This window comes from Periophthalmus magnuspinnatus, chromosome 20 (assembly GCF_009829125.3).
Source record: "Periophthalmus magnuspinnatus isolate fPerMag1 chromosome 20, fPerMag1.2.pri, whole genome shotgun sequence".
In the NCBI taxonomy this organism is placed as follows: domain Eukaryota; kingdom Metazoa; phylum Chordata; class Actinopteri; order Gobiiformes; family Gobiidae; genus Periophthalmus; species Periophthalmus magnuspinnatus.
Window position 1 is genome coordinate 10,846,984 of NC_047145.1, and position 288,358 is coordinate 11,135,341.

The window sequence follows — 288,358 nt, forward strand, 5'->3', positions numbered from 1 at the left end:
AAACTGTGCTGATTTTTAACTAATCATGGGTTTAAGAAGATGACTCAATTCAAATGAAGGTCACTCCACTGCCACCGTGCAGTTAAAAGTACACATGTAGCCTAATTTTTCTGTTGAAGGGTACACCACCTGATATCCATGGAGTAAGTATGGCTTTGCCTGAAACTGTTCAGTTTTCAGTCCTAAGTTATGCATTAAATTTAACCTGCAAGACATGCAAGAAGATATTTTTCTTCTAGAGGTATCACACATTCTTTTCACATCTCCTTAAATGATCGCATTTGAATAAACATTTTGGTTACTCTCCCTACAAGTGACAAATTGTGAAATTACTCCAATAGGCTAATTGCATTCCTTCCACATTACTTTCTACAACTGTTATAGTCTGTTATTTTTCAATGCATGATTTAATGTTTTTTTGGTGTGTATAAATTGATTCTAAAACATAAAGCCAAAGTTATTCTGAACTCCATAGGCCCACATGTATCACCCATACGTTTTACTCTGTACTTCAGCTTCATGCTATACAAAACATTTCGAGAACTTTTTCTCATGAATTCATATTTTATCATAAATTGTTAATTGCTATGGCAATGGTCCTTTGATTTCTCACAATTTTGAGTTGATTACTTGAGTTTGTTGTTTTGTTTTTTACCCTAACTTACTTCTAGTATTTTTTTTAAGGTCGAATTTTCACTTCAGCCACTTGACAAAGGCCGCTGTGATTTTTAAATGCGGTGTGAGTACATTGTTTTTGCAGGTTAAAAGTGCAAAGTTACAGCAAGCTATGAAAGCATCTTTTTATCTTTGAAGTGTCACGTAGACTACACACACTGACTCATTTCTCTATCTTATTTCATTGGTTTTCCGGTTGAGATTTATACAGATTTAACCCATACGCAATTGAAACCACATACATTTAGTGTCAATACATTTCTAAATAATGATTTGTAAGAAATTGGAAATGGTATAATGCAGTACTGAACTGTGCTGTTGCCCTTTTGCACTCCAGGTCATTCATTCTTAATTGTCTCTTAATGAATTGTGTCTTAATTACCCAAAACATTTATATTTATTACATTAGGTATTAAAAGCATTGCATTGTATTTTTAAATTATCTCCATTGTGTTAATTACTTTTCACTGTGTATGTTAAATATTCTACAAAATACAATATAGACAATATAATTTCAGCATTCACAATTTATTACAGAATTTCCCCCCAAAAATTCAAATTTTTAGAAACTTTACTTTTACATTGTATTTAATTCATTCATTTGCTTTTTTGTTTTTGTTTTCAATAATACATTTATTTATCATTTCTATTTTTAATGTTGCACTATGTAACTTTCCTGGTGAAGGTTTGTCACCTGCTTTTTTCCCCCAATGGTGATGTTTTAGTTTTGCCTGGAGTATTCCACTGCATGCCATTAATCTAGTCTATCTCCATGGAGAGAATCAAATTACAACCAGGTTCATATAATTTTTACTCTGAGAGGCGACCCTGCTCACAGTAAAAATTTAAGAAATGTAAAGAAAAAGCAACTCTATGGAGACAAGCAGGTACACACCATTCACACCTAAAAGTTACAAAGTCTACTTTTAATAGTGCATGGAACCTTTACCACAATTTATCTTGAAGAATATGTTGCATCCACACATCCCATTTTGTGGTTCAACATGGAAAGTATCCACAAGAGGGCGTAGCGTGCACATTTAATACTGCTCCATGCTTTTCCCTGTTGCAACCTGTTACAAGCACGGAAGATACAAATGACAAATCTGCCCTCTAGTGGTCTTCTGGATTTCTCAGCTACTTTAATTTCCAATTGAACAAACCGTGCATGTGTGTATTCATGTGACTGAGCAGCCGGACTATAACGTTAATGTGAATGGACCAAGGTAAACAGATCTCCTGAAACTAACATGTGCCTTCACTTTATTTTCTATATGGACCCCAAACTTTCTATAGGAAAACATACACTTTCTATGCTGATCATCCAGTTAAAACAATAGCAACAGAAGAACAAAATTACAGATAGTGAGTTTTTGCGGATTCATAGGTGTGCGAAGAAAAACAAACTGAATAATTTGCAATTCAAAAGATTAAATGCACTGTATATTATCCAGTGTATTTTACTAAATGCTAAATATTTTTTGTGTAATAATATAATAAATGATGTGTGCAATTTGGGAACAGATTACAGCATTTTGTGATGCAGGCCTTCTGTCTACTACTCATACATAAATGTGATTATTACAATGTGTCTGTATTTACTGTTCAAAATACACCCATTTTTATAACACAGTAATAATATAAAAAATGATTATTCACAAAGAAAAAACACCCAGAAAAATCTACACCTAAAATTTTTTTTTAACAATGTTGTCCAACAAATCTAACAATTCAATTTGAAATGTTTTCCTGTTGATCAAGATACTTCCTTAGGTAGGAGAAGTAGGCCCTTATAAATACTACTCCTGCACTGTAAAAAATAAAATAAAAGCCAGTGAGTGTAAATTTCTTTTAATTCGAGAATAGCTCTGAGTTTGCATATTTGTCATGGTCAAGTTTTTACTTATTTCAAATGTAGCCCTATTTTAAAATTGGCCTACAAAATCCTAATTGAAAGCTTAATTATACCAGTTAGCAAATAGCCTAATAGGCCTTAACAGTGTTTCTTTTAGAGTTTGCATCGCTAAATTATAAAAACGTCAAACAATTCAAGCAAATAAATGATTAGATGCAACAAATAACTCTGAGTAGCCTAAATTAGCATTTTTAAGCAGCCTATTTAATTCAAGTAATTTAATTTTAACACTGGTTTGATGCACCGGTCTGTGTATGGTAGGCCTAGTCTCTCTCTGTTTACACATAAAAGTCTATATATGGCAGGAAAAAGAATTGTAATGGAAGTTAGACCTCCGCTATTCCTCCTTTTATCACAGTCTATCTCAGCTCAAGCTAATATTTCACTCCGGAGACGTTTCCATTAGCTGTCAGTCATCGCGTGTGTGTGTGTGTGTTAGCGTTAGCGTGTGTGTGTTAGCGTTAGCGCGTGTTAGCTTGTGTTGTTAGCGTGTGTTAGCCTACCTGCGCGCCGATAAGTGCCGAGTGTCTGCGCCTGTCGTTAGTCACTGTCCGAGCGCGGCTGACAGGTGCTGTGATGGGAGGAGACAAGCTGCCTGAGGAGACGTACTACAGGCCAGAGAAGGAAGGAGGGTGTTAGCATAGCGGTAATGAGACAACACAGCAAACATAATGACATAAGTGAGCGACAATGTGGAGAGTAATGAGCTATGTGGCGTGCGACATTCAGACTGCAGGGATGAAAGCTTGATATTTGCGTGTTAGTGGTTTGGTTTCACATGTTGCACTGTTTAATTTAAAAAAAAGATTGAGTGAGATTAAGTCAGATCAAACCAGTCATTAACTCACTAACATTCACGTGACATTTTTCATTCACTCCTCCTCACGCCACAGTTTAAGGGTGGGTGAAGTGCCTTGCCAAAGGACATAGCAACATCAATGTACTAGGCTATGTGAATTAGTCAAAGTTGAATTTTTATTTGATGGGTGCCGTGCAAAGCTTATGTGCACATCCTGGATTATAGCCATGGGCTCATTTCCACCCGTTGTCTCATATTTGCGCTCACTTTATTCATCCGCACAGCAGAATGCACTGGTCCAGGCAGGGTCTAAACCACTCACCTTTGGGTTCGTTTGGGCATTTTTCACATTCTCTGGTGATGATGAGCTCAAGCCACAAAACTGAATATGTTAAAAAAACAACTAATTTTGTATTTATTCCCTTGGTTTGAGCAAGTGGATGAATAGGCTGATGGCAATGAAACACAAGTTTACAGCTGTTGTAATAATAATGTATACAGCAAAATACGCTACAATATGAATGTGTGATTACTTTGTTCATCTTGTTAATTTTTGCTTAAAAAAAACCTTTTGCTGAATGTCTCTGTCTAGTCCACACTACAGCTATCCCGTTAAAGCTACAGTATGTATTTTCTGGAGATGGCACTGCATGATCCCATGGTAATAGACAGTTAAAACCATACTTCATTCTCCATGGAGACTGGTGTTTTATATGCCATACTGTGGAAGATGGAACAACTTTTCCATGGAAACAAACCGGAAGAGGCCTTCCTTCAGACCAGTAAGAGTCACGTTTTTGGAGACGCAAGCCTGCTCACTGTAAGGACACATGTTTATCAGTGCAATACACCAAGATGTAATTGGAAAAACATGCTTTTATTTTTGTCTATCTTTTGGCTAAAAAGTTACATACTGTCACTTTGAGTAGAACGTTTAGGTAAAAAAAGGAAAAAGATGAGCTCTGACTGGATTAAAAAACTAAACCTAACAAACCAGTGTGTCAAGGATATGTAGATTTGTACAAATATTCAGTGCCTCTTATCTGATCACTTTCTCATATGTCAAACAACTAAACTAAAATGTCAAAACAACTAAACAACTAAAATGTCAAAAAGTTCCATAAAGTTTGCCGTTGAAACCAGGTCATCCAAAGTCCCCCCCCCCCCCCAAAACTCTCCAATCTATCGACAGGCTTCGTTCTCATAGAATCTCTGGGTTACGACGTTCCCCGTTGACGCCCCATTCTGAAAAATACATTAAAAACAACATCAACCATGAGTCAGTATGTTCGCCTGTACCATTGCGCTCCCTCATGCACAACAGAGCAACGGAAGCAAGACTTTTGACAAGATTGCGGAATGAGTTCGACTGTCTAAAAGACTGTAACCATTAGGGGCAAAAAGCAAAAATATTAACAAGTTTCTGAAATAAGAAAAATACCTTTAGGTTCCATTAACTTTTAGTCTCCCTAGAACTAGAACATAAAATCATGGAAACATTGCAGTGCTAACCCTAAAGTTTAACATGGAAATTTTCGAAGCAACCCTTGAGATATAGATGGATAACTTGAACATTGCAAGTTTTTTTTTTTTCTTTTTACATTCTGCCTCACTGCTACACCTTAGGAACGAAAACAAAAGAGCCATCTTTACCTGTAGGACTGCTTTGATCTGGACGAGAAAAAAGACAGTAGTTTGATGAAAAATTGATGATTTTTGTATTTTAACTGCGTCCTATGGGAGCGCTGGCTAGCTCTGAGCCTGGGAAGAGAGATGCGTAGCGCCAGATGAGAATGGACTTTTACAACACTGTTATAGAAGACTTATAGTTCCTAATGGGTCTAATGATGACCCCCCACCCTGGAACCAGTATTGGAGGGGCAACTTTTGGAGGTGATCAAAAGCAAAAAAGAACCACGTCTTCCAACCCGTCAGCAGCTATTGTGCAAAACAGACGTGATTGGCGCAAGTCTGGTGATCTTGAAAGAAACGTTGGACATGACTGAAATCTTTATTCGAGCTTGAGTTGGTAATGGTTCGCCCTTGTAGCAAAAGTGTAAGTTGAACTAACATAGAATTGATGTAGAAAGATTGGAGGTTGCAGTATGGTAAGTGGCAAGGGGACTTGGTGGTGAAAGAGGTCGTAAGTGGCCCCAAGTGCAAATGAATGGGGAGGGCATCTGGTTTAAGGTAAGATAGGTTTTACTGTCAAAAATTGTAATCATTCTTGGCCAGTATGTAGATAGAGGATTAGCATAATGGGCGGTGCAAAATTGTCCTGTGAAAATAGTATTAATACCGGTGGTGGTAGGCTACTTCTGCTGTAATAGTTGCCCATAAGTTTGATGAAGAGATATTACAACGAATCTACGCCAATTGTCTCTCCGACAACAATCACTTTTTCGCACACCACATTCATTACTTCAAACAAGTTGTGGGTGAAGTGTCTTGCCGGAGGACTCGACAACACTATGCACTGGTTGGACCTGGGATCGATACGCCAACCTTACAGTTTTAAAACAACCACTATACCACCCAAGTTATTGTTGTCACGAGTTTTTTGGCTATTTTTTTGGCAAGCATAAAGATTTGAATAGCTTTTACAAGGGCAATCTCCAAAAGAATTGTTATATAGGTGTTACTAGTTTGCAACTGTCAGACATAAAGTGATGATTAGTGACGGGCGATACCAGTGATTTCAATACCAAGTAATACTCTAGCAAGAATCGCAATATTGATCCAATATCAATACCAAAGTTCCTTTACTATAAAAATTATCTTGGCATTATCTTTGCTCCACACCAAAATTAAGTGACCTAAATGTTGGTCGACAGTAGCTCAGTTGGTAGAGTGTGTTTGCCAACTGATCTGAAGGTTGGTGGTTCAAATTCCTCTCCCTACACACAATGAGGGGTTGCTTCATTTAAAGCACTTTGAGGTGGAAAAAACCCTATATAAATATCTGAGCATTTACCATAAAAGTTACTTATGCGCCAATAAACTAAAATATACATTTTAAATAAGAATGCTACAAATACTTAAATGGTTTGTGGAATATTGATGATTGAGAGGTCAGTTTACAAAATGCAGATAGGAAAAAAAGGATATAATACAATAATAAATTTGTCTTAGTACCAAGGGAATTTCTTGGAAGCCATATTGTCCACAGCAAAACATTCATTAACATTTCATTCATATTTCACAGTTCTCTTTCTACCCCCTTATTGCTACAAAGGCCGTCATGAAACTCACTTTCCATATAACACGATTTCAACAGTGCGCTCTCAAAACTTCTGATAACCATTAGCATAAAAAGTGACCTACATTCTCCATATACAACAATATTCTCAATGGACAAAAAAGTTGGAATATTGATAACTGCCTTGAGTTAAGTTGGATTCCCCCCCTCCCCCGTGCACTAATAGATGAGTGGCATAGTAATAACTTCGGACACTGAAAACTTTAAGTGGGGGTCTTAAGAGTTGCCCCGGGCTGGAGATAGTCTGAAAAAGGTCTCGAATGAACATGCCTTACCATTGGCGCCTATTAAATAATCGTATTCATACCACACAAGGCTGCATTGGCTGCCTTTAATCCTCTGCGATAAGGGGGCGCAGGCATCATGGTTATATTATGCCGTCAATGTGAGACCCCAAGGGACATTAACGTGGCAAAATGGTTTAAATGGGTAGAGTTTCAGAGGATATTATTTTTGGTGGATTCAAAGTAGCTTCAAATATTTTTTCACAATATTTTGAAAACATTAAACATAAAGTTGTTTATGTTATAATTTGGTTCTCAAGACTATACAGACATAAAGCAGAATTACTCTCACATGAGTCTCTCATTTGGGTTGCCAGTTGCAATGCTAAAATCCAGTTTTTTTTTTAACTTAAAAGGACTCTCTCTCACTAACTAAACTCTAGCACCTGGAGCTAATCATTAATCAGTGCTAATGCAGCCTCTGAGTGAATTCTGAAGGTTTACAGTTTTCACATGAGGCATGACTTTTCTACATACTGATATCTGAATGTTTACCACTGGCAACAGTTGTGATGGTAATACCTTTTTAAAACCTGCACGTGCAGGGTATATACAGAAATGGAATTGAATTGTATTAAAATTTGCCTGGTTTAATAATATTATTAATGTGGACTGAACACTTGAATTTCATTGTCCACTGTTTGTCTTTGATCAAGTGCTTCTCTAATCTGATAAGTGGTACACTTGGAGGGTGAAGATAAGCCAACACTTGAATGGTTAATTGAACGGTGTTCAGCCTTTTTTTTTTTTACAAAAAATCCTGACAACAACATTTGCCAGTATTTACAGGTACAGTATGTAACTTTATGGAGACGGAATGTGTGATTCCATGGAAATTAAGTTAGAACCACACTTTGGAACATATGGCATATTGTGGAAGATTTTCATAGAAAATCCCGGCACTCCCTGTAAGTATGATTGTTTTTCAAATTTTTTCTGTGCAATAAAAACAGCTACTATATATATATATATATATATATATATATATATATATATATATATATATATATATATATATATATATACACACACACAGTAACATTGTATATTGTAGTATCTTTCTGCTACAATTTTTTCAGCAACTGTGAATGACTACTACAGATATTTTTACAGTCAATTTCTGACAACCTTAGCTCAACAAAGTATGCTCTATAAATATTATTTTTATGCAATTTGAGCATTTATTTGTCCTTGTTTCTTTCTTGTCACACCGTGTTTCCTCAAGTACTATATGTTCACCAATGACACTATAATTCTGCCTCTCTTCTGCTGTAGCACACAGGAGCCTCTGTCACTGCCTTTCCCCCTTCACATCTGTGTGGATATAATATGCTTATTCTGCCATATCCATTTCACTGTGACATCTGTCCAACGGTCCAGGAACCAAAGGCGAAATCCCAAATGCCTACACAACATTCTGCGCGTATTGATTTACTGTTCCTCATGTAACATACGTGGACATGCCGCGCACCACATATTACTGTACTGAGATCATAGCACAACAGGCTTTGTCAAATGGGCTTTTTTGACATACAATTTATTAGCTGAAAGTGACGGTGCATTTTCGATACACAATGACAGCTTGTGCTCATCGGATTGCACCCGTTTAGATTAAGTTTTTTTTTTCTGTACATTATGATATTATAAAAAATAACTAAAAAAACAACAACAACTTTACACTATAATTATTTTACATTTTTTTGTAAGCTGCAAAATTGGTTAAAAACAACTTCTAATACAGAAACAGGTCTATTGACTTCCAGTTCAAAACCACAGCACTGATTCTCTACTCTTCTTCATTATGGCATTTTTTGTACCACTTCACAATTACTACACTTGAATTAGCCTTAATTAACAATAAGATGTAGTTCTGATAAAGTGGTTTCTCATTTTTAAACTCAATGCTTATGAATCAGAATTGAATTTTTTTTTTTTTTAAACGGCAAGTATAGGGCATAGGTGATAGGTGTTAATGGAAAAATTAAATTAAGTAACTTTACTGTGCAGTCGTGCGATCTAACATGTTTGAACCTGTATAATGCTATGAATCCAAACTAGAATTGCATTTTGTTTTTGTTCTTTTCTAAATCTGTATATTTGAGACATGTAAAAAAAAAAAAAGTGTAAACTTTCCATGTAACATTCCATTCTAAAACATGTTTGAACTGTCATTTTCATTTTACCTCTATACAGTGTAAACGCAAGTGTCTTCATACCAAAACAGAGCCAAACTGATCATTGACGTATCATACCATATTATAGAGTAAGGATTAGTCTATAGACACAGACTATAATAGCTGGCAGTGACAAACCGGAGTGCACCTCCCTGTCTGTAGATCCGTGGAACAAACAGTAGTTGCTTCTTAATTGGGGTGGGACGGAGGGCTCGGAGGGGGCCAAGATGGGACGCGGGACCCCTTTCTTTCTCCTCCAGAATCGGCAGAGGTGCTTTTGATGTGTGCTTTGGCTCAGCCCTGGTCTTGCTTTGGAATATGTTCTTGGGAGACCATTGGTTACTTGCCTCCGGGCGGAATCTCAATCCCCGGGATCCTAGCCCTCTTTGATGGAATACTTTTGGGAGTCGCTAACCCTACAAATGCCCATGTGCACTGCCCCCCCACCCACACCACCACCAACCCCACCACCCTGTGCTGCTTCACCCTCTTGTTCATCCCAGCAACTAGAACTGAACGATTTTAACAAAATATCTAATTGTGATTTTTCTGACAAACATTTTGATTATGTTTAGATTTGCTATGTATGTTTTAAACATTGGCTTCTGTTCAAAGTGCACATTTTAAACATGTCCAGAAGCTTGTATATTTCAGAACATGTTTGCAATTTGCTAATTGTGGCCATTCAAATTTATTATGGTAGCATTAAAGTGTATATGACAGATTTTCATGTTTCTTTCGTATGTCTCTTAGTTGGTTTGGTGGGATAGTTCCTTAAATATTTTTGCATCAGTTATGTTGAGAAGAAAAGTGCAAAAATACAGGAAGTTGCGGTGAAATGAATACCTCTACATAACTCGTATCTGATGCCAACCAGGAAATAAAATTAGAAACTTCTCTAAAATTCAAAAACTAGAAAAAAAACTAGGACGACTGGATGACCGGACGAGTGAGGGATTACACAGACATAGAAAAAAATAGGCAAGATTTTTTGTTAAATCTTAAATATAATCATGTTAACTAAGTTAAATGAGTAGTCTAATCTGTCATATGCACTTTAATCATGCAACCCTAGCCGCAACCTCACCCAACCTAACCTACCCACCCACCCTCCATTATCCCAGCTTTGGATTCTGCTTTTGAGAGATCCATAACAAGGACTTTATCTGGATGTAGTCCGGACCAGATGAGCGCTGCCTGACAAACTGACAGGAGAATTAGCCCTGTCGAGGAGAGAGAACCTTCGGCTGTCTCTCCTCTCCCGGTCAAGCTTCCTGTCGTCACGGAGATGAGCGTTTTTATTGAGCTGACAATGATTTATATCGCAAATCAAATTCTTTTTGTATGGCAGTTATAGCTTTCCACACTCTTATATTGTCGACTTATGTTTAGTCATTCAAATTTGAAATATTTTAAATGACTTATTGACGACAAAACTGGCACAGGTTGACTAAATACCAAGGCAAATACAAGTCTACAAATTGTATCCCAAATCATTTTTTTCTCCATTATTTAATTTAATTTAATATTTAGGCCTATTTTTTGCCTAAATAGCCATGGTTTCTATGTCTGTTCCCAGCAATGTCCATTACTTAACACACAAACCTTCCATTTAGGCTAAGTTCTTCTCTCATAGGGAAACACTCTGTTACAGCTTGTGATGTCATGTGGTAATACAGGAAGTGCTCCACTGTGTTTTTAAACTCCATACAACTTCATTAGAATTTGGATTATTTCAGGCCTGGAAGTGCCAATCTCTTGAACAAAATGTAAAAGGAGCTGTTACCTTGAAAAGTATCTCTACATGACATCACAAGGTGGAACAGAGCATTTTTGAGCTTTGGAGATGTACACAGACTAATACTAAAGGATAAAGGATGTGTGAATGAAACAAAACGCAACTCTGGGTATGTTTTTCATGATTAAAGCTCATAGTAATGCATTTTCTGTAATATAGGACCTTTAAAATAATCCAAGGTGGAGTACAGTCCTGTTGTGAGTTTGTCCAATTTTAATTTTAAGTTTAAATTTGCCAAGAAACTATTAGACTATGTTTGTTGGTTACATCATCGATTTTATGTTGTTCACTTTTGACAGAAAATACGTATAAATATCTATAGGCATATCTGGAGGTTTATTTACAAACCAAAAGGCCCATCTTTCCATAATACTGTAGCTACTTACTGATTTCTGACAGTATGCCACTTATTCCAATTGTTTGCAGGTTATCCATCTAAAAATTGACCAAACCAAAGTCAGACATTTAAAGATTTATTGGCAAACATGTCGAGAATTAGTGACATGAGCCATGATTGATCAACTTGGTAATTAGCAGTAGACCATAGCTACATTTTTAAGCAAGTTTGATTTGAGAACACCCCAAGCGCTATACGAAATAATGCAATTGAAATTTATGATAGATTTACATTTTGTTTCTGTATGCACCATGTTAAATAATAGTTAATTAATTAGGTCATGTAGACTACGTCATAAGAAGTCCTACTGCGACTTGATGGACTTGACCTCTTGACCACACACACATTCAAATCCTGGTTAAGCGATTAAATGGTGATTTTCCTCTCCAAACTCCCACCTCTTCATTGATTGCGACAGCGCCCTAAAGACCTCTCTTACCACATCATTTCCCTGTATATCGACTATGTATATTGATCACACCTAACCCTACAGGACCGCTGTTCACCACTTCACCCCGACATTAGGTACGTTTGTGAAGGCTGGGCCCAAGAGACTACTTCATAAATCGACAAATTCCAATACGCCAAGCAGGCTGCTCTATAATGTAAATGTAAGGCTTAGCATGGATAATTGAGTGTGACTTGCAGTGAAGTGTTAACCTATTTGGTGAAGCCAGTTTTATTCACCTTATTCTGGAAGTTGCTATGGGCGCTGCCATCGCTGTTCAGGTTGTATTATTTTGTATAGGGGCCGCCGATCTTGTCAGCAAATAAGTTCTATACGGACTACAGAGCTGTTTTAAAGGCTCTCGGAGAATCTGAGCATTGTTGACTTGTTGTTGCACATGAACATAGAACGTTTTACACAAATCAACCTACTTTATATCATATTTTTACAGGGAAACTTTTCCAAAATTCTGTCCTGTACTCTCACAAAGAAAGCTCAGTTTAGTAGCAGTTACAGCAAAAGTGGACTTGAGGAATTAGATTAATAGCAAAACATTATTTTATGTCATTTGTCTGAATAAAGCAAACAACACACCCTCCCACACCTTGTAGGCATATGTCACTTGATAAAGGCAAAGGCTAATTATTAGGCTCTGCGTAATATAAACATTATGTATTAACATTTTATATTTTTCCTATTAGTCTTGTATTTGTTTCTCATGTGCCCCAATGTTGCCCCTTACCCTCAGGAGGCCCTGGTTGTCTTTCCTGCTCCATCTCTGACACTTGTCTGTTTGCTACATCATAATTAGCCCTGAACTTCACCACAGGAGTCACATTTAGTTTGGTAGCAGTGGAGCCATCAGTATGCAGCACGTATTTTATAAAACAGACAAAAAGCATACAGCTGAAGTTATTCTGTGAATTTCTGTCGATAAAGTGGTAAGTGCTAAGTTAGAAAATGATGCTTCCCGACACAACTAGCATTATCTATGCTGTTTTAGCCTCTTCTCAGCATGACTCTTGCTAGCTACTACTTAAAAGGTAAGACAAATATTTTGGTTAATGTGGCTTGCATATTCTAGCATTTTGCACAAGTTTTTGAAATAGAAATAATGATTTTGTCCGTCTTGTTTTAAACAGGGTAATTGCACAGTTAATTATCTAATCATGACAACAGGTTAGTTTTATCCAGTCCAGAAACAGCGGTATTATTTCAGTATTATTTAGGACTATTGAACTTGCTAAAACAGAATTTACAGAGCTGTGTGCAGTAAATCCACATTGCTCCTGCTGACATTAAAATGGGTTAAAAAGTACGGGAGCCTGTGCGTAAAAAGTTCCAGCACACTTGTACTTGGAGAGCAGAGCAGACAGAGAAAGGGGGTACACTCATGAAAGGTGGGAGGCAGGAGGGAAAGGAGGGAGCGATCCGAAGGGAGGAGTCAGGCGGGGGAAGGAGCAGCTGGAGTCCCAGCTCACTTCGCCCCTCTTCTCCTGGAAAAAGCGCTCCAAATGTAATAACAACTCTCCACGCGCTTCTCTGACGCCTCTGTTGTTTTTAGGCACATCTGCGGTCTGCTTTCGGCAGATTCTATCGGCAGGCTCATGGTTTTGGTCCGGCGGTGCTTGAACACGGCAGACTGTGAGAAGGAGGAGAAAGACGAACAAGAGGAAAAACTCTGGCAGCGCCGTTTTGGAGTTGGACTTGCAGCGTAAAAGAAAAAGTCCAGAGGCACATCTGCAACTTCGCCAGAGCAGAAGAGTCTTTTGCCGAAGATTCTTTTAGGACAAGAGCAAGCGGGGAATCACCCTAAAACAAGTAAGTACACATTTACCCGCGGACACTGAACTGTGCGCTGTGTGCAAAGTTTGTGAGCGTTGGAAAAAAGGGATTCCTGGTTTAGGAACTAACAGCAAGGGTCGACCCTCATAAACTGATCATTATACATTCTGTATTTGACACTTTGACATGTATTCCTTCTTTTATATGCTGTGAGTGATCGTCCACACTATTTTTTGAATGGGGATTTTTGTAATAGCCTACCCAGTTCGCTTTAAATGTAGGCTTTACTTTTGCAGGACATTTCATTTTTGTTCTCTTAGTCATGTTAGTTATAGACACGTGGAGCAGAAGTGCAGTAAGATCTGTTCCTAAAAATCATGGACATTTAAGAGTAGATTATGATTCTTGTAGAAAAAAACTTACTGAGCGCGGACTTTTGACCTAAACACTGCAACAATCCATAATTTCTCGTTTTAGGACAGATGTGGCGCTTTGCAACTACGATGCTCTTATAAAGTTGCCCGAGACTTCGCAAAGTTGGATTGTGTTGCAGGCTCGGGAACGATCTTGCCGAAAGCCGCTGAGAGCAGAAAGTTTGCTGCACTCAGTATGCATGTAACTTAGTATTGGACGTTTGCCTGTAAAAACGCGCATGGGACGGGGGGAGGGAGGGGGGCGCACACATGCATATTTATGTGCACGTGTGATCATATTTCAGCGTCTGTTATTGATTCAGTTTATGCTGTCAGAGTTGGCCAGACTTCGGAAAGCACTTTATGAGAAGGTACGCAAGCCATGTACAGACATCGTTCGTGTTTATCTAACGGTTCGGCCTGACCCCTAGCGTGACCCCACACTTATTAAGTTTCAAAGGGAAAGTTTACAATTGTTTTCCTGGAGAAACAAAGCGTGTTCAGACTTATCTTTTGTTTATCTAACTGTTCAAACTGACGCTACATTTTCTCTATATAATAAACTTACAATTTAAAGTTAAGAATGAATTCAAAAACAGAAAAAGTCCACATTTATGCTCTAACACATGTCACAATTGCGCTCAAGGATAGATTGTTCATGATTGTTCCAAAGATGTGTGCTGGGTATTTTTCAAATTAGGCCACGTTTCCTTTCACATTAAAACAGTGAGGGTTTCAGACACATTGTGGTGAAGGCATGTGCTCAAAGGAAATTTAAGCCCATTACAGTGGGGTCTGGGCTCTGCAGGGGTCCGTGTGGGGAGTGCCAGGGGCCCCAAGCAAAATAACAGCGTGTATAAATATACTACGAATTATACATTGTAGATTTTGCCCAAGTGTGACATTTAAGGTAATATATTTTTGAACTATAAACACGATCAAGATATGCACTTTTTAGGTAAAATAAAATAAAAGATCTTAATGTAAGATAAATATTTTTATACGAAAGAGAAAAAGTGCAATAAAAAGATGCAATATTCAAACTATATTTTGCATTGCAATAACAATATAACTGAAAATTTTTAAAATAGCCTATTTTTTGGCACCATAAGTCCAATTTAATTAAAACAAAAAATGTGCATGCCTTCATTTACTGGTCAAAATAAAAACTTAACTGAGACTACGACGACAGGACCTAACAAGTAAGGTAAATCTGCCTTTTTGCCTTTTACTTAAAAAACCCCCAAAAACTACACATTTCTGTAAAATTGAAAACCCTGTGTTGTTTTGATATGTTTATTTTCTTTTGATATTGATTATTGCATCAATCTTTTTTTATATCAATATTTTGAGATATATTGTGTAGAAAAAGTGAACAGAAGTCATATGTTGGTTTAGGATTTTGCAACATAAAAACGTGGGATCCCAGAGCCTCCACATGTGCAGCTATTTGTTTCAAAGTTTCCCTCCTGCCTTTGCCAGCTGTTCCACATTTTATCTGCTTGTCCGCTCTCGGGTTTCGTCCGGCCGAGGGGTCCGAGGTGCAGCCATGCGGTCCAGATTCAGTCCGCCTTTTTTCGGCAAATTCTAGAGGCAGCACGAACCGTCGAGGCAGTATGACCGAGCAAGGAAGACATTTTACAGAACGTGTATCTGCGCATACAATCAGGTTCTGAGCCAGGTCTATGATTTATCTCTGTGAGGGATTTGGCACAGTTTTAGAAGGGCTTGTTAAAATTGTCAAATGCAATAAAATATATAAGTGCTGTCACGTAAACTGACATGAGATATTTCCCATGTTTATTTATGAAAGCAACAGTCATTTTTTTAATAAATCACTGTTACCTTGTCAGGCCTTTTACACTTAGGCCTGTGATGTGAATAGCCGAAACACATTTTCCTTTTCACGATGTACCAAATTATAAGTACTTGAATAATTTGAATCAGAATTTGAATCAGAATAAAAATAATAGAAATAATATATCAAATCTTAAATTGAGAAAAGAAGAAAATTCTAAAATGTGAACAAAAATGAATATCATATAACAACATTGTTAGTTATTTTCTTTAATATTCATTGTAAATAAATTACATTTATCTCTCACCAAATTATGGTATGTCATTCAAATTTACATTTTGATTATGTTTTTAAGTAACACATTTTAGGAAATATTTTATGAGAGAAATTGTTTATTTTTACTAAAAAATTTCCATCTCCCATTCTTTTATTAAACAAACATTTGTGCTAAATAAAATTTTGTAAAAACAAAAAACAAGTAGTGTATATAAAAGTGATCACTTTGTCGTGAATGTTGACAATAATTTCTTCATATATAAATAGGATTGTGTATACAAGTTGTTTTTTACTACAATCTAATTTTCACAAGTTGTAGCTGTAGGTCATATTAATGCCAAACAGGTGCACCTCCTCCGAAAAAGCGCCATATCTCATTATGATGCAGTAGCAGTGATGAATGCAGCAGTGTTTAAGATGCTAATCTGTTGGAATGAGATGCACAACACACAGTCCCTCGCTTACTGTAGCCAGCCAAGATGTATGGTCTCCTTTCTGCTCCTGAGCCGCGTGCAGTCGGAGCTCCCGGATAACGCTCTGCTCCGCTCTCACTCAGTCTGTCAGATAGCCACATACTGCTTTATCTCCTCCACCAAAATTATGCATAGCCACACCAGCTCCCTGTACGCCTGTGACCTTGTGACCTGGCAAAATAAGGGCTATCATGTTAATGCAGGGAGATGACATGCTATTAGCTTTTTGAGCTATGGGCCTCTTCTCTATTTAAGGGCCTTGCATTCACAGTTAAAAGGCAGCTTGTGTCCTGAGGCCTTTTTACAGGAAAATACCTGTTATTAGGGGTGTATGTAAGGACCCCTAATGAGCTCTGTTGTTGTGCTAATGTGCTAAGCACAGAAACTTAAAGAGGCGCTGAATGTTTTGTTAAAGCAAGGGTAATGTGAAGGAAATAGATTCAATCAGAAAGATTTTAAGTGGTTTTGTTTGAAAATGAAATGGAAGTCATATCATACAGTTTAATTCACTGGTGTTTGTGGTTTGTCTTGTGAATTATCCCTGGAGCTTTTTAATTAGCTGTTGCTGCCTTTGCTTGTTACTGTTGGAGTGGACTTTAATGGAATGCTTCCCAAATAAAAAGAGGGACTTTGATGATTACTTTGATATGTTGACATGAAGTGAAGCAGACAGTCCGGAAAGACAAGAGGACAAGTCAGATGGAGGAGGAGAGCTCCTTGCAACAGAAGGACGTGTATGTGGATAGATTGCTGGAAAAACTTGGGCAGAGAGTGCAAACCTGAGGAGCGTCAAAAACGTCCGGGTGCATTTGCGTGCGAGCAGAGACAAGACGGGGGTCTTGGGCTGTGCCTCCCAATCCCCAGGCCCAGCCATCCCTTCAGGGCATGGCTCAGATCTGCTCTCTTAGCTCTGTGCGTGGACGACCACGCTCCGCCAGCAAATTTAATATGCTATGTGTTCCTGCTCCCCCCGTCTCCCCTCCACCTCCTCCACCATTGTCCCAGAGTGGGACGCCCGCTCCCCTGCTTCAAGGAGCCAGCTAAAAGCACCTCTCAAGCCGGGTGATGTCTTTGGATAAGGCATACGCTGGGGCAATCCAGATATCATAGTCATTTTAGATATGTATATTCCACACTCAGAAGAGCCTTATTACACTTGGGAATTTTAGAAAGAGGAAAACACTTTTGCCATTTTAAGCCATCTTCTCTATCCTCAAGATACATATTTTGTGTACCTATTTTGATAATAAAAATGTTATTCATTGTTTAATGTAACTAATTAAATTCAAGACAGAGAATTTTAAAAGACTTGTTAAAAGTTTAACTATGAACATTCCTGTCTACAAAAGTGCAAGTTTTCTTTCACTCCCAAACTTGAGGTGTGAGACAGGACAGATCACATGAACCTGTGAGTGCTGTTCAGGCCCTCCTCTGTTTGCTTGTGCAGTTGTAAAAATGTCCGTAAGCCTGCTGCGTAAAGCATAGCAGCAATATGTGAAGTGATCCGACTTAGCCCCATTTGCTCTTGTGTGTAAAAGTATTGTCGAGCTGCTGTTGGTGCAGATGTGGCATTGTATGCACTTTGATGGGAGATGGTTGTGGCATCCATGAGGGGGTCTGCGCTCTCCTCTGCTGGGTTTCTGACTGAGGAGGGGGGACAGATGAACTAGCTGCTTGGAGTGAACAATGATCTGTCACTTAGCCCTGCTTCGTGATGTGTGAAGCCATGAATCACAGCATGTCCATTTTCCTCTGGTGCACTACTTAAGCTTTTTCTTCTCATAAACAAACTTCATTAGTTTCATGAGTAATTAAGTCATGTTTTGTCATGCAACAGCCAGCCCCATGTGTTTGCAAAGCCATGCTGCTTGTGGTTATCCTTCAGTGGGAGTTATCCCCAAGTCCTGCTTCATCCTGGAGTGTAGGTCAAGGAGGGGGCCATTGTTAAAATGTCAAATGTAAATCCCAAGGTTAATACCTGAAAGAAGCACAAGCCCTGCATTCTTTACTGTGCAAACATGTTTGGATGAGCACTTCTCCCCCTCTGCTGCTTCAATTCCGTCTACTACGGACTTGGGGCAACTTGGAGAATAGAAGGGGTGGGCAACTGTTCAGAAAGCTTTTAGTTTGTTCACCTCGGCAATGAATGCTAACAGAGCCTGGCCTTAATAATATCTCATCTTATAAAAACAAAAAGAGAAGTCTACTATCTGAGATCATTTCAGGCCCGACCTGAGAAAGCACCCCTTTGACAGGGAAACATTTGAAGACTAATCGTTTTTTCTCATGCAAAGCATACTGTTTTAAGAAGCTGGGCTATGGAAAGAGAGGGGGCTGTGTTTTAACAATACTCCACAGGGAGTGCGGAACAAGGTTTGGGAAAGGGGGTGTGTAGGGATGAGGAGGGAGGGGGTCCTTCAGACAAAGCCCGTTCCTTTCAGGGTTTCATAGGGGGGTGGTATGTGGGGAAGTGGAGGGAGCATCCATGAGTTGGAGTTCCTTGAAAGAGATGGGAACCCAGTGGTTTTTAATGACAGTTTGTCATCAGGCCTCTTCCTCCTATGGACTTTCTAAGGAACATGCAGCAGAGGCCTCGTTTTGACAGGCCTGGAAAGAAGTAGGCCGGAGAAAATTTATAGGAAACAGAAATATTAACGTGTACATGGGGCCCTAAAACGGCTTTGGCTATTCCTGCCAGACTGGTGTTTTTATTAAGCGAGGTCGACATGCTTTGGAAATATATCTTATTCATAAAGAAAGCCAGGTTAGACTTCCCAAAGAATTCATTATATCCCCCCAGATGCGGCTTTGCGGGTTGCAGCCGTTCCTTGGAGGACATGAAGCGTGGAGCTAGACATTGTAAAGCCTCCCTCAGCGGGCACGGGATGGCGAAGGGTCCCATTTGTCAAAGGTGCCGGACTCCTTTTCCCTCCTCAACACTTTCCAGGCTCGGTCTCAAACTCATTGTCTGAGCAAAGGCAGGACATTAGTCACCGCAGCACCACGGGAGCCTGCGGGGCTTAGGACCACAGCTCGGCCACCGCAGCCCGGGACAGAGGGGAGGAGAGAGCGCTATAGGGAAAGAATGGAACTAGGGAAAGGTGAGGAGAGGGCAAGAAAAGGAGGCCGGAACGTGAGGAAGAAGAGGAGTGCGCAGTGTGTGGGAGAGGGAGGAGAGCCATGGGGGAGTGGAGTCTGTAGCTCTACCTCAAGGCTCAGTGTGTAAGCCCCTGTCTACCCCCCAAAGCTGCTTTCACAAAGAGATTTACAAGACAGGTCTCCAGTGAGCGCCACTGCCCTGCATTATGAGTGAGTGTGGGTCTTGCACAAATGGACCTTTTTTTGTTTTCCTTTGCATCATCTATGCAAGAAAGATATCCGCCCAAATTTAGCGTTGCTGACAGGTCAGTCGCCCCAACAGCCCCAGTGGAGCTGTGTGAATAACCTCTTCTCCCCAGTGGCTCACTGGGTGTGTGCACTGGGGTGTGAATGTATTCCACACATTCACCCATACAAGGGATCCTGTTAGCTTTTGGAATTATTTATAAAGCTGGGGTTTTTGTGTGGCGCTCTAAGTCCTTGTCTCCTCCCATTAATGCCTATGACTCTACCTGGGCTCCCCTCAGCCACCCTTTCAGCACAGGCACTCAGTTTGGTCGTGTCTACAGAAAATAGCATTAAAGAAAAGTTATGTTTGTTTTGTCATGTCAAAGATTGGCTACTTTAGACATCTGCAAAAGTTGTTTTTTGGAACTTCTCCTAACTGAGTCCATAGGTTTTGCGTTCATATATTTTTAACAAAAATCTCTTGAATGTAATACATCCCCCCACTGCACTCTAATCTTAAAGGGTAGTTGAGATTTCAACAGGGATATATGCATTCAACACCGGCATTTGACACTTCCAGCGCTATGTGCCCATATGCCATTCCAAGTTCCTCAGTGCATCAGATTTGTCTTTTTGAACAGACTCATGGGTAAAAATGGAAATAGAAGAGCAATTAGACTTGAAATATAGCCAAAGTTAATTTGTGATCTTAACTTTAACTTGCTATGGATTTAAAAACTTAATATCAGTATCATGGCTATTGGCCACAGCAGCAAGCCAAATATTGGACATTGGTATCGACTCAAAAAATCTGTATCGGAGCATCCCTAGTTTTCAATGTTCAGTAATAAAATTAATTTCAGTTTTTCTTGCCTATAGACCTAGCAAAGGTGAAGGTTTCAATATGTTTGAGATGGTTTATGTTAATGTTGCTTTTATTGAAACAAGCTAAGATGTGATTATAGCCCATATGAACAGCGAATTGCACTTGTTTTCCCATCTCCCTCTGGCATAGAGATCAATGCAAACCAGCTAACGGAGGCTAATAAGCCATTAGTACACCCAGTGCCGGAGAGATTTACATAACATTGACCGGTGGGCTGACTAGGTTCCATGTCCTAGAGGTAAGAGTTATATTGTATGTGTGTGAGTGATTAGCTGGATGGAGGCTGTGTGAAGCTTTGTGTGGTTGATACTATAGGGCTGCATAATGTTATAATTTTTTATTTTATTATATTATTTATTCTTGCTTTATTAAGTCCTGATTCCTGAATTTGCCTAGCATTAATCCTTTTTTAAAATGTTTGAACCTGACGAGTAAATTGAAGCATGCACATTTTAGTTTTAAATCAAGTGAAATTTCTGGGTCAAAAAGTATATCATAGAACATTATAGGATTATAGCATTAATATCGATATCACTATTTTGCATATCGTCATCTCTTCCTGTATCATTCAGCCCTGGTTTGACAGGTGCCAAGTTTGGTAGCTGCGAGCCAAGTTGTCAGTTCATGTCAGGGTGGAGGTAGGGTAGATGTACAAATTATTACAGTACACTCTTCCTCTGATCTGCTTCATCACTGTCTCTCCTGCAAAGGGTGAACTTATTATCCCTGTCTCAACTTCCACACTAGAGCCAGCTGCTCTCCATGCTTCCCAATTAACCCCAGGCACCCGTCAAATGCTCCAATTAAGGCCCCACCTCCCCTCCCTCTCACAAATTCATACTAACCACTAGTTGAGATGTGCAGCGTTGAGAGACTGCAGCGTGTGTTTGTTTAGGAGCTGTCCGGAGCAATGCTGTTCCCATCTCCCGGATTTATTCGAGGCGGAGTTGTGAACAGCTGAAACAAGTAAATACAGCCAGATGTTTGGCTTCCTCATGATAGAGAACGTGAGCCTAGGGCAGCTAAGGGTCTAATAGCAGTTGTGTTCCTCCCATTTTATGCTTGGAATTTTAACTCGACTTCAGAGTTTATGGAAGTTTTTGTTTACTTTAACCCTCACAAACAGCAAAATATATTGTTACATCTTTGAAAACTCTCAAAGAAGATTGATTATGCTCTTTTCTAGTAATAAGCTAACACATGATCAATGGTTTACATTTTGTGCATTGTAAACCGCAATAACTAAATAAATAAAATGACCTTATAATATCAATGGGCCCATTGACTTTCTAGGCCTCAACCTGTTCATATAGTGATATTTTACTGTAATAAGAAGCATATTTTCATGCATATTTTATAATTGATAATCAGCTTCACTATATTTTTCAACTCTATGTATGTGACTAAGTCTTAGCTTTTAGCTTATAAATAAGTACAAAGCTGTGAGCAGAGAGTACTAGAGCGCTTATGCAGGACAAAACACTCACACTTTCAATGAATCAAAATATCAGTTTGTTCAGGATAAAAGTGCCTAAAAATGGATTCCTTTAAAAATACCTGAAAATTATTCTTTTCAACCCCTTTTACAATTGAACAACAACCGTGGTGCACTAATACTACATTTTAATACTTGGATTTCAGTACATATTTATGAGTTTTCTGCTTAGAATTTTATTTTGTATTGCTTTTGGAAACTTGACTATGGACTTAAGTTAGCATATCTCTCCTCATTATCAGGTCCAGCTTTCCCAAAAGCCTCCCTCGCCTTTCATCCATTTACACCTGTCTTAGCTGTAAAGTTCATGGCATCTCTTGCATGTTGCTCTTTTTGAGATGACGTTTTTTTGTTCCAGGCCTCGGAGTTTTCACCAACTCCTCTCCAAAGCTGAGATATTCCTCTGTGTGTGTTTTTGATGCGGATGCGCGTGTAGCTGTAGGTGGGGTGCAAATCCTGGGAGACCGGCAGAGTGTGTGGAGCCTGGAAGTCAGCAGCACCGAGGGATGGGGGGGCTCCGATTCTGATATGAAAGTGAAGGGAGAAAGTTGTCTCCCCACGCAGCCGCTGGGAGAGCCGTCAAGGAGTTGGAAGACCTGGGGACTTTGATCTGGCACCTCCCGTATACTTCACATTACTCTACTATGGAACGTGCTCTCACCTGCCGCCGGTCCTGATGCACAGACCCCACTTCACAGCAACACACACTTGGATCCTGTGAATATTGAACCACACAAAGGCCAGAGAGGGTAGAAAAAAACAGCACAATTTCTGAAAGATTGTGGTTGAATTACAAGGGTTGTAGGTGACTAAAGAAATTTTTGACATACCCTTGCACTGATTAGTCTTCTAAAAATTAGGGTTAAGATCTTGAACAAAAACATCAATCTATACTCTCAAACTGTAAACTTCATAAGTGTACACTTTTCAGTAACTCCCAAAACTCCAGCTCACTTAAAGCTTTCGGCTCTCTTCTTTGGTCCATATAAATCCTTACAATGTAAATAAAATAATTAGTCGACTTATAGACAACCTGGTTGACTAAGATACCATTAACCCATCAATCAACTAAACAGCTACAATCCCTGCAAATAATTTTTTTGGTCATACCCAGGCTTTCATATTGGCTTCACAACTTGTTAGATTTAGTTAGTACTGGGGACTTTATGCATTTTCGTCAGGCACTGAAGGTTGTGTGATACTAATGATTAAAATTAAGATATGTAAGCATACTTTTTAAGTGTCCTCATCTGTCCCCTTTGCCCTGTATGATTTAAATGTTCTCCATTCAGGGTGTTGCATTCAAAGAGTCACGTAGAGGTTTGTCAGGCCATTCAAAGAAAGACAGTAAAGATACAATGGTTGGTTTCGCATCTGTGGAATGTATGACCCAACTCTCCCCCTCTGGACGTGTTCCCATCCACACAGGAAGTCTAGCATTAAAGCAATGCCATTTCTTCATTTTCTCTTCCTCTCCTTCTCCTTCTGCCTACATTCCTTTGACTGACTGCAACACATTTCCGGACAGCTTCATTCAGCATTCCTTTACATGCCGATATATTTACCCCCCCTCCAGTCCACCCCACCTCCTTATTTCACTCCAGTCTCGATGGGTTCAGTTCCGGCTTTATCACGGGAGCACCAAACAACAAGACAACTTCATCTCATCCAATTTTCACCTCTTTAATGTGGTTTAAATGGCACGGCCGCAAGGGCTAGTACGGGAATTAATAAGAGCCAATAAAGCCAGCCACTAGGGCATCGGGCCAGTCTTTAAGTAAACATTATGACTTCTTGAGGGGGGATTCAGGGCAGTGCTTGATGAATTGTAGCAGAGCTTGGGAAGGGCTAATTTCTCACTTAGCCGTCCTGATGGGGCGAGCTAATAGGCCTTGCTTTGCCTGGCTGATTGTCTGCCGGCTTTATTATTGTGTATTATCTCGCTGCCCCCTGGCTGTTGTTAGCATTCGGCCCCGGAGAAGGCTGGGCCCATCATTAATCACAGAGCAGCACTGATGCACTCGGCTTCAACACCAATCACACAGTGGAATTAAGGGAAGGGAGAACAGAAAGAGGAGAAAGTGATTACAGCGAGAATAAAGTTGAGCACAACTTTACAAACTGTCGGAACGGTTTAGGACTGTAGTTGATGGTTGATACAATGCACAAATTCTGCCATGTAAAAAAGTGTAGAACTAAAAAGTGTAATACTTAAGAAAATATATGAAGAGCTAGGTAAGTTCAGTCAATGCTTGTTCTTTTCGAAACAGTGGTAGCTTTCATTTAAAAACTGTTCTCTGAAGTCCAGCTTCCTCTGCACTGTCTCTTTAAGACAGGTCTAGTGTACTCAGTGGACACTGCTGTCCATTCCCTTGAGACAGTGGTAAAGGCCTTGTATCAAAGCCCTTCATGCTGTCACTGCTCTTTCTCACTCCATCTCTCTGCTTGATACCTCTGTGTGCACAAGAACACGAGGCACACAGGGAAAGAAGTGCCAGAGCGCCTCTTCAGGACCCAAATCTCTCTTCCCTCTACTCATCCTGTCCCTGGGGTCCCCCTGCTCAGTATGCTGACGTGCACAGTCGGTTCCACTTGCATAGTGAAACAAGCACCTGGTAGATTGACTACTCCACTGTCACGCAGTCTCCCTTGCCACTGCTCTACATGGGACTCCTTGCCAGCACTGTAACATGTGGAATTCTCTGTGAAAGTGCATGAAGGATGTTCTTGTCGCGCTGTGGTTGCCGTTCCTCGCAGCGCACCTTCTAAAGCCGTGTTTTGAAGAATGCCTCCACAAACACAAGTGTGTTTTCACTGGAGCAGAGAAGCGCACTGACAGGATACCGAGACACAGACCTCACTCCCCTTTGCTTTACAACCACTGAGGCCACTGATGGAAACTTAGGATGTGTGCTGCTGATGCAACTAGAAACTCAACTTAAACAAGCAACTGGATTTGTAATCATAAAAAAATCTGCACTTTATAAAAGTTTTTTTCCAAGTAATTATGTTTGTATTGTTTAAATGGCTGAACATGCATATTTTCTAGGAAACATGTCTTGTCAAACAAAGGATACACTCTTGAGTAAATGGGAATAGTTGAATCACCAAAGCCAGCTGTGATACTCATTGTCAGAGGTCAGCATGCACAAACATGAACAATTGCAATCAAAATTTATAAATAAACAATTTAATAAGCAGTGGGACTTTGGGAGCATGTGAGTGTTTCCTATTGTGGTGCATGCTTTATTTGGCCCTTATCTCTTGCGCAGGGAGTGAGAAAGAGGCATCATGTAAAGCATTGCGATTACATCGTGTGGGTTTGTTCCACAGGAATGTAAGATGCACTCAGCTCATTCTGTGGTGCGGCACACAGGGTCTCTCATCAACCCTCCAAAGCATCTTAAGTGGAGAGGTCTGAGGGACTTGCTAGCATAATCTCATTAGCTCCGCTGAAAGCTACTGATGGGCTCTGTTGTTGCTTTGCTTGTCCTTGACGAATACACAAACACCCCTAATTCACAATGCCTTTTACCACTTTTACTTTGAAAATGTAAACCTTGCTTTAAAGATAAGTCATTTTAAGGAGAGTCGTTCAGTTTGTTTCAGCTTCAGCAATTATGATAGTGTGCAGGAACTCAACCAAGCCACAGAACCCGCAAAAGCTTAAGTGGTATAATCCTCATTACATATCCATATCAGATACTTGAGAGTGTGACAAAGTCCTCCTATAAGGCTTTTACCACGGAGTCAAGTCCCATCAATATACCGGACTTAGTGCCACCTGGGCACAATGTTCAGTTCCACTGCTCAATGGGAACCACAAAGACCAAATCTCAGATATCTCTACTCCTTTGCCTTCCAGGGCCAAGGGCAGTCATGAGAGCAGTGTTGAACACAGGCTGAAACCCAAGCATGTGGTTCTCTCACAGAGCCTTTGAGTGCTGGGCACACTGTCCCAGTGGGGATCTGGGCCAATGACAGGCTCTCTTACCACCACACACTTCCACTTTGTCTTAAGGCCTCATCCACTTGCTGGCCGTTTCATAGCAGCAGCTTGTGCCAGTGCATTCTCGCTTATATTGAGCTAAGGGGCCTCCACTTGTCCCTCCAGTGTTTTAGTTATCCCAGCTGTGCTGTGGCCCTAATGTTGTTGGCTTAGGTGTGAAATGCACAAACACTCGACACACAGGCTCTCCTGTGCAGGCATGTGGGGCTCACACATCCACTATCACAGCTCCTTCCTCTCCCCATTCATTTTCTCCTCCTCTTATCCCTCCTTTGCTCACAATCTGCTCAATAGCCTCCATCTCCCATCTCCCTCCCTGTTACTGCGCTGCCGTGCGTTTGTGCTTCGCTGATAAGCCTAAGATAGCAGATCTCGGTGGTCGCTGATGTAATGATGATGAATGCTATGGTTCTGCCAGTCTCCTCCCTCAGGGGGCCCTCGACACTGAACAGTGGCCCTAATGAAATGAACACAAATACAGTACCCTCGCTGTGGTGGGGGTGCAGGTGAACAAATCTAAGAAGACACATCAAGAGTTCATGTCCAAATGTCCCCCTCCTCCAGTTGGGAACTAGACTCATTTTGTATGCATTTAGCAAATGTGCCCCAATAAAGGCCCGTGCTGAAGGTTTACCTTAAAGCCCTGTTATAAATAAGGAGGCTTGTGAAAACACAGACTTGCTGATTGAATGTTTGAACAACAAAACAACGGCACTGCTCATGTTCCATCAAAAGCAAAAGTTTATTTTTGCGTTTGACTTTGATGTCGACAATTTGCAGATGACTTTCAACTTGGAGCCTTTGTCAGCTAGGCGTGTAATTTATGTTAAATTGATTTGCCTAATATGCTTATAAAATGAGAATGTTTTTTCAGAGGGAACAGTCTGAATTGTGGTATTTTAAACCTGTTTAATCGCCTCCCTTTTGCTGTGGAGGGATTAGAGACAGGCACACAAATGAAGATGCACTCTCTTCTTTAATGGGCCATAGAATAGACACTACATGAATTGCATTAATATGGCATTAACATTTATTTTATACAACAGTGTCAGGTAGTGTGTTCTAGCGTGTTCTGACTTGCTTTTTATCTCAAGATGTATCTGTGTCTATTTATGCTATTGTGGTGACAAATCTCCTTTTTGTATCTGTCGGTAAAAGTGTGGAACATACTCAAAGATCACTTCTGATATCAAACACCGAACAGGAACATGTGCAGAGCTGGCTGTGTGGCTGTGTCCCGGTCAGACGGATTATAGGTGAAAAGGTCTTGCTTTTAATTGCTGCTTTGGAACTGTGGCCTGCCTTGGTGAACACAAAAGGCCGGTCAGACACGCTTCAGTGGCTTGGACTTGTGAATATTTGTCCGACCAGTGGAATGCCAGATCCTCTACTCATCCACACTACACTCCAGTGCTCACCTCCTATTTACTATACTGTGTAATTCAAGCATTCAAAAAATAAACCTAGCTAACAATAAACACAAATGTTAAGGCTATAAATTGTAGATGTTCAAAGAAATATGTACCTCTGAATATGTACAAGCTTTACTATATAGATGACTATTTCTGCCTAAAAGGAAATTATTAAAATACCTTTTTTTCATGGAACCTGAGTATTAATTCCTTATTTTCAATACTAAGAAAAAACGTGATACACAATACCATTTTTGTCCTCTGTAAATTATTTAAATTTGCAAGGAGCCATCTGTACATCATGGCAAGGGACAACAGATGAAAACTAGCCTCTTGGCTAATTCTGGCATGTTAAACAGTTACTGTTGGTCAACATGCACTGTCCACTATAAATAAATAAATAAATAAATTTTAAGACAATAGGATTCAATTTTCATAGTACTATCTTAAAAATTATCATGTGGTCATATATTAGCTATGATATAGATCAAGACCTTTCTAAAGTTATTAAGGAAAGGTCCAGGTTTGTCATGTTTTTCCTAGTATCGATACCTTTTCACATGAGTATCTTATTTCACTACTAGTTTTACTTTCAATTAATATACACCCTCACATATACATTATTGATGATTGCGGTAGGGATGTCAAAAGTATCAAAAAGCAGATACTAATCTATTCTAAAATTAGTATAAAAACTAGATACTCAATTGAGTCACAGGACAGAAAGGAACTTTTCCTGAATAGCTTTAGAATGATTTTGAGGTGCGTCAGAACAAGTATAAGACCACATAGGCTAGTATATGCCCATGGACCACTATGGAGCCTACCTGGATGACTGAAGGATAAGACCACATGGTAATATAAAAGAAAGTACTACGATCTAATATTGAAAATAACATTCTATTCACTCTAGTCTAAAAAAGAGTCTTTGTCATTATGAGTGTGGAATCGGTATTGAGGATTGAGTCTATTCCATGGTATCGAATTGAATGTGAAAGTTTTGTATCATGTCAACACTAGATTGCAGATGTTTTGTACAACTCTGAACTCTCCAAACAGCCAAACAGCGTAACTCAACCTCCACAGATAGCAACATGAGATCATTTGATTTCTTGAAACATAATTTTGTGTTTCCCTTGTTTCCTATTGAATGTTTCTGCCAGGCTAATCGTCACCATTCACCACAGCTGTCAAAGTTCCAACACAGCTTCTTAGTAGTTCATCAACACCTTTTGTTCAGTTCCCTCTCATTCTTCATATACATTTCTTTTGTCTTACTTACTATCGACATTTATAGACTCCTGAATGACTGACACCTCTGATCACTCATTCCATGTTCAAGAAGGCAACCTCCACACATGTTTTAACTGCCATAGATCCTTCATAACCAATGCTACTATCAAAGCCCTGCAGCAATGATTCAACACGATATCTGCAAAAGTAGGGCATAAACTACGACTACATGTGTGCGCATGTGGGAGTGATTAGAGGACAAGCCCTTGTTTAATTCTGTTTTGATTGGTAGGGGAGTAATTGCGTTGTGTTTTTTCTTCTTTTTAGTAAGCCCCACAATTGCTTACAGATGTTGTTGCCGGGTCAGGACGGATGACAGGCTTTGGTTTTTCTGGAGGTTGGATGAAAAAAATAAACAAAGCTTTGAGTGTTTGTCTGAAGTTTACCCTTCACCACCAACCACCACCCCCTCCTCTACCTCTGCACATCCCTGGGGAGGCAGTAGAAATCACTCTCTTGCTGTTCTGGTGTAACACTGCGAGCCCCTGTTTGCATTAGGGCTTGACTTTAGCGCTAGCCTTTGTACTTGGGGCATGTTTACACCACGTACAACAATTCAACATTACTACCAGGTAATTAGCAGGTCTCTCTTAGCTAGCCGCGTAAAATATTTCATGTAATTATGCTTGAGCGATGGCGTCTAAGTGGGTTTTGCCTTATAATGTAGCTGTCCTGTACTTTGAGTAAATGACTGACTGCTTGCACCACTGTAGTCTTTATAATCAGGGACCTCCGTGACCTAGATCAAGTTTGTAGACAGCCTCTGAGGTGCTGAACTGAGCGGCGTGTCTACCAGACTGTTGGCTCAACCTCTGCTAAACCCACAGACAGTATTAACTTGAACCACCTTTATTCTTTGAAAGAAAAATTGCCCGGCACCATGATATTCCCAAAAGGGCCTTCAAACAAGCCTTGTTTTTTCAGCACCGCCAATGCTTCTCTCTCTGTGGTATCCCCTTAAGGTTTCTACGTTCTCACTTGAGTGGGATTATCAGTTTATCCACAAGCTGCCTTTATGCTGAGATATAAATCTATGTTGCATTTTTTAGTTTTTGGACAAGAAGTCAGAAGTTTAGCACAGTTGAAAATGAGGTTATAGTCAAATGTAAGATTGAATATTTGTGCCGTGGTGAGAGGCTATCCAGGCCACCTCAGACACTTGCTGTTTTGAGTTAAAATAATCAGGGTCAGGCTGGTGGATTGACCTTTAGGGTGCTTGGGGAATCCAAGAGAGGGAGGTTGGATCTCAAGTATTTTTTTCTTATTTTTTTCCACAACTGCCTCAACTGTCTTGTTCTCCAGGCGATTTATTGACAGAATGTTTAAAGTTGGATCAGAGAAGACAAATATTTTTTTCTTGTTAAACTACTACATGGAAATTTGCTAAAGTATGCAACACAGGTAATTTAGGGAATTGATGTGTTGACATAATTGTTAGCTTAGTGAAGGAACCGTTGTTGGAGTTAGCCTCACCAGATACTTTAATATATTGCACAAAATTGACTCTTGTAAGCTTTAAGCCATGTTAGAATGTTGTTATCTCATCAAATAATACCTGGAGTTGTGTTTTGTTTCATTCACACATGCTTCCGTAACCTTTTATTATTATTAATATGGGATATTCTGAATATATCTAATACTGTCCAGTATGAACTTCCATGTGATGGTTACTTAAGTGTTTTAACACTAAAGGCTGGTGGTTTATTTCCTGCTGTTGGTACTGCATGTTCTTGGTACTTCATACACTGTGAATATTTATGTGTGACTATGGTTGAAGGTGACAGGAAAAGTAATAGGCCCCCAGTACAGATGTATTGTAAAAGCGGCTCTTAGGATTCCATTGAGATGACACGTGGATTTCTGCATCTAATTACAAAGCGTTTTTAGTGTCAGTGAACCAGGAAGTAATGCAGGTGTGCTGTTAGCATGCTAGTCATTGTTAGAAACATGTCTCATTACTGTAAATAATTAGCTATTATTATTGGCTATTAGGATGCTAGGAGTGCATTAATAGTCCATATTTTAAGACAGAAAAAATCAGGTGTAACTAATAAATCCAATATGTTTTAATCATCTTTTACTTTGTTCCCCAGGTATTCTGTCTCCATGAGGTCTTGAGGAATGAGCCATCATCATGGAAACCCAATCCCAGGCCAGTTCAGCAGCTGAGAAGAAGAAGAGGGTGGAGACCATTGTAGCGACCAAAGGATCATCAGCGCGCAATGACATTAGCGAGAAGGCGGTGGCTTCGAGCACCACCTCAAATGGTAGGCTCTGTTACGTCTCTAACATTGCTCTCAGCCATGATTTATGCTAATGTAATGTGTTCTCCCGGGACACACCCAGCTTTGAGAGGACTGGTCATTTAGCAGTTGAAAAATGGAAAAGTAAGACAGACTAACAAAGCTTATGTTGAAAATGCTTCCATCTTAGTCTGTAGTCAAAGTTGGATTTAAAATGTAGTTTACATTAATCAGTGTAATCAATCAAATCAATCAAGTGTTAGTTAGTGTTTTAGTTAAAGGGTACACTTTTTAGAATTATATTTGAATACTTTAGTCTCTGTATTTCACATTAACCTTTTTGTAATGTGTATGTGGAATACTAGTATAAAAAAAACAGAAATTTGAGCTAAAACAAGAACAATTATTATTGAAGATGGCTAGTTGTGTTTGGAAGGTCATTTCAAGTCTGACGTTACTTTATCATTGCTGATTAATGAGTCTGTGTGTGTGAACTAATCCATTTCCTGGATTTCCATTGGATGACATTCATGCAGTGGGGCCAAGTTGCTTTCAGCTCTTGACAAAAGGTCAGACTAAATATGTTGGACTACTCAAATGTGTGAATGAAACAAAACACAATTCCAGGTATGTTTTCAATGAAGAAATAACATTATAAAAATCTAAGGGCTTAAAGAGGGGTTATTATGCTAAATAGATTTTTATGAGCTTTCTACCATGTTGTAATGTTATTCCCTCATCAAAAACATGCCTGAAGAGGTTTTAGGTGTCATTCATGCACATATGGGCGTGACTTAATGCAGGGAGTAAAGGGGAGGGAGCCTCAGAGTGTCAAAAACAAAAGTGATATTTTTAAAACATGTTAATATGTTGATTTCAGCAAATATAGCATATTTGCTATATACATTGTAAAATAATAAAAGGTAATATGATGATCTAAATATATTATCTGTTAGCAGTTAATACCCCATAGAAGTAAAATACACCCTCTTTAAGAAAGTTGATGAAGCTTTATACAAGACCTTGTAACCTCAACTAAAACCAACTTTGTAACTGTAAGTGAATAGTGCACAAGTGGAATTTAAATAAGATCCTAAGTGTTCCTAGCCAAGTCTTCAAAAGATAATTTGTCAAGATAAGCATCCTCTGTTACAGTAAACATGAAAGTGATCCTTCCCAAAGTCCCAGAGCACAAATGTTTACTTTTTCATCTATTCTTGTGCCTCTGGGTGACTTGCACACATGAAGTGACTGGTAGCGGAACTTTGGCATGTTTACATAGCCGCGTCTTTAACACATGCTATTAAAAGCGCCTGGGAGCGTACAGTTCATTAAGCTTGTCGTCATTCACTCTGTCACCAAATTCAGATGCTGCAGTGGAATATTAGACGGTGATTTTTCTTTGCTGAAAACCTTGGACGTCCAAGTCGAAGTCAAAACAAAACTGTTGAGATCATTTGTGGTCTGAGCTGCAGCTGTGCTCATTAGCAGAGAGGGGATTTAGGAAGGCTGGCTTTCTCAAGTGGTGGCCCGGTGACAGGGGAAGTCACTTACACCTCACTTGTAACTTCAAGGAGTCAAAGAAGAACATCGTAAGTATGAGACAAAGATAAACACCTTAAGAAAAGCTAAATAGCCTTCTATGTTGCTGCCCATCTGGGAGTTACACAGGAAGTAACTAAGGTAATGTATTTTCAAGCATCTTGGGGACACACTCATTCTTTGTAATTCCCAGATGGTCCGTACCGTTTTATTAATTAAGAAGGCAGCTGTGAGAAAAACATTAAGCTGGAAAAAGCATGTATGAATTCTTTGTAGATCTTTCTTCATAACATGGTGGTAATTACAGCCATGATCAGTGATTGAGTTGTTCTAATAACTTTCACTTGGGAGACCAGCAGATGCACTTGGATATGTGGAGGACAAACTCAATTTTGATACCAAGGAACAGACTGGATACTCAATACCGGTTGAGATGCCACCATGATAATAAAAAACACTCAACCCTAGTACTTTCTTTTATATCACCATGTGGCTTTATATCTCTGTAATCTCAGTCGTCTGGGTAGGTTCCACAGCGGTCCATGGGTGTATACTAGTCTATGCGGTTTCATACTTGATCTGATATAGCTAAAGTTGATTCTAAGGCTGTTCAGGAAAGATTCATTCCTATTATGTAAATGTGACTTTTTTTTTTACTATTGATACTTGCTCAAATTAGTATCTAGTTTCCATACTAGTTTTAGTATTGATTAGTATCTGATTATTGATATTTTTTCCCACCCTTAATACAGTTGTAAATACACTGATCATTTCCAAGAGGGAAAGGCAATTTTTATCAGCTGCAAAAAGTCCCTTTTAAGATCCCAATTTCCGCAGCAGAATCATAAGATACCTTACACATTCTTTGGGTGGTTATAATTATAGCGCATTCCCAAGTTGCCCCAGAACTCATAACCTCTTATCAGGTGTAACCCTACACTGGTCTCAACTTTAACCCCCATAGCTCTTGCTCCTGCTCTTCCATCCAAACAAAAGGTAATTGTGAGCAGCTGTGGAACCCTGGTGACTGCGTCTTCTGAGCGGGACATGAGCCAAATATTTGCCACAGTCCTGCAGCCACCCCTGATCGTGGTCTTAGAAACCCTGTGGTGAGCTCAGCAACAAGATGTTCAGTTAAGCTATGAAAAGTAGAGCACAGATAACACAGAACTTTAAGAACACATATTGTACCTGTTGTCTGCTATATAGTTATAATCTATGACACTGGTGAATCATTGTTATAATTTGGACATTTTAAATCACAGTATTGATCTAAAATGACTTAATAAAAGAAAAAAGTCAGCTGACTTCCATGTTAGAAAACTGTGGTGCCCAGTGGCAGCTGACGTCGCCATAAATGTTATCGGCACCTTCTATGGCTAGATGCACATAATACTAGCTGGTAGCAGATTTTTTTCATTTGCACCAAAATGACCACGTGAGACTTTGGAGAATTGGAGAATGAAGTAAGTGCAGAAAAGTGGGCATATACCGTGGTGATGAAAATGGAGGTTGATTGGAGCAATGACATCTTGAATACAGGGGAATACAGTTTACTCAAACATGCATGAATCACACTGAATAAAAAAAAGAGAGGTCAAATGAGAAGGAGACTATACAACTATAACACTGTTAAAAGCCCAAAAAAGTATATTTTCCATAATAGGTCTGCTTTAAATGTCCTTATTGTGAATTATTAATGTCACTTTAGGACACTTAAACTTTTGGAATATGGAACACCAAAAGCCACTGCTCTGGGGAGTGAAGCAGTTTGGCTGTAGCTTAAACCAGTTGCTGATAACGTGAAGTTAGTTGAGTAGTCAAGGCACTTTTAGTGCTGAAATTACAGAAAAGAGTCTGGTGAGGTTAAAAACTAAAAGCACCCTGAAATACCACCGATGATGTCATCCAGTGGTGTCACAGGTTTTGTGCTTTAGAGAAGGAGACAGCCAAAATTTGCAAGACTGTTCTCAACATGTGTGAATGAAGTTAAATACAGCCCCAGGATGTTTTTTTCCTGGACTACAAACTCAAAAGTCAGTTTAGCACAACATAAACAAACTTCTAGACAAAAATATATTGTATAGTCTGGTTTGCTACTAAGGAAATATTAAATAATATAAATTGAAGAGTGAAAAGTTTGGACAAATGTACATTAATAACAGTAACAGTAGAAGTCAGCTAGGGCAAAGGCAGTTCATGGGTTTATTGATGACTCACAACTTTGAATAAGAAGTTACTGCTGCTAAACTTGTGCATGAGTTACAATATAATTTAAATTAGATTAAATATGTTATAATTCGCCTTTAATCTTGAGACCTTTCATCATTCCATTATTTCTTAAAACCACTTTCAGAATGCATGGTTACTCATTATTTGAAGTTCATTGACATAGGCCCCTAAAATATTTATTAGTTGGCTTCTGCTTACGATAATGAACTTGCTTTTGGGTAAACCGCAATAAAATTAAAAGCAATTTTAATCAAAGTTATCAAAAGCAGGAGTAATAATTATTGAGTCCAATAGTAGAGTGTTCCCACATGGTTGGCTAAATGGCGGCTTCATCCTGCGTGGCATTCATCTCTATGTCTCCTCCTCTTCCTTGACAGCTCAAAAGAGCCGACTGTGCCACAACAATGCTGTGATTGGTGCTCTTTAGGAGGGGTGCGCGGGGTCCCTTCCCCTCCCTCACTCATCATTCGGCAGGCAGGTGGACCACAAAGTCCCCTGATTCTTTTGTTGGGTCAAAACTAAAAAAACAAGATGTCCATGCCCCCTGGCTGAATAAATCCTGTCGTCATGGGATAATTTGCTAATAAAAAGCGAACGAAGGGTGGGGCTATATGGTTGGTTATATGAAGAGGGAAAAGGTTGTGGTTGGATTTTAATATGGGTTTAGGAATGGAGCGGGAGTTAGTGTAAGTAATAGAATGAAGCAATAGACTAGGCTGGGAAATTTGTCAGGGTAGAAACATCTGTTTATGAAATAGCTGTGGTAAAACCTTTTTATTGCTCAGGGTTTTAAAGGGAGAAGCCTTAAATGCAAAAGGTCCTCTCCTTTTTGTGGATCAGAAAAAGGAGCATGGCTAAAGTGTTTAGGGAAGAAAACCCACACTCGACTGCTTTGAAAACATCAGCAGACGGAGGCGAGATATACCCGAGAGTCAGGGGCCACCTCTTTTAGGCAGCCATTTAAATGATCAACAGTAAATAGAGGGGAATGTCATCTGACAGAAATAAAGTTCCCGTTAACAGCAGGGATGGAAAGTAATTTACAGATACGCTGTCCCCGCCATCTTTGTGCCTCCCAGATAAGGTTTCATTTCAGAAACGGATAGGAGACATTTTCACTTACGGGCCCCCATTCTGGGACACCTGTGATAACAGCTTGTGGACCCCTAATTGAAAATGGGTTTCAAAATGGATTTTCACTTTTCTTCCTCCTCTCTCTCACCCCTTCCCTCATGACCGCCCCCCCTTTCCTTGTCTATTCCTTCCAGCCCGATTTTGCTGTGGTGTTCCCCTGTCATCGGCAGAGGGGGGCAATAGGGAGGACAGGGTGGGAGGGAGAGAAAAAGTAGGGAGGAAGGCTATGCGGGGAAAATGGAGCGTTGGGAGCAGATCATCTCTCAGCCTATGTCACAGTGATGACAGCCGCGTGATCTGTCTTATTAATGAAATCATTGATCACTTGATGGGACTCATAATCAACTGTTTCTGTGTCTGTGTCCTGCCCCATCCCCTCCTCCGCCTCCTGCCTCCTACAGCCACCATGCTTTTTCTACCTCATGTCCTGTTTTAACTCATATTAAAAGAAATAAAAAAGGAAATTAATTAGAACACACAGGAACTGCCATTAAGAAATGACAAGTAATCTATAATGACAGGATCTGAATAGCAAAACTATCTAGAATTCGTTCAGATTCTCTTAAATGTGTCATTATGATGCACCATAGACCTTTTAGCAATACAATGTAATGAAATCTGAAGAATATGTGAAATTATGATTTATTCACAACATTCTTAAAACCTTCACTTCTACCTTGTGATATCATTAGGTGGTAATTTAGCAAGTTGTCACGATACTAAAGAATAGACTCAATACCAATTTTGATACCCAAATGATAATTTTAAAAGCTGTTTTTTAGACAATATTTTCATTTTCAAGACAAAATATTTATTTATTATACCATGCGGTCTTACACTAGTTCTCATAGAACTCAAGATGAAACTGTTCAGGAAGGTCACATTTTATCCATTTATTCCAGTTTTCGGTATCGATACTTGCTCTAATGAAGATCTAGTTTCGATACTAATTTTAACATTGAGTTGATAATCATCGATCTGATTTTTGATACTTTTGACAACCCTAGTATCAAGTGCTTGTCCTTTTTCTGACATTTTTAAAATACCCCTTCTTATCATTACAGCAATCAAATTGTATACATTAACTTAACTAGCAGCTTTTGTTTTTAGTTTTTAGGCTTCATTCCTAGCAAAATACAGTGTCAGGAAGTACAGAATCCAAAGTAAAAAACCCTAAATAGTGCGTAATTTCCAGAATTCTTAAAAACCACCAATTTCTATATGGACATCTTATAATAGTAATTTCAGTCTGACATAGATGTGATTAAGGCTTATTATGTGAATGTGTCCATGTGGAGTTGTGGAGGTAGCAGCGCAGGCTGAATGTGTTGCCCCTCTCTGGGCTCAGCCTGTGGGGGCTAATGAGAAAGGACTGATGGAGGGATAAGGGACCTCATGGGAGCACCGGCTGGCCCATGGGTCAAACAGCACAATGGAGGAGGTGTTATAGAGGCTGACACACAACCCCACACAGGAGAAACTTGGAAAATTGTTCAGAATTATCCCAATAAGGTTTTACAAATTATGTACTAATTGCTTTATAAGACAGACACCTATGGATAATTTGTAAGGGCTGTACTTAAAATATCAATAAGGCAATGTATTGTTACAGGCTTCTGGATGTGTATGCATCACAGCTTTTTTTCTTGCTTTTTATCCAAGCGGAACAGAAAAAAATGCTAACGTTCATATTGTTACTTACAACAATGCGTTGTGTTGAAAACATTTGCAGCTTCTTTGAGGAAAAAATTCATTCAGAAACAGTGAAAGCTTTGTTTTCAAGTTGTCTGGTAAGTCTTTAGTCAGAAAGGAAAAGTGTTGTTTGTATTGTTCCATAAATGTAGCTTTCACCAGTAGCTACCACCTGTAGAGCCAGTTTGTAAAGTATCCTCTGGCCCCTGTGAGTGAATGGTCTTTTCCTTGCCGCGCCACAGACATTTCATGGACCTCTGCACTGAAGGCAATTTCCGGCAGCAGTGGGGGAACCGGCTTTGGCAGAGTCACCTCACAGGGACCTGAGGCGCTGGATTAGCTTAGCTACGCTGCTGCTGGGGTTGGAGGGGAACCTCTTCAGCCCGGCCACTGTCTGGCACATTTCCTGCTGCCTGGATATACCCTCTGGAACCTCACTGTTTTCCAAATTCTGGAAGCTACATAGGATGCTCCCAGAGTTCTTGATGCTGTGCAGAAGCAACCATGATACGGTGTGAGGTTGTTTTGTTTGTTTGTATTCAGACAGTTTCAAAAGGATTGTTGAAGTCAGTGTACACATTTTGAATAAGATCAACCGTAATGTGTTTTTGCATATGATGCCGGTGCCGATTTTTTAGAATCCAGATAAGCTCTGATATTTTTGGGCCAATATGTAGTACCAATTTTGATTTTACCTACTTTACCCTGCTTTGTACTATACTACATAAGAATAGTATAATAAGCAAAAAATAATATCTATGTCAATGATTTTTAGGCATCCATAGTCCTGTTTCACTAACCTGTTAGAGAGAGCTGTCTTTCAATACAACCAAGAATTATGTCTTTCGTTTAATCATTTTTTAAACCTTATATACAAAACGGCTCAGTCCTGCCCTAGCAACTTGTACAAACAATGTAAGTAAAATCATACATTGGTTAGAGCTGTGATCACTACCAAACTTCAAGTTATAAGATGCCCTCTTGTGAAACTCTTTCATCCTCTGAAAGCGAAATTACCAAAAACACTGGCTGGTCTTCAATGTTTTCTCTTCTAATGAGTTCTGATAGTTGGTGACGACCATCACAAAGACCCCTTACAAGACTTAAAGTCATTTTCACTGACATGCTGCGAGCCAAAAAGGCCTGGAGGTCAGAGGTCACAGAGGTCAGATAAAAGTCTCTGAACCAACAGGCTGCTTCACAAAGACAAGTCGGGATAGCTCCACAGCCACACTGGACCTCACTCATCTCCTGCACCGGCCCCAAACTCATAAACCCATAAAGCAGTGCCACTAGTTGATTTTTAGGGGTCTTCTGTCTATTTGCTGGTCTCACCAGTGGCTGCCCTCTTGCCAGCAGCAACAAAGCGGGAGTAGTCCGACCCTGCTAGCAGAATTTATTATGATGTGTTCCTCTCTGGCTCACACCTTCTTACCGCACCAGGAGCCTGAATGGGACTGAAGGGGGTGAAGCAGCAACAAGTGTCCCACCACCTCCACCAGAGCAGTTTATATGACCCTGTGCACAAAGACGGAGAAGGCTTATTGACTGGGGCCTTTGTCGCAGCCAGTAAATTTGAGCCAGTTAAAGGCTGCATTTCCAGTCTGGTTTAGTGCAAAATGGAGAAGGTGCTTTTATGGGGTGGTGTTTAAATAAGTAGTTCAGTTGGCATGAAATATAATTTTGTATGAGTGTGTGTGTCAAGACCAGTTAACTTAATAAACTAAATAAACTAAAATGTCCAAATCAGTGGTGCAGTGTTGAATATTTCAAGTGCCTGATTGCTGTGATCCTTGTGTTAATTGAGTGGATAAAGTAAAGACCTGCTCTTAGGATGGGAGGAGTAAAAAGCCTATTCAGACTTAATCTGTCCCCCCTGACCTCCGCACCCTCTGGGCCTGGACCCTGGCCCCTCTCACTGCTCAGTTCCTCGCGGTGTGAAAGAGGAGCCAGGATCAAAGGCCATAAAGCATGGCAGTGATTTCTGCTGATTGATTAGAAGCAGAGGTTGGAGGACCAGCGGCGCGCTTCCCACCCTCTGGTGCTGCGTGCGCTTTCTCCCAAGGCTCTTGTAAATAGCTGTGGCTCTAAGTGTGAAAAGAGTTGCAGCGATTGGCAGACACGGCCTGCAGAAGCTTCCACACTGGCTGAGTTTCTCTGCCTGCTCTTCCTCCTGGATGGCAGGGGGTGTCAGTTGATAAGAAGCATTTGTTGTCTTGCCTGGATCTGGGGAGGGACAGCGTAATCCCTTTGCCCCGCTCTGTTTTCGCAGAGCTGGAGGAAAAGCAGAGAAAAGAGGAGGAGGAATTGATTTTCAGAGTGAGGGCATGCGGAGAATTGAACTCAGATGTGTAGCAGAGACAGTGTTTGAAAGAAACAGCGCACTGGCGGGGAAACAAATGTCTGTAGCTTACAGCCAAGGGGCCATGCAGCTTGAACTTGAGCAAGGCCTTCTAATGTTAATCAATTGCATAGCTGTCTTTCAGCATTCTGTAGCCGCCGCCTCCTTCTCCTCCCTCTGTCCCAAACCCAACACTGCCCAGGGCCTCCTGACAAGCAGTGCCCCTGTAAAGGCATTTTAATAGGACTGTGCCATTTAGTGCTATTAGGAATTATTCTTGAACAAAATCTCACTCATTATTTGCCTGTTCTCATGCACGTTTTTTGGAGATGCACGTTCACTGAGATATTCAAAGACTTCTTTTAGTGTTTACATACACTTCAGATGTTTAGGACACACGTTACGCTATGTTTCAAGTTATTCTCTGTATTGGTAATTTATAACCTGCACATCATAAATGATGTGAATAGTCAGTAAAAGTGGATTCTCTTGCATGTAATAACCTTAAAACCAAAACTAAAACTGCAGTTCACCATCAGTGGTATTTTTTTCCCCCAAAGTGATGGGGTACATTTCTGAGTATCATGTTACCAATAGCTCCATTCCCCAACACATGTCCCCATGTGTGTTGCTAAGTGTACCCTTGCTAGCACATAATCATTTTTTCCCACAATTCCACAAACTGTACCCACACTGTGCGCAGCTGTAGGCCCAGTTTGCCGACCTCATGACTTCATCTTGGCGGTGCTGTCAGAGGCAGCCCAGCATTATGTCTCCACTTGGGCTCAATGGGCTCTTTGTTCCGGGCCTTGGCTCCGAAGAGGCTCAGCGTGGGGCTGCGTGAGTCCGGCGGTCCCTCAGCGGCTCCGGAGGGGCAGCCAGGCAGGGTGGAGTGGCGAGTGATGCCGTACGGAAAAAGGATGAGGGGGGATACAGGAGATTCTGGAGGAAAGACATGAGAACTGGGAAGATGAAGGATGAGAGCTATAGGAAAAGAGTAAGTAAAACCAGGTTTACATGGAGAGCTGTTGTGTACACTGAAATAAGTTCTTGCTGACCTGGCATACTCAGATTGCAGTAACTAAATATGAATCTGAAAGGTTTGGTGTATTGGATGATCACCAATCCAGTGACCATCTACTATTAACTAATATCTTGTTCCTCATCAGTCATCAATAGCCTAATAAAATCCAGCCTGATAAAATCTTTTTAGTTAGTCACACTACAGTTTGATATGTAAATTGGGTTTTGAGGTGTGGGGCATGTACTCAAAGACTTAAATAAGATAAGAGAATGCCCAGACAAGACAATGACCTTCTCTAATAATTTATGATTTATATTCGGATCAAACACTGCAGTAATCAAACTCTCCTTGGTGTAAAGATATCCAGTTAAAAGACAGGGTAAAAGATGTTATGCAAATAAAACAGAGCAGTGTTGTGGAGGGCTATTCCACAGGTTAATCCCAGAAGACTTTTATTTATTCCATTTACCCTGGCAGCAGTATATAATCTGAGCTGCTCTGGTGTGGAATGTAGGATAAATGGCAGAGAGATTGGGGAGCAGGATCACTGTGGCCAGAGTGACAGAGGAGGTCATACATAAAGAAAGCTCTTTACACAGGAGGGCAAGAGAGCGAGAGGTAGGGCCCCAGCAGTGAGAGAAGTGAAGGACGAGTTAAAGACAGGAGGAGTATTGTACTTTCATTCAAGTACTATGTTCTGGAATTTTGTATTAGAGGCAATTTGTAAAGCCTTACAAACAATAATATTTCTTCAATAGACTTGTCATTTACAAACTGAAAGAGGTAGAGCTGCACGTTTTTTGGAAAACTATCCACTTATGATTTTTTTGACAAGCATGTTATATTTTTATAATAGGATTCAGTTTTTAGTGCTTATTTTAAACACACAGGGGATTTAAAGTTTGGAATTTGCTAATTGACCATTCAAATTTCGATTTGATGGCAATATATTATACAGCCCTCGAAGAGGGAGATTTAGGCTCAGACTAAAATAAAATCAAATCAAACTTTTTTCTTTTCTTAAGGATAAATTTACCAGTTGGATTTTTTTTTTTTTTTTAATATAAAGAATCCTCAATTTTGAAATCATGATCACATTTTGGCATGTACTGCTCTGTTACAGAGAAGACCTGCAAGTACAATAAGTGCTGAAGTTATTTAGAAAGTTTGTAATGTTGACGACAGATTTTTATTATTGCTATAATACTAATCCACGTTCTGGAAATCTGCCAAATTCCTCTCACTCGGCAGTCCTTGCGAAGAAAAAGCCCAGACCACCTGCAGTAAAGACTCAATTAGCTCCTCATGGGTCTATGCGCATTACAAATACTGCCTATAGCATCTGATCATTCAACTTTTCCTCCTGCCACTTGAGAGCCACTTATCTAATCACATCCCCCTGTCATCTCCAGCCTCTAGCCCCTTCCAGCAGACAGCGCTTAAGTCTGTTTGGCCAACACGGAGGATCCTGTAATCTGAAGGGCTTTCCCTGCCTGCCACAGCCACTGTAATGAGGGGCTCTGCCTTTCACCTGCATTTTGGGAGAGCAGGGACTAGATTAGAGCGTGTTCATCAAGCTGACACTCCCAGCCATTAAGAAGTCAGTCACAGCAACGTCACCTGTAGTTGTGAAGATAGATTATTATTTGTAATTTTTTTGCCTACTTGTCTCCATGGAGATGTTATTGCTTTCCATGTAATGTTCCACAGTATGGCATTAAACACATCTATCTCCATGGACAGAAGCAGGAGTCACTAGTGGTGAAAAAGACAGAGTTTCCACAAGATGAGACATGAGATTGGGTCTATGAGAACAAGACAAGACAAGATTGTGACAGTTTATACAAATCAGTTGTGCGGTCGAGTTCAACTTAACCCCTTTTGTCCAATCCAAATGTAAACAAAAAAAAATGTCAAAGATAATTTTTCTCTTCTGTGAACAATTTTGTGGAAATTTTGGTTATTGTAGCACAAGATGATGGTCCCTCTGTTTAAGAAGGGGGACTGGAGGGTGTGTTCCAATTGCAGGGGAATCACACTCCTCAGCCTTCCTGGTAACGTCTATTCCAGGGTACTGGAGGGGAGAATCCAACCAATAATCGAACCTCAGATTCAGGAGGAGGAATGTAGTTTTTGTCCGAGTCGTGGAACACTGGACCAGTTCAATTCTCTCCATTGAGTCCTCAAGGGTTCGTGGGAGTTTGCCCAACCAGTCCACCTCTGTTTTGTGGATCTGGAGAAGGCATTCAACCGTGTCCCTCGTGGTGTCATTTGGGGGGGTGCTCCGGGAGTATGGGATCCGGGGCCCTTTGCTAAGGGCTGTTTGGTCCCTGTATGACCGGAGCAGGAGCTGTGTTTGCATTGCCGGCAGTAAGTCAAACCTGTTCCCGGTACATGTTGGACTCTGCCAGGGCTGCCCTTTGTCACTGGTTCTGTTCATTGTATCTAGGTGCAGCCAGGGGCCAGAGAGGGTCTAGTTCAGGAACCACAGGATGTCATCTCTGCTGTTTGCAGATGATGTTGAGAATCAGCTCCTCCAAATCTGAGGCCATGGTGCTTGACCGGAAAAAGGTGGCTTGCCCTCTCCAGGTGGGTGGTGAGTCCTTGCCTCAAGTGGGGGAGTTCAGGGTCTTGTTCACGAGTGAGGAAAGAATGGAGTGCAAGATTGACAGCCAGATTGGTGCAGTGTCTGGAGTGATGCGGATGCTGTTTCGGACTGTTGTGGTTAAGAAGGAGCTGAGTCAAAAGGCAAAACTCTTGATTTACAGGTCAGTCTACGTTCCTACCCTCACCTATGGTCATGAGCTCTGGGTAATGACCGAAAGGACAGGATCGCAGATACAAGTACATCTGTTCCAGATGCCCCTCGGATGCCTCCCTAGGGATGGGTTCCAGGCATATCCCACTGGGAAGAGGCCCTGGGGAAGACCTAGGACACGCTGGAGGGACTATGTCTCTCAGCTGGCCTAGGAACGTCTTGGTGTTCCACCGGAGGAGCTAGAAGACGTGTCTGGGGTGAGGGAGGTCTGGGAGTCCCTACTTAGACTGCTGCCCTCGTGACTCCGGTTAAATGGATGGATAGTAGCACAAGATCTGGTCACATCTCTAAGAGAGGTATACATATAAATGCTGAACAAATGGTAGATATGCCATAGTGTACCACCATGAGAAAAGTTTCACAGTATAACTTTAAAAACCTAACCTGAAGATTTATTATATTGTCTGTGTAGGAAAATTAGTTTTTTGCGTGTGACTCAAACTACCAACAGTGCTGCAGTTTGTGGCCAGGAGCACCCAACTTGGGGATTAGCATATTCTGCATGTTGTAGGTTGATAGGGTAATCTTATTTGACAATCTAACCCAATAATCGGGGAAACCTGAACAGAATTTTGCTAATGTTTTTCTTAGTAGTGAATATGTCAAATATGAATGCATTTGGAATTGTGGGAGCCCAGTGGAATTGAAAATCACGTGAGCTGTTATTTTATGGCATTTGGCTAGTGGTTTGGAATTCCGATTGTCATGGTTTGTGTTAAAGAGGCCTCATGTCTGATTGTGATGGGTCAAAGCAGAAAGCATTACCAGCTGCACTTCAAAGGGCCGTCCGCACTGTTCTTTAACCCAGATCCGTCACACTGGTGTAGCCCCTCATGCAGCCCGTAATGTAGACATTCAACAGAGGGCTCCGGTTAGAACGGGGGGGGGGGGGTATGGATATGAATTAGCTATTACTTCTAACTGCAACATGTCAAAGTGCTTCATTGTGTTCACTGAAGCTTTTAAAATAATACAGGCAAAGGCATTTTACGCCAAGCTAGTGCTGTGCATAATGATCTACAATGAACAAGACTATAACCACAGTGTTTAACCAGAAATTGCTCATTTTGATATTTCATTATAATATGATGTAATATTATTGTATAAACTTCTTTGGCCTTTACTACCATAGCCATATACCACTGTACCATGTCACTGGTTGCTCGAAGAAGTGTTTAAGCTATTGTTGACGAAACATGCTTTCCTAAAATGGAAATCTTTGCAAAGTTTAATTGACTTGCACGGAGTAGTAAACTTTGATGCAGACTCTGTTTACCAGAGGAGCAGGTATAGAACTAATGTGAACTTGTTCATCTCATGCCTAATCACCCACATGATAGGGGAAGACTGGGAGAGTCCACTTCTGACTCTAGCATTCACTAGTCATTGATAAAGTGCTTAGCAGCAGGAAAATTAATGAATCTGGGCCGACTGAAGAGGGTTTGGGGAGGAGGGATATGGAGGAGGGCTGTTGGAGAGTAATCCTGTTCCAGCTAAATGGCTGATCCCTCTCATTCCTTAGATATCAAATGTCAAAAGTTAAATTAGCCTGCTTGCCACAGATAGGAGTTAACATGCTTTTAAATGGGGCGTAGGATGCCAATTCCTTCCCTCTGCAAGATGGCGGGCAGGTGTTTTAAGTACCTAATTATTCAGATCTTGTTGAATAATGAGTTATTGTTTTAATAAATGACTCTGTGCTCTAGCGGTCCATGTATTTCAGACATGTTTCCACAGAGCCATAAAGAATCATCATTCATATAACTTTTTTTTTAGTTCTCATTCAGGAGGTTTGTAGAAGTTTGTCTATTTTAAGGTGGGAAAGCACTACAGTAGCACTGCAGCTTCATTTATTCTATTTTGTCCAAACTTTTGGCTCTGTGTGTCTTTGTTTTGGCTTCATATTCATTTCTCTTGGCGACCACACTCTAATCTAAGTGCCACAGACTTGGTCGGGATCACTCTGGTGTCACTCTGAGGCCCAGCGGAAATCTGGCCTGCTCTGGACTGGTGGGCAGTGTGCCTACATCCACCCTAAAAGACCACTATCCCAACCGGTTCTAATTGTGCACTAGCATGCAATCACTCTATATTGTTACAAAGTTCAGTTCAAATGACTACCAGGTTATGGCTGATCATAGTTGGCATGTAAAGCAATACTTATTCAGTCTGTAAGCCATTCAGAGTGCTAAATGGCATTTTCCCGTCTTTGAAGCACTGATCAAATGCGTTTCTTGACTGAGTCTCCAAAGAATGCAGGCCAAGGTGCCCTTTCAGTGAAAGGCCTCAAAAGTACGACTATCCATGGTCAAAACGCATCAGTGTGCATTTCAGAGTCAGTGCTTTCAGCTCGCTTTTCGCTCACTTCTCATTCCTCCTCACAATGTGGCCCTGATGAAGGGTAGTGGGGTTTCGACCACTCTACGGTGGGCCTGTACCCCTAATGGGTGAGTAAGAAGGGGCGGCCGGGGGCATGCGGAGGCTTGGCATGACACAACCCTGCTGTGAGGCTGATTTGAGGTGAGTACAGGGAAGAAGGAAGGAGCCGTGCAAGGCTTTGATTTGCCCCTCCCCAGCCCTGGGGCCTCTCAGGCTGGGACTACGAGATGCAGAGCTCTGGGTGCATCCCGGGTGGACCCCCGGCGGCAGTGAGAAGGAGCTGGGACTGAGGCAGAAAGCTGAGGGGCTGAGCTGTGGGCTGCTAACAGGCAAATTGAGATGTGGGAGTCGTCGAATTAGCTTAGATGATTATTGAAGAGGGCATTTGGCGGCACGTAGTGGGAAATCAATGCCTGACAAAAGGCATCTAACCAAGAGAGAACATCCTGACCTGCCATTGCTTCCCTGCAATTTAGCCAAACATCAATCATCTACTAATGATTACAATAGCCAGTTTAGCATATACAAACTTGAATGTCAAACTCTAACAAAGTTAAGATTTAAATTTTTCTCCAGCTTTTTGCATTCGTCATGAATTTATAAGTCATACTTCATGATACAAACAAGACCCAAATGCAGAAATCCTCACACTGTTACCTGTTACAAAGTATTTTTTTCTTGGTTGTCATACATGAACTTTTGTTAAGACCATGTAACCTTTATTTACAAGAACCTATGCTCTAAAAAAGCCCCCTGATTCTTGTGTCATCAAGCTAATCAGCCAAGACGTTTATCAGAAAAAGTACCTCACACAATTGGGCTAATCTCTCCTGCTCCTGTTGTGTTGGGTTCGGCAGACTCTGAGCGGTCTTTCTTTCAGCCCTGCACTAATCGTGAATCATTCCCCGTGTCTATTGCGCCAATGCCAGGGCCAGTGAATCAGGTAAGCCTAAGCCGCTTGGAGAGGTGCTCTTATTAAACCCTAGCCAGCCGCTGGAATTTTTCATCCCCCTCTCATTGTTAATTGGGGAGACTTGAGTCTTTCCCGGGAGTTGATTTGCAAGAGAAAGAAAAAAGGAGCACGAGATTATTGCACAGGAGGAGAGACGCTTTGAAGGAGTGTTGATCGTATATACTTTGCCATGTTCTGTTGCTAGCCAAAACCTGTTTGTGCCACCCATTGTTTGAGAAGTTCGAAGGTGGATTGCAGCTTTCGCTCAGAGGTATGGCAGCAACAACAACTGTGATGTTCTGGCCTTTACGGATTTACAACGGGCAATAGTTCTTTGTGCGCCTTACATGTTCTAACCCGGGGGCAAATCACTGTTTTGGGAGTCAAGGACATATTCGACAAACAGCGATCTCTTTTCTGGTCCTCAACAACTACCTTCAAAGATAACCCGCTTTTGTTTCACTTGTCTGGCGTTGAATTGGCTGGGCACTCTTAACTTCAGACCCTCTTGTCTTGGCGCCATAAGGAATTGGCCCTACTCCATCTCTCATTATCTCCTTTGAATTTCATTTTGTCATTGCATCCGCACCCCCCCTTTATGGCACTCTATTAAAGGCCATGCTTGAGTTTTCTCTGAAGGTATTCGGAGCAGTTTTACAATAGACGAAAAGGGGGAGAAAAGTGGGCTTTAGCATTTAATGAGGGGCTCGCTGGGGGTGAAAGGAGGATAGAAAACGAGTGTGGGTTGTAGAGGAGAGAGCAAGAGAGGAAGAATGCGGGGACGGAGCACCAGGTACCATTATAGTGGCAGAGAAAGCTCCTGAAATACAAGAGCCGGGGCGCGCGCTCTGATCAGGATGGCAGTGAGCACAATTACCTTCTTTTCAAATCCTTCTGTGACACTGCAGGAGGAAGGAGGACTTTGAACGTTGAAAGGCAAGAGCTTGCTTTCAACCTCAAACGCGAGCAGGAAAGGGCTCTGAAATTTGTTCAGTGCTCCCCATCCACCATTAGGTTGTTTCTTCCTCTCGCCTCTAGGCATTTAAGCGCTTTTTGAAAAGATGTTAAGAAATTCAATCACCATAGAGAGAGTGAGGGAGTGGGATAGTTCTTTTTTCTTTTTTTTTTTTTTTTGAGAGGCCTGCTTTCCTCCGGTCCGCAGAGAACTGGCCGGCTGCTTTTGTGTTGCGCTGAATAGAACAGCTAACTGGTAGAGGACTAGATGCAACAACCATGGGAAAAGAGGGGGAAATAAAAGAGGAATGAAAAATAAGGCCGGGCTAACGGGAGCAGGTCTGTTGGGTGGACAGTCAGACGTGGAGAGGTGTTGCGCTGTCCGACTTTTTAAAGTTGAATGTGTTTACTTTCCAGTCTTTATTAGCCACTTTTGACAGATGCCTGACAGGTGTAAACATAACAAAGTTCAGTTTCCATCACTATCCCACTTGTAGCTCGTTTCCCAAAGTGAGTGAATAGCAAGGCCAATAGGAAAAAGATAAGCAAGCGAGTCAAACATAGTACCAAATAATTCAGTAATTCACATCCATTAGACCCAAAATGGCAGGCCACATTATCATATTGTAGAGGTCCGTACTTCTTCAAGTCATATTAGGAAAACTACTGCTGCTACTGTGTAATTCCTCAGTTGTCTAGGTTAGTTTCATGGCAAAAGGAGGTTCAGAACTGTAGAAAGTACTTGATGAGTGGCGAAACATATTCACTCTAAACACTTAACATTTAAACACTGTACTGCTAATACTTCACAGCAGAGTAGCATAATGTATAGCTCGTTTGGAACTCACATTTAAGCATTAGACAAGCTAAATGATATAATACAATTATCAATAAGAAAATTTACATTTTAGATTTTTTCTCACAGAAATGGTTTCAATTCATCTTATCAGAAGAATTTAAAATCATATAGAAATGGGTAAAAGAAATTTGATATCATTGATTGAGAAATAGGTTGAATGATCAGTCACTAGATATATAATATAACTATTGACAAATGCAGTTAATCAGTTAGTTTGCTATGTCATATTTATGCATCGATATGCTGCATAAACTATATTGGTGTGGTAACTAAAAGCTGGATTTAGGTCTTAAAGTCTATTTCCAGTATAGTTATTAGAGATGATCCAGAGAGATCCAGAGAGACTAGACTGAGACGACTTGACCCCTTCAGTGGTGTTTTTTTAACCACTTAGGGGTGTAGGGCTCTCTAATAAAGCCCCTAATGTGGGAGATTGTACCATGATGAACCCCCCTGTGGTCACTGGTGGGGGATAGTGCACCCATGACACCGCTGTGATTGAGCTATTAGTCGCTTGACTTCCCTTTGAGGTAGGGCATCTGGGAGTCAAGGGGGAAAAAACAAGTGATGAAGACAATTCAAGAGAAAGAAGAAAGGGGAAAGTAAAATATAAATTGGATCAGAATGTTAACCTCCTGGGTAGTCTTTTATGGAGGTTTTGGAAGCAGACGTTTTATTTTATTTTATTTTACTTTAACATCTCGTGCTGTAGCATCAAGTCCATTTATAAAACATCAAATATCTCGTACATAGAAAATAAGAAAAAGTGCTCATAAATAAGTAGCTTCTTTACAAATGTAATGCTAGATATGCTACACAGTGCAAGCATTCCAATACACAGCTATCCAATGCTAGTTTACAGTCATAGCATGTTTCCATCCTTGTCAGGAAAGCCATTCCAAAATCCCTTTATGTTAATATTGAGCTTTGCACGAGCAGACCTATTAATCCAGCTTTAACCGCATAAGTGCCATTATTCCCTTAATAAGATCACGGGCTGTGCAGTATGGGATTAAATACTTATATCATAACTGACGCTGTCATTTTCCGCGGATGGGAGCTTCTGTGGTTGTCAGTTCCGCATTAGAAAAATCTTTGGATCCGGTGCCAGGGCTGTGCAGGGACGAGACGAGGCCAGAGGCAGGTAATGGGAGTGGGAGAGCGAGGAGAATGAACATGGGGCCTATGGGCTTTTAGTGTCATGCTCCTATAGCAGTTCTTTAGCTTAGCACCTCTTGTTGTCTGAAGTGATCCAGAACTATAGCAGGTACTTGAGATTGTTTTCAAATTGGGTAGTTTGCTATATCCATGCCCAATAAGGGGGGCTTGCAGGCTGGTACTCTTGTGCCAAGGTCGTAGTATTTGCCATGTATTTCAGGAGACATTTTGGAACCCAGTAACTCAATATAAAAAAATACAAATTTCAGAAAATGGCTAATTAATACAAGCTATTGTAATGAGGTGTGTACCACTGACAAACCAAGGAAGCAGTTAGATAGGATCATTATGGTATTATGTTTTTGAAATAATGAGGATTGTCAGGGTTACTAATTTAGCAATTTAGTGTACTTTTTTTTTTTTTAAGAAAAATCACAAGAATTTAAGAAACACTGTATGTCACTTAAATGTAATCACAATATTCCAAAAAAGATATCCGACTTTTTTATGTTTTTCACTGTAAATTCTGTAAAACATTTTGACCATTTCTATACATTTGTTTGTTTTAAATGTAATAAATATGTTTTGAAAATTTCATATCAGCAGTAGTGGTCAGCTTTTTTTGTGCAATCACATACTGAAATCACAACATGTAAAGCTCTTAAGTTCCACTAACCTGAGGCTCTCCAGTAACTTGTATCTTATTGCATAGCTTAGCCCATACACCCCTTGTCGCTTTAGTAGGATAGACCTATTACAATGCCACAAAGCTTTTCGACCTCCATACATGTCAGGTGGAAGGTCAGGTCAAAGGACAAAGGTTAGGGCTGCGTTTTAGAGCTTAGCCCTTGAACTCGACACCACATTTATTCCTTTTCTCAGCATGCCACAGTCAAGTCCTAAATTAGCTCGCAAACAGAATAAGAGATTTTATGTGACAGCAGCAGAACAGGGGGAGTTGTGCAAAGCAATTAAGTACAATCACTTTATTAATGTATGTACAATTTGTATGTATTTTAGTTGTAACGTTTCCAATGAGTACTTTTACTTTAGATTTGCTTTGCTTTCTGCTCCTTTACTTTTATGAATTAGTTTAAAGTACTTTTTCTGTTTTAATATAACTACATTTTGTTGTGCTCTCCATTGCATGTATCAACATGCAAATGATGAGTACAATTACTCTAACTATACATAACATGATAATACTCTCAATTTGTTCAAAGTTTTTTTTATATCGGCACCAATATCCAATACCAGTATTGGACCGTTGCATCCATACAAAATACTTGTACTTTTTACTTCAAAGCTCATTTGAAGTTGAATATACTTTAAAATAAATTGCATATCTTTAGTATTTTCTTTCCTTTTATCTTTGAGCACTGATCCATCATTTTAGAGGAGGACACGTTATATCCATAGTTTTGCTTAGCATACCTTTAGAAATTCATTTTTATAACATGGTACTTTTAACAAAAATGTTAAAAGTAGAAGGTAGGCCGTTTGTCTTTTCACACCGTTTGCCTCTGAACTCCATATATGGTTCACTGACTGGAAAAACTACCTGTTATGCCCAATGGGTTACAGCTGTACAAATCTTACCTCCTTTTTCTACTCTAGACAAACTGCCCTACTTGATGTACTTTGTTCAAGTTTGTCCTGTTTTTTTCTATCTGCAGAGGATGAGAGTTCAGGCCCACCTTACCATCGTGAGAGGAGGAACGCCATCAGCTCCGAGGCTCCTACAACAGGTGCCCCTGACCGGAGTGTGACCGAAGAGCCCTCCACATCCACAGAAGAGCGTCCTTCTCAGCTGAAGAAGGAGCTGCACAGTGCCCTGCCCCACCTGCCCGAACATGCGCTGCCATACCGGGGCACCCTGTTCGCCATGGACCCCCGAAATGGCTACTTGGACACACACTATTGTAAGTACTATATTCTTAACATGTGGACTAATTCATTAAAGGTGCACTATGTAACTTTTCTGATGAGGAGTTTGCCATTTTCTCATCTGTATTGTTATTGCTTTGCCAGGAATGTTCCACAGTATGGCATTATGGCAAGTTATCTACCGTAAATTTCAGACTATAGAGTGCACCTGAGTATAAGCACCAGCTAAATTTGAAAATCCATTTTGTACATATATAAGCTGCACCTGAATATAAGCTGCAGGTTTTCATGTTGTAACATGAGATATTTACACGGAAGGTTTTTTTTTGTTTTAATTTTTAAACTGTTTGAAAATCAGTAGTACAGCACCAACACATCATCAACATGGGATGAACATGCTGCATGTTTAGAAAATAAAACAGCATCAACATGACATCAACATAGCACCAACATAGCACCAACAGTAACATGGGATGAACATACCTGCATGTTTAGAAAATAAAACGACACGGGCCATCTGTTTTTTATTTCTTCTGAAAGCTTTTATCATCTTTTTACATTGACTAAGTTCTTCCCTCCAACATTGCACCATTGATTGCTTAATGCCAAGCGTACGTGCAGTGGCTCTGTTTCCTTCTTTAATACCAAATTTACGTGCAGTGACTATTTCCTTCTTTGATGCCAGATCCATTGCCTTTAACTTAAAGGCTGCATCATATGCATTTCTTTGTGTGTTTTCCATGATGAGGGTGTGTGCATGATGCGCAAAAATCAATCAAAATCAAAAATAATGTATTCTTCAGCACATAATCTTTCCCCACGTCTGTTTCACTTTTGCATTTACTGGTAGAGAGTGTCCCCCCGGTGGCCGTTAGCCAGTAAAAATCCATAAATTAGCCGCACCGTTGTATAAGGCGCAGGGATCAAAGTGTGGAAAAAAAGTTGCGCCTTATAGTCCGAAATTTACGGTATCTTGCATTTTTCCCATTACAGGTTTTCATTACTTAAAAACATGCATTCTTACAGTGAGTGGGGTCACCTCATCACAGGTCTAACCTGACTTGGCCTGGTGGAGCTCCTTCAATAACATCATCTTGGAGGAAACAGGTGGTGGAAAACCAGAAAAGTTACATAGTGCACCTTTAAATGCATGTTGCCATTAAAATACAGGGGAAAAAATGCTATAATATTTTGGGGTAATGGCTGCTGTCAGAGTATCCTGGCTTCAAATAGTCATGCACATTTAGTTTTGCGTTTTAATAAAAAAAAATATAATAATAATTTACCAGTATAATGTCAAAATGAACTGAAGCGACAATGAAATACTAAATTGTAAATTTGGTTAGTCACAAAAACCTTTTTTATATTGTTTGTCTTTGTTTCTTTGACCACCCTCACAGACCTTGTGCAATTTTCTGCAACCTGCAACTTTTTAGAACTAATTGTTTTGCACTAATGATATTTTCTAGTCTAACAAAACTACAAATGAAAGTTACAAGATATCTCAATCTTCCAGATTTCTAACACTAATGGTAAACCAATTCTGCAAATGCAACAATCACTAACAATTACCATATGAACCGAAACTGCAGTACCAACACATTTACCTGCCCATAAACTAATAAGTACACATTCACTCAAAACACACACTAGTCTTGTTTTGCCTGGGAAGTTTAGTATGTGGGGAACAGGCCCGGCGTAGCTCCTTAATTCCCTCATTAGGGGCCTGTCTGAACGCAGTACTCCACTTTCTCTCATCAACGCTCACTTCAAAGCCCCCAATGCAGCAGCAGCAGCGGAGAGTCCAACCCCACCACCCTCTAACACTGGTTCTCTGTCTCTCTCTGGGACCTGCAGGCTGCGTGAGAGAACCAGAAACTAATGGATGATGCTCCGGAGATTGGCCCTGGCGAACAGCTCCGAGCAAGATTATTTGGGGGGTGAGATAGTCGGTGGTGGTAGTTGGTCAGAATTGCCTGTTGAAAAGAAAAGAACAGGAGATAAATGATGGTGGAGTTAGAAGCTGATTAGGGAGGTTAATTCGGCAGCGACTATAGCCAGGACTTAGCCCGGAGACAAGGATTTGATGTGATGGCTTGTTTAGTTTGGCTAAATTGGCTCTGAATTGGTGCTGGACGGAGTTGGACAGAGTGATCTTAATCCAACTGCAGTAATGAAAACTCCAGTGGACCCAGACCTCCAATTTTTTTTTTACTGTAACTCTATTTATCCAGGCACTTCATTAGTTACTTTGGTGCTTGGGTGCCTAACAGTTACAAGGGTGCCTCCCGAGGAAAAAGGTTACTTAAAAGCAAGACATGGGTGCCGCGGACATAGGACCCTGGAGGGCAAAACATTACTGCCAATTACATCCTGACCTAACTCAGCAACACTGCCACTTCTGATTTTGTGTGTGTGCGCGAGGCATGTGCGAAGGGGTGCTGGAGGTTCCAAGTCACTGAAGCCTGCTGGGGGTGCTGTGCTGGGGGGAGGAGGGGAGAGGGGGGTCACAGAGAGGCTTAGGGTCATGTGGAAAAATCACAGGCTGAAATGGAGAGTTCAAAGGCAGCGGGAGAAGTCAAAAAGGGCCGCGGAGCTTTAAGAGGCTTTCTTTGTGCAATGAGACTCGAGAGGCTGGAAGACCGCAATCACGGAAGGAAGAGGAGAGTTAGCACAGAGCAGCATGCTGGGAAAGAGCAGCTAGAGTGGACTTCCTACCCCTGAGATAGTCTATAATTTAGCATGATTTAAGTAGACATCGTATGAGTAGTATATCCAGATACATCTTTTTAAACTTGGTTCCAGCAAAAGGCTAACAAAGTAGAATTAGGCTTTGGCTTGAATGAAACATTTAAGTCCTTATAATAATGAAAGTAAAATTGTGCGTCAATAAAAGCACAATAGTCTTGTCAAGCCAGCCTTTCTGCTTTATGTAAGTACTATATAGCTATGTAACTTGTTTTGTTACTGTCCTTCAACCACAGTAACTTTATGAAACATTAAATATCTGTAATGTCTTCCAATCCTTTGATATTGTGCACTGTTACATATAGCACTTCCCTGAGGCCTCAGGTGGCAGAGGGGCCACTCTGTCTGATAGAAGTAGACTTGTGCATTCTGTGGGTCAGTGGGGCGAAAGTGTCCCTCCTTCCTACCACTTCAGACCCATTCTTCTTCCTGTTCCTCTGCTTTGAACCTGGGGCCTGTAGCATCTGCCCGTGGCGCTCCTCGAGGTGTAAAAGCCAGTGGCATCTGGGTCTGTTAGGGTTTTGTCACCTCTTTAATGTATCCCAGGTGTGTACTTGTGTGTACATGTGTGTGTACGTGTGTGTTTGTGATGGAGAGGGGCCCTAAGTCTTTGTGCTGTGCTAGCACTGTGCACCATGCAGCGCAGCAGAGACCAGGTAAATCCGATTACTCTTACACCACTGTGTGTCAGTGCTTAATGTGGCTAAATGTGGTGGCACCTGCAGCCTCCCCACACCTGGACAACGGTCGTTAGCACGGCGGCAAAACCCTGGGAGGCGTGGGAGTTGAGGAACACAAAGATCCAAAAGGGGCTTTATCGTTAGGGGTCTGTGCACTCACTAAATCTCTACCATTCACCCAGACTGCTGCTCTCCCACTCAGCGAACGTCCACAATCTGAGACTGTTTACTCTGGTTTTTACACCCACTTCAGTGCAGCATACAAGAGGCACTGAGGAAACATTGCCCCTTTTGTTAGCATTAGCTAATCGTGGTGATGCCTGAGTGTTAGCTGCTTTTCTTGGGCAAACACGGGATAAGAGTCCACATCCTTCTTACCACAACACTAATACATGGAGATTTAGTGCGAAGAAAGGATTGGCAGGATTAATGAGGCGGGAGTCTGTTTTAAGATTTTAATTGTGTGAAGAGTGAATGGGATGCGCGGCAACAACATCTGTTTGCATTGTGTCACGATTAGGCGGTCAGCAGTCCTACAGAAGTCTTGAGCTTTCTTGCAGGCGACGAGTGGCTTTCTCCAGGGGGATGTTTCTTATTGTCAGTTTATAAACACTTCTTTGCAAAACATAAAACATCTTGTGAAAGACCAGTTTTTTGCAGACTTTGACTTTGAGTGTCTTTGGCTTGTACCCCATTGGTCCTCAAGTCTTCTGTCTCCCTCATTTTAAAAAACCTTTCCCTGGTCTCACTGGCAAGGCCTAATCCTAAGAGCAAAGCCCCTCTGTCCTTGCCTGATCTTAGAAACCAAGTCCTCTAAGCTAGAGGCAGTGGAGGTACGCGTATGTCGGTCAAGGATTCCCTCACATGTATCACCATAAACCTCCGCTCTGAGCCTGGCCAGAGGTGATTGCAGCCTGGATGAGAGTGGCCCTGCGCTGAAGGGGAGTGTGGGGGCCGGCTCAGGGTTAAAACTCCAAAGTGCCGAGGCGGGCTGATCTCAGGTCTACTCGGCCGTAGCCCTGGCGTCAGTCTGTCTGCCTTAATATCAAAATGCAGCTGACCACTGAAGTGAATGAGCTAGCTGTCACCAAAGAGAACGTGATCCACACAACAATGACCCCAGGCCCTCTACACTTAATTACAGTGCCTGCTCATTCGATTCATATGGACTTTCACGTATAGGTCAGGAAAAGCTGCAAGCTAAGTAATACAGTTGAACAAGTAAGTTACAAATATTTATTTTCTAGTTACTGAGCAACTAGAACATTTAAGTAGATCACCATGGTGAATATTTCTGAGTACTCAAGCTGGATGCAGGATGCAGGATGACTCAACTTTGAGTAAACTAAAGATCCGGGAACATCCTTGTAACATGGTTAAAGCTCAAAAATGTGACTCCTTTAAGAACCTTTCTTAACTAAAATGTAAATCAAGTACGCTACAGTTGTTGATAAAAACCTGTACATGCAATACACTCAAATACTATAATGCTATAATTATCAAAAAAACAAACAAAAACATTTAAAAATGTACAAAGACTGAGCCCTCATTGTTAACCTTGTCCATGCTCTGGAGAGCAGTCACCAGGGTCAGCACAAAAAGAAAACTAACTGTTAACTTTTTAATGCGTTTTGTAGGGCCAACCCAGGCATAGCACTGTAACAATGCTTTACTAAGTTGTGTTGCACTTTTTACACTTCAAACTTACTGAACACTGGCTGGGGATCTGTTTAAACACACATCCCCAAAGAGCTGTGCCTGCGGTGAGAGGGACACGTGCCTGTTTCCAAGTGTTTGCCTTTGTGATTGTTTCAATATTGGCTTTTGAGCACGGTGGCACGCTATAGTCCCCCAGCATTGTGAGAAGTGAGAGAAGCCTGAGGCACACTGCAGGCTATGCAGAGGGACCCCTTCCATCCAACCCTTTCATCAAGAAAGAACAACACGGGCCATGCTCTGCTGTGGCCCCCTGGTCCACTGCACCAGGGATAATCAGATCATCCTCTTTTATATAGCTTATTAGAGACTTCTCATGCTGTAAGATAGGCCATATTCTCACATGTACTTGCTGGATGATTTAAAGGGGGTTAAGCAGAGTTTTAAGTGCTTCGAATATCCACTTGTCTTGAGGTCACGCGGTGCTCCGTTTAACGCAAAGCCGGTGCGTGTGAGCGGGATATCTCCAAAAATGGCAACTCGTGTGAACAATGACAAGATTAAATGTGAACAGGCTAAAGAGGAATTAAGAAGAACTTAAGATGCTCAAATACTCAGCGTTTCTTGGTATCATCGCAGCAACATCTGTCTGAGCATTTTACCGCCTTTGAAATGCATTCTTTTTAATCAGGCAATTCACTGGGCTAAAACAATGGCATTGTTTTGATTAAAATAAGGCTTTGCTGAGCCTTGTCAAATTCAATGGTAACACAGCCCTAACAGTGGAACCAGCAAGACAGACTATAAAAGAATTTATCATGTGGACATTTTCAAATGGTTTCTTAAAGTGGGGCTAAACATCTAAACTCCGCCCACAACCACATTTCAAATAAAGCTGCTAAACTGGGCAGTACCTGGAGGACTAAAGAAGAAAGGGAGGGGGGTGGAAGGGCACCGTCTATTGGTATAAGGAACTGTGCAATTGGTCTAACAGGTACACTTTAAACTATACCCCTGCAGCCAAGTGCTTGGAATCAGGGCAGTCTTTTGTGATGTCACCAACTACTGGAAATTGCAGAGGCATCTGAACACAGCAGACACTTAGTTTTAGACATGTTTTAACCACAAAGATGCACATTTGTCTAGTTTGCGCAAGTTTTTTTTTGTTTTTTTAATCTCTAGAACAGTCGATAATGCTATTAAAACACCACATACATAGTTTAATAGCAATAGCCTTCCACTTGAATATCCACTACAGCCTCCTCCTGTTGCCCTATGGCATATTTGTTGTCTCCCGATCTCACCTCTTCTCTTTATTCATTTGCATTCCTTTAGCAGTGCGGGCCAGATAAGCTTCCCCATCCTTTTAAGCCAGCAACCCATATCTTACTTGTGTCTCTGGAGAGCCACAAGTATACATTGTTCTACACCGAGGACACTTGATGAAGACAGTATAGTTAAAATGTTTCTAGCTAGCATAGATATGGCAGCAGAGAGAGTTGGAGGGCATTCGCAAGACAGAGCAGAAGGATAAAGTGAGGGTAACAAGGCAGAAAATGAAGAGACACTTGAAAGAATGGAGCTGGAGGAGGTCAGACCCATCAGAGGCTTTAATGTTGCCTTCAAAGATGCCCGGGACAGGTGGCAGCTCCAGACAATCTCACAGCACAGAGCAGCATCCTCTCAGGAGTAGATAAGGGATTCCTCCATCCATGCACCCCCCACCACCCCGATGCCCACCCTCCTCATTCCCTCCCCTTCTCACTCCTGTCTCGGGGTTCTCCTAGACATGGCGCTTTGATGTGGCTCAGAGGGAACGGGCAGTTGAGGGCCACGGGGCTACTACAGAGCTCTTTGAATGACATCATAATTGTGCGCCCTGTGTGTGCTATAACATCAACATATGTGATATAGATATTGTACAATTAGCACATGATTGCACCTGTTTGAGCTGTCTGTTTTTGTAATATCCAAAATTACTGGAATGACACTGTCCTGCCAATTAGACATCTGCCATAGTTGAAATGAAACAATCTGCTTCATTTTGGCACTATACTACTAATGCTACTTACAATAAGGCATTCATTTTTCCAGGTGCTCAAAGTTGCTTCACAATTCGTAGCCACTACTGCACTGGGGCAGACTGACAGAAGAGAGGCTACCAATCTGTGCCTACACATCACATTCATATTAGGCAATGTGGGTGAAGTTTTCTTCCAGTTTTTTCAACAATAGTATGCTAGAGCTACTGATGCGTGACCACAGCACCTTCCCAGTGGTTTGTCATACAAGTATTAACCAGACCCAGCCCTGCTTAACTTCTGAGATCAGATGAGATCGGGGATTGGCAAAGTGGTATGGACTTTATTTGCCTCAATGAAATCACATGCATTAAATGGAGGGTAGTCCAGAACCACTATCACTGTGCATGTATGTAGGGGGAACGGGAGGCCTCCGAATTCATAGCGAGAATATGCAAACTCCACATAGGCAGTCCTCATCCACGTTAGGTATTAAATCCAGGAGCTTCTTGCTATAAGGCTATAGTCATAACCACTGCACCACCATGTCATCTATTTACTCTTCTTCCTCTTTACCACATTCTACCCCTTCACCCATGCACTCCACCTGCCATGCCTCTGCCTTTCCTCCTCATACCACTTTGAAGCTCCTCAGTGTGGGCATGAGCAGCTGTAGCCCATGAGGAGCACACGCTGCTGGGCCACGGGGCTGCTGGCCTGGAGGACCGCTGGGACCCAACTCAATCATGCTCTCTACGTCCTTGGTGCCCACACTTCCAGGTCTCATTAAAGCTGGGCTAATCCTTTTTAAGGTTTTCACGGACCCTGGGTTTTGTCTCTCTGCCCAGGCTCGCTCAACCCCCTCGGCACCACCTGCTCGACAAAGGCCCAAATGACTGTGACACAAGTTCCCGCGTCTGTTGCTTCATTTCGGGTTAGCTTCCCTCGTGCATTTGGCCCTTTTTGTTACTCCTCCCATTTCCCTTGATAGTACCTAGGCGTGGTTGTAAGTCTTTGAGGATTATTTGGGGTGGAATCTACTGACAGCTGTGCCATAAGTGGATTACAAGTTTGTCCTTGTTTTTGGGATGCAGCAAGGAGGGAGAGGGAGAAGTGTTTTGAATAATGAGACGATAGAAAAAATTGACTCAAAGCTGGACTAAGTTAAACAGTTAAAGGTTCAGTATGTAACATTTCTGGTGGAGGGTTACCTATTTTTTTCTTTCTTATTTCTTTATATTGTTGCTTTGCTTGGATTGTTCCAGAGTACGGCATGTAATATATCTATCTCCATGGTGACAAGCAGATGTTGCCACAAGGCCAAGCTACAGGTCAGATCTGTGAAGAGGGCAACCCCACTCACTCTAAAAATGCAAGTCTAGGTTTTGCACAATAAATACACCTGTCATGGAAAGTATGTTAGCCTGATTAACATAATGCTATACTGTGTAATATTCCAGGAACAGCAATAACATCTCCATTCTCCATGGAGACAAGCAAGTGACCAGTCCTCCACCAGAAAGTTGCACAGTCCTCCTTTAATCCAAGCGGGTGAAAGAGAGAGTAAGGTGACAGTGAAGTACACATTGAGTAAAAAAATACCACAGACTTCCAGATGTTTCTTCTCTCATAATTGGTGTAGAGGCCGTGTAGTCTGGCCCAGCACAGCCCAGCAGCCATTTGTCTGATTGTTGTGACACTGGGCTTTGTCTTCCCCTGGTGACACACAGTTTCCTCCATTAGCCCAAATAATGGTCACACTAACCCCCAGAGGCCCGCGCTCACGATGTCTAATGCCGGCTTCAAAACTGGTCCAGATACATGTTCTAGTTCCCCCGACATGATTTGTCTTCTGGAAATTTATTTAGTGGACCTGAAGAAAGTTGTGTGGATAGCCGCTAACAGACCCGGCTTGTAATAAGGCCCTTTGGTTTTTACATTTTAGCTACAAAATTAAAGTTTGGCCTTTACAGACTTGATATACAGATGTTTTAATACTGAGTTGTTCAAAAAATAGAAATAATGGTAATAATAAATATATATATATATATCCTAACCTTGAAGCTAAATGATTTCAATAGGAATGTTTTTCCTGTGCAAATTAGCACCATATCTTATATAACTATTCTGCATAATTAAAAAAGTATAGAAGTTATAATATACATGAACTACTATAACATTACTATCTTGCTAAAGTTGGATATGCAACACATAGTAATGCTTTTGCATTTAGTTATTCATAATGTACTGTGGAATGTGCGATTTGAAACAGGAAGGCAGGAGGGTATAGGTAACCAAACATGCACAGAATGTCTTATTAGACTGAATAATAATTTTAAAAATGAAAGACATTTTAATAATAATAAAAACAAAAAAACACAGTTAACAATTTAGACAATACAAGTTACCACATACAAAACAAGAGATGAGACCTCAGACAAAAACTACACACTTAAAAAAATATATAGGTTATTCCAATTCTGTAAAAATGCAACAAGATTTCTCTTCACCCTTTGACCTCTTGCGATTCCTTCGTCCTTACCAGCTCAAATTAATAGTAAGATGCAGCATTGCTATCACACATGCACATGCCCTCTCCAGGCCTAGGCCCTATCAGCGACACAGCTCTGTATCCGACCCTTCTGTCATCCACTGATGCTATCACCATTGCACTGTGACCCCAGTCCACACTGCAAATCAGAATAGTTTTTCATACCGTGCTATACATATTCATCACTCTGAAGAGAAACTGATTGTAGACAAAATACCACATTTCATTTCTAGCGCGACCTTAAATGCTTAAATAAAGATCTCAAAAATATCCAGCCCCCAGGCAAGTATAAATCATACAGGGAGCAGTCGGGCAGAATATGTAGCCTGGTCGTGCACGGAGAGTTTAAGCAGCTATACTGAGGAACACGATCGAAGCAAGAGAAAGGAGAAGGCCTATGTGCTCATCAGTTCATTTCAGTGTGAAGAAAGAAAGAAAAGAAAGATATCACGTAAATATGGAATTGTAGATTTTAGTTCCTCTAATATATCTTTCAATTGTTTACTGCATAAGAAGCTAGGCAAATCAGAAATGTTGTTAATTAAAGGTATTAGACAGATGATGAAAACAGCTTTTTCACATACCATGTTGTCCAGAAATTAAAACTATGATATGTTTTGTATTTTGTTTATACTATTTTACAAAATATTGAGTTACTGGATGCCTATGTTTAACTCAAATAATTTCATTGTTCAGCTATGCACTAATAGCCCTTGAAGATGCTGTACCCAATTTTTACCATCTTAAAATGTGAAAAATTTAAAACTCTTTATAGCTATCGTAATGTTTTCCACACTTTCACAAACCATCCTACCCTTATAGCTGCTTTTACATTATATATGTTCTGGGACATTTTTTACTAAGCTACATGGACAAAAAATCTGTTACAGTAATCAACATGGCAGATTTTTATTTTACTAGAATAGCTCTTAACTTTATTTAGAAGATATGATTAGAAATTAGTTTGATGAATGCTAATTTTGCTACATCTAGCATGGACATTTTCATATGACCTACATTTGTCCCCATTTTTGACGAAGTGCATGAACTGTGAAATGCTTTATTAAAGTCACAGGCAATCTTAAGTCTCAAACACAAACAGTATTTGAATTCTATTGTAAACAGCAAACCGAAGAGCCAGTGGTTAAGTACGTCCTTGGGCAAATATGCATAGACTTGTAGAACCATGAAGGAAAAGGATGGGCATTGGCCGACTAGTTCAGTCTAGACAAACAAATTACTTTTGACAGAGAGCGGCGCTGGAATGTATGCTAACTCTCAGCGTGTATTATTGCAGTATTTTTGGACTGCTCGTACTTTGTCTTCTCTCTTCTTTTCCACCATGTTAATTGCATTTCGCCACAGAAAGACCGTCTACAATGCGAGAACAATTGGGACCATAAAAACAGAAGCTAAGAGTGGAATGCGTATTGATTTAAAGGATATAGCATGGCGCGATCTGCCAGGCTGCGTATATGATAAATGACAAAGATAATGGCAAGACATGAAATCCTTCCCTCTGCAGAATGTTGTACAGTACGTGAGCTAAAAGGGTAACATTAGACTAATTTATTCAGTGGTAATTAGGCCATTAGACTTGAAACAATCTGGGACCTGTAATTAAGCAAAGCACTTGAAAAGTAAACAGCGATTCCCAATGAGGCCAAGCAAAACAGGCTCCCAAAGTGTTATTTACATGTCCAAACAACTCGGGCATGAGCGTAAACAAACAGGATGATAAAGAGGCAGGAGGGAGCGGGAATTCTCAGTGCAGGAGCGGGAATTCTCAGTGCGGTTGTAGCCCCGTAGTGCTGCTGCTGCTGCTGCTCTGTGTTTGCGGGCTTCTTTATTTTCACATGGCATTAACGATGAGAGGGTGAGGACTGGAGAATTCCTGGCTTCCCAATACATTTGTTTAATGGTTTAAGACTATTCGTAATGTGCCATGCTTTATTTCAGTGCAAGAGGAAATTATAGTGGAATGTGTTCAAAGTTGTTTACTGAAGAAGTTGTTTCATTATATTTGCATGTTTTAAACATGCAAACATTTTATGGATGTTTTTCTTGCACTGATAAAGATAGAAAAACATGTGTCCTTATTGTTAGTGGGCTTGCATCTCCACACACCTGACTCATATCTGGCCTGGAGGAGGGCCTCTTCCTGTTTGTTTCCATTAAAATGTTGTTCCTTTGGCTATAATATTACACAGTATGGTATAAATTTTCTATTTTAACTTCTATTTTTAACTTTCTATTTCAATAGAATCATGCAGGTGACATGCCACCAGAAATATTCTTTCACCAAAGACCATTCGCATCCAGTAGGGCTGGGACAAGATCTCGTGCCACAAGATCACACAAGAAAAATTAAAACAAGATTGTGCACACATGTGGAAAATAATCTCGTGAAATTTGTTTTCCATGTGTTTACATTTGGCTTTGGTTAAGCTGTCGTGAGTTACATCTCTTGAGAAGCCTTAGTTTAAAAACATAAAATAAATAAAAATTATGAAGCCAAAATTGAGAACATGATAGCACAATTTATTGTCTATAAAAAAAAAAAAAAAAAAAAAAAATCTAAATCTTGTCTTGTTCTTGTGGTCCCCATCTCGTGTCCTGTCTTGTCTTGTGGGAAATATGTCTTGCTCCACTCCAACTATTCAGTACTGACAAGATGCAAAATTTCTCCTTATGTATAATAGTATTGTCAAGATACTAAAATTTCAAACTCGATTTCAGTACTAAGGAATAGACTCAATACTTAGTGATAATAATAATAATAATTAATGATTCTGATACCACTAAACACTTTTTATTTATACCACAGAATATGAATTTTAACATGAAATAATAGTAGCTTCTTTTTTATTACTATGTGGTCTTATATCTGTGTAATCTCCCAGTCATCCAGGTATATTCCATAGGGCTCCATGGGTGTATACTAGTCTATGTGGCTTTATACTTGTACTGTTACAGCTCAAGATCATTCTAAAGCTATTCAGGAAACATTTATTTTTGTGCTGTGAATGTGACTTCTTTAGTATCAAAAAGTATCGATTAGTGTCTGATTTTCGATACTTTTGACAACCCTAATGTATAACGGGCAGCTTATAACTTTATTTAATTGTTTTATTGATAACAGTGTGGCCTTAAAACACTTTTAGCAAGTCATTTCCTAATTTTAATGTAAATCATATCAGTGCAGCATTCGAACTCTCATAGTAATGCATGTATCTCCTGAAGTTGTACTGAGTCTATAGAATCAGAGCAGAGGTGTAGATCAGCCTATCTGCAGAGGAGCGTGTCTGAGCTCTGAGATCATGAGTGCGCACACAGAGGTGGCATAATGAAATGTGGCAGTCCCAGCCCAGGCCGAAGCTTCATCTGGTCCACATTAGATATTCACAAAGCCCCAACCCAGCCTGGTCCTCTCTCTCCTCGCTGTTCTCACTTATGACAGTCTGTCAGGGGCTTTTTGTGTTGCAGCCCAAAACGTTTACCGGCCCCACTCTGTCCTACGTCAGAACCAGTCCCTGAACCCTCACCGGAGCCATAGTGTTAGCCGCTAGCCAACAACAATAAACCTGCAATGCTGAGCTGACAACAAAAGACAATGGAGGAAAAGTCAGTATGTTTACATGTTTACCTGGAAAGCTGGATAACAGGCCTAATCCAATTTAAACTGATTTATCAAAATACATGTAAACCTGGGAACTACGATTTAGATGTCGTAAATCAAATCTCAAATATTCCAATAACACATCCACAGAATACGTACACCTGCTGCATGTAACCGCGCCTAGTAGGGCGGTACTCAAAATATCGATAAAGCAACATTTCGCAACAAACTGGCAATACGTGATACATTTAAACAACATGGATGTATTATATATTGTAGAATTTTACACCTATTAACCTGCTCACTACTGCTTTAAGCCTGAATCTACTGATCTACTGTTCTGAAAAGGTGACTCATTCAAAAGACAGTGGTATTCTGATATTAAGGGCATTGTAATCATGATATTCCCATGGATTTTATTACTCTACATTACCAAAACATTGATTTAGTAAACTTTTAACACAGGATTTCTTTCACATCCATGTATAAGGACATTTATCAGATCAAGGTATGAGTATCTGAATATGTATTGTATCATGGACCACATATTGGGATATGTCTTATATTGGGAAGTACTTGGAAATACAATGCTCAAAAGTAGATGAGATGTCGCTTATTTATTACTGCCAAAAGTGTAGTTACATGCATGATAGTCATTTTATTAGTAATTATAGCTGGAAAGTTTTAGTGCTAATGTTAAATTACTAGACTACCTGAATGCCTCGTAGCCCTCGTTCGCAGCTATTTGGTTTTTTGGTTTGGTTTTGGGGCTAAGAACATTTGAATTTGGTTGTTTATCACACTTGGATTTTCCTGTGCATGTAAATGTAGTGAGTGTTTGCCTTTCATCACTAGCCAAATGACGATTGTGAGTGACAGCTGAAATTCTATTCAAGTATCACATCAGCTGGGTTCCTTTGTGGATAAAGTTCATTATGAAACGAGATTAACCAATAAGAAGACTGCAAATGACACGCTTTAGGCTTCATCCTTCCTTCGTCATCCTCTTCTTTAGAAATGATTCAAGTGTCCAATAAAAGACAAGGCAATTACCATCTTCTGTGTAATGAAGGCAAAGCTGCTCTTGGTCCTGCTCTGTGTTTGTGGGGAATTACAACTAATGAGCTTGGTCAAAGTTTCATTTTAATTGCCCTTTCATTAGAAGCCATTTGTAATCGCGTCTTAATGACTCCAGCCCTCTTTTTAACCAATATTTCTACTCTGTAAAAGTTAGATCATTATACAGCAATGTGACAGTCTTTCCCCGTGCTTGATTGTTGCATTAGAAACCACTCTTAAGGAACACTTCAGTTTCACTTTTTGATGTGGGACAATTGAAATAATTCTGGATACTAACTTTCAATAATTGAATGCACTGTTGATGACTTATCTTCACCAATACTTAGGTTGGTTCACACTTAAGGTTGTGCAGTCAATCAGAGTTTAATCAGATTAAGATGAAATAGCTTTAATTGTCAATATCACCTACAGACAGTAGGTGATATTGACTCTGTCAGTAAAACCATAGTTTGGTAGCCTTGCCAACAAGACAAATTCTCGCTATTTTTGTGAGTTCTCAAACTCTTGAGAATCCATCTTGTTCAGCTCCAGCTGTAGCATTTGCACTGGTGGTGACCTATCACACACTCACCAATCACAGGGCAGCACTGTGGTTTGTGCGGAAACCAGTGCCAAACAAACCAAAACAAACATGGAGATACAGACTATTTAGTATGTGAAAAACTTGGTGCTTCGTGCATTTGTGGATGGGTGAGATTGGAATTGGAATGCCCTGAGACAGAATTTTCACAAGACGAGGCGAGCCACGAGATGGAGTCCACGAGAACGAGATGAGATTTTGAAATATTTTACATTGTCAAATCACAAATCAATTCACAGTTTTAGTCACTTGATTTTAAACGAGTTAAAATGCGTATACATTGTGTTGTGAATGTATTTTTGTGTTGATATAGCCAAATTAAGTCATTTTCATGATATGCTTTTATAGCTTAAATGCATTAAGCAGCCTTTATGCCTTAAACAAACTTTTATCTATATTTAAACACTAAGACCAGTTCTGCAGTGTAAATCCCCACATGCATCATTACTGATTACTACAATATACTCAATAAACAATATGTCTATTACACTTTATTTTATTATTTAAATGATTACACTAAAACTGGATCCGCTTGTCTGTTCTGTCCCATTGCTCCAGCTCTTCCCGCCTCTCCCCCACTGTGCACACAGGGAGACATATACAGAGGAGGAAGAGCACGTCTCTCCTTCTTTCTTTCTTTCTTTCTTTCTTTCGTTCTTTCTTTCTTTTAAGTTATGGATGAAGAAAGCCTAAAAATCTCTTTGTGGATCTTTTGGAGACAGTGTTTAAAAAAACATTGCATGATCCACACTGTCCTCGGGTGCATATATTTAATTATATTTTTTCTCGACAATTTAGCACTGATTATCTGTGTCAATACTGGTCATATCTCTACGAAATGAAAATGGACAGAGTTTCAGATGTTCTCTGTCTGAATATGTGAGCTACAAGTCTCTATGTGGAGGAGTTTTGGTTACAGCTGCTCAAAGATATGCAACTTTCCAGAGCTTGAGCAAGCCCGTGCCAAATGTAAAGACGGAGGATCAAATCTTGTAAGATCGTTTTTCCCTTGTGCACATAGTGTCGTGGCAATTTGATCTCGCGAGATCTCGTGGCACAAGGTCTCGTCCCATCTTTAGGATTTAAGTTAATGTTGATTTTTTAACTTGTTGTGGCGCTTCGACCAATCAGAGTGAAGTATTTGTATCAACTTTCTGATCATTGATTCCCTTTTAAGCGAGAGCCATCACAGATTGATAACATAAATAAAAATGTCTTTCAATATTTATTTTATCAACAGAACAAAACAGACTTTTACTGATAGAGGATTGGTTGTACACCTCTACTTTAAAAAGACCCAAGCTGATGAGTAAATCTCAATATCAATTCAAATTCGACTAACGGCTCAACTCCATCCTCACTTTTTAAACAGCAAATAGTCTAAAAGAACAGACTTTTCATAGGAACATTGCAGTTTGTTGGAAATTTGATTTGTGTTTTGCTCTTCCTATGTTTTGTTGTGTATTAAGTGGCCCAGAATGCCCTCAGATCTCTACCAGCGCAGGGGCAATTTGGTGTGGGAGTAAACAGCAGCGGTCCCAACAGGAAACCAGGGAGATGGATTACTGGATGGAGTCTGCCCTGTGTTCTGCTCTATACTCCTGTACACATTCTCTCGGGTGACACTGGGACTGTTTGCCTTTCTAATGGAGAGCAGCGGCGGCTACGGAGAGGTGGCAGGCACTGTTTAGATAGGGCTATGGTAAAGTAAACTCCTGAGCGGGATTTAAATAAACCTCGGTGGACGGCAGCAAAGTTATGGCCCAGCATTTAGGGGAAGGCGGGAGGGGGAGAGAGCGATGATAGCGGAGGAGAGGAGCGGTAGTCGAAGGTGTCAGGTGGTGGGTTTGTTGTTTCTGGGGCGTTTGTGAATTTGTAACAAGAAATAGACCAGGTTGAATTTGAATGTGAGGTTAAGTATACAGTGAATTGTAGTGTTGAAATGTAGGAATTTTTTACTTAACAATCAGGGAATCTTAAAGGGGATTTATTCTGTATGTTTTGTAGCCTCTGTTCCCTATTTGCAAACTTTATTATCATTACCTAACTGAAGCAAATCCAGGAGATTTCATCGATACTGCTGTGTTTGAACAAAAACTGAGAAGAATATGATGATGTTGATGATATATTAATACAAAAATGCAAATCTATGTGTTTAATTAAGAGCAGCAAACTAGATGTTAAAGTTCCCTCAGTAGTTCTTGAAATAGGTTGGATTTGTGAGAGGCCTCAGTATTAGGGTTGTCAAAAAATCAATACTAATTGAAACTAGTAGCAAAACTAGATACTCATTTGAAGTATCACACAAAACTGTACCTTTCTTTAAATTGTTTCAAATGGTCTTCATCTATATCAGAACTAGTATAAGACCACATTATAATAATAGTGACACTACTATTAGTTATCAAAATCTGTATCAAGCCTTTCTCCAAGCATCAGCATTTAAAATATGAGCATCTACTCAGAACAGCAGTGCCAAAGTATAGATTTCAAACAGGAGTAAATGTAATAGAACACAAATGCAAGCATGTTTATAGTAAGGGGGACGTATTCAATAATCGAAATCTGCATTGAATTGACATAACAAAACCTTTTACAGATTAGATTCTTAAGTCTCTCAACGTGGGTGGACCTGAAACTACAGTAAACCATCTTCTACTTTGACTATCTTAAATTTGTCTCTGATGTATCCAACCACAACTTTTACCATGCAGAACCGAGAGACATTTTTAAATTGTATGTAATGGTTGGCCTCTTGTTGAAAAGTGCAGTGCAGTGTAGGCGCTTGGCTGTGTTGAATGACGAACTGCATAGACATGTAAACAAAAGGGGATCTGGGTAATTCAATGGCGGACGTGGGAAGTGAGGCGAAAAGGTGGAGTCTTTGTAATAATTCTGTAATCTCTATAGTCTACCTCTCCAAAAACCACCAAAGTTTAGAAGGAAGCAAGTCGCAAGGGATTAAAGAGCGAGATTAAAGAACAGGAATAGTGTTTACTCCCACTGAGCGCGTGCAAAAGCAAAAAGCAAAAAAAAAAGTTCATTTTCAACAGACAACTGAGAGTAGATAGTAAACAAAGCTGATTCTGGAAGAGTCTACATAATTTTAACATTCCAGCCTTCCCCGGCAGATTAAAAACTGGCCTGGCCAAAAGTCAGTAGTTTTGGTGAAAGTGTGTCAGTACCAAATACTAATTTTGATACTACATTTATAATAATAAAAATAAACATTAGAATGTAATTTTCAACTCAAAATAACAGTAGGACAGGTTCAGTTGTGCGATATTTATGTAGTGTTTTGTATCAATACTTTAGTAGTATACATTTTTTGAAAACTCTCATAGGTGAACCTTTCGAAGTTTTAAGACCCGGATAATTGTGGATACATTTTTAACATTAGGCCTTTGATACGCATAACATGAATAAATCCATATATGAATAAATCTATAGATAGGCTATTTTAACTAAATCTGTAGAAGTGATATTAAGAATTGCATGATTTATACTACCTATTCTCACTGCCTTTTCAATGGAGTAATAAGGAGAACATGCAAATTCCAAATACAGAGCTCTAAATGATCTGGTCAGGGATTTGAACCTGAGGGCTTCTTGCCATAAGTAACAATATTGCAGACCAATTTAGTCATTTTTTTTCAAAATATATGAGTCTACAGTGGATTAAAAAGTCATGAAAAAATATTACAACCTTTGAATTCATCTAGTGTACTTCCCAATTATACCCGGCTATTTCTCAGTTGCGGAGACTGTATAAACAGCTGTGCTAGAATCACTGCTGGGAGCTTAGTCTTCCAAATGTACTTAGATTACATCACCTCACCTGGGTATCTTGGCTAGGATATAGAGGCTTTTTAAGTGATCCAGATCATCAAAAGAAAAAAAGAACTTGGCAACTTTTAACTACAAGTAATGTGTCTTTTAGTTCTTTTCTTCTAGTGTTATTGTATAATTGCAGACAAGTTTACACTTTGAAATTTACTAAATGGACATTTTCCAACAAGGGCTTTTAAGGGATAATCTCACAATTTTTACACAAAGTCTTTACCCTGTTTTTCAGTATCTTGAAAAGCGTTTTATGCCCTACATTGATGTTCTGAAAAATCTGAAATAGAAATAAGACTAGCAAATCAATAAACCTGTATAGCCAGAATTGACACGGGCTATAAACCGATTATAACCCCCCTGGCAGCAATAATGAAGTTTCAGGTGTGAATATTTACTAATAGTTACATTTTATGACTTGTGCTGTGAAGTTCATCAGACTCTACTTGGCCACAATATGTACGTTGCACATCCAGGCCTAACTAAGTGAATGACGAGTTAAGCAGGGCAGCTGTGTTTAGCATAAACGACACTTGTGGAGCAGTGGGTTGCCAGATATGCCCCCTCTCGCACCTCTGCAGCAGCTGTTTACCGGCACAAACACACAGTGCAGGCAGCCTGGAGAGCCGTGGAGGTATGCACATGTCGACATATGCACCGCCCCGGGGTGGTGATACTCGGCTTGGCAAAAGTCTCCCCCATAATAAGTCATAAAGTAACATGTGTTAGGCAATAACGTGATCGTGCAGTCTGTGGAGTTCAATTAATTAGACCACTAGATTGTTTATTTAAAAGGTTATGGCTCAGAGTTGTAAAATAAAGTCATACATATGCGTTTTAATGGTGTTTTGGTACTGCCAACTGGTGAAAGAAGTACTCACTTTCATTATTTAGTATAGATAAAACATTTGCCAGTCAAGTATCACATGGACATTTTCAAATTATTAGTTCCCACTTTCGATTGTGCCTGGTAAAGTTAATAAACTAAAAAGTATTTAAACAGAATTTGATTAAACATAAAAATAAAAAAAATATTTTATATTTTAAAATATAAAATATTTTTCATATCCAACTATTGCAGGTCAACAATTAAGGCATTAGAAATACAGTATACAAACTTTGTATACTTTTTACTTCAATCAACTTCAGAGATGTACAGGTACCTTTTTTGCAAAGTAAGTGCATGTATTATGAAATGAACCTGTAGCTACAATACAAAATGCACTTAAGTAAAGTAACATAATACTTGCACTACATTACTGTCCACCAATGGTTACTGTAGTAAGCCGCACTGAGGAAAAAAAAAATCTTGTGTTACTTGTTGCAGCTTGTCTAACAATGGGCGCACAGCTGCAACACTAAATTCCATATTTACGATTACATCGCGTAAAACCGTCAAGGTTAGAGGAGGAGTATAAACATAGGAATATAGCAGAACACACACAATTTCAGGGATAAAAATAAATTAATTTCCCATACATCATTGTACAATCCATTGGCTAAGCTAGCAATGCATCATTTAAATGCTTTTCCTGTTTTTCCTAATTTTGTTGAAGTTCAGCCTCAAGACTTTTAGGTAAAATTATTAAGGTCTCTTTTGGGTGTGTCACTAAAAATATATTTTTAGTTTTTCAGCTGCATTTGCCTAATAACCTCTCCATTATAGAGGTTCATAGTGTAAGGGTTAGAAAATGTTTTAATAAACATATTTTGACAAGCTTTCAAGATCAAAACTTTAAACTAAACCAAAAATGGAGCAACTCTAACTTAACAATTGCCTAAATAATCAAAAATTGTAAATCTTTATTACATGGAATACCATGGACATTTTAGTATGTTTTTACCTGGGCTGTGCAGCACTTAAAAAACTGTCTGTCTAACTTGTCCTTATCTCTCTTCATTAATTCCTGTCAAAGCTATCCATTCATGGGTTTCACTTGGGATGGCAACAGGCCTCTACTGTTGTAGCAATAACACAATTTAAACTAAAATATTATATCTTTTCAATGGGAAAGGTCCTCACAGAATCCTAAAAATAAGGAAGGAAACTTTTTTACATGCACTCTTCCAGAATGAACTGCCAACTGAAGCAGTTCTAAGACAGACTTTGGGCATCATTAAAAGTCAACTGGCAAAACCATAACAACTCTCTCCTTTCATAAGCAGGATATGCATTTGGAGTTTACTGATTAATCAACCAAAAGCAGCAGAACCAGAGCCAGTATCTAAGCACCAAAGTTTACCTCTTCAGTAAACTATTAATCTTACCGCAAAATTCAGTTCAAAAACCCAAAGTATAATCTCACAAATATTTATCTCTAAACTTTCTTTCTCTTGCAGCCGCTCCACAGTTCTTCCCCACCTTCCACCCGCCTGTGCCCATCGACGACAGACATGCCCAAGGCCGGTACATCTACGAGCCTTCCCCTGTGCCCCCGCTACATGTGTAAGTCCATCATCAGCACTGCAACACACACAGTTCAAATCGCACTCCAGAACACATCTAATCCCACCATATCACTCGCCCTTCCACCTGAAATCTATCCTCATCAAATGGTTCTATAGGCAGGTTTTCTACAGTGGTTTAGTACAGTCTTTTTCAAGTCTCTTTTTTGAGTCATGGCACTTTTTTGGTTGAAAAAGTCTGTGGCACCTACTAAATATTTACCAAATCACTCCTTTTAGAAAAAATGATATTTATGATGTAGCAAATACTGTCCATGTCACTGTGTCTAGTTCTGTAAATTTGGTATTGGTGAGGTGGAAGTTTGCTCTGGACATTCCAAATTAGCAAACTAATAAAAAAAAAGTGAATGAAATAAACTGTTCACTGGTATGCTGGTTGAAAATCAGGGGTCTAGTACACTGGAGCCAATTGTTGTATGGGTTTGTGAGTGGAATTTGTAGCAATATAAAAAGTATTGTCTAATTTTATGATAGCGTATAAGCAGTAGACTTGACTTGCTTTTATTGTGTTTTGTTTGCCTTCTCACCATTTCAGCTGACACACGTCATGGCCATAATAGGTAAATTCTTAAGAGTTGTTTCCAAACCGATTCACCAATTCCCATTTCAAACTACCACTCAGATCATTTAGTCTTTATATTGCGCAAAAAACATACATTCCAACTGTGAGCTGGAGCGCCTTTCCACAGATCCAACTTGTAACTTGCCTGATGGTTGCAACTGCTTGTCTTTATTGAGATTGATAAGTTCAACGTTATAGTGTGGGACATAGCAAATCAGAGATATGGTGGCCCCTCCACCTGAAAAGTCACATAGTGTACCCTGAAATCTATTTATAATAGTTTATTTATAATAATGATTCATTAAATTATATTTCACTTGACATTTATACAGCCAAATACTTTGCATAACATGGTGGAAGAGAACTTACTGTTATGATGTTCTTGAAATACTTTCTCAAAAGTGTTGGTCTTTTTATATGCCGGACAAGAAAATACACAATGAACTTCCTTTGGAAACAATGAAAGCAAAGCCACAAACACGGGCAAACTTTTTTCCAAAGACAAAGTTAGGACTTTCAACCTCTTTGACGTGCAACCAAAACAAACCTTACTAAGTCTTTTATACACAAGCCCCCTTTTCTCTAAAACACTAAAAGGAATAAATGCACAAACTTCAGTCTACCTCTCTCAGTATACTTTTATTGTTTCGGTTGCAAATGAAACTTGCTACCAATTTCTCTTATTTACAATCACATGATTAAGAAAAATTACAAAAATAATGAATTATTTAATAGAACCACAAAAATATATGTGAATTCCCCTTGATTGGGCTGGTACCTGGTGCTCACATCTTCCTCCTCAAGGGCAACGGATCAAAGGGCACAGCCTTGTACGTGACTTACATGATCGAGACAACGGAGCCACGCAAACCAACATGTGTCAGCGCCATGGAAATGAGAAAGGGGTAGAGGAAAGGAAAAGGAGAGAGGGAGGGAGGGAGAGCCAAAGCAGCCCCATAAGAGCCATGATCAAGCCCTGTCAGAGGGGAGCCGCCTCTGACATCCCTGACACACCAACTGTACTCCAGCTCCACACCTCATCTGTTCAGGCAGCCACCGGGAGCAATCGCACTACAGCCACTTAAGTTTACAGCGTCCCCAGTCTGAGGTGTGTGTCTGCTGGCTTACTGCAGACATGTAAAACTAGTCCAGTAGAAGTGAGATCTTGGCTCATTATGTAAATAAGGTTAAAGTCATTGGTTTCAAACATAAGGATTCCTTCCTGATGTGAAAACTTTGGCATGCCAACAGTCCACCGTTGTTATAGCAATAAAACAAATTAAAATCAAAATATTATATCTTTTGACTTGCAAGAGATCTCCAGAAAATCCTTCATATCCGGAAGGAATCATTTACTTGAAACCCATGAATACGTTATTTTTCACAGTCCCGCTGGGGTAACCTGTCAGGAGCAGTAGGCGCCTCATTGCAGTGCCCAGGGATGCATCTCCAGATCTTGAGCGAGGCTTAGTGAGGACTACCTTAGCTTGAGGGCTACCTATTGTTTTGAGTTGATGGAGGAAAGTGGAGTGCCAGAAAGAAACCTACCCACACACAGGGACAACATGCAAACTCTGCACAGAACAACCAGAGCGTTCTATCCTTAAATCCTGTTTGCGCTGGATTCATGTTTTATTGCAGTTTGATAATTACACTCAAACAACACTTGAAAATTGAACAGATACATCCCTAAATACTAGCCTCCTAGGACCTGGCATCCAGATATGTGGACAACACATTTTGGGTTGTCTAGGCCACAATCCAAATTTTTAGAAAAAGAAGAACAGCATACAAGAACAGCAATGCAGAAATATTCAGTTTAGAATATTTTTAAGAGTTTATTTATTTTCTTTTTATAAAGGCATATATGTCTTCCTGCTCCTGTCAGCAGCACTTCAAATGAGCCACATTGTTCCGAGAGGCACAATTGTTGTTTCTCATTTTGCTTTTACACTTAGGACAAATGTTGCTGTGTTCAGGCACTTAATAAATAGTTTTTGCAAATCATTAGTCAAATGTTCTGTCAAAATGATTAAAACGTAGAACGAATGCCCGCACATTTTTTCATGACTTCAATCCACTGTAGACATTACTACATAATGTAAAAAAGATAATTCTTTGTTTTTACACTCATCTTGTCCCAATCAGCCCAAATAACAAAGAGAAATTAATAAAGCATGCCATGCGAGAGCTCAGGTCCTAGAAGGTTAAGATGCAATTCCAAATGGTAAGTCTAGTTAGAACACTATGCATGTTTTCACGTTGCTTGGAGAATCTATATCCCCCAAAAAGGAACCAACCCACATATCACATATTCTCACATTAAGGAACTTCCCCATACATACAAGTCTTTCACAGCCCTTTTAATGAAACTTCTGGCTGTACAGCAGGAAGGAAAATGTAAAACCACTGCAACTGTCAGTTCTACCTTACCATTGGTCCCTAGCCCTTACCTTTATACACTAAACCTAGAAGTCACATTCATTTCAGCTATCTCCTTAAAATGCACGAGTCGCTAAAGAACTCAACCATGACACCACTGAAATATGACTGTGGGTGTAGCGCGTATGCAGAACAACTCTTATTAGCACTCTTGTTAGCCGCGCCGGTGCCCTGGTCAGCACGCAAACTTCAAAGACCCCTCTCTCTCCTCATGAACCTCTCGCTCCCTCCGCTGTTAATCACTCCCCCTCCCTCATCTCCCCTCTCCTGCCATTTGTATTCCTCACATCCGAAGTGCGTTCCGGAGAGGAGATGCTTCATAGTCCAGGCGGCGCTTGTTTCCATTCCACGCGAGACACGGAGGAAGCGATCAGTGAGCGACAAATTGGATGGGGCAGCTACTTGGGCCGTATTACATTTGATATTCTTCATCATTATCAACACCCATTTTTTTACTCCCCTCCTCTGCAGGCATATCTCTCCCTTGCTGATGTGCCACTAAGCGTAATGAATTTTTTATGTCCCCGCCACCCCACCTCTCAACCCCGTGCTAAAGAATAAGGGGGAGGAAGTGTAAAAAAACGTGAGGTGATTGATGTCGCGTGTCACCGCAAACAAAATGGCAAATATAATTTAGCATTTAGCTTATGCAGAGATGGGGGGAACATGCGGCAGCGACACAGGCTTGAACAAACAGCGGTAGCTTGTTATCCATCAGGAGCGCTTTGGTATGATCAGGAGCACAGGTGGGAAAAGGGGGAGGGCTGGGTGTTGGTGGTGTAGGTGGGGGCTTTCCGTAGTCACTTTGCCTGGACACGAGTTATCTGCATGCTCCGCTTGGCTGTCAACGTGGACACGGATGCTGCTCCGCCGTGCTACTTATGGCCTATTTATCCAAGCCATTAAGCATAGATCTGTTTAATGCGACACTCCACGTCCAGGGAGACTATTTGTCATTATTACAAGACAGCTGTTTAGGAGTTTCAGATCAAATGACAAAATTGGTAAATATAATATATTGTGCAGATTCTAGCATTCCTTAACATGTATTCAGCCTGTAGAAAAAGCAAGACAGTTTAAAATTGCTGAACTAGCGTAGACAGAAAAAACAGTTTACATACTTGGGAAATGTGGTATCACAAATGCTTTACCGTATGGGATTAGTGTATAAAAAGAGGCCAATCAAAACTTCATAGGCCATAGATCTTATATGTCAGTGATCTATAGTAAACCTTTACAAAGCCTAATCTAAAGTGGTTTCATAAACTGGTTGTGGAGGGCGATCCACCTGCTTGTTTCCACGGTGTTATTGCTTTGCCTGGAATGTTCCACAGTAGGACATTTCACTTCCATCCATCTTCTTCTGCTTATCCATGGCTAGACCGCGAAGGCAGCAGTCTAAGCAGGGACTCCAGACTTCCCTCACACCTGGACATTTCTTCCAGCTGCTCCACGGGGACTCCCAAGATGTTCCCAGGCCAGCGGAGAGACAAAGTCCCTCCAGCATGTCCTGGGTTTTCCCCGGTGTTTCCTTACGGTTAGACATGCCGTGGAACAGGTGTCCAAGATGCATTTGGAACAGATGCGTGAACCACCTCAACTGACATGGAGGAGCCGAGGCTCTACTCTGAGCTCTTCCCATGTGTGGCACTTAACTTATCTATCTTTAATTTATTTAATTATAGCTGTTTTTATTACTAAGGATACCTAGGAAACATTGTATTCTTACTGTGATCAGGCTCGCCTCTCTACAGACATGATGTGTAACCTGGCCTGATGGCATCATCTGCTTGTCTCCATGGAGATAGATGTGTTTAATGTTATACCTTGGAACATTCTAGGCAAGTAATAACTTGCTAGAAAAGTTACATAATGCACCTTGAAATTATTTTAAAAATATATTTTGTAATCCTAACCCCACGTTTTATTTAATTTAAAAACTGCTTTGAGTACACAGTACTCATTGTACTGTGCTTATGTCTATTAGTAATCATTAAATTAAATTAGCCAAGTACACATCTTAACCTTCCTTTCAATGCAGCAGCATTTTCAGGGCTTTTCTTGTTTCGTGACTTCTGCACTTCACTTTGAGTCACAGCTTTAATATTGCCTGATTAAAAAAGCAGTGCCGAATTCCTCTGCGCTGTGTTCATCACTTATGGTCCAACCACCTGACAGCAAATTGCGCTTAATTACACTTCCAGCTCAGCACAACTCCTCGCCAAACTTTTTACAACCCCTCAACTCGCCAAAAACCCAACTATGGATTTCCAAGGCTTTCCTGCTAATGCTCCTTCGCTAATAGCCGGCCAACGCATCGCCATATAGCCAGTGCTGCGGGGGAAATGGAAGACAGGAGGCTGCTTATGGAGAAATATTGAATTGTTTTAGGATAAGTTCTCCTCGGTGCACAGAATTAATCGTTATTAGCCCTCTCAAAGATATGCCTAAGTACACAGGGACTATTATTGCGGTACTTCCCCATGCAGCCTCTCATTACTGCCTGTAATTACAGTTGGGTTGGCCCCGCGGCGGTTCCATCAATCCAGCCAGCTTTCCCCCTCCGAGTTACGCACACAGCACCTCGGACGCAACTGAACCAGCGCTGCGAAGGCACAACCACCATTCACACCAGGCAAATGAACGCAATCATATCCTATTACAGCAAAGGGCCTAATTGAAACATGTTTATTTATGACTTGCATTTTTGTTTTTTTACACAGAAGAGCAGGCGTTAGTGGCAAAGCTAACAGGCTCAGGCGTTATGAGGTGGAGGAATTAAATTAAAAGCTCATAAAATGAAATATGCTCCGTATTAGCTGTTTGACACTTAATTTGCCTTCAAATGAGCAGAGGAAATCACAAATTAACTGTCCTTTGTTTTTTTTGTTCAGTTTCGCATCCTCGCCAGAGCACAATTACAGATGTAGGATAATCGTTTAGTTTATGAATTCTTGAGGGGAAGGTACCAGGATGTCATTCAATATTAACGCCCTAAGGTGGGGGCGGCTGTCCGTACAATGGGTGCTCCCTTACTCAGACCTTAAACAAAGGGGTTTTTAATGAAGAATGGTATTGCTTTAGGGCCAGGTGCAAATCGGCAGAGTGGTTAGTCCTCTTATGTTTCAATTGATCATGCATGTACAGTGAGGCTGAGTTAGGTATGTTAATTTAACCAAAGTGAATTTTGGCCTTTTTGGTCAATAATTGCTCAGATAAGGTCCAGCTTATATGGCAGAAAACATTTATGAGTGAGTTTGACTTGTATGTACAATTTATGCTGTTTAAACCACATTATGCAAATTAGTTATATGAGTTTAATAGATATTGTTAAGCTTCAGATTTTTTGCTTTCTATTTTTCTATGATACCAATCTACCTCTTGTGTAGTTTTTAATATGGTGAAAGTAAAGAAAGTGATTTGGCTAACTTTTGAAAGGTGGATTTGAACTCACTCTACTAAATCATGTTTCCCTTATTATAATTCTCTTATTATATCCCTTAATATTCTTATGAATTCACATGACAAAAATGTTCCTTTTGTTATTTTTATCCCCCCGAAGAATTTTTTACACACTCTTTACAGGTTGCATAAAGAAGAAAATTGAATGAGTGACTTCTAAGTTAACTTTTCGCCAAATGTTGACATTTTGAGTCTGCGTTCACTGACCATTAATTTCATGTCTTTTATTTTCAAACACGTTCCTTTATTCACTTGGATCTGTGATAAATATTTGAATTTCATTCAGTTACTCCCTATCATTTAAAAGGGAGTAGGAAAAAACATAAAGGCCTTACCCGGTTTTTTTCCCCCTCATGTATTTGAACAAAATATGTCTTGCCCAGTACAGATATATTATTAGTATAAGCAGCAGTTGAGGTCAAAATATGTCTGCTGTATGTTGTCTGCATTTAATTTGAAAGCATTATATTTTCCAATAATCAAGAAAGTGTGTATGTTAGCATTCTAGTTGTTGTTAGCTTTACTGCACTGGTTTCTTAGAGCTGTGAAAAGCTATTATAAACTTTTTGTGGTGAATAATTAGGATGCTCAGAATCTGTAAGGTAAGGGAGGAATAACTTTGGACCACTGCAAACCATTTAAAATGAACTAGTTCTGTTTTTCATGTTTTTAAAATGCTAAAAATCAGATACAGCAGCTTTAAGCTTATTCAGCCGTACCCCATCGCAGCCATTGGTCTTGTAGTAGCAGACACTTCCTGGCTAAACAAACACATGTATGGTTGAGGAGCGGCTCTCAGCTGGAGCTCTGTCCCCTTTGCTTCGGCCTTTGTGTGGGACAGCCTTAATGGGGGAAGAAGAGCGAGCACTTCTTTCATTGGCACTTTATTGTTGGACCATGGAACACCGCTAAACAAACAGGCCTCTCATGCGGCTCAGTGGAGGATCTCTCTTGGTCACCCGGAGACCAGACAGAACAAACACAAGTATTCAGCACAAGTCAATTATCAGCTTCACACTTCAGTCTGAGCGCCCGGGACACTGTGCTGTCAATAGGAGCTGGTGAACTACAAAACATTACTATGGAATAAGAAAACAACTATATGCCATTTATTCTAATAACTTAGCAATTGGTTAAAGGTGCACTATGTCACTTTTCAGGTGAGGGTCCGCCACCTGTGTGTGTCGATCGAGATATTATGGCTCTACCTGTAATGTTTCACAGTATGGAATTAAACTTGTTGATCTTGTATTTATTCAATTCCTGGTGTTTGTATTGCTATTGAAATACACACATTCTTGGTTTTAGCAGGCTTGCCTCTCCACTGATCTGACCAGTAATTTGGCCAGGTGGTGTTACCGTCTTGTCTCTATGAGGATATAATGCCATAATGTGTAACATTCCAGGTAATGCAATAACATCCATGGTAACAAGCAGGTGGACGACCCTTCACCAGAAAAGTTACATTGTGCACCTTTAAGTCAAATTTAGAGGACAACAAATGTCTTTGCCATGTTTATTTGAGTATACTGCATACTGTATACTGTTTTAAAAAATGTTGAGAAGCAATAAAAACGCTTTCTGCACCTTAAATAATTTTTAATCAAACTTTGTTAATCTCTGGACAAGAAACGTGATCCTTTTTCTGTAATCTGGAATCAAGACATCAAGGAAAAGCAAAGCGGACGATATTGAGGTGAAATGGTGAGGACATGTACAGTATTGGAGGTTAGAGCTCGGCTTAGAGGATGACAACAGTAGATTTATAGATGCAGTGAAGACAGTTGAGAGAAGCAGATGACAGACACAGACAAATGAGTAAGGCACAATGAATACTTTTGGGTTGATGGATTTGTTAAAATACCTTCCTCCAGGGCTTATACACTGGTGGCTGATGGTTCTGCTGCTGATATGGCAGAAAGAAGGAAGGAGACTGTAGTACTTAGTAGCATGATTGGTTGAAGGAGAAGAGTAGCAGGCTTTGATTGACTGAAACTTAAAGGTCCACTATGTAACTTTTCTGAAGGAAAGGACACTGCCTGCTTGTCTACATGGAGATGTAACTGTTTTGCCTGGAATGTTCCCGAGTATGGCATTAACCAGACTCCCCCAAGCCAAGTTCCATGTCAGCTCTATGGAGAGGAAATGCTGCTATCAGTATGAAAGTAGGCGACACAGAAATGTTTTTCAAATGCCACACTGTGGAACGTTATAGTCAATACAATTGTGTTGCTACTAAAATACGTTTTCAAACGCGATTTTGAAGAATAGACTCGATTCTCAATACTAATTCCAATACCACGATGATAATAAAAAATTATTATCAATAATTATTTATTTAGACAATAAAATGTGATTTTCAACATTAAATCGTAGTACTTTCTTTTATATTACCATGTGGCCTTATATCTATGTCCTTCCAGGTATATTCCGTAGTGTTTCATGGGTGTATACTAGTCTATGCGATCTTACACATCATTTAGGAAAGGTTAATTTCTGCCCTGTGAATTTGACTTTTAAGTATCAATACTTGCTCAGATGTGTATCTAGTTTCGATGCTAGTTTTAATATCAATAAGTATCTGATTTTTTATCCTTTTGACAACACCTACATCACAATGAGTTGCCTAACCCTCCCCCAGAGAACTTACTCAGTGCCTCTTTAACAGGAGCTAAGAAATACAGTCTTCCCGGTTGAACTGTTTTGTGATTTCAATCTAGGTCATGCAAAAAGTGGGATTCCAAAGTGGTGAATGAAATGGGTGGAGGTGGCACAGGTGGGGGCCCTGGGTGAAAACGGAGGTATTTCATTCAGGAGTGTTTATTCAGCTGCAACGTCCTGACTGCAGGGGATTCTAGTGGGACCGCAGTGATCACAACTCTGTCATCACAACCAGAACTCGGGCGAAAAGAAAGTTCACAGCCTCCACACTACTAATGGACTCCAGTTTACACCATGAATCAAGATGTTTTTCCACAACCGCAAAATCCGTCATTCCAAATTCGTTTTCCGCAGAAGCTTTTCGTCTCTCCATATTTTTCCGTATTTACATAAAGTGTTGTCAGTGCGCCCAATCTTAGCATGGAGGAGCAGCGAGTTGGTTAGCATAAACACTGGCTCTTATCGCAGCTCTTTCCGAAATGGGATGAGGCCTTGGTGCAAACACACATGAAATGCAAAACAATACGGACAAAAGAGGAGAGGAGGTTACTGCACCGCTCCAAAAAGATCTATTTGCATTTGACCAGTCATTGGGTAATAGGTTTGTAAATAATTTAGCATTATTAACAACTGAATGAATGAAGTCAGCTTAGCGAAATAGCATATTATTTTATGTTTAACCTTTTTTTCTTAAACATAAAAAATAAAACATAAAATATTAAAATGTACTCATTATTATAATGTATAATAATTGTATTATAAGACAATTATAAGACATTATTCCATGAGCAGTGAGAATTCTAAGGCCTTGCATTATTTTGTATAACCATACAGTCTGGCAACAGTTAATCAGAGTTCTATATCACTGCTCTTCTATATCACTATAAACAGTTGAACTACTGTTAGGAGGGACTAGTTTCAACAAAAACAAAAATAACTAATGCCTTGAACATCTATGGAGAGCCAAAAGGTTGTCAGATTTAAAAGTGAATTATTTTCAGTTTGTGAGACCATGTTATAGTGGATTAAACAATGAGGAGAACCACTCTGCTGCGTGTCTAGACTCTGTGTCAGATGAACAGAAATAATTATTTGGCAATACATTTGAAATAATAAATTACAATGAAAAATAATCTTTAAAAAAATATAAACTCGGTGCCCTTCAAATGTTGTGCACGTACAAAGCAAACGTGAACCTGAACAGCGTGAACGAGCACTAATCAAGCTACATATTGCGCCTTTTAGACAATAAAAAGGTTGCAACAACAGAAACTACGTAATTTTAATGTCACTGTAATTAACAATGTAGACAAACTATGCTAATATGGTAGGTTTGTACAGCTCATCATAAACTACATACCTAACTGATTTCTTTTTTTTAAATAAAACCCAATACCTGTTCAAAAACATGTCTCGTTCACTCCCTATTTAAATATTGTCTAGACTGGAGCAGAATGTAAAGCAGTGCCATAAATAACAATAAGAATTAATGACTGCTCCCTAATCAAATCTGATAATCTCTGTCCAAATATGGCCGCTGTCAGTGCGGAGCCGCGAGCCGAGACGTGGGCCACTTCTTCATCCTCCTCCTCTTCCTCCTCCTCTTCTGCCACTGTCCCGCAGCTAGTGACTCCTTTTAGGTCACCCCCATTCACCCCACAGCCAGCCCTTCTCTCTTTAATACTTCCTCTATGGAGCAAGTCGGAAAGGGAAGGAGAAAGGAGGAAGGGGGGGCAGGCGGTCACGCAGTCCCCTGCTTCATGATTAATGGTGTTTATTCTTGACAGAGGGCTCCTTTATTTATCTGCATTGCCGTTTCACAGATACTATCAGTCACCTGAATGAAAAATATTCAGTCATACCAATTTTGCAGTATAATTGAGTAGAGTCACTTTTCCTTTCAGTTTTGTCTCCTCCCCCCACCTCGTGAGCCCACTCCCCCCGCCCGTTCCCTATCTGCCAGCCTTATCATCGCCACAGTAATTTTCGCGCAGCGTTGTTTGATATGGAGAGGCTTGGCTTTAGCCGCATTTGACATAAAGCCTCTTCAATTTTCACTGGGAGAGAAAGAAGAGGAAAAAAAAGGAAGAAAGTTGTGCACCACTCTGCAAATGCGCACGGAAAGTCTGAGGCAATTTCAGGATTTAGAGAGAAAAGGAGATAAATGCCTAAGCAGAATTGAAGTCGATCTATTTATTGTAATACACTGCTTTCTGAGACATATATGGCTATTGCACTGTTCTTTTTTCTGTGTATTTCCAGAAGGTACGGGCATGGATTGTGAATGATGGATCCAGCAGGCCCAGAAAACGAAAATGAGAAGACGTTTTCACACTTCAGATATTTGATGAAGCCTGTAAAGGGTTTAAGGTTGTGTCATTACCCGCAACGATCTGCTAAGACATGCCATTAAACGCTCACATGGTTGAAGTGGGAAAAAAATGGAAAGTATTGCTGTAGGCTGCACCGATTAATCAGCTAACTGTGGCTAGTTGATAAAAAAAAAAATCATAGTTGTATTTTGATATGTATTTAATATAACTAAGACAGCACAGTATCAAATAAAAATATGTTAAAAGTGTGTTTTGAAAATCTAAATTTACAATAGAAATATTTGCTGACTATTCGACTACTAAAATAATTGCTAGTTGAATTTGAATATTGAGTATAACGTCTATGATACAAATCTATTTTAAAAAATTCAGATTTATGGAAAGTAGAGAATGTAATTTTCCAAACAATTATATAAAAACAATTATATAATCAGAGTTTGTTGCGGTACTTGAATTCCAACCAACACATTTACCGGCACATTTTAACTTCCAAAATACTGACTGAATATTAGCCAAAAAAATATCGAGATAAGCATTTTTGTCATTATCGCCCACCCCTAGCTTTACTCCTACTAGCACAACGATTTCCACTTGCTTTCATTTCTAGCATGTCTTAAAGGCTAACAGTAATCTCAAAGGGGGAAATAATTTTAAATTCGCCGCACAAGTGATTCCTTACATAACATTTATACACTGCAAATAATCTGATTACCCCTTGCGCAGTCCTCCCATTTAATTTTAAGGTCTATTAAAATGTGTTTGTGAAAAAAATGTCAAAGAGAGCATTAATGTGTAATGAAAGCGGGTAGATTTGCACATGTAATATATTGTACACAAGTCATGTTTGAGATCTCAATTGGGAGCTCCCCCATAGAGCACAATGGAGGTGCAGGTCTGAGCAGCAGAGATAACAGATATAAGCAGGTGCCAACACACACTCATGTTCAAATAGGGCCTGCTGGATTCTCACCTTTCTGTTTGACTTCTATACTGTATTGATTAAAAGTAGTGATATACACAATTACAAAACTGGAACTGAAAATAATATTACATAAACCTGTCAAACATACTGTTACCGCAAATATGTATAAACCTTCAAAATCTAAATGTTAAATGTATGATGTTTATGATGATTCATTTTGTGGTAAATGCAATATTCTATGCAAACTAGATAATACAAAGCAAACAGTCATATGACAAGAATAAAAACAATCAACAAAAGAAAAAAACACATTTTCTAATTTAAACATAAATTTTACAGAAAATTGTGTAGTTGTCCAAAAATACAATATTATATTCAAACTAGATAATAAAAAGTAAGCAATCACATGAGAAGAATAAAGAATAATAAAAGTCGCAATTTCTAATTTAGCACAAATCTTATAGAAATTGTGCAGTTATTCTAGACACTTATTTTAACAGCTACTTGCAATGTGACCATTTTTATAACATTCAAATTGAACAAGAGGTTGAACTTGTTTAATATCGCATCTTGTCCGACCCATTTCTTGTCATCCGTGGGCTTGCTATAGGACCACCGTACCCACTGCACATCGCATTACCCTACAGCTCTCACTTATAATTACAACATTGAGGATCATTTCACTTTCCGTGACTTTGGTGGTAATTCGATGGGTGTGGTGCTCTGTCACTTTTCTGATCCACGCTGCCTCCTAATTATCTCTAAAGCAGGCCTTAGTCTCGCTGGTGGCTTTCGCTTTGCAGATAGGAGCTTGCTATTACTCTATTTTACATTCTACTTTACGCTTTACATTGCTTTTACCAACTTGAGGCAAACTTCTGGTCTCCCGCCTTTCTTCAACAACGCAACTTCAAAAATCTCATGGCACTGAAAATGACCCTGCATTTGCAAGAGGAAATACTCACATAATGCTTTAAGATTGACGTTTAAAGGTGTACTATGTAACTTTTCTGGTGACTCCTTGCATGACTCCATAGTACAGCTCTAGTCATTTAGTTGTTAAGCTGATTAAGTGGTTGACTAATAATTTTATTTGGATTGTAAGGATTTATATGGGACAACAGCAGAAAGGAGTGAATCATCAGTGAATTAGGATTTATATATAAATACACCATTTTGTAGTATTTCTCTGTGCAAATAGTTGTTTTTTGCATGAACTCCCATGCAAGTGTAATGTTGTGAGTGCAGTTTGGGTCAGATACATATAAGATGTGTAATAGTTTTGAGAGTGTTTGTCAGCTCCTCTTTTTAGTTGACTTGGCATGGGAAAGACAGCTCTTTATTCGACCAAGAATTTCTTTAGTCGACTACATCAATACTCCATAGATATCTTTCCATTTTCCTATACAAAAAAACCAAAACATACATTTTGTCTTCTTTTTAACATTTAGAAATTTGAACTTTTTTTTTAGAGATTCAGCTGCTAGCTGTAAGTCATCTTCAGAACTGTCCCCTATTGCTTATATTGTACTGTTGCCTATAATGTTCAACAGTATGGCATTAACTTATAGCTCTGCATTCGATGAACAGAGGTTTTAAGTTTTTCAAGGGATTTTTCAGCAATAGAAAACTCCAGTTCAATACATGAAAGATAGATTGGTTTAATGCCATACTGTGGGATATTCCAGTCAATGTAATAACATCTCCATGGAGACAAGCATATAGCGGACCCTCCACCAGAAAAGTCCCGTATTGGACCTTCATAGCAAGTTGTTGTTGAAATTAAGTGAATATGGATAGGTTTGACTGGTGCCCGTAGACGTCATGGCAAAGTATTGCATGCAACAATGTGGAATTTCCATTACTCTGAACTCTGGACTCTGGACTTGGACTCTAGACCCCAAGATCCTTCTCAAGGGGCCAGTAACAGCAAGTACAGAGCAGAGGAACAGGCTTATAAATCCTCAACCAGCTCCACTTATTTTCCAACCTACTTTTCTTGCAATTCCAACTTCTATCATTCCAGAAGTCCAAAAAGAACGATGAATGCAACACGCAATCTTTGGACAGGTTCTACAAAATTTGTCTCAGTTCTGTGTTTTGTTTATCTCCTGGAGAATTTCACTCTTTTTACACTTTTTGCACCAATGAAAATGGATTCCGATCACATAAACGGATCCTTTTCTCCCAGCCTTTTGTTATCGGTCTTATCAGATATAGTCCATTGCATCTGATAGTGAGATTGGGAATGGTTTCGTCTAATAATGTCTTTTGGAAGCTTAGGAATTAGCCAAAAGAGTTTTTTCTCACGCCTAGAGCTTGGATGGGAATTGTTAACTTTGACATGGTGTGAATTGAAATTGTTTTAACCTGAAACTAGTTGAAATTTCTAGAATATACTAACAATAGAGCACTCTAGATGGGGGCGACAGTGGTTAGAGCAGTAGTCTTTAGGCAAGATACTAACCCGACATTGCCATGTATGAAAGTGGTGTCAGAGGGGCAGATAGCACAGTTCGGCCAACTCGCTTCCATCAGTTTACCCCAATGCAGCTGTGGCTAAAATAGTGGCTTACCGCAAGCAAGTATGGAATGAATGAATAATGACCAATGTAGCACTTTAAGAGGGCTCGACAAATCCTGTAAAGCGCAAGTACAAGATATTATTATTATTAGATGTATTAGTAACAGTTTTCATATCAGTTTACTGTTTTAAAGCCATAATTGACTATGATGATAATTCTTTATGCATGTTCGTGAAAAAGTTTTGAATCTTTAATGGTTTAGAAAGAAAATCAATAAAAGTTTTTTCTGCAGTTATTGCAGATTTCCTGGATGATATTGACAGAAATGAATCTCTCGCTGTCTTTTTTGAGTATCTCAATAACAACTTTCAAATTATATTATGTAGATCCAACTGAAATCCAACTAAAATGTGTTTCTAAATATATTAGCTGAAATTTAAGTAGAAGATTAATGTGTAATTACTGTAAAATTACCTTCAAAGTTCAGAAATATCACTTTTGACATTTGAAAGTATACAATATGATTTTTTTTTTTACTTTCATTTTTAATCAGCTATTTTTACAACATTTTGTATTATAAATGATATATTGGACATTAACATTTGGCATATCTTCAAAACAACACTACCCAATATTTTACTTTCAAACTCTATGTTTAGACCAATGCTAAGAAACCACATAGCTGTATATATGTAGACAGTTTGAATGTTCAGATGCAGCGCCAAAAAAGCATTCAAACTTTCTGCCAAAAATGCTGAGTTATTAGTGGCTCCCCCTTGTTCGTATCAGTGAGTTTTACTGATATTCCAGCTTTGTCAAACATCCTCCTTTGGGTATAGACAAAATCTCCCCCATGCCTCCCAATGCTTGGTCAGGGCCCGAGCTTGGCACCACCACGCACTCGGCCCCTTCATGATTAAATATCAAGGAACTCCACTTGACATTTTATTAGTCCAACAAGATGGATGAAACAGCCAGAATAAAGTAGGCTGTACCGCGTTCACTTTCTTCTTGTCCCGAAGTATGTATTGAAGCAGTGTTTCCCAACCAGTGGTACAGAGACTTCCTAGGGTACTCAGGCATTCAATAGTTTCAGATATTTAGAGATGAAATTGAATATTTCACATTTTTAATTTTACTTTAAATTTCATAAACCTGACCTAATTGTGTCCCCAGATACAAGGTAGACATGTTCAAATCAAAAATAGCTTTTACTGATAACAATTGTAATGCTGATTTTATTATATAATTTGGTGTTTTGGTTCTAATGGCAGTTATCCAATCAGAAAGCAAAATGAGCCTCATACGAGTCTCTCATTTGGGCTACCAGTTCCATTGCTGAAATTCAGTTGGTTTAAACCCCAGCACCTGCAGCTAATCATTAATCAGTGCTAGTGCAGCCTCTGCAGCTCTGTGAGTGAATTCTGCAACTTTTAGATGAGGTATGGCCTGCCCATATGAGTCGTTTATCTGTAGATTAAGGCACTGGCAACCCAGGATTGGTTGTGATACCTTTTTTTTTAAATATTAAGTGGGTGGGCTACACACAGTTCCTGTAAAACAAGAAAATGTACCACTAATAATTAGCTGTAAGTTAAGATACATTTCCCCTATGCATTATTAAAAAAGACAGACTCAGAGCTAAAATTTATTCAAACATTTATTTAAAAAACAGTTAAGAGAAATATACATACATAACAGTTGCATAACAGTTACATTAAATACACAAATATGCAAAGTGCAAACATGCAAGCAAATAATGTAAGAAATGATTTAAGAACGTTAAAGACACATGTGACTGACATTTGTACATGAGCTGAAGTATAAAGTCCATAAACAGCCTGAAGAGATGTGAGGATTCATTCAGCTCCTGTGAGCTGCTCTGTAAATCCTTTTGGCTTCATCTACATGTGTAGTCCACCACATGAAAATATCTGCAATCACAAACAGTAACAGTAGCAGCATATAGACTGCTACTGTTACTATAGAGGAATCAAAAACAGTAACAGTACTCTGTTATTCTAATGCCATAAAGTCTAACTGTATATACAACCGCCATTTTCGCCAAATCTTTAAACCTGTAAAACGGATGCAGTGAAAAAGTCAGCTCAGCTCAGTCACAGCACCTTTAATATTCTCACAGTAATGACAGTAATGACAGAAAACAATTTGCTCAGTGTTATTACTATGACCTCAACATCCCAACACTAAATCTTCACTTTAATGACATGTTTATCTTTAACTGAAATCCAGTGTGCAGTAGGCTTTTAGTGAAGAATCCAGTTAATCTACAATGATGGATACTTCCTCAATCTTCACTATGCAACTGGTAAGTTGCATTGACTTCACCTAAACACACTGAGATTTCTATAGATGGCTAGAGATATAGATAGATATATTGATATATAAGTGATATTTATGCATTTAATACACCTGTAGTCACAGAAAACAATAATGCCCCATAGTTTTCTAATGACAGAAAGTTAGCATCATTAAACCTTTACATTAATGGCCTGCTCATTTTTAATTGAAACCCAGTGCACAGTAGACTTTTAGTGGAGAAGGCAGCTACAGTGATGAGATGTTTGGTTTTCAGTCACCAGTATCCACCTGGAACTCAGGTGGATACTGGTGACTGACCTACTTGTACACTATTACAACTGCTATCACAAAACACAGAGAGAATATTGTGTTCCACGTTATACTTATTTGATATCATATTTAACATATTTGGCCAATTCCTTAATTTAATCACAAGCTTACCTTTAATTTAATCCAGTGCACAGTGGACTTTTACATCAGTGATACTCATGATGGGACAGGGCCTATACTTGGTCTTCTCTCTTCAGAGAAAATTACATGCACATTTGTATTAAACATGGGTGTGAAGCCTATATGCTGCTTCATGTGCCTGAACTGGCAATATGCTTTTGTAGCCCACTCACACAGTGCACCATCATGCTTTTTGGATATAATCATATTCAAATTTGAAATTAGCAGCCTAATTATGCCCCAAAATAGTTTGACAAAGTTTGAATGTGAGACAGCTCTGTATTGCTCAATAGGTTTACCATGGGTGAAAAAATAATAAGTCTCTGCTCTTCTTAACTGAATATGTGCAGTGTACATCATCATATCATGTAATGAATTTCTATCCCACAATGCATTACAATCTACAGGTATGACATGTAAAAGCAATTTGCATGTGAAAGCACGTGAAAGCAATAAGTTGTTGTAAAAAATACAGTAGAAACTACAGCAATTTGCTACAGTGTAGATTTCCACTGCATTTGTGTCTCTTGTACCTGATGCCTCCTCGTGCGTCCTGCCCTTCCGTCTTTGTACTCAGTTCTGACGGATTACCCATCTCCAGCCGCGTGTCTCGGTATTGTTTGTGATTCGCACACCGGCTTGCTGCTAGCTCATTTCGCCCGCGCTGTGTGATTCTCACCACCCTAAGGCCACACGGAGCCCTCCCCTCACCTGAGAGGGCACCCGCTCATTACCAGCTGCCTTTGGAGCGGGGGCATCGGGATGTAGAACCTCTGCCCGGGTCTAGCTGCGGGCGTCAGGCTGAGTTGCGCTGGTAAAGGGCCCGCGGAGACACAGGCAAGGGGAGGTGGATGAATGCTGCTCCGTCTATGTTTTTACAAGTTTAACTCTTCGACACCCAAGAGTCCCCCTCCTGCCTGCTCCATAGCCCGGGGCATGCCAGAGGAACTCGCAACCAACTGACGCAAAGCAGCTTTTGAGTTGTTTCCGATTTTGAAAAAATAACAATCAAGTGCTTTATTTGTGCGATAAATGTACAACGTTTTATGTAAACCTCCATGTTCTTAAAATCAAGCAAAGAAAAAAGAACAAAGTATTTTTTTTCTTCCTGAAATAACAGCTTATTTTGTGTGATTTACTTTCATGTTTAATTTTGTTGCTATTCACGCTAATGACACATTTCAGTAGATGTGCTTATCTCTGCGGCTAAAATTACATTTGATTGCAGTGTGGAAAAAGGGTTTTGAAAACAGACTGGAAGCAGCCAGCCCCACCTCCCCCCTACTGCTTCGCGGTGCCAACATAAACTTTCGGAAAAGGTCTTGTGCATTGTCAAACTCCCCTGCCGATTGGCGTTCTGATAATTCTTCCATGTTTGAAGTATCGCTGTGAGACGAATATTGGTGTTACATTGCTTTGCAGGCAAGTTCATGACTCCTGACACCTGATTGTTTTGACATTCGCTGGCCACAATCACTGACATAAAACGATAAACATTTGTTATCAGATCAGGGACAGAGAAGTCATTTGTCGCTGCGCAAATATTTCCTATGAGAATTTTTGTTTGTAGGATTGCAAGATTAACCACCATTGAATTGAAAGTGCGATTTGAACGGACGCAAATCGCAAAGACTGCAATTTTTGACATACCCAAAATTCCTCAAATACCAAAATACAAATAACAAAATATCCTGTTTTATTGTGCATTAAAACTTCTACCCCCATAGAAAGTAGAGTTGGAAACATGATTATGCATGATGGCTTACTCCCTTACAACAGGAAGGTTTCAGGTTTAATTCCCAGATCAAAACAGGCTTTTTATGTTATTTTCCTTATTTATATGTGTATCATACCCCTGTAAACATGATTCTGAATGTCATTAGAACTTTCTTGCATAAAAGTAAATTGATCAACTGAATAACCTTAAGTTGTTGCATTTTAAAATGTTTTTTTGTAATGTTTTTGTTCATCTTTCAATGAGGATTAAGCAGCTTCAAAATTCGGCAATTCCAGGGCTGCATATCATTTAAATCATTCTAGTTGAGGTGTATGGAGTTAAAAGAGTAAAAACACAGTGGAGCACTTCCTGTATTACCGTATGATGACATTACAATGTGGAAGAGTTTTTTGATTTTGATGATACAATATTATCACCAAAATTGCTTGATATAGACCCTTTAAGTTCATGAGAATCTTGTAGTTTTACAATATAGTCAGGATATAAAAATACATAAATGTCTGGTAACAAAAGCCACTGTTAAATATGAGTGTGACTAAAACTCGGAAAGGAGGAGTTCTCGGGGAATGTCTGGCACGCCTCCAGAGGTCTCCTGCTGTGGGGGAATCCTGCCCGCCGTGCCCGTGAATAGCCCCTCTCCTCCCCCTGGCCCACCCTGGCCTTTGATGTCCGGGGGTCACACTGTGCCCTCAGAGCGCCAGGGGGGCATTCTTGTCCCGGACGCCTGGCAACATTTCTCCCGCGCTGCCAGGCTAATGGTTGCCTCTGCCCAGCCACAAAAAAGGCTTAACAGGCAGTCTGCTGCAAAGAGGAAATTCGGATTACATGGGCAGCACTATACCACAGTAAGAAAAAAGTGGAACAGTGTGGTATTCTAAGTACTCTAAGACCAAACTTTGAAGTGATTACTGACTTGTAACAAAATGCCTGTACATTTATTTGTTTGTGTTTGCCCACCAACCAGAAGGGTAACCAGTTCAAACCACGGAAAGAACATGCTGTGTGCTTACTGTCCTTGGGCCAGACACTTCACCCACTCATATATATATATATATATGTGTGTGTGTGTGTGTGTGTGTGTGTGTGGGGGTGTGTGTGTGTGTGTGTATATATATATATATATTTTTTTTTTGTTTTTTTTTTTGTTTATAATTTTACTTCCTGTTTGGACATGAGTAGCAGATATCACATGTGAATGTTTTCTAGAAACCATAATAACAAAGGTCAAAACATGTCTAATCTACACAATAGTAATTATTGGACTAACAAAAACAGATGACAACACCTTTTTGGCATGTACCCCACAACAAAATGTGCCAAATGTGGTTTTATGTTTTTGGTCCCACTCAGTTTATCGTGTAATTTCTTCCCAAATTCTCCCCTCTTCTACTGTCCTTGCTCGACAGTGTTTGGTACTCCTTTTATACCCTGATGAAGCGTGTCAAAGCGTATCTCCATCTCCCTGTGCAATGTCTGTCTCTTCCTCGTCTCGAGCTCCCGTCTGCACGGGTCTCCGGCTCTGTTCCTGTGGCCTTTGATCTGGGGGAGCTTTAAAGTGCCTGTGTTTCCGCTGTCAGGAGCCCCCCTCTTCGGTTAGACACCCCCTTTCCTCTCCGGTCGGGTCAGGAGTGGAAGGTGGTGAGATGGGGGGGATGTTGACGGGTTAGAGGAGAGAGAATGTGGTTTGGACACCTGACAGGCTGCAGTTCCCAGCTCAATCAGCACCTCGTGACCACAAATGCAAAGTCAACAAAAGGGTCCTGGCTTTCATTAGATTTATACGACCAAGATATTCTCAACTTTATGGCAGGACATGGAACTCATATGCAGGAGTGTATGTGAGGTTATACATTGATCTAAAGTGGGAGAGTAGTGCTGGCATTAGAGTACTGTTACAACATTATTTATTTATATTTCATTTTAAAGTAAAATGTATTCAGTGAAGTTTATAATACATGTCTGCTGCAAATTCTACGACAGTAAGAACTTCAAATGCCTAACTGGTGTTTAGCTTATTTTGTGACAGACTAAACAGTTTCCAGGTTTTATGTTTGATCCTATGATGCTCTACAGATTTAAATTAACAATGTAAAACAAATCACACATTTTACAATATAATACTATGGAATCTTTCCCCATATTGTATGAAATTTGTAAACATTGCATTTATAAGCACAGCAGCTATCAACTCAATCTAACAGAGAAATAAGCAGAGTTCTTCACACCAACGGCAATAAACAAGCTGATATTTTCACCATGTGTCCACGATTTAATGCACACCTTAAATATTAAATGAAAAGTGAAACAAAAGCACATGGTGGAGCTCACAGAGCTTTATGCACATCAGCCCCCTCTGGCATGAGAGTCAGCTGCAATTCGCCCTCAGCACTAGGCTCTGGGAAGTATCACTTCCGGGTGGGCAAAAGTGGGTGCAACTGTATACAGTCGGCTGAAGTCTGTCTCAACATGCAAGTTTGTAAAGGGCAGAAACTATGGTACATTTAACGGGCACAGTAACCTATCTTAGAAGTGATTTGATGAAAAAAATGACTTAATAATACTTTAAATATTTATTATTTACAAAAGACATTTTATGTTTAAATTTGAGATTAAAGTAGATTTTTGACTTTACAGCTTAGGCTGTGACGATAATAGAATATAATACGATTCTTTCTTGGAGTGGTTAACCAGTAGCTGGTGAGTTGATTTACATTGCTTCAAATTTTTGTTTTCCATGCTCTTTGCTTTCAGCCACAGTATTTTGCTAGACTCTGCTACTGTTTTATTAAAGGGCTGTGTCAGTACCAACCAGCTGTAAACTTGCACCACAATGATACCTTCTTGTCTAAATTAAGTCATCAACCTCTGCCACAAATTGCAAAAAAATCATTAGTGTTGTCTTAACCTTGTTCAAAATGAAGACTCAAGTTAACCTTGCAATTTTTTGGACTTTTGAAACAGCATATTTTGAAATGAGATGATAATTTTGAATCCACTGAGCAGTAGGGTAAACATTATGGAAGCTGGCTGGTTTAAGCAAGGCCACGTGAGGGGAAATGAGTTCCAGATGTGGGGCGCTGGATCTTCTCCCGTGCCCCCTTTGCGGCGTGTCTTCTTTGAGGGTTATTGGGACTTGTAAACCCACGAGGCCAAGGAAAAGAGAGGAGGGAAAGTCATTTTTTTTCTATCTCTCTTTCGACTGGAGGACCTTACAAACCCTGTGGTCTGGCTTTGATGTAAATCTAAAATCAGGTGTTACTAAGTCTCTGTAAGACACACTACAAAACATGCACTATTTGTGTAGTTGAACTTACTTGAATTCTAAATAACTATTTTTATTTGAGTAGTTTAGATGAATTTACACAAAGTATTTCTTATTTCTTGCTGCCAACATTTCCTTTTTCATACACACATGGTTAAGAAAATACATTTTGATGTAATATAATGCTTTGATCACTCTTTGTTTTACTAGTAAAAAACATACTCCTTAAGGGCAATGTATTGCACTGTGTAGCACTGTGTAGCACTCTGTAACGGTGTATTTGGCTTTTGCCAGATTGATATGAGTAGTCTTCTAAACTGAGTTTTACACATCAATCTGGGATGACTCTTGTGAAAGCAATTGGTACCAGTGATCGAAACGTTCAAACAAGTACTTCACGCTGATTGGTTCAACAGTGGAACAAAGAATCAAACTTAAGTAGAGAAAAGTACATGCATCGTATCCATCCACAAATGCACACAGTGCATCTGTCTACACGTTTTTCAAATACAAAATAGTCCTGTATAGTCTCATAGTCTTTCTGCTAAAATAGACCAAAATATGTTTGTCGGCGTCACCAGGTTTGTTTTGGTTTGTTCGGTGCTGGCTTCCACCCAAACCACAATGCTGCCCTGTTATTTGTCTAGTCCTGCATCACCGCACCTGTAATTGAATGAATGCAAGATATGTTTAAAGCAAAACTAAGTAACTCTCATAGATCCCTCTACATCTCTATTATGAGACTACACTGTCAGGGAACAGACTTAAAATAAGGACGTATAATCACATAAAAAACAAAACATAATGTTGGCAAATATTTAAAAAAGTGCCATTGCTTCAAACACTCTGAAAACACATATTTAATTGTCATAGGGATTTACAAAGACATTTAATGAGGCAAAAATGCTACTTAGTTCTGCTTTAATGCCATACTGTGAAACATTCCAGGCAAAGCCATAACATCTCCATGAATGTAGCATACCACACCACTTGAAATTTTACATAGTGCGCATGTAGTTTAGGACTAGGTGTTGGAGAGTTCAGATTACATGTTTTGCCTTATGAATACATCTACATTTGTCAACTATTCTGATTTAACTATTGATATTCTGAACTGAAGCCATAGCAACTTGTAGATATTCTAGATATTGTTTTTTATAGTGCATTCTCCTGTACAGTACAGTCCATGTTCTCACTCTCCACACAGACTGCACTGTCAGTACACTTCCCTCCGTCATGATGATTCATACTTGCTGGCAGATGTTCGGGCCATCGCTGGAGACACTGCGTAGTATCACCCGTCTCCTGCTCTTGGCCTTTAAAACATCCATCTCCAGTTGTCCTCCTCACACCCCCTCACACCTGGTCGCCTGCCTGCCCTCCCTCCGCAAGCACGCTCCTCTCTGCTCCCCCGCTGCCTCAGTCTACTGCCCACACTTCATACCTGCTCCTCCCTTCCACTGTTGCACACACATGGGCAACATGATGAGATACACCTGTGCTAGCGGGTCAAAAGAAATTGTAAACAGCCAAATTTGGTCTGCATTTTTTTCTTCACTGTTCAGGTGTCTAATTTCTAAAATTTAACATGAAAATCGTACTTAAAGTATGAACAAACTATAAACTTCTCCTAACTTGCTCACTTCTTGTCTCTCTGAGGACAGATTTCCCTCTCTAAAACCCCTAATACGCAAAGTTCAGAGTTTTTGGATTAGACTGCTCATTCAGTCACGTTGTAATTTTACAGACCACAAAACTTAGAAAGTCATATAGGTAACAGTTTTGTACATATGAACACATTAGGAATGAGATCCCAGGCCTCTTCTTTTGAATATTTCCCATATTTCAGAGCAGTGTAGTAAAAAAAAATCAATACCCAGAAACTAATTGATTCTGGAACTAATATTGAGATATTAAAAAAAAAAATCTACATAGTTTGTCTGTGTGGCTTTATAATGGTCTTGCTCTAAATCAGAAAGAAAAAAATCTTTTAGATTTTTTTGGGAAAAAAAAAAAAAAAAAAAAAAAAAAAATATATATATATATATATATATATATATATATATATATATATATATATAATTTTTTGAATTATTATTACTATTTTTTTATTATAGTTTTTCAGTATATATAAGTATATATAAGACATGTGGTGTGGTTTTATGCCAACAGGGATCTAAATGCATGAAATGATCAGTTATATAAGAGGCTTTAAAAACACAGAGGAGCACTTTCTGGAATGCAGTTTGCATAAAATAGAATGGTTAAATTGAAAAAAACAACAACAACCTTATCATTAGAATCTTGGAACTTTTCAAAAATCTTCCCCATTTTTGATCTTGACTAGGTAATCCAAATGTAGTAATCAAATGTGTGTTTTGCCTGATGGCACTGGAACAGGTGTACCTAATAATATGTTCATGAACATGTGTTATTTCATTTTCACCACTACCACTATCTTACACTACCAAGCTTTCCATTCACCTTTCCATTCTTTTCCCTGGCATCCACCACAATCCTCCTCCTTAATTGGAAAAACAAGCCAAGTGGAGGCACCTAGCCAGGGCTGGTGCTGGGAGAAGCATCCAGAGCATGACAGGGTTAATCAGTGAGGAGGCAGCCAACAAGAGGGCCTGGTTCTTCTCAGGCACGCATGCTGTGGGCCAGATGAGGAAAAGACATTATGAACAACTCTTCAACTTTCCTCCTGAGACTTTGATTTCGTAATTTAGATGTCGGAATTGTCACATAGCTATTCCAGGTTTACTAAATGTTTTGAAACCGGTGAATTCTTTAACAAGCCCCAAAATTTGTGTGACAAGATTTTTACCATCTGTTCTTTGTTTAGAGTGGCATGAAATCAATTGAATGACTTAGACTTTGGAGGTAGCTAGTGTAAATGCTAGTTGTGCATTTTTCTGATTACAGTGCTACAGTACCTGCAAAAAATGTTAAAATTGTTTATAATGTACAATCTCAAGCTGGCAGTAGCTCACTCAGTAGAGACTCTAACCCACTAACCATGAGCTTTCCACTTTAATTCTCAGCTTTAATTCTTAGCTTTTTCATAAAAAAAATGTCAAATTTTCCTTCCAAGACTTTTAATTTGTAATTTAAATGTCAGAATTGTCACAAAGCTATTCCAGGTTTACTTAATGTTTTGAAGTTCTCAGACAAGCCCCCAAATTTGTGTGACAAGATTTTGACTGTCTGTTTTTTAGATATTGTTTAAATTAGCATTAAATCATCATGAACGTTTGAATGATTTAGCCTTTGGAGGTAGCTAGCTTAAATGGTAGTTATGTATTTGGCTGATAATAGTGACTACAGCAAAAACATACAAATGGATTAGTTTATAATGTACTCAATCAGTAGTGATGCTTTCCCACTAACTTGAAGCTTTCCACTTTAATTCTCAGTTCTCTGTTAGCTTTTTTTATGAAAAAACTTTCCTCATAAAAAAAGCTAACATAAGGGTATACTTGTAGGGAAATCTATCTTCTATATTTAATACATTCTTCTGTTCAGTACCTTCAGATTTTGAGCTAGGCCTATGGTCTGGAGTACCTGGATTGGAAAACATTTCCTTGCCAGTGAAAGTAAATTTGAGCTGGACTGGGTATTATAGTGATAAAAATTGAATCATGGTCTCATTCCTGTGGCAATATGCTATTTTGGTGAAATCGCCATAATGCGATTCACAGATTTTTCTCTTGAATGCTGTTTTACCTGCAAAAACAAAAAACACTTTTTTTCCCACTCACACCTCCTGTTGGTCAGTCTCAGCAATGCTTTGAGTGAGCGACTGGTAGATTTAACCAACTGCTATAAAGTATGATCTTTAAAAAAAACCCCAGAATAGTTACCTATTCAAGGCAATCTAGAGATACAACTTCACATGGATTGTGATAAAATCTAAATTGTGATTTGGCTCCAAGAAAATTGTCATATATGTTTTTTTTTACATACCACTCCCCCCTAATTTGAGCCGTTACTAAGATAAACCAAGATACTCCACTCCATTCCATGCCATTCTTATCCCCCCTCATCATCAGTGACAAAGCCTTCTTTGAGTGGCTTTCAGTTTATGCAACACTGAGTACGTGTCTGAGATGCCCAGGCCGCCGCATGCCTTCAAAGGAAGGATGCTGCAGCTGTGTTATGCCGTGTGTAAATGAGCCTTGTAATGCTGGCAATATGGGCACCTGACCCGCACCACACACCTATTTCAAGTGCCCTCACCGCAGCCTGTCTGATCAGGAGGAGGAGCAACTTTCTCACGAAGAGATGTGCTCAAAGTCATATGTCAAAAAAGAACAGGATGTATTGTCTTCTCATGACCTTTTGAACCTTTGAACTCAAGGTCGGTTTACGTAGCAACAGTACTCATGTAAATCTGTCCTGTCCTTTCCTGTCCACTCCTACACTTTGATTCATGTCAATATGATTAATGCTACCAGACAAAATTTACGAGTTGGAGATTTTAATCTTCAGGAACTGGTTTAAATTTTTTTTTAAGTTGTATGTACACTGATGGACTGCCAAGTAGTCATACTTAGCTTCTGTAGATTTGCCAGGACACTAGTAGCTGATGTGGTTTGGTGATTTTTATTTTTATTTTTTTAACAAGGTGCCTTTCCAGTCACAACCAGCCACATTACACTGACAACACTTGGCAAAGCTAACAAAACAAGTCATGTTACAGCATCACTCATAAAAGTATGGACCATGTGCACTCTGATGACCAGTTCTGATTAATGATGTACTATGTAATTTTTAAGGTCTGCCCCCTGATTTATCTGAAATATTCCATAGTGTGGCATTAAACTTATCTATCTCCATGGAAACAAGCCACAAGGTGACACCACCAGGTTAAATTACTCGGGTGGAGCGACAACTCCACTCAAGAATACATGTTTGAATGAATGATAGATAGTGTAAATTCATACACAAATTCATATACAAGTTACATAGTGGAGCTTTAAAGTTTGGAGGAGGAAAAAAAATTGCAAATCATTTTGAGTGATTACAAAAAGGACAACTTCTGTTTGCTGTGTGGTGAGCAGGACTGGTGGTTTCCCTTCCTAGTCATTGGTTTGGGTTGACTGTACCAACTTTTACTTTGTGGTAGATTCTGCTTTCTTTGAGGCTGATACAATTGCCCTCCTCCCTTGCTACATCACCACGACATGCTGTCACACCCTTAAACATGCTTAAACCCCTGGAATTGTCCCTTAACCCCTTTGGGCTAATTACCAAACTTCTTTTCACTCTTTCTTTTTTCCTTTTTTTTTTTTTTTTTACGTAGGTGTGTTTCCTCCACTTGGCCTTCATTACTGGCTGGGCCTCAGCTCTTTCATTAAACTAGTGTGGAGTGGTAGGAGACCAAGGGACAGGCGGAGGTCATAATTGGGCTGGCTCCACTCCCCTGGCCTAGCTCAAGGTCACGTCCAGACAAACTGCCATCTTTCTTTCTCTCCTCCATCTCACCATTTCCTCTCCCTTCATCCTCCTCTACTCCCGGGGTTCTTTTGTCGCAGCAGACCGGTCCGCTGGGGCAGTCATGGAGAAGTGCAGGGGCTAATTCAGTCTAATCTCTCCGCCCGCTAATGTCTGGCTGATATGTGGATTTCTACACATCCTCCAGGGAAGGCCTTTGTGGTTAAGGCCATCATTATGAAGTTTCCAAGCCAATTATAAAAAGGGGAGGAGAATTAGTTCAGTCCTATCCCGGATCCTAAGAAGTTTCAGACAATTGTTCCCAAGTTTAAGTGATTGGTCTGAAAAGGTTGAGATAAGAGTAAAGCCCACTTTCAGCTTAAAGGAACTGTACCATTTTTTCATGTAATAAGTAAAAAAGACCCAGTATAAATATATTTTAGGGTCAATATGAGACCACTGTGTTCGCTCTGCATCTAATTATTAAGCAATTTTATCCCCCACAAACCAGGAAGTGCACTGTTAGCATTCTAGCTGTTTTAGCATGACCACAAAGTTGTGCTCTGGGCTCTAATAGTTGTGAAAAGTGCTTATAAGTCATTGTGGTGAATAATTAGGACGCTTGGACTGAGTTAGGGAAATGAGAAATAAGTTTGGACCTTTAAATTTCTTTACGTGAGATGTCTTGAGTAGAACTTGGATTTTTGCACTATGATTGGGTCATGTGAGGTTTTGTGAATGTTAGAAGTCAGTTTAGTCTAAACTGAGTAAAGCGGGTGGGGTCAGTGTCTATCGTCTCCCTCTGATTTAGACACAGTGGTTAGAGTAGACTTTGATCGTGGATGCATGCACAAAGACTCCCACAGTTCATTTGTCTGACCTGGATACCACATGTGCAACCTGACTGTACAGTGAGGGCCATGTGAAAATGAACAGAGGTTGGTTAAGGATGTTTCAAGTTGACTGAATTGGCCTTTTTGCCTTTGTGGTATGGTATTGGACTGTCATTCACAGTTGTTTTTTTTTTATTTGTAAAATGTCACTTTTCTTTTTTGTCCAACCAATTACATAATGACAACCTCTGCTTTCCTGCTCAAACTGAGTCTTTTTTTTATCATTCTTGTACTGCACTGAATCAGTGTAAAAAATTAAAGGTGCTCTATCTGATTTTAATTGTCCTAAAAACATGAAAAACAGAAGTAGTTCAGTTTAAACAGTTTGTAGCAGTGCACACTTTTCATCACTTTTATAAGGCTTTTTGAGCATACTAATTATTTACCAAGAAGTTTTTAACAAGGAACATACTTAATGCTTTTTTCAAAACTATTACACAACATAGTACCAGCCATCTTCCAAAGTGATGACAGAAGTTGTAAAAATATCTTGTGTTGTGCCCGAAACATTGCGTTTATGTCTCCCTTGTGCTTTCTCTCTGCTGTGTGTGTACAGGCCTCCGGTGCTAGCGGGAAGTCCGGCTTTCTCTGATATCTCCCTCATCCGGATCTCGCCCCAACGGAACCCTTCAGTGGGGGCGGAGTCACCCTTTCACCCTCCGCACCCCTACATCAACCCCTACATGGACTACATCCGCTCACTTCACAGCAGCCCCTCCGTCTCTGTGTTGTCCCGGGGCCTCAGTCCGGCAGATGGTGAATAAAACAAGCGCCCTCATGAGACACACACATCTGTACATCACCGCGACACAACTCTAATAGCGGCTAAGCTTCACTGGGTCCTTAAAAATAATGGCTGGAATTGATCAGGGAGCTTCGATTGCTTGATTTCGGTTTAATTCAGGATCGGTGGAGGTCAGCGCGGAGGTGAATGATCCATCTCTATTAAAAGGCCTAGGCTGGGCAGATGCGGTACAGGAGAGGAGGGGGGGAAGGGTAAGGAGAGGTGAGGGGCTAATCCTTCTGATCTGTGAGTCGTGTCCGAGACCTCAGGAGGATGCTTGAGTGAGCGGCGGGTCATGAACAGGGGCCCGGGCACACAGAGAGAGGCCCATTCAAGTTCAGGGTTAGGGGCCCGAGAGAGGGGAGAGGAGGAGGTCCTAGGAGTTACAGGCAATTATTGAGAAAAGTAGAAAGTCAATATTTTAAGGTGAGCAAAGGCACCACGCTGTTGTCAAAATTACACCTCTTCTTACGGGATTGATCCTACCTGTTTAAAAATCCTTTTTTTAAATCATTGTATCAGATTAGTGTGGGAAACAAATTGCACCTATAAATTCACATTTTAGAGAAACATAAACCCTTAACCCCCTTTTGTAAAGAATTGGTTCCACAAACTTGCCAATCTTATGGCATGGAGTACTTTAAACTGACCACAATTATCCTTGCATTATTGAACAATACCATCAATTTTTTATACTTTTCAGTCATACCACCTTCAGTGCATGTTCTTGTCAGATCTTTGAAGCTAAGCAGGGTGGGGCTTGGTTAATAATCGGATGGGAGACCACTGAGACTACTTCGGGTCACTCTGAGGCAGCACATACCTCTAATTGTTGTGTCCTTTGGCTAGACACTTTCCCCACTTTCCACCTTACCTAGTATGAATGTTATGTGTGCATGAATTAATACTGAACACTATATAAATGCAGTATTTTATTATTGTTTTTAGTTACTTTTACTTAAATTTTACCTTATTTCATTTGAATGTAAAGACAGTAATAATAACAAAACAGCAGTATAGGAATTTAAGGCAGGCAATGGAACCTATCACTAATGACCAGTAGTGTGTAAAAGTCCCTCTTCTCCACAACTCTGATGAGCTCTCTTTTTCACTCACACTTCTTACTCACAGACACTTGAGTAGCAGCACTTTAAACTCTTATGCCACAGTGGGCTTCTGAAAAGAGCAGATAGCACTTCCACTCTGTCTCCAACTCACCAGCTCTGTGAAAAGCGCTACACAACAAGAACCATCAGCCACCATTTACTACTCACTACTTATTTTAGAATGTAAACACAAACTACATGGGTTATATTATATATCTGGCACCTATATTTTATTGTAATTTTTTGCTCATTTTGTGTTATTTGGTCAGTTAGTCACATTTTTACATACATTGCTCTTATTATGTATGTTTGGGGAGGTGCTGTCAATGATTTCAACATCATAATCTTTGTATTAATTTGAGTTGTCATTATTGAATTGGGGTTGCTGCAGGTGACAGCAAGGATGCAATGACCTTGTATGGTGGGATCACATTTTAACTGGTGACCTCTTGGTAACACTTTTTTTATAGCCAGTTGATATTCTAATTCTGAAGTTGGTGGGTAGTCGACAGTTGAACCTCGGATTCAGGAGGAGCAGTGTGGTTTTCATCTCGGATGCTCAAGGGTTCACGAGAGTTTGCCCAACAAATCCACAAAAGCTTTGTCCTTGGATAATTTCTTGTTTAAGAACTACAGTGGAAATGATGTAGTCCACTTTTAGACCTGGTTTACCAATAGTCCTGTTATATACTTTTAGACCTGGTGGTATGCGGAAAGCCAACTTATTTATTTTTTTCCAGATGTGAAAAGACCTACGGAATTAAGGTGTAGTTATTGTAAAGTGGTACCAATCTCTTGGTTGGAGAGACACTTAACACATTGTGCCACTGTTACCCATACTTCACAGAATTAGAATATCACTTAATAAGTTAATTGAGCTATTAATCATTAATAATAAAAAATACAATTAGTTATTTTTTATATCACCTTAAATATTCCACAGCGTTCCACCAGTTTTCAAATTGGGTTTAAATAAAAGCACGTCCAACCTAATAAACCCATTTCCCTCCATTTCCCATTACGACAATATAACCTACCACATAAACCCCCTTTGAGTCTCCGCAGCTTTGCATTGTGAATGAGCCACCTAATTACTCCTTTAATCAAGCCAGTGATGAATTAACCCATCAGCTTTTGTGCTGTTAGTCTATCACCCTGCTTAAGAGCGCGCCTCCAATACGCAACTGCCATTTTTCTCCTGCTAAAAGTGCATTTGAATAATGACGAATTAATTAACAGAATCTAATGGAGATTTAGAGTGGGTGGGATTAAGTGACACTCTATTTTTTTTCTACCACCAAGTTCTGGGCTGCGTTGTGCCCCTATTTCCATTTCTATTGTATCCTGGGGCAACACCAGCAAAAACCACCCCATGTTTTACCCCCATATTTGCCCCAAGGATGCTATCTTGACGCTAGCAGTTTCATTTCAAAATTCTCCAAATCTCCCCCCTCTGAATTAACTACAATATGAATGAATGCGGTGCTAAGGCAGAGCACAATTAAGCTGCTTCCCCCTTCCACTCCCAACATAATACCCACATCGAATTAATTTAGCTTTTTGTACATTCATCTAAGCAATCGTGAATGCACAAAACAGGAATACCGGCTAGGTTTAAGTCGAAAGCTCTCTATTTATTTTCCCTACACACAGTGTTCCGAAGGGTCTGAACGGATTCCATATTTGCATCCCAAACCACACTGTTAGCTTGCTTTTCTTAGCGTATTTGCATAAGGGAGCCCACCAGCCGCCAGATATGTATTTTTAGGCAGTCGTTCAAAGACTTACTTTAACTACTTGGAAGAGGGAGAAGAGAGAAAGATGTATCAGATGCGTGCAGATCTGTGGGGTAGATTTAGACCCTTTGTTTGGTTTTCAATAGAGTTTAAAGGAGCACATTGAAGGAGCAGGTTGGGATACAGTATCTCAGAATTGCAGCCACTGTTATGTAGCATCTCTGGCAAAACGCATGGCTCAGCCCACAACGTCTTACCACACGCACTCATGCTAGGTTCTGCGCAGGAGAAAGCGCTGGTTAAGAATTGGGTGGAAGGATGATCAGCGATGCCAAGATGGAAATGTAGAATGCAAAGGGAGAATTACTACAAATCAGAGATAGAAATTGTTACTAGGTTGTCATTAATTTAAAATGTTCCCAGAATACAATGTCTACTTCTAATTTGATGTGTTTTGCAAAGCAGTTGAAAAGTGATAGATGCATGGTTCGATATCCAAACCAAAATATTACAATGATTACTGAAGATGTGTGAATTTTGTGATTGAGTGAATAAGGGTGGTGAGGCAGATGGCACAGATTGACAGCCTTCTATCAGTCTACCTCAAGGCAGCTGTAACATTAATACTAATGCAATGGATTTATATAACGCTTTTTAAGACATCCAAAGTGCTTTACAGTGCATTATTCATTCACTCTACACTGCTACTACAACTGTAGCCACTGCTGGGAAAGATTGACACAAGTGAGGTGGCCAACACACTCACACTTAATTCTTACTAGGCAAGTTCTGTAAAGTGTCTTGCCTTGGGACACAACGACTGTATGTCTAGCAACATAAAGCACGTGGAAAAGTATTACTATTAGTAATAGTTGTAATAGCAGTACAACATACATTTTTTCTGTCTATTTATTGACAAATATACCGTACATGGATGGATCTATATAACTTTTTCCTGTACTTGCATCTTTTCCTTTTCATATCACAACACACATCAGGAAGGACATCTGGCACAGAAATTCTCCAAATCTCTTTTTACCACAGCAACTTCTATACAACAAGTGTTCTACCAAATGCCCTCCACACTTGCACATTACGAGTGTGTAAGAATGTTGTTTATCTCTGCGCTGTAAATGAACACATCAGTCACAGCTAGCTTGCACGGCACAGGATAGTCCCTCGGTAGCCACACTTCAGGTGGGGCTCTGAGTGCAGCTGCTGTGCTTAAGTGGCTGCTAGTGCTAATACGCTCGTTACTGTGGCGCCGGGCTGATGATCATCTCATGCAAATGAATGTGCGGGGTAACACAGCGCAGGTGCCTGTCATGTTTAGCAAGTCGTCTAATCAGTTTAACTAGAGCCGGGTGTATCCGCTCATCTGTCACTGCTGGACCACTGACCTCTCTCTCTCTTTCTCTCCTGCATGTTCTCTCTTTACACCTCTCTTCCTTTGCTTCTTTTTCTGCCTCTCTTCTCTTTCTCCCGTTTCATCACTCTCTTCTATTTTGTTCTTGCTTTCCCCTTTCTCTTCTCGCTCCACTCTCTCTGCCCTTCCTCATCTCTCATCCTCTCTCTCCTTCTCTCACCTCCCCTCTTCTCTCTCCCCTCTTTCTTTTCACTTTCCTGCTATATATTCCTCTCTCTTCACTTTCCTCTCTTTCTCATCCTTTGTCTCTTTCCTTTGTCATCTTCCTCTTATATTTTCTCTCCCCTTCTCTCCTCTATCCCCTCTTCCCTTTTCTCTCCCTTTTTTTCTCTTTGCTTTCCCCCTCTTCTTTGTCCTCTGTTCTGCTTGCTCTCTTTCCTTCTCACTCTCTCTCACCCAATTCTTTTCTTTCTCTCCTCCTCTTCTCTCTCTCTCTTCTCTCCTTGTTGCTTTCCCCCTCTCTCCTATCTCTTATCTTCTTTTTGCCTTTCTCCTTTTTTCTACTCTCTTTCCTCTCTTCTCTTTCACCCCTCCCCTCTTCTCTGTTGTGTGATCTCCCTTCATTTGTCCTCTCTCCCTCTCCTTCTCTTCCTCTCTTCTCCTCTTTCTCTTGTGTCTGTTGTCTTTTTGGCTTGATGTTTAATGTCTCATAATGTCAAGTAATGTGTGTGGTGGTCTCTACTTGAATGTTTTATGTCTTTACCTGCCTTAGGACAACAGATGAAATTTAGCTACGGTGCTAACTCCAGCATATTTATTTTGAAGCTGCTCGCTAACACATTTTTGTATGTGCTGTCCTAATTCAAATAGATAAATGAAATTAAATGAAATGCCCTCCCTCTCCTCCTTCTCCTCCCCAGCCCCTCACACAGGCCTGACCACGGCAGAGTACTACCACCAGATGGCCCTGCTGGCTGGACACAGGAGCCCGTACACGGCCGACCTCCTGCCCTCTGTGGCCTCTACCGCCGGGGCTACAGGAGCCAGTGCTCTACATATGGAGTACCTGCAGGCCATGGACAGTGAGTACACACATATATAAGGCCTCAGCTAAACATGTCATTTCAGTGTTTACTATAGCTTCAAACTAGTTAGCTTCCTAGAGCGCTTTGCTAATAGAACAATGGACCTAGCTTGTCTATTTTATTTATGCTTAAATAGGGTATTGTGCCAGCAAATTAGATACTCATTTGAACAAGTGCCGATACTGCAAAACATAACATTAACAGGACAATTTATGAGCTTTCCTGAACAGTTTTAGTATCAGAACGAATATAAGACCTCATGATAAGATATAGAAAATACTGTTATTTTCTATATGAAAATTACATTCTGAAGCTGTGTTAGCAATCAAAATTGTTCAAAAACATTAAATATATTTTCAAATAAATAGCTCCAGCATACGGAAATCCCTTAGATTTAAAGTATGCCAATTACGATATTTTGAAAATATTTTTCTACAAATTACTGTGTTTTAGACAAAACTTGTTTTGGCCCGACTTTCAAAATTCAGCTATATAATTGTCTTAAAAAGCTCTTGAAAGGCTCTCATGCAAAAGCAACTATGTATTCAGAGATGGTAGTAATCTATCATTTTCATATGGAAAAAGGGAAAACTGTCCATTCATCCCCAAAACACCAGCTAACTCACTCAATGCTTTCTCCTTTCTGCTGTGGTCTGTATAAATCCTTATACTCTGGTCAACTTTGACACCATCAACTGCCTAATCGACTAAGGGACCTCAGCTTTATGGCGCTAAACTAGGCCTTAAACTTTTGCATTGGTTAAAAGTTGGTTAGCATCCCAAAGTTTAAAAAGCCCCACACAACTGAAAAACCTTAAACTTGTAAATGGACCTCCACTGCTGTAATTTCTATTGTGTTTTCCCCCTATTATAAATGAACAGCAGTACATTATAGCATGGGTGGGCCCAGAGGGAATACCACCTCTGAAACACTTTTACAACACCTATCTTTGTCTATATTTAGACCGAGTTCAACTTAACCAAAGCGGCTTCGTTCTGACATGATTTAAACGAGCTATTGTCTTAATACGTTGGGCTCCGGAGTGTAAGCACAGGACTTATGCTAATGAGTTATTTTAAAGTGTAAATAGGAAATTAAAGGCCCACTGAATCTTGGAGAGGTCGTACAGCCTAACCCCGTTGCGTTTGATGAGAATGTATTTAGTCAGGCAGACACCGCTTTCATCCGAGGTAACGTTCCCGCTTTTTCCCGAACAAACTAATTAAAACTAGCCAAACTTGAGCGGCTATCAGAAAATTAATTGCTATTAAGTGGGGATAGGATTGTACCACCATTCATCATTGGAGCGATCCGTCATTTTTTTAAGATGAATGGACTAAAACAAAACAATTAGGGACAAAATTTAAGTGGAGATGCAACGCTCTGCTCTCAAAAAAGAATCTGTGATCATTGTTGGTAATAAGTCAAACACAAGTCTTTGTGTTTTTCACACTAGAAAAATTAACACTTAAAAGCTGTGTAGAGCAAGCCTATCAAGAGTCGATGCTAATCTGAGCTATAGCGGCTATTCGAGTCTGTTTCATATCGCAGTAATTAGCTTCGTAGAGTGCTTTGCTAATGGAACAATGGGCCTATCCTGCCTATTTGTGCTTAAATAGGTTATTGTGCAATGTCTTGCTGCCTAATTATAGCCACAGCAGCATAGATCTCAACATTCGGCTCACTATTAAAGCTTTATTAGTCCTTTCTAACTCTGCTGTGACTTCTCTGCTAATATGTGTAGGTGATTGGTAAGCTAACTTCAAGTCTTGTACAATGAAGACCAAACCATGTAGGCCTTTTGCTTTAATAGAAAGACAGAGCTAGAGCGTCACGATTATGGCAAGAAAATATTGCATTACAGTTAGAATTGCAGTTCATCAATTTCAGAACATGTTTTTACAAGTAACTATGTACAGTGACATCTTACGATAAAAAAAAATATTTTGTTCAGAGATACATTCAAGTTCAAGAATGTGTTGATTGCATTTGATGAGAATGTATTTAGTCAGGCAGAAGCTGTTTTCATCTGAGGTATTGTTCCTCCTTTTTCTCAACGAACAAATAATAGTTTTGTACAGGCCTGGATATAATTGACAATTTCAAACATAGGTTGTGCCACTAGAATTAGTGAGGCTGCAACGTTTATAGACATTTTAAAAATAAAAGTGATAAATATTGATCCACATTATTCTTGTCTTAAATGTGTTCCAGAAAATGTGTCATAGAAATCTTTCAATCTCAATTTTTTATAACATTACATAAACCCTATTCTTAAAAAAAACAAACAAAAAAACATAAAAATGTCCTCCATAGTCGTGCGCCGTAGCTTTAAACAGCACTTGCATGACAACCTTACATACATGCCTCCCCTGTGATCGCGTCCCTCTCCGGTGGCCCTCAGGTGAGCCGCCGACGCTTCAGCCCCAGTTTTAGCGCTCCTTTTCAGTCGGGCCGTGCCTCAACCCTCCCTGGCCACGAGAATTAATGACGCGGCGTGTAAGTATCCGTCCCATCCATAAATCAAGAGGAAATTAGAGGGACGTGAGCCCGCTGCCTCCAAGCCTCTGCCCCGCTCTCCCTGGTTGGCCGATTTATCATTTGGGCCGTGCATTAATAAACACCACTCCCGCGAGGACAGGCAGGGCTGGGACAGTTCTCCGCTCAGCCTCCTCTCCTAATTCACCAAAGTGGAAGTTGTCCCTCACAATCAGGTGATGCAGCGCGTGTGAAACAGGGGTGCACAGTGTTCTTAAGAAGCAAAAATTTCAGACTTGATTTCGATACTCAGAAACTCAATACCGATTCCAATACCACGATGATAATAAAATACACTCTTTCTTTAGACAATAGAATGTCATTTTCAGCATTAATTGTAGTACTTTCTTTTATATTACCATGTGGTGTGTAATTCCTCAGTCGTCCAGGTAGGTTCCTTAGTGGTCTATGCGTACATATTAGTTTATGTGGTATACTTGTTCTAATATAGAAATGCAAGAGATTATTGTTTTAGTTCAGCAGTTTACATTTTACCATTCTCTCATGTTAATTCATACAGTAATACTCAAATAATTGTTGCTTTATCTTCACAGTATATATTTTACATATTTTAATGACCATATTTGTGAGAAAAAATTTACTTTTATAAGTTAATTCAGCCCTTTGGTAAGATTCTGTTTCATAGAACAAAATTCACATACTGTTTTGTAGAATGATTCCTGTTTTTATTAATACAAATAACATTTGAAAATACTTTCATCAACATAAGATCACTGAAATAAAGTTACACAACTTTTATGAATGCTTATTAGTTATTCAAACATTTTTTTTTATTCATTTCTCATTACAATAACATCTTTTCACAAAAAAAACCCCTTCTTCTCAAAGAACTTCAGTGAAATTTTAGGGTAGGGAAAAGACAATGGATTCATCAGTAAAAAATTATGTCACCATAGCACTGTATTTCAAAGTTGTTCGGGTGGATTTAAACAACAGATTCTTCATACGGTGACAAAGTAAGCACTGCAATGCCTTCTACTGAGCCATATCTAACACTGCGGCCTGCTCCTACCAGAATGCTCCTCTTTTTCTCTCTTTCCCTCCCTTTCTCCCTCTCTCACACACTCATCCACACGCGCTGATTACCATGTGAATGCAGCGCTCTGTAATCGTTGGATGTGTCAAGCGCGAGATGGAGCATTGAGATGGATGGATTGTGGGGGACGAAAATACGGAGGAGGGGAGAAGGGGAGGAGGGAGGGAGTGTTACCGGGCCCGTGTAAGCTGGTTTTGTTACCCTTTCATGAAATAACTCCAAATGTTTTATTATTTTCAAGTCTTGAGTCACAATGTCAGTTCAAGCATAAAGCGCGACATCCCTTTTAGTACTTCCCTCCTTTCGATCAGTTCTTTCGCTCTGTTCTTCACTGTCTTGTTTGTGACATCTCCATGTGAAAAGACAACAAAAGTCACGTTTTAATCTCCACCCGTGGCTCTTTGTACGCCATTTACGCCTTGTACCTTTTGAACAAGCCCCTTCAGTATTTCCAGTCAACACTGATTGCATTTGAATGAGAAGTCGAATTGGACTGGATGAAATATTACCATACAGAGTCGAAGCATTTCTTCAACATAAAAGGCATGTTTGCTGTGGGTTGGAACGCAAACAGAGCATCAAGTGACAGGCGAGCACGCATTCAGACGAGTGCTTTGTCTGCTGAGTGACAAAAGTGTCATCTGGGAGGGTTACGGCGGGTTAAAGGAGGTATGACAAGCTAAATGTACCTTTAGAAGCTTTTAACCTTATTATAATGCTTAAAGAGGGAGTAGTTTACTTCTGTGGAGCATTAACTGCTAGCACATGACATCTAGATCACCATGTTACCTTTTATTGTTAAAATATTATATTTGCAGAAAATAGCATATTAACACGTTTTATAGGTTTCACTTGTTTTTGATGCCTTGAGTGTACCCCCACCTTTGCTCTCTGCGCAAAGTCACTCCCACTTCAGAGCGCTATCATATCGCTAATGAAACTGCTGGACATCACATCATGTTTGTCAAGCTGTTGTGTAGAGTGTTTTGTATCATGCTACAAAATCTTACAGCTAATCGTGAGGGATTGAATAGGGCCTGGAAGAGATCGCTCAGTTATTGAAACATGCACGGATGACATTTAAAACTTCTTCAGGCATGTTTTTGATGAGGGAACAATTTTAACTATAATACTTCCTCTCTGATGCATATGATAGTTTTCATGTTTTTTCTAATGATTACAACTTTTATATGGATAGTGATAGAGAAACTGCTGGGTTGTACTGAGGGCACTCACTGCCAGCTCAGTCCTTGCTATCTCGGCCTACGTCATCAGCGGTATAATACTCCCTACCATAGCCAAGGAAGCATAGCCAGTCTGGACTGCAGTAGACTAGAATGGACAGCACTATCACAGTGTGCTGAGTGTTAATGTCTCCTGGTCCCAGGTCCAGTACAGATGGTAAATAAACTTCTTCTGCATTAGAACTCCAGCGTCATGCCTCTGCTCTTCAACTCTCATGCTACTACAATTAACAAATGGTACCTATGGCAAATATTTAATTAATTCAATCAGTCAATCACAGTTTGTGGAAAAAAGTAAAAAAAAAAAAAAAAAAAAAAAAATACAGTAATACTGTGTTCTAAAAAGGAATTCCTTTATCTCATCAATGTACAAAATTCCTATCCAAGATAAGGCGGCAAATTTGTATGCGAGGAACACAGTTTCCTGGCTGTTTAAACATACATTTGATACAATCATCTGCTGCTATCGGTATCTACTGCATGCCAAACCAGGAAGTCAATTCCAAAATGGTCAAACTATGTAAAACTAGACAAGAACAGTTTTAGTTCAGTTTAATAGATCTTAAATTGTATTATGTTAACTACATGTTTCTGAAATTAGTAGTCAAACCTGTCATATGCATTTTAAGTTATAGTTGTTGAGGTTGCCTGCTTAAGAAAAGGTATAAAAGCGATGGTTTCAACTCCAAATACACATCTGAAAGTCCTTACACTTTCTATGAACAGCAAAAGGCCAGAGCACTCTCACTGTGACACTGAGATGCTCTATTACAAAGCATTTTGAGGCTTGTTAAAAAACATAAGTATCAGTACTTATACCAATTTCAGGTTGAGGCAGATTTCAGACCATTTCTGACCTGACATTTCCACCACCAAAAAGCATCTATTTGTTAACATCATATTGACAATAACTTTCCTTCAAATTTGGTCTTCCAAAATGGTTCACTCCATATTGCCAAAAGGAAAATGAAGGAGAAAGTCTATGTAATCCCTCATTCATCCAAGAGTTTTCCAGTTTCAAAGGTCATGTGAACTAGGTTTTTAGTCAGAGATACTCTTGTACTTGTTCCATACATATATATTAATTATATTAGTTAAATAATGTTTTTTTTTAAGTCACAATTAGGGTTGGCAAAAATACTAACACGGCATTTAAAAAAGTAAAAACTAGACCAATGGACTTAAAATAAGAAAATTCAACTTGTACCACTTAAGATAAGAAAAACAACTCTTTGCACTTCAAAACAAGAAACCAAATCTGAATTAATTGCTTGAATTAAGAAGAGCACACTTATTCCATTACTACATAATTTTACTTGGCAATTTGTATCTACTCAAATAAAGTAAAATGTTCTTAATTTAACTTTGTTTCTTTCTTCATTTGTCAGGATCATAAACAAATTCATTAATCTTACAAAAGAAAAGATGGTTTGTACCAGATTTAGCTACTGCTACTTTCCATTTCCAGTCCCTGGGCAGGTGAACACACATTAAAATACACATTTCATTACAATTACATTATAAGACTATGAGTTCATCATTAACATTAGCAGTTAAATACAATAAAATGACTGAATTGAAAATTATTCATTTTAACTTAACACTTAACACACATACATTTTGCAGTGTGTGATAATATTCATGAAATTATGGTCATTTTGCGTTGATAATTGCATTCTATTGTCTATCACTTTTTGTCATTGTGGTTGAAATCTTTATCTAGCCTTTTCCTTAGTATCAAAATTGAGTTTGAAATCTGAACATTGTAATAATTCTAGTCACAATACAGCTAAACGTCCCCCCTTAATGTTGATCATTTTGCTCCATGCACTGCCTTACACAAAAGCCACATTTTTGCACTTTTTCAGAGCAAATCAGGCCTGCATTTTAAGCACACTAACTTCTCTCCTCTCCACCCTCTCTCCACCCTCTCCGCAGGCTCGCGTTTCCCCAGTCCTCGGCTTCCATCACGGCCCAGCAGGAAGCGGCCCCTGCCCATCTCGCCCCTGTCTGAGCACAGCTTCGACCTGCAGACAATGATCCGGAACTCACCCAACTCCCTGGTCACCATGCTCAACCACTCACGCTCCAGCTCCTCCACCAGCGGCTCCTATGGACACCTCTCCGCAGGCGCCATCAGGTACGGCTACTGTACTTTGAGTTTATAATACATGCTAGTTTACGCATCCACAGCAACATAACTGGAAATTAATCATCATTTTGCCTGCCCTTCTCACTTAAACATTATAGGACTAGAGAGCATAACATTAACATTTAAAAGTATGTTTTAAATAATAATCAAATAGCACAGTTCCGTTCTGTTGTACTTTTTTGTAAGTGAATGTTACAATTGTGCTTAAAATTATGAACAGTATACAAATAATAAGTAAAATGTCAGTGTCCGCTAATAATGCCAGACCCTACTGCTGCTGACATGTTGGTGTGCTAGAGTCAGGAGATAGTTGGCTGACCAAAAATGGGCCTAAATGTTCATAAACAGATACTGAATCACAAAATATTTTTCACAAGTAAAAATATAAATAGTAATTATTGTGACAGGGCCTACCAATCACATGGACATCTTATTGTAACAAAGCCATGTATACTCACTGTCTTGAATACATAATGCAAGTCCGTGTAAGTCATTAAACTCATAAAATTTAAACTGTGTATTTATGTCTGTCAATTGGATGCTCATATTGATTTTTCCGAGTTAGATTTGTGAGCTTAGGTTCCAATAATAGGTCGAAGTGATATTTCCCCCAAGGCAATATGATGGTAATTGATTTTCTATATGTCTCTGTAACTGACAGTTATCTTTGCAAACCCCACTTTTACTCCTTTAAGTGTAATAATTCTTTGTCTAGTGTAGGGATGTGCCAATTAATGCAAATAATAAATAATAATGCCTTAAACTTGTCAAAGATTCTCAAAGTGCTACACCAATATCATAATTCATTCACTCCACATGGTAAGCTACTTCTGTAGCCATAGCTGCCCTGGGGTAGACTGACAGACATGAGGCTGCCATTCTGCGCAACTGCTTTCTAATCACCACTCTATAATTAGCAATGTAGGTGAAGTGTTTTGCCTAAGGACACAACGACTGAACCTGGTTTGAGCGGTAATCAATCCTCTGACCTCAGTGCTCTAAGCACTGTGCCACTGTTGCCCCAAATAACATTGAAAAATAATCAAATCATGGTAAATAAAGTAAAAAAAAATTCTATATAATTTCCATCTGCTGTATGCTTAGCCAGGGAAATGCATGACATTTACATTGTGCTGCTCTGTAATGTGATTTATAGAGGAAGGTAAGAGAGAGTTGTATCTTAAAACAAAAGGTCCGGTCAGAATGAAAAATACTGTAGGCTGTATCAAACTTTTGACAATAGGCAACTTTTACAATAGAGCTGAACTCCAAAAGTCTACTTTTTTAGATGCCAAAAACATTAATACTGCATTTTTACAAAAGGCAACCAATGAAATGTGGAGGTTTGATTTGAGTTTAAAAGGAACTATAAACAAAAAAGAGCATGTAGGACTGGCTAGATTTAAAGTTATGAGATTAAAGGAGCAGAGTGAGGCTTGTTTTGACCTCAAAGTCAATACAAACAAAGCCACCTGAAACAGGTTTGACTGCGGAGCATTCTAATATCACACCTTTACTCCGATGTAGGTTCAAGCCTACTTCATACAAAAATATTGGATTTTGAGGTTATGATTGGATATTCTTTATAACATATGCATCACAAAAATAATAGTACAGCAAGGGCAAATCCAGCAAGAAGGCTGTGGCCCCCGGGCCATAGTTCATGCACCCATGATCTTTAGTGTTCTGTTGAGCATTACTCAAGACCTGAAAGAGGTCAAACTGAAAGTTGCTCTTATAACTCCCTTGTCAAAAGTTGCGTCTGAAAGCAATATTCCAGGTCAAATTTCCCTTTTTTTTTTTTTGATGGATTTATGTGAACATTTTATCAACATGCTCATTTTTACACTTACACACAAATATGATTTCAAACATGTTCACCCTACACCCCTGACTCCTCACCAACACATCCAGACAATCCAGTCCCAATCATGTATTTTGCTGTTACACCGAGCAATAGAACAGGAGAGCTTCATGATAACTTCCATATAAAATACCATAAGGGCCCCTGGAGGTCCAAAGGGGTCACTTCATGAAAAATATCAAAATATTCCATTTTCAACCCAGAAGCTTAGGTTGACATGGTATTTCATGATATCACATTATATAATGTGTTTTTTTTATTACAGCAGGCTGAAAAATTGAGTTTATAATGGAAGTCAATGGGGCACCTTTGGTCTGAAGGGTACCAACCTAGGCTAAAATTCTAGCACAGAGATGAGATGAGTGAGGTGAGAGCTGAACGTGCTATTTTATTAAAAATAGCATTATTTAGAAAGTTTCACAGCTCTTAACTGCAACATAACTTATTTTAACTGAAAAGTTAGCAAAATATACACAAACAGTCCCCAAGGGTGTCAGAGGGTTAATAGCACCACAATGTGTCTGCTACACAGTTTGTCAAGTTTTCACAAATTTGTGACGTAACACACGGCTTCTTTGTGACAAAAATTTCTCTATATATGCATTTTTTATTATGTCGATTCAGTTCTTCTGATTCTTTTAGCAGCTTTTTGTCTTAGATTGTATTCTCGCTGTTCAAAATTTTCATATGAAAACGACTATATCTAAATGATCTTGTAGATCAAATAATGACCCCTTCTATTCCTGAATACACATTGTATTTCAAGGTGTGCTTCATTGTTGCCTCAGAAGTTCGCTACCGGTGCTGTAGTCTCTGTGTGGGTGAGCCTCTCCCATGCAGCCCACGGTCCGTTCCTCCCCGGCGGCTCGTGTCACTCATCCCCCGCGCCTCCACGGAATCATCCGATACATCACCGCAGCAACAGCACTGTGCCGACCGAGCACAGAGAGGCAGAGATCCATGGCCCCACCCACACTCATTGATCAGCGATCTGTAAGAAGAACCCGATCAATCACGGCTCTGCGCTCGCCACTGTCCCCGCTGTCAGGCCCAAATAGCCACGGCAAACAGACTGATGAGTGATATGACAAGCAGACGGGCCCCCAAATGTGTCTCGCTCCATTGATTTCCACTGGCCTCATAATAAGATCAGCAGATGTATGGGCCGCAGCGGAGGAAGCGTCAGCGTAGGGATGAATGAAAGACTGTGGGCTCCAGACTAGTGTTTATCTTGTGGTTCACCAGCTTTTAGTCCGACCCCAGCAGAAGTGAGGGGCGCCCGGGACCACAAGTCTGACGGCCTACCGTTGACAAACAGAAATGTGTTTGCGATGCCGTTTTGCATTTAGCCTCATAATTAAGGGAGTGAATGGCTAACGGTTGAACACTCAACCCACTGTGCCACCATTAACCCAAAGATCACCAGTTCAAACCTTAACTGTGAGTGTACAGTTGTTGTCTGTGGGAAAGCTTTCTCAAGTCACAACATCAAAAATCTGGAACAAATATCTTGCAAATTAATAACGGACTGGTTTATGTGGGGATCCCAACTGAAGAAGCCTCAAAGCTTCTTAAAGCCTTTTTTATCAATGAAACTTATATCCAGATTATGACACACTTCTGGTCAATATCGATATCATTACAGGGATGTGTATTACAATCAAATATTAATAGATAATAAATTGCTGAGTTATATACTTAACTTTCTGCTGTCTAATGCAACTACGCTAAAGCTACTGTGCTGTAAAAGTTATACATAAACCAATTGTGTTCTGAAATTCAGAGTATTGTGGACATAAAACTCCAATTCATTTTGTTTTTCTACATGATAAAACTATACATTTAGTAAACAACTACTACTAAACTAGACTCTTTTTTTAGGTGTATAAATGCATTGGGATGGGTATCGTATCATTGATGCCTATGCCAACAGGAATCTTTAATATTTAATTAAGTAACTAACTCCTACTTAATTAATACTAAAACCTTAATGCCTAACTCTTTAATTAGATAGTTATTAGCCTGAATCATTCTTAATAAATAATTTCTTCATTATGAATTAAGTCTTTGTTATTTTAATCAATCAAGCTAATCAAGCTGTGGCACTGTTCTATTTTGTTCTATTTAAAAAAAACAAAAAAGCGAAAATCCTATGAACATTGTTTCTGTTCTTAAATTTACTCCTTTTAAAATCATTTATACTGTTTCTGTTTTAGTATGAATGTGTAAATGTTTTTCATGATTTTTGCTGCAGTTTCACTTTGGCCCAAGACACCCTTGAAAAATAAATTTAGATCTCAATGGGTTTTTCCACCTAGAAAAGTAAACGTTAATAAATAAATAAACCAGCAAAAATACAGGATTTCAAGACCCACTCAGTACAAGTCCAATTGATTCACAAAATGCATTCATTCAAATGGCACATTATCTTTCACCAGCTTACCTCTACTCATTACTGCAACCATCCACTAACACCACATCGAAACCATGCAAACATCCTCACTGTCCCAAAAAATCAACACTTTAACGCAAATAAAACCCATGGAAAAGCCTTATTTACAAAGCTGCACGTTCCAGCGCGGATAATTTATCACCTGTATCATTTGCCCAGTAGAAGAATGACACAGTAGCTTACACACAACCACATGATAATTCACAGTGTGTTAACAAGCCCAACATTCATCGGAAGGGCTTTAGCCGGCAGCCGCAACGTTCCAGTATTACCACAGCAGCTCCTGTCAGATCGTCCTCAGGGATAAGAACCATCCAGAACAATCCATTTATCCACCGTCTTTTCTCCCATTTTTTTGCCTCGTCGCACTTCCACAGATTTACGGAACGCTGAAGTTGTACAGTATTTGGGTAATATGATTTACAGTGGCGGTAAATGTACATGCGCTGGCAGTATGTAAATAATACGGAGTGAAATTCATGAGCTGAAAAAATGCTAGCTAAACAGGAGAGGGAGCGCGCACAGACAAGAGGATGTATGGGAGGGTAAGGGCTAGAGTAGGTCACCGGAGGTTTTTGGGTCAATGCAAAGTTTGATCACAATTCGATATATGGACGAAATTTGATATTTAGAATCAATTGTAGACTGGCAAATTTATGTACTTTACAGAATAAGAAAGACATTACAATATGAACTAATAAAACCATGAATAATCCTAATAATATTAACTTTAAAATTATGTTTACATAGCAGAAATACTTAAGTCGATTTGATAAGTTGAGCATCTTACCAGGAGATATTTCCCATGTCATCCTTCTGAGAGACCTTCACGCACAGAGAAAAAAAATGTAATGTTTTGAATTGGCTAACCTCTGGATGGGCAAACTTATACTTTACTGTAACTAATTAGATTTTTATTGTAAAAATCTAGATATGTATTTTTTAGTGCTGCAGTGTTGCTGCTTGCTGATTAGCTGGAGCCCGCCTGTTCCTGGTCAGACTCTGCAGTATTTAAAACCTGGGAATCCACTCCATCGGTGACAGTTCATTTGAGACAGTATCGGACAAACTATGGGGGTCTATTTTTTCTCTGTGATTTTGCGCCTGAAGCTTTGTCATCTTGGACTTGGAGAAAGAACATTTTATTTTTCACTGTCTCCTGTGATTTTTTGTTTGTTAAAATAAAACTTTTGCATTTTGAATTCCTGGATCTGCAATTGGATTCTGTTTTAAAACATAATAGTTAGACCAGTCACACTGTTCCTCATTTGTCCAGAGTCCTCTCCTCCTCCACCCACACTCTTTTCTTTAGTCGCCCACGTACTGTTCAAGTTTAGCAGCTCTATTTGAAATCTGGTTATGGGTGGAGTTTAGGTGTTAAGTCCCACTTTAAACATTGTCAGGGCAGAGGCCTGTCTCACATCTGCAACACTATGTACATTCCAGTGCACTTAGATACACTGCCTGGCCAAAAAAAGTCGCCACCTGGATTTAACTTAGCAAATAGGTACAAGTTTATAGGTACGAGTCAGGTCTAGGTTCAGCAACAGTATGTGATCAAAGAAAGAGGTCAGCTGATTGCCTCAATATACTGAATGACCATCAATGGATTTCTTCTTCCCTGATGGCACAGACATATTCCAAGATGACAATACCAAGATTCATCAGGCTCAAATTGAGAAAGAGTGGTTCAGGGAGCATGAGACATCATTTTCATACATGGATTGTCCACCACAGAGTCCAGACCTTAACCCCATTGAGAATCTTCGGGATGTGCCGGAGAAGGCTTTGTGCAGTGGTCAGACTCTACCATCATCAATGTAAGATCTTGGTGAAAAATTAATGCAGCACTGGATGAAAAATAAATCTTGTGACATTGCAGAAGCTTATTGAAACAATGCCACAGTGAATGTGTGCCGTAATCAAAGCTAAAGGCGGTCCAACGAAATATTAAAGTGTGACCTTTTTTTTTGGTGGCGACTTTTTTTTGGCCAGGCAGTGTAAGTATCATTACTAAACATACCTTTACTCTCCTGTTGTTCCAGTCCAGCCCTGAGCTTCGCCTATCCCCCCACCCCTGTGGCCCTGCACGTCCACCAGCAGCTCATGAGCAGACAGCCGGGCATCGTGGGCTCCGCTTTCGGCCACAGCCCCCCTCTCATCCACCCCACCCCCGCTTTCGCCACGCAGCGCCCCGTACCAGGCATCCCACCACCGGGCCTGAGCGCCAGTGAACGCTCTGCCCTCTCCAACGACTCCTCTCAGGTGACTATGCTTTTATCATAGTTTTTGTCATATTTTTGCTGACTAAAACTGACTGACTGAGACAATGTCACAACATACTCAATATATTGCAATAATAATAAGGTTCTCTAACTGCACAAAAGTGCACTGCTTTAAATTTGTTTTTTGTTTTTTTTCATTAAAGAGGGGGCATTACACTTCTATGGCGTAACATTTAGATCACCATGTTACCTTTTGTTTTAAATGTGTATATATAGTATAATAATAGTTGTATTAGTAAAAAAAACAAAAGAAGCAAAAACTACATTGAATTTCTTGTCAAAATTAACACTGTGTAATAGATGTGCTTGTCGTGTGCCAGCCCCACCCAGCCAAAGTATACTAGTATATACAGGCAGGACCCCCCCCTCGGAGCGCCCCTCTCTTGGGACCTCGCTCCTACTCCTGTTGTCTTACTGTTTTTAGGCTGCCAATGACGTGCCTGCTGCAAACAACTAGGGGCTTGTTAGCATAGAATCCCAGCGCTGCCTCCATTAATCACAAGACAGGGAACAAGGATATAGTGAGCCAATATTGACATGGATAGATGGATCCAAAGGGGCTGGCGCGTCCCCTCCGCAACCCTAACTGTATGTGCGGGCCCACATTTGAAGTAAATATTCCGTGTTTATTACCAGTCCTCCAAGCTGGAACTCCTGATTTAAATTGTGCACTCGGAAATTGCCTCTTTCCTCTCCTGGATAAAAGGGATATTGCTTTGGGGCACAGCTTAAGTGCGTATGATAAAATATGAGTGCAAACATAGGCAAAATTTATATAGAAATATCAAAGTTTAAAATGTAACATGAAACTTTTCCTCCATACAGCAGAATGCAAAATAAATGAACACAATTGCACAAACTACACTACAAAGTTTCCCGGAGTGGCTGGTTTTCAAACTATTTCTTGTGCTACTCAGTCAGGGTCAGGCAAAATTGACTTTATGGAGCTTTCTACCATGTTATAATGTTTCCTCATCAAAAACATGCCTGAAGAGGTTTTATATGTTATCCATGCTTGTTTGAGTAATTTACTAGTACGATCCTATCCAATGCTCAGTCCACAAGCCTAGATCACCCAACTTCACCTGATGTGATGTGGAGCAGTTTCATTAGTGGAATGCACGCCGATTTTAACATGCTAGTGCTCTGAATAGGGAGTGCGGGAATCAAAGAGAGGGGAAACTTGAAAACAATGTTAATATGTTGTTTTCAACGTTAATATGTTGTTTTCAGGGAATATAGCAATTTCAAAACAATAAAAGGTAACATGGTGATCTAAATATGTGTTTGGTTCATAAGTTTACAACCTGTTTAGTCATGATTTAGTCCAGGTTTAGTCATGTTTTAAACCCTATTAGTTCAGTTTAGTCTACTTTGTCTAGTCCTGGTTGTAAGAAAATACTATATGAAGTGGTTTCTCAGTTCATCACAGATTTGGAGTATTTTCAATGTAGACTGGTAAATTATAAAAGTTGCAAAAAATATATTGAAATTATTCTTAAAAATTCTTTGCTAAAAATTCTCTGCCCATTCTTTTAAAGTTGAGGACAACCTCATATTGTCAAGTAATTTTTCCCCCTTAGGCCAGATTGAGTCCAGGCCACAGCCAGGTCACTCTGCCTTTGAATGGCTCATTGAATCGTTTCATAAGTGCATTTTAATTTCAGTAATTGGCCCTGCTAATGCAACACGGTGGATTGAATAGTTTTTCATTAGCACCCTAGAGCCTGCTTCACACATACAAGCATACAAAATCATTACATTTAACCATTGTTGTTTTCCCTAGCTGATTAGGGAAATGATCCAGCGACTTTTAAAAATACATGTATTTTTAATCAGGTTCAGAGATTAACTTATAAATACATGTGAAGGGAAGGAATAAGACTGGTTTCTTAAATCATAGTGGGACCAAAAAAGTAGTGGTTCTCCAACAACTGTATAGGTTGATATCGGTGTCAGTGCAGAGACTGAAAACAGCATTTATTACATACATACATACGACAAAACTGATCTAAATCAGTAGCTGTTATTTATCTCTCAAGTAACTACTGAACAACTTTGTAGAAATAAAAGATCAAACATTATAAGACTTTCTGGGCCGACTACAACAAGTAAATAGTCTTACTATTACTAGTCTTTATATGCCCAATCAGGATAATGGTTGAACTGATATTTGGAAGCCTCAGTATTGGATCGCTGCATTCGTAAAGAAATCCATTCTATCTACCAAAGAGAGGAGCTCATTCTGCTTTCTGACTGGATAATTAACTTGCAAATCAAACCTCAAAATGTATATATAAAAAAGGTAAAAGGTATATATATTCAAAGATATGCTATGTAACTTTTCCTCTACTCTGTCTGAGTTGTTAATTGCTAGGGCAACAGTGCAAAATTTATATCAAACTTATCTATCTTATGTTTATTCAGTTTCAGATATTTTATATATATATATATATTGTGAATAGAGTCAATTTTCCACTGATAGACCCAAAAGAGACCAAATATTTCCATGGAAACAAGCAGAAAATTCACACATAGTGAAAAATTTAAGAAAGATCTTTAATACCTACCAATAAATACGTATTTTTTGCATCATTGTCTATGTACGCTAGTGTATGAACGTGTCAAAGTACTATGATATGTTACACATTCAAGCCCATGGTGTTAGCAACGCGCTGTATATATGACCAAGTTATATACAGTGGACAATATTATGATGCAACGCCCTACACACTTTAACATCACTGTATTATTGCTTTATTTCCCGCAGACCAAACCAACCAGTGAATCGGCCGTGAGCAGCACCGGAGACCCCATGCACCACAAGCGCTCCAAACTCAAGCCTGAAGAGCAGCTGCCCAGCCCTGGCGTGCTCAGTGTCCAGGTGAGGCTGTCTGGTCCCATCAACACAGAGCAGAAAGGCTGTCTATTCAAGTTCTACACTCACAAAAACAAACCATATGAGTAAGCGCAGTGGTTTCCTTATCCCACGCGACCTCCCGAGTGAAACAGCCAGCCCATTGATTTTTGAAACACTAGGAAATTGTTTTTTAATCAGAAACATGTAAGTGACAGGAAAAATGAATGAACTGTGCTACAGAAATGTGTTTGTGTGTATGCTGTATGTATGTTTGAAAATAAAATACAAATTTTAATGAATGAATTTTTATGAATATTATATACTGGCTTATTATAATAAGAATACTATGTGTATAATAATTATATACACAAACTCACAAAATGACCAAATACCTCTGCCAAAGCTCTGGTCCTATCTCGCAGTGACAAAGGTAGGTAGACATGGACTGATAATATGGAACTTTAGGGGGGTGGAAAGAAACCATACTTCAGAATATTCTCCATAGAGATAGATGGGTTTTAACACCATACTGTGGAATATTATAGTCAAAGGGGCAATCTTTGAATTGGAAACAAGCAAGAGGAGGCCCTCCTCTAGGCCAAATATGAATCAGGTTTGTGGAAATGCAAGCCCACTCAGAGTAAGGATACATGTTTATGTTTTTTAATGCAATGAACACATTCATAATAAAATACATGCCTTTATTTTATCTATTTAGTCTATTTTAGGCACAAAAAAAAGTTACATTCTTGGGCTTTAAAGTTTTCCTACTTCTAAAGTAAAACTGTGCATTCTGAAAATAACAATACCCTTTTTCCCCCCCATTTACTGATTTTTCCAAAATCCCAAATTTCTGAAGCTCACTGCCAAGTACTACAATTTACTTACCCTACATTTAAGGCAATACAGTTTTCTTTTACTTTTCTATAAAATGCTTTTGCTTTTTCATCTTCTTCATGTAGGACCATCCTGATGGCATGACTCTGGTGAAGGAGGAAGGGGACAAGGACGAGAGCAAACAGGAGCCGGAGGTGGTCTACGAGACCAACTGTCACTGGGAGAACTGCTGTCGCGAGTTTGACACACAAGACCAGCTAGTCCAAGTGAGTCCATGCTACCAGATAACTAAGAATGGTCCCATATGGATTCAAAATTTATTTATTTATTTTTTTTGAGCTGATACCGATATCAAATACTCTTCTTGCTGTTGTGGTTGATAACTGATATTTTATAGTTTACATGCAGGACACATTGATGTTAAGTTCACAGATTTACTTCAAAACAAATGATATATTGCTGAAGAAATTTGTCGTAACGGTGCGGGTTAGGACCAAATTATGCGGACTCAGAGCAGGTTGACAATGTTTATTTACAAGGTTGTGAATCACAGTCTTAAATAGTTCATACGACACACACGAGGAAGCGGGAGGCAGGCAGGACGGACGGAGAGCGGGTCGGGAACGGGAAGCCGGGACCGGGAAGCCGGGACCGGAGTGAAGACGGGAGCGGGGACGAGACCAGGACAGACAGGGCCGGCGTAGTCCAAAGAGTGGGACCCAGGGTAAGAAGCAGGCAGGACACCGGAGACCCAGACAGGCAAGGCAGAGAGAGATGACTGTACCGGAGTGCAGAGGCAGGAGCGGGCGAGGGCAGGAATCTGGAAAAGTGGCAAAATCCAAAATGAGAGCAAGCAGGCGGGTAACAGGGATGCAAAAAACAGAGCTGGAACATTCACGTTTTACACGCAGATGGTCTGGCTCCGAGTGTAGTCTGCCGAGTCTTCTTATACACCACAGCAGGTGAGGGTGATTGCGCTGATGCGCTCCAGGTGCGTGCAGAAGGAGTCAGAGACTCCGCCCAGCTCCAGACAGACAGGTGAGGGAGGGGGAGAGAGAGTACAGGAGGGCAGCAACAAACAGGCATCATGACAAAATTATAGGCAATAAATGATAATACTGAAACAAATTTCTTCCACCAACACAATAAGCTTCAAGTAGGATTAGCAAAAAAATGTTAATGTACAATATTGATGAGCTTCAATAAAGAGGAATGGAACCCTCAACTGGCCCTCAACTGCTCTAGTCTTATGGCACTACAAAAAAACTCAAAGAAAATGTGCACGTGACATATGTTCCAGCTTTTATATATTGAATGATTATTTGATATAGTAATTATCATGACAGGCTTAAAATATAGGGTAATCTAATTTGTAGCATGATTGTGAGAACATACAATCATATTTTTAGCGAAACTGCTCTTCTATTTCCACTCTCAAAAAGACAAATCTGATACACTGTGAACAAACGTAGAAGTACACAAAATATCTGTACCAAATATCACCTAAATTATATTGTGAATACTGATATCTGTCAATATTACCGATATTGGAGCCCATGCAAAACCCATCCTTATAAATAACCTCTACCAGACCAAACCATGCCCCTATCTGGCCCGGCTGTGTCTGGGGCCTGTACTCTAGAGCCACTGGCAGTGACTGATACAGCAGCTGGATTCCTGATTGGATCCACACACTGCAGTAATGGGCTCAAAAGCTGGAGAGTAGCACGCGGCAGCTAACTGTGGTTTAAGCCTGCCTCCCAGAGCTAGCATGTGGGGCTAATGTTGTACAGCGGACTGGCCCTCCTCCTGTCTGTTATCACAAGTCTCACACCAGCACAAAGATGTATAGCCCTCATCATACAGAGCCCCGGGGTGCAGGCTAAAGCTAAATATTAATGACATTATGGCCGTGTCACCTCTACTGTGGTTAAATACGCTATTGCTAATAGTTACGTACTCTCTGTGGATCATGAATGGCTTGTTTTGCGTGTGACCTAATACTTGAAGTTGACAAAGTATAGTAAAATACCCCCTTTCATTCATTTCATTCATCAGGCAGTAAACTAGCTGAAACAAAAAAAGCATGTATTTGATTTTGTGAACTTTCTTCCAGAGCAATATGAATAATTGCAACTATCAAAATTAAAAAAAGTCTGGAAGTGTGTATTTAGATGGTATTAGTTGTAGTTTAGTAATTACTTGTTTGGTCTTTTGGTCTTTCAACTATTAATGCTTTAGGACAAGTTAAAAGTTTCACCATGAACGGAATTCCATTCACAGAATCTTTTCCATGAATGCAAATCTAATGACAATATAATACAGTTGTGATTACTGTTGTTTCATGTTTCATTCCCATTGTCTAATACAGGGGTGGGCAAACTTTTCGACTCACGGGCCACAGCGGGATCTAAAATTTGTATATATTACAGTAGAAATTGGGCCTGTAACATGTAGCAAACCATGAAAACGCAAGACTTATTATACAAATTGTTTTCCAAATGCATTCATATATTTTCTTTTTTGTTTTTCCTTGCCGAGAAGGAGGGTCTAAAGACAGAGGATGTTCTGGGACACTTCTCCATTTGCTTGTTTTCTGTTGATTAATTTGCTTGTTTGTTTCTCTTTCACTGTTGATTTTCTAGCTTTTTGTTGGTTAAATTAATTCTCATGTTCAGCCCTAAGAGGCGACTGCTGTTGTGATTTTGGGCTTTTGTTTTTTGGGTGTTAGATAAATACAGCAGAAAAACTTTTAACAAGGTTTCCACTTATTTTAGTATAATTTAGTCACGTTCGGTGGGCCGGATTAATAAGCTCAAAGGGCCGTGTGTGGCCCCTGAGCCGTAGTTTGCCCATGTCTGGTCTAATACAATAGCATTCATAAAAAATGTGACTAATATAAAAATATAAAAATCTATCTTTCCGAATGATGAAGTAAAATTAATGTAACATAAACAGCCAAATAAAAATCACTTCACATTTAGATTCACTTTTTGAAAATATTAGACTGAATTGAAATAACAAAATTTTGCCTCTAAAATTGGCTAATTCGAAACGTGTTGGTCGCAAAAACATTGTCCTGATGATTACCGTTGAAACCGTCTCTACATTGAACCACCCCTGGTTAAAAGAGGGAATATACCGTCTTCTTGTTTATGATTATTATAATTATTTAGTTTTTGTGATCATATTGTGACCTGAATAGTTATTATAATCTTGACACCCCTACTACTAGTTATTTTGTGTTCTTTTGACTTTGCTGATTTGTGTCACACATAAATTTATATTTTTATCACAACTTTCTCCAAATGCTATCATAACCTTGAACTGTCAACTGATTTTATCAATTGTCCAATAATAACAACACCTAAAAATACAAGTACGTCAATTCACTAATATCACACTTACCACAACTTACTCTCAAATGTTCTATTAACCTGCTGTGGGTAGACTTGGACTTAAAAAACACACTTATATGTTTATATGATCCCAACAATAGGGTCAAATCTAACCTATCGTGCACTGGGTTTGGCGTGCACGTGAAACAGCCATCAGTGCACATCTGATAAAACTCCTCACAGCTGTCTGCTCAGCGCCCTGACATGGCAATCCTCCGCTGCGGTGGTAACCCCTATCTATAATTGATATCCTGTGCTCGGAATGGGCTGCCTCCCGCGTTTGAAGGGCTCGGCTCAAAGGTTGAAGATCTTGACAACTTCCTGGTCCTGTTTCTGGCAGCGGGATGGTGTAGCAGTGGAGGGAGAGGGCTGTTTGAGGAAGAGAAAGGCATGGAAGTCACACCAGGTGGCCGAGCTAACTAGACAATGTCCATTCTAACATATATAGTATCTTATAGGGATGGAGCAATGTTGGCAATATGGGAAGTCTTATAATTATTAGTGTACAGTTGATGGAATTGTAAGGTTCATGTTATGAAATTCATTGGTGTTCTTAAGAAAATCAATCATCAGATCATCCTTGTTATTTCATTATTATAACTTTTTGAGAGAATATTTTTGAGAAACAATGCAATGTTTTCATTTGGACAAAAAAGATATTGAGAGGTGTGTAATACGGTATTGAAAGGTGGAAATCATTCATTTTCCTAGTTTTGCTTTACCCTTCAACTGCTAAAATAAGAAAGAAAAATATCCAAATGGTTATTGTGAAATGGAGAAAGAGTGTAGAGACATTCAGTGATAACCCGGTGGAGATTCCACAACACCAAGATGTACATATGTGCAAGGTCTCAACCAGTCTGCGTAATTATTTTTAATTTGTCTATTATTACTATTGGGCTAAGACATTAAATGTCCTGTACCTGATTTTTCCCCATGGATCTGGGCAAAAATATTCCAGTAAAGATATTTTGTATAAGCAGCTCTCAAAGTTAAAATAAGTCTGCTGTGTGTGTGTAATTTTGAAGCATTATATTGTCCGATTATCAGGCAAACTCTGCCCCACTCCACGCTGCTGTGAAAAGCTCTAACAAACTAATCAAGGTGAGTAATTAGGATGCAAGTAGATTTATGTTGTCATACAGTGAGTTCTTGGGTCTAGTCACTACAAATGATCAGATTCAACATTTATGAATTTACCTTTTGGATCATGGCAAAGTGCAATGTAATTAATAGGGAGCATGACATCATCACATATTAGAATCTGAAAACCACCAATACCGTAAGTTTTGGATCTCTTGACTTCCCTTACTCCTTCTCTTCTAACCTCCAACTGCTCCACAAAATCCCCATTACGCTCCACTTCCCTATCTCCAAATTGTTTCTGCAGTTTGTCGCCACTCGCAGATATTGCATTTTCCTTCTCATTTGCACATGCAGATATGGCAGGGAGATGCCAGTAGAGTCTCTGTGCTCTAATTCTACGACGCAAAAGGGGAATCGCTCTTATCAGGCCTGGCCCCACCCCCCTGTAATGGGATAAGTACAGTATTTGGACCACAGTGGCTCGTTGGGGGGTTGGGGGCCCTTATATGGGGGTGGTATTTGAGAACAGGGGGGAAGGGGGTGCTCTATTGTTTGCTTATATGTCCATATAAGCAAACAATAGAGCACCCCCTTCCCCTGTTCTGAAATGGCTTTGGGGAAAACAAAATGCGATTGTTGTTAGAGCCAGTTGGCCGGTGTTTTTTTTTTTTTTTTTTGCCATGTGAGTTAAGGTAGGGAAATGTAGGTCCCATTATGGATAACAAGATGCTTTATGTACTATTTTTTGACCAATCATAAGTTATAGGAAATACTACTCTACTTTTAACCTTCTGTTACAATTCCTTAGAATAGTACATTTTATTAGCTCAATGTCACAATTAAATAAAACTTAGAGGGATTTTAACTACAAACAAATTCTTGATTTTATAGTTTTGAACACCTTGTGATTTTGCAAGTTCTCCCACTTAGAAATCATGGAGGGGTCTGAAATTTTCATCTTAGGTGCATGTCCACAGTAAGAGACATAATCTAAATCACATTGTATGATTTTTTAAATAATTTATTTGTATGTTACTGCTGCAAATAAGTATTTGTCTATCAGCTAGAATTCTGACCTGTTAGTCCATCTTTAAAAAGTCCACCTCCACTCCACTTATTATCCTAAATTAGAAGCACCTGGTCGTTAGCTGCATAAAGACACCTGTCCACCCCATACAATCAGTAAGACTCCAACTACTAACATGGCCAAGACCAAAGAACTTATATATATATATATATATATATATATATATATATATATATATATATATATATATATATATATATATATATTATATATATAAAATTGCATTGTGTTGTAAATCAACTAATCCAGAAGCTACAGGACCACCTTTTTTCATCCAATCAGGTACATTGGGATAGAGTGAGGCAGTTGGTTTCCCATAATTTTTATTAACAGACACTTGATTCACCATCAAAACAAATAAAATTTTAAGTAGGCTGAGAACTATATGAACAACCACATTACACAGTGTTGCAATAGTTAGCTGGCAGAAAGGGCTAAGTGGGCGGGGATAAACGTCTTCCTGACTCATGGTTTGAAATCAGGGAAGTCAGGTACAGGCCCTTTAAAGTAGCGTTACAGGTGCCTTTTGGGAACTCGCAAAACCTTTGCATATAGAAATACCTTATCCTATATAATTTCTTTTTGGATTGTTTTGGTTTTATGTCCATCATATAACCAAAGTATTTCTGTTAAGTTGCCTCTTAAAGAACTAGCTTGTTCTTTTAACATATTCATCAGCAGAGTTTTAAGCAGCGGGAGCCTCTCTTACATCTTTATTTGCGGTTGGCCTAATTTCCAGATTAAGCCTTCACGCCACCCTCATTGCTCCTCACCTTGTTCTTGGTGCATATTTTTACCCTCTCCCCTCTTTCACACCGTGACACACCAACGCGCGCTCCTTTATCGCTTGCGTTTAAGCTCTCTCCATGCCGGCGATAAGATAAACATCGCATCGACGTAATTTAGCGCACTTATCTGGCCTACGCAGTCAGCAAAAGCAAAGCGGGTGTCAGTTTTGCTCCTAAACTATTTATTTCATTCATTACGTTTCAACTCTCCACACAGAGTCGTGTTTGGTTACTTGTGCTGGTTTCCCTCCCTTCGCCCGCCCGTCTTCTCAAAGGAAAGACTTTTTTAAGATAAGACTAACGCTAACTCGCTAGCTTTAATGTCGCTCTTGAAGTGGTGTTGCTTGTGGCTAAAGATGCTAACTCTACACGCCTGTTTAATCTAGCGGTCTTTTATGTACAAACCTACAAGAATGCATGTTTGCTCAAAAGTAAAAAAAAATATGAAGGTATACAATGTCAGTACTCTCCATACTCTTTACTCCCATTTCATACTGTTTCCTGTCCAAAAAAATGTAAATATTAATAAAAAATGTCTCTATACTGTGAAGCTATTTGAGGAGACCGACTTTTAAGTTGTCCAAAAATTTGATTATCAATAACATATCTGACCTCACCAAGATCTAGGAACTGTGTGTGCTAGATCTTGGTGATAACAGCTCTGGGGGAGGGCAGGGAAGGGCGAGCAGGGGGGAGTTTGGGTGAGGTACCAGGTGAGGGCCGAGGAGATAGAGTAGGGGGAAGTTTGGGTGAGGGACGAGGGGTGGATAGGTGAGTAAGAGTTGAGCATAGTTGATGCCAGAACTCTTGATCGCACTATATTAGGTGTGAGGGGAGCCATCTTAATTCCCGATCTGATGAGCCTTTCTAAGTGGTTGGGAAGGGCCATGGGTGAAGGTGTGGAGGAAAAGGAGACTGGGGAGTCCCTAGAGGGAGTAGATGTAGCAAAAGGGGAGGAGATGATGGGTGTGCTGCTGGGAGTGAAACATTTGTTGGGGCTGTCACAGACAGGTTTAAGGCCTATGACGAGTGCCCTGGGGGGAGTGACGCAGGACATGCATCCTTTACTTGGGAAAGTAAGAGGGAGATGATTGTGGTGCTGGTGATGACTCCTTCGCTGGGGGAGATGGTTGTGCCACAGGAGTAGTAGTAGCATAAGTAAGTAATATAAACTAATTTAGTACAGAGAATGACACTTCTATCCCATCTGAAACACAGCATTAGAATAATATTAACTTAAAATCTTTTTTTTATTTCTAATAAAGCAACTTGCAGCAATACATATTTTAAAATACATCATTCCATGCCATCCCCCTCCCATCCCTGGTACAGTGGAGCCTCCTACTCTCAGGCCTTATGGTAGCCAGCCACATATTGTTTTGTATGACTAACTGTGTGGCCATCGTGTGTGTGTTCTCCACCCTCCACAGTGCACTTGTGTCCTGTAGATGGCGCTGTTCTGTGATTGTTCTCCCTGTGCTCAGCCTCCCCAGTGTTACAGGGAGATTACGGAGGGAGCAGTCTGGAGGCGGCCCCCCTCCTTGGCCCCCGGCGCGGCCCTTTAATTGGTAAAATGCAGATTTTTTTTGATCAGGAGAAGGATTAGGCCCTTATCTGTCTGGAGTATCTTACAGAGAGATGAAAAGAGAGCGCTGCATTACACATGCCAATTCCAGCTCCCTGCCCCCTTCTCCTCACTCCCTCCTCCCACTCTCCTCTCTTACTTCGTCCTCTGCTTGGGCTGCGCGACATATCACCAAAATATCAGTACCGCAATATTGGCTTGTTATTGTAAGAAAAAAAAATATCTATTGCGACAATTCAAATTTCTCCAATTTCTATAAATATTAACTGCACATAACATATTTAGATCACCATGTTACCTTTTATCGTTTTGAAAATGCTATAATTGCTGAAAACAATGTATTAATATGTTATGTTATAAGTTTCATTTCAGTTTTTGATGCTTGGAGTCTCCTCTCCTTTTGCTCTCGGCATTTGTGAAGTTGTTGTGTACAGTTTTGAATCATGCTTTTGTTGTGCAGGAGCATGGGTGATATAGATTTGTGGGCTGAGCATTGGACAGAATTGGGCCCGGGAGAGATTGCTAAATTACTGAAACATGCTTGGATAACATCTAAAACCTCTTCAGGCATATTTTGATGAGGGAACAACATTATAACATCGTAGATTTTGTATAATACCCCTCTACTTACTTCGTTCTCCAATATTTTTTAATAATATTTTTTTTATTTTCTCTTGAAGCTTTTTTTTTTTCATGATTTTCTTTATTTGAGGAAAAACATTCTTGCTGTGAGCGGTGTTGCCTCTCCACTGATCTGACCACATGGCATGAATCTATTGAGACATGTTTAATGCCATGTGGAACATTGTACCCAAAGCAATAATCCCTTGAAATAAACTTTTGCCCTGTTTTGGATTTGGTATCGTGTTTTTATTTTGACATATGATTGACTAGTAAATTAGGACATGTTATTTGCTTTAACTTAACTGCACCTATTATGAAAACTATTGCCCTAATATCGTTTTTATCGTTATCATAATCATAATCCAAATCTTAGTTATTGAATATCACATCTTTTCCTCATATGGAGCAGCCCCATCCTCTGCCTTTACTGCTTCCTTGCTTCTCTCGGCACAAAGCGTCTGACATCACAAAAGAGCGTATGATTTATTAGGCCGTGTTTGATAAAGCTAAACGGTGTAGCGGGGCCCACAGCTTAGTGAAATTGCCTTGTAAACAGCCCCCTCTTCTCATGCACGCTCGGATTCTAATGCATGAGGCCGTGTCCCGGAGAGCCTTTGATAAGGAGACGCGCAGATGGATCCCAAAGTGGCTAAACGGCTTGGAAATAGCTGAACAAATGACTGCTGCATATTACGCTAGTGTGCGACGTGTACGACTAAGAGGAGGATCATTATTTAACACAAACCAAGTGTAAAAGTGCGCTAAGGCAGTAAGGGTCTTGTCAGTGGTATAAAAAGTACTCAGGTTTCTTGTAAAATAAAAGTACAGATACAGAGTCAAACAAAATTACTCTAGTAAACATAGCACGTAAAAAATCAAGTAGTCTTTTACAATGTATTGTAACTAACCAAGAGTCAAATGCTGTGACATTGATAAAAAAATGTGCAAATCTTTGGTCATCAGAACCAACTGAATCAATTTCCTTGTCTTCCTGGACATTTTTATTTATATATTTTTGTTTTCTTTAACTCAATTGCTGAGCTGCCGCAGTGCTGCGCCCAGAGACCCATCTCCAGATCTTGAGCAAGGCTTAGTCAGCACGACCTTAGCTGGACGATTTTACCTATGGAGCATGTTGGTCGAGTTTGGTCAACTTACTTTTAAGCCCAGTTTAAAATTTTTGTGGAGAAGAAAATACATGTCTGTGCAGTCCCTCAGTCGGCCAGGTCTGATCCATAGTAAAAGCCAAAGTTAAAGTTTGACCAGTTGACAGATTTAACTTAGGCAACTTAGGCTTTTACTACATTAGAAAGTACAGATATCTGCTCATAAATGTAGCAATTAAGTCACTGTAGCCAAGTAGCTGGCTAGCACTCATGTCTCACAGCAAGAAGTTTCTGGGTTCAATTCCCATGTTTGAGCCGAGCCTTTCTGAGTGGAGTTGGCATGTTTTTCCCTGTGCCTGTGTAGGTTTACTCCAGGCACTGTGGTTTCCCCCATCAACAAAAACATATAGGTAAAATCTTCCAGAGAAGGTAGACCTGATCAAGCTCAAAATCTGGAGATGGGTCTCTGCGCACCACACTGAGGCCCCCCTCAGGTTGCCCCAGATGCTTTGAAGGATGTGTCAAACGCAGGGGACAACTTTGTCAAAATGTAGTTTAACTTGACCTTAAAAATAAAACATCTCCACTGTAAAATGTACTTAAGTACTCTTGCTAAGCACACTACTTTCACTTTTACTTTGCTCTCCTGGGTCTTACACCTGTGTGTCTGCCCTGTCTGTGTCCCCTTTACATCGCCCCTCTCCTAGATCCATCTTGGTGGCGTTTACAGTTGTTGGCGATAAGCTGGCAGCAGAAGATGAATGCGTCGCTTGGGCTATCAGCACCTGTTTGTCCATTTAGCTGAGCGTCGGGCCTGTCTGCTCAGCATGGAGATTATTGATTCCATAAGAAGTGCCATTAGATCATGTGGTTAGGTGTGTCTGCGGCCCCTCTCTCTTTGCTGTCCCTGCTCAGTGCAGCCTCATGCATCACGGTCGGCCTCCTCCCTCATCTGTACAAATACTCTATGTGTGAGTGTGTGGACACGTATTTATCACATTCTGGGGACTCAAATCTTTATACACTCTCAGATTCCCTCATGGTGGATAAATATCAGGTCCACATAACATAAATTAGGGTTACATTGATAAATCTGAATAATTGTGACTAATGAACTGTTGAAATAACCAGAATTGTATTTTAATCTGGATTTAGACTTTAAAGCACATTACAAAAACAGCATTATTATGTCAAAATGGCAAAACAACCAAAAAAAAAATCAGCATTTTACCAATAATACACATTAATAGTATATTTTCTAATATCTAAAAGTCTTCAGTAACAGTTCAGAAAAAAAATCTATTATCTCTGTAAAAATGTACTTTTTGAAAACAGTTAAAGAGTCAAATATTGATGTATTGATATCTGGATTAAGAATTTTGCTAATTTACACTCTAAAGTGAATCAAAAAATATAGCATTATTACATCAAAATGGCAAAATGAAACAAAAACCTGCATTTCACCAAAAATACACTTTATTTGCAATTATTGTAATATCTGAATGTTTTCAGTTACCATATTTCAACATTTATGTGGTAAAAAATCTGTTATGGTTAAAATCAGTCTCCAGGAAATACGTAAATGTAAGTTAATGTAATGTCCCCATGAAGCATGGAAACTTTACATGTCTGTGTGTGCCAGCCAGTAGCGCTCTGGTCATGCGCTCGCCCATCGCTCTCACCCCGCGGGATATCGAACAACCCTCACATGCCACAGGGATTCCCTCACGGAGACAGAGAAAGAGGGAGACAGAGAGAGAGAGAGAGAGAGAGACAACGGGAGAAGAGGACAGAGAGAAAAAGAGACAGAGATGAGAGCGAGGAGAAAGAGAGGGAGTTAGAAAGAGAAAGAAACAAAAGAGGGTGGGAAAGAGAGGGGACGCGAGAGAGAGGGGGAGAGAGGAGCAGTCTCTCAGCGAGGTGGGCAGGAGATCAATCTAAGCAAACTTCAGTGGCGTCCACGCGCTGCTCTCTCCAATCATTTCCTCTAGAATGAGTCTTGTTTTGTCAGTAGAAAATTAAAAAGTGTCAGTGAGAGTGATGGAGGTCCTGTGCAGTGGATACATTAGTGTGGACTGGTCTCTGCTCTTTGGCTTTTACACCACAGCGCTGACACAGGAGCAGCCAGTCATCTGCATACTCTAGACTGTAACATCTTAAAACAAATAAATATACAGCTTTAATTATTCTCTGTTGATGGAAAGGGGAAGTTGGCATTTACAATCTTTTGTGATTATAGATTTTAGAAGAAACAAAATAAACCTTTATCTAATTTCATTTCAATTCTCATTTCAACTTCATTTTAAATACCTGTTTATTTTTAAAATGTAATATAATTTCTGTTTCTGGGGTTGCGAGGCCTCAGTTGTAATTAAAGAAAAAAATAGATCATATCAATCAAAAAATAATAATTCCCCCATATTGTCAAATAAATTACAATTTAATGATATTTTGACATTTTGCGTACATTGTCCCATTTATTTATTTATTTATCTTTTCATTTGAATCTGAAACAAAGATTACTCTGGAAGCAACACTATAATTTAGTTGGAGAAAAATTTTAGTTGTTTAATTTTAAAATAATTTTTATTGACATCATGGCAAAAAAAAAAGTGAAAGAAAGTACTATTTAATTCAAGAGAAGAGGTGCTATTTCAAACCTCCATAAGCCTATGACACATCTTACTGACCCCCCCCCCCCCCCCCCCCCCCACACACACACACACTCTGGCACACTGGCTGACTTACAAACTGGACTATTTCTGGTACATGGGGTCAGAATGCCTCCACTCCTCTTCACCCCTCCACTCCTCTTCACCCCTCCACTCTCCTCACCTCCCTGTCCTCTTCCTCCTCAAATAAAAACACCATTAAACATATTTTTTTACTTTATGTATTCTATCACCTTATCACTGTTGCAAAAAGACCACTTGAAGCACCAAAGCATTCCTTTAGAACTTCCTGGGTCAAATTTCCATCTATCCTCTCATGATCTGCTTCTTAAAAAAAAAAAAAAACACTGCTAGATACTTTGAAATACCTAGATGTTGACTGTTCCACCCTTGCGTTGTAATACTCACCAATTACTCTTCCGGACAGCGATAGGAGTAAAGAGAAATATGGCGTTTACAGATATATGCAGGTGTAATACTTGACTGGGGTCTCACTCTGAACTTTGGATCGGCTCTCCCCCTTGCCTTCTCCTGAGCTTAAGCCGACGATTGGGAGTTGCCACGGCAGCACATCTGTCAGCTCTTGTCACAAAGGGGTGCGGACTCGCAGTGATGTGAGGTGACAGGGTTTTATTTGAAAATCCGCTTCAAGTCGGACACTTGCGGCTACGGCTTCTCGCTCTCTGGGTTTTGGTGCAAGGGAGCATGGATATGGAGTTAATGTTCAGTACTGGAATTCCATGCAGATTCATTTTTTTGCGTTTTTAGACAGTTTTAGACAGTTAAAGCAACATAAAGTTAAAGGTGCTCTACTTGATTTTTACTGTCCTAAAAATGTGACAAAGAGTTCACCTTTTTAAAACAGATTACAGATTAAAGATTATTTTAAACTGTTTTTAGTGGTTCAAAGTTATTGGGTTATGGTTACATCCACATCAACCCCCATTTTACTGGCACTGGTACACACCCACTGTTCTGTACTTCATTCTTCAATTTTCATTTCTCTTTTAATCAGTGATATGCATTCAGCACGATCGTCAGCTCCCGTTGGGCACTGCAGTTTTCTAACGCATAAATTAGAGGATAATTTGTTTTAGAAAATGTTCAAATTATAACATAATGATCCACAGGTGTCATAGATTATAACTATATTGCAGACACAGGCACAATATGTCTATATATGTTATTTTCTCATGTTTTTCTCCAGCATATCAACAACGACCACATTCACGGGGAGAAGAAGGAGTTCGTGTGCCGCTGGGAGGAGTGTTCTCGGGAACAGAAGCCCTTTAAGGCGCAGTACATGCTGGTGGTCCATATGAGGCGCCATACAGGGGAAAAGCCACACAAATGCACAGTAAGAATCAACGCATGCTCCAAATAAATGAACACATACATTTTAGCAAAAAGGCTGCAAAATGTAGATTCATTCGTATAAAAAATAGTACCCTGAAATATTCAGTCGGTAATAGCAATGTTTATTCAATACTCTGAGGGGCTGTACCCAATTTCTTTCATGTAACACTTTTTTTTTTTGCCCCAGTATGAATATATAGTAAAAGCAGTTCTTACAGCCCTTAGTGGGTTCAGAGGCACAAGTAACATGAGGAGCGCAGACCGTGCACCATAAAATCTGATAGACAGACTTAGGTTTTTAAATGTACATAACTGTTTGGTTGATCTGACCTGTTTGTTCCTGTGCAGTTTGAGGGTTGTGCAAAGGCCTACTCACGTCTGGAGAACCTGAAGACTCACCTGAGGTCTCACACTGGAGAAAAGCCCTATGTGTGTGAGCATGAAGGCTGTAACAAGGCCTTCTCCAACGCGTCGGACCGCGCCAAGCACCAGAACAGAACACATTCCAATGAGGTAGTAATTGTATATTCAAGGCCTGTATCTGTCTAAAGGGTTTTAAGTGAAATTGGTTTATACATTTGATATTGGTTTATAAATGGCATAAGCAGTAAAAACCATAAAGGGCTTGTGTAATGTATATATATATTTTATTTTGATCAGATTTTTTATGATTATTTTGGCAATTAGCATGTCAAAATAATTGATTCCCAGAAACTAATAAAAACTGAAAATAATTACACATTTTGACCTAAGCAGTTCTGTGATGCCACTTAAACGCATTCAATTCTAACTTGTGTAATTTTTTTTCAGAAACCCTACGTCTGCAAAATCCCAGGCTGCACCAAACGCTACACTGACCCTAGCTCTCTCCGGAAGCACGTGAAGACGGTGCATGGGCCCGAAGCGCACGTCACCAAGAAGCAGCGCGGAGACTACCCCCACCCACGCCCCCCACAGCCCAGAGAACCAGGGGCCCACGGGCAGGGCCGCTCCCCAGGCTCCCTGCCTCTGGGGCCCTTCTCTGACCAAAGGGAGTACAATCATTCTACCTCAAAACAGGACGACTGCCTGCAGGTCAAATCTATCAAGACAGAGAAGCCCATGGTAAGAACTCTACAAAAGATGTTGCAAAAAATATTTAAAGGTCCTATATTATGCAAAATTGACTCTTGTGAGCTTTAAGCCATGTTAGAATGTTGTTACCTCCTCAAAAACATACCCAGTGTGGGTTTTGTTTCATTCACACATGTTTGAGTAACTCTTTATTATTAGTTTATGTACATCTCCGAAGCTCAAAATGCTCAGCTCCCCTTTCTCATGTCATTGAGCGGTAGTTTTCAAGTTAACAGCTCCTTTTACCTTTAGTTCAATAGATGGGCAATTCCAGGGCTGAAATTATCCAAATGATTTTGTTTAAGAACACAGTGGAGCACTTTCTGTATTACCACATGACAGAAAGCATCTCTGTCATCAATGCCTAAATATGCCTAAATATGCAGGGTTTGTATGTTAAACATGTGTGAATAAATAAAATACAAAATAGCGTAGATAGATAAGTTTAATGCCATACAGTGGAACAATCCAGGCTAAGCAATAACATCTCCATGGAGACAAGCAACTGGTGGACCTCTTACCAAAATCCATGCACAAAAATGCACATTTAATATGTGGATTTTGGACCTAGAATATTTAACTTATTTTACGATAATAATAATAATAAAAAATAATAATATCAGTGTTATTTTTTTATATATTTTGCCCAGTACCCATGTTCTATGTCAGCATAAAAAACAGAAAAAGTATTAAATATTGCAAATCAATTCAATAATCTGATTCCCACAACTCCCATGCTACTACTATTCTTACTACTATTTCTATGACTACTTCTACTTTTACTAATGCTAACGCTAATGCCAATCCTAATACTAATACTAATACTAATACCGATAAACTGAACTAATATTACTATTACTAATGATAATAAATTGATGACATCCACTCAAATAAACAATAAATGCAATAAATTGTCCCATTTGCTTCTTTTCAACATTTGCTTTATTGTAACATGTAAAAGCAACCTCTCTCACTATGTGGGCTACTAACAACTCTTCTAACAACTCCTTTTCCCCTCTTCCTTCTGTGCTTGGGCTTGTGTCTGCTCCTCTTTGTGGACAGTGGGTGATCAGGTGAGACAGGTGTGGGCCGATCCATCTGTGATGTATCCACTTCTCCATAGTCCCTCTGTGCTGTTTTTTACCACTCATAGCAACTGCACTCAAAAGTACATGACCACCTCACCAAGTCATTTTATGTGTTTAATTATGAAGGAACAGCAGAAATGTCTACTCTCATTGTTTGTGATCAGACCTGGTATAAAAAGTATGAGCAAATCGTAGTGATCTAATGAACCAAAAGAGTCTCAGAAAAGTTTATCCAATTTGATATTCCTCTCATTACCAAAATATGATTTGTGCTTAATTTTAATTTATGAGCTTGCACAATAATTATACTATTCACTGCCACAGAAAAAAAACAAATTTTATTTTTACAATCCATTTTTATGTTGGTGTTACAAGACTTTGTCATTTGAAAATGTTTCATTGCTCATCAAAACCATACATGTCCCCCTGCATCCCTCAGTACTACATAGGTATGTTGTACTGAGTTCTTTCGTATTTGTTGAGTACATTCAAACTGTTTATTTTTGACCAATCAACTGTTAAGCACACTGTAGCAAATACATTTCAAAACTTGTCAGGGTTCATTCTTGTCTAAGTAAAAAGAGTTTGCACACCAGGGGACCTAACTGTCTCGTTGTTTGTGCTTGTCAGACGTCTCAGCCAAGCCCTGGCGGTCAGTCTGCATGCAGCAGTGAGCAGTCCCCCGTCAGCTCCTATCCCAGCGGTGGAGTCCAGTTTGCTGTGAGTGTGGGGGGCCTGGCAGGGGAGGGGCTAGAGGAGGATGAGGAGAGAGAGGAGGAAGAGGAGGCTGAGGACGAGTGTGAGGGACAGGGAGCACCCATCATGGACTCCACCGTCTCCACGGCAACAGCCACCATGCTAACCCTGCAGGCGCGTCGCAACCTGGGCCGGCCCCTGCGCTGGATGGAGCACCTCAAGATGGAGCGACTGAAGCAGGTGAACGGAGGTCTGCCCAGGCTGTCCCCAACACCCCCACCCAGAGCCCCCGCACCGCCTGCACCCATGGGAAAGGGTAAGCACTGCACAGATGGATACATATCTCTATGGTCAATAATAAAAAAGGGTGTTTCCCAAGGTTCAATCCCTGGCCCATTACTTTACTTTGTATATTAATATTTCCCCCTTCTCTTCCTATTCTACAGCCCATTTTTAAGCGGATGACACAGTTTTATATTCACCCACAGCTCAGGAAGCTCTAAAAATGCATTTGATATTTTTCAAGAGCCACTAATAAATCTAAAACTGGACCTAAATTTGTCAAAAACTAAAATGATGCACTTTAGTAGATCTAATGTCACAGTCTCATATGATCCCATCTGTACTTTAAATGGTGACCTCATTTAACAACTCCCTCATTATAAATACCTCGGTATTTTGTTGGATGATGGGCTATCTTTTAAAACACATTGACAACCATTCACAAAAACTTAAAATTCAAATAGGTTTTCTTTACAGAAGGTTGTTTTTCATATAAAAATAGGAAAACATGAATTCAATCTACAGTCCTTTCTTCACTGGGTTATGATGGCATTATTTATGGTGACGCAGCAAACGGTACCTTAAAAAAATGTTGTTACTATTTACCACAGTGCACTTCCTTTCATTACTTTTCACAGTTACTACATTCATCTCTATGCACAGCAACATTCACTGGACCTCACTACACATCCTTAGACTTATACACACCCACAACTTCGTTTATAAAGCTATACTACCAAAACTTCCACAGAGCAGTCCTTGTGCACATACAAAAGTCTAACCATGTTTCTGGTGTGCATCCTTAGGGCCGTGTGAGTCTCGCCCGTGGCCCATGTCAGACCTGGGCAGTACGGAGCTCACGGTGCTGAGCTTGTGGAGGGATCGTCGGGACAGCAGTGGCAGTGCAGCCAGCTCGGCCTACTTGAGCAGCAGCCTCTCCCCCTGCCTCTCCAGTCGCCGCTCCAGCCAGAACTCCACCCACCAGCGCCTCCACAACCGCAGCTCCACCGACTCCTATGACCCCATCTCCACCGATGCCTCACGCCGCTCCAGCGAGGCCAGCCAGTGTGGAGGGGCGGGGGGCCTGGGCGGGTATTCTGGGGGGGTGGGCTTAACGGGCTCCAGGGGGTCTCTGAGCTTGACCCCAGCTCAGCACTACCACCTGAAGGCCAAGTATGCTGCAGCCACAGGTGGTCCTCCTCCCACTCCTCTGCCCAACATGAAGCCTCACCCAGGATCCATGGAAGACAGCACCTCCAACCACTTGCCCCCTTTGGTGCGGCCTCAGCACTGCAGCAACACCACTGCTCACATGGGTGCTCACTTGGGTGCTCACATAGGTGCTCAAGTGGGTGCTCACGTGGGATACAGGAGGAGGGTGCCTTACCCCGGGGAGGGGCCCATGAGCGGAGCCCGCAGAGCCAGTGACCCTGTGCGGACACAAGTGTGTGATTCTGGCAACACGGCCCCAATGCAGCGCTTCAATAGTCTTAACAACCTCCACCCTCTGCCCCCCCTCTCCCACCATCCAGCTCCTGAACCCCGCCTGACCCTGCACAACTACACTGGTGCAGAGGGCAGCTCACAGCAGGCCGGCAACCCCAGCATCGCGGAGCAGGCCGCTCTGGAGGCTCTGGCCATGGAGGACAGTGGGGCAGGGCTGCTGCTGGGGGATGAGTACATCCTCCCAGATGAGCTGGTCCACTACCTGCACTCACAGGCTCAGGCAGAAGGGGACTACCTGCAGCATCAGGACCAAGCACCAGTGAGTCAAAGGGACTTCTACCAGCCACAAGGTGGCACTCTGGGACAAAGTATAGCATTCCCTCAGCACCAAGGAGCAGAGAGAAGGAGTCCCAGCAAACTGCCCATCCAGTGGAATGAGGTGAGCTCTGGCAGTGCAGACATGTCTCCTCAGAGAGGATCCTACTCCCAGTGTGAGAGGTGGTCCAGTGCAGAGCACAAACCCTTTGGACGCTTCTCCAACATGGTGGTCCAACAGTGCATCCCGGAGCTCCAAAGTGCTTGCAGTGGCAGCCCAGCTGTAAAGACAGAGTCCTCTCGGCTCTCCTCTATGGAGCTGAGAGGCTCTCATAATACTCTGAACTTTAAACAGCAGTCTGCTCATGGACCTCAGAAGCAGAACTACACAGCCTCCTGTCATGTGGGAAACAATCTGGTACTAAACAGAACCATGGACAACCTGTGTGCACTGTCCCAAAGCTCAGGGCCCCCTCTTCACAGACTGCCCTTCGTCCCTCGACCCCCGGCCCACGGCAGGAACCACTCTGTGCGCAGCTACAACTCCCAGAGCTCTGAGAGGCCCGAGGGACTGCACCGTCTGCAGGGGGTCCATCCACAGAGGAGTAGGACCAGCTGCCCTGCACCTCTGGGGCCTGGGGTCAAACTGGAGGCTCCGGATGATGGATATTTGGAGCAGGGGTTTGGGCAGCTCTCCTTTGAGTGTGTGGAGAAGCCATCTCTGTGCCCTGTGCTGGAGGACCACCTCGGCTCTGCGGAGGAGGGCACAGGACAGGAGGCCTTGCTCTCCCCCGCCTCAGACCAGGTGACCAGCACAGTGGAGGCCTCAGTGGGAGTCCTGGAGGAGGCTGTGAGTCTGGACTTTGGGCTGATGCTGGAGGACTACGACCAGGGCAGCCTGGTGTCAGGGGTGCTTAGCCCCTCCATGTTTCAGGGAGTGTCCCGGACATCGTCCAGACTCACCACCCCTCACGGCTCTGCAGCCTACACCTCCGGGGCCCCTGGGGCCCCTATGGGCGCTGTGCCTCCTATGGGCCCTGGACTGAACAACATGGCCATAGGGGACATGAGCTCACTGCTCTCCAGTCTAGCAGAAGAGAGCAGGTTCCTGGCCATCCTGCAGTAGCCTCAGTCCTACACATGTTCTGACAGAGAAGGACAAGCTCTGGTGTATGTGAAGATATGGACTTTTACCAAATGTTTATGAATTTATACAAATGTAAAAACAGGCCATTGCCAAACCATATATTTTGTAAATTGTCATCCCACAGATCTGGGATGTAACAAAGTGTACAGAGAAATGTTATATTCCTTTTATGGAATGAAGGCAGATTTGCAGAAGCCTTTGTTTGTATGACAGTATGTGCTGAGCCTAAGCTCTCTAACAGTATTGTGTATCCTCACTATTCCTGTTCACACTTGTGACCTGCATGTACTACAGAGACACACCTGACAGCACATACACAGCTTTATCCTGGACTTCTGTTTGTGTTTTGTGCTTCTGACGTTTGGTGTTTATCACTAACTTTCCATCCTGTGTACGAGGCCCCGCCTTCTAAAGTCCGCAAGGCTTCTTTTAGTTTGGTCTGTGTCCTATTGGTCAGGTACTCTGGTCAGGTACTCCTGGTCAGGTACTCCTGGTCAGGTGCTTATGGTCAGGTACTCCTAGTCAAGTACTCCTGGTCAGGTATCCCTGGTCAAGCACTCCTAGTCCAGTACTCATGGTGTGGAACTCTGGTCTGGTACTTCTGGTCAGGGTCTCCTGGTCAGGTATTCCTAGTCCAGTACTCCTGAGCCAGTGCTCCTGGTCAGGTAGTCTGGTCCAGTACTCTGGTGTACAGTGTACATTCATAGAGTTATATTCTCTGTTCTTTTTGACAGTAGATGGACATTTCCTCAGATGAGGCTTGAAGTCATTGGTGCTTTGGTGCAGATTTAAATAGTACTTAATGTTTGTCTTGTGACCCACAGGTCCACAGCACATGTACTGTCCCAGTGATCATGTTTTTGTTTTTTTATATATAAAAAAAACAACCAAAAAAAAATTTGTATAGTTTTCTCTAAAGCTCTTAAATACTTGTACTGCCAGTACTGCAGTGACGGTGGACAGTGTTATTAATCTGCAGGTGCAGACTACAGTATTCAGTAGTTTACCTTCAGCATTTAAGTCTATGAGGTACTATGGTTTTTGTTTTTCTTCTTTTGGTACTTGAGATTGTGCATTGTTTGGTGAATTGTTTCCTTTAGACAAAGGGAATTCCATTGAGACGTGTGCCTTATGTATCTGCCTGTCCGTAACTCAGTATCACTGCCAACCCACCATTGTGAATTCTGAAATGTACAGAGTCCCATAGGCCTAAAACATGTTGTGACATTTCTATGAGAGAAGTGTGCTCCGCCGAGATTTGCAAAAAGCATTGTATTGTATTTTGTTTTGTACTTTGTGTTCACATGTATTGTGCTCTTTTCTACGTACTGTGTACATACATTATTGTGTAGATTTAGCAGCAGAAGAAGAGGATCATGGGGCCAAGAAGCTGTCTGAAAAAACACCACCAGAGAGCCACTTTTATAACAACAAATGTTTGTATGGTTTTAATAAAAATATACTGGATTTTATGTGTCTCCATCTTCTTTTGACAGACAGTGTTTTTATTATTATTATTATTATTATTATTATTATTATTATTATTATTATTACTATTAAAATTAAATATAGCAAAATTTAATTATAATTACTGTTTAGGTAATTTTATTTCATTAGGGTAAAATTCTTTACCCTAAGTCTTTTCTATCATTTCTTCTTTTCTTTGGGGTAAAATTTTCATTATTAGCTTATTTTTTTATAAGGGGACCTTGCAACATACCCTGTGGAAACGAGGCTTATAGCCTTTTACTCATATGCACTGCCTTGAAGGGCAGATCAGTTTGTTTAGAGAGAGAAAAAAAAATGCACTGAAAACACTACAGGTACGCACACCACTATGGACAATATATATCGCGAACCCAAGCTTGCGAACAGGCCGAGTATCTACTAGTGTGAACTTGTGCTTCTGGTGCCCTCTACTGGTCATCGCATCGCATTACGACCACTTTGCTTTTGATGGGTATTCTGAATGACTTATATTTTCCATTCATAGCAGGCCACATTTCTTTAAGGTCATGATGCCTGCCTTGAAATCTGACCTTACTTATCTTTCTATTAGACCTGGTTCATTCTGGTGCGGTGCAAGTGCAGATAGACCTTGCGTCATTTCTTTATGCGCCAAAGGAAAGCGGGAATATTACCTGAGCAAGTCTATTCAGGAGCACAAAATGGTGTAATCTTGTGGGTTGGTTAAGTCTTTTGGAGAGGGAGAATAAGGAAGGGAATGTTCCAACTGAGGACAGATGGAAAAAGTGTATCGCTGGATTGGCCCAAGTCTGATACCAGCTTTTTAGAACTAGAATAAACTTGTTTTAAATGGCAGGACTTGCACCACGTTTCCATAATACAAGATAGAAATGAGTCCCTGAACATTTGTGAATCATTAAACTTAAGACTTTGAATTTTGGAGTGAATCTAATTATATACAAGTAGGTCAAAGCCAACTCTAAATAGCAAAATGTCAAATCCATGATTTTATTAAAGCTGCATTATGCAAATTTTCTGGTAGGTGGGTTCTATTACCTTTCTAGAAACTTCCACAGTATAGCATTAATTAAAATAAGGTAGATACACTTACAGACACCCAACAGGACTTACCTCTCCACAGAGTTGACCAATAAAAGCCCAGTGGCACCATCTGCTTGTCTCCAGGTGCTAAAGAAGTTTAATGCCATACTGTTTAACATTCCAGGAAGAGAAATAACATCACCATGGAGACAAGCCCATGGTGGATCCTCCCCAGAAAAGTTACATTTACCTTCTACTTATATCCAAACAAGACAAAAAAAAGAAAAGAAAAATTCAAATTTGTTTTACAATTGGAAACATTTTATTACAAAAATCCTTAACTGAAGGTGCCCCTTTCAGTGACGTTTCCACAACTATTCTTTATTGAAATCACAAGATCGTTTTTACCACATTATGGAAAAACAGAAATCATACATAAATGACGGAACATTTTGGACTATATACAATTACGATGGGAACAGGGTGGTCACAGGTTCTGTTTTCCGGCTCATCGGGAGGCACTTGGATTCGGCGAGCCTTGACACGGGCGTATAAACTTAAAACTATTTCCGATCTGGGTGTACTTTGTATTCCTTCGTTTTTTTGTACTTACATGAGGGACATGGATGCATTTTTACATAGCATTTACAGTGACCCGAAACACAGCAAAAAGAAAGCATGCAGGGCCCCACACTGCGACATGGTTAAAAAAAAACAACAAAAAAACAACTAAATCCAACCGCGTCAGATTGTTAAAGCGAGACACTATTTACACATTTTTATGCAAGTTAAACGCTTAAGTGATTAACTGCATTGCTGCGTATGAGGTGATGTGATGACTGCATGTTGGCTACCGTTAGAATGGTGGTATTTACAATAAAATCAGTTCAAATAAGAGGGAAATGGGGTCAGATCTTTTCCTGTATAAACGGATGTTGCAGTGCCTGGTTGATGCTGATTCTCTTGGCTGGGTCCAACATGAGCGTCCCATCCAGTAAGTCCTTAAGCTGCATCACCTTCTTCCTTTGGTCCTCGGGCAGGCGCTGGCCCCCCACCATGTCAGACAGCAGGTCTTTGGTGGGGTTTATGGTGCTCATGACAGTTACCTTTTCCTGAAAGACAAGCATAAAAGGCGATGTGTGAGAATAAGCTATATTCAAAATGTATGAATTACCACAGTTACTAAAGGCTTTCAGTAGGTTACAGATACATGTATATCACTATGTCCTATTCAACATGAGTTCATATATTTGCAGCAGTAGTGTGGTTTTTCCCATTACCACAGATGTAGAGAGACACGATAATAAGTAAAGAGATGACTGCTCTGTTGAAATTTGTCCACAATAACTTGGAAGTTCTAATAATTCCTTGGATTTATAGAGCACCTTTCAAGATAGTCCAAGTGATTTATAGTTGTATTGTATTCACTCTACTCCAGACACTTTGTGATGATAAGCTTAGCTACTTCTATTGCCACAGCTCCCCTGGGGCTGATTGGCAGCCAAGTTTTTGGCTTGTGCTAACAGCCTCTTTAACTACCACTGATCGCTACAGCCCAAAGAGTTGATGATGTAAATATCCCTGTAAGAGTCGAGACTTTCACTGTGTGACTGTGCAGCACTAGTTGCTTTTGTTCAGTCACCTTTTTTCCAAAATAGACCACTCAACCCGTTTGCAGTTACGCTGCAACTCTTATTGTTTTTCAACAATTGATTAAAAATAAACTGACATTTTTAAAATAGTTTCTGTGTAATCAGATGTGGATACACCACATGCCTTTAGTTTCTTGGGTCACTGGATCAAGGCCTGACTGGGACTTTGATACGAAGACTGTATATATCTGTATATAGTTTAAATTATTTCCAGTTCCAGGCTCTCAAACTGCTAAAGGTTGAGGTTAGCTAGGTGTTGGGAATAAAAATAACCAAACACAACAACCTTGTGATGTCAATTACCACACGATTTGGCAAACAAACCATGTCGTATTATCTAAAAAATACACACAAAAATAAAAACAGTTTGCAATAGTTGTATAAAGACAAATGTTTACCCTTTCTGTCACTTTGTCCACTTCAATGTAGAGGAAGTTGAGGTTTGAATCGAAGTGCTGGTCTTTGAAGAGGCCTTTGCGGATCATCTGAAACACAAGCACACAGTTACATCACCTCGGTACTTCTCTGTACTGTCTCTGTTCAGAGGCTCTGAGCTCTGAGCACAGACGGAGCAGCAGGACCACAGAGCCAGTCTGATCTAACCCAAGCCAGGCTCACCTTGTTGGGCATCTTGCCCTTGAGGTCCATGGCCAGTTTGAGCATGTGGTTATTGGAAGATCCGGGCAGCAGGATCTTGCCGGTGTAGAGCTCGTACAGGGTGCAGCCCACGGACCACATGTCGATGCCGTAGTCGTAAGGCTTCCCTATGACTGCAGCAGAGGGCGGGTCAGTATCTCAGAGTAACAATAAAATGAAAGAGACATATCACACATAAGCAGACGTACTAATTTCTGGCGCGCGATAGAACCTGCTGACCAGGTACGGCGTGATGTCATTGTCAGCTACATGAGATGCAGAGCCAAAGTCACACAGCTTTAGGATGGTCTTGGATTCATTCACCTGATAAAGGAACACATACTTATAGACAAGTAATATTGCTACACAAAATATTCAACAGTGTACACTAGTGACAGTAGTTAACAGTGCATGTTGAAATAGCAGTACAGTTATTAGCAACAAATGTATAGCTAGTTGTAAAGTTAGTATCACTAGAGTGATACATTCTCGCATTTAATCCAACCGCTAACTAGAAAATGTACTATTTTTGCTCACTGTTTAGAGCCAATAAACTAATAAAAACATGGCCGATTTCTCATTAAACTTGCATCTTACCAGAATATTATCAGGTTTGATGTCAGCGTGGAGGATGTTGCAGCGCTTAAGCAGTTTGAGAGCAAGGAAGAGCTGCTGGCTGTAGGAGCGCACGGCCTTGATGTGCAGCCCCACGTCTTTACCGTACTTCTTCAGCACCTCGCGCAGGTTCATACTGAGAAAGAGAAGGACAACAACAGTCAGGGCAGAGGAGAGAGAGGGGGTGAACTGTAGTTGATTTAAGACATGCTAATTCCAGGTGCCAATTTTCGTCGACAGGCCTCTGGAATTGGCAAAAGTGCTTAGTTAGTCTTAATAAAGCATGAAGGAAAGCTTAATTGATAATGAACAAATACTTTATTAAGAGTTATTCAGGCTTAGTAACTACTTAATTGAAGTTAGCACCTGTGCATTTATTTGCTCTGGCCTTTTGTTCAGGCTCACCTGGCTGTCAGGTCTTCTGTCAGGCCATACTATCAGACAGCAGTAATGTAAACATAGGCATATGTAAGGCATAGGTATTACAAAGTGTTACCAACTATCTTTATGATCTGGCCATGTATTTGACCCAGTGCACTGACAGGACAAGAAAAAGCACTAGTAAATTGCATACTCGTATGTAAAAAAGCAGGACAAATTCCCAATGAATGTCTTCCTTTCAGATGTGGTCCACATAAATCCTGATAATACCAATAATATAATAAATAGACGAATAAAAATCGACCAAGAGAATGCACAGAGCAGGAGAGAGGGGTCATGTACAGTGCAGAGTGTGTGAGTGTGAGACCTGAGAGGCTCAAACACCAGGCACAGGTGCTGTTTGTGGTAGAAGTGTCTGAAGAGACGCAGACAGTGGAACTTATCATCAGGGTCGGCATCGTTCAGTTTCTTCAGGAACTCCAGCTCCTTCAGACCCGTCTTCTGCCTGTGGAGTAAAAATATTATAAATACACAAAATATAACTACAATTATTAATTCCACTTAGAAAGGGGAATTCTGAAATGACAGTAGTAGCTTTCTATTTTTAAATACATAATGGATTTCTTAATTGGTGTTTAATAAAATATTTTAGAGCTGCATGTGAGATTTAGTGAAGCAAGTGTCAGTGAAAGTGTTGCTCACATGAGCTCGTTGTTCCTGATGATCTTGACTGCCACCTCCTGTCCAGCCCGTGCAGTGTCTCTGGCCCTCACAACGTTACTGAACACTCCCTGGCCCGTGTAGCCGTACACGTCATAGCGCTTGTCCAGGCTCTCCCCGATGTTCACTCCTGAAAGATGATATATTCAGTGTTAAGAATCAAAGGGGATGGATTTTTTTTTTAAACTATCAAATGAAACTCGCAACATCATAGACACTGTCAAAATATGATAAAAATATTTAAATATAAAAACTATATCTAAACATAGGATGCAAGTTTCAAACACCACAAGACTTCAAGAATAGAAGCTCACCAGTGCATGAAACAAAAATACATGCGTGGCTGACTGTTGCTGCGGTTTATACAGGGGGCGACAGTGGCTCAGTGGTTAGAGTGTTGGTCCCCCAACCCCAAGGTCGGAGGATCGAGTCCCGCTCGGACCAAGTTCTGTCGTTGTGTCCTTAGGCAAGACAAGTGAAAGTGGTGTGTGCGTGAATGATAGGTGGTCGGAGGGGCCGATGGCGCAGATTGGCAGCCTCGCTTCCGTCAGTCTGTGGCTACAATAGTAGCTTACCATCACCAAGTGTGGAAATGAATGAATAATGACTATAGTGCATTACAAGTGTAAGCCATTATTATTATACAAAGGTGTTTGAAGTAAAGCACTATTGAACAGTGGAGTCTCATACTGTAGTAGCCTTCTGCATCAGTCCAGTTGTCCCTGAGGTTGGGGTTCTCCTTGAAGTCCTTCCCCACGCCGGCTCTCATCCTGGCGCTCTGCACAGAATTATCACATTGTGGTTTGGGTGGCAAAAACATATTCTTTCTATAAGCATGTTTAATAAAACACTCAAATTTAAAAGACACTGTACCTGATTTTACAGTCTTTAAAATGTGAAAAACAGAACGAGTTAATTTGAAAATATTTGCAGTGCTCTCAACTTATTCCTCATTAACACATCCCTAACATCGTAATTATTCATCTCAATGAGTTTATATGTGCTTTCTCATCTTTCAAAGGCTATGACAGAATTTTGCTGTCATGATAATGCTAACAACAAGTTGTTTTTACAATATATCTGAGGTAGCTGGCTGTAAAATTTGTATTGCCCAGTACAGAATGACACATTACTTGAGCTACTACTGCTGATACTTCACTACAACTTCTAACTTCATCTGCTGACTGTCAGAAGGAACTGTGTTTTATTGGAACACATAAGGACTGAATGAACATCTCCAAATTTATACTCACATCAAAGTCTGCTGCAAACATGTCGTCTGACTCTGTGAACATGTCTGGGGCTGAGGGCTTCTTTGGGTTCTGTCCTGTAACACAAGCAGACACAAGGTTAAACAGGTGAGACTGTGGGCTGTTATGGTTCTCATGTTGGAGGGACATACTCTGCACAGATCAACATGTGTATGCCCCACGAGCCACAAGCAGCCGGGCTTTGGGTACAAGCCAGCAGCTGAATGGACACATGAGAGAGAACAGTGTTAACCAAGCACCACCTTACACACTACTGTTAAGTCACATCTAATGTCTGTGGTTGCAATATTAATTGCAATAAAATAATCACCTTTACAAAATTGGAACAGCTGCAATCACTACAATTTACAAATCTTAGAAACTCTACAAAGAGCTTCGGAAAAGCACATGTATGTGTAACTTTTTTTTTTTTTTTTTTTAAGCTAAACCTGGTATGTGGTTAGAATATAACTAACTAAAATAACTGACTATTTTAGAAGCAAAATGTCCTGGTCTCAATAATAGTAATTATAAAATATAGAATATAAAAAGTTGATTTAACATTTTTATTTATATTTGACTTTCAATTAAATTTTTTGACATCTAATAAAAACATTTTCATTGCAAAAAGTATATTTCTGTTGTTACAACTAAACAAAATGACAATAACAATAGTCCCCATTCCTAACTTCATCCCTCCCCTCCCTCACCCCTCCTATCATCTGACACAAAGCGATAGAGAGAGCCCAAGTCTTTGGCTGCAGTGGTCCGTCTCTCTGGAACTCACTCCCACTGGCCATTAGGAATTACTTCTGGGTAAAGAAATGCCAGCCCTGCGTAGCACTCCAATGTGTGTCAGAGCTGCGGATACATTTTATAATTGTTCTCTTTGATTAAACCAGTACAGTTACTACATTTAGATCCCAGCTTTTCAGTCTGCCTCATCTCGCGTGCATGCTACAGGTGCCGTACCTTCCTTCTCCTGGGTGATGAGGTTGAGCTTGGCCTTGACGCTAGCCTCAAAAGTGTTGATGTTCTCTCTCTCGTATTCCTTCACATCAGCAGCTGCTCGCTCCAGGATGTCATCAGGGGAGGGTGAGCGGCTGCGGCTGCTACTCTGAGGGCTGGTAGGCTCCGATGCCATGTTGGAGTCCTCATTCTGAATCTTGTATTTCTAATTAGATATGGAGACATTAATTTATACATTTGTGCTGCTGTAATACATCAATTATATTACCTATAAAAATATTGTGACCTACATAAATACAGCAGAAAAAATGTATAACTTAAGTAAACAAACCTGAACGATGGCCATCCTCTGCTGTCTGCGCTGTTCAATCAGGGCCTCTTCATCAATCTCCTCTCCTTCAAAGTCCTCCAGCCTTGTATAAAACAGTTCACTTAAATATCATAGTCTTCAGTCCTGTTCAGAGCACACAGGTTACATTTACTCACACATCATCCTCTGAGGACTCCTGCTCCACCTTCATCCCCTCTGACAGGCTGCCCTTGAACTTGTCTTCATCCCGGCTACGTCTCCTCCTCCTCTCCCTGTCACGGTCTCTGTCCCGATCTCGAGACATGGATCTTCTGTACTGTCGGGGTCTGCCGTACCGGTCCCTCTCATCGGACCTGTGAAGGATTTAACAAGATACTGTGTCACATTACAAACTGCTGTAGTGCTCTATACAACAAAAGGTTCTTCAGGTAAACAGTGTTGACACTAGCACTTATTCAAGTGTTCACCTGTGCCTGAGGGGAGACCTGCTCCTCCTACGGGGAGAGGACCGTGAGCGTCGTCGTGGAGACGGGGACCTCCTCCTCAAAGGAGAGCGGCTTGGCCTGCGCCGCACTGCTACCCTGGGACTGGCCTCTCTGGAACGGTCTCTGCCAGAGCCCACTTCTGCACGAGTGCGCTTTCTGAAACACCAGGGCACAGGACACATAATATACTTGAAAATTTGTAATAAACTCCATCACAAACAACAAAAGCAGAGAATGAATCAGCTTTGTTTAGCAAATGGTTCACTTCATGATATTTCATGAAACAAATGGTTTCTCCCACAAAGTGGGTTCCTGGGGTTCATTTGAAACAATATTCCTTGTAATAGTGCTCACAAAATAGAACAAAGTGTTCAATAAAAAGGACAAAACATAACTGAATGGTGTTTTTAGTTGCCAGCATTTGTCAAAAAATAATACATTATGTTGAAATAAGTCCTACATTATTAAAATTAAGTAGATTAACTAGAAACATTTTCATCCTCAGGTTAATATAAGGTTAATAGAAAAACATTTTTGGATTGTTTTAGAACAAAACTACATTATTGATGAAAGAAAGCAGTGTTGTCATCATCAGTAATAGTATACCTCTATTGACATAAAGCAAATGTTTGTTTTAAATAGTAAATAGTGAGAGGAGCGGACTGACCTGGCAGGAGACTCCTGTCTGTCCTCTCTCCTCCTCGTTTCAGGGGAGCGGCTGCGTCCTCGCCGGGGAGGTGACCTTGTCCTGGAGGGAGAGCTCTGTTTGGATGTGCGGTCAGAGGCACTAGCGGTGGGAGGCTGGTCCCTGTGTCGGGGTGAAGTGCTGCGCCTCCTGCCGGGACTATGGGCACGTCTGTGGGGGGAGCGGTTCTCTTTCCCAGAGGAAGCATCCTTTGAGGGGGACTTGGTTGGTCTTTTTTCCCGGTCTGCCTCAGAGCGACCAGACCGCTCTCTCCCTGTTGACCTAGACCTCCGGGCTTTGTCGTCCCGCGTGGGAGAGGAGCGTTTGTCAGTGCGGCCGGTCTTGGGCTCAGCTCTGGATGGTGATATCCGGCTGCGCTCCTTGGACCTGTCAGTGCTGTCTGAGAGCTTTCTCTCTCGTGACCTGCTTCTGTCCCTGCCCCTGTCTTTAGCCCCTGTTTCCTTGGTGCTTTTGGAGGCCTTGTCTCTGGTCTCCTTTGACGGTTTATCTGCAGATTTACTGCGACTGCGACGCTTGGAGCTGGACTTTGCGGCCTCAGGTGAGTCCCGTTTGGATTTGACACTTTTGCCGGCTCTGGGTGAGACGGCTTTCCCTGAGCTGCTCCTCTGCCTCTGCCTCTGCTCTCCATTCCTCAGCCGCGCCTCCGGGTCCTCCTCAGAGCCGGAGTTATAGCCCTGAAGGATAAGACCCATCCCCGACTGCACCTTCCCCTCCATCAGCTGACTGTCCAGCTCGGCTTTGATCATGGCCCTCTGCTTCTCCAGATCCTCCAGTAGTGCCCGGTCATCCAGGCTGGGATTTCCCGAGGAGGGGGAAGACTCAGTCTTCCTATGGGCTGCAGACGGAGAACCCTCTTTGCGTTTGTGTTTCCTGTGCTTGTGGCGGTGTTTACGTTTACGCTCTTTATCTTCATCAGAAGCGTGTTTGTGCTTTTTGTGCTTGCTTCGGTGCTTGTGTTTCTTCTTTTTGTGTTTCCCGCTGCTGCTGTGGTGTTTACTGTCCACCTCAGTCTTCTCACCATTGGTTTCTGCCTCCTCCTGGAACAGATAAATGCATCACATCAAATTTGACTTGTATAAAAACTTCATTTTAATCATGAAACAATGTTATATTCATTATGAATAATACAATGTTAAATAATGATACAGTATAATTAAACACAATACATACCTCATCCTCCTCTTCTTCAGATACACCACCACTGTCCTCATTTCCACTTTGGTCATGGATTTTTAAATCTTCCTTCCTGTGAAATTTACAATCGAGATCAACTTTTAAATTACATTAACAAAATACATACTTATATAAATTATAAACTATCTAACTACATTGGCCTTTACCTTTCGGCCTAAACGAATGAGAACAAACACTGCTCTTGAAACCAATAGCAACAGGCAAACATGAGCTGTCATTTGCTCACAGCACAAACACACATGTACACAATGATGAACCCGCGGGCAGCTTATGTTCAATCATGAAACTCTTGAGAACCGCTAAAACAGGTTATGGTACGGCCGCCATCACACACCTGACAGGTCTCATGTAAACACAGTGTGATGTGAGCCAACTTAGCGCAGCACTTGATAGCACAGTTTAAGATTAATAATGAAATAAAGCTGTACGGCTGCAAGGCAATGCTTTGCAATCACTTCGTGTTCTGTTGGTTGCTAACTTTAGTGGAGGAGTCCTTCTAAATAGAACCGCCAATACACAAAACTCATTAGCCCCTGAGTGCTAAAAGCGGAGGGCAAACTTAAAGCTAGGTTACCCTATTAGCCACAGGTTACTAAAGCTGTATTAATGTACTCAGAATCTACCAGTGATTTAACAGGAACTATCTGGCATGTGCCTTCACAGGTGACAATACATAAACTCAATTATGATCGACAGCATCACGCTCAGTAGTTATGTTATCATCGCTAAAGTATTAGCTCGATGGCTACGAGCTAACAGCTTTAATGAACCCATGGTAAGAAGTGGCTAACCCCGGCATCAACGTGAGACGCCTCCTGCTCTCCCTGAGCCTGCAGGCTCAGATTTCACATACCCGTACATCGAGACCAAGGACCGAGCTTAGCGCGGGTGCTGACCATGTCACAAGTGTAATAAAGTAACTTACACGTGCTCGTTGCCATTCTTCATCCTTCTGTTCGTGATCTCCATCTGTACGTCGGCCATTTTCCTCAGCTGAGTGGGCTTCTTCTCCGACTGCTTTACAAAGACACTATAGTGACGCGCCCTCTGCTGTCCTGGAGGAAACATAACATGACCGCTCATTTTGTCCCATGCACTATAAGTCCATGAGAGTGCGCTATTGCACCGTCCAAAATATGAGACGGTCTGTAAAAGGCTTATGTAAACTAGAATATGCGCGCTCATAAGGCAACAGCCCCACTACATTAACAGGCCTGGTCTTCACATGTAATGTCATGGAGAATTGATATAGCATTAATATTTCATATTAACTTTGACCAGGTACTGGTTTAACAAAGAAATGTTGTTGTTACAATGTATTTAGTTGTTACAAATCACACAATGCAATTATATATCATGTGCAATATATTGAATATCACATGTATCGCCACATTATCATATCGTGAGCCATGTATCAAGTATTCATCAAGAAGGTGAATTTTTGCACTATAAAGACACATACATTTGAGTAAGAGAAGAATTGGGGTCCAACTGCCCTTCCAATTTTTGTCTTATAATGAAGGTTATATATAATAACTTTTAGATAATACATTTTAGCAAAAATGTTTTGATGATGACCAGGTAGACTACAGCCATGGGAAGATAGTGAACTGCTGTCCATGAGAAGTGCTGTTAAATTGTATAAACTCATTAAACATCTGGAGTATGAATTTATCTTCTCAGATGAAGCCTTCCCCAAACACCAGATCACACTGGATACAGTTTAACTCAATATAAATGTGATGTGCCATTGAATGTGTCCATGTGGACTCTTGTGTGTTTACTCTTCTACAGGACCTTGTCCCCGTGGTCTTGTGTCCCAAAATCTCTGAGAGTTAAGAAAGTCAAACGTCTAACATTTCTCCAGTGTTCACCATTACTGATTCCCAAAACATATCTCCTGGCCGCTTAGGGAAGAAACTATAAGGGAGCTCTTTCTTTACAATTTCAAAGCCTCCTTCACAGGGTCAAAGCCCACCAGAACAACAGAGTGCAGTCTGCCCATGAACAGAATGGTTTTATAAGGTGCATTTTTGTTCATGGTCATCAAGTTTCCAAAGATAGGAAGAGCCAAAGGTCCTGGAGGTAACTTGCCTAACACATAAAATATCCATAAGAGAACTAGCACTAGCCCTGAAGATCACTGTTGTGTACAGATCAATGACTTCTTTAAAAATCTATGCTTCACCTGCATCCCTGTAGAAAATTATTAGGCCTACAAAATTTGCATGAACAAAATTGCCAGTCAGAAGCAGGAGTGCCAGTAGGTAGTGGCTCTACGTTTTAAGTCACAAGAGGAAAAGTGGCAATGTGAATAATTTCACTTCTAAAAGGGCCTTTGTATAGCTTCTTTGTTGTTGTTGTTGTTGTTGTTGTACACTGATGCTGTGAGGATGCAATGATGACAGGCCTATGGGACATTTGCACATTGAATTAAAGTAAAAATCCTTAGCAGCCACTTTAAAATGGGACTTGCAGGCAGTCTACACATTATTGCTATTTTTTTAGATTTTGATTTCATTTAAGAGATGTGGGGTCTTCTTGTTTTGTATATACAATACAATCAGAACCATAAACCATGTCCACGAGGGATAACAGCTGCTACTAAGGGCCAGTTAAACTATGGCAGTATGTTAACTCAGTGTCACCCCAAAAACCTGCCTCCATGTTTTGTTTGCATGTAGAGCCAAGGACAAAATTACGACCCACAATGTAGTGTCTCCCCAAGCACACAATGCTTTTATGTGGAGAACCGCCCATCCTCGTCAGGGCAGATGTTCTTTGTAGCCTGACAGATGTAGCCAGTCTTAACTTATTCTATCTTGAACACATTTATATCTGTGTAATGTGTAGTTTACTGTGAGAATTGGTTAAGTAACCTTTATCAGCAATAAGGGCTTATCAATAGAGCTACATACGAACACTTTTCTGTCGCATTTTTCAGTTGTGTAGAAGGTAAACAGTTGTTTGTCCCTTTAAAACATTAGAGGTGTCATGTAACTTTTGTTTTGGATCATGAAAGTGGAAAATGTCAATGAAAACCACTTAAACTTAGATGGAATTGAAAAGGACACACAGCCTGAAAAGGAAATGAAAATTAAAACATCATGATCAGGCATCTCTGAAATATGACCAAAACAAAAATAACCGGGATCAGTTTTGGCTTCACGTGGTAGTATGAGGTTTAGAGTTGTTCAAGTTTCGTCTTAACACCCACTTTTATTCTGACTTTTCATACAGGAATGGTCCACTGAGTTTTTATTTATTGGTAATTTATGTTATTTATGTTTTTATTGGATTTAATCAAATGTATTGTTTTAGGAGTAATATAAGAATAAACTGAGCATAAGTGGATTGAGATTTAATGGCTACAAAGTACATTTCAGTGTCCATGTCATGTCATGCTAATATCTTGAACTACATTGATGGCAGGATATATTGACATTGCACACTGACCTCTTACCAAATCAAATGTTGAGGATAAGTTCTCAACTGTTGCTAGGAATTTATTTCTTTTACCAGCACCTAGTAGGATGAGGGTTCGCTTCCTTGGCATTACAGTACCTGCATAAGTATATTACAAAACATATATTAATAAGTAAGAAAATACAGAAAGTGGCAAACATATTTTCACTAGTTTCAAACACGCATTTATTCAGACCTGGCCTGAGGAATCTGTAACTTCATTCTTAGTTTGAGCTTATGTGGTTTTCAGTTTCCAGAATGTGATGATGTCATTTCCCAGATGGGGGGCAAAATCCAGTTTTTCCAATTGATTACATGGTATTCTCATAAGAAATATCCAAAATGTAGATTCACAAATGTAGTGACTAGACCCTGAAACTCTGAATTTGAGAAGTTATTTTAGCTAACCTCCATCTGTATTATTATTGGACAACAGATTGTTGTGATGACATCTGAAGTCCAGTATTTCTGCTAATATTTTAAATTTGTGTAAAAAAGAAATTTTAAAAAAGTTCCACAATCTACTACTTTTTCCTATTGATGATTAACATATGAGACTCACAGAAACAAACTGGCCTTCACTGGTGGTGGTATCAAATTAGATTCTCATACCAGTCCATTTTTCCATTGGGATTTTCAGAGGAATGAAGTTTAGAGACTGTACGTGCTGACACAGTGAACGAGGCTAAACCACAATGGAAATGCTGTTATTACTTCAAGATGAAGTATTTATGATCATGGTGAAACAATAACAAAAATATTATCAGTGTCTATTGTGTTGCTGCAAGATCTTTCGATGCTTGTTAAAACATTTCTAGTTAAACAAGTTGTGCTCCTGTAATGGTGTAATGCAGGTGATTTATTAAAGTCAATACGAGAGAAAGGTCAAAGGTCATATTAGAAATCATTGGTGAATACATTCCTTTTACTGTATAATTTTACATAATTACAAGGTTAGGTATTCTGGTTATCTGATACTTGCAGAGCTCAGCATTATTGTGTTAATTCATTCAAGAAATATATGTGTGTATGTGTGTGTGTGTGTCATCAGATCTTGTGTTCTGGCTCGTTATTAGAATGGTATGAAGACAATCTTGTATATCCAAAATGGGGAACACTTTCCAAATGAGTGGCTGTCAGAAAATAATCCTGCTTTGATGTAGCTCAACTGTAGAAATGTAGGAATAAGATACACCATTATGTCATAAAACGTCCACTTACACTTGTTCAGACCACGGTAGTTACAGTTTACTCCCTCTCCTACCGTTATAGATGCACTTACAGCTGGGTTTATTTGCAATTAACAAGCTATTTCCTGTCATGTATTTGTAAGGGCCACTTTGACATTAGCAATAATTAGCTGAATTGTCTTTATTTGTGTTACTGGAAGGCACTTTTACAGCTTCCCTCATCATTAAAATATTATAAGCATCTTCCATTTTGGTCACTATTTCCCCTTTGTGTAGAGTAACGTGGTGGAAAATCTATTGACACCAAAAGCATAATAGGCTTATACACAGTTGTTGACTAGAAAATAACTTTCTACTTCTATAGCGCAACGTGGCCTACAACCACTACACACTACAACAGATCTGTTAATGTTTGAAAAATACATATTATTTTCTATTACTTTACTAATTTACTTTCCCTTAAATATGCTAAAGTGAAGCATGGTTTAGCCAAAATTTTCTCAAAAATGTCTAGTTGTTATCCAAGCTTTTGTCTATTGAGTCAACTTTTGTGAACTGTGCTGCATCCCATGTCAAGGAATGGGCACCCCATTTTCAGAAACCGTAGAAAAAACAACTTTGACATGTCACTAATTCCTATTCTAAAAGGATGGAGGATGCTGTTTTCTTAGCGGCCCTTTACATTCTTTGCATGATAATAGCCTGTTGTCAAGGAGGAGGAAGCAGAGAGGAGGAGGAGGCTGTGCTGAGGCTGGGAAACAAGGCGAGCTCCTCTATTCTTGACAGTGGACTTGTGTAAACTGTGGGACATTCTGCAGAAAGAGACAAAAAAGTTAGTCTATGGAATATTCTTGTGGATTCTTAATGCGAATTGCGTAAAAGAAAAACGGCATTGGATTTGTTTTTTACATAGTTATCTTAAAATCAATAATTTGGGGCGTTATCTTGAACAAACCTCTTTTCTTTTTTCTAATTATGCCACGTTTGACAATGCGCGTGATGGGCTGAACAGGCTAGTCTCAAACAACTAGCTTAAAAGTCACAAAGCTAGCGCGGAGTTTTAGCTAACTTTTTGACTGTTATAAACCACAACTTTTCTCTTCCGTTATCATGCCGGAGCTGGACTAAAGAGTGACCGTGGGTTGACCAATGGCTTCGGCCGTGTTCGAGGGCACGTCTCTGGTCAACATGTTCGTGCGGGACTGCTGGGTGAACGGGGTCCGGAGGCTCGTTATCAGCCAGCGGGGTGAGGAGGAGGACTTCTTCGAGATACGTACAGAGTGGTCGGACCGGAATATTCTCTACCTCCATCGCAGTTACTCGGACTTGGGGCGGCTGTTCAAGCGGCTGGTGGAGTCATTTCCAGAGGACAGGGGCGACCTGGCCAAGTGTCCGCTCATAGACGGTGGGTAATGTAATAAAAAAAGACACGGGCTAATGGGGTTAATTATTATCAGCGGGCGTAGATGTAACGTTTGGGGCGCGTGCAGTTAAACTTTGGGGTCCCTTGTTTTTGTTTTGTTTTTTTAAGATTTAACCAGAAGCTTCGTTTATTTTCCACAGTTACACTATTTATTTTTTGTCAAGATAACAATTAGGTTAATACGTTTCATTAAAGGTATTTCATGCATTAAAGGTATCTGCATATGTATCTTTTCTGGTAGAGGGGCCATTACCTTCTTGTCACCATGGAGATATATATAGGTCATTGCTTTGCCTTGAATAATGTAGCGGGAAACGTATCTAATTTTATTTATTCAATTCAAGTTTTTTTTTAATTTTATTTTATTATTATAATTTTTTTTTTGCAAACATAAAGAATTAAAGCTTACCACAAAACACAAAATCTTGCCACAGACCTCCACAGACCTGACCAATCTGGCCAGGTGATGTGCTTAACTCTTATCTACAGATAAGTAAAATGCCATAATGTGGAACATTCTAGGTAACTTGTTTCAATGGAGACAAGCAGGTGACAGACCCTCCACCAGTAAGTTGCATAGTGCAACTTTAAGCTTTTTCGCCCCCACAAGGCACCACCATAAAATATTTGCCTCTAAGAAGTAAAATGTAACAAACTTTGGACTTGCCTTACCTTGGACTGAAATATGAGTATAAATAGCACCAAGACAATTAGCACATTATTACCATGCAAATTAGAGATTGGGATTGTGCCTAAAGTTTTTGGCATTTGCCCCCAAGCTCTAATACATAGACTACACATTTGCTAAACATTTGCAACTTCGATGTACTATTATAAATACATAAATTATGTATTATGCATTATGTATGAATATAGCTAACATTCTCCATAGGCAATCTTGAATTGACTTTGTGTTTTAATAATGAGAATTTATTAGTTTTTATAGCCATAAGTACTCATTTGACCACAGCACCCATTAGGTCTTTGAAGGCCACTTTCACTTCTTCATTGACGTAGATGGGCCTATTAACTTGCCTACACAATGGAACATTCTATTAATATCAAGACTGCGTTTCACTTCAGTGCTTACTTTGCACAGGCAATGTTATTACAAGTATATCTGGTCTTAATCATTATACTGTAATATCCCTGACATAGATGTATACATGCTCCACAGACCTCAGTATTCTTCTAGTTGGCCTATATTTACTGTGAATGTAAACCAGGACTGAACCAGGACTGAGCTAAGACCAGAACAAGGACTTGAGCAATAGCAAACAAGGAGAATGAATCCCAAACTGGAACCAATACAAACCAAATCTAACACAGAGCAAATCAATTAGAAATAAACAATTAAAATGTGCTGTACCTGATTTCTTATAAAACCCTCCATGTGCAGTACATCACGCAATCTGTGCTTTATAAATCCCACCTGCTGCTAGAATCTGCACACATGAACACAGGTCACTTCACGCCCTCTCCACACCTCCAGTTAACCATTAAAGGGCCATTCAAAATCAGCCATCAATGAGACATATCTAAACACAACACCACCAGCAGTGGTCATATGAAAGGCTTAAACAAAGCTTTACAAATAAATATAAAGATAGAAGTGATCAACGACTCATCCCTTAATTTAAATGAGAAAATAACAGACTAAATTGAGTTATAGTACTTATACCTATACTTAAATCAGGTCAAAACCATTACTAGGCCGAGGTCAAACCGGCATTAAACCAGAACTAATCTTAAATCATAATTTGAAAATGTCCAGATTTCTGTTGTGCGTCAGAGAAACAAAAACTCCTTATTTATTCTTATAAGTCTTCTGGCATTTCCCCTTTTTCTTGACCACATATGCATACACATGCGCATACAAATGTTTTGGAAACTGCTTAGTGGTGTTGGGAATGGGCCCTCTTCCTGCCCGCAGACTAGAATAGCTGACATTGTTGTTGACTATTGAGTTACATTGCATGTTAGACTAGGGCATAAAGACTGGTAGAAATCGCAATCAATATTCCTAGTTAGCAATTTGTAAACGATGCAGTTATTTTTTGGTATTTAAAGCCACAGTATGTAACCTTTTAACCGAAAAATAGAAAAGCTTGTTTTTTTTTTCATTTTGGTTGCATTTATTGCACTGAGAAACAAGTGTCCTTTCTCTGTGTGGGCTAGCATCTACACGGTGTTGTTAAATTGGCTATAATCTACCACAGTATGGCATAAAACTTTTCTATCTCCATGGCGAATGTTCTGAAGTATGGTTTTATGCAGGTGACGTGCCACTATGAGGAAATGACATACTATACTTTTTAATGTCTATAGGACAAAAATAACTATTTATCAAGTTGACCCTGTAGTTTAGATCTCTGTATTTTGAAATGCATGGGATTTTAGTTGTTCAGTATTGCTTATTGAATCAAGGTGTGTTTATTTTTTCTACAGTAAACTGCATCTTCTGCTTAAAAATATTTTAATTACAGCGTTTTCAGATTTGTTAGAAAAGTTGCCCTTATAAATTTCTTTCTGGTCGTTCAGCCTTATTCAGACCCCATTTTCATTTTGCCTAGTGCTAGCTTTTGTCACGCCTGTCTCATAGATTCTCAACGATAAAACACATTTCACAGTAACATTGCAATGATGTTGCCTATTCTGATGTTTTCTTGTTTCCAAACTGCACCCAGGCAACACAGAAAGCTGCACATTAATGTCCCAATGAGAGGAGGAGGAGGGGGCAAAGGGAGGGAGTGGACTTCCCATATTTGGTCCCAGCTGGGGCACCCTTACCTCACATGTGACCTCAGGAGTGGACATAGACAGGAAGTGAGCGCTTACATTCCTTATGCGAGACGTGTATGTGATGTGCATTCTCTCACCACTCCCTCAATGACTGTCAAAGCCCAAGGGAATATGAGAGTGAGGGTGTTATGGTTCAGCTGGACGAGAAAGTGTTAAATGAGTGAGCTAATAAACTGTGAATAACATGTAATATATTGCATAAGTTTGAATTTGGTATTCATTTTAATTATCTAAACATAGTATTACAATGGTATACTTTGTAACTTCTGGCGGAGGATCACCACCTGCATGTCTCCATAGACATTTTATTGCTTTGCCTGAAATATTCCACAGTATGGCATTAAATGATCTGTCTCCATTGAGACAAGCCTGGGTATCATTAGTCTTAATGATACATCTGCAACTTCATACAGTGCATTTTTGATTCAATATATTTCAGATCAATTTGATACAGTTCAGTAAAATATAAAGGCTTTTGGCCTCTTAATTATCAATCCCATTTTCACAAATGTGGTCATTTTGCTTAGTGCATGTTACTAAAAGCTATATAACTGTTACATTGGTCATTTCTGATTCATGCATAGCTTATACAAGCTCAGCATTTACTTGTACAAAGAAACATATGCAATGTAACTGCTCTAAAGGGTCAACATCACTACTAAATCATGGCTGTCATACTAAAAGTCTTTGCTAAACCACTATCTGTGCAAAGTTAATATGAAATACACCCATTTTAATCATCAACATATTGAATATGTCAAATGTATTGCATAAACGAGTTTACTTTCTCTAAACAAGCAACAAAATTGTAGTATACAAAACAAATTCTTGGCGAGATGGCCCTGCTAACAGTAAGAATGCAAGTTTTTCTTAGTGTTTTTGAGTAATAAAATAGGTCATACTGAGGAACATGTCAGACAAAGTGATAATGTCTCCATGGAGATAGATAGACCCCCACCAGTAATTTGGCTGCTCTCACTTTAACACATTTAATTATTTTATATCTTTTAAGATAAACTTACCGGTAACTTATATTTAAATACGCATTTTATATAAAGTTATGTAACACAACTTGTTGGTTTGGCCTACAGTCATTAAATCAGCCAATCCTTGTATTGTGAATATTTTGGAATAAATTTATTTAAAACTGAGTTGCATCTATATTATTAAATAAAACTTCTAAAAATATATTCAATATTATATATGTTGAATATATATAATATATATTCAAGAAACATTCAAGTTAATAAGTTACAGTTTTCTTACCCAATATTGTAACAATTAGTGGTTTAGCTTCACATACTTGCATGTTTGTATGTTGCACCATAGATGACAGTATAGATAATTTTATTTGTCAGTTTCATCAGTAAACCACAAATGCTCAAGTGTATGAAAACATAGGACAACATGACTAAAATTACAAAACCAAGATCTTTGTTGAATATCTCTGTTGAAGCAATTTGTCGAGAGGGACCTGTTACATAACTTTGAGTCCCGGAAGTCTTTGCAGGAAATAGACCCTGTCAGAGGAAACTATTAGAAAAAAATTTGGCAACTTTTAACTCGACTTTCTTAAAACATATTGCACTGGCAGAACAGTTAAAGAGCCTGTACACGATTTTCTTTACATGTATTTTAAGCAAAAATTGGTCTGGCTGTGCTATTGCATAAGCAGCTCTTGAGGTCCAAATATGTCCAGTGTGTACAGCAAAACTCCGCTCTGGCCTCTGCAAGTTATGAAAAGTGCTTATAAACTTCTTGTGATGAATAAATATGATACTCAGAATGCGTAAGGAGTAACTTTAGAGAATTGCAGACAGTTTAAAATGAACTAGTTCTATTTTTCACAATTTAAGACAGTAAAAATCATGTACTTTAATATCTAATATATATAATATGCATCTTTTATAATATCGCAAAAGACACTTGAATGTATATGGTAGTTTAACAGCATTGTCTTGCTAGCATGTGTTCATCTCTTTGATGGTGCCTGCTGGTTTTGCGTGTGGGGGAAAGAATAGGGCGTAACATACAATTTTACCCACTGCAATTTTACTGTCAAGACTGTTTTTTTTTGGTGTAGCTTATGTAAGACAATCCTCTCACATAAATTGTACTTTTTAAAACAAATTCTATCTCATATTTTGTAAAAAAAAAAAAAGAAAAATACAGTTCTGTTTAGTAAATGTGGTAAAGCTAAATGCTAACATCTGTCATAAACTAGTCTGTAATCTAGTGTATCGTATGTGGTGGTCCTTTTCCATAATGAACTCTCCTCTGACAGGTATGTGCTGAATCTGCTTCTAATTAGACACTTCATTAAACTATTCCCACTGTGGTGTCAGACATTAGCTCTCATGAAACATGTTGACATTGCAAAAGGAAGAACCACTCATCTTATTCTTGCAATTCACGTTCTGACCTTTTACCTATGGCACAACTGATTTTTGTTGGTTTTATTCATGAACAAGACTCCAAGATGTCTCAGCTCCTCCACTTGAGACAGGGACTCTAACCACAGGGCAAGGAAACCACCTTTTTGTCCAAGAACCATTTAAGAACCACAGCTCTGGATTCAGAGGGGCTTATTTTCAGCTCATTTGGTTCACTTTCTGTTTCAAGCCACCCCAGATCAAGCTTGAATGTCCTGGCTTGATGAAACCAACTTGGTCATTGATAAAAAGAAGAGCTATAGTTCCCAAAATGGTCATCTTTCAGCTCTTGGGTTTCTATAGAAATTCTGTCCCTAAAAATACAGAACTGGTCACAAAAGGCCAATTCATGGCAGAATCTAACATGTTCTGAGAACAGCTTTCTGCTATAGTCGAGCAGGTATCGGACAGCTCTCAGCAGCGGGCCCTGGACCCCATACCCCGGAGACCAAGAGGGACATGGTTGAGCGCTTTCTCCAGATGCACAAAACACATGCGGTTTGGATAGATAGTGATCCATTCTTTGGCACCAGAGACCAATGTTTATATTTTGACTCTTGAGGTGGAGGGTTATGGCCTGAGCAGACATAATCTGTAGGTCCTGTCATGGTCCTAGATGTTTTTTTTCTATGTGGTAGGGCAATATTGACAAATATGAATATCTTTTTGCATGGACCATAAAAGTAACCACAAAAGTGCAGAGATATCAATTTATACTCTCGTTTGGGAGATTAAACTCAAACTTTCTGTTTCTTTTTTAGGTAATTTTTTATAGTTTTATTTATAGACAATATACTCAATATTCAACACAACAACTATTGGGATATTTTTCTATATATCCTCCACCCGTACTTCCATGTGATCTCAGTACGTAACCCTGAGTCATCCAAACTCAGCCCAGTATTGTGATGACTTTAGTGCACAGCTCACATTGTGGGTGTGACATCATCACTGTGGGCCGTTATAAACACATGCTTCTGTGTCCAGCTGCTTCAGGCTCTGACTCAGTTCATCCACATAAACACTGCTGTGGGAGTGTGTGATATCTGTAGCACTGAAATGACAGACCAGTCATCCTCACATCCTCTCTGCAGTTCGGACACTCAGCTGACTGTCACTGGAAAAATCAATAGCCATATGTTTCAAGTCAATCAACTGCAAATTGTTTAGCCCTACTAAGGAGTGTGCAATTGTAATTTTGGAAGATATAAAAATTTTGAATCCATTATAAAACTTAGTAACATAAACAAAATATATTACAATATCTTTTGACATTTCTGATTAATAGCATATTGTGTTAGTTATTTTGAGATTTTTTGCCAATATGAAATGACCAGATTAGCAGTTAAAGTTACTGTTAAAATCCAGTACATTACATTTGGCTGCTGATGGCTGCAAAGGTTAAAACAACTTTAGATTTTAGTACCTGCATTCATGGGCAGCCTTGAATAACATGACCTTTAAAAATCTCCAGGATTATGTAATTGACAAAAGAAGGTCATTTGTGTGACTATTTCTGAAGCTAACATTTGCAACAGTCAGACAGTTAAAACTTGAACGCACCTCACACTTTGCCTGGGATCCAGAATACACACTTTGTCTATACTTTACGAAGATGTGAGTCTGGTCACTGTTGAATCTCCCCGAGTGCACATGGGCGTTTATTGACAGGTGGATTAGCCAATCAGAGACACACGTGGCCCATCTGTACCAAAACAAATATGAATAAAGTAAAAAATAAAGTAAAAAGTATAACGGGACTGATAAACATTACCTTTTTGTGCAGAATCAATGAGCCAAGCACTAAACTGTTAATCTGAGGTAAGAGAAGTGTAATTTGTAATTTCAATTTTATTCAAGGCAAAGATAATCATTAAAATCAAATTCAAAGTGCAGCTTTTCTGGTGGGTGGGAGGAGGTGATATGATATTGTGTTGCCTGGAATGTTCCACAGTATAGCATTAAACATACATATTGCTTTTATTCAATTACAAGTGTTTTTATACCTAAAAATACCTTGCATACATTCTTACTGTGAGCAGGGTCAGCAGTTCTTTAAGTTGCAAGTGAAAGTGTTTAATTATTGTTGAAATGTTTATGTTTCAGGGCTGGTAAAAATCAAAGAGGCGAGTGATATTGAAGAGAAGTTGAACGAGGTAGAACGATTGCTGAAAAATGCTATCAGCATGCCCTGCAAAGTAAGTCTAACCTATATCTAATCTATATATCTCAGTGAGTTTTTGGCATGCATGAATTCATGCTTGATATGTGTAGCGTTAGCAGGAGATGATAGCAAAGTCATGCGGATAAAATAGTTCCCCTCTGCAGTATTCCAGGTCAGAGGTCATGTTGACATTCTTCGAGCGCTCACCACTGGACCAGGTCCTGAGGAACGACAAAGTCCACCGGATACAGCCTTGTTTTCAGAGCCCCATCAAGATATCAGGTACTCCAATAACTATATGACGGTAACACGACCTTAAAAGGCATGTGCCCAGTTTTTCTTTTTATCTATTTATGCATAATTTGTCTTGCCCCAGTACAGACATATTGTACAAGCAGCTTTTGAGGTCAGCATAAGTTTTCTGCCTACTGTTTGCATTTAATTAGCATTTTATTGTCCAATAATCCGGAAGTACATGTTAGCTTGCTAGTTGTTTTCATCTTTACCATCACTGCAAAACTTGCACTGGTCTCTTAAAGTTGTGAAAAGTGCTTCTAAACTCATTGCTGTGAATAAATAGGATGTTCAGAATGCATAAGGTAAATCAGGAGTAGCTTTAGACCACTGGAGACTTTAAAATTAACTAGTTTTGTTTTTAATGTTTTTTTAGACAGCAAAAATCAGGTACAGCGCCTTAAAAAGATTTCTGTTTTACGTTGCATTATTTATTTGATTGAGACAGATACAACAACAAAAAAATAATTTATTAAACTAATGATTGCACCACAACGTAAACGACTAGAGCTAATTCGCAACACCAGCCCTAGGAGCACCTTTTGCAGATCAGATATCACTACATACAGCAATAAAAAGCTGTGGCTTCAAAGCTGCCAGGCCTAAGAGCTGTCCTGCCTGGATCTACTCTACTCTGCCCTCCTCTGTTTAGGAAAAATAGGACAGAGTTTTTGTTCGCTCTTCAAGAAATATTATTTCTGAAGACTTAGGATGCATTATACATCTTCCTTTCATTGTGGCAAGTGTGAAAATATGAAAGTGAAGCCAGTCATGTGAATTTGCTGTAAAGCAATTTCCCTTATAGGGAAAAATAAAGTCTTCTGTCTTCTTCAATAAAATATACAGTGACTGTGCTAAGAAAACCAAATACTCCATTTAGAGTATAGTAGAGTCTCACAATCAAACATACACACAAGTCTATATTTAAAGATGGGTACAACTTTGGTTTAGTTTTAGAGCTAAAAAATACTATTGAGTGAGTGCCACAGGTGTATATATTTTAGTTTAGAAGTGTTTCTTGTTCAGCTATTTTCTGGAAAAAAAAGTATATATATATATAAAATAACACGTGATAATGTGTGTTTTGCAGAAATCATGAGGTCCAATGGGTTCTGTCTGGCCAATACAGAGACCATAGTGTTTGACCAGAGTCCAGAGGAGAAGGAGCGGCCTTCATCCACAGACTCTGCAGAAAACACGTATGATTTAGTAGCTATGTTTAGACTAATTCAGCATAATCTGTGAACTCATGTTTCTATAGTAATATAACAGACTTGAAGAGACTGAAAAACACTGTAGTAACTCGCCTGGAAATTACAACACACAGCACTGACAACTTACACCTTATATTTCTTCTACATCTAATTGAAGATAAACAAATGTATGTATTCTTATTTGGGATACAGTAGTTCTGCTAGTTCACTATAACCCCATTTGTTTTGAAAAGTGCGGATTTCCTCTTTAACACTCCCAAGAGAACTGAGCATGTTTTAAATTCCATCACCTTTCATCGGTGCATTTCCAGCAGGAAGTCTGTGCACCTCTTCCTTCCCTGGGTGTGCAGAGGAAACAAAGGACACACTGCTCTTATAACACATTTTTGCAAGAGTTGGCAATTACTTTTCATTCGCTTTGTTTAGAATGTACCACAGTATGGCATTAAATTTATAACTCCATGGAGACAAGCAGGTGACACTACCAAGCCAGATTACAGTTACAGGTAATCTCCAACACGTGGCTGCTGAGCTGTGGGGCAATAAGCAAGTCCACAGCAGCCCGCCACCGCTCCTCATGGGCCAAAGATGTGGAGAGTCCAGCCCCTCTGGAGGAGTTGGGTTCCAAAGCCCCAGCTGTGCGTGGAGGTGAGGCCGACTATATCTAGTAGATAACGCTCAACCTCCCGCACAAGCTCATTCTATGTGGCCAGAAGTAGTTCCCATGTCTGGAAATCGTTTGTTGAGGCCTACGTTCTAAGGGGCTTCTGAACCACTCTTAGTCTTACATTTCTTTCTCCAAAGCCTGAACTCCAAACCACATGCTTTTACTGACAGAGGATTTGCTGCAGCCCTCTCTATTAAAAAGACTCAAGCTGATCACAGATAATTAGAAACAACTTATTCTCCAATAAAAATTTGATTAATTGTACAGTCCTTTTTTCAGTTATGCATTGTAATACTGTATCTCTCTCTGCTCTCTGCCTTTTCCAGGTTTGAGGATGGAACAGAGTTGTTGCCTTTTGAAACAGAACTGTGCGAGGAGGAACCCGAGGCATACGTCACAAACCTCTCCTACTACCATCTGGTCCCGTTTGAGACGGACATTCTGGAATGAGGAACCAGGAGCTACAGATAGACAGCGGAAGGGCATCTGTGGCTATTATTAAGACCAGTGTGCCTTAAGAGGAAGACAGTTCTGCACACATCTGTCTGAACTTTCTACATGGGACTTTTTGTTTGTCGAGCAGATAAAATAAGACGATGCAACAACACCTTTCTTACCCAATATTTTTCATGGGGTGTATCCCTTTATGAACAATGATTAACCACTTTTTATAATGACTATGAATTAACTAATAATATGACATGAGTGGTCCCATCTCTGATTTGAATATGTTCATAGCAGAGATTGGACTACACATTTTTTGCAGTATTAAAATAGGCTCATTAAACAGTGATACCACTTTTATTTTTTTGACCTGTGGTATTCAGAAATGTTGCAATTTTCACCAGCGTGTTTGGCAAATTGTATATTTTTGAATACATTAATTGATGAATGATCCATCACCTTCTTGTCCCCACAGAGCTGTTATTGATATTTTGCCGCTGATGTCATTAACATTCCCTGGGGGAATAACATAATCTGACCCAAAATAATTTAGCTGGAATTACAACAGGTGGACCAGTTTTGTACAGTTAAACAAGTCTCTCTCAAATTACATCACATTACAACATTTTGCCAACAGTTTTTCAGTTTGTCACTCTCACCCTTTTTGTTTATACATCAAAAACCTAAACAGGACCATGAACGCTCATATTCACAGGCTCCTGAAAATGTTTTGTTTAAATGCTGTTGTTTTTTTGGGTTTTTTTTTGTATTTTAAAACTTCACTGCACAGTGCCAATTGCTTTGCTTGAAATATTCCCCAATATGGTATTAAACTTCTCTATCTCCATGGAGACAACCAGATGATGTCATAGGCCAAGTTACAAGTCAGATATGTGGAGAGATGACCACACTCTCAGTAAGAACACATGTATTTCAACACATTTTTTTTTGCAATAAAAACACTTTGAATTGAACAAATGATGATACATGTTTAATACAATACTGTGTGGAACATTTCAAGCAACCAAATAACATTTCCATGGAGACATGAGATTGCAGATTTAAGATTATTTTTATTTTATTTTATTTTTTTTTAACAACGGATTCTAATTTCAGTAGTCTTTAGTTTAAGCTTATCTTGCATTTTACATTGATCTGTATTATGCTTTGTTAATGTGTATAGGATATTCCAACTGTAAAAAATATGTCTCTGTGTTGCGTATTTATACAGAGTGTGTCGTACTTGTAGAGGTGACAGTACAGTGTGTGGATTCATATTGTGCTGATTCAGTGAAAGAGGGCTTTGTCAAAGGATCAGCTGAGGTCATTTTGTGTGCTGTGTGTTTGACCACTCTGAGCTGAGTGAGGTCATATTGAATCTAGGAAACCATTAGAGCAGTATTTATTTTAATCTGTAGTTTGTCCCACTAAAACACCCATTTGGTGGATCTCTATAAAATGATTGTTATTTTGTTCCATTGTGAAAGATAACTGTCATATTGAAGTTAGTTCTCTATCAATAACTTCCCTTTTTTTCTTAAAGCTTCTTATATTTTTTATCAAATGTTTCCTCCTTAGACTTGCAGCTTTTTGAACCAGATTTAGAATATATTATATTTATTTATTTTAATTTTAAGAAATACACTTTGTTCTCAAATGCTTTAATTTGTTCAGCAGTTTCAAACATTGTTTTCATTTTAATACAGGAATTCTGACAAGGAACTCAAATACATATGTTTTTGTATGTATCATCACTGAAAAAATTGAGAAATTCTCCATACTTCAGTGATTTAATAATATAGTTTTTCAACTTTTTATATAGAAAGATAAATGATATGTACTACTAACATTATTACTACTATACCAGTAGTCATATAACCCATACAATTTTGTAATGAGGACTACATGCTGTAAAACATAGTCTCTTCTACACACAATACTATAATAGCAACCATTGAAGCCTTGTTTTGACTGCAGTCAGTGCCCATATTATTCATATTCTTCAGTTGAGCAGAGTGTGGTGGACTTCACAGTGTCTCATAGCTGAGCGCCCACCACTGCTCTGACCCTGTGAACACAAAAGCTTTGAGCTGCAGAAAACTTGGCAGAGCTGGAGCTGGAGACCTGAATAGACCGGACCAGGCCTCTGCGTGGATCTGTTGACCAGTTCTCATGATTGTCTGACAGTTTTTGAAAAGTTTAGTGTGTCGTTTTTTGGGATGTAACAATGTGATATTATTTTGTCAAAAGCCTCCCTATAACATCATGGATTGTCATGATATATCAAATGACAAATTTAAGTTAAAATGTATTGTTTTATTACAGGAACAGCTAAACAGAGGAAATGACATAGACCATTCGTTCCTACATTGTAGCGAATTGCTTGTTCAGACAGTATGAGTATGAAGAAATAACTGTTATTAGGCACTTTTTTGTTGTTACTTCCCTAGTGGTTTTTAGGTGATATTTGTAATAATGTGAATCTTTAAAGAGTGCAAAGATAATGTTTTTGTTTTTTTAAATAATAATTGTACATTGGCTTATATGACTTAATAAATGCTGGTTTCCGTTATATTAAAGGTGTACTATATAACTTAAATAGTTGGGGTGCATGTCTCATGTATGTCTTCATGGAGATGTTGTTGCTTTACCTAAAATGTTCCGCAGTATGCCATTAATTGTATCTATCTTGTCTTAATTTAATTGTGAATGACGTGAAAAATACCTTCAAAAACATACATTTTTACTGTGAGCAGAGTAACCTCTCCATAGATCTAACCTGTGCTTCACCTGCTGCCTCCATGTCATACTGTGGAACATTCCAGGCAAAGTAATAACATCTCCATTGACTCAAGCAAATAGCAGACCATCCACCAAAGTTACATAATACACCTTTAAAGAGGATATGTTATGCCAAATCAACATTTTAATCACCATGCTATGCAGTTATTTTGTTTACACTGCAATCACAATAATGTGATTTAGGAAGAATTTTGGTTTAATTATGTGAAATCGTAGTATAGAAGCATTTAGATCTCCAACATAAAATTGGCCAAGACTCAGTGACCGGACGAACTGAAATTGTGAATCATGTTGGTAATCAATCCACTGAATATTTCAAAATGGTTAAATTCATTATTCTTAAATTTCTGTGGTCTATATGTATTTGAAAACAGTTTGTATATTGTTCATCACAATGTACACTTTTGTACAGCAATATTCATAGGCTTATGTAATTGTTAACATGGCCTACAGACTGTATAACATATATGCTGTTTTTATAAAAAAGTATACATTCCTTGTGGTACATGGTACATGTCACAGTTTTGTCATGCACTAACAAAACGTGAGTACATTTTGGGGTCATACAGGAAATGAGTTACATCCCAATAGCAATGTATAATAACTGTATATAAAAGCAGTGTATAATAATTAGCCTATGTTAGAGCGCCTCTCTGTGGTAAGTTTTGTGAAAATACATGCAATTAATAATCACTTTGAAATAAAATAGGGGCTACAAACGCAAATATATGCACAGTATTAGAATACATTTAAAAAGTCGTGTCCCATTTTGAAGTCAGTGGGCTATAGTACGTTACAGTATATCACACTTGTGGTCATACTTTAATAAAACTGCCTCTAGTCTGTGTGGTAGTCAATAATGCATAAAATATTCTCATTGTAGTAGTAGTAATTTGACAAAAAAAATGTATTCAATTTTTTTTAAAAATTTGCATTTTAATGTTCTGCAAACTTGTGTTAATTCCTGGAGCGGTTTCAAAAGAGACGCATGCGCACTGAGGGGTTTAGCCGCTGCACTTCCTGCTTGCTGTGAGCACTCTTCGCGATGATGGCTCCAGTGAAAGCCTCCCTGATTTCTGCAGGTACTTTCACTTTTTACCCCCCGTGTATTTTATACTCCGCTTCACCGTTAGCACAACTCTCATTTATACACTCATCATGTCTGTTGTTACTGTAATAATAACGAAAATTTAGTTATTGTTAGCTTAGCCGGGGATGCTGCAAATGCTGTCATGAGGAGCAGGGCAAGAGAGGGTTAGGATCCTAACATAAAGCTGTTCATTGCTGTGAAATAAAAAATAAAAACAAAAAATTAATAATAATGTGCTGATTTGTCTTTTGCATGGTGCAGTGGTAGCAGTGTTCCTGAGTCCAGCTGTTCTCGCGTTTGTAGAGGATCTGGATGACTCGTAAGTGATGCTTCCTTCATGCTCCTCTTGTTGTTTCAGCATTTCTGTTTCCTGATCGTCTCTTTCAAACATCCAGCATGGCACCGTGCTCCAGCCCCGCATTCAGGATATTAATTTATATGTATTTGGAGTATTTGGGGTGAAATTAAAGGAATGGTGCTTGCTATTAAAGGGCACCTCCCATAGGGTTACAATTGCACAAAAACACAAGTGTCTCTAATTGGATGCCTTAATAACTCTGCATTCTGTCTCTGGGGCATCTCTGAGACAGAGCTGTATATGAATATTAAAGTTGCACTGTGTAACTTTTCTGGTAGAGGGTTCTGCATCTGGTTGTCTCATTGGGGTGTTTTCTTTAACTGTATTCAGTATAGCCTTCTCCCTTTACACGTTTGCAAGGATCATAATTAGTTGTGAGTGATTATGACAAAAATATTATAAATATTTCTATTCTTTTTTTCTTGATAATATCCACAATATTATGGTATTATTCATCAGAAATGTGCTAAAACATGCCCGTCAATTTGGAACTATTGCACAACGTGGATCGACTGTAAAACTTAACACAAAGTGAAGAACTATTACTTGGCGCCATTTGAAAGATTATATTGCAAATTTGCATTCTTTTTTGTGAACCTTAACTTAACCTTAACTTGAACCTTAACCTGAACCATCACCTAACATACCAAGCAGCTACTGATTAAATTGTATCTTGATATTTATTTAAAAAATACATTTAAAAACACCTAAATACATAAATTAAGCCAAAGGTGGAATCACAATTTGAATGGTCAAACATTCAAACTTTTAAGACAGGCATTATTCAATGTCCTCTGTACATCTCCACGTACAGAGTTTAGTTTATACATCTTCAAAAATTTTAGAAGTGCCTATTATTCTTGTATTGGATTCATTAGGTCATATTTCAGTAGTGTTTTTATCCAAAGGGCTGTTTCCAAGATAATTCACCCATGTGAGTGCAAAATGTTGTCATCAGTTGTCATCTATTACAAATCTTGCCATTGTAAATTACGTATATAAACTTATTGTTTTCCATTGTGTTTTACAGGTTCAAAGATTCCAGAGTCAATGATATCTGGTTGGTCGATGTAAGTCCATTCTTTTCAGTAGAGCTTTATTTCTTCTCATCACATCACATGGGGGCTCATGTCCAACGGAAGTGTGGGTGCAGAGGGTGGGGGGTGGGGGTGGGGGGGGGGGCCTTTGGGTGCTGTAGGCCCTCTGTGTCAGTGAGAATTCATGCATGCTTCACAAAGCCACTGTGCTGTATGGGTTTTATATCAGAGAATGTGTCCAGTATTAGACAGAACAAGCATACAGAAATGGCTAGGGACAGCTTGAGGGTAACACTTCGAGATAGTGCTGAATGCTTTGGAAAAAATGCCACATGGCGATTTTTCTGACGTATTGTGATTGTATTTGAGATTTATGTTTTAATAATGGGATTCTGTTCAAAATTTACAGCTTAAACATATCCACAAGAATGTATTAAAAGACTGAAATATAAGCTGTAAACAAATTAATGCAAGAATCAGATTTCAGAACATGTTTGTACAGATCTAAACTACGGGGATAGCAGGATATTTTGTCATTTGTGGGGAAAATTAAGGTATATAAAAAATTGCAGCCTTCGCAATTTGCTGAAGCAAAAAAGCAGAATAACGCATTGTTTATCGTTTTGTTGGACATCCCAATATTTACTAATTTTGAGTATTTCTTTACTGTGTCTGTCCTCAGTTCTATGCCCCGTGGTGCGGCTACTGTAAGAAGCTGGAGCCCATCTGGTACGACGTGGGGGTGGAGCTAAAGAGTTCAGGGTCCCCGGTACGTGTGGGAAAGATGGACGCCACAGCCTTCTCTGGTGAGTGTAGTGTGATCAACTTCCAATCTGTCCCAGCAGAGCGCTACTGTCCCCTAGTGATTATTCCAAGAGCTACATGCAAGACACTAAAACTAATTGACTCTGTTGTTCAGACAACACGGCAGGTCATTAGTGGTGATAATGTGATACAACAGGTTATCCATTTACAACACAGAAGTTAGATCTAACAGGGCCATCTGTTTTATTATCTCAACTGTTTTCATGTCTTATATCAGAAAACAATAGCCAGGTCAAGAAAAGCTATGGAAATGCTAGTCATTTTGTTTGCTAAACTAAGTAAACTTAATGATAAATACACCTTTATAGAAATGATAGTAGATTGTAATTGTATTTAAAGTATGCACTATGTAACTTTTCTGGTGGTCCGCCACCTGTTTTTGTTTCTTTGGAGACACAATATGGCTTGTTTCATCTCCACTGAAACAAGCAGGTGACACTATCAGGTGAAGTTACAGATCTGTGGAGAGGCAAACCCACCCAGGGTACAAATGTTTTTCAGTTAATTTCTGGATACACCATCAACCTCTTGTAATTGAATACAATACAAGACAAATAAATGCCATGCTGTGGAACATTCCAGGCAGAGCAATAACATTTCCATGGGTACAAGCATATGACGAATTCTCTGCCAGAAAAGTTCCATAGTGCACCTTTGCTATTCTGACTAACCACTGATTTATGTTGATTATTTTCTGGTTATCTGTAGACAGAATAGAATAGTGACCATGCCTGTTATCTTTGTAGCACTGGACGTTAGGCCGGGAATAACTTTATTCTTGATTGTTGACAAATCTCATCACATTTCTATAAGTTTGTCCCAGAGCAGCTTTGTATAAATGATCCAATAAATAATATACTTAATCCAAATAAGTAAATGAACAAATTCATGCAATTTAAATTTTTGTTTTAGCTGTACTGTTTGCAATTTCAAAAAAGGCTATATGTAGGACTGAGCAATTTGTAATCAAGTGGAATTCAGACTTTGGAGGATGAAATTTGGGTATGTGTGTGTTAAATGACACTGCATTAAAGCTCTTTTTGTAAAATTAAAACAAAAATAGAGTTTGATCAATATGCAGAAGAAAATAGAATGTTTTTGTTACCATATCCCCCATAAATAATAATAATAATAATAAAATATTTTTTTGAGATTTTGGCCATATCATAGTTATTCCTCCTTCTCATTTGCCCTCTTGAAGTTGTATTTAGAGTGATTCATTTATGTTTGAGTAATCTTTACACTCCTGTATTCAAGATGTCATTGTTCTAATCTACCTCTATTTTCACTGCCACTGGTACACGCCCACTGCTCTGTGCTTAGGCGTTTTCTTTTCTTTACTATTGTGGCACAAATGATGGTATGTAATATAAGTAATATGCCACTATCCATAGGAGGGGTCGGCCGCATGTGCTTTGTTCTGATGACATTTATGGCGTTGTAAAGATGTAACATAATGATCCACAGGTGTCATAGATAATAACTATATAGTAGACACAAACACAATATGTCTTCTTTAAATATACAGTGATTGATTTTCTTATGTTGTGTTGCAGGTATGGCATCAGAGTTTGGTGTCCGCGGTTACCCCACAATTAAACTGTAAGTACCACTCCGGCCTCTGGCACAATATTCTGTGTGTCATTTTAAAAGGGTCTGAGCAACAGCAATAGCCTTCTCTGGTCTGCAGCAAAGAAATCAATACAAGTTTAGGTGCTGCACATGTGCACAAGAAAAGGAGGACGGCTCAATATATGTCAGGTTAAACTAGCTGAAAACGTGCACTACATAGTTTTCAAAGATCAAATCAGTCCAGCTTACTTCCACAATATTCTAGTAACACTAATAATGAAAGTTTAACATGAAATAGTATTACAGAATTTTGTTTTGTTTAAAAGTCCTATACCCAATTTTTTTCCTATATAGTTGAGTTGTCATGCCTCAGTGCATATACATTGTATAAGCAGCTCTTGAGGTCAGAATAAGTCAGCTGTGTGCTGTCTGCATCTAATTAGAAAGCATTTATTGCTCAATAATCAGGAAGTGCACTTTAGCATGCTAGCTTCACCATCATGGCAAAACTCCTCACTGGTCTCTGAGAATTGCGAGAAGCGCTTATAAAGTCGTCACAGTGAATAATTGGGATGTTCGGAATGCATAATGTCAGTGAGAACTAACTTTGGATCACTGAAAACCATTTAAAATGAACTAGTTCTGTTTTTCATGTTTTTAAGATGGTAAAAATCGGGTACAGCGCCTTTTAATCAACTGCCGTACTATCTATGTAACTTTTCTGATGGAGGGTCCACCACCTTCTTGTCACCATGTTATTTTTTTTGTCTGAATTTTTCACCAACTATATCTTGCAGTTTTCCAATTATAGGTATTTTTACAATGTAGAAAATGCCTCCAAAGCACCAAACTTTAGAGTGAGCAGGGTTGCCTCTCTGCAGATCTGACCTGTAACTTTGCCTGGTAGTCGCCTGCTTGTCTCCATGGAGATAAATACATCTTGCTTTATTCTGGACTTTTCCAAACAACGTATTGATGTATCAATGGAGGAAAAACACAGTACACATCCTCCACTAGAAGAGTTATGTGTTGCACCTTTAAACTTACTGGGAGATTGTTGATATGGTTAAAATGGTTGCCATATTTTTCAAGTTGTGTGCAATACATCGTTTAATAGTAATTATTGAACCATATTCCCCTCTTGCGAATATCTTGTAACATTTTAATTGAGTTATTATTGCCATCTGTTAGCCTCTTGACACAGGGCCCATTGGGACACCCCAAGATAAGACAGACTTGGGAATTAGCTGTTGTTCACACCTGTGCAAATTCGATTTTCACCTCAAGTCAACTATTAATTTAGCTTTGATACTTTGTTTGTATGGTGTATTTTGGAATTGGAAAACAGACAAAAGACAAAAAGACTTTAGAATTAGCATGTGTAGGAAAAAGGTAAAAAAAAAATAAAGCAAAAAACTATTTCATATATTTGTCCACCCTATTTCTGGTGGAACTGAAGGTGGACTATGTAAACTGTGTTTCTAAGGAAAAGGGTCAATACTTGAGACCGATTTTGATAACATGATGATAATTAAAAAAATAAAAATAAAAATCAATGCAGAACAAAAGTAGTTTCTTTATTATCGTTATCATTCTATGGATCCATAGACCTGTCACAATAACAAATTTTGAAGTTCGATATATTGCTGAAGCAAATATAGACCATAAGCAATAATACTGAAACTAATTTATGCCACTGACACAATAACCCAAGAGCAGATTTAAACCACAAAAAATATTCTAAATCTACAATACTGTTCAAGAATTATGAGCTGCAATAAACCAATAAACAGTAAAATGAAACACTTTAGTACTTAAAGACTTTTGTCTTACCCACACCCAACTCGTCAAAAACTATTGTCATTATACTCATTATTTCGCTCTCCCTCTCCATACTTCTCATACTTCTCACAGTCCCTGTGTTCAATGACATAAGAGGCCTCCTTTCCTTTGCCATCAAACTCATTAAAAACACTATGACAGGACGATGGCAGGGCTTAGCTGACGAAATACTCCCCAGTGACATGACCCCCTCCCTATCCCTCCAATCCCTCCCTCTGAGTTCATTAAACCCCACGGACTGATGCAACCGCCGCAATGCACTAGTCTCTCCTGTCTAGAACTCAATTAGAGACAGTCCCATTTCTCCCCCCAAAGTTGATCGTCGGACCGACCTTTGTCTCAGAGGAAGCATTGCCTCATGGATTAGCTGTGTAATCAGAAAGTCGTTCAGAAAAGAGTTGAGAATAATCAGGACTTGGTTTGCCCGGGGATATTTATTCACTTATTCGTTTCGTTTACATAATTACAATATTGATTTGTTTTCAGATGGGGAAAAGAAAAGTAAAGGTTAGCTGAAAGTTTAGTAAGTAAGCATGAATTGTTACAAAATGCGAAGGGCATTATAAATCTTCCAATTTTATTCTACAATAATATAGATTTAATATTCTTTAATATTTGTTGTACTAGTTCAAATTAAACATTTGTTATAAAGGGCAATTTATACAAGTTCAAAATTCAAGTATGAACAACTTGAGGCTGCTTGAGCATATTTGCATCATCCACTAGATTGTATTTATTCAAAATAAGCAAATGACTGCCACACAACTACAAGTTACCAGCCAGCTGTAGTGAAGTGGTTGGTTTTGGCACTTTTAGAGTTACTGTTCTCAAAACATCTATTCTCAGACACTAAACAATACTTAAAACAATAGTATTAAAACTAAATACTCATTAATACTCAAAATGTACCTTTTCCGAATAGTTTTACAATGGTCTTGATCTATGTAATAACTAGTGTTATAAAACAACATGTTAATATTACATAAATAGTGGTTTATGTAATATTAATATATAATTTTATAATATATTATATATTATCACATTCAGTTGTGACCTATTGACTATTGACCCTTTTCCTTAGTATATAAATTGAGATAAGAATCGTGACACAATTGTATGCAAAAACCTTTCTTTTTTCAAATCAGTTACATTAAAAATGTACAAATTGGCACATCAAAACCCAGATCCAAGTATTGGGTTACCAGATTATTCTAGTTATCTGATTTTACTGGCTGTGTAAATGTACCTGCTGTTGAAAAAACAACTCTCATTTTCCTTTATCCCACAGCCGAAGTGAATTCTATCACTGACATTTCACACTAACTTCTGATGTCTCTCTCCTGTCTCTTCCCAGGTTAAAAGGCGACCTGGCCTATAATTACAAGGGACCCAGGACAAAAGACGACATTGTGGAATTCGCCAACAGAGTGTCAGGGTGAGTCTCTTTATATAACCTGGTGTCTCATTCTCTCCACCAGATGCCCTGAGAAACTCTTTGTGGTGCTAATAAAGCCATCCAAACCAGCTTATCAGCGTCGGCCATATTTGTCTGGGGGCCCCGTGGAAATGCGCTTCTCAGCTCCTGTCTGAGCCACTGTATCCAGCAGCCTGACAATCTCTCCTCCTTCAGGGAAATCTCGCTTAGATCCGTGACAGTGGGCATGATCAAAAGCTTGGCACAATTGAAATTCTAGGTCGTAATGTGTGCCGTTGCCATGAGAGGGCAGTATTTGCACACAAATGAGGGTTGTACAAGATGATGGTAAATATGAAAAATGTCTAATTAGGATTTCTGTAACAAGCATTGCGATTTGATTTTTGATTTATGTTTTAATAATGGGATTCTTTTCAAAGATCACATTTTGAAATGCATCCAGGAGTATTGACAAAAAAACTGAATTATGAACTGACAAACTAATGAATGAATCAATTTCTGAACATGTTTGTACAGAAACTACAGGGTTAGCAGAAATGTTATGCACAAAAAGACAGGAGATCTTATTTGTGTAGGAAACAATGGTACTAAAAATTGGAGCCTTTGTGATTCACTAATTGCATCCATTTAAATTCTGATTCAGTTGCGATTAATCTTGCAGCCTTAATAGTAATGGTGGAATGGTAGTGGAGTTAATCAAGTTTAATGCCATACTGTGGACCATTCTAGGCAAAGCAGATAGAGCTTCCAATCAGCAAAGTTGTATAGTGCACTTTTTTAGATATTATATTGTTACTATTCTATTTTTTTGACAAATTGAGAAAGAAATAAAGCATGTATTTTCACTATGGCACCTGATAGTTGGGCAGATTTGTTATATAAGCCTGTGTCACCCATACTACGACATGACACTTTTTCATAAATATGTAAAAGCATGGTACACGATTATACACTACAACTTCACAATGTGATTTGCAATAGTTTAATTATAGGAATACACGCTGTTATGATGTTGCTCTAAAGGGGGAGCGACTTAGCGCAAAGTGAAGGGGGACACAGAGCATCAAAAATGAAACTGAAACTAATTAAACATCTTAATTTGTTGTTTTCAGCGAATATAGCATTTTCAATATGTTTAAATATGTTATGTGTTAGCAATTATTGGTGATTTATTGATAACATATTGCCACTGCAATCATAAATACATTTGAAACCTCAATCAGAGCTTCTCAGGCAGTACTTTTCAGTCTTCTGTGACTATATTTAAAAGACTTGGTACATCTACGCTATGTTCTAGGCTCACAGTCCTCAGAGGATTTTTGAATATCATCAGGAAACAGGAAATAAATCCCAATTAAGGCAGATTTTCCATGTGTTTTGGAAATAGTATAATATTGCTATTTATTTTTGGAGATAGGCAAAATTAGAATATTTAGTATATAATCTGTAATTTTAAATAGTTTTAAGGGTGGACTATTTTGAGTGGGGAGTCCCTCACCATGTTATTGCTTTGCCTGGAATATTCCACAGTATGGCATTAAATATAGCCACAGGCGGCGGATGCCATTACATTAAGTTACAGGTCAGATTTGTGGAGAGGTGATATGTTGGCAATAAAGTACCTGTAATAGAACAAATGCAACATTGATTAAAAGTTAAAGCCATACTATAGAACATTCCAGACAAAGCAATAACATCTCCATGGAAACTACCATTGGGACCCTCACTAAAAAACTTACCATATTTTCCGGACTATCACACTGACAACCCCACGAGGGCACTCCAAGCTTTATCTACTTCCGGATCTTCGTGTATCTGATTAACTGTTAATATCTTAAATACCAGACATGTATTCAGTTTGTTGTCTGTGTTACGTTAGCGCACTGTACTGCTATTCAGCTTTTATTGTTATTATAATTTGCCTTTTAAAGAGAAAATGTCTGTTCTTGGTCTCGGATTTTGTATATTAAATTTCCCCCAAAAATGCATCTTATAGTATGATATACTTGAACCTAGTGTCACGATACAAAAATTTCAAACTTGATTTTGATTTTAAGGAATAGACTTGATACCAATTCTGAAACCAGGATGATAATAAAAAACACTCTTTATTTAGACGATGGAATGTGATTTCCAATATTAAATAATAGTACTTTCTTTTATATTGCCAAATGGCCTTATATCTGTGTAATCCCTCAGTTGTACAGCTAGGTTCTGTGGGTGTATACTAGTCTGTGTGATACAGCTCAAGATCATACTATTGCTATTCAGGAAAGGTTCATTTCTGTCCTGTAAATATGGGTTTTCTAGCATCAATATGTGCCTAAATAACCATCTAGTTTTTTTTAATAGTTTTGGCATCGATTAGTATCTGATTTATGATACTTTTGATAACCCTATACTGAAGAACACTCCAGACAAAGCAATAGCATCTCCATGGACAATAGCAACCATCACCAGGACATTTATTGGTAAATTTAGCACATTTGCACCTTGTTATTGGGAGAATCAATCAACCTAGTATCAAAACTAGATACTCATTTGAACAAGTACCAGTACTAAAAGGTCACATTAACAGGACAGAAATGAACCTGTATCAGGAGTAGTAGAGTATAAGACCACAGAAACTAGTTTACACCCATGGACCAGTATGGAACCTACCTGGACGACTGAGAGATCACAGATATAAGACCACTTAGTAATATAAAAGAAAGATTTAATGTTGAAAATAGCTGTCTGTTTTCTAAATTTTATTATCATCATGGTATAGTAATCGGTATTGAGTATCAAGTCTATTCTTTAGTATCAAAATGGAGTTGGAAATGTTAGTATTGTGACCACATTACACCTGCATATAAAATTACTACCACTATCATCCATCTTTGTAACCTCAAACTGTTATTTTGTGTCCTCTACAGTCCAGCGGTCCGAGCTTTACCCAGTAAGCAGATGTTCTCTCACATGCTCAAACGCCACACGGTACTGTTCGTCTACGTGGGAGCAGACTCACCGCTACGAGTACGTAACCATGTACATTTCTATCAACAAATTATCTTCTTTTAGAGACCTGCACTGCGCCATAAACCACATATTGATTGAGCGGTTGGCTAAGTGCTCCCCTGCCATTTTGAACCATGTTGTGGGCTACACCTCCCATCAAGTCAGCCTTAAAATGTCACTTATTGAGTGACTGAGTGTAAACTGAAACATGTGATGCCATTGCAGGAGAAGTACAATGACGTGGCCTCCGAGCTCATAGTCTACACGTATTTCTTCTCTGCTGCAGAGGAGGTCCTGCCAGAGGTAACCATTTATGTGTATATATTATTTTTGCCCTATAAACTTGAGCATTTAGTTATAATATGGGGTTGTTTGTGAAAAGTTGCCCAGGAAAACCAGAATATCCATAAACATTTAAAATCAAGATTTACCTGATGCTCACCAAAGGCTTTAGCAGTTGTGTTTCCCTGTGTTTTGAGAACATTACATTGATTTACATTCATTTCTTGAAGACTTGTTTACTACTTGTTTAAACTTAACCTAAACCCTAACCCTAACCTTAATTTATTTTGGTCCCCATAATGTGAAACATATACATCTGTGCCAATATGTCAGCATTGGTAAAATATAGATATTTTTCTGCAGATTTTTTCTATTTCTAGTGGAAATGGAAGAATTAAGCCAAATAAGCCATATTAAAGAGAAAAGTTACTTTTAACTTAACTTTAATCTGTTGGCCTTGTTGTGGATTTTATATTAAAGTATACGTGATTTTTTTTTCCCCATATTTTTGAGCAAAACATGTCTTGCCTCAGTACACATTTATTGTATAAGCAGCTCTTGAGATCAAGATGAGACTGCTGTGTACTTTCTGCATCCAATTATAAAACGTTTTATTGTCCAAGAATCAGGAAATGTGCTTTTAGCATAATAGTTGTTGACGAAAACGTTGCTCTGGCCTCTGAAAGCTTATAAACTTGCTGTGACTAATTATTATATATTATATAATTACTATAATATCATAATTAGATACTAGGAATACATAGGTAAGTGAGGAATAACTTTGTACCATTCAAGTGAACAAAGTCTGTTTTGCAAATTTTTAAGATAAAAAAAATGTTTTTAATATTGGTTATTAGCCACAACAGCTAAATGTATATATCATAGTCCTATACATCAGCATTGGCTCTTAGCATTAGCTTTTAAACTCCATAAATGCCTCGCAACCTTCTATTCCAGCAGTGTAGGTCAGTAATGCATCAATTGGAAATGTTTGTTAGCTCTCCAGACCTTGGTAATAATTGTGTTCTAATATCATGATTATCCCCAGCACCGTGCTCATACGCTGTCTCTGCAGAAAAAAGGCAGTCGCGCAAATTACTGCACAGGCCTCTGCCAACTCACTCATCCTATATTTTCTAGATGCAGAGAGAGAGGGAGAGGGAGGGAAAAAAAACAAAATTTATGGACTTTGGTGTAAAAGGATTCTCTTGTGATTCCAGGAGGTGACTCTGCCGGAGCTTCCTGCTGTCGTAGTTTTCAAAGATGGAGGATATTTTACATACGATGGTGAGTGAAGTCGGGTTTTATTACAAGTCTTCATCCACAGTAGGGCGTCTTTAATTAAGCCTGAGAAGGTTTATTGAGAGTGGAGATGACACTGGGTGCGTGGCAGTTTTATTTGTGAGCCCTGCTGCTATAATTGTTTTTGTTTAGAGTGTTTGCTAGTCCTTTCAGGTTGAAATATACTTGCTTCATTGTATTGAAAAATTAACGCTACCTTCACTGATAAGAAATTGGGTTGCTGCTACATTGCAGTACAATTAGACTGCCTCATGTCTAACAAAGATTAACTGTCACTAGTCGACTATAAAAAATATTCAGTCATATTTTGATAATCATGATCATTATCTGGGCTATAAACTATAAAACACACAGGAAAAGACCTTTTTAACAAAGACAGTGGCATTATTAAATAAAAATGTCAAAAAGAATAAACCATTTCTGTTTTTCATCAGTTATACACTTAATTCAAGTCAACTGTATTTGTATAATACATGTAAAATACCCCCCTCTTTAAGTCAACTGTGGTTGTTTTTAAATCTATGGGGTATTAAATGCTAACACATAACATATTAAATTCACCATGTTGCCCTTTATTGTTTTGAAAATACTGTATTCACCAAAAACAACGTATTAACATTTTATCTTTTTTTAAGTTTCACTTTAGTTTGACGCTCTGATTCCCCACTCTCTTTGCTCCCAGCATTAAGTCACCCCATCCCCCTCCTTAATACAGACTGCTTCACTTTTCACTGCTCCCTCAGATGCAGATTTTACATCCTCTGCTGGCGTTATGTATTCACATATTTCACTGCAACCATGTATTTTCTAGACACCTATATTATTACTCCAGGAAATATCAAGGCTGCAATGTCCAAACCAGTATAAAAAGCAAGAATTATGCATAATATAGGACCTTTACTAACAAGTGGTTTCAGACCAAGCTTAGCAACAGGCTACATGCATCTATCCCATGTATTACCTCTACTTTGCCTTGACATTCTGATTGGCCGTTTGTCATTCTACATTTCCCATCTGAGCTATGTTTTGGTCCATGATTACTAGTTTCCATGCACCGCGGGGGGCCTTTAATTACACCCGTTGCCTAAAGCTTTATTCTCCAAGCTTCAGACGACAGTGAAACAATATTTCTTTTTCTCTCTCTCTCTGCGCCGCCATGCTCGCTCTTGTTCTCCGACTTTGTTTCTCGTCCCCGCCGGTGTCCTTTCATCCGCCACCATGCTGAGTTATGGTACGCTCAGGCCCGTCATAAAACAAGCCCATGGAACAGCCCACCATTGTGTGTGGCGAGCCCAGAGATGTAGTGTGGTTGTGGCTCGGAGCAGGGCAGGGCGTGTGGGAGGGACTGACCACAGTTTAGACCAGGGCCAGGCCGCTGATGTAAACATGAGATGGGCCAAGTTAGAATGAAGAGGCTGAGGTGGAGGATTTGGTTTGACATGGGAGGGCACACCAGTGAGAATGAGCGAGCATGAGGTCACCGTGTTTATAGGAAGGATATGATAGTAATATTAAAGCAAGTAAAAGCCCTATAGTAAGTAGTGTTCCAACTTCCTGCTACACTACCAGTCAGAAGTTTGGACACTTTTTCATTTATGTTTCTTCACCCTGACACAGCACACCTGCGAAGTGAAAACCATTTGAAGAGACTTCATCAAAAAGCTCATTGAGAGAAGGCCAGGGTTTTGCAGTGCTATCAACAAAGCAAAGGGTGGCTACTTTGAGGATCTGAATATTTAAAATAACAGAAGTGTTTATTTTTCTTCTTTACTACAGAATTCTATATCTTCATCAACATCACATATTTGATGTATCTATATGTATATAAAATGTAGAAAGAAAAGAAAAACATTAAGAAAAAAAGCTTTGAATGAGAGGATGTATCCAAACGTTTGACTGGTAGTGTAAATTGTAGATTCTCAATTCTTAATGCACGTCATACATAATTTATTGCCAAAATCTCCCAGGCGAACCCATAGAACAATAAACCTTTGTTCTAAATGAAGGCATCACAATTATGTTTTGAGTTAATGATTTTCATTCCATGTGTTTATTCATGTTTTATGTTTTAGATTCCTCTAACTAGCTTTTACCCTTTGCTTTGATCTTTACTTTGCAAACTCTTGGTATCCCACCAATGAACCCTGACAAGGCAGAACTGAAGTGAAAACCATTTCAGATGTCTCATAAAGTTCATTGAGAGAAGTCCAAGGGTTTGCAGCGCTGTCAAAAAAGCAAAGGGTGGCTACATTGTGGAAAATGTATCTAAAATATAAAATATATTTACAGTGCAGTTCAACTTTTTTCTTTGCTACATAAGTCTATACACTGCAGAAATTAAAGTCATAAAAAAAATAATAATAATAATAAATTGAATGAGAAGATGTGTCCAAACTTTTGACTGGTAGTGTATAGGTTTATGTCCTGCATTACTAGCTTGTTATTTAGCTAACTGTGATTTAGGCTACTGCTTTTCTACAAAAGATTCTAAACTTTGTAGACTGGGTATGAGTTATGGGTTTTGTCTAGTTAATTAGTTGCTCTCATTCTAATGAGACACTGAAAATTAGCTGGATTAAACCAGTTACTTTTTAGCCTAAAATACTGGAGGGGATGGCAGTTGTCAAGAGACTCATATACTACTGGTATTCTAAAATTAATGACACAAGTAACTATTTTGTTTTGATTATGAGGATTTATATGCACAACAGAGGAAAGGAAAAGTTAGAGGTGGATTATCTGAAGATATCTTTTTTTTGCATGAATTTCCATGCAGTAGTAGTCTTGTTGGGCAGGGTCAAATGCACTGAGATACAAGCTTTTGCCACACTCATGTTATAGTTGACTAAATAGGACATATCTTTAATCTACCAAGAATTCCTTTATGCTCTCCATTTTCAAGAGAGAGGTTGCCACTAGAGCTGTCATCGACTAAAGTTAAAACATAAATACATCTGCCATCATCTCATCAACACGAGTTCCCCATGTTCCTCGAGGATATCCTGGATTGGGACGTCTCCTCTCGGCAGCTGGAACCTGAACTGTAAAGCCTCCAGACACAGGGTCATGACGAAGGGGCCCCAGTAGTGACTGTTGGGCAGGTTGGAGCCCCTGTGTCTCGCCCTCAGAACAAAATGAATGTCTGCCATAGTCCCCAGGTTCATGTCCAACTGCTCCACCTCCCTGTTACAGAAGTGCGGTTTGTTGCACCAAAACTTCACCAACAACGCCTCTCTGCAGTGGACTTTAACAAAAAAAAGCCCACACTCTGCAGAGTCCTCTTGGACCCGAATGCGCAGGATGTCTCGGATTGCCATGGAGACACACCATTAAGGCTCCCAAGGACTTGTGGAGAGGGGGAGAGAGGAAGAGCCACACTGTGTCGGCCCCTCATATGCCAGACTCATCCTGTCCCGGTCATGCCAAGGGAGAGATTGTTAAAATAACATGAATAAAAGTGAAATGGATGAAAGCAAGGTAACTTTGCGGTCTAAAAGTAGTCAAGATAAATTTTTTGCGTAAAATTTATATATATATATATATATATAATATATAATCAAGCTATAGCCATATGCCAGTCTCACTTCTGTTAGTCCTGCTTCTGTCAGGGCAGCTGTGGCTACGATAGTAGCTTACCACCACATAGTGTTGAATGAATGAATGAATATGGTACACATTTGTAAAGGGGAAGTCTGGAAAAAGCAGCAAGGCTAATGTATTATTATTATAAATCAGGACATTTTTTGTTTGCAGAGGAAATTATTTTACTTTCATAACTGCAGCCTTTGCTGAACTTAAATCAAATAACTACCGTAGGTGGCATGCAGTTGGAGGTATCTATCTCAATTGCATTTCTACTGCAGTAATTACAAAAAAAATATCTTGCACAAAAAACTCAATTGTATATTATTAAGTACAAAACTTATAGCTATCAATCCTTGTTCAGATATTATCTAATATGTCTTTCCTTGTGTTAGTTTGACAGTTAAAACTTTCTTTCCAAGCATTAACCCTCCTGATTGTAAACTCACAATTAGACATTTTTGCAGAAATCCTTCATCATTTAGCTAGTTTTCTCTCACACACATTCGTCATTCTGGCATAAATTTGATCACAAAGCCCATTAAAAGCCATCCATTTCCCTGTGTAAACCCTTGAGGTACGCTCTAAAAGTCATGTTGTGTGGCGCTCATTAGACCCTCACCTCCAGTGGCACAGATCAGCCTCAGCGACATTAGAGTAAGCAGTTTGTCAGTCGCGCGCGCCTCCACATGCGGTCGTTAGCATCTGGTGCCCCTGCCGCGATGCCGGAATAAACTCTGCACCCGTGGAATCGTCTGACACTCACTTTGCATGATGCGCTGCCTTTTAAATGTTTATCAAATAAGAGCTAGCATTTGCATCAGCAGCTTGCAGTAATGGTTTACGGCCCTATGCCTGTTTAGCTAGTTTTGAAACCACTTTTTCTACAACTAGTTGGCTAATCATATTTTTGTTTTTCAATACAAAGGCATAAGTGGGTAACAGATTATTTGAATTTAGCAAATGGCTAAATAGTAAAGATGCTAGCACAAACTTTGAACCAAATGAGGAAAGCAAACACTTCGCATTACTTGCATCAGATTAGATGACGTATAGCTGAATTGGAACCGAATGGTAACTGGCAATGTGTGTACCGTTAGCCTCCTGCTGCTATACGTAACAATAGCATATTATTCAGAATTAAATCATTTTAAGAACTTTAAAGCCTTTAAAAAATATTAATCATTTTGTATTGCATTTGACCCAACCATCAAACAGGGCCTAATGGCAGCCTACCAGGAGCAGCCGAGCACACTGGAGCCATGATCTTGGTCAGGATTTTCAAGCTGGAGGGTTATTTTACTGTAAAATAAGCTAGAGTTTGGAGTTGGAGTTGATGGGGAATTGAACCCACAACTGTCTTGCTGTGAGACAAGCCACTCAATGAATGTGCCGCCAATCATTATTAAATATATGAATGTATTTAAGTTCAGTTACTATTTTCTCTGTATGGAGACTTGCATTTGACCCATCTTCAATGCCGCTGGTGCAACTTGTCAGGAGCACCGAGTACCCCCTGTTCAGCATCTGGGCACTCTCTCTACCTAGCTGGGGGTTTAGGCTATTGAGCATATTTTTAAGCGCAAGTATGCAGTACACACTTAAAAGTTGGCAACATGCGAACTTCACAAATCACCCATTTGGTCCAGGAATCAAACCTTTTTGATGCAACATTGCTAACAACTCTTCCACCATGTCTCATGATGTTTACATTTTAGTTCAACCACATAACAAACATTTCTTTTATATTTTCCCTTCCCTTACATTTGAAATTCAAACAACACTATTGCTATTCACAATTTAGCACCCGTTGCTTGCTAGTCCGCTACACTGTTGATCGCCTGCTGTGACTGCTCCTCACTGGACTATCTAAACAAGCCCTTGTGCTTTGCTACACGATAGTTGACATATTTCAGCCGAGCTTTGATTACACAATACAAACAGCGGGAGCTGTATTTGAAGTCCATTGTTAAAATAAACTACAACCCTCGCGCCTCATACATAATTTATTGCCAAAATCTTCCAGGCGAACACATAGAACAGTAAACCTTTTTGTTATTGTGTTTTTACTTTTAAAAACACAAGATATCATTTGCAAGCTGCTCGTAATCCTTTAGTTTGAGGCGGTTGAAGTTTAACCTTATCACAGTAGAAGCCTGTTGTGTGATGCTGCCAGACTCAGTAGTTTTTGCATACAGATAGATGAGGCACTAAAGAGGCAGGCTGATTAACAGGCTTTGAATGTGATGACAAGGTGAGAGCGGAGGGGGAGAGAAGGTGGCGACACTCCTGATGACATTGTGTACCCACTTGTACAGGTGTTATTGGATGGTGTCAGTGATGGGCTGATGAAAGTGCTATGAATAAGAGTTGAAAAGTTAAATAGTGTGAAAATGGCAAAAGAAATGGTTACAATATTTTCAACAAATAGACATAAAACACAAGTCTATTACACCTTTAAAAATATGGCAGATCTTCTGCAGCTGTAGGTACAAGGGAGTCCATATTGTCAGTTGGGTAAAGCAAATTTCTTCCAAACTAAAATGGAAAATTTTTGGATGTTAGAAAGAAAAATACTGTTGAATGGAGAACATGCTACTTTTTGGAAAAAAAAAAATTTACATGTCAGCCCCACTCATAGCAAGTTTTTAGTTAATTCAATGACATTGTTTTTTTCGTATCTGACAGTATAGGGTGGGGTGAGACACAATTCCCACAAGACGAGATGAGAGAAGAGATTAGGTCCAAGAAGAAAAATGTGAAAATAAAAAATAATTTGAGCTATCCAGTTCACAATATTGGCCTCTCAATTTGTTATATATTTTTGATGTTTGCTGTCCTCGTAACACTGCTTTTTGGAACTAAAACTTCTCAAGAAGAGTAACTCACCAGCATGAGCCCTTTTTTGTCAAAAAAAAAAGGATAAAAAAAAAAAAAAGAATACATGGACCAAAATATCATGTGATCCTTTTCCATATGTGTGCACACAGTCTTGTGGCAATTTTATCTTGCTTGTTTCACAAGATCTTGTGCCATCCCTACATGACAGTTTCAACTGCTTACCCTTGAGTCTGAGATGTTGCTGTGACGTGTCTTGTCAGCTGATTTAAACAGTCAGCAGTTTGACTTCTTCTGGACAGTTTAAGCTCTGTGAGAGTAAAAAGGCCCTGTTTACAGTTGTGTGAATGTTTTTCAGTATTTCAGTTGACTCCTTAATCCAGCGGTGATGTTTTTTGCCCTTGGTCCCATCGGAAACTTGCTCACTGCGATTGAATAGATGCAAAACAGATTTGTTTAGCAATTAAGGCAAAGCAATAACATCTCCATAGACACAAGCAAATGGTGGGCCTTCACCACAAATGTTGCATAGTATATATTTAAAGGTGCTGTACCTGATTTTGTTTTGAAAAAACAGAGCTAGTTCATTTTAAGCAGCTTAGTTTATGCATTTCCAACATTCAAATTAGTCACCGCAGTGACTTTATAAGCACTTTTCACATCTTTCAAAGACCACCATCACGGTAACACTAACAACAACTAGTATGCTAACGTGCACTTCCTGGACAATGAGATGCTTTATAATTAGTTGCAGACAGTACATGGTGAACATATTGCCCTCCAGAGCTACTTGTACAATATATCTGTACTGTGGCAAGACCAATTTAACTTGAATACATGGAGGAAAAAAATCTGCTTCGATTCCTTTTAAATAATGGCTTTTTATGTGGGTATTTTTTTAAAAGAATTGGTAGTATGACCATAGATATTATGCTTTAGAACATCTGTAATATTAGTTTGCTTGGGTACAGTACAAAAGTTGTCAATCCTTCTTCAGTCTTCAGTGGGGATGTTAAAAGTATAGAAAATCGGATGCTAATTCATACTAAAATGAGTATCAAAATTATATACTAGTGAGTATCAGTACTAAACACATTCACAGGACAGAATTCACGGGACAGAATTTAACCGTTTCTGAAGAGCTAGAGAATGATTTTGAGCTGTGTCAGAACTAGTATACCCAAGGACCACTATGGAGCCTACCTGGATAATTGAGGGATTACAAAGATGTAAGACACATATATAAGATAATATAAAAGAAAATACCTCAATTTAATGTTAAAATCACATTCTATCGTCTAAAGAGTTTTTATTGTCATTGTGGTATTGCAAACTGTATTGAGTATGGAGGTCATTTCTTACCGAAATCTAATTCAAAATTTTTGTATCATGACAACACTAGTCTTCAGTCTCCTGTTATCAGAACCCTGTGTGCATCTTTTGAAGTCTTCTCTCTCCTTTTCTTTCTGATGGCTCCTTTTCAATGACATTTGCATTGTAGGTCTCTTGCGCCATTAACCTTCATCGCTGCCTCTTCCTCGCTCACATCTCTACAACACCACATCACCCTTCACCCACCGTGTTGATTTGCATGTACCTCATCTTTCAGTACGCTTCCTGCTGGGCAAACGGCACACTGACATGCGCCCATACGGTAGCCCGGAGAAGGCAAGGACAGCACCTGCCTGACACCCACCCAATACCTAATAAGAGAGCAGTTTGAATGAAGGTGAAGTGGGGTTGTGTGAGAGGAGGTTGCTGTGTCGCGGTATGGGGTCCATGGTACAGTCTGTCAGCTGTGCACGCTCTGTGAAGAAGACTAGGATGCTAGAGGAATGTAGATATAACATTAAAAAGCCGGCTTAGTTCTCGTTTGGCTGCAGGGTTTAATCATTAATTCAAATCAAATCAAAAGCATAATTAGAACAGCTGTAATTAGCAAAGCACAAAAGCTAAAATTATTTATGTTATGTAACGTTCTCTGTGTGACCTGAGGACGGCTAACCCTGTAGTTTAGACCTCTTGTCTTAGTTCAACCTCTCACTCAAACATGAAAGCACCTGGATGTGTGTTCAAAATGTACTGCCAACTAAATATTTGTCAAAAATACAACAATTTGCTATTTTCATTCCTGTTTCTCTGTATGATATCATAACTAATAACTATTGCTATGGCCTGGTTAATTAAAATAATTCCAATAAGAAGACCTTCGTAGAAAGTCATAGTATTGGAGGTATTTTTATCAAACAACTGAGTAATTCTGATTGGAATAAAAATCTGTGGTGAAGGGACATTATCTCATTATGCCAGTTTTCAACATACATTCATACTATAGAAAGTGATGATGTTATTTTGTTTTTAGAAGTTGTCTTCAATGGACTGTCTATTTAGTTTAGATTCTATATGATGATCAAGACTGTCAGAGTATATTTCAGCTACTGGAAAAGTATTGAAAGAGAAACTAATATAACTATGGTTCTATGAATGCCAGAGGGTGATGCTTAAAACACTAAATGATTCCCTGCACACCTTATTGAAATAATTCAAATTGGATTGATGCCCACCTCTAGTCACTAGAGGTAACTTTATAATAATTTATATTGCCTTAAAGCATGAAGAAAGACTTCATGAACAAATACTTTATGAAGAATGATCCAGACTCAGGTTACTAACTCATAACCCGTTAATTGCGTAGTTACTAAGCCAGAATCAATCTTGATAAACTATTTGTTCATTATGAATTAAGTCATTCAGGCTTTACTAATAGTGTAACTAATATAAAGAGTTACCTGCAATTTTATACTTTACTTTATATCAAATCATCATATATCATAATTCAGTATATTGAATTATGCATGATTTTTTTCTTTTTCAACTGCACCTCTCAATGTCTGACTCAGCAACCCATACTCCACTCCTCCTGCACTTGTGAATAGCTGTTGCTCTTGGGTCATTACTATTTCAATAGTGGTACTAGCAGTGGTTTTAAAAGCATGTGGAGTTTTTAGGCCGTTGGTGGCCGGTGTGATGCAGAGCGCCTCTCCCTCCGCTGGGGCCCGGAGTGTACTTAAGGACCATGTACAAGTCATCCCTGCTCTTGTAATTACTCTTAACGAGAGTACAAAGGTCACCCAAGCCTGTTCACACGTCATTATGTAGCTTGTACTGTACGTGTATTATTAGAAACCTTTTAATCCTCCCATATTATGTAGAATGCAGGTGTTTGAATAGCATTTGATAAGTTGAGATTGATATTTTATGTTTTATTGTTTGAAGAGGGGGTATTAAGCTTTCTGTCATGTTATAAAGCTGACAATAAACTGGATCAAGTTTAGTGTTTACACTAGCTTTAGCCTTGGGTCACAGTGCCAAAAACTAAATGTCTTTTTGTGAATCGCTGAGATCGGCCTGAATATAATTCAAATATGATTTAAAGTTGATTCATCAAGAAAACATGAGTTATGTTTTGGTGACGTCAGTGTCTCATGAAGCAGAGCCCTGCCCCTGGAGCGTGCGCCCAGGGCATAGAAACGCAACTCAGCTGGAGGAAGCCGCAGCAAACAGACCCACTCCAAGGCGGCCTCAAGCAAACCGTGCAGTGGAAAAGATGCTTATGTCACTTCCCCTTCAGAGCCCTATCACATTACAATTGACGCGCATCCTGCTAATGAAACTAGCACATTGCATCTGGTTTGTGAAGTTATAGTTTATTGTTTTAGATGTTTTTGTATATTTCTTGCATTTTTTGTTGTGCATGGGTTGCGTAGGCTTGTGGGCTGAGCATTGTACAGAATCTTACAGTTAACCATAATGAGGGTTTGAATAGGGTCTGGGAGAGATTGCTAAATTACTCAAACATGCATGACATATTAAATTACTTCAGGCACGTTTTTGTCAAGGGACCAATGTTACAATATGGTAGAAAGTTCCAAAAAGTCAGTTTTGCGATACCTAGTCTTTAATTACTTTGCTTGGAATTTTCCAAAGCATGGCATTAAACATACATCTTGCATTTATTCAGTTAGAGGTGAAATACCTTGATAAACCTTATCGCTATAGATCTGACCTGTAACTTGGCCTGTTGATGTCACCAACTTGAAGAGCTAAAAGTTTAATGCCATACTGTCTCCATGACCTACCACAAACAAAGTTGCATATTGCACCTTTAAGCAATCATCAGTAAAAGATAATAAAAGTTAATAAAATTATTCTTTATCAAGTGTTTGGAACATTCATTTTGCTTTCACCTCTAGTCTAAGCAAAACAAATGATTGTTTCTGACATCTGGTAAACAAACTTTGAAAAATAGTCTTTTGTTGTTTGTTTGCTATTATTTATGCAACTGTTAAATTATGCATTCTCAGCAAGTATAAAAAATCTACCAAAAATCATCAGTCGTCCAAATGAATGTCTACTGCATTATATGGAATCATTAACGAGCATAAGTATTTTTCTTTTAAGGCTGAAAAAAGTGAAATAGCTGTGTTAAATATTGTGGAGTGTGATACAGAGGCATTAGTCAGTCTGAGGCGTTTAATAGATTTCATTGCTCTGGCTGTGATCTCCAGCTTCACTCCGCAGTTTCACCACAATGTCTCACTTATTTAAATGACTGCTGGGGGATTGTTTGAAGTGCAGTAGTGGGTGGTACTTCTTCTATATGCACTTGTCTAATAGGGTTGAACTAAAATGTGCTCAGTATTCAGTCAAAGAGAATATCTGCGGTGGTCCAAATGAAAAAATTATCTTAAAGAAGTCATGTTGTGCTTTTGTTTGCTATATGCTTATAATCTATGACACCCGTGGATCATTATGTTATAATTTTCGTGTTTTAAATCGCAATCTTGATCTAATATGACTTAATAAAACAATACGCTGGTTTGAAAATGAGTTGGTAGGAAGTAACAAAGTATGGACGAGGTAAGTCCAGGACCGTCGGCGTGTACTGGTGGCGGTGAAAATGGGGGTTGATCTGAGCAATGATGTCTCCAATACAGAAGAATAAAGATGACTCAAACATCACTCATCACTAAATACAATGTCGAGAGGGTTAATGAGAAGGGAAAACAATTATAAAGTGGTTAAAAACTCTAAAAAGTCCATTTTTGTCTATATTGCCCACCTCATAGCGATTATCATTATGGTTATGCGTAGGGCTGTGTAATATGGTGATAAAAATTAAATTGTGATCTCATCCCTGTGATGATCTCTCATATAGGTCATATCCTCAGAACTTCTTCAGTATTTCTGTTTAATGCAGCTCTGTGGTCAAATGTGGCAGGTGAAATTAATTATAATGAAATATGAACAAGCAGATGACTTTATATCAGAATCGTGATCTGGCTCAATGCTATGCCAATTTGCCCCCCCTATACACTTAAAATGACTACTCCTTACCATTTTCAATAGTGAGCACCCAGCATAGTGATAAAATAACCTCCAGCTTTCACAGCGAGACCTGTCACTAGTACTGAGGAGATCCCTGCTTTATACTTGGACATTTGTTTCATTGTAGCCTCATATATGGATCCATGTTTGTATAGCGCTCCCCTGACAATGCACAATCAATACTCCATTACTCCTGCTCCTTTAAAGGTCCTGTACCTGATTTTTTCCTTTGTATTTGAGCAAAATTGATCTTGCCCACACTGCCCAGTACAGGTATCGTGTATAAGCAGCTTTTGCGGTGAAAATAAGTCTGCTGTGTCCTGTCTAATTAGAAAGTGTTTTATTGTTTGAGAATCAGGAAGTGCTTAAACACATCACAGTGACTAATCAGAATGCTCGAAATGCATAAGGTAAGTGAGGAATAAATTTGGACCATTGCAAAGTGTATAAAATGAATTAGTACTGTTTTTCACATTTTTAAGACAAAAAAATTATAGGGCTGTAGTCGACTAAACGTGTTCCTGGTTAACTCAAGACATGTCCTGTCGATCGATTAGGCAACTAAAAAAAGGGGTGTGGTAAAAGCTCTCAAAATTATTCCATATCTCTGTATCTGACCCAAACTGCACTCACAAGACAGAGGGAGTTCATCTTAAAACTATCTATGCAGAAAAAGTACTGGGAAATAATGTATCTACATGTAAAAAGCCGATTGAACTCATGATTCACTTCCAAATGGTCAGCTAAATCTCTCAGTGATGTCTCTTCTCTTCCGTTATCCTATATATTTCCTTAAAAATAGTCAACTAAAATGATTGTTAGCCAACACAGACAACATCGGCCGACAAATCGACTAAACAACCGAGGACCTACTGCTCTAGTATAGCGCTTTTTAATCCCAGCTGTAGCCCTTTTTGAATGTTGATAAACTGTTTTTACTATTCACTTTCTCCATGCCTTCTCCTCTCAAAGCTTTTCCTGTGTCTTTTGCAGAGTATGCGGATGGCAGTTTGTCATTGTGGGTGAACAAGGAGCGCTTCCAAGGGTACCTCCAAATCGATGGCTTCACGCTGTATGAGCTGGGAGAAACAGGTGAGCCTCGCGGGCATTCTTCACTGTCCAATCTGCCGAGGAATATACAGAGTGTACAGGTCCATACACTCCTCTGTTGGGGCTTCTGCAGTGTGTCCGTGTCCTTCTATATGTCTGATGACTTGTTTCGAACATTTCATCCCAAACACCACCTAAAAATGATTTGGCCTTCCAAGTACCACCAGAGCTAAAACAGGTGTAAAACGGGACTATTCTTGGTGTAAATTTACCTGGAATCCTCAGTACACACTACTTTAATAAATTGCAAAGTTATGAGTCTGGTCACTGTTGATTCTCCCCAAGTTCTGATGAATGTGATTGACAGGTGGATTAGACTTATTAAACCAAATATAGCTGCTTACAAGAAAAAATAAATGAAAAAAATATCGCAGGGAACCGAAGAGCATCACAGATTTCTGCAGGATTAATGAGGGATGCATGTAATTTTATTCAAAGTGATGAGTGACCAATGTTTGTTTCACATGCATCACTGAAATAAACAAATCTGACTGCATGATCATGTTTGGTCCTGGCTCGAGGCACTGCAGAAGGAGTGGGGACCAGACAAATATCCCTCTGTATAAAATATACAGAGAAAAAACATAGGGAAAACATATTTAATTGATTCTAAATTCAGCAAAAGATTGCAGAGGAATTCAAGTACCATCTGAAGGAGCTCACATACCACAGTTTGAAAAACACTGGAGTAAGCTATTAAAAGGAGCACATTAGCATAGACATTAGGGATGCACCATGAATTGTAATCAAAACAAAATCTAAATTTCAAGTCATTTATAAAATCACAAAGACAATTTAGATTATATATGTTGTTTATTATGAGAAAAAAAGGTACTAACCCTGTAGTTTAGACCTACCTATGTTGTCTGCTCTGAAATGTACTCTTTGTTTAGATTAATAGTTCATATTTGAATTGTTCTAAAATTTTATTGCCCCTCATGGTGTTTTAGATTATGCTCAGTGAGTCTAATTGCAAGATTGGATTGCTAACGCACACTCAATCCTCGCAGCCCTTCCGTCTCTTTCCTCTACGTTCACGATGGCTAAGCTACTTAATGAATAAATGTAAACATTGTGGAGCTGAATATACTTAGTATATTTTTGTCTTAGGTGGTCATCATTAGTGGCCATTACTTAATGTTTAAACTGAATGTTTTTTGCATTGCTAAGTAGGCCAGTGCTAATAACCTGGACATTTATGATGCAATGCAAAAAACATTTGAAATAATACTTCTCCATTAATTGGATTTAATGTCTATGAAATTGCCAGTTTATCTCCATCTAGTCCATGTTAATTGTCCATTCAACTCAATTTCAAATGAGCCTTCAGTTTACTTTTCAAACAGAGCTATAAAACTTTGCATACTTAGTTTTACCTCAGCCCTCCCTCTAAACATTTAACATTTACCGCCCCACTGCCAACTATTCAATCTACCCCATGTTGAGCGTAATTAAAAAACACACACTTAAGCCTTGTGCAGGGCTGCTATTTAAATTTGTTATATATTTAATACTGGAAAATTACACCATTATGTTCCAAACCCCCAACCGTGTGTTCTGTACTTGTACCTATTGTCCTCCACCGCAGGATATTTAAACTTGCCACTGAAATGTGAACTGTCGCCTTAATGGCAGGAAATTGATGCCTTGCCCTGAGAAAAATGCACCTTCTAATATTAGATTGGCCATTTTGTACTTTTTAAGTTTACATCACAGTGGGGTAAACATTTGATTCTTAAAGGCCCTTTAAAAAAAAATTTTCTCCATGTATTTGTGCAAAATTTGTCTTGCACCAGAGGATATTAGGGCTCGAAATTGTAATTTGAGTAGACCCAATTGGCATATTGGCAAGACATTTTTAAGTACCATAATTTTCTCCAAAACAAAAGAAAATCTTATTCTACATAAAAATTGCTAAGCCTGTAGTTTAGATCTGTACAAACATGTTCTGAAATGTGATTCTTTTAGTGTTAGTTTGTCAGTTCATATTCCAGTCTTTTTGTCAAATTTTCCTGGACTTTTAAAATGTGAGCTTTGAACAGAATCCTATTAAAACATGAATCAATGAGTTTAATCCCAATCCTTGTCTGAAAAATCACAATTAGATATTTCCTCCAAATCGTTTAGCCCCAGTACATATACTATAGTTAACTGTCCAGTTTTATTTTCCAGTAATCAGGAAGTACGCAGTTAGCTTGCTAGTGGTTAGCGTTACCGTGACAGAAAAGCTCCACTCTGGTCTCTGAAAGTTTTGAAAACCACTTATAGACTCATTGCAGTGAATAATAAGGATGCTCTGAATGCACAAGGAATAACTTTGGACCACTGCAAACTGTGAACTAGTTGTTTTTCACGTTTTTAAAATGGTAAAAATTGGGTACAACAACTTTTAGATGGAATGAAGGCATTGACTATGTTTTTAAATTATGATTATGGAGTTATAGTGTATGATTTTCCATTATTTTCTTAAGGCAACTGAATCATGTTTCACGCCGGGGCTCATAGGATGTGTGGGCTGGAGGTATTCTGCTATAGCTTAGCTCAGCATTGTGAAAATGTGTGACTTAAAATCAATGCCAGGACCAATGCTAAAGCACACACAACGATGTCAATGTATAAAACAATTTGTAGAGTTGTGTTTTTTATGTATTATGGGTCTATTTGACTATTTCTAGAGTAAGCTTGTGAATTGTAAATGTTTTAGTAGACACCATTGCCCTTGCAATGACCACTCCAAAATGTCCTTGACTTCTACAGACAGTGCTAACCTCTCTGCTACCTTTTTAAATGCTTAGCTAGAATTTTACAATATACATTGTTTTTGTTTTTTTGTTTTTTATTTATTGTGCGGATACAACTATTATACGCCCTATTATACAATTCTTAAGTGCTTGGCAACAGGACGAACCAACATTAATATCCTTTACTCTAGTCAGTGTTTGGCATTGTGAGGATACTATGGTGCCACAAATCATTTTTATTTGAATAATTTACAATTTGTGGAGTATAAATAATGCTTATTTTAATCTTTAAGCAGTCATTTTTGTTCAATATAGTTAGATTTAAATGTTTGTGATCATGCAGTGGGAAACAAAGTGTGATTTGGCAGTGCTAATGTGTAGTCCAGGCTGTTTTTAGACTACGGAGGGCCACCATAGTCTGATGAATACTTCACTGATTCGGTGAACCAGTGGAGGAAGCAGACAAATATAACCGTTTCTGAAGCCAATTGAGAGACAAGCACAAACGTATTTCCCAGCCACAAATGCAGAAAATGTTCTGTATACATCAGTCAGGAATCCCATGTGTGTTTTGGTTCATTTGGGCACTTCATCTTTTGCCCAAACCACAACCGCAATTGTTGTTTTGGAGATATGCCAATTACTCAATTTTCAATACCTATTAAGATACGAGAATGAAGATGAGAAAATGCTCCCTTTTTAGTAATAGAATGTAATTTTTATATACAAACTAGTACTTTCTTTATTTTAGCATGAGGTCTTGTATTCGTTCTGATAAATCTCAACATCACTGATCATGAAATGTAAAATTTTGTCCTTACTTATCGACATCTGCTCGAATAAGTGTCTAATTTCTATATTAGTTTTAGTATCGATACTTTTGCAACCCTATTCCTAACATAATGTTGAAATAGTGTCTGAATAGCCTTATTGATACTATGCAAAAAAACCCAAAACCATTCATTTTTGTACCCCTAGCTTGAATGAGTTATGGTAAAGATATTAAAACTGTCATGAGCTCATTCTACAAAAACACCAATGCATATCCCAAGGCATCCAACGTCCCTGTTGTAAATTGAATATAAAACATGTACATCTTAAGGTGTAGTAGCAGAAAACACGCTCAGGGCAGTGTTATGCTGGTGTCGCCTTAACCTCAGGGTCACCAGCTCTGCAGCCTAAATACACAAAGGGACCCGCTCTGACACAAGGAGGGCTCGGTATCTCCTAATGAGCTTTGGACAGTCACGTTTAAGGTGGTCTGCCCCAACCAGACATAATAAAGGAACCTTATTAGTGCTAGACGAATGAAGAGCAATGTTACCACAGCAACCCAAATATTATGATGTATTTGAATTTAAGTGTCAATATTACTGTACAGGTTAGGGTTTAAAGATCCTATATTGTGATCTTCAAGCCATGCTAAAATGCTGTTATCTCATCATTTACCTTTTGTTCAATAGGGCTTGGCAATTCCAGATTAATTTCACTGTAATAATTCTACAGGTGATGCAATAATTTTAATTTGAAATCCAAAATGTGCTATTTATTTTTTTCATAATTTCTTTGATATTTTCTATGAAGTGGTTACTTACTTATATACCATAGTAAATTCATTTCCAGTTATTCCACAGATTGCAAAAACATCATGTAGCAATTTCTATCATGAAATTCTTGCCTAACTCAATATTAAAGGAACTGTGTAGAGTGTATCCTGCACTCAGTTTTTTTTTTTTTTTTTTTTTTTTAAAAGGTATTACAATCACAACTGGACCTCGACACATACAAATTTTCCTCAGTATATGGACAGGTGATGCTTAATGTGAAAGCTCAGAACCTTCAGATTTCACTCACTGAGCTGCAGAGGCTCCACTAGCAGGTGAAGGTGCTGGGGTTTAGTTCGTGGCCATTCAAATCAGAGAGAGTCCTTTTAGGTTTAAAAACCAACTCGATTTCAGCATTGAAACCTATATATCAGCCCATCTGTAGTGTGAGTGTATGTGCCTTTGTGTCCTTGTAACTTGTTTATAATGTGTCTAGAAAAAAAAGAAACTGACAATTCAAATAAAAGACTCATGCGAGGCTCATTCTGCTTTTGGATAATCATCTTAAGAACCAAAACACCAAATTATAACAAAACAACTTGGCCGTCATGTCCAGTGTTTTTGTAATTAGGATTAAATGAGCATTACAGTTGTTATCAGTAAAAGTTATATTGGATTTGAACATTTTTAACTCGTATCTGGAGAATTTAAATTTAGAATCTTTCAAACAGTTCCTATAAACTAAAACTACAATGTTACGTCCACATCTGAATACAAATCTATTGCAATTACTTTATTCCATATTGATTTACGTTGGTATCCTTCTATTTTCTATTTCCCTTAGCTACATATTTCTTTCCGCTCCCACCATTTCATCATCTTCTACTGTATCAGCCTGTTGCTATATATACCGTCAGGGACATTCAAGGCTTCTAATTCACACAAATAACTTTCATGGATTATCTGTCTCTCTTATGCTCTTGGCAATGAAACCTATTCCTGTATAAGTATGTTAATCTTGAGTTTTTCCCAAGGCCTCGCTGTTTCATGCTGTAACCCCATCAGTGACCACTAATGACCACTGGGGGGCAGGATGGCACTCTAGTCTAACCCAAACCAGAACTGTTGACAGAATAAATCTGACAGTTCTTATATGTAAAGAATAACTTCTGTATCTTTCCACCAAATTTGTTTCATTTGTAACAAGGTTGTCAAAAGTCTCTAAAAGCAGTTACTAACTGAAGCTTAAATGCTATCAGGTTTGATACTAATTTTCAAGTATCAATACTGAAACAAATTACCTAACTAGATAAAATTGTACCTTTCCTGAACAGTTGCATTTTGAGTTTGGTCAGACCAGATGGTATTATAAACAAATACTATTATTTTGTGTTGAAAATTACGATATTCCCTTTAAAAAAAAGCCTTTTCACCATTAATACTGTTTTTTTTATTTCAAAGTTTTGGAAATTATTAACTCATTTTGTTGTCCTTTTTTAATTAAATTAAATTAAATTAAATCTTAAAATACATTTATTACCAGTAAAATTACAATTTAAAGGCAGACTGTATAACTTTTTTTGTACCACCTGCTTATCTATGAAATATCATTGCATTGCCTGGCATGTTTCACAATATGGCATTAATCTGATGTGTAATCTAAATTTACACCTCAGATCTGTGGAGTGGATACGTTGCTCGCAGTAAAAATAAAAATGTCTATAGCTGAATTCATGCAAGATGGGTACATTTACTTTCGAACACTCCAGGCTCCAAGTTTTTTTTTATCAATCTATTCCTTAATATCATAATTGAGTGAAATTTTAGAATCGTGACAACACTAATAACAGCTTTATTGTTCTATCCTTTGAAAAATTCCTTTCACCGACCAGTTCACATGTGTCCATTTGTAATTTGCCACCCATCTTGTTTCCCTTCAGGCAAATTGGTGGCCATCGCGGTTATCGACGAAAAGGACCCCACGGAGGAGAGCGGCAGGTACAGAGAAGCCCCAAATTAAAACTCACCAACCCAGCGCCCTGTAATCCCGACACCACCACAACAGCCCCCTTCAACCACTCTCAAAATAAAGATACAAAGTGTGCCGGTTATTGTTCCATGCTAGCCACAAATTGCAGGCGTGGGGCTAAAAATAAGGTCAGGCTGCCATCTTATGTGGTATTTCAATCGCTTCTTATTTGCTTACAGATTAAAGGGCTTGATCCAGAGGGTGGCCAAGGAGTACAGGGAACATTTTAACAGGTAAGGATGTGGAGGTCAGAATTTGTTTTACGTTTATAGAGCGCCTCCATCTACATGACTAAATATTGGCAAAATAAAGTGAAAATAATATATTAACGGGGGAGAATGGTAATAAATGGCACCAAGTCCACTTTTTTTTTTCTTTGTCTTTTTTTTTTTTTTTTTTTTTTAATATTTCCTCATCAAAAAACATTCCTGAAGAGGTTTTACATGTCATCCAAGCATGTTTGAATAATCTCGCCATCTCTCCCAGGCCCTATTAGAACCCCACTTATGGTTAGCAATACGATTCTGTACGGCAATTTCCCCTAAATATACAAAAGCATGACAACTTCACAAACCTCCTGCGATGTGCGGTAGTTTCTTTAGCAGGATGCACGCTGATTGTGTTGTGATAGCATTCTGAAGGGGGAGTGACTTGGCATGGGGAGGAAAGGAGGGAGGAAACGAAAGTAAAATTTATTAAACATGCTAATATGTTGTTTTTGGTGAATATAGCATTTTAAAAACAATAAACGGAAACATCGTGATCTAAATATGTTATGTGTTAGCAGTTAATACTCCATAGAAGATGTTTGTGAAAATACTTTATTATGAAACCCTATACGAATAACTTTTACTGATGTTGACAGTTTAAATGTTAATGCAATAAACACCCGAAAAACATTGCTTTAAATTTAGTGTGGTTTTATTTTTCTACATTTAACATTTCTAACCAGTTGATTATGCAAATTAACATTGTCTTACAAAAATAATTGGGGATCATTTCTCCTCAGCCTACTATCTAGTTAGCAGTCAGTTTCTATGGGAATTCTCAGCCACTATCTCTCAATATTGAGTAGTGATGTCACGATACAAACATTTCAAACTCTATTTTGATACTAAGGAATAGACTTGATACTCAATACCATTTCCAATATGTTTATAATTAATAAACACACTTTCTTTAGAAACATGTGATTGTGATTTTAAACATTAAATTGTAATTAATGAATTAAATAATTAAATAATAGTACTTTCTTAATAGTACTGTTCATTGTGGTCCATGTAGTCTATGTAGTCTTATATTTGTTCTGAATAAGAATGATCTTATTTAGAATGATTTTGAGCTGTATCAGGAGTTTATAGAGTAACTATATCTAGTTTCAATCACTAGTTTTAGAATTGATTAGTATCTGATTTCCAATGCTTTTGACATACGGGTATGGAGTTTGGCATTGCGTGATGAGATCTGCATGAGCTCTATTGGATGATGCTCTCGCAAGGGGGAAATCGTATTCACCACACAGCCTTTTGTAAGGGCACGTCTTGTTTTTAGTGTTGTTTTTTTTTCCACCAAGGTTCAGTGCAAAGGTAATTATGCAAAATGTCAGCTTCCAAATATAGGTGTTCTTTTCTGCTGTCAGTCAAAGCCCCGGCACAGCGGCGGGGGCTTGTATTAATGCATAATGTTCTTTTTTTCGCCCGTGCTGGGTGAGCCATGACAAGTAGGAATGAGGCGTTTATGTGCACATCTAACAAAGAGGGGACAAGTTATACAAAAATTGAAGGTCTCTATTGTAACCTCTTTGATTTTGGGTTTTTAATTTTAGCTTTATTCATGGCTAAAAGCTCTTTTTAATTGAATATTTCTGAAGGACTTTGGTGGTGGTCTTTGTATCTGTCTGTTAAAGCCAAAGTATGTAACTTTTTAGCCAAAACTAGACTAAAATAAAAGCGTTTTTGTGGTTAGGTTTTACCTTAGTCAGGCCCCTCTTTTAAAGGTGATTCTGAATGTAAATAGGACTTCCTGGTGAAGTAGGTAAAAAATAAAACACATTCATCTCCACGGGGAATGTTCTGAAGTATGGTTTTAACTTTCTATTTCCGTGGATTCATGCAGGGGACGTTTCACTAACTGTACCCTTAAAGCTCCATCAAACCTTTAATGGAGGAAGTGGGTATTTACATCTATCTAACTTTACCTCGCTCTCACAAACCTTTCAGCCCGTCACTACTATTAATATGGGTTTGCACTTTATGGGATGCTCCAAACGCAATTTCGTTCTTTCTTCTGTGACAGTGACTACAAATAAATGGTATTGAATTGAATTGAATATTTATAAATTTTCAGGTGACATATTTTTCAGACATATTCAGACAATCCTACCCACTGTTGCAACTCTTTCTTACAGGTTTGTAAACAGTAAAATTTTTGATAATTTGGATGTAGACAATGTGCAGTAGTCTGACTTCATCTTAAAGTGCTGTCTTTCAATTTCTGGAAGAAATATTGATGGATTATAGATGTTTCAGTGTCATGATATTGTCAGTAATGTTATATCCCTAGTGTAGTTGGATCTCTCTTTTTCAGAATCAGAAAAAATAGCATACATTTTTATTGCCATTGACCATAAACAAAAATCACAGACTAAGAATTTGCTTTTAGCCATATGGTGCTTTTAGATAGTTTGTGTTTTGTTCAGGTTAGGGTTTACAAACATGTCGTCTACTCAAATGAATATGAACTTTAACCCTGCTCTGCACTTGTATGATTTCTCTTTGAGCACATAATTGCAGCCAAAACTAAAGTTAAACCTGTTTTGTTCTGCTTAAGTTTCCGAAATGCACCCTATTACACCTCCTCCCCACCCGACACTTTTGAATGAAGAGGTGTATGCCAGTGTGGTGATCAAAGCCCCCTTTCTCTCCAGGCATCCCCATTAGCGCTAAAGGGAATTACACAGATCCCTATCTTCAATTAGACAGCCATCCGACACGCTAGCTAGTTGTAGTTTTTTTTTGAAGCCGGAGATCCCACTGAGATCAGAGCCCTTGCAACGCACCTAAACTCCAACGTGTAATTACAAGCCAGGCGCCCCTATCGCCCCCGGCTGGTGGGAGGGGGGGCAGCACTCGAACGTTGATTGACGTCTGAATAAGCGCGCATCAGTTCAAAGAGGTAATAAATGTCATGATATTTAGCTGGGTTGGTTGTGCGGAGTGTGTCGGCGGAGCTGCAAATGCAAAAGCACTCGGTGAGATTAGCCAGCGCGGAGAGGATTAAAATACATATGAGAGGCTGGAAGTGACAGTTGGTGGGTGACGGCAGATTCGGGCCACTTGAGGCAGTTTGCAGGCAGAGCTTAGAGTGCGTAAAGTGGAAAATAGTTTTGCTTGATCCTAGCCTAGCTCTAAATAGGACTGTCGCGATATGTCACATTTTTGGCAGAGCTTATTACTATTGATGATGGTATTGATGACAACTTCAAGACTGCAAGACAAAAGCCAAATAATCCCAGTAAACCTTTTTTCTAAATTAACCTATGTAAAGAAAACATGAGATGCAGTTAATATCACACTGAATCATTTTAGTAGTAAGTTAGGAGATTAGTAGGAGGGCCACAGACTGGTGGTCAGTACAGCGAGGTCCAGTTTGCTTGGTCAAGGGTGTCCAAATATGGCCTGGGGTCCAAATGAGACCCTCTGACCAATTTAGTCTTGACCCTCAGACTCTCCAGGTGACTTTGCCCACATTGTCCTCAGAACTACGTTTTACTGCAAGACAGACTTGAGGTTCTATTAAGTCTCTGTGTAGGGCTGTAGTCATTTAGTCAATTAATTGGTTGATGGAGTCTTTAGTCAACCAAAATTTGTATTGGCCGACTAATAATTTTTTTTTAGATTATGAAGGTTTAAATGGGACAAAACCGGTCTCTGGTTTTATAAGTTATAAAAAGTAAAATGGTCAGAATAAAGCATTATATTTCTCCTTTGACTGGCATTGTAACCAATCATTCATTAGTCACCCTTACAAACTTCATAGCCAAGCCTCTGCACTTCCATTAGATTCTTGAGTGGTTTGTGTCTACCAAATTTTCTGACCTAAACAACCTCCTCAATGTTGAGAGGCGACAGTATCTCAGTTGGTAAATCGCTTTGAAGGTGGGAAAGTGCCATAGAGACATGTCTTATGCCATACTGTGGAATATTATAGCCAAAGAACATTTCCATGGAAACAAGCAAGAGGAGGCCAAGTAAGTCAGGTGGAGTGTCTGCCACCTGCTTATGTGCCTGGAGATGCTTGCATCGAATGTTCCACAGAATGGCATTAATTTATCTATCGCCATGGAGACCAGCAGGTATCCCTAATAGACCAAGTGACAGGTCAGATTTGTGGAACCCCGCTCAGTAAGAACTTTACAAGATATTTTTTAGCAACAAATCACCCATAATTGAATAAATGTTGATGGATGGATAAGTTTAATGCCATGCTGTGGAACATTCAAGGCAAGGCAATAACATCTCCATGGAAACTAGCAAGTAACGACCCTTCCACCAAAAAAATTCACACAATTCACCCTAAATCTTACACAAGTTCACATACAACTTCGCTTTTTTCATGTTTGGCACTGAATGTTACCATAGCGATTAAAAGACTGCAAACAATAAAACACAGGAAGGCTAACTTTAGATGTACTTTGGCCAGTGCTTGAGGGGGAAAAATGCTAAATATTTAACCCCAGACCTTCTCTACACAAATAGAACTGGACTGTTTCAATATTTACTCACAAAAAGTCCAACTTCAGAGGAGTGAGAGCAGCACTGTCTCGTAGTGGCCAAAATAAACCTTAAATGGCGTAGTTCATTTTTGTCAGCAGGCCTAATAATAGCACCCCTTGAGTGGCATTGAAATTTCTGGCTAACTTTTATTATCCAATTACAAAACCACAACATTTGGATAAAAAAAAAAAAAAGTGTTGCTCGCCTGTTCTGCCCTTTTTGTTAGGAAATAAAGTTTAGTAATGTTTTTATCCTAAGGTAGAACATATTAAGAGCAAGTAAAAACAGAACTAATTCATTTTAAACCTTTTGCAGTGCTCCAATGTTATTCCCCACTTACCTTATGCATTCTGAGCATCCTAATTATTCACCGTAATGAGTTTACAAGTGCTTTTCACAACTCTTAGAGACCAGTTCGGAGTTTTAACATGACGGTAAAGCTAACACTTCACATGCTAACACGCATGTCCCGATTATTAGACAGTAAAACTCTTTCTAATTCTAATATTTGTGTTCTACCATTGAAACTGCCTGATATCTCTTATAGAGGCCACACTCTGCCAGGGGCCATAAAGCTGGTTAGTCATAGGTCAATGTAGCATTCACCGTATCCCCTTGGAGACATTCCCCACCATAAGGTTAAATAGCTCATCTACCAAGTTAAAACCACTTTCCAATTCCATTTGGTTCAAATGTATTCTATACTTTATTCCTACACCATTGTCAGCAATATTGTCACCATATTTAGATTTTATTACATATTTTTATTAGGCCCGAGCCCCTACAGGGCGTAGGGCCTATTGCTTCCGCAACGATGAGTGCGGAAGCAATAGGCCCTACGAAGCGCGCAACTTCGTGGCAGCACCGCGACCTTGCATAGACTCCTGTGTCCTAGCAACCCATGCCGTAGGCATGGGTTTGCATATTTGTTGTTGCTAGCATGTCAGCGTCAACATTGAGTCAATGGGCGAAGCCCATTGACTCAATGTTGACGCTGACGCAGCGCGAAGCGCTCATGTCCCCAAACACACTCCTGGCATCGAGCCCTATCCAAGCCCCCATGCCGCAGGCATGGGCCATACTTATTACTGCTAAAATGAATGGAAGTCAATGGGAGGTCAATGGCGGACCCCGACGTCATGGCGAATGACGAGCGCGTTAGCGCTCGTCATTCGCCATTGACCCCACGGTGACGTGGGGAAGGTCCAGAGCTTTCAAAAAACGTATAATATGCCATTGTAATGTTATCGGATATATTGTTTTTGCTAAAAATATTATTATTTTTATTTTTATTTTTATTTCTTCCTGTTCTGCTCTTTGAGCAGTAATTTGACCCCCTGAACATTTTCAAAAACTCACCAAATTTTGCCCAAAATTCAGGTCTGCCGAAAAATTTATTTTTTTATGTGGTGCATCATTGGGCATAAAAAAATGGCGCGACAGCGCCCCCTGCAAAAGTCAAAATACATTGCGTCAATGGGAGACGTCGCGACGTCAAGTTTGGCGTAGAGCCACGAAATTCGGTACACGCATTCTTCAAGTGATGCCAAACAAAAAAGATTATTATGGCCACGCCCCCTGACGCACCGGAAGTCGGCCATCTTGGATTGAAATTTCCAAAATGCCGAGTCAGCGTTTTCGCTGACCTCGCATTTTCGTCAACTCCTCTGAAGGCACTTCACCTGCAGGGCTGAAATTCACTGTACATCATCTAGACAAGTGGGGCATCTAAAGTTATCCAATTTATGATGATCCCTTTTACGGTTTCCGTGCGGCGAAGCCGCAAATTTCCATCGGAATTTTTGCAATTTTCAAAAGGCAAAATTTGCTCCCGTTTGCGCATGCAAAGTCCGATTTCGCTCAAATTCGAATCAGTTGTAAAACTTTCGGGCCTAAAGCTACTCATTATCACAGAAAGTAAATTGGCGCGATAGCGCCCCCTACAGAACATTTAATAAATTTGTATGGAAGGCCAAAAATTTAGTTTTCCCAAATGTTACCAAATTTGACACAAAATTCCATTGGGTCATCCCAATCAATAAAGCCAATCAGACCTATGTCGTCTTTTGCACCGTGTTGCCATGGCGATGCGCCAAACTGCCAATGTTATCCTAATGGGAAACCTCCCAATTTTTCCCATTCATGGGAAAAATATTAGTTTCATGGAATAATGTGAAATTTGGCACCATGACTCTTCATGTCATCCTGATCAAAAAAGTCAATCAGACCCATGTCATATTTTTCACTGGGTTGCCATAGCGATGCGCGAGAGCGCCCATGTAATCCTAATGGGAAAATTACCAAATTTTCGTACATTTCAAAGTCTAATAACGACTTATTACCGTTAACGACGGACATAAAATTTGGCACAGTGATTCTTCAGGTTGTCCCCGTCAAAAAAGTCCGGGGGGCCAAGTTTGTATTTTGCACGGTGTTGCCATGGCGATGCCTGGAAAAACCCAAATTTTGCCATTTTGTGCATCAGCACTTCCGATGTCTTTTCACTTGTTTGGTGCCAAACGGAGTCCAAAGCCGCAATAAAACAGAGGCAAGTGGCGCGTCAGCGCCACCCACAGGGAGTGCCGGGTCGGCCGAGTGCGAACCACGGCCCGCGAGGGCCGTTCGATGCCGCTTGCGGCTTTAATTTCTTCTTTCTTCTGCTCTTTGAGCAGTAATTTGACCCCCTGAACATATTCAAAAACTCACCAAATTTTGCCCATAATTCAGGTCTGGTGAAAAATTTATTTTTTTATGTGGTGCGTCATTGGGCATAAAAAAATGGCGCGACAGCGCCCCCTGCAAAAGTCAAATTTTTGACGTCAATGGGAGATGTCAACATCAACTTTTTCATACAGCCACCAAATTCGGTACATGCATTCATCAAGTGATGCCAAACAAAAAAGATTATTATGGCCACGCCCTCTGACGCACCGGAAGTCGGCCATCTTGGATTGAAAATTCCAAAATGCCGAGTCAGCGTTTTCGCTGACCTCACATTTTCGTCAACTCCTCTGAAGGCGCTTCACCTGCAGGGCTGAAATTCACTGTACATCATCTAGACAAGTGGGGCATCAAAAGTTATCCAATTCATGATGATCCCTTTTACGGTTTCCGTGCGGCGAAGCCGCAAAATTCCATCGGAATTTTTGCAATTTTCAAAAGTCAAAATTTGCTCCCGTTTGCGCATGCAAAGTCCGATTTTGGTCAAATTCGAATCAGTTGTAAAACTTTCATGCCTAATTGTCCTGATTGTGAAACAAATAAATTTGGCGCGACAGCGCCCCCTATAGAATAACAAATAAATTTGTATGGAAGGCTGAAAATTTAGTTTTCCCAAATGTTACCAAATTTGACACAAAATTCCATTGGGTCATCCCAATCAATAAAGTCAATCAGACCTATGTGTTTTATTGCTCCGTGTTGCCATGGCGATGCGCCAAACTGCCAATGTTATCCTAATGGGAAACCTCCAAATTTTTCCCATTCATGGGAAAAATATTAGTTTCATGGAATAATGTGAAATTTGGCACCATGACTCGTCATGTCATCCTGATCAAAAAAGTCAATCAGACCCAAGTCATATTTTTCACTGGGTTGCCATGGCGATGCGCAAAAGCGCCCATGTTATCCTAATGGGAAAATTTCCAAATTTTCGTACATTTCAAAGTCTTATAACGACTTATTTTCGTCAACGACGAACATAAAATTTGGCACAGTGATTCTTCAGGTCGTCCCCGTCAAAAAAGTCTAGGGGGCCAAGTTTGTATTTTGTTCGGTGTTGCCATGGCGATGCCTGGAAAACCCATGTTGTTGCATTTTGTGCATCAGCACAAATTGACTTGTTTGGTGACAAGTGCAGCCCAAAGCCGCAATAAAAAAGGGACAAGCGGCGCGTTAGCGCCACCCACAGGGAGTGCGGGGTCGGCCGAGTGCGAAGCACGGCCCGCGAGGGCCGTTCGATGCCGCTTGCGGCTTTAATTATACATTGGTCTTTGTATAGTGCATGATATCAGCAGTATTGTTTAGGGCCCGTGAGACGAGAGCGCAGCGTGTTGCTATGATGTATAATATGTGTGCAATAATCAGTCATTCAGTAGAAGTGACTGCGACTTGTGGGAGCCGTTTTTCCCCAGCCGAGTCTCAGACATGGAGCGGGGACAATAAGATACAAATTGAATTCCTCCTCCCGACTTATCATTTTTTAGATAAATCACGTCAGTCTTTTCTGTGCCGGGAAAAGATGAGGAAAGAGTTGATGCATGATTTGAAAAAAAGTGTCTTTTTTTTTTTTTTTTTCCCCCTTCACATTTTAGTGGGGAACATGCAAGAGGAGTTAAGCAAGTTATTGCTATGGCCTGTTTTTAAAATCTGTATGAATTGTTTAAATTTAAATGTATTGAAATAAAATTAAATATTGAAATAAATACTAATTTATTGTGAGGTTATGTGCCAGGTGTAGATTTTGTTTAATTAATTAAACTTTAACCCAAATAGCTGTATGTATATATATTATAAGTTGTAATGAATGTTTGGGTTATACATTACCAAATAAAACATGTTGATTTGAACATGGGATAGACATCACCCTTCAACCAGAGGCTAATCAGTTTGAGTCCATCAAGTACTGAACTGTACCATCTATAAACATAAAACTTATCTAACTCCATGGAGAATGTACTGAAATATGTTTTTTAACTTTGTATTTCCATCATGAAGGTGATGTTATACCTCTAGAAAGTTACTAGTATTGCTTTAATTTGTATTTTACTTTCTGCAGAGACTTCCAGTTCGGCCACATGGATGGGAACGACTATATCAACAGCCTCATCATGGGGTAAGTCATATTTTCTATACCGCCTTCCTATACTCTCCAATGTCCCTCCTCTCGCCTTCTCTCCCTCTCTCCCTCCCTTCTTATCCCACTGTTCCTCGCAGCCCCTGCCATTACCCAAGCTCTCTGTGGAGAAGTCAATTACACCAAACTGTCATTTTTATTTTTAGTGCTCCTGGCCATATTAACCCCCTACCAGCTCCAGTAAAAGACACACAAACTCCAGTAAATCGGCTCAGACACGGCCTCTACAGTGAAATGCAGATAAGTATGCGCGTGGATTAGATCTATAGAATCCGCGTGTCGTAATAGCTTGTCAAAAAAAGCAGCTTTAATGATGAAGCACAGAAGAGTCGCATTAGCTTAGCGCCGGGGCTAAGGCCAACTGTCGGCTATGCTGTGATCCGAGAGGCCACGACGCTGACATCCCGTTCTTTTAATTAGACGCGCGTCGTGAGTGAGACCAAGCCAACTGGCAGGGAGAACGCTCCAAAAATCTCACTTCCACTAAGATGTAAATTGTGGTTTGGTTTGGACTAAGAAGAAAGCGTTAGGCCTGTCTGTAACAATTTTTGATGTACGATATATTGCGAAAGAAATGATATCTCTATGAATGATAATATTGAAACTACTCAAGCGATATCCCTAAAGAAGGATAACCCGTAAACTTGTTTTGAAGTGAAGTACATTCTATAACACATCACCAATACATAAATAGCACAATTAAACACTTAATAAATGTTTATTATTTAACCAACTACATCTTAAGTGTTACCAAAAGGGTTCATACTTGTAAAGAAAAAGTACACATGAAATTTATTGAGCCTGAAAAAGTATTGTTCTTTCTATCATATATTGAACCATAAGTCGATATAGTCATAATCGTGACAGGCCTAGAAATGGCGTAGTTGTTCGAACGGTTGTATAGAGATGGGAATCAGGTGAAATGACCTTTGTTAATGTGCAGATTATATAACGTCATTAATAAACTTGAGTGATCAGGTTTTACAGGTACAATAATTGTGTTATTTAATTATCTCTGAAAAAAGTGTCAGTATCTTTTAGGGTCGTCAGTATCAGAAATCAGGAACGTATTGATAATAAAACTATGATCAAAACTAGATACTCATTTGAACAAGTATTGATACAAAAAATCAGAACAAGTATAAGCTCACATAGACACACATAGATCACTAAAGAACTCAGATATAAGGCCACATGGTAATATAGGAAAGGAAAGTACTATGATTTAATGTTGAAAATGACACTACTACTGTCTAAATAAACAGTAGGGCTGTCAATTTTCGTGTGCTATTATCACGTTAATGATTAATGAATTACTCATAAGCTAATTTTGGCCATCAGCCCACTTCAACCTCAGCTCAGGGAAGGGAGGGAATGGGCTCAAGGGAATGGGCGAGTGGTTAATACAAAAGCAGTGCAAGGGCAAGTCTTGAGCAAGAGTCCCGAGTGAAAGTATAAGCAGTGCATATGTCTTGTCCTTGTCGATAACTTAACAACAAGTTTTGCAGTTAAAATGTCAAGACTCCACTAGGCTTCCTTAGTGGCTCTTACACAATAAAAGTCTCTGTATATTCTCACTGTAAGTAGAGTCTGTTGTAAAAGAGTCAGACAAGGGCAGAGCACATTACTGTTGAACACTTGACAGAAAAGCCACAGCAGTGTTTCAATGAATGGAAGACGTTAAATAAGACATATCAATGTCACTGCTTCATATTATTACAGTTGGGTCTATATGAGATCTATTATTTCAAACACATTCCTAGATAGTATGTATGCTTACAAATACATGCATTATAAGCAATGAAAAAAGAGAAATGCAAAATATGATATTAAAAAGTTAAATGTGTTATTAAAATATATGTGATGTGAAATGTCAATTAGCTTGTCATGGTGGAAATGTGATTTTTTTTTCACTAGTAACCAATCATAGAGAACAAACTGCCATAATCTGGTCATGTTTTTGTTAATGTTGGTAGTATAAAAACAATATTTGCTTAATGACATCCTTATGCTAATGGGATTATTATTATTTATTATTTCGAATTTGGTCAAATTGTCTTTTTACTACTGTAATTTTCCCATTCTGCTTGGTGGGAATTCATTTTATAATCTCAAACATGTTTTTTGTGTGGACACTGTGTTATCTGCGTGATTGACTGCCTGCAGGATGTTATTTTCATTTCGCTGTTATTGTTTATACCAGAGAGATTACGGCAGCCGCGGTGTCCTAAATCCTGTGTAATTAAAAGTGTACAACACCGGATGGATTTGATGGTACAGTAATGAAACAACAAGCTAGCTATTTTTTTGTATTTCAGGAACGATTTGCCTTCTTAATTTTGTAGCAGGCTTTACCAAACCACATTTGGCCACCCCATTGCTAGATTAATTGCCCTCCTTTGAGAAAATGTTGGCCTGTCAGTGTCCACTAATCCACTCCCTTGGACATAAATCTGATGGCTTTTTATCCTGCACTCAGTCGTCGGCGATTATGGGACGGGTTCCATCAGGTCTAGAGTAAGGCTTCCGCAAGCTTATGAATACATACATGCACACTTTCAAACGGACGGGATTATGGGTAAACCTCTTCATAGGGGTGAAGTATACTAGCCTCTAAGTCCTGCAAGGTGGTGCGTAAGTGAAGTAATGACTTGTAATCCACCAACACTGCAAGGAAGGTCGAGCAAAGCAAAGTTAAGTACATGCAGGGGTCTGCTGGTCTTAATGGTGGGATTAGACAAAGAACTACTATTAGGCACATTTTTCTAAGGTTGGGAAATGTATGGTTAATGGGTACATGAAAGGCCATGTTATACTCTTGTGTCCTCATCAAAAACATACTTGGAGTTGTATTTTGCGTCATTGACTCTTGTTTCTTTCATCCATTAATCTGAAGTTGTCAGGTTTAGGTTCACGTCATTGTCCCCATAGGGAAATCTCTCTGCATTTGAGCCATCCTTCTATGCCACTGGGGCATCTCCTCAGGAGCAGTGCTCAGGGACCCATCTCTGTGATCTTGTTGCTAGGTATGGTCAGGACTACCTTAGCTGGAATATTTGACCTATTGTACATGTTTTGGGTTCATGGGAGAAAGTGGAGTGACCGGAGGAAACCCATCCCAACATGGGGAGAATATGCAAACTTCACACAGAAAGGTTAAAAGTGTGTTTTGATTTTGATTGATTTGTATATGCAATCCTATGTTGTCAAAGTTTTGCAAGCAAGAAGTTTTCTGAGCACCTTGAAAGGAAGACAAGTTCAGGTTCAAGATCATACACAAATGATGTCAATGGATATGTTTCTATTATTGCAGGACATATATCCTGCAAAATTTACTTTTTAGCTTTTAATCATGTTATATTTTTGTCTCCTCATCCAAAACATACCTGGAGTTGTATTTTGCTTCCCGGCTATGTCACAGATCAGAAAGTCGTAAATCTTCCACTTTAAGTTGTTTTAGATGAATAATGTGTTTTACAATGGATAAAATATAAAAAAAAGATCCTTATTTTATTTATTTAAAAAAACAAAACATCTTATTCTTTATCAAATATGACAGACTGGATGTCAGAGCTCTATTATTTGAATATTCAGTATTAATTCACTTCACAATTAATTCAAGTTTGTTTATTCTTATTCCACTGTATTGTGGAGCACTGCATCTGTAAACTTGGTAGAGATTTATTTTGTCGTCTGTGGCAGAAGCTGGCATGGACCCAGTGTTCTTACTTAAGATTCAGCTGGAGTTTTTGGTCCCTCTGTGGATTTATTCCAGAAAATAACATCTGTAGTAAACAAAGTTTTGAATATTTACTCTGTGTGGGGGGTGGGGGGGGGGGAGTGTATGGCAATCCCCACAAATCAACAGGATTATTATTCAAATGATACTTGTTGTATGTATGCAGATTTCAGTTGTAAGGCTAGAGCTTTTCATACAATTCTTAATCACCAACTTGGCAATTGTAATCATGAAGTATGATTGATTTATTCTATGTTTCTAGAACAGTACACTTAAAAATTCAGCATACTCATCACTGCTGTCAGCAATGGGTTAGTTTAGAATAAGGCTGGGTCACATGGTAATATCAATTAACTATTTAATTATACTTTTGACAAGTGATTATTTTATATTTTATTTGGCAAGAATTGCTTGTCGTTATCGCCCTGCTATATTCTCCAAAAACAATGTATTGACAGGTTGAATAAGTTTCACTTTCATTTTTGACACTGTCTCTACTCCCTCCCACCACTCCCTCCCACCACTCCCTACACTAACTCACTCCCCCTTCAGAGCGCTTCACATTATAATTGGTGGGCATTCTGCTAATGAAACTACTGCACAGGTTTGTGAAGTTGTAGTATATTTTGTATCATACTGTTGTATATTTATGGACAATTGCTGTGTGGGAGCATGAGTGATATAAACTTGTGGGTTGAGCATTGGACAGAATCGTACTACCAACCCAGAGGGTTTGAATAGTGCCTGGGAAAGATCGCTAAATTACTCAAATGTGCATGGATGACATATAAAACCTTTTCAAACATGTGTTTGATGGGGGTTAGCTCCAAAAAGTCAACTTTGCATAATGCCCCATCTTTAATAATTAATTTTTTTGATTCAATCAATGCTATTCTGAAGCACACTCCTATTGATCAGCTTTTGCCACGCTGCAAGTGATTGTTTAGTGGGTTTAAACAATCACAGTGAAGTGTGAACTTTCAGAAGCAGCACACAACTCAGGTTACATACAAATATAACCAATGATCAAGGCTCTAAAAAAAATAATAATTGCAATATTATATATTAGCATCAACTAAAGCATGTCATCGAGCAAGAAAATCATCATGTTTTGACTGTCCAATGTATTATGATTGGACATGTAGAAATCATACAGGTTTTATCTTAACTACATAGAATTACCTTTCAAGCCCTCATTAAGGTTTTTTTTTAACGCACCAACTCCTTCCAAAGCTGCACACTGAGGTGAATAGGCTAATCCATATTTATTCAAAATGGTGCCATCTGTTGTAGTGGGCCACATGTCAGCCAGGCCTCACACTGGTAATGACTGCGTTGGTTGTGATTGCCTATCTCAGCAGTGGGCAGCCTCTGATGACTCTACCCCCGATCGGAGCCTCGCTGGTGGGCTGGGACAGTGATGGATACTGCCCCGCGCGGTGGTGATTTGTTAGCCGCTTGAGTAACACCACGGAGATGTGAGGTGGCAGGTCCCGGCGATGTGTGCGCACCTCCGCAGAGCTTATCTGGGCCTCGGCTGTAGCCAAGTGTGCGGAAGAGCGATGGCTTGTTTTCATGACCTTGCTCTGTATTGTGGAGAGTTTTGCAATTCCTCAGATTATTTGGCTGTGAAAGGATGCCCACGCAGGAGTTTTCTGTAACTTGGATTTAGTTGCATTTTTTTTAAGGAGGCATTGTCTGACTCAAGAGTTGTTCTTAGCCAAACAATCATAGGTTTTAGATGTCATGGTTTAGTTAAGGTTTCTCCTGACCACTCATAAGCTGTACATGTATTTCATCAAATTGCTTACCAAGGGGGCAAGGATGTTGAAGTTGCAATATATTGGATTGCAATGTGTGTATGACATGATGTCATAAAAAAACTCAAGCAGAGGGAACTAGAGCATGATCTTTTGCTCCGTTTAAGTGCAACCAGGATGAATAAACTGCAGTTTTAAATACAATGTAACAGTTAACGATACGATTAAAGGTTTGTGATTGTGTTCTCTAAGGTCAATAGCAACTCAAAAGAAAATATTTGTCATTGTCAGATAGGGACAAATATTCAAGTTTAAAGGTAAGCTATGTACTATTGTAGTGGAGGTTCAGCCACATGCTTTTCTCTGTGGAGATGTTAATGCTTTGTGCTAGTGATGCCACCTGTCCAAATTACAGGTCTGATGCCGTGGCAACCTGCCTTACAGTAAGAAGGCATGTTTTTCAAGGTGCTTTTGTAAGTTTATTTACTAAATGAACATGGGTAAGTTTAATGACATACTGTGAAAACTTCTAGCCAACTAAGATGAGCAGGTGACAAACTCCCCACCAAAAAAAGGTTACCTACCTAGTGCACCTTTTAAAGCTACAATCTGTAATTTTACTGTTTTTTACGAGTAGATGTTCCAGAGATCACAGGTAAGCCTGAACAAAGGTTGGTCATCTGTCAGACAGCAGTAATGTAGATAGTGTCCTAGTAGTGTTATTTGAGAAGACAGCAGGGCCAAAATGGAACTTTAAGCCAGTGAGTAAGTAAAAATGTAAATTGCTTTTCTGATTCTTTACCAGTATACATCTGAACTGAATCCTCCTTTTGAGTTCATGTCTGGCCATGAGCTTTTCTATTTTTCTAACATTTCTACTTTTAAACATGAGTAAGAGTTAAAACAGGACTTCTAACTGCATGTGGTGAGCTCAGTTTGACTCCATGTGTTGTTCATCAACGATAACCATCAGTAGTCTTTGAACTCCCCCTCAGCCTCGCGTCTCTGTCCACTGTTTTTGAAGTTAAGCTAGCTAACTTGTGCAGTTAGCGGTTAGCCACATCCAAGTCAAACACGGCAAACCGTGTTCTCTGGAGATGTCCATGTTTTTCTCTGTTTTGGTGGCCAGAAGGTTTCCTGAAACCACAGGAGCATCTGGGGACGAAGCAACTGCGACATAAAATTACAAGCGTCGAAGTTTACAATGTAGTCCATTTAGGTTAATTGGACCCATCGTTCAGTGTTACTGGATCAGCCCTTGAGAGACCCTATTGAAAATATTGAACCAGGAATTTTGTTAGGATACCTTGCTGGATTATTATTATTATTATTATTATTATTATTATTATTATTATTATGATGATGAATGATCATCTTTTTGGCAAGCTTTAACTTTGGTGGACGATATAGGAATAACATGCCAACATGCTTTGACAGTCCAAACACTGTCAAAGATTAAAACATGGAACCTGCTTGATATCATATGGAGCTAACCAATCATTGCACCATATTATTACCAGGAATACCAAGAGGGGGTGTTATGCATTGTCGAGCTTTCTACCATGTTATACCTACCATTGTTCCCTTATCAAAAACATGCCTGAAGAGATTTTAGATGTCATCCATGCTTGTTGAAGTAATTTTGCAATCTCTCCTGAGTCCTATTCAAATCTTTCTTACAGTTAGCTGTATGATTCTGTCCAGTGCTTGGCTCTCAAACACCCATGTTACCGCACAACTATTTTCCATAAATATACACAAGCATGATACAAAACGGTACACAACAACTTTACAAACCGGATGCAATGTACAGTACTTTCATTAGTGGAATGCACACTGATTGTGTTGTGATCGCGCTCTGAAAGAGGAACAAGGGGACTGAGAGCATGAAACTTATTACACATGTTGTTTTAGGCAAAATGTAGCATTTTCAAAACGATAAAAGCTAACATGGTGATCTAAATATGCTATGTGTTAGCAATTAATCCTCCACAGAAGTATAATAGTTTTACTCTCGTGCTGACAAAGTACTTGTAGTTTGCCCTACTTTTGTAAGCCTGTCCCTAACATTACATTAAGCCAGCTAGCAAATCCAGTCAAGGACGTAGAACTAAATATCCAACTATTTGTCTTTGCTTCCTGAGCTTGGCCGATCAGTCACAAACCACTGGACATTTTTGCCTTCTTATTTCCCTGTCTTTCATTTTTTTTTTTCCCTGGCACATGATGCGATTCTCCTGTCAGTTTTCATTTGTTAAGGTCTCTTTAAATGTGACCAGCGCTGCCCCATACCGCCTCTGAGCTGGACGCAGTCAGCATAAAAGATTGAGGAAAAGACCCCACTTCTGAAATAGGCCAGGCTTATTTCATATCATCTCCAGTATGAAAAATCTCTTTGAATGAATACTTAAGAGGAAAAAACCTATTTATCCATCTCCCTCTTGTGCTTTTGGTGTTAGTTTGTTCCTGAAGAAAGTGCAATTTGTTGTGTTCTAATGACCATAATGGAAGCTCAAAGTGGTGCGAATTCTATCAGGGTCATGATACTAATATTTCAAACTTGATTTCGATACAAAGGAACACACTCGATACTCGATCCTCAATACCGATACCACAAAGATAATAAAAAACACAATTTAGACAATAGAATGTGATTATCAGTATTACATGATTGTACTTTTTTATATTACCTTGCAGTCTTAAGTCTGTATAATACGTCAGTCATCTAGGTATGTTCCATCGTGCTCCATACTAGTCTGTGGTCTTATGCTTGTTCTGATACAGCTCAGTCGATACCTGCTGAAATGAGTAGTTTCAATACTAGTTTTAGTACTGATTAATATCTGATTTTAGGTACTTTTGACAACTCTACTTCTGAAATAGGCCATGCTTACATCATATCTTCTCCAGTACAAAAAAATCTCTTTGAATGAATACCCATGGGGAAAAAAGCTATTTATCCGTCTCCCTCTTGGGCTTTCAGTGTTACAGTTTGTTCCTGAAGAAATTGCAATTTGTCGTGTTCTAATGACCATAATGAAAGTTCAAAGTGGTGCAAATTTAAAGCATTGTTGTGTTTTTTTGTTCTTGTTTTTTTGTGCAGAGAGGTGACGGTGCCCTCGGTCATCATCCTGAACACGTCCAATGAACAGTACTTTCTGCCGGAAGAGCCAGTGCGGACCATGGAGCAGCTGGTCCAGTTCATCAACAGTGTGCTCAACGGTTCTGCACAGGTTTGGAGATTTTTATTAAACTACGCAAAGTAACTACATTAATTTTTGGCATTTTTATGCTCTCATAAAAAATAAAATAAAAACAGATGATATTTTCTGTTTCATTAAGTCACATATAAGTAGGCCTGTCTCGATAATTATTATATTGACTTATTGATCAAAATATGATCACTGGAAGATTATATTTTGGGACTCAGAATTTATTGTGTGTACATTTTCTGTCTAAAAGAGGGAACATTTGGGTTATATTAGACTTTTAGTACAATAAAATTTGAGCTGTAAAAGGTTAAATAACAGAATGAAACAACAATTAGCTGTAGAAGTCACTTATTTGTAGCAGCTCATATTTAAAAATGGCTTACTAGGATTATCTTGCATTGTTATTGTATCAGTAGCAAAAAATTGCTTCAGTATTATCGTTTATTGCAGTATATCTCTGTGGCAATATATCATGCTTAAAAATTTGTAATGTGAAAAACAAAACTACTACTACAAATACTACCACTACTTTTAAATGGTTTGCAATGGTCCAGAGTTAATCTTCACTGCCCTAACACATTCGTAACATAATTATTCACTGCAATGGGTCATGGCAGTCATAGTACAGTACACCAGTGTTACTTCCTGGTTTGATGAATTTAAAAATGCTTTAAATTAGACGCGGACAGCACATCTATAGTCTCATTTTGACCATAATAGAGGCTTTTTTTACAATAAGATGAGGTAAGCCTTCATGAAAGCTTCTAACTTGCATTGTGTGTGTACTAGAAGCCATCATTCAAGTTATACATTATGCAAATTTAAAGAGACTTAGAATTATTACCATACTCAACTTTGTTTTTCGTTCATTTTTCGTCTTCTTATTTCTAGCAACACATTCTTCATATTGGTACTCATTCTTACTACTTCCTGGTAGATTTTTTTTGGTTCACATAACAAACTCTTGGCCTCATCAGCAAATATCCATCTTATATCCATCCATCTGTTCTAGTTAAATTTACCAAAATTATGATTCATATTCAGAATTCTAGTCAGTCTTCCCTTTTCCACAGTGTTCCTCCTTATTTTGCATTCACATCATCTTGTTGTAATCACACCAGTACTCTCCATTAATCAGACCGGATGGCTTGGAGTGTTAACACGTCCCTGATAATGTCACCACCAGATGAGGTTTTTCTCTAATCTCCTTTTTGTATGTTTAGATTTCATATCACTGCCCCTTCTCAGATTATCTCCCATAATTCTGCCACCATTCGCAGATATTGCTACAAGAGCACATATTGCCTTGTGCATGACTGTGAAAAAGAAAGTACAGTTTTACTCACAGTGTGCGTCATACACTGGGTAAATTATAGTCTTACGTCTAAATGTTTACATGCAGATCTGGTCCACCAATGTTGTGTCATTTTTTTATTTGAACTGGATATGAAAAGCACAGTGGAGGAATGGACAATAAGGAGAGTTTGGCTAATGTTAATGGAATTATTATTGCGGGAAAAAACACAACATACAAAAGTACATTGACTACTTGACTACTAAAATGTAATCGTATTGTTTATCTGCATAATTTTCCTCTGGTGAGCTATTCATATACTTTGGGAAAAGGCAACATCGTGAACAGAGTTAAGTCCAATTCGTGCCAATGTTTTTCATTTTTCTAGTAACTGAGGGAAAAAATAATCACTAGCTTACTGTTTATTATATTATAAGCCTTTAGGTCCACACATTAAGCTAAATGTACTTTTTTGACTATATTGTTGTCCCCTCATCAAAAACATACCTGGAGTTGTATTTCACAATAACATCTCCAAGGAGACAAAAGTTCACTAGTCCATTAATCCAGATTTGTTTTATATGAACTCAGAAATGCTCTGTATGCGTTTGCCTAGATTGTTGCTTTACAGATAAAAATCTGGACGCACTTTTTAAGTCCATAAGCTATCACCAGACTTGTTTTGTGGTCAAATTATGTGTTTTCCAAATGCAGACATTATTTTAAGTTAGGAAATGTGAAATACTTATCCCAAGGTGTTTTAAAGCATGTTTCAAAGGAAATTAAAGCCGCAAGAATTGTTAATATTTGATCCTTAAAATTAGCCAAATAATATTTCACCCTGTATTTGTCGTAATTAATGACTTTGGGAAAACATTGTTAGAGTAAAGTTTTTCACATATATGTTATTACATTGCAATTGGTAAAATCTTGTGATTAATAGTGAGGAAAAAATATTTACAGATATTGTGCAAGAAGTACCTCTCTGTTTGGACCTTGTTCTTGTAAAATATGTTCTGTCTATTTTGTGCCAGATAAATCTTTCTTTTTCACCTTCTCTTCTTTTTAAGGTACTGATGCACCCTCCTCTCAATGTGCAAGTAATAGTTTGGATAACCATAATTTCAACGACAATCAAGTAGTGATTTTTAATTTTTTTTTCCAAATAAACAAGCAGTCCTATTATACGTTAATAGGGAACGGAAATAAATGTCCTCTCTGCCTCAGTCCTTTGGGTCACCAGATGTACAAAACCATGAAAAACAACCTCCAGAAGTCTTCTCCTGTTTCCAAGAAAGGTCTGAGCTATTTTTACTCAGCCAAAGATCTGTGGCCAAATAAGCAGCAGCCGAACATCTGTTTGTGCAGTCCAGCTCCCGCCAGAGCCTGGACACTGTCAGCCTCCTCCTTTAAGCTCTGCCCCGGGTGTTTCAAGGCTACACTACCCCACTCACTAAAACATTACACAAATGTACACAAAAGAATATGTTATGAGAACGCAGATGTTTGCAAAAACTATAGCTGCTCAGTGTGAGAAAGTGATATATTAAAGGTCTTATATTACACAAAACTAACTCTAGTGAGCTTTTAGCTGTGTTATAAGGCTGCTACCTCCTCAAAAACATACCTCGAGTTTTTTCAGTCACATATGTTTGGAGATGTAAACAGCCCATGCAGGATTACTCAAAGGTCTGTTCCACCTTGTGATGTCATGTAGTGGTAGTTTTCAAGTTAACAGCTACATTTTACCTTAAGTTCAGTAGAGATGGGCAATTCCAGCGCTGATGGCATCCACTGGGCTCTATGGCTCTTTAAATGTATGTGGTTAAAAATACAGTGTAGCACCTCCTGCATTACCACATGACATAAGGTCGAACAGTGTGTTTTCTGTTTCAGAGAAGAAATCAACCAGGCAGGGTTTGTTTGTTAAACATGTGTGAATGAAACAAAACACAACTCTAGGTATGTATTTGATGAGGAAACATTATAACATAGATCAGAAAATATAGTAATATTCACCTTATTCTGGAAGTTGCTGTGGATGCCTCCATCATCATTCGGGTTGTATTGGTCTATATGGGGCTGCCTACAGCAAATAAGCCATTTTAAAGGCTCCAGAGAATCGGTGCATTGTTGACTTGTTGTTGCACTTAAACATTGAACATTTGATACAAATCAACCTTCTTTATATAATATTTTAGCGGTGAAACTTTTCCCAAATTCTCCATTGAAAGAAACGGGGCTTCCACTTAACCAGAAGTGCGACCACAAAGAAACCACGATTTCGTCACATTTAAGGAAAAAGTAGGCTGGGCAGAATAAGGTCATTAGTCTCTTTAAATAAAGTAAAAACATATATTCAAGTGAGAGTAGTGTTACTTCAAAATAATATTACTCAAGTAGAAGTACAAAGTAGTAGTCCAGGACATTATACAGTATGAGTAAAAAAGTATTTGGTAAAAGTAAGTAGTTTACTATATGACTAAGTCGCACTTTTTTTCATACTTTGGCCACAGATGCAACTTACACTCAGATGCTTCTGGAGCGGCGCTTCATTTACTTCCGGAGCAGGTTGAAGAACAGTGGATTTAGTGACTTGGAGTGAGATCGACAGTAAACTTGTTAGCTTGTTTTTATGCTTTAGTTAACTAATTAAGTGTTAATATCTTACTTTAACGTAATAGACACTTATTCAGTTTGCTGTCTGTGCTTCATGTAGCTGAATAAATTGTTATGTAACGGTTGAATATACATGTTAAAGTTGTACACTTGTTTGACCACTAGGTGATGCTGGTGTGTTTGTAATACGTGTAAGAAAATTTACTCCATCCATCCATTTTCTTACGCTTATCCGGGGCCAGGTCGCGGGGCAGCCGTCTAAGCAGGGACTCTCAGACTTCCCTCACCCCAGATACGTCCTCTCGCTCCTCCATTGGGATCCCAAGGCGTTCCCAGGCCAGCCAAGAGACATAATCTCTACAACGTGTCCTGGGTCTTCCCCGGGGCCTCCTGCCGGTGGGACATGCCCAAAACACCTCCATTGGTTCAGGATGCCAGGAGGCATCCTGAACCAATGCCCGAGCCACCTCAGCTAGCTCCTCTTGACATGTAGGAGCAGTGGCTCTACTCTGAGCTCCTCCCGACTCAACTTGACTTGTTTTCTTTTATACATTTCATATTTAATTTCCCTTTATTTACTTCCTTTCCCTAAGACCATAAAGGTGATATTTTTTCATTTGGAACAATATTGTAAATGTTTGTTTATCATAAGTCTAGTTTAAGGTCGAGAAAACAACTTCCTGTTTTCTGTTTCAGAGTTTTACGCTAATGCGAAGTCTTACCTGACAGAGCACTATTTAAGAAACAATTGGAAAGTAAACAAAACGTTTTTGGTTCACTGGTTAGTTTACTAGCAGGCCAAAGCAGTATGTTATATTATCATATGCAATTTTGTGTGTATATGTAATATGACTTATAGTCCAGTGCTACTTATGTTTTTTTCTTCCTTATTATGCATTTTTTTCGCTGGTGCGACTTATACTCCGGAGCGACGTATAGTCCAGAAAATATGGTACTCAAGTAAGAGTACCTGTTCAGCATCTGATTTATAATTTATAATTATAATCATTTTAAATATAATTGGAAGGACAAATATTAAATAATGCACAACATCTAGTATTTAAAATGATAAATGGCAAATTACATATTAACGCACTGATCCAATTTACTGTACAAAATTGTAATAACTAATCTTAAAAATAAAATGCTGCTCAGTCTAGACCAAATCAAATAATGAATCACTACCATCTTCTGTCACAATATGTTTTGTAAGACGTCAGCTTGAAGCATTGCCCTACATCCAGATTCCTGTGATGTGGAACACTAATCTTATTGCTTTTCGATTGGGTTGTTTTCCTGTCCCATGGAGCCCTGGATGCCCACTGTCTAAACCAAACCAGCTTGTGTAAATAGCAGTTACCTCACACTCATTAACCTTGCCTGACGCTGGGGGCAGAGCTGGATCGCTGCGCCACGTTTTTATGGGTTCCAATTACCCAAGAATCTGTGCGCACAACTTTGGTGTCAACTTGGCTGTTTGCCTTTTCCTGTCCCGGTAGCTCTAGCTCGCAGACTTCACTTAAATGCACTTTTATAAAGAAACAACTCCCGATGTGTGAAATAAGATTGTAAGAAATGAACAAAACTGAACATATTTTTCTGGCAGGTGTGTACATTAAAGACGCTGTACCAGATTTTTATTGTCTTTAAAAATGTGAACAACAGAACTAGTTCATTTTAAACTGTTTGCATCAGTCTAGTTATTTCTCACGTACCTTATACATTCCGGGTATCCTAATTATTCACTGCAAGGAGTTTAACTTTCAGGCCAGAGCATACTAGTTGTTGCGAACAACAACTAGCATGCTACTGCACGCTTCCTGATTAACAGACAATAAAACACTAGTACTTTTGCATATTAACAACATACCATTTGGTTGCTCTGCCATGACATAAAATTGAGAAATAAAGCAATCACTTGCTTAGTGGGACACATTTTGCAAAATTAACTTTATTGAGTTTTTACTCTTATTAAAAATATGAGAAACAGAAATAGTTCATTTTAAATGGTTGGCAACGGTCCAAAGTTATTCTTCAATTACCATATCCCTTCCCTTTTAAATATCTCACTCAAATCAGCGCAGAAATTCATATAGAGCAGGGACAGATTAGTACTAATACTACTATGCAGGCTCCTAATTAAAATGCCCGGGATGTTCTCAATATATAACTTCACCTATATTCAAAGGATTACTGGGAGCCTATAATTTTACTGTGTTTATGTGTTTGGCATCTCATGTACCAATGCAGACACAAGAAAGCAACTACATCATGTTAAAATAATCACAGATCTTAATTGTCGACTCACTGCTAGACAAAACACTGTACACTTTGTAAAGAAACGCATAGTGAAATATATTTTTTGGTCTGTTTTTATAAATCTCTTGACTGTGTTAAATTGCTGAGCATTGTCCTATAATCTGAAAGTTGGTTGCCCCAATCCAGCTCTAGATGGTTCAAACAGTTTTAGTGTCCTTGAGCAAAGATCCGTTTTACCTGTGTGAATGTGCAGTAAGCTGCTTTTTGGACTAGAGATCGATTTTTTTTATTTTTTTATTTTTTTATTTTCATTGATTATTCTCCTCAAATTTCAATAGTTTAAATTAATTACAAACTCACCACAGCCCTTTGTAACCACAAACCTTTAAGAGAGCAGTGTATCTCATTTAATGCAGCCATTTCTTCATATTAAAAATGCAGCAACAGACTTGAGCCTCACGTGTGTCGTTCTACACAAGCTGCTTCAGTGCTTTGACACAAGCCACACCAAATGACACAGGAGATGTATTGGTCACATGACTTTTCTTAAAGTGACACACAGTGACTCCTCTCAACACAGGCGTTGATGTGTCGACTCATTTGGCCCGTCACCAATTTGACCCTTTAATAAATCAGGCAATTAGATACCAAAGTTTGGTGTATGTAGGTGCTACTTATGTATCCTTATGTCCCTGTGGGACAAAAATGCATTTTAACTGAACGGAATTTGAAATTACATAAATAAATCTATGGATGCAGGTTGATTAAATGTAATAATAAAACATTTAACATGTAAATTGGAGTATGTTGTTTTTTTCAGGTGAAAGCTTATGTCGAGAGAGCGAAACTACTAAAAAAGGTTTTGCCTGTTGTCTCACCTTAAATTCAAGGAATTATTATTATTTTTTTGTGATTTATTGATTGACCTTTTCCTCCTGCTGCTCTGTACAAAAAGTCCACCCTGATCAACACATTTAAAACCTCATCCGGTGAACACTGACATTTGGACTAAAGTGCTTTCTCTTATTTTACAGGCTTATGGAGGGGACGGCTTCATTCAGCGAATCAAGCGCATAGGCTTCGACGCCCGATCCACTATTATGGTAAGTCTGTTTATTAGGGTTTTAAAGAAAATCAATACTCAGATACTAGTGAAAACTAAAGCTTGAAACCAAACTAGGTATTTGAGTAAACAGAACTAAATGGAACTAAACGGAACAGGACTAAGAACTAGAACAGGACCAAACCACGTCCACATAAGGACTTAAAGTTTCATCCTTAGCATTTGATTGCAAGGAAAGTTAATACAACTTAAAATGGAATTAAAAACAAAATCAACTTTTGCTACTAAACTGTGTATATGATTTTAATATCATGGCCATTTAGTGCAGATTAGTGCAGCTTTCTGGTCAAATATACTAAGTGACATTACACAGAACTGTCATGATTAAAGTCAGGCATTTCTGATAACAAACACCTGGCTGCAGGGGCAGCCCCTCCTCTCCTCTCACTTTCTTTAGTCATCTAAGCACTGCCCAAGTGAGCATCTCTTTTTGAAATGTGATTATGGGCGGACTTTGGGTGTTTAGTCCCACTTTAAATTGCAAGTGTCCTCTGGGTCACTAACTTTTGTAAAGAAAAAGAAAAACAGACAGCCAGAAAATTTGTCAAAAACTTGTGGGTAAACCTGTGACTCTCGCTTAGCCCTGACCTTCACCGTTTCCCAATTTAGTCAAAAAATAAGCTGAATTTCCAACCTGCTCCTCTCTAGAACAAATACACCAGCACCCTGCACTTTTTCTCCTTTGGGACTAAAACAACATTGAGAGGACAGGACAGGAATGGGACGAGAATTTTGCAGAGCCGGCAGTTAAAGTGTAGCTGGAAGGGGGACAAGCCAAGCGTACCCTCTCACCCCTCCCTTGTTTAGCCCGAGTAGTTGTTTCGTCTTGTGGGACAAGTCAAATTTATTTTAGTGTGAGTGCGATAGGAATGTAAATACAGCTGTTGCAGCGCTCCTCTGTTGGCACCGGGCACAGTAAGATTCAGCAATGCCCTTTACGCTGTCCTTTATAGGCATGTGGGGAGGTTGTAAGGGAAATTATAGACTTTAAAGTAGGTCCGATGTGGGAGGTATGACTGCTTTGAGTTTGTACAAGAAATGTACTTCAAACAAGATGTTATAATGTTACAACAACAGATTTCTTTAGTCTTTTTTCATTTTTAATCAATTTATTTCTCGATCAGTGTTTCTCAAACTGTGGTATGCAAGCTCCTTCAAGTGATATTTGGACAGCTCTTCAGTTTGTGGGTTTGTCTAATTTAGAGTTATAGAGTTTTATCCCTGTTTTTGTATGTTTCAGTTCACTTTTAGTGGACCTGGTTTAGCCTTAGATTTGGTTGTGTTTTAGTGGTAGTTGAAAATCCAAATCTTTTTCATCTTTATTTATTTATTTATTTTTTTTGGTACTTGGTGTCTAAAGTTTGAGAGCCACTGTTCTACTTTACAGTAATTTGTACCAAAACTACAAAGATGCTATTTGTGTGAACTACCTAGCTTTGGGGGCGAAGTGTAATTTGATAGCCAATACTACAGACTTGAGTAACTTTTTGTTGTTGTTAAGATAACAAAATATATTAAGTGGTGCGAACAGTTTGACTCCTGGGTGGGATGTGTGAGGGGTTAGGCTTAGGAAGATTTTGACTTATTAATGAATGAACAGAACAAAAACATGTTTCAAAGTATGAGTAGTAGTAATAGCCATTAACTGTTTCTTCAGTAGATGCAGAGGTCTCCACAGCAAAAGAAATTAAAGTTAAAGGGGCTGTACCTGTTTTTTTCATATAAAAATGTGCTGTCTGCATCTAATAATAAAGCATTACATTTTTCTGTGAACTAGGACATGTGCTGTTAGCATGCTAGCTGTTGTTAGAGGAAAGCCTTAGAAAAGTGAACTGAACTGCTGCAAAACATTTAAAATGAACTTTTTTTGCATTTTTTAAGATAAAAAAAATCAGATAAGATGTAGTCAGAGAAAACATAAATCAGTTGCCAGTAATATTGTAGTTAAAAAAAAAAAAACATTAAACTTTCTTTATCTCAGGATCTATCCACTTCAAAATTTAGCCCTGAATAATTGGGTTCCTATTACTAGGCCACATCTTTTCTCCTCCCTCTTCAGAAGTGAACTAGAACTATCTCAGTGGCATAATGACCGGGAGACAGCACTCACCTCTCCTCCGCAGTCTTGATATAGGGCAGACACCATGAGCGAGCGCCGCATCAGGACCAATGACTCATAGTTAGCTGTGTTAGCATAGCGCACAGCCTCTACCTCATCCACTCTCCCTGAGCCCCTGCTATTACCATCATTCTTCCAGTGGCAATGACTGCGGGATATGTGGATGTGCTATTCTATGTTCTGGTGCTGACACTTGCGGTGATCCATTTCTCGGGTACACTGGGGCTCATTCACAGCATTTTTTTGTTCCTGAGAAATTCAAAAAAAAAACTAAAAACTTTCAGACACATTTTGTAGAGTGCACAGTATGTTTTTTACAGAACACTATATAACATGTTTACTAATGCAATTAAATAGTAGCTTTATTTCTACACCATATTGTGAGTAATTAACAATACTCCTACATACATATTTGTTTAATGATAAATAGTTAAAGAGGTGTACCCATTTGTTATGTAATAAAGTAAATTGGATTTTGCCCTACTACAGATATACCGTCAAAGCAGATCAAAATGACACTGCGTGGTTCCCAGCTATCCATCGTAAACGTTTACAGAGACGTCAGCTCCCTTTGGGTACCACTGTTTTATAGTGTGGAAGTCAGCAAATTTGTTTCTTTCATTAAGTCATTTCAAATGAATATTGCAATTTAAAATGTCTAAAATATAACATAATGATCCTCACGCATTATTGATTATAAATATAGCAGACAAATGCTCAGTGTCTTCTTTAAGAAAGTAAAAGTCTGCTACAGCACCTTTTAAATTTTGGCCAATTCCACAAATACTTTTCCAAAAGAAAAAATTGGACAGACCTTAAACTATAACAATAACATCTTCTCAACTCTCACATTTTTTTTCCTACCAAGCTCCTCACATTGCCGTTAAGAAGAAGAAGAAAAAAAACAACACACACACACAACTGGAGACTCGTTTAAACGAGTCCCACAGCCGCCCTTCACCCAAAACGCCCGCAGAGATAGAGGGTGCTCGCCAGGCCACACCGAAATGTTAATTGCGCAGCGCCGGCCTCTGAATTTGCCTTGGACTTTTAATCAGCCAGATCACCTCCAGAATAACTTGTTGACCGCGCCGCACTCCGTCTCTCACAGTCCTCCTGGGGCAAATGCAGAGAAGCTCCCATTTACTACGTGCGGATTCTATTGGTCCTTGGAGGGCTATTCAGCGAGCGGGAGACATTTTCAGAGTCATCAGCAAGCGGATAAATAAGAGGAGAGCCCGGACACTGGCAGCATACAGAGCCCCAGGAAATAAACAAGGGATGAAATGGTGTTCTTACAACTTCAGCTATGGTTACAACTTGTGTGGAGGTAACAATCAAAGAGCAAAAGTACATGGACCTATGCTTTTGGTTGGTAGTACTCAGTTACATTTACTAAGTTACATTTATCTTTGGTAAAGCCACGTTCTGTTTTCAGTTTTAAACTTGCGATTCTTTTTTGTCAAACAAGAGCGTTTGTTTAACTGCTTTATATTTTTCGGCTAGCCTTCCTCAGAACCGTCACATGATGGTGAAGTGTTGTGTCTTGTAGGCTGCTTTACTTGGTTTTCGCCAGACAATAGGGAAATCTGACGGCTTCTTCAGAACTGCATCTCATGTGTGTGACCAGTGACTAACCAGTTTTTGTTTAGTCTTCCCACTGTAAGTATACAAGACAAAAGCTTTGTTGACAATATTAAATGAGTTGAACATTTGTGTTTCTTGCACCGGTCCTCCAGATAGAATTCAGTTTTTCACATTTTTGTGTCTACCTTTTGAAAATACCAGATTTTGTGCATTATTTAATGCTTTGTCCTTCCAATTACATTAAAAATTGCATTATGATTGCTATATTTCCCCTTCAGAGAGCTTTTTCAAAACAATAAAGGGTAACGTGGTCATTTACCCTGCTAACACATAACGTATTTAGAAGTAAAATACCCCCCTCTTTAACTATTATATTATTATTATAAATCATATATTACGTCCTGACAGTTACTCTACACACTTATTTGAATAGTGGATTTCCCAAATACTTACTTCAACTTACTCAAGTAAAAGTACAAAATAGTGGTCCAAGAAATTACATAAGAGTAATATTATTTTGAAGTAGCTCTTACATTAGTAATTTTTTTGCTTCTCTGCTCACTTCTGCTGGCAAGGAAAAGGAATCCATTTGTATGCGGACATGTGTGTAACCATTCCAAGCTGCATGAGAGAAGCTTATCCGAGTTGTGTATCCAAAAATAAGCTGCAAATACTGATGATAGTAGCGCAGAATTGTTTAGCTAGCTGTTGTTACAATTCAGTGTGGCATTTCACTGCGATCTTATACCGACCTATCTTAACATTTACGACTACATACATATGGATGAAGCAATCTCACCATCAAAGGCCAAACATTGAAACTCTGGTGGATTGTTATTAAAAGCTATTCAGAACAAATTGGTTAGAGGGACAAAAGAAAAGTCAGTGGATATTGCTATAACCATGAAATCTATTTGAATAAATGATAAATTATTATAATTGTGCCACAAATTATTTCATATTCATTCATCTATTATCTTATTATCGTGTTTCAATTTATTGTAAAAGCCAAAGTTAAATCTGTCAACTGGACAAAACGTAGGAGTGAAGACGTTTCTTCAGAACTGAAGAAGCGGCTTGGATGAGCAGAGAAACATCTTCACTGCTAGAACGTATTGTCCAGTTGACAGATTGAATTTTGGCTTTTACTATGGATCAGACCTGCACGACTGAGGGATTACACAGACATTTTCAAATGATTGAAAGCAGTGGTCACAACACGAAAGTTGGAGGATTCCCGCTCGGACAAAGCTCTGTCACTGTGTGCTTAGGCACTCACTTTGCTTAGTATGAATGTGTTGTGTGTGTGAGTGTTGGTGGTGGTCAGAGGGGCCGATGGCATGAATTGGGATCCTCTCTTCCATCAGTCTACCCTAGGGCAGCTCTGTCTACAGTAGAAGCTTACCACCGCAGAGTGTGCAGTGGATGAATAATGCACTGTAAAATGCCTTGGGTGGTTTGAAAGGTGCTATTAATTTGAGACTGCAGTGTTAAAACATTCTATTTTCACCTACCCCCTATTCCCACCCACTCCTCTACACTTTATGAGCCTGTCACATAAAAAAAAAACTCTGCTGCCTGCTATTCTAAATGCCACTGTATAGAAGTAGGGCCTATCAGTTCTGCACTTCTGAACAGGAAATTAACTGACCCTTTTCTATTGAGCAGTTTTAGATTAATATTGTGGTTTACAATGAAGAGAGAATCATAATCTGCATGTTATACTTTATACTGCTTACCCAAAATAGCATATGTATTCTTTAAATGTATTTATTTATTTGGCAGAGAGAGTGCAATCATAGTTGCAAATCAAAGCTTGCAGCTGATGCAATGCATACAGAGTATAACAAGTGCAAATTTTCAACTCCCATACAATACAATTATACATTTTCAGTGCTCATTCATTCACCTTGTAAGCCCCTAAAGAGGGGCTTACAAAGTGCAAAAAATGACTTTTTGGAGTTCTCTACCATGTTGTAGCATTGTTCCCTCATCAAAAACATGTCTGAAGAGGTTTTATAGGTCCTCCACTCCTTATGGTTAGCAGTACAATTCTGTTCACAAGCCTACATCACCCATGCTCTTGCATGACAATTCTCCACAAATGTGCAAGAGCAGGAAACAAACAATACACAACAACTTCACAAATGAAATGCACTTTGAACATGAAAACTGAAACTTATTAAACATAATATATCATTTTCAAAGCAAGGCGACATAGTGATCTAAATATGTAATAGGTTAGCAACTAATACCCCATAGAAGTGGAATACCTCCTCTTTAAACCACAGACTTTCCAGTTAGAGCGTGTATTGCTGCTCTTTATTGCAACTGCCACCTCAAAGTAAGACTCTTTTCCTTTCTAAACACCTTTTTCTCAGTGCCAGAGGTAACTAACATATTTTTGTGTTAATTTAATTTTGGCTACCCTTAATCATATTCTTTTTTTTTTTTTTTTTTTTTCAAATTCTATTAAAACCATCCATTATATCTGCAAATTACAACATTCAGCCATTTGTGTCTTGCTGAGTTCAGGCAAATATGTGATTACATTTATCAGGAAAAAAAAAACCCAGATTCCTGTAAACCACAGAGAGATGTACATGGATTTGAATTATAGGCGTTTTGTTGAGGGCTTGCTACAGTCAACAGAACTCTTAACCTATTGTACACTGAAAATGCTATTCTTTTTCCTTACATTTTTTGCATATACAATCACCCACATATTATAAATGTGTTTTACTGATGTGTCTATTTTATTTATATTACATATATCTTTTACTTTTTCAATTCCACTTTGATGCAGATTTAAATATGACATACATGAGAAAATGTGTGCTGATATCTTTGTAATTTCGCAGGTACGCCACCTGCTTGTCTCCATGGAGATATTATTGCTTTGACTGAAATGTTTCACAGTATGGGACTCTATAGCATTTACCTTACATTTATTAAATACAAATGTTTTATTGCCAAAAGTGGCTTTAAAACATGTTTTCATACTGTGAGCAATCTCACCTCTCCACAGATCTGACCAATAACTTAGCCTAATGGCATCAAGAATGTGATTAGGCTAAAGCAATTGATTTAAGAAGTTAAACATTGGGTATCTTAACTTTTTTATATAACTTAAAATAGAAGGTACCTGTATATATTTAACATATATTGTAGTTATTCACTAATTATGTTTAGAATGTCTTTGATATTTAAACACTTATAAGTAATTTTTACATAATATCACTTTAAAATGCAGTCTTCATTTCTGAACAAGGATAATCCCATTTCACTGCTGCTGCATCATGCATTCTATTACATCGTTACACGTCTGACATGAACTTTAGAGGAGACAGAAAAGGTCAAGGACTTGGATATTAAATGAAGAGTACAAACTTAAGAAACCAAATCTTTATTGGTACTCTAAAGAAGAGGGTTGCTTGGAATACTGATGCAAATATTCATAATACAGCACGGTTGGTAAGCATACACCCTCTGTCTAGAAGGTTGCTGGTTCATATCCCGCCCAAATCACATACTGTTGGCTTCCAGGGTAAGACGCCCAAATGGAAATGCCCATCTCAAAGCCCACCTCAAAGCCCACTTGGGTTCCGGAAATCATTATTGTTGTTGTTTTTTACGTTTGTCTTAATATTAAACAATAGTGCCAGATTTCCCTATTGAAAACACTGTACTTTTCCATGAAATATCCCAAATTAAATTAACACATGTTTAACCTGATGATTTCTATTAGTGACTAGACCCATTAATGTTAAAATTATATTACAACAAAAATGTGTATTACTGTAAATTGCTGACTATTGAGCGCACCTGAATATGACGCACAATCAAAATTTTAAAAGAAAATAAATTTTGTACATATATAAGCCGCAGGTTTTTATGTTGTATCATGAGATATTTACACAGAAAGACAGTACAGCTTTAATTTAAAAAAACCCTTTTTTTCCAAACTGTGCCTGAAAATCGACAGTACAGTATCAACACAGGATGAACATACCTGCATGTTTAGAAAATAAAACAGGACCAACACAGCTCATCTGCTTTTATATCCACTGAAAGCGTTTGTCGTCTTTTTACATTGAATAAGTTCTTCCAACTGCCGCCTCCAACGTCACACCATTGATTCCTTAATGCCAAACTTTCGTGTGGTGGCTCTATTGCATTATATGCATTTCTTCATGTGTTTTCCATGTTGAGGGTGTGTGCATGATGCGCAAAATAACAGTTTACAATCAAAACTAGTGTATTCTTCAACGCATAATCTTTCCCCTTGTCTGTCTAGAGAGTGCCCCCCGGTGGCCATTGGCCAGTAGAAATCTATAAATTAGCTGCACCGTTGTATAGGCTGCAGGGTTCAAAGCATATGGAAAAGTTTAAAAATCAACTTGGTGTCATCTGAAACTCAGCAATATTGTAAATAAAATTGTCTGGTAGTTAACACATAGCAGATTAGCCTGTGTCAAATTTGAAACTCTCCATTGCTTACTCTAGTCACATTATAGCCTATTGTAACAGAACTGGCAATGATAACCTTGTCACTACTTAATTTAAGGTAGGTCCTTTGGTAGACTTTGTGCCCTCTGGTGGATTAATAGTGAATGACCTCTAATGTGCTTTGATAGTAATGTAGTTACTTCGAGAGCTGATGTCAGTGGGGATTTCATTGGTCATAATTAAATAAAAGGTTACCCAGTAGATGAAGGACGTTTCTTTTTTCATTCAAGCCACTTTGACACAACTGTTGAGTTACAACTTTCTTCTTTGTTGGTTTTCATGGCTGGCATTCAGAGAATACATTATAGATTCTATCCATCAAGTATGATTTCATTTAGGGTCATGTTTTCTGCCTATTGTGTACTGCCTATTCATGTTCTTGGTGCAGTGATTGATGTTGCTTTGGAGTTTGTGTTGTTACCATATAATAATTCAAACCCTTCAAAAGCCATAAACCTTTACCAGTTTAAAAATATACTTTGTCAGAAGGTATACTAATGTATACTAATGTAGTGTCCTAATCTAATGTCCTCCATGATATAATACTAGTTCCAAAGCTAAATAATTGTAATTACTGTGAAAGATTAAGACCATTCTAAAACTTTTCAAGAATTGTCCAAATGGGTCCTATGTAATATTTTCAGTTTCTATACTTTGTAAAATGAGTATCTAATTCACAGAATTTAACATTATTAGTTCTAATCATGTGTTCATCTTATTATCGGTAACTCTGTACCTGATTTTGACTGTCTTAAAAATGTGAAACTAGTTCATTTTAAACCCTTGGCAGTGGTCCAAAGTTATTCTGCACTTACCTTATAAATTTCAAGCATCCTAATTATTCACCATGATGAGTTTATAAGCACTTTTCACGACTTTCAGAGGCCAGAGCGACATTTTGATGTCATAATGCTAACAAGTATGCTAACCATACACTTCCTGATTATCCTGACAGTAAAAAGCATTATTATTAGATTCAGACAGTGCAGCAATCTTATTTTGAACACAAGAGCTGCTTATATTTGTACTGATGCAAGACAAATGTTGCTCAAATACATGGAAAAAATGCCTACACGGCCTATAATATCCTAATACCAACTCCTCACCTCTTAAGTTGTTACTAAGCCTGTATAGTTCTTAATAAAGATTATTAAGTATTTTATGCAATTTAAAGCTGTAAATAGTGTAGTCATCATTATTAACTGGTCCATAAAAATCATCTATACACATAAACCGCTTAACCTTTTCTTGCTAAATAACAAGCCTGAATCATCAACTCTTGCGAGAGCCAAGTGTTTCTTTGCAGAGGTGTTGGAAAGTTTGACTGCTCAAAGCAACAGCTATGAGCCTTACCCAGCGGTACAGTACTTGTAGTTCCATGTGGATGGTTTGTGTCAGTCATTTCTAATAAAGCTGCATTAACTAAGCCCAGCAATTGTCAAGATGCTGATCCAAGCCTTTCTTATCAAACTTGTATCCACATTTTTGTACCATTTTGTGCAGTTACATTCCAATTCATCTGTTTGAAAAAAACAAAACAAAACTTCTTACAGATATTGGGTGGCCTTGTTGTTATGGACAGTACCAAGGGATTCAGTTTTTATTTCTGTTTTGTTTTGTGAAATCTAACCATCCTAATTATGCCACTTAGAAATCTAATATTGCTAAGTGGCATGTTTTGTTTTTTGTTTTTTTTTTAGTTGCTAGAACAAGGGCTTTCTGTCACGGCTACATAGGGCACGTCCCATTTCTGTTCCCTTGCCTCCTTAAAGCCTTGATTCCTCAGCTGTCAATCACGCCCCCGCACAGGAGAGAGGGGAAACCAGAAGCAACATTCCTCTCCACGGAGTATGATTGACAGCTGAAGAATATAGGCTTTTCACAAATGAACAAACCTGGGGATGCATTGAAGGTGGCATGAGTTTAGTCATCTCTCCTCAGCAGAACAAGGTTGCAGGTTCAAACACCAGTATGGGGTTTGTAATGTGCAGTCGGCTAATATTCCAGCAAGGTACACCTGATCAGGAAGGAAGTGAGAGAAACATTAAATCAATATATTTTTTGCACCTTTAACTGTGTTTATGGTATTACTCTCTGCTGCTCTTAGTCAATTTCATTTCAGCCATTTGGGCAAAATAGGTTCATTTGTCAGCTTTGCATGTGTTTTCTGTATGATTTGCTGTCTTAAAGGGCCTATATTACTCTGTTTTCTGATTTATCATAATGTTGTTTCCTCATCAAAAAAAAAATCATTCATTCACATTTGTTTGTATGTTGTCATGTGGTGATGCAGGAAGTGCTCCACTGTGTTTTTAAACTCTGGACACCTTCACTTGAATCATTTGTATATGTTCAGCCCTAGAATTGCCAATCTCTGCTGAACTAAAGGTAAACGGTAGCTGTAAATTGAAAACTTGTGACATCACAAGGTGGAACAGAGCATTTTGAGCCTTGGAGATGTAGACAGACTAATGAAAAAGTTATTTAAACAAGCATGAATGAAACAAAATGAGGTAACAGCATTATAACATGGCTTAAAGTTCACAAGAATCAATTTTGCATAATAAAGGACCTTTAAATTCCTTTTTTTTAAATTATTCTAACATGGACAATTGAGGTATTAGAGATATCTGCCACTACATTTTAAGAGGCTCATCTGAATCTGGATCAATCAGACACACACCTGCAGGGGCGGAGTTTGACGTACACCTCACTCCCTTTTAGTCCTCTAGAACCCGGCCCACATCCTTCCTCACTCTCCTCTTTATTTCTTCAGACCCCGACCTTCCTTCCCCGTCACTCTCCCCTTAAGTCGTACAAACCCCGCTCCTTCTTACTCTGCCCTTTTGTCCTCTAGACCCGCTTCTTCTCCCCCTCACTCTCCCTTTTCCTCAGCCCCCCTCACGCTCCCCTTTAGTCCTCTCGATCTTCCAAACCTCACTCTCCCTTTTAGACCTCCAAATTGTCCATACACCTAACATAACCTACTAACAAGAAACTATAGCTTATCTTATTGTAATTCCAACACCAATAATAACAGTTAATTTAAATATATATAAAAAAATAAATTTGTAAAAAGTCCACTTGCAAATATCATTTTAAATAACAAATTTTCTTTTCTGTCCCCAGTCGGTGTTCCGTAGCTCCCCCTTGCTCGGCTGCTTTCTGTTCGGCCTGCCCCTCGGTGTTATCAGCCTCATGTGCTATGGCATCTGTACGGCCGAAATCAATGACGCTGCCTCCGAAGACATGGACCCGCAAAAGAGGGAGGGGCTTACCGACGAGGAGGAGGAGGAAGAAGAGGAGGAGGAGGAAGGGGCGGAGCTACACCAGCTCGAGGGCCCTGAGGAGGGAGACGAAATGGACGATAAAGACCCGCAAGAGAAGAAGACGGATTAACGGAGGGTGTCATAGGTCTTATGTAATGCGCTGATATGAAAACTCAAAGATATGGTGGTGTTTCTTTGGTTTTCATGTCACGTCTGTCTAACCAGCCTCCTTTCCACTGGCTCTTTTGGGTAGAGTCAGTGTGAAAGGGCAGGAGAAAACTGGAGACATCATAAGAAATAGCCTTTTTATAAGAAAAATAAACAAGCGTCAAGAGCAGAAGGGAGACCAAAAGCTGGTAGTGTGTTTATTCTGACATCCAACAGCTCCTCTCGTTTTATCACGTCTGAGCCCTTCGTTAAGCCTTGATCCATGTCTTTGATGCTTTAAAGGGGAAGTAAGTGATGGTTCGGTTAAAGAAAAAGTTTGTACTATCACTGCTACACTTGCTGCAGTGCCAGAAATTGAAATAAGTTCTTTAATGAGTTCTATCCAGTTATATGGTTTAAAAGCGTACGATGTAACACTATGTAAAATCTTCCTAAAGCTAACAAAAGCTAGCAAAATTTCATCTGCCAAAAGCAAAATTTGTACAAGATGTAATGCAAGCTAACTGCCAATCACTAGCCAGCCATATCATAAATGTCAAAATAGTGTGGACAGTGTTCATATAACTACTGACCTTGCACATTTGCTAGTTTTAGCAAATATTTTTACAGTACACAATTCATTCTGTAATGGCAAATATGGATTAGAAATAAATAAAAACAACACAACTGACCAAAATATAAAAATTCTTGATCTTACTTCTCCTTTAAGATTTTGTTTTGTTATATCTTGTCATATTTTGTTTACAATTCTCAAAGCCTACTTGTCAGATTTTGCCTTTAAAATGTTCACCCAGTGTAGACCATATCATGCATAGACCAGCGATGTATAAAAAGCTTCAAAAGTGCCCAAGATGGCGTTATCGGCCATAGCTTAAAATTAGGCATGCACATATATTAGCTAAACCATGCCTTTCTCCAATCTACTCCTCATGTATCCACGCTTTTACACAACCTAGAATGTAGAATGTAATTTGTGTTGTCCTGTCAGATACCGCACAATGATCTCCACCCCCTTTTCTTCGACTTGCTAACAATCCCAAGTGAAGCCGCAGCGGACATGTACAGCAGCCAGTCGTAACATGCACCAGTAACTCCCACGTCTATTAAACACCATATGCCCGAGATAGACAGGCTCTGTTCGGGCCCATATTTCAATCTTTGCTCCCATCTCTGTTGCTATATTGAATCCAGGACTTGCATTTGACATCCCAGGGCACACAAACCTGCTTTTAGACCTGCGCATGTCGTGCAGTGTACAACTGCTAAAAAGAATCCAATCTTTCAGTGGAAAGTTCAGTTTCCGTTGGGATTGACCGAGCCAAAATTTGATAAGCAGATACTGGATTATATAGTGGGCTTATTATTTGGTACAGCTGTTCTGATTGCATTGCGTTAAAGATGTGATATGTAACTTTTCTGGTTGGGGGTGACCTGCTCTTTCTTTGCATGGATGTTTCCCAACAAAACATGGAAAGTATTATTTATGAGATTTGGTTTTCGAAAACATTTCACTAGGTTTGGATTTTGAAATTGACTTTACAATCAAAAAACTATACCAAGCTGATATATATTTTTTTTCAACTCTATTATCAACAACTTGAACCTGAAAATTGACACCAATCAAACTATTGTCCTTATTCAATTCAATTCAATCACACCCACCAATGACTTCTTGATGGTTACTATCCAACCACTCCTAGAACTGGTATAAACTGGATTTTCCCCCTCTTTTTAGGGCATCCTCTGAGCTGTAGTGCGCCGAGTGGAAATATGTGGATATCAGCAGTTTCTAAAATTATCAGACCATTTCTGGCCTGTCTGGCACCAACAACTGTGTCATGTTCAAAGTCACATAATCCACCTTTCACTATTCGCTATTTTTACACCTGGCTCAGCGGTTTGTGTAGGGAATTTGTACAATATATCGACTAGTAAGCTAATAAAAAAAAAGATTTATTGAGGGCTTTTCAGCATACTTAAAATAGGTAACATTGTAGTAGGATGGGGACATGTCTTGCTCAAGGACACGACAAAATGCACAATATGGTCGGCGCTGGAATCAAATCGGTTACCTTTGGGATTGTGGGCGGTGAACACTATAGCCACCACTCTTGCCCATTGGAGTAAGGTTGTGAAAAGAACTACATAGACTGCATATGATCTTTTGCTGTTTAAATTGCTTGTTTCCATTCTTAAGTTGTTGCTTTGCTTGGAATGTTTCACAGTATGGCATTAAACATGGCTTCCTTGCACGTATTGAGGTTATAGTTTTTTGTATTGCCTGAAAGAAAACACAGCGTTCATACATTCTGTCTGTGAATGAAGTTGAATCTCCACAGATCTGACCTGTTCCTTGGCCTGCATGTCTCATAGATATATTTAAGTTTAATATGCTGAACATTCCAGGCTAAGCAATGGCGTTTCTATGGACACCCTAAACCAGAAAAGTTATATAGTGTACCTTTAACCTTACCTTGTACCATTGTGTCTTTTAATGTGGCTCGTATAATATCCCATAGGCTGTGACTATTAGACAATTTAATACTGTGCATTTCTTTCAACAAATCTGCGTGGACTTTGATGTAACATAAAGGGGTACAAAAGGCGGTTTGAAATGAGGAATGAAAGCATTCTATTACGGGCTTGGTCTCCAGGCAATGTCACTTTGAAAAGATGAGATGAAGGAATTACAATCAGATAGTCGACCTTGGAAAGTAGATTTTGCTTTAAGAGTTTAACAAAAGTCAGATATTTAAGATGTATGTACAACTACAAGTCACACCCTCCACAGGAGACCATGTTTGTGAACCAAATATAGAAATTGAAATGTTTTTAGAATTCCTTCATCATCATTCCTTCCACCTTTAATGACATGGGCTGGTTTTGGTGTCCTTCAAAATGCTAGTCTTGGTGCAATTCACAGCCCATAATAGGTTTAATATGGTTCAAATGTAATGTAATTAAAAGATTTGGCAAACCTTGTATTGTTGTAAATGAACTAAATTCTGAATATTAGTTTTGATTTGGGTAGATTTGTCAATTTCTTTTACCATATTTTTACTCCTTTGGCATATAATTTAATTTGAAATGAGAAAAATAAACCAGCCAGTAATCATGCTGAAGTTAATATTTATATTAATATCAAGATTCATATTTTCAATGTATTAGTGTATTCAGTGAATCATTGGTTCCATGTCGTCTCCTGGAAAGGCTGTGACTTCTAGATAATTCTGTATACGAATATTTTTATATACTGTAAATGGCAAACTTCTGTATAGAAATCAGACTACTGTATGCTTAAGGGAACATGTGTGTTAAGGGAACCAGCATTATATCAGTCATGCTATTTTTGAATAAATACACCATAAAGAGAGAGTTTGGATCAAAGCAGAACTCTGCAACTTTCTTGTTTTTTTGTTTTTGTGTAGCGCCCCTTATGTTTTGAGTAAAGCACTAGCATAAACATGCAAGTCCATTGCGTAGGTTTACTTTTTTCCCTACATCTATTTCTGTCATTTGGTTTCTCATTCAATTTTGAGTGATACAATTCAATGCTAGCTTGTTTTTTGGCTTTAATCATAATTTGGCAACCAGCTTTCTGTGTGATTTCATTTTACTTCATTCATGGTGCTAATTCTTGGATATCTGGGTTTTTTTTTTACAAGAGAGGCCAGAGCAGAGTTTTGCCGTTGTGGTATCAGATAAAAAACTCTTTATAATTAGATGCAGACGTTACAGATGGCACCACAAAAGGAGACTTATTCCGACCGCAAGAGCTGCTTATACAATATGTCTGTACTGGGGCAAGGCAAATTTTGAAATACATGGAAAAAAGTTACTGAGTTCTGCTTTGTCAAATGGACTCATGCTGTTTTTTTCATACATATATATTCACTGGATTTTGCTGTTACTTTATGTAGTTTCTTCCAATTTCAGGCATCCATTTTGATCCTTTTGGTCTGGACTATAGCACAATACTGTCTCTCTCCTCACCTTCTCGCAGTTCTGTAGTTCATACTCTCCCAGAATCTTTCTTCTTTAGTTCAAATCAAGATTGTCAGACTTTATTACCAGTTTGAAAGATTTAAAATAAAGATTGTCATTTTTTTCCCTGGTCGTAGCTCTTCTGTTGATCCAACATGCGGTAGAACAATGCACCTGGCTTACATTGAGACATCTGCTGTGAAGTCTGTATCCAATTATCGCACATAAATCCCTGTTCCATCAGAGTAATGTGAGGTAAAGGTGTCTACTCAATTATGGTGGCATAATCACATCTCCGCATCCGTGCTTGATTGTATTAGTTGGACCAAAACTCATTTATTTCGCTTTTCTATAGGGAGCCAAGGCAATTCAGAAGTCTACAATCCCGTAATGAATAGGCACGAAGCCACTTGAAAATACAGAAATGAAACTTTTAAAAGGACTCATATTATGAAATACATTTTAGTTGTTAATAATGTTATGTTCCTCATTATTTTTTTGCCATTTGCATAATACATACTTCACTTTTGAGTGCACTAGCAGCTGGAGTGGAATCCATGCAGCCTATGTCACAGATAAACAAAAGCTATTGTTTTTATAAAATGAAAGACCAAGGCTAATAGGCTTGATGGTGCACGTTCTCCATTAATTTCTAAGGGACTTGTAAGCCGGCTCATGCTAGATAGTTAGCATTATGAATTGAGTTTTACAGAGCTATCGGGACTCCAAAAAGATTGGTTGAAGTGTCACAACAGCGGAATAAGCTGAAAATTCAAACTTTTGTCACATCCGGTTGAGAGAAAACCACAACATTCCCTGTCCACAAATGCAGAAAGACCTTACTTTCTGTCCATTTTTCACAAATAAAATAGTATTTCCGCAAAAATAGGCTGAAGTGTGCCATCTTTGGATGCTCACTCTTGGCTTCTGCGCAAACCACAATGCTGCCCTATGACTGGTTCAGTCTCCGACCCACCAGTAGCCCGGCCCTAATGCACCATGCAAAGATAGATTCTTGTAAGAACATGTGCCGTTATGTTGATAATAGTTGTGGGGCCAGTTGACGCCAGTGTTTTTGACAAACCTAATCGAAATGCTAAATGTGCAGTTACAGATCCATTGCCTCTAACAGGGTTGTGATCCATTCAAGAACATACAATTACGGTAAAAAAAGTTTCAAAGGTAATCAATACAATTAAAAAATGAAATACTCGATGTAGCCTTTGCTTATACTACAGATCAGACCTGGGACCCTAGCCCAGCACAACACAAATATTATTTAGTACAAGCAAAACAAAACCAACTTGTCGACGAATAAACTGCCCATGTCCTCAACCAGTTGCTCAAATTAGACCCAGAAAAGACACAATGTTATTGCCTGATTGTTCATTTTCAGCTGGGCGCCATTTTGGGTTTAAAACTCCACAAAGGGAGAAGATAACATGATATCTATGAGCGCTAGTGATGCAAAACGCGATTCTTGCTCAATTAGCTCCCTGCATACTCACCCAATGTGTGTGACCATGTGTTAAATGAAGGGTCTTTCTCGCCCTCTCTATCCATCCATCCATCTCTCTTTCTCTCACTTTTTCCATCTTTCCTATCAACACAACCAACAATCAGACAAGGCTGATTACCCAACCAGTTTCGTTCACGTGTCTGTCTTGGGTTCAATGGATTCTAACAATTTTTGGTAACACAGGAACTATTCTGAGTTGCATTCAGGGTGAAGGCAGACAGAACCAAAATGGGGAGCTGTTTTAGCTGAGATTTCAAGAGAGTTCACAGTGTGTCACTCGAACAGATGAGAAAAGGAAGATTAGCTTGCTCACCATGGAAACCAGTCCACTGTTGTCTGCACATATACTGCGTGGTGAGCCCCATTTCTATCAAACTCGCAAGGTGGAGAATGCTATCCAGTAATATGATTATTCTTGGGAAATATGAGCAAATACACTGGTAAAACTATTATAAAGGTGCACTGAGTAACTTTTCTGCTTCCATAGAAGTGTTATTGTTTTTCCCAGAAAGTTCCACATGATTCTGAAAAACATTTACTTTACCTTTACTCAATTACCCATGTTTATACTCACAAATACTTGAAAAACACATTTGTACTGTGTGGGGTGACCAGTAACTTGGTCTGGCAGCATTACCAGCAGCCTCCATGGAGATACAAGCTGAATGCCGTACTATGGATCATTCTAGGAACCAGATGTGAAAGTAAAAGACGTGCCTGACCAACCAGTGTCTTGTAGGTCTGGAATCGGACCACAGAGCTTGAACGACCTCTGTTTAACTTGGGACGGTCCAACCACAGCTGCTAATTAGTATCAGATGTCTCTGAAATACGGAAAACATCCATCGAAAATTATTGTATCATTCAGAACAAAATACTAAAAACTTCTTTTACCTGAGATAAATAAGAGTTTGCTGCTTCAATAATTGATTCTGAAAAGATCTACACTGTTTTTTGTTATGTTTTGGGGGGTTTTTTCCCCCTTTTTTTACATGCCAGGTAAGTAAAAGACTGCAACTGAAGCTTCCCTACATTCACACCACATTTCATTTAAATATGTTCAGGTTGGATAAATATATTGACATACTCAAGCTCGGCACTAAATGATCAGGTGCCACATTTGCATTTGAAATTACACAGCGGATACAGGAATACTGGCTTCTCTGTCCCATTTTAGAGAAGAATCAGCCCTTGGTGGAAGTAATCGGTAGCGGTTTAAACTGCATAGCTGTGTCTGGTATAATAGCCAAGAAAGAGTAAGATTGTGTCTATAGTGGTTCATTACATGTTTACAAATGTTGGTTAAAAATGTGCACAATGTATTTTTTCTAGTGGAGGGTCTGTCACCTCCTTGTGAAGATGTTACTGCTTTGCCTGGAATGTTCCACAGTATATCTTTCATGTATCCAATTACAGGAGTTTTTATTTATCAAAAATAGTTGGTTATGTGGAGTTACATGCTTGTCCCCATTGAGTTTGCAAAGATTGATGCCATTTTGTGGACAACTCCAGCCAAAACAGTAACATCTCCATGTAGAATAGAATGTGTCAGACATGCCAATAAAAACAGACACAGTGCTCTTTTAAATGTGTTAAAATCCATAGAGTTCAATTCAACATATTTGGCAATCAGTCCAGCTAGACTTTTTATTGCCATATGAGATGATAAAGAATATATAAATATCTCCCAACCATGGTTTCCTGGTCATCCATATGGTTTCTCATTGGATTCTATATTGAGAAAGTCCATCTGCTAAACTTCCATAGAGGCTTGATTTCCAATTCAGCCAAGATGGTGGATCAGATCAGTCAATTACTCCTGCACCTGCTTTTATATTCACCTGGGGTTTCAGATTTATATAAAGACAACTTTACATGGAAATGTGAGGTCCACTGTGTAAACCCCGTGCCCGTGAATACACTTTTAGTCAGAGTTCCAAGTAACATTTGAGACCCATAGACAAGTCAATAAAACGACTGCAAAGGGAAAGACCGCAGGTTTCTTCCAAAATTCCGTGTTAAGGGAGCTGTATATAGCCTGCACTCACAAAAAGGTACTATAATATCAAATGAACCTGTGTCGCCAGTGCCTTAACCTGCTTAAAACATTCAGAATTCACTCACTGAGCTGCAACAGTTGCACTAGTTGGAGGTTGGAGGAGCAAAACCTGACAATTGGAAATAAATAAATAAAACAATAAATGTTGGAATGTATTAAATTCAATGGTGAATAAAATTATATGTTTAATTAAATAAATGCATTTGCGCATTAATACATCACATTCTGGGGATTCAAAAGCTAAAATATGCTTGTTTTTACATTTCTGTACTAATTTATGAAATAAATAATTTATTTCTTAATTTATTTATTTGTATATATATATATATATATATATATATATATATATATATATATATATATATATATATATATATATATATATATATATATATATATATATATATATATATATATATTAATTTATTTATTTATATATTTATTTTTTTATGTTTGGCCTTTTTCTTTTTGGCATTTATTTATTACTCATTCATTTATTTTTACATGTATTTATTTCCATATTTATTCTTTTCCATTTTTTTCTTAAATGCAAATGAGTGGTCAGGGCTGACAGTGACTGACAGAACATTGGACTCTCCTTCCCACTGTTTATGTGCAGGCAGTTGCATCTAATTGGGACACTACTACTTCAACCACTGTTACTACCGCTACTACTACCACTGCTACTACCACTGCTAGTGCTACTACTACTACTACTACTACTACTACAAATACTCCTACTACCACTATTCCAAAAACTACTACTACTGCAAATACTAGTACTACTCCAAATACTACTACTATTCCAATTTCTACTACTACTACTACTGTTACTGCTACTTCTGCTTCATATACTACTACTACAGCTAGTAGTAGTAGGCGCTGGGGTTTAGGTAGTGAGGATTTAGATCAACGAGAGACCCAAATTCTGATTGGATAATCACCAAAACACCAAATTATAACATAGGCAACTTGGCCATGATGCCCAATGTTTTTGTAAGAACAAATACACATTACAACTGCTATCAGTAAAAGTAATGTTAAATTTGAAAACCTCATAACTGTGGACACAGTTGAGTCACATTAAAATCTACATAAGCTCCTTTAAAGCCTTTGGAGATGTCAAGGATTTTGGGTCAAAAACTTCATGCAAGCCAGTTGTTTCACATATTGTCACCATTCCCTCAACATGCCTCTGCGACATAGCTATGCTCAAATTTAACTTAAAAAGAGATAACAAAACATCTGTGCTATTGGTTTGTACAAATTGCTGTTTTCTTTCTTCTTTTTTTTTTAAATTGCAGAAACTACCCTTTTAAGCTCCTGGCCCCCTCCCGCTGTCCTTGTCTCTCCCCATTGTTCCTCTCATCATCCATTTTGTTTGTCGGCATGTCAGATGGTTTAAGTGAGTTTAATAGCAGCGTGTCATCTCGTCATTTGAATCTCGACATTTGCCGCTGGTGGTTTTGTTAAAACTTTGAAAAGGAGAAGTAAAATCAGATATGCTGGTCTGTGTAAAATGTGTGGATAGATAGACGCGCGCTGCCTATCAAAGCGCTTAGAACTTGCTTTGGCTCTGATGCATCAAACGGATATGCCAGTGTAGAGGAGGGTAATGACAGATCAAACATTACAGAAGTCTACATGAATGGAGCGCTTGGTTCATATAGAGCATGTGTGCATTTTAACATCAAAAACAACCATGATTAATATGCATGAAGAAACAGAATGGTGCTATTATGTATGCTTGAAGGGTTTATATTTTGATAGTCCTTCTGATGGACCACAGTTACAGTACTCATATGTGCCCTCGCCAAGCTCCCTCGCTATTTATCACTACTTGTGGAAAGTACAATACGATGAAAGCTTATTTCAAGTTGGTGACTTAAATATACCCCCACTGAGTTTGTTCATGTTTGGCACCTGAAGTTCACCTGACGTCCTCATTCATTCTCTTGCTCACGCTTCACAAGTCATAACGCCAAGCCCATATTGGACATAAATAGAAGTTTAGAGGGTGTTTCTTACTTTATGTAAAAAGTGGATGTTATGATTTTTTAATGTCCAGTGCATGTTTTGGGTTGATAGTAGTGCCCACTCAGACAAACTCCACACAGAAAGATCCATCCACGCAGAAAGAGCGATCCTGCTTGAGCGAATTGAAGACGTGAGTGCTAGTCACTGTACTATATTTCAACCCATGAGTGAAGAACATGTTTCAGAATTAACTGTTAGCCCTGCCCACTTTGATGTTGAACCAACATAGAGAAACAACTATATGGGATAATCACAGGCAGTTTTAATAAATCACTGATAGATACAATGGAGAAATGGGCTATGCATTTTTTTTATTCAAACTGACTATCACAATACTGATCTGATATGATACTATTTACTTTTATAATAAAATGCATTGAAACTCCTCTACAATAAAGAATTTTACCTTGCTTCACCTCAGTCTGAACTTATCTAAGAATTTAATATATGTGCACATAAACAATTCATTTCGAAAGCAAATTTCCAATTCATTTTCCCATGTGGAAAGCCAAAGGTACGAGTCAAGTACAAGAACATAAAAATGTAGGCTATGCTAAATGTAGTCACCATATCCATACAGGCTATTAGGCTACCGGGCATGCTCATCAAAACTACTGCTTGACATGGCCTGAAACATAAGTAAGATATTCCTTTGCCTTGAGTGGGTGTATTTTTAGCAGACACTGTTGCTGCTTCCTGTCCCGCTCCCTCTCCCACTGCACTTTATCATTACATGCCTAGCAGAGTGACACAATATCCTAACGTCTGTTTTTATTGTCACTTATAAAAATTGGAGACGATTAGGCCTCATCCGGTCCGTACGTAGGCCGGTGACAAACGGTTATTTATAGTGTTCCAAATGATGTGTGGAATAACAAGTGCTTGGTCCGTGTTCTCCCTGTCACCTGGAAGTGCGCTGTAAGCATTCCCCCCCCACAGACCGCTGCTCCTGCTCATCGCCGCGGCCACTGCCTGTTAGCCGCCGTTAGCTAGCGTCTGCACTTTTGCTAATGATGCCGCGCGGAAAGACTAGGTAACGTTTAGCTGTCCCCCTGGGCTGGCCATGGACACTTTGCCTATGGGACTAAGGTGGAGGGTTCCAGAAGAGTTAACAGGCAAATGGTACACTCTTATTGGTAGTTTGCACATAGGTTTTGTCTTATAGTTGTGATGTCATTTGAAATCCAGCAGATTAACATGATCAACTATATATAGCGGTATCTTTCTATATCTTAGTATTATTCTGAGTTTATACAAAATGATGCTTGCTGGTCCATGTAGACTGACTCATTGCTTATGACTATAATAAGACTGGAATGTTTTGGAGTTGTATTTTCTATTTGTGATTTTAAAGGAAGAATGCACAGTTCAAATGAGAGTCTGGTCAGTCTGGTCAACACTCCCCTTTTCGTGCCCCAAGCTAAGCTCAAACACAGCCTAGTTTATGCACACATCAGATTTGACTTGTTTGAAGTGACACATGTGAAACGAAGGAGCTCATTAGTCAACTGTCGATCTATTTTTTTTTGTGTGATTTTAAATGTTTACAACTGAAGTCTCCTTGCAGATTCTTTCAACTGATCCACACCTCCCCTGGACCCACACTCGCAGTGCTCCAAGGCGGTCAATTAGGTGATGACCCGCCGTAATTAACAGTGTCACGCAGGATCATTAGGTCTCTGCAGAGAACATTCTATCAGCCCCTGAAATGATTACAGCATTTGAAATTTGATTGCAATTAATATTTCAACCCTACAAGAGCTGCTCTCCTTCCCAACAAAATGTAACCCTTGCATTTAAACCAAAGATGAGCACTCTGAATCGAAACGTAGTCAAACTGTCGTTTGGAGTAAGTCTGAAGGCTTCTTACATATTTACAGTAACCTAGTGCTACACTGTTTTTGAGCCTTGTACTCATTTTCATATAAGCGTTCAAACCACAGCTACTACATATTATTTCTATAATTCTGTGCATTTTTTCCTTTACTTTTGTGTTTTCATTTCCATTCGCGCTCACATAAATCAACTGCAGCTGGTACCTCTGCTGCCATCCAAAATCTGTACTTATGTCACTGTTTTATGTGCAGTAACTATGCTGCCGTACCATTTAAATATTTAATGCAGGTTTGAAGTCCTTTATATAAGTTGTATCATTTATATAGTGCTCTTCACTGCAAACCATACCTCTCCCATGTAGCTGCACATTTATTATCCTGCCTCGTCACTGGTGCACTCCAAATAAATGAACATCCGATAAATTATTCACACTCCTACAGTACAGTGGATGTATGGGCTAGTAGGGAACACTGTTCCTTCAAATGACAAGACGACACATTCTACTGGGGCCCTTATGAAAAACCTCATTTATAAAACAAAGGTACTATAGGAAGCCAGAATCTGTAAAGTTTTAGGCAAAGATTTTCCAGATGATAACAATGTATGGTTGGCTCATGTCCAATGATGAGCCGATTGCACGAAAAACAACCTAAGTTAAGCAATGCTCTCCAGCTGGTCAGCTAAACATTTCACTAATCTGTTTGTGGCAGGTCTCTTGCTAAAAAACTCATATTATCACTTTTGTATTTTGCCCAAATTGTTGCATCACTCCTAATTTCTCCTGCACAATTTTTAAGCCCATAAACCACTTGTTCTGCAGTCATATTGTGTTCATAATGACCGCATGGCTCTATTAGCATAGCATTCATGTTGCCTAAGGACTTAATTTGTTTATTTTTACTGTTGCTGACAACAGAGGGAGCATCAGTGCCTAAAAGCCTTGTTGGAAATGGAGGTCTGGTTGTAGTATGTTTTCCAAATGCAGACATTATTTTAAGTTAACACAATAAGACCAAAAGTATGTTTAAAAGGGAATTTAATTTAAAAAAAATAATGCATGATGTGTTCTTTCACCTGCGCTCTCCTGTAATTTGCGCTTCCAGGCTACAAAATAGAAACAGTTTGTAGACACTGCAGATAAATGGCTGTTGTTTTTGTTTATTACTTTTGCTGGTGAGTAATAGCAGTCAGTACTTAACTTCCAGCTCCAGTTTCTAAAGTTGACTTATGTATGCAGGATTGCTAATAACACATAAAACAATTACAGTGCAACCCTAGTTTAAAGGGATCTAACCCATTTTCTTTTGTCCATACAAACATTTTTTCCCAGTACAGATATTTTGCAAAAGCAGCTCTTGAGGTCAAAATAAGACCAATTATGATATCTGCCGTCTGCATGCAATTATGAAGCGTTTTTTATAGTCTGCAACTAATTCCAGTCCACTGTTAGCATACTAGTTGCATTTGTAAACTAATAATTAGGATGGTAAGAGTAACTTTGGACTTTTGCCAACCTTTTAAAATGAACTAGTTAAAACAGTGATAATCAGGCACTGCGCCTTTAACTGCTGCCACCAGAATGCAGACCTTGTAGGAACCATTATCCGTACCAGTGGACATCTTCCCTCCCGGCACTACTTCCTGTGGTCACCAGTGTCAGTTTAACTCTGCCATCGACCAAATGTTTTCCTCTTTGCTCCCCTTGATAGCTTTTTAATTGCTTTCTCTGACACGGCCACCTCTCCGCCTGGGGTCCTCATGCTGTTGGAGCTCTCTAATATAATCAGCAAATAATCATAATTAGGAAAACATAATTGTGAATTGTGTATTTGGTTTAATTTGACCTGGGGGTACAAGCTAATCTGTTAAAATACAGTCTGGTTGATGGCATGTAGCCTGGTTAGAAAAAACAACTACAAAAAAATGGAGTAGTAATGAGCCTCTATTATTGTTCACAGACAGGAACACAACATGCAGGCAGCTCTCCTCCAGGCTTTCCGTATAATGTGTTGGATAGGAAGCTTCCGGGTGCAATATTACACAGGTTTTTACGGTAGTTGCAGTGAAATATTGTTATTGAATTAGGCTTTGTGAAAAGTAGCTTAACGATGTGCCTGCAGAGGTACAAATGCTAGAGAAAAGAAAGAAATTGAGAATTGATCACCCAAAAAAATCTAAAATGTGCAGTAAAAATCAATGACTTGTGTTAGAGGCAACACACTGTAGCTATTAACTAACCAAAAAGATATTTCAGCATCCTAATACAAAAATGTCAGCAGTTGCACACTAAATGTCAGTGTGAAGAATCAAACCATTCTTTTTTAACTACTCCCCACTCCAGAAATTAAAGGTACAGTATGTAATTTTCTGGAGGTGCCATATCATCTTAATGATTCCATGGAAATAGGAAGTTAAAACCAAATAAGAAAAAAGAAATATACGTGGAGATGCAAGCCATAAGGGCACTTCTTTTTTTTATTTTTTTTTTATTTTTTGCGTAATACCAAAATTAAAAACATGCTTTATTTTATTATATTTTTGACTTAAAAGTGACATACTGTGGCTTTAAATAATGTCATGTAAAATCTTGCACAAGCTAGTAAAGTCATATAGTCCAGGAGCCAGACCCTTCCTTCTTTCCTCTTACTACTATTAACACATGGGGATATATTTGCCAAGCTATATTCTAACTCCAAGGTGAAATATTTCCATTCTTGTAAAAATAAAAAAGTATAAGGAAAATTAAATTAGCTATGATAAAAAAACATAATATGCCTAACAACAATGGTCATGTTTATCATAAATGTGTTTCAAGGCACCTGTAATCATACTGTTTAGATTTCAAAGTAAAAGAAGAAAGCAGTTGTGAGCACTGGACTACAGACATTTGTCATATTTGCCCCAAACTAAGCCAAAAGAGTTCCACGCTGACAGTGCCAGGAGCGGTGGAGTTTAAACCTAGACCAGAGGACGAGTGGAGCAGCCTCCTGTCCCCCCAGACCACATGAGGACCAGACTCACTACACAGGGGACTACAAATTCCATCAGATTTTCTACTTTCCTCTAAAGGCTGTTAAAACATAACTCAGTAGACCTAACTTCTTATTTTATTGAATAAATCAGTGCCTCAAATAAATTACCATAACTACAATGGGCATACAAAAATGGCTGCAAGAACTTACTCCCTACTGGTAAAATGTGCCTTTAAGCTGAAAGGAACGACAATGGCTCTGTGGAGGCCCAACCCGAATATCAAAGGATCAGTTCCATATTGGACCAGTGCATATTGTTGTTGGGTTTCTGGCAAGGACGGAGTAATAACAGCGTGATGCCTGAGTGATTAATGGCCAAGGTGTTTATGAGTGTCTGAATAATGAAATACATAAATGTCCAAAACAGTGCTTTACAGTATGAACCCAATGTAGAACTGTTATTAATAGTTGCTAGCTTCATTTTATGTTAAGACAATTTGACTGCTGAAAAGATTCATCTGGTTATAAAGGGGGTACTTTGCAAAATCAACTTTCTGGAGCTTTCTACCATGCGATAACATTGTTCCCTCATCAGAAACATGCCTAAAGAGGTTTTATATGTCATCCATGCATGTTTGAGTGGTTGGCAGTTAGTTACCCCTAGAATTCTGCCCAAGATCTTTTTCCATAAATGTAGAAAAGCATGACACAAAGCAATACACTATAACTTAACAAACCTGATGTGTAGTAGTTTCACCAGCCAAATGCACGCAGATTGTTTTGTGACAGCACTGACAGAGGAGTGACTTAGCACTGGGAGCAAAGAGAGGGGGGACCCACAGTGTCAAAAACTAAACTAAATGTTGTTAATACACTGTTTTCAGAGAATATAGCATTTTCAAAACAATAAAAAGTAGCATGGTGATCAAAACATGTAGTGTGCTAGTAATTAATACCTCAGAAATATAATACCTCCTCTATGTATAGATTTTAAAAACAAAGAGGAGCACTTCTGAATTATCACCTAATGACTTCACAAGATGGAACATGAATTAACTAATGCAAATTTTGAGACATCCAGAAATAAAATATTATCAACAAGTTAAACTAAAATAACTGGTCCTACTTAGTTCTTAAAAGTCGACATTTTGCAACCAACTGGTTGACATCCTCAAGGCTTGTGTTTGTTACTTTAACTCCCACTAAATGTAGCAGTGGGTGGTGACGTTTTAGTGATGTCACCAAAAAATATGTCACCGGGTTTGTTTTAGTTTAACTTGTTGATAATATCTTTTTCATGGATATCTCAAAATTTGCATCAGTTAATTCAATCAGAGTTTGGCAGAGACTGCCCTGTGACCGTGAGAAAGTAGGAACCACCTGTGGTTTAACCTCCAGTGCTTCAACAAAAGAGGACTAACACTTGGCAGCTTACATCTGAAAACAGGCCACAAAGCCCTGAACATCTTGAAGTGTGTGGCGAGAGCCTTGTTAAATGAACATACAGACAGACTGTGTACACTACTGAGTGCCTACAAACTTAAAAACTGGGACTGGAAACATGTTTGTCTGAGATGTTACCAGTACATACATTCATCTGGGTTCATATGTTTGTGGAGCAGGCACAGTTATCAGAACATTTCAGAACCAAAAGCAGCACAGAGGGTTGGAACAGCATTTACATTGGTGAAACAGCTTAACCATCTGAAAAGCACCTCTATCAACGTCTGATGTGGACTCATGGAGGAGACTTTTGACAACAGTGACATGTTCCTGTTGGATCAGCAGCCTCAGTGGTCTTAGAGAGGAGTGAAGGAGGCCGTAGAAAAGATCATTTTTTTAAAGTACAAAGAAATTACAGTAAACAAGCTATGATTAAAAAACATAATATGCCTAACAAAAAAAATAGAGGCAATGGTATATCATGTTTATCTTATGTGTTAAAGGTCACCTGTAAGTGTACAGTTTAGATTTCAAAGTAACAGAAGAAAACAATTGTGAGCACTGGACTGCGGACATTTCTCATATTTGCCCCAAACTGAGCCAAAAGAGTTCCACGCTGACAGTGCCAGGAGCAGTGGAGTTTAAACCTAGACGAGAGGACGAGTGGAACAGGCTCCTGTCCCCCCAGACCACATGAGGACCAGACTCAGTCAAGGACACTACACAGGGGACTACAAACTCCATCTTCTCTGGATTTCTACTTTTGCTCTAAAGGTGGCCTTATGAAAGATCGTTGAGACCAGCTCTAAACAGACACGGGGGACTGTGCTTCCAGCTCTCTCGAGCCCTGGATCTTTTTAGGTGACGTCACTAAAATGTCACCACTGCTAGATCAAGTGGGAGTCAGAGTCACAAACACAGCCCCTGATGAAGCTACCTGTTTGGCAGCAAAAGGTTGTTTAACTTGTTGATAATAAGGTGGAACATGGCATTTTGAGAGAAAGGGAAACAACCTGACTATGCAGTACAACTCATAATAGTGACTGAAACATAATACAGCACCAGGTAAGCTTTTGATCAAACAATACACTACAACTTCACAAACCTGATGTGATGTGCAGGAGTTTCATTAGCCAAATGCACACCGATTGTGTTGTGATAGTGCTCTGAGGGGGGACTCACTGTCAAAAACTAAACTGAAAATAACTCTAACTCCAGGTAAGCTTTTGATGAGGTACCAACATTATAACATGGCTAAAAATTCCAAACAATTATTCCGAATAATATAGGAACTTTAAAAGGGCTGTTTTTTTGGTCTGTTTGTTTCTTTTTTTAATGTATTTTCTTTTTTTCTTGCCCCAAATACAATATAGACAGTAGATAGTACAACTGTCATATATTCTGAAAGTAGCTCTATGAATATACATAAGACTGTTGTGTGCTGTTTACATCTAATTACAGAGCCTGTGCAAACTAGGAAGTAGGCTAATGCTGGTGCGCCGTTAGTGTGCTAGTTGTTGTTCACGTTACCCTGACAGCAAACTCCGGTCTGGCCTCTGAAAGTTGAGATACATACTCTATAAACTGAGGGTGTAGGATGCTGGGAATGCGCTACAAAAGTGAATTCAGCCTGGAAGTTTACCTGCTCCTCAACCTTCATCACCACCTCTTATTACTCCTCCCCACTGCTTGCTTCACCTCCTCTTCGTCCAACCAGCGCCCTGTCTGCCCTATTTAAACCTCCATCGCAAATGCATGGCCGCTTCAGAGACATCTCCTAAACGTCATCTAACTGACATGCCCAACGTCTTATCTTTGGTCTGAGCGCCAAAGATAATTAATTCAAAAAAGCCTACTAATACATTTCTTTCATGTCCTTCTGAGTCTTTCCAGGTTGAAATTACTTTAGGTCACTGTTTACAATGATCTCTTTCTCTTTTTCACGTTTGTAAGTAAAAATCTGTGGCTTTAATAGCTGCCCTCGCCGCAGATAGAGTCCGTTTGTGTTACGTGGCTGTCCGAGCCTGGTGCAGGGGTGAATCCTGGCTGTGCTTTCCGCAGTGGCAGAGGTGGATGAGATGTGACGGCGCACCTGGCCCTAATAAAAAATGATGCGCGTATATGCAACACGTAGCGTCCTGCAGGATCACAGCTGCCAGGGTCGCTTAACCGGTGCATTTGTCACAGGCACAGGCAGGAGATCAGTCCAGTCTGTGAGCTGCACTTTGGATCAATCAGACTCTCACGTCAGCCAAACAGTGATGGTGCTATTGACGGTATCTTTCATTCAATTATAGAGGGAGAAAATAAATGCAAGAAAAAGGATGTGAACCTTTTGACGTCACTTGAGATTTTGCATGATTTGGTGCTATATTACGCAAAATTGACTCCCATGAGCTTTTGGCCATATTATTATGTTGTTACCGCATCAAAAATATACCAGAGTTGTGTTTTGTTTCATTCACACATGTTTGATTAACCCTTTATTATTCGTCTGTCTGCATCTTCAAAGTTCAAAATGCAAGGTGGAACAGGGTGTTTTCAGTTTGTGAGAAGAGCACAGCCTAAATATGCAGCGTTTGTGGGTTAAACATGTGCAAATTAAATGAAACACACACAGTTCCAACAACAAAACATAACTCCAGGTATATTTTTGATGAGGAAACACCATTATAGATCAGAAACTAGCGTAATCTAGGCTCTTGAAACTAATCCTGCACAAAAATGAAATGCTTTTGGGTTTTTTTTTAACATTCACAATAATTACTCACAATATCGGCCTACCATTCAATAATTTATAAATAGAACAGCCATTTTTGGGGTCAATATTTATCATGGGTGCTAACTGCTTGTTTATTCATTGCATCTCATGTTGTCAAAGGTATTTTAAGTATTGAATAATATATATTTTTAAATAATCCCAGTTCAGTGTTATTGAGTCAGTGCTACAAATTAGTTTCAATATCAACATTTATCATCTATATTTCCTTCAGCAATATATCGCACACCAAAATGTTATCATGACAAGCCAGTTCACAGCCCAGATGGAAAAACTTAAGCGTCAACCCCTACGCTAATGAATTTAACAGCAAGCGCTAATTGGAGTAAGATGTCAGCCAACTTGGAGTCCAATCAATGTGGGGTTATCACACACCAGTTTTAAATTTGCTGTTCATAAGAAGTATTGCTTGATGTTAACCACGCCTTGCACAAAAAAGCTCTCAGTAGACCCACAATTAAGAACTGTTGACTTGCATTCAGCTGGAAACAGTTACAAATGTATCTTCAAAAGCCTAATACTCATTAGGTCCAGCCCCAACAGGGAGGAGTTTTAGGAGTTTTGCAAAGAAAGAAAATCCCTCTCTGAACAGGAATGGTGGATGGTTTACAGAAGTGTTTTCATCCCCTTGAATAAAACCACAACAAAGTAATCAAATGCTAATCAGGTACTTAACAGTGCTGAGGATGAGACAGCCAATACACAATAGGGACATAACCCATAATCATGTTACATAGGAAACAAGGGCATGGCGGTTTTACTCTGAAACTCCTCCCTCCATGACTTGACTTAGTTAACTCAGAGTAGGATAAATTGTACTGCTTCAAGCCAGTACCATCAAATTGAAAATAGCTTATATATGGGAGCTGAAACGTCTTGATTGCAAAAACGGTGTCAAGTCGACTGCTATTGAAACTTTCTCTACATTGAACCACTCCTAGACAAGGCATCAAGTTCAGTACTGTCGCTACGTAGACGAGTAGACGTCCTGTAAAGATAACTTCAACAGCCCAGAGTGCTCAAATGCAAGCAAAGATTAACTCTAGAGTGTAGACTAAAGACGGAATAAGCTTGTGTGTAGTGCTAAACAGAAATCTGTGGCACATGCTGGCATCTTAACTGAAAAATCTACAATAGGTAAAACAGTGCACAAGTGCTGGGGCTCAAGCGAGAACACCACAGAGGAAGCCACCACTGTATCAAGAGAATTCCCAAGTTTATTGAGACATTTTGCAGGAAAACTTTGCCAATTGAAATGTGTGTCAATTAAAGCTCAAGTTGGGTGATCCAATAGCACAATGACTGAAACCATAGAAGCAAGTCGACAACAGAACTGGCTTAAACAGAAGAACGTTGTGTTAACTCCCAGGACTTTCATGATGATTACTATATCGACTTATCGTTCAATATATGAAAGCTGGAACAATATTTTTTTATGGTTAATATTCAACCTGGGGAGTTTTTCTTTGCACTACTGGGACATTTTTTGTTATCTTTAGACTAGATGATAAGATCTGAGCCGTAAAAGGTTGAATTCATACGCAAACTATGCACTAAAGTATTTAATTCTGCTGTTTATTTATTGCAGTTCATGATTAAAAAAAAAAAAAAAACACATTTAGAATAGTATTTGTGGTTTAAATCTGCTCTTGAGTTATTGTGTCAGTGGCATATATTAGTTTAAATCTAGTTACATCAGTAATATATCGAACGTCAACATTTGTTATCATGACAGGCCTATTAACTCGTGTACATATAGTCACATCTGGCCTATCACTCACACAGAACATTCATCACTTCATGCTAACTTTTCTAACAGAACCACTTGACTTCCAGGCGATTCTAGGGTATCCAGTAATGATTTAATTAATAATAAAATATTTAAATGCAAGCCCTGATGACCAACATACATATTAGCAATTGGAGGCAACAGTGGCTATGTCGCACATGCTTTCATAATCCAGGACTCTCAGATGGTGATAGGTTGGACGGATGGATAAAAAATGTCAACAGGGAATGAATGTGAAAATATTTGTGGAAGAAAAAACTTTAAAGAGGAGGTATTACGCTATGGGAGTATTAATTGTACACACGTTTTTAGATCACAATTTGGGCTGTCAAGATTAATCAGAGTTCCAATTACTGTGAATATTTATGGTCATGGTAAATTAATCCAAGGAATTTTTAAATTTAGTATAATGCAGAAAGAAGCAACGTGGTGTGTAACAGGCTGTGTGTGTGTGTGTGTGTGTGTGTGTGTGTGGAGACCAGCCACACGTTTCATATTGTCAGTAAACTGGGAATAAGCTTGTGTACACAGTTAAACACATTTTGAGACACCTGCTATGTCACAACAGTTTAAAACAGTTGTTAGAGTGTTTTTAAGGCATCGTCTATCGCTTGAGTCACTTTCTCTTTCTCTGTCTCTCTCGACCACCAAAGCGATGAGAAGGGGGGCCGTCACGGGGGGCGCACTGACGCACACACACATGAACCACACACACACACAGAAGAAGATACTTAAGTGAGACCGAGCTGAGACAGAGAGGAGAGACATTAGCTCTACTTTGGATCACTTTAGCTCTTTGGTTTGTTTTGCCGTCATGTTGTTAGCAGAGAGAGAAATGCAAATAGTTATATAATTCCTTATGTTTCCTTGTATTTTTAAATTTAATGTATATACAGTGCAATACAAAGGTTATGTGTACATTATAAGGAAGCTTGATTTTAATGTAATTTTATAGCCTACCCATGAATGTATACATTTGGCACATCACATGTAATAATATTGGCACTGCTAATAGTTATATTGTAACTCAAAAAATTATATTGTGACATCCCTAATTACCATGTTAAGTCTTAGTGTTTTGAAAGCACAAATGCAAAAATGCTATATAATATTTATTACAATGCTAATTAGTTTTCACTCCTAGTCTCACTCCCCTTGTTCCCTGCAAATCTCCAGAGTGCCACCACAACACAATCAGCATGAATCCCTCTAGTGCACATGTGTCAAACTCAAGGCCCAGGGGCGAAATCTGGCCTGCCATGTCATTTAATGTGGCCGCGACAAGGTAAATTAAAATGTATGACTGTCTTAAAATGTCAGTTTATCAGTAGATAGGCAGTTATTATATATATATATATATATATATATATATATATATATATATATATATATATATATATATATATATATATATATATATATATATATATATATATGCAAATTGGCTCTCGGTGAATTTGAGTTTGACACCCCTGCTCTAGTGAAACTACTGCACACTGCGTCATGTTTGTGAACCGTTTTAAATCCTGTTTTTGTTATGGAAAATTACTGTGTGGGAGCATTGGTGACGTAGGCTTGTGCGTTTTGACAGAATCATACTGCTAACCATGAAGAGAGTTCGAACAGTGCCTGGAAGAGATTGCAAGACTAAAACATGCATGGACGACATTGAAAACCCCTTCAGGCATGTTTTTGATGAGGGAATGTTATAATATGGTAAAAAGCTCCAAAAAGTCGATTTTGCATAATGCCCTTTCTCTGTTTTTGCTGAGCCGTGAAGCCGACAAATGTAATACATGGTTGTGGTTATAATTCAACATGAAATACAAATGTTTTCTTGGAGCAATAAGGCATCACTTTCTCATCTGTGCCGGCTTATTATTCGTTATTGGTATGTGCACTTGATAATGGCATTCGATTCACCTCACAAAACCATAAATAACTATGGGGAATGCAGAAATGCCTGTTTGCACCTCCCCAACCAACTTAATATTCTACAATTAACAGACAATTTTCCACTTTTGACAGATACCGTTGTTCATGCCCCATAGCCGTATCCATTTATCTTTCTTTACAAATTACACATAATAGTCGCTTATTTTTTCTGTTCCTCTCTTTCAAATGGAACCAAAGGACATATTTGTTTTGTTTTGCAATTCTAAGTTGGCGGAGCCTTAAATCACTGCATGTAAATGAGCTGGTGAAATTTAAATCCATATATCATTTTGCGTTATTAATATGACAAATACGCATTAACGGCTGTGGGGAAAAACTACCTACTCGCGCAGTAATAATTTCATTTAAGGAGCGACATGTTTTCAGGCATGTCCTGGAATATATCTTCATACATATTCACATTTGCATCTTTGCTCATGTATAGCTGTGCTTCATGTTTCTAGTATTTAATGTTTCGTAACTTTATGCGATGTAGGGAAAGTTAGTTATAGTAATTCATCTGATTTTTGTGCGTAAAAAATACTCTATAGTTGTGAGAAAAGCCTGCATAGACTGGAGTGAAGCAGTTTAAATAAGGCTAAAGACAATGCCTCACACGTTGCTCAGACTGCTGCATTGGACCAGCATTTTAGCAGAGTCGATGTCACAGAAACAGTGTAGTACTGTTGTGGAGTTGCCGTTACAGGCTTTAAATCTGCACTTCAGATAACTTATTCTGTATATAAAGGAAAAAAGACAGCATATCCGGTTAGAATATAATCTCTATAAAAATTAATCCAGAGCACCACGGCATTTCTGCAGTGCTCCAAGTGAGGCCTGAGGTTTAGGTAGTGATGATTCAGATCAGAGACAGTCCTTTTAAGTGTAAAACAACTGAATTTCAGCACTGAAACTGGCAACGCAAAGAGAGACTCACATGAGACTCATTCTGCTTTGTGATTGGATAATTGTCTTGAGAACCAAACCCCAAATTAAAACATACACAACTTTGCGCTCATGTCCAATGTTTTTGTAATTAAGAACATATCAGCATTACCGTTGTTATCAGTAAAAGCGTTATTTCATTTGTACGCATTTACCTCATGTCCTACTCTCACAAACCAGCTATAACATGCAATGAAATTAATTAAATATATACAAAGTCACAGTAAAAAAAAAAAAAAAAATCCTTCTAGCCGACCCAGAGAAACCTTTATGGATGAACAGATTAAACATTACCCCTTAACTAGAAAGTCCACTGTTTAAGCCCATGTGGTAATGTCACTATTCTCCACTGTTCTTGTGCCATTAGCATTACCAATACCTGTCTCCTTTTTTGAGTTTAAAAAGGCAAATTACTGCATTTGTTCAGGGAGATCAAAAGGTGGAAAAATGAATAATAAAATCTCACATGAGGGACAGTCATTTGAATAATTCTTTGTTTGACAGTTTGTGGACAATGCGATGTGTAATGAAGCCACCAAGTAAGCTATGATTTGAACCATTGCATTTGATATTTATGTAACAATGTGGCTCTGCAGTCCAATTAGTGCACAATAGCTCAAACTTTTCAAACTGTTTGTGGCTTACTTAAAGCTCCATATAGACTGCATATAGAAGTGAAAAGTCAGCTGTCAAATTAGGACATTTTTTTAGCAAGTTCAAAGTATATAAGCAAGGCAATAAGTTTTAATGATGGAATATTTAGTATCGCTCAGAGCTTTGTGCAAAATGTAAAGGTCTCGGAAATAGGAACATGAAACATTAGTGCACAAACTCAGTAAATTGTATTGTATGTAACTGTATTTTTAAAGTCATAAGCAACCCTTTATTCTCTCACACCTATGAATAGGGTTTTCAAGCTTATTGGTGGTTTTCAGAGCCTAAACTATGATGATGTCATACTCCCAGATGGGGACAAGAGACAATGTTTCCAATTAATTATATTGCATTGCTGTGAAATATCTAAGGTAAATTCGCAAATGTTGAACTTGATGATTTTTTATTTTTCACTATACCCAAGAACTCACTGAATTACAACAATAATCTGCATTTTAACAATATGATGTTTAGTTTTCCCCCATCTGTATAAACATTACTGGTCTACAGAATGTTGTGATGTGTCATCTGAAACCCAGCAAGTGATGTATCTTATGTTTCAGGAGGCTATATTTAAATTATCTCCAGCTTGTGAGGTCAAAACGTTCTGTTCCGTTCCGCCTGTCAATCTCACACACCATACTTCCCTCACTTCTGAACAAGACTCCGAGATACTTGAACTCCTCCACTTGAGGCAGGGACTCTCCACCCACATGGAGAGGGCAAGCCACTTTTTTCTGGTCAAGAACCATGGCCTCGGATTTGGAGAAGCTGATTCAACACAGCTCCTGCTCCGGTCATACAGGGACCGGACAGCGCTTAGCAAAGGGTCCCGGACCCCATATCCCCCCCCTGAAGGTTTAACTACTGAGAAATTCATAACATAGTAAAATAGTAGAAATGAAGAATTTAAACAAATACCTTAGTATTTGGAGAAGCGACCTCAAAAGTAACTTGTATGTAAGTTTTTTGGCTTACAAAAAACTTAACTTTATTTTCTCCACAGATATTATCTATAACTTGGTGGCTTGTCTTCAGTTTAATGCCATATTGTGAAGCATTCTAAGCAAAGCAATACCAGCTCCATGAAGACAAGCTAGAGACTGACTATCCCCCAGAAAAGTTACATAGTACTCATAGTTCTATGTGCTTAATATTTTGCATTAAGTTAAGTTGTTGGTTTAAGGACATGCAAAGATGAACCTTTGCACTGTTAATAATAGGACTCAAATGTAAACTGAATAGGCAAAAACATTGAAAATACAGTTTCCGTTGTGAAAAAAAACTTAATAAAATATTCCAGAGATTTAAAATTCAAATATTCTTCTCCTCTGTTTTACTGCTGTCTGAGTCATATATCAGCCCTTTTAAACCTGTCACTCCGCATGCTTTTTGTAGCTCTCTTGTAATTTTTATTCTAGCAATATTTCAACAGTTCAAAGCACGTCATGACATTTACAAACCTCGCTTTGAAACCAAATTTGTCTTCCCAACTGTGATTTGTTCGGTGTGCTTTTATCATTCTTTTCAATTCTTTTTCTTTTTATGCTTTGTTAAGATGCCCAGATTTGGTGACAAAGCTCTCTGTTGTGATTTGGGTTGATTAGATGCACTTGATCAGAGGAGCTGAAGTTGGCAAGTCATTGGCGAGATGGTGTTAGAAGTGGGCTGTGGTCAAAATTCTGATAATGAAGCGTTGTCCCTACTCCCACTGCCCAAATGGATTCATGTGTTAAGAGCTGGTGATGCTGAAATGTGCCATGGGGAACACATGTGCGAAAATCAAATTCATGATACAATTGGGGGGCTAGAGTCAATAAATTATCAATAAGCAAGTGGTGAGGTGGAGTTAGTGAACGAGTTGGCTCTTTTGAACACACAACATATTTTAGTGGTTAGTTTTTTAATTATTAATATTTTTTTAAAGTGCAATTTTTTATTTTGATTATGCCTATATAAGTAAAACACACTCCCAGTTCTCAGTTTAACCATTTTATACAAATTTTAGTCTTGGTCATTTCTCTCTGTGATTAGTTTGTAGATAAATTTGTTCTCACATTGGCTTCGGTCATATAAATTCCATTTCTGTGCTGTATCTAAGACACTTATTGCGAACTCAGTCCCTGTTGTCTTCGCCCACGTCATCAGAGGTATAATACTCCCTACAATGGAAGCATAGCCAGACTGAATTAGATTAGAATGGACAGCACTATCACAATGTCTGAGGGTTTATGTCTCCAAGTGCTGGGTCTTGTACTGATGGTAAATATAACTGCATTAGAACTGCAACGTCATGCCTCTTTTCTTCAACTTTTGGGCTACTACAGTTTATTCCACAACATCAATAAGTGTAAAAAGAACGAGTCTTTTGAATAGCTCTTTGACATGAATGTATTCAAAAGATTCAAGTCCCATAAAAGAGCCAAAAGTCCCATCACTACAAACAACAAATATGCATTGGTCTTTTTTCCATTTTTGTTTCATTAAAGAAGCACTATGTAAATGTTCTGCTTGTCTCCATGGAGATGTTATTGGATTCCCTGAAATGGTGCTGGCATCCTGTATTTATTAAAAAAATAACTTAACATGTATTCTTACTGTGAGCAGGCTTGCCTCTCCACAGCTCTGACCTGTAGCTTGGCTTGTACTTGTCTACTCAAAGATAGACCTCTTTATTGCAAAACTATGGAACATTCTGAGCAACACCAGAAGTTACATAGGGCAACTTTTTCCGTATTTAACATATTTATTTGGTTTACTCCTTCTGTTCTCTAAGTGTGTGATAATACCAGAAGCTCCTTTGCGTTTTTAAAGTCCATTCACATTCACTAAACAAAATCTAATAATTTCAATCCTCAAATTCTCTATACACGGCTAACGACTAATTAACTTTGCTAGTCCTCGCTATTCCTTGTACCACAAACCCTAAAGGGCTATATATTTCAATTCAGCACAATGGTACAGTGATTAGCACCACTCAACAAGAAGGTCACAGGTTCAAATCCCAGAAAGCATGGAGTCTTACTGTAGAGAGTTTTCATGTTCTCCGTGTCAATTTAGGGTACCCCCCCAAATTTCATTGATCAAGTCAAACCCTGACCAGTCCCCCAGTTAAGTACTCCTGACCATGATTCTTCCTAGAGTCAAATACATATCCATACCGATATCAAAACAAGGTTAAAATCCTAATTATACCCCTTGTTGCATCAATGGTAAACTTGTCATTTTGTCACAGTGCATATCAGTAACAGTTGCATGGTGCCTGTGTAATCCCCAGCCTCTCTCCTAATGTGCGATCCATAACTGTGAATAGGTTCTTTGTCTGCTCGTAATGAGGAGGCCTGGATGTGTCATGGCTCTCATTATCGCCACGGAAACTATCGCAGGGGCCACACTCACCACCCCCTGTGGGCAAGCTGTGTCCAGTACAGAGGAAACCAGTATTTGGTTACAATTGTTCTGGAACTTTTTGAAGAAATTGTGCTTGAAAGGGTAGTTTTATACTTGCGTTAATGTGTTAAACTGTTTTATTTTAGGTAACAGTACTTGGGATCCAGAATATACGCTTCACTGGTAAATCTCATGTCTGTTAACAAGGAAAAAAGAAAGGACAAAAATACCGCAGAGAACTAAAAAGCATTGCAGACTTCTGTAGAATCAATGAGCAACACACTAAACTGTTAATCTGAGATGAGAGAAATTTGATTTTGTTCAAAATGATGAGTGACCAATAAGCTCCCTAGTTTCATATGCATCATTGAAGTAAATGAATCTGATTGGACGGCTGTGTTTGAGACTGGCTCGAGACCTGACTAATGTCCCTCTGCATAAAAATACAGGGCGATATCATTCTGGACTTGGCAGGCAACATACTTGGTTACTGTTCCCACTAAATCACAGCTGTATGCTAACCATATCAAACAGGCTGCTCCTGTTTTGAATTTGTTTCCATGTAATGAAGTAAAATTAGTTTTGCCTTAATACAGATATATTGTAAAAGCAGCTCTTGGGATCAAAATGAGACTGCTGTGTGCTGTCCACATCTACATGTAAAACGTTTTTTATCATCAACAAACCAGGACTGAGTTAGCATTACCATGACAGAAAAACTATGCTCTGGCCTCTGAAAACTGTAAAATGTGCTTTTAAGCTCATCGCTATGAACTGCTGCAGACTGTTTAAAATGGACTGTTTTTCACATTTTAAGAAAGCATCATCTTGGTTACCAGGAGAGTGCTCATGGGCTCACCCTCTGCTGGTAAAGCAGTTTAACTGAGGCTAGAAACAATAGCTGCTAGCTTTAAAATTGAGTGTAAGTAATTTTTAGCAATGAAAGGATCAGAATGAGTTATTCAAATAAGAATGATCTTACAGTGCTCGTTGGTAGCTTAGTGGTTTAAGATGTTGCACATATATTGTCCTGAATGCTCGGAGTCTCCCCTCCCTTTGCTCGGCACACTAAATTACAACCACATTGCAATTGAAGTGCATCCCGCTAATGAAACTACTGTCAAGTTGTTGTGTACAGTTTGGTATCATGATTTGTATCTTGTAATTGTCGTACAGGAGCATGGATGATGTAGGCGTTAACATTGTTGGTTGAGCATTAAACAGACTCTCAGACAGCTGACCGTAAGGAGGGTTTGAATATGGTCCAGGAGAGATTGCTAAAATACAAAAACGTTATAAGATGTAGAAAGTTTTTTAAAAAAATGATTTTGCATATCACCCCCTCTTTAATGTAAAATAACAAATACAGAACAATACAAAAACAACAATGGCAAATGGCCACATTTTTATATCGCGCTTTTCCACCTTCAAGGCCCTCAAAGCGCTTTACATCAAGGAACCACTCACCCATTCACACGCACCTTATTCCAATGTAAACAGACACTGGGGGCGAGGGAGATTTAAGTGTCTTGCCCAAGGACACAACCACAGCATTCATTTGTAGGAGCTGGAGTCGTACTGCCTGTCTGTGGGTCAGTGACTCTGACTGTTTATTTCGAGAGCGGGATTCAAACTGCCAACCTTAAGATCAAGACAATAACATCTTAGTCTTAACCCAGTGCATTTTTTGCCCTATCTCCACCTTGCGTCTGCCCCTTCTGCTTCGCTAACATCCACTATCAGCAGGATTTTTATTGGCACCCGCGCGAAACTGTGGCATTATTCAACGGCGTTCATGGACCAAATGAATCTATGGGCTGTGAAATCATTCAGGGGCCGTAATGATGAGCTATCACGCAGGGGCCCGGCTCTAGTCGCTATAAAACAATCTGATAGAGTTAGGCCCCTGAATGTGCTGACGCTATATGGAACCACGGGGAAAGCTGCTCTGGCAGATTAAAGATGCTTCACACTTTTTATAAGCACATTTCTTTAGTGCGTTGGAGATCTGATTAAACCCCAAAACACTATGTGAATATAAACGTGGAGTCCATGAGGTAGTTTCAAGATATATCGGATTTTAAATGCATATCCTTGGGTTTCTGTCACCAGTCAGCCAATATGAGGACATCACAGTACATTGTAGGGCTTTAGTCTATATTAGCTCTATCTCTGCTTTTGGAAAGTCATAGTGCATCAAATAATACCACAAATCTTTGAATACCACAATATTCCCTACTTAGGACACTATTTAGAGGTCAAATGCTCAGGTCCAAATGTCCAGTTGGTGAAAAAGTAGTGGACTCAAAATTTCACACAATGCACCGTGAAAAGAAGACCGGTCAATATAAACCACAATGCATTGCGAGAGTCAGAAAAAAACAACAGTGAACAGCAACAGGTCTTTAACTGGACACAACACAACTGAATAAAAGCAGAGAGAAGTGCTGTTTGATCACACTGCTGATTGATTCTTGATTATGATTAAAACAATTAGATAAACCATTTCTGTGTAAAGTTGCTAGCATTAACCGCTTACCTTACCTTAAGTTGTTAAAACATTGATTATTTCCCACATCTCAGACAAAAAGCTGATGAATCCAGTCTGTTTACATGAGACAAAAACATGTATGGTTATTATTAGTCCATAAATACTTGTGTGCCAGTCGAATTTGGTCTTTATTTATAACAGAAATCAAGTTTATTTTTTCTCAAGGCCTTCAAGAGCACCAAGGATTCGCTACTTTGTGTCTGGCTGGCTGACTTGATCGTAAAATATAGTCTACCACCTGCACAGTAGTTCTTGGTCACAGGAAGGGCAAGGCTAAAGTCTAACTGCAGCTGTTAGCAACGTCCAGTAGTCAACTAATCAACAACTATCGGATTTCTTTTCTTGAATTTGAGCTACATTTGTCTCTCCCCAGTTCAGAAATACTGTAAAAGCAGCTCTTGAGGTCTAAATAAGTCTGCTGTGTACTGTCTGCATCTGATTATCAAGTGTTTTATGCAAAACTATGGGAAAAACGCTAATAAACTCATCACGGTGAATAATAATAGGATAATAAGATGCTCGGAATGCATAAGGTAAGTGAGGAATAACTTTGTACCACTGCAAACCGTTGAACTAGTGTTTTTTCATGTTTTTAAGACAGTTTAGATCTTGGATTCATCTACATACAACTGTTCTGCTTTATTTCCATGAGTCACAGTGTAATTGGTTTTCCATGGTCTGTGTGTATGATTTGGTTCACTTTAAGAGGAGCCCGGAGCAGCAGAGAAGGTTCCTGATAAGGCCGGATGGAGCGGAGCACTGCAGGCTATAGAGATACAGGTGCTCACTAATACAAGATAGCGCCATGGTCAGATATGAGGAACATGCTACAACACAGACAGGAACTTGTTAAAAAAAAAAAAAAAAAAGGGTTTTGACTAATATTTTAAGACAATTTATTTCAAATTCTGGGCCAACTAAGAAAAACACCAAAAATAATACATTCAACAAAGAAAATGATTATTATTGTTCAGTGATTTTTGTCTTTCTCTCTTAACATCATTTTTTTCCCCTTCTATTTAAGTTTAAAAATTGATGAGTTATTCTTCTTTGAGAAACTTTTGGCACAATTTACATTTTTTCAATTTTATTTTTATTTTTTCCCCTTTATTTTATTATTTTTAGCATCATTTTAGTATAGTATAAAATTGTAGTCATTATATCTAAATACATTTGGATGGTTTTATTTATTTATTTTTTAATTTTCTGTTTGAGGAATTGACAAAGATTGCTAATACCACTCTAATCAGTTTGGTATTAGCGTTGCGAGATAGGGTCAATGCCATGTTGAGGGTCTACTCTACAGTACCCATTGTGAATCTGACAGGTCTGCTTTTCCTGTCAGATTTATCATCCTTGAGCAATCTCTTCCCACCATCATGTATCCATAAGCCCTACCCCCTCTCCCTCCTATGCCCCGCCCCCTTCTTACAGGTAGCTCATCACTGTCAGCTCTCCCTGTCCGTTGGGAAATCATCCACAGCACAGGCCTGTATCTGGGCGCCCATCTGTCAGCAGTGGTCAGTGTAGGGTGACCGCTTCAACCAGTGTGGTGTCATGTGGAGGAACATGGAAGTGAAGAGAAGAAGTTAACAGTTTGAAAATTGAGTAACTTTACTACTTATTAATGAGGCAGAAGGTAGAATGGCTATTTGTAGGCACTGTACATAATCTTTACCTTTTTAAAAATGTGAAAAACAGACGTACGTTGCTTTTCATAACTTTCAGAAGCCAAAGTGGAGCAAGGCATCATGACATTATTATAACCACTAGCATCTCACCAGTGTTACTCCTGGGTCCATGTCAATTAAAACATTATAATTAGATACAGACTGAGCACAGTGGTCTTATCCTGCTTGAAAGCTATTTTTATACAGATACGTATGTCTGTACTGGAGAAAACCCCTTTTTTTTTTTTTTTTTTTTTTTTTTTTAACTAAACTTCATGGACAAAAAGGGGTACAGTCCCTCACACTATGTAACTTTTCACATCGCACATTTTCTTGTTAGTGAATGGTCATATTTTTATATAGTCCTTTTCCACCTTCAAAGCAAATCAAGAAACCTCTCACCCACTCACGCGCACATTCATACACCTGTGTATACAGACACTTGGGTGGGTCAAGTGTATTGCCCAAGGACACAACAATAGCATTCATCTGTGGGAAGCTCATTCTGCTTTCTGATTGGATCTTGAAAACCAACACACCAAATTAAAAAATCAACTAGATCATCATGTCCAATGTTTTTGTACTTAGGAATACATCCACATTACAGTTGTTATCAGTAAAAAAAACTATATTTGATTTGAACATGTCTCATACTTCATAGTTAGGTTATACTTATACAATTTAAAATCCAAATCTTCTTTTAATATGCAGACTTTTGTTATCAGAGTCTCTAATGAATGATCAAGTTTAAGATCAGAGCATTGTCTTTTGGAACATTTAGTTAAAAAATGTACACACAAGCACATTAATAAGGCAGAACATGGGTTAAAGGGTGGAAAAGGCTGTGTAATAACCAAAAAGTTCTTGCTATGCTCTGATTGTTGGTGAGAGGGAGGGCAAACAGCATGCTGAGGCAGATCTCTGGAGGTGTGAGTGAGCCAGTGTGGACTCACTATGGTGACCGAAGCCTCAGCACCTCTCTCCCACGGCATGATGGGACGTGACAACACAGAGGAGGTGGTGAGTCTGCAGAAGGGATACAGAAAGATCATTATGTACCAGGCTCCTACACAATTTACATCACAAATAATAATAATACTAATTGTACTCTATAATATGATCTATTTTGTGAAGCACTTTGCATTACATAGTGTATGAATAGTGCTACACAAATAAACCTAGATAAGTCGATTAACTTCTTGGACTTAAATTGCATCTTTTTGATTTATGAGAAAAGTGAATGTTATTTTGCCATTTTCTGGAGACTTGGCCTTGAGAGAAGTGGTTAAATAACATTAACAATAGCTGCTAGTGATTAGCAAGCCACAACTGATCAGAACCAATGTAGTGAATGTGTATGGACTTTAAAAACATGGAGGAGCACTTTTACCTTGTGACACTGACAAGAGATGGAATTGAATTTGTCTTTTTTAAGGTAGTGTTTTTACTATCTTCGAAAAAGTGGTGGTATTATTCAGTCACATTGTTATAGCTGTCAGTTAAAGACTTCAAGCTGAGGTATCTGACTTTTTATCTAAGTTTTTTTTTTAATTTTTTTTTTTATATAAAGCAACCTGGAAGTAATAAGTAAGTAAGTAAGGAAGGAAGGAAGGGAGGGAGGAAGGGAGGAAGGAAGGAAGGGAGGGAGGAAGGGAGGAAGGAAGGACGGAAGGAAAGAAGGAAGGAAGGGAGGAAGGAAGGAAGGAAGGAAGGAAGGAAGGAAGAAAGGAAGGACGGAAGGAAAGAAGGAAGGAAAGAAGGAACGAAAGGAAGGAAGGAAGAAAGGGAAGAAGGAAGGAAGAAAAAAAGGAAGGAAGGAAAGAAAGAAGGAAGGGAGAAAGGAAGGAAGGAAAGAAAGAAGGAAGGAAGGGAGGAAGGAAGAAAGAAGGAAGGAAAGAAGGAAGGAAGGATGGACAGAAGAAAGGAAGGGAGGGAGGGAGGGAGGGAGGGAGGGAGGGAGGGAGGGAGGGAGGGAGGGAGGGAGGGAGGGAGGAAGGAATTAAGGAAGGAAGAAAGAAAGCAGGGCTCTGATTGGCTGTGCTAAGGTGATCCACCCCAGGCTTTGCGATAGGGACAAGTTAGATTTAAATGTCGTGTTTCCCTGGTGTGAAAATCCAGTTTAAAGCCACAAGATGACCACAGCAAATGTGTGAACCCAACCTCAACACAACAAAAAATACTGACTGGATTCTAAATTGGTGGATTTTCAACTTTCAAAAAGCATAAATCTCCCAGAAATACATAAACCCCTGCCCTCCATTTGAAAACATGACATTGAATTCTACCTGTTTCAGTCTTATACCCCGCACTCCCTCCTTTTATCAGAGGTTAGTTTCAGCTCCATAGACCCAGATCCTGCAGCCTGCATCTCTGCTTTGGCCCTGGACTGGTTCAGGAGTGATTTATCAGTCCCTTGTGTTGGGAAAGCCGGTGATTTATGGTGCTAGTGCCTTTTACACCAGTCGTATTTCTGTCAGAGCTGCAGTTATGTTGGCCACCATTTTTCTTTCCTACATCTCTGTTTCTCCACCTCCCCTTTAAACCCAGTGGAGCAAAATGTACATGGTCAAGTGAATAGGGCAACATGGTGGACCTGGGAGTACGTCACAGGTATTACTGTGGTTCAGATTTGGGATACAGAAGGTACTGTTTTTATAAAGGCAATACATGACTTGTTACTTTTGAGGCATATTTTTTCCATTTGGGTAACATCATTTCAAAATGTTCAAGATTTCCAACATTTACAAACTTCTTAAACAGCACATAAATTTGAACTGAAAATGCAAAATTCCCCATCAGGGTCAGAAATATTTTGCATATTTTGTCACACTCAATCAAAACATACATTGACTTTTCTGCACAGACTTAAGCAGTGGGGGATATAAGAGTCAATTTTGCTACTAAGTTAAAGTACAGATACAGAGGTAAAAAGTTACTCAAGTAAAAGTATCACATAAAAAATCTAAGTAAAAGATTGTTGTGTGAAAGTACTATTTGTGTTGAGTGTAGTTTAATTGAAACATATTTTGATCAACAGATGCAATACAAATCAATTTTTTAATTTTCCTTATGAATTTTATGTATTTACTTTTGTTTGCTTAAAGTCAAAGCTTGAACTTGAAAACAATTGTCAGGATGTAACCACAGACACGGTAAAACTAACTCCTCTAAACATATGAAAAGTACTTTTTACTTACTTTTTCAGTCCAGTTCCAAAATGTACTGAAGTAGAAAGCTTTCAAATGTAGTGAGGTAAAAGTAAAAAGTATTCACTGTAATATTTATTTAAGTAAAGTAGGCCTACAGATACTTAAAAATTCTACTTAAGTATAATACAGAACCCAGTACAGAAACAAAAGAGAACAATAGGAGGGCCATTAAAGGTTGAATAGGGTCGTTAAGGCTGAAACTGCAGGCAATAGCCGTTTACAGTTTCAGTGTAGTTAGCTTCTCCCTTCAGATAGATATAAGGCAATGTCCACCAGCAATCTAACCAGAGCTGAAGAATGGATGAGCAGCGAAACATCTTCAACGATTGTCCAGCTGACAGATTTAAACCTCGTCTTTTATCAAGTACAGTACTTTACTACTTGCATTAAAGAGGTTTAATACATGGCCAGCTTTTGAGTCAGCTGTACATCTTATAGTAATATGATCTATAAAATAATTTTTCATACCTAAAAAAAAAAAACACCTGAGATTTAAAGACAAAAACATACGTAAAATAAGATACATATATAAACCCAGATGAAAGGGTTGACAGGTTGCAAACAGCCGCAGGTTTAACACCACTGTTTAAGAATGTTATAATATCATCTTTGTCACGCTGTCAAGTTAGCTGCTATAAACTTAACACTATATGCATTCAAACTTATATAGGCTACATGTACTGTGTGTCAGCGTGAATTAATGCATGGCCCAAAGCAGATCCAACTCTTTCCTTGGAGAATCTGTTCATGAATAAACCATTTCTGAATAAACACATACATTACCTTAAACAGGACTCCACAGAATTGTAGCTACTTAAGATGCATTCCTGTCCTTTTCCGTTAGCCACTATTTGCTAGTTACCGACGTTAGCATATTTTCGCTTTCCATTTAACGGGAAAAGCCAAATTATTATTCCCGAAAAGGAGCCTAGGGGATGAAAATTGGTCAAGAAAAAGCTGCGCTAAATGGGAATCACTAAAAATTTTGGAGGCTAGTAGTAGCGTTTGACAGCTCACATCTGTGTCGCTCTGGGCAGTGGTGCAGGCAGAGGAGATGAGACAGGAAAACCAGATTTTTATTTATTTTTTTTGTGTCTACGGTAACAATAGAAGCAGTCAGTATGATTTGCCAGATATTTGACCGCAAAAACATGAAATGAAAAAGAAAACAACCTAATTATGTAGAGTTAGACTTTTGCAAACGTGGGCTTTTTGGACCAGCCTGTTTTGTTCAGTTTAGATCAGGCTTAACATAGAAATAGTTTAATTCCATGTGTAGTTTAGACTAAGGGTTCTCAAACTGTGGTATGCATGCTACGCAGATTCGTGAATACTTCTGATATCTGTCAAATTTTTGTGCTCCTTTGAGTTTTTTACATTGTTTAGCTCGAGTTTAGACCTGGAACAGTCCTGTTATAGACCTGGTTTAGATCTGATGATACTTGGAAGGGCTGATATTTTCTTAGGCAGTACTTGAGAACTGGTTTAGTCCTGGTTCATCTTCAGTTCTGGTTTAGCCCTGTCCTGGTTGTAGTCTTAGTTTAGGTCTAGTACAGACCTGGTTTAATCCTGGTCTGTAGTTCTAGTTTAGTCCTAATTTAATCCATAGACTGTTGCCAACGCTAGTGGGAGTGACCTCGGGGGAAAAAAGGCACCTGATTTGTCTGTTATTAATGTTCATATCTTGATTTACTGACACAGTTGTGAAATAAAAATACCAGGATCATGTAAAGTGGCCTAATATTAACCAAAACAACACAAAAATAATGAGCCTGACAGCAGCAGTTACAGAGAGAGGGGCCACAGTTTTTCAATGTAAAGTGAATTGGAGCCAGAGTTGATGGAGCCGACAGCGTGTCCATGTTCACTTCCTATTTTGAACGTGGCGGCTAGTGGGTTAGCTGTGCCCATTAAGTTTAATCAGTCTATGGTTTAATCATATCTATGTTTGTTTTGTTCTAGTATTATATCTGGCCTGGTTCAGTCCTAGTTTAAACCCGGTTTAATTCTGCATGCAGTCCTGGGCCGGCCCTAGTTTTCAGGGGGCCTTAAGCTGATCTCTGGGGCCCCCAACAGCGGATGCCCCTGGCTCAGCTATTGGTGATTCACATTTGACTATGCTCTGATCACCTTGACCAATTTCACTTGTATTTATATGACCAATATCAGACTGAAAATGTCACAAGTACCATGGTCACAGTACCACAGTACACAAACATATAAGAAAGGTCAAGATTTTTAAAATTCTAGACATTTTTTCTTTGTTTCTGATGGATTTTAATGTGTTCCAGTTGGTGACAGTGGGGCTACATTTACATTACAACGGGTCCTTGCACTGGTGTAAACACATATCTGCCCTCACCTATGTCATTATAAAATAATAGTAATCTCTATTTGGGCCTTGACACTGATTTAGTATATCATTCTGTATTACAAGAATTGTATACATCTTTATCTTATTGTTCAAATGAATGCCAAAATCACTCTGTGCCTATCACAACAGACCGTCACCTGATCTGAAAAGAGAGATATTCTCTATTCTATATAAATGAAAAAAAATATATCTGAAATCGCTGTGGGATGCTGCGTCAAAATGAGGGTTGAAAGAAGCACTGAAATATTCACCAGAGGAGTGAGAGGAGATGCCGTGAGCAAACAGGCCTCCTACCGCGAGATGGTACGGAGGTGGAGGGGAGAATGGCAGGCGTAGAGATTGTGGAATGCAATGCTACTTTTCAGGGAATTTGTGAAGAATGTAGTTGTAGATGTAATAGTTTGTGTACTATAGGGTAATTTAGAGGGTATCTGAAGTCACAAATCTCCTCAAATTTAGTTTAAGGCAAGGCAAATTTATTTGTATAGTAATTTAAAGTCCTTTACGGAATAAGACACAAAACATAAATTATCATCATAAATTTAACATTAAAAGAGAAGAGTGCAGATTAAAAACCTTTCAGTCATATGCACAGCTAAACAGAACTGTTTTGAGCCTGGAATTAAATATTGTCAAAGTAAAGGCCTGTTTCACATCTTCAGGAAAATTGTTCTAGGTTTTAGTTGCAAAAAGTTGAAACTCTGATTTCTCACACTCTGATGACTTCAGGGACCGGGCTCCTGTTGGTGCCCAGAATCAGGATTAAACATTGTTAATTCATTGCTATATTTCATGGTTCATATGGCACTAACATGTCAGAGATGTACTTTGGTGCTAGGCCATGGAGAGACTTATACACAAGCAGAGCTGCTTTAAAGTCTATTCTCTGGGCCATAGGAAGCCAGTGCAGAGACCTGAGCACAGGACTTATGTGCTTGTACTCCCTGGTTATAATCTAGTGTTAACGTTCTTTTGGTGAAGCTGGCAGTTACAGAGTTCTAACCTAACTTTATTGTCTTCTGTAATATGCATAGTCAGAAATGAAAAACATTGTTAATTCATTGCTATATTTCATGATCCCTGAATGCAAAGCCATCACTAGATTGTTGTTTATCCAACCATATGCTATTTTCTCATAATCTTTTAAACTTGTGACACTGGGTTGATGAAACTCACTCTTGGAGGACAAGATGGAGTACGGTGCACAATGTAACTTTTCTGGTGGGGGGTCTCCACAGAGATGTCATTGCTTTGCCTGGTATGTTACACAGTTAGGCATTAAATGTATCTGTCTTGCTCTTAATACAATTTAAAGGGTTTTTAACTGAAAAAAGATAATATTGAAAACCATAAATCCTTGGAGTGGGCTCACCTCTCCATAGAGCTGACCTGTAACCTGTGGCCATCACTTGTCTCCATGTCTAAACAAATGAATAAAATCTCCATAATGACAAGCAGATGGTGGACTATCCACCAGAAAAGTTACATTGTGCACCTTTAAAGCTCATGTTTTATGCTAAATTTATGCTTTGATAAAACCATGTTAAAATAATATAATGCTTATTGAAAAAAAAAAAAATTAAATAGTAAAACACCTAAGGAGATATGTTATGTAATCTCATGTGCTCCTCTGTGTTTTTAAAGTTCATTCATGTTGACTCCATCAGCCCTAAAGGTAGTCTAAAATATTCAAGACTATTCCAATATACCACCAAGAACATCTTTACTGTCTTGTTTTCCTCACCGGGACATTATCAATTAGCTAATATTTTTCAGACCAGTTTTTACCCTTGCAGGAAATTGTAAAAAACCCTAAAACTCCCTGAACACGACGCAACATAAAAGATTTATTTGGAAGCTCGTAAAGTGCCAATGCAAAAATAACGAGCCGTGCGTAATTAACACCTCAAACTGTTTAATTGTCCATTAAATCACACTTTACGCTAAAGGTCACAGCTATTTGCAAATTTGTTGTAAAGTTCAGGCCTATAAGACACTCCCCAGAGCCCTTCGATGATGTACTGTCCTCTGACAACTGCATGCATTACTTCCCACTAAAACAAGCACTTCAGCCCAGAGTTTGACGCAACAGGCACCGAACAATGAGTTTATGTTGAAATATGTTCCAGCTTCGTTTGAGTCAGCAGTGATTTTGTAATGCATTGGAATTGTTATTGGAAAACAAGTAGATGTGGGTTGTATTGTTATTCATACCAAAAGTTTGATTTTTTTTTCCTTGTTTAAATTATCTGTTTTGTGTGTCAATTTTGTTTTATTAATATGTTATGTTTTGTTTGTACATATGGATATTTGCAATGAACCGATACTCTTCTGTGTGAGGGATGACTATTATTATTTTTTTGATAATTCAACAAAATGTGTCTAATATGTGAATTCTTCTAAATGCAGAAAATATATATATGTGTACTTTTTTTTTCTTTTCTGACTTTTTGTTATGTATATGTAGTGATGAATGAAAACTAGAGAGATAATGGATACTGTTGCCATGGTAATAGTGGTGGCCATCTTGTGTCTGCAAGGAGACAAAACTCTAATAGAAAATAATAGGTACAAATGATTTCAAATGACATCTGAACACTGTTGTTTAAATCAAAAAGTTTTGATCCCCGTCTCATTTTAAGTAGCCGACCTGATTAGCATTTGATTGGCTTGACCTCTTACTTAACCAAGGCGTGGATATAACACTGTAATATTAATTATTATACCATTTCAGTTCAAAGAGGTTTTCTCTTCCTTCACATGTCTTTCAAACCAACCCTTCTCCCTGCTTAAAATCTGCACCTTCTTCAAATGAGTGGTTTATGGCATTAAGATGGAGTTGGACAGCCGCCTGTAAATCACAGTTTGAGCTGAGTTGAAATGTCTTGATTTCAAAAACATTGTCCAGACCACTACCTTTGAAACCTTTTCTACCTTAGACCACTCCTGGACAAATGAGATATTACACCAACTTGTGAAAAGAAAGTAATTTAGAAACACAGAGAGAAACTGTATTAAGTATTGAAAAGGAAAATTGTAAGGAAAACTCCAGTCCCATATTAAAGTCTCTGTACGCTACCTGATTTTTACTCAAAAACATGAAAAACAGAACTAGCAGTGGTTTTAAATTATTCCTCATTCCCCTTATGCATTCCTGACATCCTAATTATTCACCACAATGACTTTAGAAGTGCTTTCCGCTACTTTCAGAAAGTAAAATTTTGCTATAATGGTAAAGCTAACAACTCTTAGCATGCAAACACACACTTTCCGATTATCAGACAGTAAAACACTTTATAATTATATGCAGACAATATTGCAGACTTTTCAATCAAACAGCCAATCAACCTTTATTTGTACAGCATTTTTTATACATTTGAAATGTAGCACAACACACACAACCCACACACAACACACACTTCACACGCAACAGAACAATTACAGCAATTATAACAACAGCCCCCCCCGTTGTTGCTTCCATACATAGAGCAATTAGACAGAAAGAAACATAAATCATAAAGCTCCTATTGTTGGCTATGATAACAATAAAAATGGATAATTACAATTAGACAAAACAAAAAAGGTAAATAATAATAATTTAAAATAGGTAAAAGTTTTAATCAAAAGGCAGACTGTTCCACAGACGGGGGCCGTAAAAACTCACTGAGTTTTACTTTGAACTCTTGGGACAATTCAAAGATGACTACCTGAGGACCTGAGGGTTCAAGAGGGCTTGTATGATCAAAGCAGATCAGATAAATAAACAGGACTAAGATCGTTAGGAGCTTTGTAAACCAATAAAAGTACTTTAAAATCTATCGTGAAGCTCACGGGGAGCCAGTGCAGAGACTCCAGTCCTGGTGTAATATGCTCTCTCCTTCTGGTCCTCGTCAGCCACTGTACTGCAGAGTTTTGTAGTAGCTGAGGTGGTGCTGTAGTTTTCTTTGGAACACCAGAAAGGAGAGCATTAGTCAACACAGTTTGTAATAAAAGCATGTATTAATGCCTTTGTACTGACTTGAGAGAGAGAGATGGTCTAACTCTGACCATATTTTTTAGACAAAAACCTACTTTAGTGACAGACCTAGTGTGTGGCTCAAAGTCAAGCTCACTGTCAAAAATGACACTTTTAAACTTTTCACCTTTTCACAGGGGTTTAGTGAAGAGGTTTGGAGCTTAGCTTTGAGCCTCTCTGAGCTTCAGGACCAATAATTAAAACTTCAGTTTGCTGCCATCCAGGACAATATCTAAATGCAGTTAGAAAGGGTGGACTGGGCTTAGGCCATTATGAGACATGGCACTATAGAGCTGAGTATCATCTAATCTGACCTCAAGACCAGTTTATAAAATATATCCATACTGAACCAAGACACATTTAGTCAAAAAGTCAAGTACAGGGCTTTTAAGTTCATTTTAATATTTTCTCTAGTTTTCATTATACCATATTGTTTATACTAATGCTAGAACTCAAAGACAAATATGCCAGTTAGACACTGAATTCTTTAAACTTGAACTTAAGTTATATATTTTTCAGGCAACAATTTAACTGCTCATCTCTGTTCTAATCTCCGACCTTTCCAGTCAAAAAAGAGAAATATTTTCCTCTTGACATTTCGCCCATGCTTCATCGAGCCCACATGGAGACCAACACCGTAGTGTCCAAAGCATGATTCATCGACTGCAGCACTATAAAATTGGAGGTCACCATTGATTAGCAGACAGCAGCTTCCCTCCCTGCCTGGTCTTGACTTTATTTTTAGCCCTCTGCTTTGTCGATAGCATGAAACTTCTTTGTGTTGCTAGCATTGTACCTACTCCCCTGGCGAGACACTATTGTAGGTCACAGCAAAGCACCCTCCAAAGGTTGAACCAATGATTACAATCAATGGATGGGGAAATGTCAACTAATGCTTATGTTTACCACCTCGGAGAAGAAGAAGAGTATTTTTCAGTTGTTTAATGTTCGGCTGTAGAGGGATTGTGGGTAAAAATGGGGGAATTTGGAGACAAGAGCGCACGGATGAGTTGGAATGCAAAGGTTGGCGACATTTCCAGCGAATGTTTATTGATTGTGGTGTGGGTTGGTGTGTGGGTAGACTGAGGCAACATTGATGACACCATAAGAAGAGAACATAGAGCCGATGGTTGTATTTCATAGAGAGGTGAGCTTTTAATGGTTCCTTATGTTTTTATTTTGATTTATTTCATTCTGCTACTTTAAAATAGTTGGTATTACACTTCTAAAGAGTATCAACTGCTAACACATCACATCTTTAGATCACCATGTAAACTGTTATTGTTTTGAAAATGTCCACCAAAAACGTGTTAACATGTTTAATAGTTTCAGTTTCGTTTTTGACACTCAGAGGACTCCCTGCCTTTGCTCTCCACGCTAAATCACTCCCCCTTCAGAGCACAATCACATTACAATCAATGTACTTTTCGCTAATGAAACTAATGCACATCGCATCAGGTTTGTGAAGTTGTAGTGTATTTTGTGGATTATGATTTTTGTATATTTATGGAAAATGGCTGTGTGGGCTAAGCATTGGATAGAATCATACTGTTAACCATAAAGAGGATTGAAATAGGGCTTGAGAAAGATCGCTAGATTACTCAACTAAAACCACTTGTTTTTGATGAGAAAACAACTTTGTAACATGGTAAAAACCTAAAAAAAATTGATTTTGCGTAATACCTCCTCTTTAAAATCAACTTTTGAGCTTTAAACAATATTGTAATGGTTTTCCCACAGCATTAGTTTCCTTTGAAGAATCTTTTGTTGTACTGCATTCTAGGTTTGAGTGCTCAGAAGTGTTCACCTACCCCCTATCTCTGCCTACTGCTCTGTACTTATTTGCAGTTCTTTAAAAAAAAAAAAAAAAAAAAAAAAAAACATGACTCTGTGTCATGCACAAATGTTGAAAAAGGCACTTTGTTCAAAAATAAAAACATAATCGTGTTGTTTGTTGTTATGGTGAAATGCCACTACAAAAGGTGTAAAGGATTAGTGTTGTCACAATACTAAATTTTCAAACTCAATTCTGATACTAAAGGATAGACTCAATACTCTATACAGATTCTCAT

General features: G+C 39.0%; 4 protein-coding genes across 5 annotated transcripts; 3 read left to right on the top strand and 1 right to left on the bottom strand.

Moving 5' to 3' along the window:
* The first annotated feature begins 13,184 nt into the window (after positions 1-13,184).
* gli3 (GLI family zinc finger 3) lies at positions 13,185-145,531 on the top strand. The gene is made up of 15 exons (XM_033985981.2): positions 13,185-13,570; positions 31,010-31,183; positions 51,921-52,166; positions 73,247-73,352; positions 102,940-103,139; positions 108,296-108,457; positions 115,239-115,440; positions 121,814-122,033; positions 124,824-124,937; positions 125,876-126,016; positions 139,304-139,453; positions 139,801-139,965; positions 140,263-140,556; positions 142,284-142,665; positions 143,438-145,531. The coding sequence occupies exons 2-15, from the start codon at positions 31,051-31,053 to the stop codon at positions 145,516-145,518; spliced, it is 4,596 nt and encodes a 1,531-aa protein (XP_033841872.1). The 5' UTR covers positions 13,185-13,570; positions 31,010-31,050; the 3' UTR covers positions 145,519-145,531.
* Positions 145,532-148,346: 2,815 nt separating this feature from the next.
* On the bottom strand, positions 148,347-157,992 carry prpf4bb (pre-mRNA processing factor 4Bb). 2 transcript variants are annotated; one of them, XM_033985558.2, is made up of 16 exons: positions 157,891-157,992; positions 156,942-157,017; positions 155,733-156,808; positions 155,048-155,221; positions 154,757-154,933; positions 154,602-154,683; positions 154,274-154,475; positions 153,305-153,378; positions 152,742-152,829; positions 152,034-152,181; positions 151,699-151,836; positions 150,933-151,086; positions 150,545-150,659; positions 150,318-150,469; positions 150,098-150,184; positions 148,347-149,159 (listed from the first exon to the last, which is right to left on the bottom strand). In XM_033985558.2, exons 1-16 carry the CDS (start codon positions 157,947-157,949, stop codon positions 148,956-148,958), a joined length of 3,006 nt encoding a protein of 1,001 aa, XP_033841449.1. In that variant the 5' UTR covers positions 157,950-157,992; the 3' UTR covers positions 148,347-148,955. The 2 variants fall into 2 exon arrangements, with proteins under 2 accessions (XP_033841449.1, XP_055086298.1); XM_055230323.1 differs by having other exon boundaries at positions 155,733-156,805; positions 157,891-157,984.
* Positions 157,993-162,355: 4,363 nt separating this feature from the next.
* On the top strand, positions 162,356-176,365 carry pxdc1b (PX domain containing 1b). Its single transcript, XM_033986154.2, has 5 exons — positions 162,356-163,025; positions 170,384-170,475; positions 170,606-170,723; positions 171,826-171,934; positions 172,943-176,365. Exons 1-5 carry the CDS (start codon positions 162,770-162,772, stop codon positions 173,064-173,066), a joined length of 699 nt encoding a protein of 232 aa, XP_033842045.1. The 5' UTR covers positions 162,356-162,769; the 3' UTR covers positions 173,067-176,365.
* Positions 176,366-176,830: 465 nt separating this feature from the next.
* On the top strand, positions 176,831-249,469 carry LOC117388452 (protein disulfide-isomerase TMX3-like). Its single transcript, XM_033985999.2, has 16 exons — positions 176,831-176,944; positions 177,214-177,271; positions 178,341-178,380; positions 179,030-179,153; positions 180,729-180,774; positions 183,941-184,021; positions 186,940-187,039; positions 187,247-187,324; positions 188,524-188,590; positions 201,407-201,505; positions 207,749-207,806; positions 208,017-208,070; positions 217,390-217,446; positions 226,070-226,199; positions 233,385-233,453; positions 244,818-249,469. The coding sequence occupies exons 1-16, from the start codon at positions 176,908-176,910 to the stop codon at positions 245,085-245,087; spliced, it is 1,368 nt and encodes a 455-aa protein (XP_033841890.1). The 5' UTR covers positions 176,831-176,907; the 3' UTR covers positions 245,088-249,469.
* The last annotated feature ends 38,889 nt before the right edge of the window (positions 249,470-288,358 follow it).

Coding starts and splice junctions, on each gene's coding strand:
- prpf4bb (XM_033985558.2), bottom strand. CDS start 157,949: ATGGCCGACGTACAGATGGAGATCACGAACAGAAGGATGAAGAATGGC. Junction 152,182..152,741: donor TGATGCAGAAGGCTACTACA/GTATGAGACTCC, acceptor ATCATCTTTCAG/GAGTGAACATCGGGGAGAGC. Junction 151,087..151,698: donor CTGGTGTTTGAGCCTCTCAG/GTCTCACACTCA, acceptor TCTCTTTCTCAG/TATGAACCTGCGCGAGGTGC.
- pxdc1b (XM_033986154.2), top strand. CDS start 162,770: ATGGCTTCGGCCGTGTTCGAGGGCACGTCTCTGGTCAACATGTTCGTG. Junction 170,476..170,605: donor CTATCAGCATGCCCTGCAAA/GTAAGTCTAACC, acceptor TCCCCTCTGCAG/TATTCCAGGTCAGAGGTCAT. Junction 171,935..172,942: donor ACAGACTCTGCAGAAAACAC/GTATGATTTAGT, acceptor TGCCTTTTCCAG/GTTTGAGGATGGAACAGAGT.
- LOC117388452 (XM_033985999.2), top strand. CDS start 176,908: ATGATGGCTCCAGTGAAAGCCTCCCTGATTTCTGCAG. Junction 217,447..226,069: donor ATCAACAGCCTCATCATGGG/GTAAGTCATATT, acceptor TTTTTTGTGCAG/AGAGGTGACGGTGCCCTCGG. Junction 226,200..233,384: donor TGCTCAACGGTTCTGCACAG/GTTTGGAGATTT, acceptor CTTATTTTACAG/GCTTATGGAGGGGACGGCTT.
- gli3 (XM_033985981.2), top strand. CDS start 31,051: ATGGAAACCCAATCCCAGGCCAGTTCAGCAGCTGAGAAGAAGAAGAGG. Junction 122,034..124,823: donor TCTCCAACGACTCCTCTCAG/GTGACTATGCTT, acceptor TATTTCCCGCAG/ACCAAACCAACCAGTGAATC. Junction 126,017..139,303: donor CACAAGACCAGCTAGTCCAA/GTGAGTCCATGC, acceptor GTTTTTCTCCAG/CATATCAACAACGACCACAT.